The sequence below is a fragment of the Anastrepha obliqua genome, chromosome 3 (genome assembly GCF_027943255.1).
Source record: "Anastrepha obliqua isolate idAnaObli1 chromosome 3, idAnaObli1_1.0, whole genome shotgun sequence".
Taxonomy (NCBI): domain Eukaryota; kingdom Metazoa; phylum Arthropoda; class Insecta; order Diptera; family Tephritidae; genus Anastrepha; species Anastrepha obliqua.
The window spans coordinates 45119626-45407983 of record NC_072894.1 but is presented as its reverse complement, the minus strand read 5'-3'; the positions used below and the strand labels follow the sequence as shown (position 1 = coordinate 45407983).

At 35.9% G+C, this 288358-nt stretch overlaps 11 protein-coding genes, 1 non-coding gene and 2 pseudogenes across 18 annotated transcripts; 7 read left to right on the top strand and 7 right to left on the bottom strand.

Moving 5' to 3' along the window:
* Positions 1-1722: 1722 nt before the first annotated feature.
* On the bottom strand, positions 1723-6384 carry LOC129243002 (uncharacterized). The gene has a single exon (XM_054880006.1). The coding sequence runs from the start codon at positions 6382-6384 to the stop codon at positions 1723-1725; it is 4662 nt and encodes a 1553-aa protein (XP_054735981.1).
* Positions 6385-58533: 52149 nt separating this feature from the next.
* Positions 58534-58718, bottom strand: LOC129243210 (U2 spliceosomal RNA; annotated as a pseudogene).
* Positions 58719-59331: 613 nt separating this feature from the next.
* On the bottom strand, positions 59332-59517 carry LOC129243163 (U2 spliceosomal RNA; annotated as a pseudogene).
* A 241-nt stretch (positions 59518-59758) lies between these two features.
* Positions 59759-59951, bottom strand: LOC129243332 (U2 spliceosomal RNA). Its single transcript, XR_008582299.1, has one exon. It is a non-coding gene; the product is annotated as a U2 spliceosomal RNA (small nuclear RNA).
* A 4508-nt stretch (positions 59952-64459) lies between these two features.
* Positions 64460-69899, bottom strand: LOC129241796 (PH domain-containing protein DDB_G0287875-like). The gene is made up of 6 exons (XM_054878305.1): positions 69667-69899; positions 69458-69602; positions 69095-69157; positions 67070-67147; positions 65023-66269; positions 64460-64959 (listed from the first exon to the last, which is right to left on the bottom strand). The coding sequence occupies exons 1-6, from the start codon at positions 69859-69861 to the stop codon at positions 64720-64722; spliced, it is 1968 nt and encodes a 655-aa protein (XP_054734280.1). The 5' UTR covers positions 69862-69899; the 3' UTR covers positions 64460-64719.
* LOC129241797 (uncharacterized) lies at positions 67037-68993 on the top strand. The gene has a single exon (XM_054878306.1). The coding sequence runs from the start codon at positions 67188-67190 to the stop codon at positions 68871-68873; it is 1686 nt and encodes a 561-aa protein (XP_054734281.1). The 5' UTR covers positions 67037-67187; the 3' UTR covers positions 68874-68993.
* Positions 69900-72505: 2606 nt separating the features above from the next.
* LOC129241674 (UDP-sugar transporter UST74c-like) lies at positions 72506-74124 on the top strand. Its single transcript, XM_054878133.1, has one exon. The coding sequence runs from the start codon at positions 72614-72616 to the stop codon at positions 73676-73678; it is 1065 nt and encodes a 354-aa protein (XP_054734108.1). The 5' UTR covers positions 72506-72613; the 3' UTR covers positions 73679-74124.
* Positions 74125-84921: 10797 nt separating this feature from the next.
* Positions 84922-87793, top strand: LOC129241677 (ubiquinone biosynthesis protein COQ4 homolog, mitochondrial-like). The gene is made up of 4 exons (XM_054878138.1): positions 84922-85189; positions 85262-85466; positions 85554-85777; positions 87643-87793. Exons 1-4 carry the CDS (start codon positions 84945-84947, stop codon positions 87791-87793), a joined length of 825 nt encoding a protein of 274 aa, XP_054734113.1. The 5' UTR covers positions 84922-84944.
* Positions 87794-87912: 119 nt separating this feature from the next.
* On the top strand, positions 87913-89690 carry LOC129241676 (RAB6-interacting golgin-like). Of its 3 annotated transcripts, none has more exons than XM_054878135.1 (5): positions 87913-88039; positions 88106-88433; positions 88535-89105; positions 89167-89307; positions 89363-89690. In XM_054878135.1, the coding sequence occupies exons 2-5, from the start codon at positions 88334-88336 to the stop codon at positions 89592-89594; spliced, it is 1044 nt and encodes a 347-aa protein (XP_054734110.1). In that variant the 5' UTR covers positions 87913-88039; positions 88106-88333; the 3' UTR covers positions 89595-89690. The 3 variants fall into 3 exon arrangements, with proteins under 3 accessions (XP_054734110.1, XP_054734109.1, XP_054734111.1); XM_054878134.1 differs by having other exon boundaries at positions 88532-89105; XM_054878136.1 differs by having other exon boundaries at positions 87915-88039; positions 88106-88412.
* A 2485-nt stretch (positions 89691-92175) lies between these two features.
* LOC129242467 (DNA-directed RNA polymerase III subunit RPC7-like) lies at positions 92176-93207 on the top strand. The gene is made up of 4 exons (XM_054879117.1): positions 92176-92353; positions 92409-92543; positions 92596-92835; positions 92890-93207. Exons 1-4 carry the CDS (start codon positions 92207-92209, stop codon positions 93004-93006), a joined length of 639 nt encoding a protein of 212 aa, XP_054735092.1. The 5' UTR covers positions 92176-92206; the 3' UTR covers positions 93007-93207.
* Positions 93084-184558, bottom strand: LOC129242468 (uncharacterized). Of its 2 annotated transcripts, none has more exons than XM_054879119.1 (4): positions 184548-184558; positions 93670-93736; positions 93356-93525; positions 93084-93293 (listed from the first exon to the last, which is right to left on the bottom strand). In XM_054879119.1, exons 2-4 carry the CDS (start codon positions 93713-93715, stop codon positions 93237-93239), a joined length of 273 nt encoding a protein of 90 aa, XP_054735094.1. In that variant the 5' UTR covers positions 93716-93736; positions 184548-184558; the 3' UTR covers positions 93084-93236. The 2 variants fall into 2 exon arrangements, with proteins under 2 accessions (XP_054735094.1, XP_054735093.1); XM_054879118.1 differs by lacking the exon at positions 184548-184558 and adding an exon at positions 93810-93872.
* Positions 94163-97742, top strand: LOC129242466 (exocyst complex component 1-like). 2 transcript variants are annotated; one of them, XM_054879116.1, is made up of 8 exons: positions 94163-94235; positions 94314-95113; positions 95195-95422; positions 95489-95938; positions 96008-96374; positions 96437-96563; positions 96624-97134; positions 97199-97742. In XM_054879116.1, the coding sequence occupies exons 2-8, from the start codon at positions 94469-94471 to the stop codon at positions 97544-97546; spliced, it is 2676 nt and encodes an 891-aa protein (XP_054735091.1). In that variant the 5' UTR covers positions 94163-94235; positions 94314-94468; the 3' UTR covers positions 97547-97742. The 2 variants fall into 2 exon arrangements, with proteins under 2 accessions (XP_054735091.1, XP_054735089.1); XM_054879114.1 differs by having other exon boundaries at positions 94164-94235; positions 96431-96563.
* On the top strand, positions 105429-256036 carry LOC129242465 (sodium- and chloride-dependent GABA transporter 1-like). 3 transcript variants are annotated; one of them, XM_054879112.1, is made up of 7 exons: positions 159629-160011; positions 160128-160454; positions 189427-190367; positions 237792-238023; positions 249408-249553; positions 249767-249903; positions 253176-256036. In XM_054879112.1, exons 3-7 carry the CDS (start codon positions 189564-189566, stop codon positions 255070-255072), a joined length of 3216 nt encoding a protein of 1071 aa, XP_054735087.1. In that variant the 5' UTR covers positions 159629-160011; positions 160128-160454; positions 189427-189563; the 3' UTR covers positions 255073-256036. The 3 variants fall into 3 exon arrangements, with proteins under 3 accessions (XP_054735086.1, XP_054735087.1, XP_054735088.1); XM_054879111.1 differs by lacking the exons at positions 159629-160011; positions 160128-160454 and adding an exon at positions 105429-106103; XM_054879113.1 differs by lacking the exons at positions 159629-160011; positions 160128-160454; positions 189427-190367 and adding an exon at positions 230559-230899.
* LOC129241942 (uncharacterized) lies at positions 142955-179436 on the bottom strand. The gene is made up of 4 exons (XM_054878492.1): positions 179341-179436; positions 145198-145362; positions 144962-145129; positions 142955-143110 (listed from the first exon to the last, which is right to left on the bottom strand). The coding sequence occupies exons 1-4, from the start codon at positions 179434-179436 to the stop codon at positions 142955-142957; spliced, it is 585 nt and encodes a 194-aa protein (XP_054734467.1).
* Positions 256037-288358: the final 32322 nt, after the last annotated feature.

Below are 288358 nucleotides of genomic sequence, written 5' to 3'. Positions count from 1 at the left end.
CTTTCATTATTTTCAACTAGAGCTCTGACGTATGTTGCATAATCATTCTCAAAATACGGTTTGGATTCAAAGCAGCATTGTTTCATCAAAAATCGATATTTCACGAAAAATGTTGCATAATCACTCTCAAAACAAGGTTTGGTTGGAGAGCATGGATTCATCAAAAATCGATATTTTTCGTAAAATATCGATATTGAGCAAAAATCGATCTACATATTTCATGCTACAATCGACACTAATCAAAATTCGAAATTTTATATGAAATATTCGATATTAACCAGAAAAATCCTTACTTTGCATGACACAATCGACGTTAACCAAATGGCATAAATAGTATTATTCTAATATCGATACTTTGCATAAAATAATCGGTTTTTATTATTTAAACCGATACTTTTACCTAATGGGTACACAATTTATGTATTGAAGAGTTCTGATTTGAGTGATGGCAAACAAAAAACTGGGATGGTAAAAGTTCTAAATTTTTCATTTATTTTCTATTTGCATATTTTATTTAAAGATGTCGATAGATTTTTAGTTCTTTGCGGACAACTTTTATAAGTTGACAAATATATGATTTCTTCAGTTGCGCTTTTGGTAAAAATTGGTCTTGGGATTTAACACCTTATGACTTCTTTCTTTGGGGCCACGTGAAAGAGAAGGTCTACGCCAACAGCCCAGGGTCGATTCAAGACCTCAAAGATGGAATTCGTGAGGCTATCGAGGACAACTTTGCAATTCGGTTATGGAAAATTTCATGAAAAGGATATTGTCCTGTAAGCGTGGTCGTGGTGGCCATTTGCCAGATGTTATTTTTCACTATTAACGGCATACTTTCCTCTTTATAATGAAATAAACATCCGATCATTTATATTAAAAAATAGTATTTTTCTTTGAATATCAAAATAACACCTCTTATTGGAAAACGCTTTATTTTATTTGCCTCAAGCTTCTGCACAAAAAAACTTCGATATTAAGCCCAACATTAGTGAAAATAATGAGTTATTCAAAAATCAATGTTTTTCATAAAATATTCCATATTTGTTGTCAATATTTTGAGTTATCATCATCAAATCGATATTTTTCGAGCATATTTTTCACCGTGCGCACAACTAAAAGCAGTAGGTAACTTTTGAGGTGGTTTATATTTGGAAAGGATTTACTTAATGCTAACTGTTAGTTAACACAGAACTATAAATTTCTTCAACTATAGTTATTTTTTGTCAAAAACTAGTTATAATCCCTTTAAATATCCTATCCCTTGTCAAAATAAAGTCAATATTTTTAATTGGCGCTAACTTTGATGAAAAAGTCACAAATAAATATCCAGGCGCAGAATTTTTTCTTACGCTTTAAACATTAAGATATCAGCACAAATTGAAATGACGAGGGGCCGTTCCATTCGCTTCTAGCTCCAACTCAGACGAATCCATTCAAAGTGGTGGCAGTAACTGGCAAATTAACTTGCTTTGTTGTGGCTCTAAAACACTCACCTGTATAGATTCGCCATGCTCGAACTGCATGCCGACTATCCAACGTACAAAATCTACAAATGTTGTCTTTGCCCTACTACTCTTTGTCTATAAATTTATATTTACAAATATAATAATATATATATCTTGTAAAATTTGTTAACGTCAACTCTGCAACGATTTGGCAACACTCTGCTCAAGTCTTATACACGCAAAATTACATACGTCCAAGCCCTCAGCTTTACCAGCTTTAGGCTGGTGTCAAGTTAAAGGACACAGTTACAGGCCCTGAGATGCGTTTTGTAACGGGCAAATAAACTATAGCGGGCACAAACCTGTTACATTGCTCCTCCATGTCCTCGGCAACGTCATTCGCCACTGCATCCATCTGCTGCTGCTGCATTTCCAACACAAAAGCTTGCATTTGTGGTTCCCCGTCTACTGCTCCGGTAGCTGCTCCGGAGACATCTTTTGGCACCGCATACGAAGCTATTTTGCCACATTTCTCCGCCAATTCATTGAGCGTTTCTTGAGAGAGCACATTTGTAGCTGTGAAAATAGGTGACGTTGCGATTGTGCGTGTTTTATCCACTTTGGGATGCGCTGTAGTTTTGGTAGCTGTCATTTCTTTGTTGTTATCCTTTGCTTCAGATTGCTTAGCACTGCGTTGTGCCTGATTTTCTTTGGTCGACTTCGATTTGCTTGTGCCAACAGCTGTAGCGTTGCGTGTTGACAAATTAGTCGGTTCGACCCGACCGCTCTCAGTTGCCGCTTTGTTAGTTTGCATCAGTGGAAGCGTGTGAGACTTGTCGGTTGCTAATGCTACATTGGTGCTATCTAACTTCGGTTTGCTCTCATCGTGTCCGATTGCTTCATCTTTATTACTACTACCGCCCGTTACTTGGTCCTGTGCAACTGTGCTCAGATCACCAGTACCGCCGCTGAGCAGTGAATGTGAACGCTCGTGTATAAATAGAAAAGCATAGTATGGCGTGGTGAAGGGACACATAGAGCACTGGTACTCTTGCAGTCGTGGAGATTGAAGTGCTTGCTCGGCTACCGCACCGAACATGCCAGGCAACATAGTTTTGGGCATGCTACCAAGGAGGTGCTGTGCATTTAGATTTTGCAAAGCTTGAGCAAGATTTGTTGGATTTGATAACAGTCCGGCTGTGGGGTTGACATTACTCGCGTTAGTGCCGCTGCCGCTGCTAGAGCTTGAACTTGCAGAGCCATTTGGTATTTTGAGTGTAGGGCTAGTAGACTTACCTAACGGGTCGTACTGCTGTTCCAGTTCGCGTAGTTTCTCAATGCCCGTTGGCCCATGATCGCTTAGCAAATGAGCACGCAGCCATTTTGGGCTGCGGAAGCGACGTGTACATATTGTGCAGACTTCTGTATAATTAGCGTAATCCGATTTTGATTCAACGGAGTTACCACTGCCGAAGGGACTCAAGTTGAGTCCGCGATTTAAGTCATTTTCTGTGGATGCCAACTGTTGTTGTTGCTGTTGTTGCTGCTGCTGCTGCTGTTGAGTTTCGAAGCTCAGCCCATTTTGACGTGGTTGTGGTAGTGGTGCGCCTTCGTCGACGATGCCATGCGTGTTGTGTTTGTGCACACGCAGGAAATATTTGCTGCAAAGCTCTTTGTTGCAGATATTGCAAACAACGCCACCGATCTGTGCGCCATTCTCGATTTCGATGCCGTGCATGCGTTGCATGTGGGTCTTCATGAAATATTTATTGCACAGCTCCTTATTGCAGATTTCGCAGTAGCTGCTTGTCGGTGTGATGGTGTAGGGCGGGCGTGAACCTGTGGTTGCAGCATTCGTGTTTATTGGACGTTCAGGAGTGGCAAAACCTTCGCGTAGTGGGCTGCCCGGTAGTAGATGGACTTCAGCGATATGTTGTTTGAATTCTTGTATACTGACAAATTCTCGATCGCACTGATTGCAGCGCATCTCATTCAGTGGTGGCATGACACCGGGAGAGTCCGATGGGGAGAGTTTGAGAGCCTGTTGTTGTTGCTGTTGCGTCTGCAACTGTTGGTGCTGTTGAAAAAGGTGTTGTTGGAAGTTGAGCGGCAAAGTGGTACTTCCATCATACAGACCGGCATGCTCGGTCATTATGTGAGCTTGCAGGGCATATTGATTTTCCATTTCTCTGCCACAGATATGACAGCCCAATGTTCGTTTGCCATTTAGGTCATTGAGTTGCTGTATCATGGATTGAAGTTTCTGCAAATTTTGCAAACCAACTGCAGCCTCGGGACTAGCTGGCATATTGGCACCCGAATTGTAGGACTCCGCTAATATTTTCTGCGGCTCCGGCGTGGACGGCACGCTATGTGAACTTGTTTGTTGCTGCTCCTGCTGCTGTTGCTGCTGGTCAGCAGACTGGCGTCTGAGCAAACATTTATTCTCTTGATTTTCATCATCATTTGCTCGCAATTCTTCATCAACTTGCTCAAGCTTAATGCGTTTAGCCATGTGTTGTGGTGTGTCATCCATGCTAGCATTGGCTGTAGAAGTAGCTGCTGCAGCAAACATGCGTTGAGCCATAAGTGTTTTGTCATTAGCCATCATGAGGTTTAATGGCACACCAGACAGGCCCGGCAGACCCATGAAGGGCCATGGTGTCTTCTGCATCAATTGCAGTTGTTCGCTCTTGAGATCATCTGGGGGCACAAATATACCATGACGTTTCCATTTGTGTGTACGCAGGAAATACTTGTTGCAGTATTCCTTGCAACAGATTTCGCAGAAGGCTTCTGGATTAAGTACGCCAAGATGACGTAACTTATCGTGTGCGAAATTTGCATCACGCGCCTGTTGCTGCGATTGCGGTGATAGTTTTCGAGGTTGTGGGGTGAAAGCCACTTCTTCTTGCTCTAGTGTGAAATCCTGCCGAAAGCCATCAGGCATTCGGAATTGTTTAGTAGCAGCATCTTGTGATACTTCGTGCTTTGATTCATCCTGAGCAGCTGTAGCTGTGTCTAGTTTAAATGAATGTGGCTGTGGCTGAGACTGTGGCGGCGGTTGCGGTGGAGGTGTTGGGGTCGGCTGTTCGACGGGACTGTTGCGCGGTTGGTCATGCGCTTTGGCGCGATGACGGCGCATTGCGAAGATATTAGTAAACCGCTTTGAACAAACATCGCAATACACAGGGGGTGGCGCGGGTGGTGTGAGTTGTTGCGGTTGAGCACCGTTGCCTGCTTGCCCACTAATCTGCTTGTTATGAGCCTCTTCCATGGCCAATTGTTGTTTCTGTTGCAATTGATGTATATTTTGTTGTTGTTGCTGTTGTTGGTGTTGGTGTTGCTGCTGCTGCATTTGCAACTGCAACATTTGTGTCATGGCATTCATATTTCCACCAGCTACATTGGCATTGCTCTCACCACTCACTGAACCGGCAGGATCATAGATGCCATGCTTATTGGCCTTGTGCGTCTTCAAAAAGTATTTGTTGCAGAATTCCTTATTGCAGAGATCACAATAGGCTTCGGGATTGAAAATGCGCAGCGGTGGGCGATTTAAGCCGTCGACGGTGGGAAAGCTAGGCATGCCCAGTAGCGGAAGATAGCCGCTAGCCGAGAGCGCTGCTGCCGCAGCAGCTTCTGGCGGAAATGAGAATCCCATGCCTGGCATGGCATTCAGCCAGAGCTCTTTGCCATTCGCTAGAAGACTTGTTGGTGCGGCGTTCTCATTCTGATTGCTCTGCGTAGCAGTAACGGGCGGTGATGTAGAGCTCTCATCATCGACACGTTCGATTTTAACGTTCACGGCCGATAGCATGTCGTACGGTATGAGCTCTGCCTTTTGTTGCGCCTCATCTGTATGGACCTCCTCATTTTGATGCTCTTGCAACATATGCAAGCCAAGTTTAAATTCGGTTTCAAAATTTTCGCCACATGTTTTACAAAAGGTCTGATAGGGATTTCTCAACTCTTCTGCTAATTTTTGTAACTCCGAAGCCTTCTCTTCGCTTATTTGATCAGTTGCGACTGATTTTGTATCCAAATCGGTCTCTGTTTTTGTGATAAATTCGTGAGGCGCCAAATTGTTCGAATTTGCCCGTGTCACTCCTGTGTCTGATGATATGTTTCCAAGTTGCTGTTGCTTGTGCTGTAGCAATTCAAACGTTTCCTTCAACTGTTCCATAGATTTTGGTAGACACATTTTCGATAACTTCTCCTCATAATCTACTGGCAATGTTGTTGGTGGCACGTTATCCGCCACAATTTGTTCCTTATCTGCAATTATGGCTTCCGCAGTGGCGTTGGTTACTGCGCCTTCAGTGCTTTTGTTTAGCTGTAGTGTTGCCGCAGCTGCTGCGGCTGCTTGTGCACCCAAGCGGCTGGGATTATTCTGCTTGCGTCGCTTTTTCGCAGCATCGTTGATCGCCTCTAACAATTGCAGCTGCATAGCTGCTGCATTAGCTGCCGCAGCTACGGCTGCCATTGTGGCGCTTTTTGCTGGCAATGTCGTTGACATGTCGGCGTCATCTTCAACTACCCTTTCATCTTCTGTTGTACTATCAATGGCCTCCTCAACTGTAATTGCGTCACTTGTAGTGATTCCGCCGTTAGACGCATTTGGTGATGCGCTATTGCGGCGCTTTGGCGACTGCTGATCTCTTTGGCTTGCACTGCCTCTACTGGCTAGGACTTCGATAATTGTGCGTTTGTGCTTAGTTGTCACTGGGTTAGTATTTGTTGTGTTATCGTTACATGTAGTTGTGGTGTTACAGTTTGTGTTGTTATTGGTAGTGTTGTTATTGCTGTTGTTGTTGCTGTTGCTGTTACTGTTACTGCTGCTTCGGTTATTTAGCGAAGATGCATTGGAGACATCGGAAAGTGCAGTGTCCTCGCTGCTTAAGTCTGGCGGTGGGGTGGCATAAATAGACGCGGCCATTTTTGTTATTACTGTTTAAGAAAACATAAAAAGAGGAGAAGGAGATATATGGTAATTAGAAATGCTTGAGTATTATATCTTAAAGTTATTGCACAAAAAAGTAAGTGAAGCTAATACCTACACGAAGAGTTGCATTACAAATACAAAACAAATACAAATATTAAAATAATATAAATCCCGCTACATAACATAGCTGAGAGTAATTATATATCGAATTCATGGTGCACAAACGAAAAGTTTTATAAAAAATCATGCAATTCTGAGTATCTCCTTTCCCTTAACGCCTTTCAAGGTGACTTAATAGCTATAGCTGATGTAAACTCTCGACAGTACCAACACACTTTAGCCACAGTAGGAATTAGATATAGAGCTATTGTAAACAGTGCTGTAAAGACATAGTCATTCTTGGAAATCGCATCGGGTATAAACTGCCTAGAAGGGAAAATGATCATATATGTCAGGTCGTCCACATCCAACTGGCCAACAATATATGGCCCACAGTATGTTTATGAGGTAACTAGAAAGGTCTGACCTGTAAGGAATGAACACAAAACCAGGTTCCTGATGAATCTTGATCAGCTTTCAATAAGAAATATATGAGAAACGTAACTGGATTCCCACTAAGGAATTATGTCGCCTTTGCCAAAAAGAGGAGAAGGTGAGGGGTGTTTAACACCTCCTCAGCCACTGTTCCGCTCTGGCCAGAACGTGACTTCGCTATTCAAACTCTTACTTCTTTGGATGTCTGACAAATAAATATAAATAAATAAATAATTGGCGCATATACTTTTGTTAGGTTTGACCGAGTTCCTCCATCTATTTGTGGCGTATGGCTCGATGTTGTTAAACAAGCGGAGGAGCCCACAGTTTTTACGTCGACTCCGAACGGCAAATGGTTTTTTTACGAGAAGCTTTTTCATAGCCATTGATTACGAGGTGCGGCCGCTATTAAAAAAACATTTTCTTTTTTTGGAGTTTCGCGAACCTACGTTCTCAGACCCATTCAGCTACGGCGGCCGTTTGACAATTAGAATCCGTTTGTTCACCACTTTCAGTATTAGTGAAGGAGCTGGAGCACAAACAACTGGTATCACAATGGGCGTCCAGGCCAAAATAAGCACCTCTACACCCATATTAAGAGTGACAACCACCGTAACCTAACCTAGCCTATCCTATTTTTCTTTCTGGGCATAAATTCTTTACTTTTCATATGCAGCTATTCTCAATCAATATTTATGTGCGGTTCCACGCCTATTTTCAAACTCGTCTACTAATTTTTTCGAGATATTGGCATCTGAATTAGATATTAACTAGAACTGCTAGTTACTGATTCTTGTGCACAACAATTTGGCTACACTATTTAAGTTTAACTTGAAGAGAAGTTATTATTACACAAGAATTTGATACATGAACGTACATACATACATCCGTAGGAGGGGGTATATGGGAGCACAAAAACTCAAACTATTTATCTACACAAACTGAATCTACGTCCAATCGCCCAACCCTCCTGCGTGCAACTCAATTCTGTTACTAGCTTAACACATTACTTAGAATCGGCAAACGCACATGCACGTGCATACGCAAAAACCGTAACACGCACATGCACAAATATTTATTAATATAACACATACACATTCCGAAGTTGCCGTCTATGAAGAGCTTCTATTTTCATTTTTCCCTATATTATTTCATTTTTTTGTTTTCATTTTTCTGCAAATTCTATGAAAAATTTTCCATTATACATAATTCTCTCTGTATCCCCGGCAATATAGCTGAATACACTGCCGTGCGTTACGTGGGCCACTATCACGCATAAAATACACACATATCTGCATACATACATACTCGTACGTGCATGCACACAAACTTAGTGAACTGGCGCAGCTTTGGATAGCAGCAGCAGTAGCAACAGTAAAAATAAAAACAACAACAAAATTATACAAAGTCATCCGATTTAAGGAATACAAATTTTCCTTATTTTGTATTTTTCTATCTTAACTATTTTCATTCCGTGAGTTACCACGTCTTGTCCTGCTTTACAACGCTATGCCCATTGCTGGCGCGTAAGCCGTTCCAAACTCACAAACCAGCCGCCCTCACATTACCTATTGTACGTACACATAAACGTATACTCGAGCATACATAAAAACTCCCCCACTTACCCACAAACTGCCACATCTACTGTACATGTAAAACTTATAAAAATTTTCTTCAACATGACTTGGCAAAATAAATTTCATTCTTAAGAGAAAAGTGAAAAAGTAGTGAAAATGCAGGCAAGCAGTCGCATGGAGACTGGCAAAGCAGGCCGCAAAATGAATGTGATGTGGCAAAAAAGAGAAAAAAAATTCTCAACTACGCTGAAAACATAAATTAAGTTTCCATGGTTGAAATTGCTTGGCTACCAAGCTACATACAGACAATATGTAGTTGGCTCACTAACTGCCTGGCTGGCTGGCTGACTGACTGGCTGACTAGCTGCTTGGTTGCCTGCACGCTTGGCTGAGCCGACTTGACTTTCGTTTTTGGTAATCGACGCTTACTATTTTGTGGGAAGGATATGTGTGTATGTATGTATGAACGCATAGCACGAGATATGCGATGCTTTAGTATTGTTGCTGTTGCTACTGCAAATATGTCAAATTTAAGTTGGCCGTGGGCGTTAGGCGGCAATTGTAGCGCTTTGCCTGGTGCCACTACAAACGATGCGGGCCGTCGAAGCCATGTTGAAAGCGATATTTATGTATTATTGTGTATGTGGCTATGTGAGTGAATAGGTAACTGATTACGGCTTTACTTATTTCGCATCGCTACATTATCTGCTATCTCACTCTACCGTTGTTCGTCGTTTTTATTTTGTATAAACTTTTTTTTTTCTTACACTACATACCTTATAGGGCTCCACAGATGAGTTAAACGTAAAATGTGCAGAAAAAATAAAAACAAATCGTAGAATATTGAACGAAAAATGCCTTAATGAATATGGCAACAATGTAAACAAAATACTCGTACACTTCTCCAAGTAATTTGTTGGGTGGGTGCCAAAGTGGGTGGTCGAAGGAAATACCTAGCATGGCATGTAAGTGGCTGTTGGGCTGGTTAGAAAATTGACTGACAGACGAACATAAAGCAAAAAACTCTATGCTGCATGAGTAGTGAGTTTAGAAGTGAATGCCTAGCGCTGTAACGCCTAAATGTATGCTACTGTGAGAACTACGGTTGAAAATATATGTATGTATGTAAATCTAAGTTTTTTCTATGCTATATTTCAGATGCTTAAAAAAAATTATCGCAAATGCAATAATATTTAAAGCACCTTTCTGGTCTAGAATTTCGACAAAATCCATTTTTTTCATATTATGATAGTTTATATTTTCAAAAACATACTTGCAAATTTTTATATTGAAATTCGTCGTAGTTTAGACGTTACAGTCCTCTAAAACGGTACCGGTTTGGAGTGCGATGCCCAGGTATAAACGCGTTAACCCTGTTTTTATCGAAACTATTTTTTCCGAGTTGGCGTTGGTGATTTCTCAAAAAGTACTGAACCGATTGATTTGAATTTTTAATATGTTATTGAGTAGACGTGTGGCTCTCGGGGGTAGCAGAACTATAATTTTATAATCCATTTTTCAATTTTTTTTTAAAGCAAGCAAGTCGTTTTTTTTTTTTGTTATTCCAATAAACAGATAAAATATCTAGAACATTTTTTTTTTATAAATCTGCTACCCACCATAGCGACATTTCTCCTGATGAATAATCGACCGAATTTTTTTTTCAGACATACCTGAATCAGGGTAAGCTATTTTTTTGTTATTGTCATTGAAAAAAAAAATTGTTTTTTTTTTGTAAATAAAAAATTTATCTAATGAATAAAAACGATTTTCAATTGATACTGATTATTTTTCATTAATTTTCAACGCCTTCAATTCAATCACGTCTCTAGACCAGAAAGGTGCCTTAAACTTCCAATATGGTAACCAGCACACTCGCGTGGGTTTAAGACCCATTATGGACATAAGACACCAAATGTTATTTTTTTCCTAATAACGGCAATGGCAAAAGTTTGCCATTTATATTATATATCTACTATGTATAAAAAAAGGTTCTCATAAAAATCGTTTGTCATCCGAAGTCGATATAAAACTATAGGTCTCTCTATTTACAGGACAAAGTGAAAACGCTCACCTGAAATCGGAGGAGAAGTTTAACAAAAGCGCACCTACCAATTATATTTATATTTATAAGTATGCATATACAAGGTGGCGCAAAATTAATCACCCTATCGGAAAATTTATAATTTTGGCAAATGCCGTCCTATGTCAATTATGATTTATTTGGCACTTGGCAACTAGACAACTTCCGTATACAAAAATACATAATATATGGTGATTGATTCATATAATCTTTATAAAGCTATAATTGCTGAAATGCCGCTGAAACACCAGAACAACGGCCACAATACACAAAATAGAGTTGCGAGAAATATTGAGAACCAAAAGAACGCGAAAAACGAAATGAAATTAATCAATACTGTCATTGAAGCGACAATTTTTCATGGGAAATTCAAAATAGAAGATATATTGCTGCCCAGAATAGCTAAGATACCCTTTGAATTTAAGCGCCTACAGTTTCCCATTCCACTCGCATTCGTAATGGCCATCAACAAAGCGCAATGACCATCACTGCAAGTTTGTAGATTGAATCTAGAAAATCTCTGTTTTTCACACGGCCAACTGTATGTTGCGTGTTCACCAGTTGAGAATCCACCAGATTTGTTTGTTTATGCACCAGATAACCGAACGAAAAATACCATGTAACCACTCTAATAATGAATAATAATTTGTAATTTTGTAAAAGAATATATATATAATATATATATATATATATATATTACTGATTCGTTAAGTTGCTCTAGCAATACCAATTAGGGCATCAAACTTAACAATTAATTCGAACAAATAATTATTTTACATGACATAATTGACAGAAAACAAAATAAAAATTCTAATTTTTTTATACGAGGTGTGTTCAAAATCTATCTCGAATTTTGTGTTTTTTTTTATATTATTTAAATATTTATTCATTAATATCTGTTTTGTCCCCTTTAAAACTTTTACATTCGACCGAACTTGGCTCGCTTTTTTCGATCTTGGTTCGTGCGGCAGCTTCCATTGAGATGATTGAGCTTTGGTTTCCACGTCATAGCCATATACCCACCAGTTATGAGCCCCTGGAGCAAATTTGGGTCGTCGCGGACAGAGTCCAACATCTCATTAGCGATGTTCATGCGATGCTGCTTTTCGTCGACATTGAGCAGTTCTGGTACGAATTTTGTGGCGACACGTCTCATGCCACGTTCACATATCTAGGCTGCAAACTGACGATAGATAATTCGATCAATCTTACTATAGAAGAACGAATTCAAGCAACTAATAGAGCGTGCGCATCACTTACAACTTTTCAAATCAAAACTCCTTGAAAGACAATGCGGCTGACTTATAAAACTGACTGTATATATAAAAACTGACTGCGGTATATAAAACCGTAGTTCAACCGGTGATGTGCTATGGAACTGAAGTTGGCGCAATCAGAATTGCAAAGGACGAATGGCGCATATGATGGAATGATGAACTAGACGAACTTATTATAGATTAAAATGTAGTAAGTTACATTAAAGCGCAACGAATGCGATGGATAGGCTACGTTATGAGAATGAACAACTCAAAAGCCCAAAGCCAAATTCTGGAAACGAATGCATACACAAATAAAGCAAGAGGAAGACCAAGATCGGGGTGAAAGAAGACCTGGAACAGCTTAATCTAAAGAACTGCAAGGAAGTGGCAACGGACACAGCAGCATGGAGGTGTACTGTTCAGCAGGCCAAAGCACACAAGAAGCTGTAGCGTGAGCCCATGATGATGATGCTATCTCGACTCCAACGGTAAGTCAAAAAGTACCTCATACAGTACTGATCAAGAGCATGTCAAGCAAATTCTTGCTCGTAAACGCACTCTTTTGCCAACGAAATGTATTTCCTACATATTTAACTCTTCCTCCACACAAAATTTCAAGAGTTAGCAACCCAGTGCCTTGCTAAGGGAAACGCTTTGTTAAGAGCCAAGGAGAAATCTGTTTACTGAGCAAATATTTTATTATTGAATCATGCCCATGTTAGAGTATTATTTGAACCAAGGCGAATCTATTAAAGGTGATGTTGGTAAAACAGCTTAGTTGTTTTTTTTTCTTTCGCCGTGTCCATGTAATTGTCAGTTTAGAATGAAACAAGGCGAATTCATTACTTGTTTTCTAGTTTCTCAATACTTTGCGTTGACAATGAAACACACAGAACAGTGTTGTTGGTCTCACCTTTAATGAGTGCGCCTCAATTTGAAGTCAGTGGGTTCATTTAAGAATTTTTTTTTTCAATCGAATAATATCAAACAGCATTTTTATATTTTTCTTATGATTTTCTACGCATGATGAGAGGATTTCTTTACTTTAGAACAGTGTTGTTGATCTAGTGTCACCACCTTTAATGAGTGCGCCTCGATTTGAAGTCAGTGGGATCATTTGACAATTTTTTTTTCAATCGAATAATATCAAACAACATTTTTATATTTTTCTTATAATTTTCTACGCATGATGAGAGGATTTCGATGGTTTTTACCTGTGTAGTGAGACGAATTGTCTGGTGATGCATTGACTAACAAAACTTTTATTTATTAGTATTATTATAATTTTTTTTTGTTAGTGATTTTTTATACCAAATCTCTCATATGGATTGTATTTTTGAACATTTTTCCACACTTTTAAATAACATTTACACGCGTACACTTTTACAAGAAAATTATTATTTTTTTTATGGCATGAATAATGCGTAATGCTTAATTTTTTTTGTTTTTTTTTTTAATTTTTAGTGTTTTACATTCAAATCATTGAACTCTTCGAATTTTTCCAATAATGCACAGAGAATTTAAGTCGTCGAATACCAACTTGTTTTGAAAACCTTTGATATGTTCGTAATTTGAAACGCGTAAAAATTGTATCGGAAAATGCGCGCATGCGCAACGATGTTCTATCCTTTGGAACGTGCCGTTTCGTACTGTGCATTGCTCTGTGCGCGATGCAGCGGAAAAATGTTCAAAACAAAAAAAACAACAAAAAAGTGCACAATTTAGGTACTTTTTTCATCGAATCCACCGATTTCCCAATTTTCGATCGGCGATCGAACGACCGCATAAATATAATCATGGCATGGCAAACAACTACCCCCCTCGCTAACATTGCACTTTTATTGCGACACGATTTTCACAATAAAACTTCGCTGCCAAACACACACAAACGCGCATATGAGATAGTTTTTCCATCAAAAAACCACTTTGAAACACCCCAAAATATTGAAAATCACATAATTTCCCTCAAAAAGTGAATTGCTACGCAGGCAGTGCCATTGCAGCCAGGCGACAATGTGACAGTGTAGTAGTGCATAGTAATATATGCAGGCATGCAAGTACGTATGTATGTTGGAGTATGCGTGTACGTGAGGCGGTTGATTGGTCCGCCCTTTTTGCTTCGACAATTTTTACTATTCGATTTTCTATTCTCGCTTGCTTGTTGTTCTTGCTAATTTTTTCTCCCTGGCTGAAGGCGACATTCGATTTTATGCGTTGTGATATGTTTTTTCAATACACTATTTGTTGTTGCCGTTTAAATGACAACAAGTCGTTGAGCTATGTACATAATTCATATTTAAGGGTGCCTTTTTTCTTCTTGACTGGTCAGAGTGAGGCTTCAACAGCGTCCAACTAATTTCACTTTCAGCATCTTCTCTAATTTCGGCGCTTCTAATTCAACGTACATCATTACATTTGTACCCACGTACATACATACGTACATACGATTGCATATTTTGTTATGCACCGTATTAAATTGAAATCATCTTAGCATTTTGCGGCATATCTTGTATCAGATGCGTGCTTGTGAGCTAATCAAGAATGTCACATGCATGCCCATCAAAACTTAATAGAGAATCTGTGTGTGCCCCGGGCAACATTATAATGAACATCAGCGACAGTTGAACCTTTGGCACAAACAGTTGGATGTATAAGTAGATATTTATGTAGATATGCCCTCATGCATATTTATATGAAATCACTTGTGCCATTCCACATGCAAATCAATAATGCGAAACTGTGAACAATTGGATTGCCAAATCTACTTCAACAATTATCAGCTATTCGTGGGTAAATATGTTTGTAACAAAGTTACTAGTTAGAACTGTCCCTCATCCACTCGTCATTATTATTTTTTTTTTTTTTGTTACTACAATATTATTTTTGATTGTTGTCTTACAATATTGTACAACATTTAACGAAATATTCATATATATATGTATACATATACATTGGCACATACACATACATTCATATTTATTATTGCAACTAAGTCCAATTGACAGCTTCAGCAAGTCACAGTTAATCTATCAAACAACCCCTAGCAGCGCATCCGAACTGTCATAGTGGACTAATAAAGTTATTTACATACAAGCCTACCTACCAATCAATGAGGAACACTTTCTAAGCACTTAAATATGGCCACTTGCACTGAATCGAATGACAAGCAAAAAAGCATGAAAAAATAAATATTACAGAAATAATATTCGTTCCCATGGGTTTCGTAATCTTTTGACACTCAAGTGAAGCATCCAAACGTCAAACTGCTATTAAATCCAACATTAAATGCAAAATGTTACGCTTTTTGGCAAAAAAAAAAAATTTACCGACTTCATTGTCCGAAATAACTGAAATAATTTGCCTTTCCATCACTGCAGATTTTTAAATCCTTTTATAAGAATATTTAATAGATTCAGGGATAAAAGTGTGGTGAAGAAAACCAATAACGGATTACTTTGATTTTTCGTTCTAGAATTGCTATCAATTTAAGAGTAAAATATGTCAAGTTTTAGTCTTTAAAAATTTGTCTTTAGAAGGGTGAAAAATATAAAAAAATTAATATCTTTTGAGTTGACTGAAATTTCGATATGATATAAATATCAATAAAATACATTCGAGAAAGCATTTAAAAACTTAAAAAAATTAAGCCTCAACACGTTTTAATACCAACTTACAATCTTGGAGAATAGCGTTGAAAAGGCCAACATTGCAATGCTCAGGTGCAAGAAAGCGGTCGTAATTAAAGGAGGATTAACACCTCGTATTACACATTCACCTTAAACTTCTTAATTCGGCCTATTTTGCTATATGGAATACTTATGTGGTGGCCATCAACTCAAAAGGCAAGTTATATGAAGCTGCTGAGCAAGCTCCGAAGAACTGCGTTTTTATGCATCACCGGCACTTCAGGGACTGTCCCAAATAAAGCGCTCGAGAGGCCAATTTGCCTGCTCTAAATATGGTATCACGTTGCCGCCGCTTCAGCACTTAGACTTTATAGTATGGCTCTATGGAAGACCCGGCGATTCGGCCAAGAAATCGACTACTCTTTTCCTAAACTCACCTTCGATAGGCTCTTCAAGACTAACATCTTGCCAAGAAGAGAGTGACAAACTCAAAGAAGAGGGGAAATAAATGTTTACATGGATAGGTTGAAGCTAGAAAATAAAGTAGGCTATGGCGTTTTCAAAAAAAAAATAGGACTAGTCTCCACCTACCAGACGTCTACCAAGCAGAAGTCTTAGCCATAGAGGATGTAACTGCGTACCTTAATATGTATGCACGCCGAAACAAAAAATACAATACATATCTTCTCGGATAGCCAGGAGACCATCAAATCAATGGAGGCAGTTATTCTAAGATCAAAGGTTGCTCAAGAAGGTCTGGAAGCTCTAAATTATATTGGCACCGTCTTCAAGGTTAGTCTTATTAGGGTTCCGGGCCTTAGATATCGTAAACTGATTGAAAACAGAGGCATTCCTAAGGAGACTTGCAAATTGAGGATAAAAAATAGAATTCTCCGGGACGACAATAGGTAATGAAAAGAAGAAAATACTTGTGTTACAACCAGGCTAATTTAGCCGCAAATAGATAAGAAAAGATCTGGCGACCTGCTCAACCTGTCGAAGACCGCGGCTTGTGTTACCGGTCATTGGCTGTTAGGTAGACTAGGAGTATTTTCTCTTGAATACTGCCGAAGTCGTAGAGACGAGGAAGAGGAAAAAGAAGTAGAACATTTCCTTAACCTGAGTTCTTTATAAAATATGAGGCAGAGATTAAAGGCTTAGTCTCAGAAAATGGTACATCAGATGTACTGCACATGTAAATTCCTATCAGACAATGCAACCACATTGTTGAGATCTGAAGATTGTATGAATCAGAAAGGTTAGTACAAAAAAAAATTTTAAGTCTTCTGCATATAAAAGAAACTCAAAGAAATCGCAGTATTGCCGATATGGCATTAATAAAAATTACAAATAGAAAGGGCCGAAAATGCTGCCCTGAGACACCGGAAAAGGCAATAGAAGGATAAGAAACTAGGGTATTAACAATGACGATTGAAAAGGTGTAACTTTATCCATTTAAGAAAAGTATTTTTTTCCTTGTTCACTCCTCTCGGGAGCATAGGGCTTCGACAAGACTTGTCTTGCGTTGATTTCGTTTCTGCGCCATTACCGCGGCTGCCCGCTTCCTTTTGCGGGCGCCACTTAATGCAATGTGTAATTGTGTGCTTTTTTATTTGGTTTTGCTTGTTTTTAGCAGCCACAATGCAAATAATGCGCTGACTATTGCGCGGTAGTAAGGTTGGACAGGATAAGTTTTTGGGTTTGAGGAATAAGATTTTTTTTTAGAAACAGGGAAAGTAGGTAAATTTGGAAAAGTGCGAGGAACGTGCTTTACGTGGGAATCGAACCCATAACCTCTAGGATGGCAGGCTGGTGCTCTTACGCTAGACTAGCGAGGCCGCGGGAAGAAAAGAAAAATATAGTGAATTCGAAAACTTATTAGCTTAGATTAAGGTTAAGTGGCAGACTTTATCGAAAGCCTTAAAAAATCCGTATTGAAGTTGTTGAAAGCCGATGCACAAAAAGAGGAGAAATTAGCAAAATTAGTGACAGTTGAGCTACCAGCCGCAAAACCATGCTGATTAATTGATATATTACAGCGAAATGTAATTTTTGTTTTATATTATACTCAAAGAGTTTTGAAACCGTTGAAAGTTTGGAAATAGGCCTGTAGCTCGCGATGTCATTTTTATTCCCAGCTTTGAATACAATTGTGATAAAAGTATCTATAAATTGTCCACAAAACTATCGATTTATCAAAGATTCGCAAAAGTGGATAGGCAAGAATGGCACAATTTTTTCTTATTTAATAAAATAAGATGAAGATTTATCGCCATCCACTTGACATGAACTTTTGATGAGCTGATACAATCCCAAGCATCATCAACAGCTAACTGGAAGAACGAAGAATAGAGAAATCAGTATTCACTCTATTATATCTAGTTGATACTGGCGCGATTCAAAATTGGAACTGAAAAAGTCCGCGAGAAGCACTACAGCCTCTTTGGTAGAAAGAGCGTAGTTTCTATTGAAAAGCACATAAGAGGGAATACTAAAGCAGGACTATCTGGGTTTTACACAACGCCAGATTGCAATAATTAGAATTATTATTAACTACCCGGGAAAAAACACTTTTGTCGCTTAAGTCTAGTGGTTTTTTGTGTTTTAAGAAAGAGACGGTTATTAATTTTGGGAGCAGGTTCTCCGATAACCTGATCAACGAAATTGTGCAATGTGTTCAGCAAATTAAAAACACGTTGATGTAAAAATTTTCTCTAAAAAATCGGCTTTTAAGCTACAAATAAATAAAATAATTACGCTTATTTGTATAATATTAAAAATTATCTGCTATACACTCGTATTTTACTGAAGTTTTTGTATTATGTGGAGTATTGTCACAAAGGCGGTGCACTGGTTTATGTATCTAAAAAGTTTTGGCAATAAAGTTAATTGCGACTTTGCAATAAAATACTTCTCTCAAGGAAATTATTAAATACTTAATTATAATTAAGTTAATAGATTTAGAATCCAACTCAACGAATATTATAAACTCTTTTTACAATATGTAATTAAGTCCATATTTCTACGAAAGCAAAAACGCTAGCATCTAAAATAGTCATCAACTTTTTTCCACCTTTATCACGGCCTTTTTATTTTGATTCTTCAATTGGTAAGCAAAATTATGAAAACGGCATTACAAATTTCAATTTCTTTAGCGCTCACATGTCACAAGAACATGAAAGAAATTATTAAGGGGAGGGTAGGGTCACAAAATCGAAATTTTTTTTCTTCACTCATCTTATAGTAAATCATTTCAAGAATGTTGTGTCAAAATTTTAAGTGGATCGGAGCAGAACTCTCAAAGTTATAGCCAAGTTATAGTCATTTTTTCAAACGCGGTTTTCCCGAAACGACTTCTTAAAAGTCGTCAACTCCGAAACTATTCAACCGATTCTTTTCAAATTTGGCACACGTTTTCTAAATCAAAAATACCTCCCCCCTACACTGCTTTTTTTTATTTTTTGTTTTTTAAGGTTGTTTTTCACTTACAAATATGGCGAAATTTTTCGCCAAAAATGCTCGTTTTACGTTTTTTTGCCACCAAAACTACAAAAATGAAAAAAAAAATTATTAATGTAGGGGGGAGCATTACGTCATACTTTAACTGAAAAATTCGACTTTTTTAGTTTCAGATGATTCTACGACGAATGCCGATTGGCACCGCAGAGCACCTCTCGAAAAACATATCTCCAAAAAAACTCTGTCATGGGCTTATTTGTCAATATTTTATTATTAATATTTTTTAAAAACTTATTGAAAAGATGTACAATAACATGTAACTGATTTTATTAAAGTATCTTAAGCCATATTTCTGTAAAAAATTCACAAAAAAAGTGTTTTTTTTTTAGCGCTAAACCCTACCACCCCCTTAAAATGAAGCAACACTCTCAAACAGCATAATTAAGGAAGATACCAATCAATGCAAACTCTCGCTCACCAAAGCGTTAGCATATTCCACTTTCCAAACACACGAAGTAAAAACAAACGAATTCATTATAAACAAATACAGACAACGCAAATTCATATTGTATTTACGCCGGTATTCGTGTGTCGAAGGTGTTCATGTGCGTATGAGTAAAATTTCACTTTCACTTTCGTTTCTTTCCTGATTCTGCGCAGAAGCGTTAAAACAATCAGTGCAATTTGTACACCGATTCTATTTCGTTGAATGTGTTTGTCGCATTGCTAGGTTTTAGGCGCTGAGTGACGAGAGAGAAAGATTCGAAAGCCATACGCTAAGGTCGACTATGTGCACATGTACATGCATGTGTATAAGTAAATATGTGAGAGAACTTTATACAATCAGCAACTTAAATCGCCGGTCCGACATGTTGAAAACATATATTACTAATAAAATAGGAGGGCATCAGCCTCGAGGGGCCAACGAAGGATCGATGGGGAATTCTAGCCGAATGAGCGGCATTCGAATTCATTGGTTGGTCAGTGAATGGTCAAGGTTTTATATTGACTTTCACTTTCACTGCTATTCATATAGGCATTGGATATATGCGTAAGTATACACATTTGTATCGTGTTCGTATTTATCATTGTTGTTGTTGTTATTGATTTTATTCGCGTCCGGACAAAAATTCACTTTCACTTTTACAACATTTTCTAAACCGTTGCATCGTTTACACTCGTGCGCCTGGTATATGGTGGGTGGGATGTATGGCTACCCTGGCAAAAGCAACAGTAAAATAAGTTTTTGAGTCACATAAAAACAATTTTGCTAGTAGAACAGAAGGGTGTTTTGGTCAATTCAGTGTTGGCGCTCAACATTAAGTAAAACACGCATGAGGCAATGAACGACTTATGTAGAAAAAAAGTATTGGTCAGCTGTGCACTGCCTAGCCCTACAGGGAAAATCAAAAATGGTGCATCAAGTTTTTGGCTCCAGTATTGGTAACTCAGCCCTCAACTTATTCAAATTCTTCTGCCATTAAAAAAACTTTTACTGTAAGCAGTAATTTAGACTTCACCTTTCCCAAATCTATTTTTCTTTTTTCTTAAGGGGTACCAGTGGTCTAGAGTTCGAAAATTTAGAGTATTTTCCGGAATTTTCTTTTACAATAAAAAAATGAAAAACGATATTTGAATTGTTTAGGCTTTTTATATAACTTCTATAACGTTACATATAAGAATGAACAAAAAAAATAATTTTAATAAATTTAAAAATGGCGCTGAAGGCGACCTTCCCGAAAAATTGGACATGGACGATGTTGCCCTATTTGGCTCTTCTATTTATCTGAGACACAAAAATCACAAAAATTAATAATCAGTATGACTGTAGCTATGTCCAGTACTCGAATAAAAAAAAACAATTGACAAAATGGCGCGGTTTTGAATTCGAAACTCTAAAAATCAGGCTTTTCCAGTTTTTTAATTAAAAAATCTACGAAATACTTGAAATAATAATATGATTTTGTTGCGGGCGATAGCCATTGACGTTGTGAACAAAATATTAAAATTTCAGACGATTCGGTTGAATATTATTTTTTTTCGACATCACCAGGCCGGAAAAAGTCGTTTCGTGATAAATAAGTTTAAAGTTCCAGGGGCGCGCCGACCGCTCTCTACCCAGTAAATGGGCTGTAGAAGCTATAATAATGGGAATTTCCGCATTAAAATTTCACAGTATATTCTTAAGATACTATTCTTTCGAAAGATCGAAAAAACAGAAAAATCAATTTTTTGAAATTTCTTGACCACCGAGTCCCCTTAAGGCTTATTATGCCTTTTTAAAAATGGTTTTGTATATGTTTTGTTCTTTTTAGTTTTTAGCAAGAGTAAGTTCATGATTGTACCTCTAATTTACAAGGCTTGTAATCATAAACTCAATATAAAAATAAATAAAATTGGGTCCTAAAGTGGACCCCTTAAAACAGCTAAAAAAGCTGATCAGGAAAGGGAACGGAACACTCCGATAGTTTTTTAAATTTGATTTTTTGGCGCTTATCTCCAATGCGCAAGGCAACTGACAACTGCCAGCTATACCATTATTGGAAAATATGAATTTGCATAAGCATTTGTTAGCAATTTTAAGCCGGTTATATTAAATACATTAAATATTTTTTTAATTTAATTTGAGTTCTGAGCTATCCAAGGAGGCAATTGACTCTGCCCAGTGGTCGGCATATCAAAATCAGTAATTGCTCATTTGAAAATGAAAAAAAATTTCAAATTCGTTTTTATTCCAAAGCACCAAAACGAAACGATGATTTTTTCCCTACAGGGTATAGCAAAAAATTGTATGCCGCATATGTAGTACGTCCATTACTATATATGCAGACATACTTACATGTAACTATATAGATGGTCATAAAACAAACACTTGTGCAGATAATGGTGGCATTTGTTGACACCTTCTAACTAAGTTTGCAGTAGTGCGAAGCGTAGTATTGTTTTTTCGGTACTTTAGACAACAGTATCTACATTTTAAAAAATGGTTCCATATATACAGCCAACTCTGCTTTTACACGGTAGATACGTTCTCCGTGTAAAAAATACATGCGAAATATGGTAAAATTGGGGATAGAAATCGTACAAGATTGAACAACTCTAAATATTTTTTTAAAAAACCTTGCAAAAGAGGTAATAATGAAATCCATATTACATAAGTATTTATTTATAAAACAAAAGCAACTCATTTTTATTACAAAAAAATTAAAACTGGTGTACTTAGTCCTGTCATAAGTTCTGTTACGAGCTAAGTCCGTATTAGATATGAAATTATAATACTTTTTTTAATGAGGTTAGATTTAATCATGTAAATATTAAAAAACAAATTTTATTTTCATTCGATATGGTTACCATTTGCTTTTATTTACCATTTTGCTATTTTTTTGTGTACAGTATATATTATATAATATGACGTCGGTAATCGAACCAAAGATTGTTTGAGATTCTCCAAATTTCTCTGAGGTATTCGACAGGCCATGTTCTCCAATTCTGAGCACAAACTGTAATCCAATGAATTCGGATCTGGACTTCCACAAGGCCATTCTTCTGCGTCTATGAACCCAGAAATATTGTTTTTTAACTACTGCTGGGTGGTGTTTGCCTTATGGGCTGGAGCGGAATCTTTCTGAAAGGTCCAACGCTCCCCATTGAAGAGAGTACTGCTCAACTGGTCTTAAACTCTTTTTCTCATAAATGCACTTCCCACCAAACCTCGCTGAAACCTTGGTACAACATTTTTTGTGTCTTTATAAGTTTTAGCAAAGATTTTGTCGTATTGCTTATTAAAAACTTCTTCAACAGTGAAAATAATATTTTTATGGCCAATGCCCCTATGCCACCGAAGAGGCTGCTTACATCGGTCGAGTCTAATTTTCTTCAAGCGCGTTATCAAAAGACCAGTTGAGCGTCGGAAGACTTTCATGTGGAAATCATCTCTAATTAGTCTTAACATGGATCTAAGCGATACATTCATTTCCCTGAAAATTACTTCCTGCTTTCTAAGGGGGTTTCTGCGATTTTTTTCTCGAACGGCTTTTATGGTTGCACTGGTTCGAACCACGCTGTGACGACAACGTCTTTCTCTGTCTGTCACTTCAGCCGTTAGGAAAAACGATTGATCGTTCGACAAACAAACATTGTCGAAATATTAAGGTTTTTCGGCGATTCATAAATCTCTCTTGCACTTTTACTCCACTTTGTAATGCAATCACTGCAATGCGATTTTCCTTTGCACCCCACTCCATTGTCAAATGCGAAATTTGCCTCGCAACTGAATATAATTTATAAGTAGACAATGCCTTTGAACTAAAACAAATATATCTGAACTTTTTTCTGCGAATTTGACCGCACCGTATGCATTGTAAAATTTCTCACAGAATTTATGGCAAGACTGAATACAATGAAAATTCAACTCATAACTACGAAACGTATAAAAATTTAAATTGAAATTAGAAAAAAATAATCAATTTAGCAACACTTTATTCATCGCTCCTTTAAAACAAGCGTGCGCGATTATTACGGACTGGACCAAAAATGCTATCATCGGTAGATATGTCAGATACATATATCCAGCCCATCTTTGCGGTTTTATTCAATTTATTAAGTCTTTTATTAACCATTGTTTTTTTGGCTAAAACTTCGTAGCGTCGCACAACTTTCAGTCATAAAATTGGTAAGCAAATTTAAAAAGTAATATAACTTGAAAAAACAACCTTCACGAGTACGAAAGCTGAGATATCTGAGAATATGGAAATACGCGGAATAATTCCAAGGAGCCGAATTTCTTGTAAGATTATGGTTGTGCGAAAATTATGTAAGGAAATCGCTTTATTAGTTAACCGAGCTAGGCACGGAACTTTGATTGAATGGTTAAAATTTCAACAGCTTGGAGAAACCTCAATTTTTGAATATCAAGGGAATACTGAAAAATTATCGGGTGTTTTTCAAAGAACTTGAGAACTTGAAATGATAACACAAAAAAGAAATATTGTTAAAATGAATTTTTTTATAATAATCTTCTTCCAATAAATCTCGCCGTATCACGTCAAAGCTGCACACTACAGGCTGCACACTACAGTAATTCGAATACTCGTATTAAGCGTGTTGTATGGCAAGTCGAGCCGTCTTGTTAGAACGAAATGTCGTCGTCGTTTAACTGATTAATTAAAAGAAATATTAGCCAGCGTGGCTCGATTATGCTCGCTGTGCACCGTAAGAGCAGCTTCTTCCTCATTTCGAAATAAATAAATACCGATGATGCGGCTAGCGTGCAAAAGGCACATAAAATGGACGAAGTGTTCTATGAATTTCGCGAAGAAATTTATTTATTTCTTTTTTTTCAAAATAAGTTTCCACAATTTGAAAGCGTTGTTCTGGCGTTAAACGATTCATGATGAATAGAAATGTCCACACAGTTTGTCTATTTCAGCTGTCAAACCATAGTTATCGATATCGATAGTTCTCATGCATGCGTATAAATAGTGGTAATGCTAACCGGTAGCGAATAACAATATTTCAAACCTTTTCTTTTATTGCAATTACATTTTCTTTTAAAACTTGTCTTATTATTTCGAGCCAAGGATTGAACCATTCAACGTATTCACTTCTTCGTTATTTACCTTTCAGCAAGAGAGAGGTCGGAATGATTACTTATAGATTGCAACATTGTTCAACAAACGCCACGATAGAGTTTACGCTCTGTTATCACGCTAAACGCAAGGATGTTCCGAGTCGTCGCAATGAATATGATATGTATATGTATAAATTGAACATCTGCAAACAAACGTACATGTACCCTCAACCACCACAAGAACGCCCCCCACATTTGTCAAATGCCAAAAGACAGTCATTAAAAATTGTATTTAAAAGGTGAAATGTAAATAGTCAAAGCGCATTAAAGGGAAAGTGTCGAAAAGTGCAGCCCTATTTTCACACAGAAACAACACACGTTCATTCACGCGAGCATTCATACCCTGCAGGAAAAACCTGAACCATTTCGATACGCATGTCGTTCGTATTCTCATCTATATTTTGTTTTGGTTTGTGAAAACTAGCGATTTAATAGTCTACCTACTCTACGTGCACTGTGGCGTCACACAGTGCACCGAATCGTCACATGAAAACAATCACAAAAACCGAAGAAGTCGTAATTATTCTTGGCATGCTCAATTATACAAGGTGGCATAAAATTAATGACCTATCAGAAGATTTTTAATTTTTCAATTTAATCATATTTGGCACTTGTGAACCAGACAGCTGCGGTAAAATGAAAGATTAAAAGTTCAGTTGAAAAAAAAATTGCCATCAATCCAAATCACATTTTATATTTCGTTAAAAAATGTATTCAAAAACAAATTGGATAATTCATTTACACTACATTGTATTGCAAAATATGAATAAACCAGAATATTCAAACAACGCAATTTTTTTATAAAAAAAGTCGTAAAATAGTAATATTAGTAGTTAGTAGAAGCCACTAATTTTGTTTTTAATCAATTTTTTAATCCCCTAAAATGTTGCAAACTCATTTTCATTTAGTTTCATACTTTTATTCAAATATTTCAAATAACCTGTGCATAATTTATATTAATTAGAATTAAAAAAGAAATGGACAACACCCCACAATAAAAATTATTAAAAATGTTAGACAGAGTTATAAACGATCCGTGAGCCAAATTTTATCTAAAACCGTTCAGCCATTTCTGAGTGAAGAGAGGGTTCGCATAGTGTCGGTTTTTCATTTCCGAAAATGTCTACATAAAACCCTATGCACACATTCATGCCAAGCTGTTTATATTTAAAACCTAATTTTTTAATATTAGTTTGGGGAAAAGAAATCCAATATTGTTTTGTAAAATTTTTGCGCAAATGATTTAAAACTGTTTTTTGGTCGATCTTTAATTCCTGGGCGAAGCTACGACTACTCATACGCTGGTCAACTTCAATTATTTCTGAGATTTTATCGACATTCTCTTTAGCATTAAAAATACCTGAACGGAATCGAAGAAACCAAAATTGCACGTAATTGGCTGTTATCGACTCCATAAACACCATTCACAATTTCAGCATTTCCCCCTTTATCAAAGAAAAAATGTATCGAATTTTCTCTTTGTTGAGTTCATTGTTGACACCCTGTACTCGCAACAGAATGGAACAAACATCTTATACATATACAGTGTTTTCAGAACAATCTTACTAGATACCTAAGGACCTTATTACTTGGCTCATTTGTCCAAAACTTAACCGATTTCTTTACCGTTCCTAGACTACTAAGAAATGCAGTGCACTAGTTCCGAATTATAGGTCAAAATGACAACTGCCATTTCTTGGAACATCGCTGTCTAAAACTCAAAAAAGGAACGCGTAACTACTAGTTGTAGGTCTTATATTACTAGAATCGCAACAGTTCCGTAAGAATAGATTTCCCATAGGGTATGTACCAACACCGTATGGACATATGTATATAATTATTCTTAAACAAACCTACACTTGCGCGCCAACAAATCACCCCCAATTGATATAAAATTTTATAATTATATATATATATATAGATGAACTTTATGAATAGTCCGTCCATACATTCACACACATATCCATTCACATATAAGTACATAAATATGTATAGTATATTGTGTGATCAATGCTTTTAAAACGTTTGTGCATCGAGCGTAGTTTCTGGTGCCGACCGCCCCCCGACTTCTCATAACAAGTTGTTTGCTTTAACATTTTTTCGACAGTAGTTATGATTAATGCCCTCCTTGCGGCCAACGGCAGGGACAGGACATGTCACATTGTGGCATATGGCACGGTTTTGTGCGCGCCGTGTACCAGCATTGTAAGGCCTTTCCCTCAATTTGTTTTTTGACATATCTACATGTGACAGCTGAATTTCGCATTTAAGCATGTACCACATACACCGGTGCTACCAACCTACTGGCGCATTCGGGAAGTGAAAACTTTAAAGTCACCCCCGCAAATGTGATTAACACTGATTGAAGGCATACGCCTTTGTGTTCGCTTTTGCACGTGTGTAGTAGATGTATTCAGATGTATGTAGGTGTATGTACATATGTTTGTGTAGTGGCAATTTAGAGAAATAATTGAATTTTATATAAATTTTTCGCAAATTAAAATTTGTTGCGGTACTTTTGCACGCTTGTACTGAAGTGAGTTAGGAAGTAGATCATAAACATTTTTAAATAATTGAATTAATGATGTAATTGAAACAATTTTTTTTTTATGATATTGTGTATTTTTTCCATATAAAACACACTTTTAATATGGAGGAAAAATTAAACATCAGAAGCAAAAAAATAATTAAAAATCAAAGTGATTTTTAGGCAACTCAAGCTTTTACTTTATTGAAGTAAACTTAATGGAATATAAAACTGCATGACTTCCCTAAAGTTTTTAAACATTCTGATTAAAATGTTTGAAATTTCTACGAAAAATTTATGAATTCTTCTGAATTTCGTACAAATTATTTTTATTGATAATTAGTTACAATTAATTTAAACAATTAAATATCAAAATTTATAACCAAAAGGGGCGTGCGGTTGTATCTTTGAAAACCCGATGCATCATTTAGTCCTAAATATTAAAAAAAAAGGTATACAATTTTTTTTTACCTGAGTTAAATTTATAAACTCTAATTAATTTTATTTTTATATACTTTTTGATATTTTTTAATTAAATCTCGTTTCGCAGGAGGTGAAGAATAGATATAATTATTCACCCCTTTCCGTTGAAATGTTCCACACTTCGGAGAATGCACTTCAACTTTCTTTAGAACTAGTTCTTCGAAGAAGGGTTAACTGGAATAGCCAAAAGATCGGTCCGTTTTCAAGACATCTATTGATAGGAGACGAGCGCTCTCAATGCTACTAAATATCCACCGAGTAGGTAAACAGCCCGCCTATTCTAATCTTAACTAACTAAAGGGCCAAGTTTTGGTTAAGAAGGTATTTAAAATATTTATATCTGTGGAAATTTGGTAAAAAAAATATATCATATCCAATTAATAGCTTTTTCCTGACAAGCTGTATATTAGTGGAATATTTCTTATGTCGTTTAAGAAACCAGCTTCTTAAAAATCGATGTAAAATATTAAGTTTGTCTACGAAGAGTCCAAATAAATGTGTTCAAAGTAAAACCAAATCAGTTGTTTTGTCAAAAGCCCACAGGTATTGGGTACCAGGACATGAGGGACACGAAGGAAACGAGAAGGCAGACTTTTATGCCAAAAAAAGGGACGGGTTTAACAAAAATAATATAAAACAGCAAACCAAAAAATGGATCCAACCTAAAATCAGGGATCACTGGAACGACACAAGCGACCTTAATCACTCCAAAAAGTTTTCGAACTTCAATGCCAACAGAACAAAATCTGCTCTAACCCTAGATAAATAGGGCCTCAGATTACTCTGTGGAGCACTTAAAAGTGAAACTGTAATAAACACTTTAACAAAATATGGTTATCTAGTACAAGATTATGCAGGTTCTACTGTGATGAAGAGGTGTATATGGAACACTTAATCACCAACTGTGATCGTACATTACCGTACAACCATTACCATTACCATCTTTCAGAACATAAACCTTGTAATCTTCATTTGTAGGCTGTACATAGTTTTATTAATTTATATCTAATTCATGCATGACACTTGAGGTGCAAATAAGTACTAAATAAACATTGAATTAATTATTACACAAAAAAAATTTTTTTAATTTTAAATGTAGTGAACATAAAAATTCAAAAAATTAATAAAAAACTAAATTTAGATGGAATTATTGTACATTCAGCTTATTATTAGCGCCCTAGGCTGTCCCGTTAAGAACAAAACACATTAAAATTGAACCCTTTGCATTCGAACGGCCGCCAATACCATTTTTTGAAAATATGTACCTTCAATTGTGCACGTATTGAAATTTTTTTTCCGAGGTCTGAAGGTCTGAGCACTATACCATTTCTGGCAAAATCGTAGCAAAACTTTTGGTGCTCTGTTTAGTGAAAACACTGATAAGTAAAATTAATTGATAAGCAAAATCGAAACAACTTTGTTTGATATTCTGTTATTAATTACTTTTTTTGTGCATAGTACAACTTTTTGAAATACTTTTACAATCGATTGTAAGTGAATTGTGAACTTATCAATATATTTTGCTATATCCAATTTAATCCACTTACGGTCATAAAAATGGAATCAATGAACGAAATTTGTAGCAGTGATGATGATTTTGATATGGCCATGTTTAGATCGATTGATAACACTCTGATTGCACATAAAGAAGATAGTGATTAAGACAATAGCATTGAAAAGAAAAATGAAGTATTTGGTACAAGAAGAAAAAAAGTTAGAATAATCGAAAGCGAAAAATAAAATCTTCTGATTCGGACATTACAGAAGAGGAAAATAGTTTTGAATGAGAAGGTGTCACAGAATCTACAGAAATAACTTAGAGTACAATTTAGAAGTGATGAAATTTGCAGATTCCAAGTTTTTTTTTTTTATTTAAAAGCAGAGAACCAAGTTATCAATCAGTCATTTAAAATATGTGAAATTAGTCAATCAACAGGGCCGTGCAGCTGGTCGTGGTTCTACATCTGCAACTATAGCTAACAGTAGCCGATTAAATGCTAAACTATATGTGATGGTAAACAGGAAAAAAAATTGTAGAGTGTGCGCTGACAGAACGAAAAAGAAAAGCGGAAGGCGGAAACAGTGTGTTACTGTGACACATGTCTTTAAAAACCTAGGATACACCTTCGTATCACACTTAGGAAAATTATAAAGTTTAATATTCAGATATTATGTTCGCAGGATGTAAATAAAATGTAGAATGTGAATAAACTACTTTTGTTTAAAGTTTTTATATTTGATTAATTACATTTTTTTATTAAAACTATGGTTGAGTAGCTGAATAACCGTACTAAAACATGGTTCGGTGGCAAAGGATTAAAGAAAAAGGAAAGCGCAATCAATATTATCGGAAAAATATATATTATATATATAGGCACGTATACCCTTTCTGGGGGATTGGCTCCTCCTCCTATTTGTGGCGTGCGTCTTGATGTTGTTCCACAAATAAAGGGTCCTACAGTTTTAAGCCGATTCCGAACGGCAGTTTTTTTTATGAGGAGCTGTTTCATGGCAGAAATACACTCGGAGGTTTGACATTGCCTGCCGAGGGGCGACCGCTATTAGCAAAAACGTTTTCTTCATTTCGGTGTTTCGCCGAAATTCGAACCTGCGTTCTCTCTGAACTCCAAATGGTAGTCACGCGCCAACCCATTCGGGTACGTATGATATTATCGGAAACCAAATAAAAAATTTACGAAACTTACTAGAGGGTTTCCCAATCTGTTAATGATAATAAACTAGTTAATCGGCACCGTAATTCGTGGGACAGAATCGGCTTACAAAAGTTAAGGGAAAGCAGCAATCTATTATTAAAGTATACTTTAAGTCTTTAACTTTTGTGACCTTAATAAGACATAACTTTGCTATTAAATATAAAGTCCCCTGAAGTTTCTGTAACTCAGAAAAAGTTCATTGTGCCACTCTTTTTTATTAAGAGGTCACAATGAATAAAACATGGTTATATCACTTCACTCCGGAATCAAAACAACCATCATCTGAGTGAACAGCAACTAGTAAACCCCGTCCAAAGCGCCTGAAAGCACAACAATCGGCTGGTTATGGCCTCGGTATTTGCGTAATATTCATTGACTACCCTGAGAAGGGAAATACCCTCAACAATGAATATTTTATAATGTTATTGGAGCGTTTGAAGGTCGAAATTCGAGACTCAAGAGACTTGAGTCTATCACCATAATCCTAAATCAAAACAAGTGACTAAAGAGTGGTGTGAGCCTGGTTCTTCGGCTCCGAAACGACTTCGTGGCCATAAATCAGCCAAAAAGGTGTTAGCATCAGTTGTTTTGGTTGCAAAAGGAATCTTGTTTATGGATTACTTGCAAACTGGTAAGATTCTGAAAACTATTGTAACCTTTTAGACCAGCTGAAGGAAAAAATTCGTGGAAAAAGACTCAGTTTGCAAATGAAACAAATTCTCGTTGGAACAAGGGTATTGATGTTCAGGGAGACTATAATGAATAATAAAGTGTATTTCAAACGATAAAGTTGTGTATATTGAACAACCTAGTATACATATGTAGATAGGCATCATCAACAGAGTATATTTATATGTATTTGTGCGTATATTTTGGTAAGTAAGCATCATCTTTCTTTGCTTTGTCATTAAATTTATTAAATTTCCGCATATGCGCACTCATAACTATCACAACAACAAAAACAGCAGTCTTAACAAAGAATTCTTATGCGTATTTTTATTCGTTTCACTGTATCGAAAATATATTAAAATAATTATATACGCAGCCACGCGCAGCGTACGCAAAAACCATTCCCGGAATTTCACATACGCACACACACAAGCATATGTATAAGTACACTTGTGTGTATGTGCTTAGGTTACGAAGGATTTAACTGAAAGCTGAAGCAAGCAAATCAACCACAGGCACATTCAAATAATTTCTTAATTTTCTCAAGTTTTCTTTTGCTCCTCTTACGCCGCCGTGCAAATACATGCACATGCACACATACAAACATACATACATACTTACATGTTCATTTGTATAAACACTTCTTTTCTCATTTTTATGTGCATCTCTTTTGGTGAAAAATTAATTTCATTTCATATTTTTCGCACTCGTATCGTTCCTTGCCTCATTTCCCGTGCTTCTCATTAAATATTCGCCATCTCTGTCTAACACTAATTTGTTCTTTCCCTCATTCGTTTGTGGGGGCGCTGCTTTTAGCTTTCTAAACAAACCCGATAAGTCCGTTCAAAGGCGTTAACATGTGCGCCCCTGCCGTTGCGCGTGTATGCACGTATGTATGTATGTGCACCTATATTTCACCCCCAATATCAAATGTGGCGCAATCAAAAATTTCCATGGAAAAAGAAGGAAAATTAATAATGAAATATAAAATAGAAGAACAAAATATTTGGGAAAAATGCTACAATGTGTGTATGCGATTTCGAATACTTACACGATACATGTATGTATGTGGTATTTGTGTACGTGTAATTAATATTTTCATATGTAAGTATCTATATGAAGGTAGTTTTGTATGTACGAGCGCCCTGCATTAAAAATATGAAAGATGTATATATTTTAGCATTTTGCTAATAATTCTGAACTAGTCGATGAATTACTACTTACTAGGGCCCTTCCCGCATCACGCACTGACCGCTTGTAAGGCTACCTGTCGGCCGCCCAAACGTGCTCACACGTATACCCCACCCTATGCAGTATGGCGCTTGTGACACGTGCTGTTGCATATTGCAGCCTTTGGCGATGATCAGTACCATTACTATTCCAATTTTATCAAAATAAGAACAGCCATTGTAACACAAGTGAGCATATATATACACACCCACATACCATATTACTTGTGTATGTATGTACGTATGTATGCATACCCTTTATAAATTTAATATCGCTGTCATAGAAATACCGCTATTGCCCATCGTTTCAGTCATGCATCCTCCCACTAGCAACTAAAGGCATCAGTTGCCACCCTAAACTGAAAAGGCAAATAAATGAAAAAAATATCTGAAAAAATTTTCACACAAAAATATGAGCGCAAAATAAGCAAAAGTTGTTTGATATGAATGGGGAGCAAAGCGCAAAGAAAAGGAAAGCATCGAGTGTTAAAAGAAAAATTCCCAATTTTCCTGCGCCAATATAACGCCAAGCGAAAACTTTTTTCTTTTACTCTATTTCTATTGCCTCCTTCCACCACTCATCCGTGGAAGCACAAATTGTGCGCGCTTCTATGTTGCTTGGCTTCCTGTGCAATTTCTTTGTCATTTTCTTTTCCATTTTTGACACTCAAAGCGAAAGAAAAGTTAAAATGGGGGAAACTAGTAAAAGCAACAAAAAAATTTGTGAAGAAGTATTATTTTCTAGTTATTCCACGCTTGGTCTGCTGCTCAGACAGAGCCTGGCCGACAGTGCGACCAGCCGTTCAACCACCCACCCACCACCTCCACTAGTTTCCTCTCGTTGGCCTATCCTTTTATTATCCTTTCAGATGGAAGTTTTTCTTTTTTGCTAGCTTTCATTTATACTTCCCCCCGCTGTGCACACAAACGTTTACCGAATATTGTTGGTAGTTTATGATTAATAAGGCCGGCTGGTAGTTTCAGTAATATTCCTTCTGCTCTTTTTGGAGCAACTTCTTACAACTAACCGCTAGGTATTCTGATGAAAAATCATAGCTTAGAAATACGCTAGCAAAATAACCAAGTAGACATGTAGTTCAAGTCTACAATAACAAAACACTTCATATAGTAATACTGGATAGGTAGACTGATTTACTGCCGAATTGGACATTAATAAAGGTACAGAGAAAGCATATATAGACCTGGTATGGCTTAGCTAATTCCCATCAAAAGATATACAAGTTCGAGTGAAGTAACTACTGCGTTAGGCTCCAACATTGGCAAGAAGCATCTGCATAAAATTTCATATAAACGACAATATCAAGTTACGCATCGAGAATTGGAAGAGTTCTCCCACGACATCTTGCAAGAATTTATACTCCAGTCCATAATAATTATGATGTATCCAGCTCATGTTCCTGTGTATGTATCTAAAACCTTAATCTCATTACTGTTGAGCTGGTCTTGGGACAGTACAATTTCTAGATGCACTTTTTTCATGAAAGAGCTCAAATTCCAATCTACCTGTTTTTTAAGTTTTTGGAAATTTGCAGGTGTGCGTCTTAAAAATTATTAAATTATTTTGTACTACATAAGCTAAAAATACGACATAAATTTCATGGAACTAGAATGGGGCATCTCAAAAGACTTCACTGATTTTTTGGGCTAGCAAATTGACCATGACATTTCATTGATGCATGGCCTAGAGAATACGGACGCTGCACATATCATGGACCCAATTCTCGGTTCTCAGTTACTTTTATAGAATCTATTATTTTACTGACTACTTTAAAGGGTAGTTTTCATTGTTTTGCTTAAATTTTTTTCTTTAACTTCAAAGTATGCATTGGCCTAACCTAACTTTTCATTTTTCAAAAGCTCCAAATTTTAAAACTTTCATCACAGCTCTCAGGTTAGGTATATAAAAAAATAAATAATTTAGGCATACACTTCTGTTAGGTGTTTGGTCGAGCTCTTCCTTTTATTTATAGTGCGCCTTGTGATGTGTTCTACAAATGGAGGGACCTCCAGTTTAACGCCGTTTCCGAACGGAAATACACCAGGAGGTTATCCATTGTCTGTCGAGGAGTGATCGCAATTAGGAAAAACTTTTTCTATCAATTGGTGTATCGTGCCCTGGGTCTCGAATCTGTACACTTCCAAATGGTAGTCACGCACCAACTTTAAACTTACGTCACTAAAAAATTACGCTTAAAATTCCATTTCAATCTGCGTTTTCTCATACTCTGTCATAGTTTTTTTTTCTATCTATAGATAGATGCCTATCTGATGTTTTTTTATTATTTTTACGAGTATTTGATAACGTATTATACGAGTATCTGTTAACCGTTCCCTGTATTCGATTGATTTGGTAGCATACGACTTGTGCCTTTTTGCAAAATCTCATTTTCCGACGAAAGGAAGCATTTTATGAACGTAGAAGCAATCCAACCTGATCAATGCTCTTTAGACGTGATTTTAAGCTGTCCAAATCACTGCATGGCAGCGGATGAAATAAAAATCGGTGTATAAAAAACAACTTTTTGTTGTTCTTATATTTAAAAGTCCTATTTACTGCGTGATGCACTTTGTTTAATTGAAGTCAATTATTCAGGAGAGTATTAAAAAGTGAAGCTAAAAGCACGTCTTAAAGTGTTTGCATTCAATTTCCTACCAGGATAATTTGACATCCTTGCGGGTACTCAAATATGAATATTCACATAAGCAAACCACACTTTTGGGTAAATAAGTGTTTCTATATGCAAGTAATTGTAGGTATACATACGTACATCTGTGTGCACAATAAGAGCTGCACGAAATACTGTAAAGTTTTGTCTATTTATTTATTTTTTATTTAATTTTTTTATAAAAATATATTTCATACTACAGCGAAACCATATAACTCAAAGTTTCACACCTTGCATAAAATTTAAAAAAAGTCCGCAAATTTCTTTCAAAGTTTCAAAGCTTTTAATCAGAATCTTTAGATAAATACTGGGTATGCAATCCATTCAATTTTGGTTTAATAAAGTGCGAGTTAAAAATGTCTCAAAATTTTTGCCGATTTTTGATAATTTTGTTTGTTAGCGGCGTTATGCGAAATTTTTGTTATTTGGGGAAAAAGCACAGGCCACCTGCAAAGAAGTATCGAAAAATCAACGCGATTTTTGACTCACTTATTTAATATTATACCAAAATTCAATGAGCTATAACGATGGCGTATAGTGTACTACCATTTAGAAGTACGTAGGTTCGAATCTCCGTGCTGGAAACAGCAAAATGATATGAACAGTTTTTTTAATAGCGGTCGCCCCTCGGCAGGCAAGGGCAAACCTGTAAGTGTATTCTGTCATGAAAAAACTCCTCATAAAATATATCTGCCGTTCGGAGTCGACTTGAAATTTTAGATGCCTCCATTTGTGGAACAACCTAAGTAGGAGAAGGAGCTCGTTTAAACACCTTTTTTTATAAATAATCGGATTAAATAATTGATTTAATGATTTTTCTAAATAATCTAATCTTATCCCAATTTCTAATGATTAAAAACTTTTGAAATTTTGATAAAAATTTGTTTAATTTATTTTTTTTTTAGTTTGTATGATGCTTAAAAGTTTAAGTTATATGGTTTTTGTAGTAGTATGACCTGTAAAACTATAAAAAAAAGAAAAGTTGATAAAAAATTTTACTTAAATTTAAATATTTTAAGTTAATAAGATGCAGGGTATCGAGCAGTGTGAATAGCTCGAAATTTTCGAAAACTGCTAATCTATATATCGTCATTTCGATAGTTTTCCAACGAAATTTGCACTGCATATAAATAATTTGTGAAACTTGAAAAAAAGTGCTGACAAAAAATCAAAAGTATTGCTCGAATTACTCGAAAAAGTTCAATATACTCGAGCTCATGCTCGAAAATGTACGTGTAATAAGCACCGGACAGGTATTCGTGTACGTGATACTTTGCCCGGGCTGTTCGAATATAGCGCGAACAAAATCGGGAGTTCTATAAATAAATAAAAAAATTAAATTAAATTAAAAAAATTAAATTAAATTAATCACACTGCTATTATTGTGAGCACAGGTGTAGATATTATGTGCTTGAAGTAGCAGTACTATGGCGCGTGTATGTATACAAATATGAAAGTTATAAGCCTCGCCATAGTTGTATATCAAAATATTTAAAAGCAAATATAATATAAGAATACAAAAAGAACGAAAAGAAAAAATCCATACACTTGCGTACACACATACATACGCCCACTTATATGAAAATGAAAATGAAAAAGTGTCGAACTGTAGCAAAATTCTTTAACATTATTCGCCTCACAGGAGCACTTTGATGGAGCTGCCTACATATACATACATACATACACACTTATACACGTACATAGTAGGCAGCTGTAGCTGGAAAAGGGTGTTGGATACAACTTGTACAAAGGAAGCAAAAATGAGGGAATGAAAAAAAATTAATATTTATATCCATATGTGTGTATGTGTGTATGCTTGTATGTTTGAATGTATGCGTGTACTGCTCCAAAACTAGGTAGTTGTTGGATAGTTGAAAGTTTATTGTTACTGTGCGGTGAAGTGCACGCTGTGTAAATTGCGCTAAAATGTGAGAAACACATACATAAATACATACTTACATATACACACCACCTACATATTTACGTTTATATACATATGCTTAAATTTGTAGTGTTTGTGCATATGTACATATAAAGTTTAAGTGTATGCGAAAATTATAAATATGTACTCGTAAAAAAACACAATCCTAAACTGTTTGCAAAGGCGTTAAAAGCACACATGTATAGTAAATATCTATTCATGTACATACTATGTGATACATACATATTTCACATCACATCGCACAAATATAGTTTATTGATTTTTTTTATGAAAATGGCAATTCGATATCACTTTTGAGCCTTAATACGCGCGTCTATAAAATTTCATCCAGACGCGAACATGCTTACACATGTGGGTGTACTTAAGCACATGCCGCATACGCATATGTACATACATACATATACATTATTTTATTATACGCCATCGTTAGCTTTAATATTAAGCTCTATGTAGTCATAATATTTTGCCCTGCATTGGTATTAAAATTATTTAATCTACATATCATAGGCAGTCAGGCAGGCAGTAAAGCTGCCAGCCAGTCGAACAACCAGAAAGGCTGTTCGAAAAGCAGTTAGTTGATAACCTATGATTTCTAATCACACTTCGAACACTCAACTGTCAAACGTTAATACCTAGCTCCTCATGCATTACCAATACTGCGGCAGTTGTAACACCACCCTCTCATATGTACTCGTATGTGTGTATGTATGTACATGTTTATATATGACACATGTACTACCAGCTCTGTAGAGTAAATGATTACAGTGATGGGGGTAGAGGATTGAAATGGATTGAATCTCACGAATACTCGTACATACACATGCTCAACGATGTGCATCAATATGTGTGTATCAGTTTCAAAGTAAATTTTATCGCAAATTTTTTATTATTTTCGATAGGAGCGATTCAAATTAGATACGATAAATTGTGAATATACACATTTACGTATGCATGCAATTACAATTTTAATGGGAATAGCTTATTTATAGTACAGTCGCCACACATACTACTATAGATGAATTTTTTTGTTACTTGCGTCCAAACAAGGTTATTTTAATATTTCTACGTATCAATTATTGAAATGTTAGTGTGATTATTTTATCGTAAAATTGTGTTTTTCATTAAAAATATTTTGTATGATACACATGAATATTTTGCGTCTGCCTTTGAAACGTACCTATGAAAGACTTTATTAATAGATTTCTTTTTTATAGGGACCAATAACTCATAATTAGAGGAAAAATAAAATAAACTTACGTTATATTCAAATGATACAAAGTACAAAAGGAATCTATATTATCAATATATGTATGTATATATGTATGCATGTAAATAATTTCAAGTGTTCAAATTTCAAGTAATTTCAATAAAAATTATTTTTTTTGCTAAACGTTGAAGTCAACTTTTTACATTTTTCTTTATATTTTCGAAGTTTTGTTTTTGTTACTTCAAGTTTAAAACATAATTATAGTTTTTACGGACTACTTTGACACCGAAAAGTCAAGCGGAATAGAACTTGAAGTCTCTTAGAAGAACCCATAAATTGCTGCGTAGAGGTCTAATAGGTATATGAAATCAAATGCTTCTTAATAGGCATGAGCAATAAATTTCTGATTTAATATATTAGGTGCGCAACTAAGTTCTCTAAGTTCTTCTTAATGAAAATACAACTTTATTCTGAAAGGTTACAAGTGAATCACTAAAAGTATTGCCCATCGCTGGCTAATACTTTTTCCCATCTTTCTGGTAGATCTCGTATACCGTCGCGGTAAAACTATTCATCTTTTGAGGCTATCCACGGATTAAGCCATTTTTTGATGTCTTCATATGAATGGAACTGCTGGTCCGCTAGACCATGTGCCATCGATCGGAACAGGTGATAATCGGACGGGGCAATATCTGGAGAATATGGCGGGTGTGGTAGGATTTCCCATTTCAGTGTTTCCAGGCAGGTTTTAACGGGTTTGGCAACGTGAAGCCATGCGTTGTAATGCTGTAGAATCACTTTTTCATGCCTCTCCGCGTATTGCGGCCGCTTCTCGCGCACTGCTTGGCTCAATCACATCAATTGAAGTCGAGACCGATCCCCAGTGATGGTTTCGCTTGGTTTTAAGAGTTCATAATAAATAACACCAACTTTGTCCCACCAAATACATAGCATAACCTAGGCAGCGTGAATATTCGGCCGAGGCGACGACGTACGGCAGTCCTCAAGACTTTCTTTTCTTTGAATTGCTGTAATGCCATTGCCAATAGTCATTTTTCATCAAACGTGACGATGCGATGAAGAAAACCCTTCCTTTTTTGCCGCTGGAGCAGTTGCTCACAGGCGAAAAAACGACGTTCAACATCCCTTTATTTTAACTCATAAGGAACCCAAGTCCCCTGTTTCTTAATCATTCCCAAAGCATGCAATCGCTTGAAAATGGATCGACGGGTAGCTCCTAATACTGAAGCAAGCTCTTCTTGCGTTTGACACAGATCGTCATTGTGCAATACCTCCAATTCAGCGTCTTCAAAGGTTTTTGGCCTTCCTTCACGCGGGCGGTCGTCAATATTAAAATCACCGTCTTTGAAGCGACGGAACCAATCTCGGCACGTTGTTCCACTTAAAGCAGCATCTCCATAAACTTTTTGTAGCTCTAGATGCGCTTCAGCCGCCGTTTTTTTCGAATGAAAGAGGAAAATCAACACTTCCGGCAAATGACGATTATTCGGGACAAAATCAGACATTTTCACAAAACCAAAAATATATGATATCAAAACAAAATCACTAATGTGTCAAAACAGTTTGTTTACTATATGCCTAAGCTTGGTTTATGATGTTTAGGTTATGTTAGAATCGACTAGCACACGCTGTTGGCGGCATCTATTGACAAACAGCGGGAACTTAGTTGCGCACCTAATAAATATAGCAAAAGACAGCGAGAGTATAGATTTTCTACTCTATAGAGACTTTAATTTACGTAAAATAAAACGGGAATTACAGGACGGGATAGGATTGGAAAATTTTAACAACCTGAGAGCATATTTACTTGTCCACCAGATCTCAGTTCCTAACACTCAAACATACCACCCTAATGTCAGTAAATTAAAGCTCGCTAAAAAGAATTCAATTTTTCTGAATCGAACGCAATTTAATTTGTCGCTGTTTTACATTTTTCAAAATATTTTCGATCAATTAATCAATGTTTTTGTGTCGAGAAGACATTTTTTTGTTTGTCTTTTCGTTCGAAGTTCATTGGCTTCTAGTACCCTGTTCCAGTACTTATCCACCGGATCCCAGTTCCTACCATCCTAATGCCAGTCAATCAAAGCTCACTAAAGACATTAGCTTTTGCCAAGGAAGTATTTAAATTATTCCAGCAGAAGTACTTCATTTTTTTAGTGTAAGATTTTGTAGGTTTATATGGTATAATGATTGCAAGAATTTTATAAAAAATCAAAGGGATTTTTTAGCAACTTCAAACATACATTTTATTACACTATAATTTATTAAGCTATAAATCTGCATACCAAAACATTTAAAAACATGGAATTTTTATGAAAAGTTTGTAGATTTTTCCTAATTTTTGCATACAATTTAAAATTTTTCATTTATATAGTCTTTGCCATAGAATAGGGGATAAGATGTCCGTCGAAGTAATTTAAAATAAGTATATGATGGCACATTTTTCTTCACTTTCAGTTGAAAGAATTCAGGTTCAAAACTTTTATTATAAAATGCAAAAATAGATAAAACTTTAGTACGCACAAAATATTTTTATTTAAACTCAAGAGAGTACTTATGAAAATTCATTTAAAATCATTTGCCTATACTTGAGGCAGCAGGATAAATATTTATACAACTCTCTATAGTCACAGCCATTTAAGATGTTTATAATATAATATTAGATAAATCTAACGCCTTTTCAGCAAAATGCTCTTAACGAAATTTTTATAAATTTCGCAGATGTCTATGACGTATTGGGTGTTTTCAGAGACATCCAAGCTACTCGTACAAACTGTACAGGTAGTACAAAATACATTCTTAAAAGGTCTCGCATTTATATTAAGATGACTTCCTCTTGCACGAAAAATTTGGCTAATAGCGTAGGCAGAAAAATCATCACTGAAATATTAATTATTTCTCAGTGCTAAATTAGCATACAAATCGCGTGATTCTAATTTAACAGCAGAGTCCAGAAAAATCGAAAGTTTTTTATTCTTAAGATTGTCTAAAAATAAAGCTATGCACATTTTTTTTTTTTTTTTTCTAACTTTTTATTTGTTTATTGAATCTGCCTTTTCAAAGGCCTCACAATAAGTATTCAAATCTTAGAACTAAAAAGTAAAATTTTCTTTTATCTCATTTTCTACAATAAATATTTATCAAATGGCCCTCTACTCATCGGGGTGGTAGGTCATTTCTTCGAAGCCTGGTCGTATGTTGCGTACTCAGGAGTTGACGTGCGAATGGGTTCGGGTGATCTTGCAATTTCAATTGAGAGTTTTCACGAACTTTTTTGAATACTTCCTTCACCATCGGTACATCTAGGTCCCTATGGATGTTGTCGTTTCTTATATACCACGGCGCTCCAGTTATGGTTCTTAAAATTTTTGACTGTGCTCTCTGTATAAGATCGATACTGGAACTGCTGGCCGTTCCCCACATTTGGATTCCGTAAGTCCAAATTGGTTTCAAAATTGCCTTGTACAAGAGGACTTTACAGTCGAGGCTCAATCTTGATTGCTCATTAATTAGCCAGTGAAGGTTTGAAGCTTTGATTCTCATATTAAGCCGCTTTGCCTCGATGTGGCGTCTCCATGTTAAACGCCTATCTAGATGAACGCCAAGGTATGTGACGTGATCAGACTGTGGTATGCATACGTTGTTAAGGGTAACCGTGGGACAGTCTCCTCTTCTAAGCGAAAATGTGACATGTTTACTTTTTATTTCGTTCACTTTTATTCTCCATTTTTTCAGCCACTTTTCTAAAAGTCTGAGATATTTATTTAGCTCTCTAGATGCCAGAGACGGATCGCTTTGAGAACTAAGCACAGCGGTGTCATCAGCGAATGTAGATATAGTCAAACTATCGCACTCGGGCAGATCAGAAGTATAAATTAAATACAAAATTGGGCCTAGTACACTGCCTTGAGGGACACCAGCTTCAATTTCATATTCCTGAGTCACATAATCGTTGCATTTTACTCTGAATTGTCTGTTTGTTAAGTACGATTCCAGAACTTTGTGTGTAATAGGTGGCAAACAGCGTTTTATTTTATGTATGAGACCCTCATGCCAAACTTTGTCAAATGCCTGTGCCACATCTATAAAAATTGCTGAACAGTATTTTTTAAGTTCAAAACATTTTCTTATTTCCGCAGTTAACCGATTTACTTGCTCGATTGTCCCATGTTGTTCTCGAAAACCAAACTGATGTGGAGGGATTATATTACGTTCGTTTAGAAACGGCATCATTTTGTTTCTCAAAACTTTTTCAAATAATTTTGACAAACACGGCAACAAACTGATTGGTCGATAGGACGATGGCACATTTAAGTCTTTGCCCGGCTTAGGAATCATTATTATTAAAGACGTTTTCCAGCTCTTTGGAAAAATGCCTACCTCGATGATTGCATTAAATATTACAGACAGCACAATTATAGCGACTTGCGGTAGATTTTTTATCATTAATGGTGTTATTGCGTCATAACCTGGCGCCTTTTTCACCTTAAGATTCTTGTTAATAACTGCCTGAATGTCTTCAGGAGCTATGTTGATTGGTTCTGAGTTTAACGATGCGTTGTCACTACTTTCTTCTAGTGTTTGCTCATTTGCAGACGAATTTGGTTGGAAAACATTACTCAGATGATCGGCGAATATCGACGCTTTATCTTCAGAGCTACGAGCCCATGTACCGTCAGGTTTTCTTAGGGGGCTTTGTACTTCTACTGGCGTCTTAATGGTCTTAGCTGCTTTCCATATAGAAAAATTTGTGTGCTTTGTATTGGATAAGCTCTCAATATAGTTTTTGTTTTTACGTTCTTCGTCCAAGTGAAGTGCACTTCGCAGTTTTCTATTTGCAGCAGACAGCCTTTGCTTAGCACCAGGGGATCTGTTTTGTTGCCATTCTCTTCTTAACCTTCTTTTTTCCAGTAGTAGTCCTTCAATTTCAGAGTTGGAGACATTTGTGGCAAATTTTGGACTTAATTGGTATTTAGAGTGCTCTAAAGCTGATGTCATCACAAACGTGAAGTCATCAACAGATTTTTCAATTTCAGCTTCGCTATGAACTACAGGATTTGTGTTAATGTGGCTGCTAATAAATTTTTTGTACTTCAACCAGTTTGTTTTATATTTAGAGTCGATTGCAGAGCCAGGTATATTTGCGTAATAGATTAATATTACTGGGGAATGATCTGATGATAAATCATACGACGTTTCTGTAGTGACTGAGTTTCGATTTATATTTCTCGATATAGCAAAATCTATGAGGTCAGGAACTTTTTTAGGATCAGAGGGCCAATAGGTGGGATGTCCAGGAGATATGACATCCAATTCGTTTTTTCGATCAACTAAAGTCTTATATAACTGCCTACCTTTGGGATTCACTAATCGAGAGCCCCAATACGTGTGTTTTGCATTATAGTCTCCACAAGCTAGAAAACGTTTCCCCAATCTGCTAAAATATTCCTCAAACTGCTCTTTTGTAACAGCAAATCTTGGTGGACAATAAACTGAGCTAATTGTTAAATCACCATATCCGACCTCAAGGTGAATGGATATTGCCTGCAGATAGTCTTTTGCAAATGCATCTAAAACGTAGTGTCGTATTCTATTCTTTATTAGGATGCCTGTACCGCCATGTGCTTTACCATCGGGGTGATTTGTAGAATGGAACATATATCCAGGAATATTAAAATTATATCTATTTGTGAGATGAGTCTCAGATATCAACATTATGTCAATACAATTTTTTTGTAAAAAATGGCAAACTTCTATTTTATTTTGGTTTAAACCATTTGCGTTCCAAAAAGCCATTTTTAAGTAACTCATTTCTTTGCTAATAGTATTTGAAGCATTTGGTTCTGCGTTCTCACAAGCTCTTGAAGAGTATTTTGCATGGAAGACATAATGCTGGTAATATTCTGGTTAAAGGCGTTCATATTTTGGGTAAGTGTATACATAATACCCTCCAAACCTCCAAAATTTTGGGGAGCACTAGCTTGTTGGGTACCTGTTTTTACAATATTGGCATATGAGATGGCTCCTGACTGGAGTGGAATTTCTTGATTTTGTTGTTGGATTTTTCCTCCGATGCCAGAAACTGTAACGCTTGTAGGTCTGGTAGATGTTGCTACTTCTGTGTTTCTAAATTCAACAATTTCTCCTCTCGCTTGCTGCTTTCTCTCGTTTAACCTTTTCAACAAGTCTTTATAAACGGGGCACCCTCGATAGTTTGCCGTGTGATCACCACCGCAGTTTCCGCATTTTCTACTTAGGCCTTCTTTAGCTGCAGTGCATTCGTTAGAACCATGCTGATCACCACATGCAACACACACTACAGGTAGTGTACAGTAATTCTTTGTATGGCCAAATTCTTGGCAATTTCCGCACTGTACAGGCCCATTACGCTTGAGGGGCTCCTCCACGTGTATTCTTCGATTTAATAAATATCTCAAGGAATAAATGGGATGCGTTTCATTCCCTTTCAACTTCCTTGTGTCAGGCTCCAACTCAACCTTGAACATTGGTTGTGGAATTTTATTTTTGTTAAAAATGTTAACGACGCTCTTGGTTTTATACCCGAGCTCTTCCAGGGCCTCTTTGATTTCTTTGGTGTCCACAGTGTGCTCAATACCTTTAAAAACAACTGAAAGTCCCTTGCTACTTTTCAGTTGGTAAGTATAAAAATTTTTATTGCTTTCCTCCAAAAGTTTCGAAATTTTCCTATAGTCAACCTCGTTGTATATGACTATTTTAGTTTCATGGATATGACCTTTTCTTATCGGAACAATGTGGAAATTATTTTTCCCAACTGTATCAATAATTTTTTTCACCAAATTGTTAGAACTATGTTCACGAAGGAATATTGGCGGTGGTTTAAATGCTTTTTTATTTTCATTCACATCTACAACTTTATCATTGTTGCCTTCACTTAAAATAGCAAACCTGTTGCTATTATTATTGGTACTGCCTTCGACTACCTTTTGTTTTTTCATAGAATTCAGAAGTAAAAGCATTAAAAGACTCCTTATTTAACATTAACAAGATATCTTCCCACTTTTTTCTGCCCAGTGAGCGCCATACAGTCTTCTCAGTAAGGATGCGCGGAAGCCTGTGACGTGGCAGAATAAAACACCGCAAGATAAAGAACATACTATATGTGCTCGAAGTGTACGAGTATGTAGATATTGCGGAAGCAAATCTATTTCTCGTCGATAAAAAAAAAGAAAGGCTCTCAACTGAATCGCATTCATTTACACCGTACGTAAAACATGATCGACCTTGAGCACGCATCGTAGATTTTTAGTTGATTTGAAATGCAGATTCGAGGATTATTAATACATATATTTAGACTCGGCAAAAAGCACTAAATCGTCGGCGTGCATTAACGGTTTGATACGAAGATTAGCCAATTTAACTCCACCAGGAAGGAAATCGCTTAAGTCATTTAAGTACAAAGAGAACAAAGTTGAGCTTAGCAGAAAAACTTGTCTTAGCCCTTGAGTATATGTATTTTATTCTAAAAAATAAAAAAAATATGTATAACAATGTTAAAACGAGCAGAAGATATTTTACTCTAAGAAATTTTGCACCATTAAACAATTTTCAAAACTATTAAAGTTTTTTAAAGATTTTTTCAGTTTATTTCTTATTTCTTATACTCAATCCTACAAATAAACCAATTTTTAGAAAACCATAATTTACGAAAAGATCCAAAATACTTGGACATGGGATCGCTCGTAATGTAATAGTTATAAAGATTGCGCGTATGTATGTGTGTATGTTGCTTATACACAATCCATTTTGATGAATTATCAATATTTACGTGAATGTTTATAAGTTTTTCATAAGATTTTGATTGTACATACCACATCAGCTGTTGGTTTGAACAAAGTGAAAGTTTTTTTTCTGTTATGAGAAAAATATGCATTTTAATATTGGTAAAAAAATAAAAATTAAATGAAGCGATAATTAAAACTTAGTGAAGGTTTTTAAATTTATAAAACTCTTTACACACTCTTTATTATGTACATATGTGTGTGTGTATTACAGACACTTCAGATAAGCATTCGCTGATAAGGGGATTTCGCAATGCCCATCATATGCACTTACTTTTAGATAACCCAAAATACAAGGTTTGGCATGTATCAAAGGCCAGCGACTACTTCCCTACAAAACAAAGTTAATTGAAATCTCACATAGACAGAGTTTATTCTTGGTACTATAGAAATTGTTTATATTTGAATACAGATGAATGCTTTCAAGTATTTCTGTCGAGAAAAGTAATACTAGATAATATACCACTATTTTACAATTTAATTTATTACATATTTCGGTGCCTGAACTGAAAACTGTAGACCAAATTATAGACCTGAGCATCAATTCTCCTTCTGTGCAAACTTGTAGTGAAAAACAAGTATCCATTTGCGTTTTGACAGACATTTTTTATTTTGTATTTTCACAAACGATTATTCCAGATTGAAAATAATTTAAAATTTATAGGAAATTACCTTAACTTTACCTTTTTTGGTCAGAAATATTAATCTTACATATTAATTATACATAGATGCATACAGTAGCTCCCAGACAAAGTGATATAGTGTGCTCTTTTAAAATATTTACTACAATTTTGGTCTATACTTTTTTCGTTATTTGTTTGTAAAAGTAGAGTTCATTCTACAGCAAAAAGCATGTAAAGCCAAGTTTAAAACTCTGAGCAAGTTAAAAAATATATCAAATTTTCATCAAATTCTTCAATTTTTTTCTCAAAATTTTTGAAAAACTTTTCGGGTACATAGTTTTGTAGCCAGACATCTTTTATGTGAGTGTGAAAGCCTAGCTAGGAGAAGGCTGCGCACCCTCGATACAGCATTTCTAACCGATGTAGCGGATATAGCCCATCTAAAACTAACGAAGCTCTGCTCGTTTATTAAAGCAACCGGATGGTTTGAAAGGGAACACGTAGAGTAAGGATAAGCTCCAGTGGTATCACAATGGACCTGCCGAAGGTCTAAGTGTGTCTCACGACAACCACCCTACCTACCTACCTTTGTAGCCATCCAACTACACTCCCACTCACTCGCTTGCCAGGCACCTCTTTCTCCAATTTTGACATACAAATTGTCAGTGAAAAAAAGTTCATATTTCTCACACACTTCTCCGATCTTTATACCCTCAAAAAGTTGTATTTTGCATTTGGTAGGGCCTGTTTAGGTTTCGGAATTTGTTGCACTTATCTGGTGAGTGAGTGGCTTACATAAAATGTATACAAAAGCGTATACAAAAAATTTTTATAAAATTTACGTTACGGCCACTGAACTTTTTAGAGCCAATACTTTCATTTGATTTCCGATGTCATGTTTCGTATTTAACATCATTTCACAGTAGAAGGGCACTTTGTCGTGTCCCTTTGTACTAAATGTGTAGAAAGTAAATTTGATGTCTAGCAAATACTGGTATTTAAGATGATTACCTCTTAATATATGTAGGTGTTCGGAACTTGCTTCATTGTGATATTGGGCGAACCTTAAGTGAACTCAATAACTTCAAAAATCCTGGAATTTACCATAGCGGTATTGAATGACTTAGTCCTAAGGCATATACAAATTCATAGATCTTACTTCTAAGTGCATAGGTAGTATGACTATAATTCTATTCAATAATTAAGTAAATAATAACGAAAGCAAAAACAAACAAAAAACATAAAATTATTCGATTTCCATTTATATACAAATGACTGTCACTGTTCTTGCAGGGTAGCTATTTTAGCATTATTTTCTCCCCTGTATTCAAATTAGAATAGCCTTCATTTACATTCCAGTTGTTTTCCCCCACGGGAAAATTTTTAGAACTGGCAATAGACTATCAAGTTGTTCTAAAATTTCAAATGTAATTTCGAACAACCGAAACTGCAGCTGAATCAGAAGCTCAAACTATACTAAATCAAATCCTTTCGTTATTTTTAATAAAGGATGGTTAAATTTCAATGGCGGCGATCATTTGGCCGATATTTTGTTTTATGCGTAATTGAACTGTACCGATATTACCATAATAAAGAGAAATGATAATAATTTTCTAAAAAAATACCTATTTTATTCAAAATCAACCCCGGCCCTTAAAACTTACCCACCCTTTACTTGTCACATATTTTTGCTACTTAAACACAAGGGGTAATTGTCGACTAGTTAAAGTAGTTAAAATTGACTACTTGTAGAAATACGGTCCGGATCGAACCACGCTAACTTTATTAAAATTTCATTTGAGCTTTCTGTTAATTGTGGAATCAAAGAAATTCATAGACTATGCGAGTTAGATGGACGGAAATTTAGTCCTAATCTACAAAGAGTAGACGTGGCTAAATGAGGAGTTGATTAGTAAATCAGTGTTTCAATTCTGTTCTTCTTTTTCTCGATTGGCACGATTTTGACGGAGCTTAAGAGAGCCAGTCACTTCTATCTCGTGCTAACTGGTGCCAGTTAGACACACCAAGTGAAGCCAAGTCCATCTCATATTTTCAATATGATCTCGCCAGCGGAGGAGCTGAATCTTTATTCACTGCACTATGTCTACTTGTATGGCGTCATGAAGCGCATACATCCCTTTGTTCCATCGTCTGCGATACTCGCCATCGCCAACGAGCGAAAAATCGTGCGCAGAATCTTTCTCTCAAACACTCCAAGGGACGTCTCATCGAATGTTGTTATCGTCCAAGCTTCTGCGTCATACGTTGAGAGGGCATGGTGAGAGCCTTATAAAGTGTTAGTTTTGTTCGTCGAGAATTTACCACTCAATTGCGTACTTAATCCAAAGCAGCACTTGCTAGCAAGAGAGATTCTCCGCTAGATTTCAAGGCTGACATTATTATCGGTATTAATACTGGTTCCTAGATAAACGAAATCTCTTATAATTTCGAAATCATAGCTGTGGGTGCCGATACGCAAATGCACTGACTTTTTTTTAATGACAGGAGATATTTCGTCTTGTCCTCTTTCACCTCCAGACCCATTCGCTTTGCTTCTTTATCCAGCTTAGAAAAGGTAGAACTAACAGCGCAGTTGTTAAGGTCGATATTGATATCAATACCATGGCATACGCCAATAAATGTACGATCTCATAAAAAAATATGCCTGAGCGATTAAGTTCTGCGGCTCACACAATCTTTCCTACCATCAGCTTAAAGAAGTCACACGACAGCGAGTCACTCTGTCTGGAACCTCGTTTGGTATCACTCGCCGAGACGAGATATTTCCCAATTCTAACGGAGTTGTTGGTGTTGCTCTACGTCATCTTGCATGAAGTAGTAAACAAATTAGTATAATGGGTTATGTCAATAACGAACTCTGTGTAAGGACTGCTATAGCTTTTATCGAAATACTTATATGATACTTGCAGACAGCTATGTATGTTTATAGTTAATGAATACAAAAATACATAATTTAGAATTAAATATACTTTCATGCACTGGCGCATTCACATAAATATACTATAGCATGCAGATTACATGTGCGATAATGCTTACAAGCACACATATTTTTTTCATCATTTAAAATGATCATAATCGAAATTTTATTAGTAATTCCCCTTCGGTAGAAGTAGGAATCCCCATCAAACAGATACAAAATTTGTATGTACCGACTTTTTTTTTTGTAAACTTAACAACCTATTATGAGTACTTGGTGGGGATGCACAGTGAGCTCAATCATAAGGAAGATGGTCAGATAAAGAGTTAGGGAATTATAGAAATTTTAGTATGAATAGTAACATGAATAATTTCCAAAGCTTTAATTGGCAGATATGTCGGGGTCATCAAGCAGGAGAATTGGGACTATTGTGGAAGTAATTCGGACTATCGGCGAAGTATTGCCTTTATAAGTCTGCAGGAGAGGAACCTGGACGCAGTTATCTGTTGTGTCTTGGGACATAAACGCGTCTTTCTACCCAGATGTTATATTTTTGTTGTCCCAAGGTAGGACTAAGCCGCACCTGCCATTTGTGTGACGGCACCTTTGAGACGTTTCTAGCATTTTGATTTAAACCTACATTAAAAAAATGGCGGATAAAAATTTTTAATATATTCGATCTTCACAAAATATGAAACAAATATTTGAAAAAGATTGCCAAAGTCGCTAAATTAAATGCAGATTTTTAATATACAAAATGGTGATCTCAATACTATGTACTAACTGTAATTTGAAAAAAAAAAAAAGGTTGAGACTTATATAAAAAAATGACGTATTTTTAGGTATCTGGGACTTATTTCTAGTAAAATACCATAAATTGAATAATCTGACCAAATTCTCTAATTGATCGTTATTAAAACTAGCGGCTTGCAACATAATCGTCCTTATAGCGCTAATAACACAACGAATGTTGAGTTTGAATTCATTCATCGTAGCTGGTTTATCAACACAAAGCAGTAATTTGATACAAAGCAATCAAATCACATGACATACATAGGTGGCATATGGCAGTCCTTGCCTTCGGTCACCAACGACACCGTATTTCTGGAATAATTTAGCACCTAGAAGATTGGTATCAATGTCTAGAGCAAAAACCATCATTGGTTTTGAAAAAGTATACATCCAGTGATGCCTGCATCACACTAAACTCTGACATTTTTGTAATGTAATATAATAAAAAGTCAGCGATCTTGTAGTTGTAGGTCTCACTCTATATATGACAATTTTGCTTATTCACACACCCTTTGAACTAAAAATAAGCCCGATTTCTAAACATGAATTTATGGTACAAAATTCGGTTCAACTTCCAATTGATTTCCAACCCCATCATCAAGCGTACGACTCAAACGATAGTCCAATACCTGCAGTTTCTACACCGGTTGGATCTTATACCAGATCTTTTTTCAGGACTTTCGTCAAAGGCCGAGTTATTAAAAATGACTTAGAATCGCCAATGAAATCAATTCCTTCAGTATGTATTACATGAACTCTGTGTAGAAAATATGATACTTTTCATAAAAGTATTGCATACTTTGGGGCCGCCGCAGCCAAATGCGTTGGTGTGTGACTACCATTCGGAAGTTCGTAGGTTCGAATCTTTGTGCATGAAACATCAAGTGCTAGAAAAAGTGTTTCCTAACAGCGATTGCCACTTGGCAGGCAATGGCAAACCTCCGAGTGTATTTCTGCCCCCTCATAAAAACCATCTGCCATTCGGAGTCGGCTTAAAACTGTAGGTTCCTCCAATTGTGGAATTTTGAAAATTAAATTCCTCGATTTATACGATATTAGATTAGACGCGTTGCTCTTTTCAATCATTGATCGTAGGCGAAAGTGAACACGATACTGAGCAGCTGTTCAGTTTATTTACCTGCTGCCATTTATCATAGTAGCCGCTCAAGCCTTTTCCTTAACTTGTAAAACCGAGAAATTTACGGGATTCATATGCTTGAAGCCGATTCCTGCCCCCTGCACTTTCACTGCGCACTCGCCTATTTCCTTATTTCCCGAAACGCCATTAAATTCGAATGTAAGACTTTGCATCGTAATTTGTCAGAATATACTGGATTGAAATGTCAAAAACATGTGTTTACTTGTGCAGCTGGCTGAAGTCCCTATTTAAATTTGTACCTATTAAGCCATCGAAAATTACGCTTTACATTTTAAATCATTTTTAGAAAAAACTCTGACCTTTTCACTATTGCTATGAAACTGTGAAAATTATAGACTTAGGTACTTTCTTTCTTTCAGCTTCTGACAGATTTGTATTTACTGTGCAGTGTATGTGGACGTCAGCTTTAAAAATATGGGTTTCGAATTAGTAGAGAACACAATTTATAACCTTTTTAAATGATGAGAATTATATATGTACGACTATAGGCACTAAACACAACCAAGCAAATTTAAAAACTATTTAAGTAATAAAAATATGTACGATCTACTTTTTAGCAAACTTAGTAATTTGAAATTTTTGTTTAAGAAGTCCAATATTTGCATTTCTTTTAGAGAATTATGGTAAATTCTGTTTAAATTTTCGCAGAATTTTTTAATAGCCAATTTTCCAATTTTCTAATTAAAAGTCCAATTTTAGAATTTTACTTTAATCTGTAAGCATATTATTATTATTAGTGTTTTTTTTTTTTTTTTTTTGAAGCGTTTATATATTTGTATACATATAATGTATATGGTGAATTGGACTCACAATGTCTTTGGTTAAATGCTAAAGTTTTATTTGTATTTGTTGTAGAAAATTCATATTAAAAATATTAACTTCATTGTTGCTGCCGTATTTGTTGGTACTATCTGTTAATAGTGTTGCAGATAAGAATTCGTTTTTACTTTCTAGGAGCACCATCAATTATTTTTATTAAATTTAATATCCTTTTAATAAAACGACACGTGTGTTATATCCATTCGCATTTGGATGAGTTGGAAGCGGAGTTTTCATTTGGAAGCACTTGAAAAGTTCAACTCAATTGCAGATTCACTTCACATAGTACGATAGTGTTTTATGACTTTTCTTTCATATCAACGATTACATACATACATACTCGTCCGTGAGTATTTATACGCGAATTCGAGTATCCTTTGTTTGTCATGCACTTTGTGACCATTCGCCCAGCGAATTTCATTAATTTTATGTTTCTCTTATATTTTTCGATACGCACTTTGTCTAACTTTATCATGATTTGTTTTGTGATTCCAATTTCCTTAACACTTTATCATTTTCATTCCTGCTTTATTAAAGTTTTTGTTTCGTTTTTTTTTTTTTAGGTATTTAAAGTACCTTACTTAATTTTTTTTAATTTTCATTACAAGAGATATAACAAAGACACCAATAACATTTACATAGAACACAAAAATACATAGAGAGCAGACAAAAATATTAAAGTATAGAAGAAGAACAAGAGACTTTTTTGATGGCAGTTAATATCCAAACTTACAGAACTTTTACAGGGTGTATCACTTATTTATCATACCGACAAAAATTACACGCGGAAAGTGTAGCCTTACACGGCCACTTCTGTTCACGGACACGTTTTCTGTAAACTGATTCGAATTTTCCGCCTTTAAGCATGGCAAACCATAGAGAAAGCAGCCACGTCGTCGCAACAACACCAACTCGTTCAAAGGATGCATTAGAGAGCTAGCTTTTCCAAGCAACACCCGCACAATGTAAGTGTATGCTTTCGACACATGCTATGTAGTATTGGTGTATAGAATACATATAATGGGGCCTGTACATGTGTGTGCGTGTATGTTACCATCACTGTCGCTACCCCTATTAACATTTCCTTTTACAAGTGCCGTTTGCTGAATGAGCATGGAGCGAAGTGTTTGACTACCAACATTAAAAGAGCCATAAAGCGCTCCTCGCTCAGCACAACAATGTACACACATTGTTTATAGATATGTATATGTATATTCATTCACTTTCGCTCTCAACAAATGTTCGAAATAGCCGAAAGGCAAAGTAATAAGGACTTTGCGAGTATTTTTTGATGTGTGAATGTGTGTACGCTTGTTTATATTGTATTTTATATCATTTGTTTTGTGGTTGTCATTTGATAAAAGGATCGGTGCAAAGGATTTATATGAAGAAAGTGCGAATATGGATACATATACATACTATTATTACACTCACGCCGTGGACGAGGGGAAGAAAGTAAAGAGAAGAAAACAAGTAGGGAAGCGCTAAATTCTGTCCGGACCTTGTATCAAGGTAAGCGTACAATTTATTATAATACATAAAATTTAAGAATAAAAATTGGTCGTCATAGATATCCCGTTAACTTTTTTGATGTTTCCTTTTGCTCGTGTTTGCTCGTAATGCATATTATTACGTTGTAGCGCAGTTTTCTTTCAATCATACTTCTTTTCCTGATTGGCGCGATAAGCCGCATAGGTTTTGGCTAAGTTTAACAGAGTGCGTCAGTCGTTTCTTTTTGGTGCTAACTGGCGCTAGTTGGACAAACCAAGTGAAGCCAAGTCCTTCTCCATCTAATCTTTCGAACGCAGAAGAGGCCTTCCTCTATCTCTGCTATCACCAGCTGGTACCGCATCGAATATTTTCCGAGCCGGAGCGTTTGTATCCATTCGGATGACAAAAGCCAGCCAACGAAGCCGCTGGATTTTTATTCGATACGTTTTGTCCATGTCGCAGTAAAGCTCATACAGTTCATTGTTCCATCGCCTACGATACTCGCCATCACCAACATGCAAAGGTCCAAAAATCTTCTGCAGAACATTTCTCTCAAACGCAGAATCTTTCTCTCACCATCTGCGCCATACGTTAGGACTGGCATGATGAGAGCCTGATACTTATAGGTCTTAGTTTTGTTCATCGAGAGAGGACTTTACTACTCATTTGCCTACTTAGTCCAAAGTGGGACTTGTTGGTAAGAGAAATTCTCCGTTGGATTTCAAGGCTGGCATTATTATCGGGGTTAATACGGGTTCCTAGATAAACGAAATCTCTTTAAAAAAAGTACTAAGGCAGGTTTGCCTTTCGCAAATGCCCATAGAAGCAAAGATATAAAATTTTGTATAAGAATACTTTTTACGAACTAGAATGAATGGCTGATGCTCATGGGAGACTTTAGTTCATCGTGAAAAAACCAAGACTTCAATCGCCGGTACACAACAAAGAGTGTAAAGCACGGTGGGGGTAGCTGGAATGTTTGGACATCATTTTCTTGGAATGGAGTTGGACCTTTGGGAGAATAAATGGCTATACGTATAACTTTGCTTATCTTGATATTCTCAAAAATACGATTAATATTATTAATATTAATTAATACGATAATGACCCCGAGTCCTGAAACATTTGCTTTCTAAAGAAAAAAATGCACTTCTGATTGGGAAGCACAAAGCCCCGGCCTTAAGGTTAAAGTTGGGGAAAAAATTTAAAAATGCCAATGAAGTATGGCAAGGAGTACAGGAAGCGTGGAACTCTATTCCCCGAAATTGTACTTCGCATGTGTGAAGCAGTTTTGCCTAATAATAGATACCCAACGAAATACTAATCAGGTAAGAAATGAATAAAAAAAGTTAACCAATTTGAAATAATTAATTGTGTGCGTTTTTTTTCATCCAATTCAAAATGTGAAAATTCTGATTTTTAGAACTCCATATAATTGTACATAGCGCACTTTTATTTATTTAGTGTTTTTTTTCTGATAATACTGAAGTAAAAGAATAACTGTTGTACTAGGTCATCCAGTGAAATAAATCTATCTCGTTTTCTTTACGCTGTTATATATGTACAACCATTATGTGAACGGAATTGTAATACACTTTTGCACAGGTCCGTGCCGATATAATACTCGTATGTCGGTTGCAATTCTTCGAACCAACCTTTGAAATAGAAAGTAGTTGTTAAATGTTAACATGATTCTCATTCTCAAAACATTGTTGTCAAGATTAAAATTAAAAAATGCTGTACATCTTTGGCAAATTTCCGGCGCAGAGCTAGCTCATTTCTGGGAGCACTGTCTGGCTGGAAATATTCATTCCGAGAGCTATCTAATCTCTTTATGGACTTCTATGCCATTTTCTACAGTTCCCGTCACTATAAGTATCTTCATAATTATTTTTTCTAGCAGGATACAGCTTCCAGAGTTGGCCATCTTTTTGAATACTGCTTCGAATTCCGCACTAGTTTCGCAACATCCCATCCATTCTCTTCCGCACCTGTCCCTCAACATCTGTTTTTGCTATTAAAATGGGGGATCAGCTTGCAGTTCAAATTGTACACTTTCTTATGACAATAATTAAATTTTTTTTTAAGATATTAAATAAAGTTGCCCACATAATCGCGACTAAACTACAATTAGCGATTCACTTCCAAAACTCTTCACTAAAATTTTCACTTACCGGTGTGCATAAAAAAAAACTATACAATGATTTTTGCGAACTGGCGCGAGTTAATGGCATTTGTCATGACTAACATACTCCAATTAAAATCAAATTTATGCAAATGTAGTTTTTATGAACAATTTTTTAAGTCACTATATATCAGAAATTTTAAATTCTTTTTTATGGGATGATATTTTCAAATATTTGATTTCGACTTGACAACAGCTTAATTCGATAACAAAATTAGCCATCACACTAGATTGATCTACATCAAGAGCGTAAGCTGAAATTCTCTTCCACAGAGGAGAAAATCAACGATTGTAAAAACCGGTAGAAGAAACATATGAGCTTAGTTTGTGCTGTTTGTTCTGCTGTCCAAAGGAATTACCATACATTTATTTTATATGTCCAAGTTGTTTGCTGTTAAATTTTTCATTTTATCGTTCCTGACTATAAACTGCAAATTTCAAACCGGCATAAACATACAAGATCAGGTTCCACAAAACATAAATTTGTTGTCTTATGCTTTGGCTAAAATTTCTCCAGTACAAAGTGAACGTCGTTCTTGCATCGAACTGTCACCCTGATCTCTCAATTTTTGTGTTGTGGATAATTTGTTGTCATTAACGGACGCCAATAGGAATAGGAATAGGAATAACTATTACAAATTTTTGTGTTGTCGGACACGAATCTTGCAGAATCTTTCCAATCTTTCAACCTACTCCTGTGTCAAAAACTGAGACCTTACAAAATTATTATTATTTTTTTTTTAAAGAGCAAGAACTGTACTCCTCAATTTTCTACCATTGCCAATTGTCCAAGCATTTGTTGGCAAGAGAAATTCTCCGTTGAATTCTAAGCTCGATACTATTAACGGTAGTAATGCTGGTTTTCAAGTAAACCAAAGCTTTAATACTTCTAAATTATAATTATCAGGAGTTACTTGGGCACCGCGGCGCGAGTGCGCAAACTTTTTGTTGGATATCAGACGATTCTTCATCTCGCCCTCGTTTACCTCCAGACCCACTTTAGAAAAGTTATTTTCTGATTTCGTCGCTGATTATCCAATCTTAATCAACTTGAACGACGCGGTTTAAAATAGTGCTTCACAATTTAAAGACAGGTTTGGTAAGCAAGGGATCAAACAGTTGGTAAATTCAGTTTGACGGCAAGCCTCAACAAAACGAAGTGAGACACTTCACCGGAAACCAGAACACCGTAGTATGTAGTAGTCAGTACAAGTATAGGAAATTTCATAATCTATTGAAGCCAATAATTCTGGCGAAAGTCTGAGCGGAGAAGGTCGATAGAGTATTTAAAGCTCACAGCTATCAGCTTAACCAGTAAAAGGGATAGGGGATAGATAGGGATAGATTCCTGTGGAAATATCATACCGATTCCAATTTAAGTGGAATAGATATGTAATGTTAAAAATTAAGAACCTTAATAAAACTCCAATAAAATATTATAATATACAATATAATATTATACTTTCGATTAAAAACTTTTTTTGTTTTTGTTAATTTCCAATTTTAAATAATGTTTTAAAACTAACACTTTAAAAAATCAAACCCACTTGACTAACCATAAAACCGTTTTTTAAATTATTTCCTTTACTGTGCTTATGACCACATTTGTTGCACTGTGCGCCGTGCCAACTCATTTCAATTGCAATTATTTTAAGTCGGACACTTGATGATGTAGCACATCGACAGCGACAATAGTTATGAGCGCCGGTATTTGCTGAAACGCATACGCTCAGAGAACGAAAGTCAAATAAGCGATAGCAATACGCCTGCGCGCTCACTTTGCACTTCACATTCAACTGTCTATGCAACAATACCAATAGCATTTATGGGTGACACCCATACACATGTGCATACATACATACATATAATGTGATTAAATGATGTACACCCTGTATTCTTCACTGTTCGCATGCTCCTGCCGTTTTTTATCAGCGAAAAATTATGATAAAGACAACGCCATTTAACAAGGCCACATACAAATTGAGTTGTTGTTATTGTAGTTGGTGGTTGTCTACGTACGGTCTGTTGCAAGCTGAACAAATCGTGTCCGTATGTGTAGTACTGTTGACTGTTTCGTTGACCGGTAAATTATAAATGGGTTAGCAAACGTAATTGCTTATACATACTTACCTATGGCATTGCATATATACAGTGGCTGTCAACAATATTAAGTGGACAAACTAGCTTTATTAGCTCAATTCCCTATGTTTCGCTGTTTATTTTCAGATATAGAAAATTAGCGATTAATTTCAAAAATACTATAGTTGTGCTATAAAAGAAAAACAAAAAAAAATACCAGTCTAACGGTTAGACTTGATAGAAGTGAAACCTTCCGTAAAACAAACTGAGAGAGAATAAGACGAAAGCAGCATTAGGAGCGGGATAATTATAGGTTCATTATAATATTGCTATAAAGTTCATATTTTATTTTCTTCATTTTATCATTATTCATCCTCAATGTTTTCAATTTCAACAAATGATACGAGTGGCTTATGATAGATAAAATATGATACAAATGCTTTGGTTTCGATGTTGTCAAAAAAAATACCCAAACGGACCGAAGAAACAGACTTACAAATTTCTTCCATTTTCGTCTACTTGTATTCATATAAAAATTTATGTCTCTTCCCACCAAAGCTAAATGTATTAGTATATTTCTTCTTGTATTTATTCAAGGCTGAAATCCCGGCGGTACTGCAATACCGGGTCAACCCGTGGCAGAGGTGGAGAGCAAGCCCCTAAAACACTCCGCCCATTTCCAAAAATCAGTTTAACGTTTGTTGTCCTCCGATGGAGGATCTATCAGATGTTAAGCTGATAACCGCACTACCTAGTCAATAGATTTAAATAATAAACCTAATAAACCTTTTGAGAATTACACTCTCACAAAAATTAATGTACGAAATGTTTATACCGATTCACTTAAACTGACTTTCAGTATCTAAACCAGTGCTGTCCAAAATGAAAAATGTGAGTGTATAAGTGAGAACGAGAGAATGGGAGCAGCCCAGTGGGAAATTTAAACCAAAATAAATAAATATTGGATTGGAGTAGAAAATTTTTGTGGGAGGAATCGAAATGCCTTTTGATATTATATCTATAGCTTCCTTTGAACGACTTGTAACATAAAAGGCATTGCAAGTCGCCAAAGGCATTTTCTAGCATAAAAAAGTTCTCACAGGGCATTGTATTGCATACATTAAGCGTCGCGGACAAACGTGGTGTTTATTCGTTGCTGGTTTGCTAACGACTGAACGATGGAGAGTAAGAATACGTGTCATCAATTGATGTATGGGATGGACTGCACTGATCTAAACCAAAAAACTGTTTTCAATAAATAATCAGAAATGTCCTACAATGCAAATTTCAAAAAAAAAAAATTCCATTTTCGTCTACATATATTCATATAAAAATTTATGGCTCTTCCCACCAAAGCTAAATGTATTAGTATATTTTTTCTTGTATTTATTCAAAGCCGAAATCCCGGCGGTACTGCAATACCGGGTCAACCCGTGGCAGAGAAGGAGCAAGCCCCTAAAACTCTCCGCCCATTTCCAAAAATCAGTTTAACATTTGTTGTCCTCCGATGGAGGATCTATCAGATGTTAAGCTGATAGGAACAAATACCACACTACCTACTTCAATAGATTTTCTAATAAACCTTTTGAGAATTTACACGCTCACTAAAATTAATGTACGAAATATTTATACCGATTCACTTAAACTGACTTTCAGTATCTAAACCAAAAAACTGTTTTCAATAAATAATCAGAAATGTCCTACAATGCAAATTTCAAAAAACAAAAATTCCATTTTCGTCTACATGTATTCATATAAAAATTTATGGCTCTTCCCACCAAAGCTAAATGTATTAGTATATTTTTTCTTGTATTTATTCAAAGCCGAAATCCCGGCGGTACTGCAATACCGGGTCAACCCGTGGCAGAGAAGGAGCAAGCCCCTAAAACACTCCGCCCATTTCCAAAAATCAGTTTAACATTTGTTGTCCTCCGATGGAGGATCTATCAGATGTTAAGCTGATAAGAACAGATATCACACTACCTAGTCAATACATTTTAAATAATAAACCTAATAAAACTTTTGAGAATTACACGCTCACAAAAATTATTTATATCAACATATAATATAACGCTTCGTAACTAAATAACTTTTAGGCCAGCGACGACAGCATGGTGCGGTAGCCGAGCGGCTAGCAATGTGAACTTCCGATCCAAAATCCTTGGTTCGAATCACAAAAAAAAATAAAAGTTATTTTTATTTAGTTCGTCGCTACTTTTATATCAACATATAATATAACGCTTCGTAGCCAAGTTGGTCGCTTTTTTCGTTTCACTTTTCCTCAAATCACTCCCAACGATTCTAAAGAAGTTTTCACTTCAAAAATGTTATTCATAACTTGAAACAAGAGTTCGATAACATCCACCACTATAAAATCGCTGAAGTTTTTGCAAAACTGGGCATCAGCAGCAAACTGACCAATTTGGTTATGGCCACCCAGGCAAACACTACCGAAAAAGTAGTAATCCAGCAATCTATCTCGCTTCCCTTTGACATTTTCTGTGAAGTCCAACTAGGCGACTCTCTCTACAACCGTTTTCAACTTGTTACTGTATTATTATATTAGGGATGAGGTAAAATTTGGCAATCTCTGGCCGATATGCCGATGAGTTCACGATAAACGTACGAAATAAGAAAACTACCTGCCCGCACTTTTTTCAACATCGAGAAAGGTGCTGAAACTGTAGAACCCAAAATAAATGCAGATGAAACTAAATATCTGAAGATTTCGCGCAAGGTGGAGAGAAGACATGGTAATTGGCACTTAGCGATTCAAGGGCGTACAATCGTTTAAGTATCTGAGCGTCACGATAAAAAACGACAACATCTCACACGACACAATACGAAGCAGGATTGTGGCAGGAAACAAAGCATTTCGCTCATACCAAACTATTAAAATCTAAACTTCTAACGAGAGATAGCAAAGTACATATGTACGTATATACTAGTCAATAATATACGACTGCAAGATGGTATCTAACGAATACGCTACAATGAAGAATTGTTGGTGCTATGTAATGCCGAGGATATCGTAAAATACGTCAAGTCCCAATAACTATGATGGTTGGTTACGCGCTTTAGAGATGACCGCCTCCGGAAATCAATCGTGTCATACGTCGTAACGCCTAAATCACAAGACGTCTAAAACTACCAGGCAACCCTTGAGCAAATTTACTGGGTGTTAAAAATTGGAGATGCATGGAAACGAATCGTAAAACGCCTCTCCCTCTAGACCCAACCTGTCGAAACAGCAAGTTTCCAGGGCCTACTGTTAGATGAGCTCGACGAAGACGTTCGGTGCTTTACATTATACGGACAGGATTTAGTATTGCTGCTACAATCCGTAATCCTTTTAACGCTTTTTAATCTGGCATGACAGTCCTTAGCAAAATCGATTTAATTGCTGCTATTAAATAGGTTCTCATAAAAACATCTGTGGGTCGAAGGCATCATCAGACTCTAGGCCAGACTTCAGGTCTAGGTCCAATGGAATTTGAGCCGAGGATTTCAGACGGCATTCTCGGCGAGTACTGAGTTTGCACTAGTCATTTCTAATATGTGTTACCTTTGCATTTCAGGAATAACTTTATTTCTGTCATCAAAGCTACAAATCAGTCCCTAATTCATCGAGTAAAGCTTTCAATTGTCGATGGTTTAACGACCGTCCCGGAAAGAAATTCACAATACAATACCATAACATGGTTTCGTATGGATTTCATACAATTATCTGGATGCTCTTAACAGGTCCCAACAAGTCTTTGTATCGGTATATTCTTTTCAGCAATCCTATTTTTCACTATGTTGTATAGGTCTTGCCCTCGCGTAAGAATTTTCGAAGCCAATTGTTTAGCAGTGCTTCCTTAGCACAAAAATCACCAAAAACCATTCTGATGAACGGTAGAACAATCAATAACATCTATCGAATCCTCCATTTGTAGCAAAAACGTGCACAGTTTTTACAGGAATTCTATTAATAGTCTTCTAGGAAAGACAACTTTGCAAGGCCCGAAACTCTCGAACAGCGGTTTGTCCATAGTTAATATTCTGTCCATCTATAGGGCAAGGCATTCACAGATGAAATGGAAGATTGTTTCTTTTTTCTCCGATTGTTGTTGTTGTTGTAGTAGAAGCAGCATAAGCATTCCCCATACTTACATACGGGGAATGCTGCTGGAGTGACAGTCCTTGGCCTGATATAAATCCGGGTCGTTTCGGTAAAGTAGAACCGACTGTCGTGGAAACGCCTTTTTCTCCGGTCGTTTACAACTGTGACAGTGTGCGTTGCGAGGGATGCCCATTTTGGCTGCTTGTTCTCCGACAGACCAAAAGCCAGTTATGACTGCCCTTAGTCTCCAGGCGCTCCGTCGTTTCATGTTTATCAATGTTGAAGAGTGCTTAAGGTTGTAGGTTGGCCATAACTTTCTGCTAATTTTGCACGTCATCTGGTGTTTCCATCTACAATCCGCGATTCGGAGGTATTTTAGGGAAATGTATTCTTGACAACATCTTATGGTGTTAATACCGATTCTGCCAGATCGTTATTCATGGCAGATCCCCCTCTTGCCCGTTCATCTGCTTTTTCGTTACCTTCAATGCGCCGATGTCCCCGGACCAAGATTAAGGTAACTTTATGGTTTTCACTCAAGGTGGTAAAGTAGGAATAGCCTTCCCTACAGAGCAAAATTTTTTTCAGAATGGGCGAGTTGTACAGTCGCGATTCTGTTTGTTCTGTGTGCCTCAGACATGCTTATAACGCCTGTACCGCTCATCTGCAAAAGCTTGCTGTTGAATCTCTTGCTTGTCACTTTTACCTCAAGGACTGTAGCGACTGGTTCAATAAAAAACAGTCTGCTCTACGTTACCCGAATGACCGGGACTATATCCAGCCAAGGACTTACATATCGACAACAACAAAAACAAAGGGGCTAAACTTCATCAAACTATTTAAAATTTATTAATGATTTCTTGAACAGCCAAATATTATATAATAAATATTCATAAGAACTGTCGAAACATTTTTTGTTCACGCTATTTACATACAAGTACATATGTATGTATGCGTTTATTAGATTTTCAGCGACGTACATTTGTAACTGTTATGCGTAGAGCCAAATGGAATTTAAATGAATTCCGGAAGTTGTGGGGCAAAGTACGCAGTACGAAGTGTGTCTTTCAAACTTCACTTTGGCAATGTCGCAACATTTTGGTTCAAGTTTACGTGACATTGTTTTGCTAAGTATTTTTAAATTTCACTTAAATTTGCGCTTGGCACGAAATATTCAAATTTTTGTGCGTTTTACTTTTATAGTTTTTAATACGAAAGTAGTAATGGTTTTCCATATATCTACCTAAAGGCGAAAAATGATTAACAACAAAACGAATGCAAGAAATGTTGAGGTAGAGGCAATCACAAAATTGAAGAAAATTATTGCCATGGTATAATTTTTGTGTTGTTCTACCGTTATAGTCGAGGTGGGGGTGAAATACTTGCATAGATTTTGCCTGAACACGCAAAAAACAATTGAAAGCTTTTCATTTTTTGGGTTTTTATTAAATGAATCGATTTTGTATTATATAATTATGGATTACTGTATGTATGTATTTTCTAACAGATCTATATATGTATACACATATATATATATACTAGTGTATTTGTGGTGAAAATATTACTATTATGCCATAGATCATTAAATACATTCATTTTTATAATTACTAACAGTGGCGAGTAGGCGAATGGGTTGGTGCGTGATTACCATTGGGAAGTGCACAGGTTCGAAACCACGGGCACTAAACACCAATTCATAGGAACCGATTTTTTAATAGTGGTCGCTCCTCGGCAGACGCCTTCGTCCAAGGCGTACACCACAAACAAATAGGAGGAAGAGCTCGGTGAATATTTACAATGTTTTTCGAGTTTTCTTTGAGATTTTTTAATGGTGTTCATTCTTATACCAAAACTATATAAATCAAGCTTTCAAACTTTGTACAATATTTAGAAAAATTCAACAAATTTCCATCCAAATCTGAATTTTTAGAAAAATTACGAGTTTCCAGTTTTGTTTGTTATTTTATGTTATTGAATTTTGGGTATAATAGCGTGCAAGTTCCAGAAGGCTAGAGAATCGCTTAAATAAAACTATTAACTGTAATTATTTTTAACTTTTTTCTTAAAACGGTCTGCCCAATTTTCTTCTCCAAGAAATTCATTTATATATGGCATAAAGTGCAAAAAGGCGTAAGAAAAAAATATTATGAAAAATTTCAGCGATATTTTAGCCGCTTAAAACTTTCACTTATTTTACTAAAATTTCTTGAGCTGTTGCTGGGTAATAACAGATTGAAAAGTTCAAAATTTAGATAGAGATTTGAAAATTTTTCTAAATTTTTTCTTTTCATTTATATAGTTTCATTCAAGGCGCATTCATCAAAGCTAGTGGCACCAACAACAATGTTCTGTACGTTTGATTGTCAAAACAAAGTATTGGGAAACTAGAAAACAAATAATGAATTCGCCTTGTTTCATTCTGAGTTTACAACCACATGGACACGGCGAAAGAAAAAAAAGCAAATCAGCTGATTTACCAACACTACCTTTAATAGATTCGCCTTGGTTTCATTTATATAGTTTTGGCAAAATGAACAGTAATTACAAACCAAATAAATAAAAAAATTCTAGCTCGAGTAACATTGTAAATTTCAAAAAAAGTAGCATGCACTCAGCTGTGCTCGCCACTGTATATATTCTACTTCTACATTTTCTATTCTAGGCACCTACTACTGTTTTTTACGCTGCCGCATTGCCAGCAACTCTTTGTATTGCTCAATAGAGCCATCTTCGTGTTTGGAAGCGAAACTTGTACTCGATTTCTCCTTTACCTCAGACACTTTTTCGCGTTCCGAATCTTTTTTGGAGCGTTTGGACTTCTTGATATTATCACGTACACGTTTGCCTAGACGAGAGGTCGCCAAAACTTTACTCACTTTCGAACTCTTCAAATAGCGCGAATGCCATGACTATGAAAAAAAATTACAAAATAAAACCAAAAACTAAATTGTATGCTCATACTAAGTACTAACCTCTGAACTCTTTTTGTCACGTTCTTCTTCCTCACTAGAATCCAACGATATGACATCTGCATCTGGCTCCTCGCTGACATTATTTTTTTTCCTTTTGGGTGAAGTCGCAAATGACGATTTTGTGTTTGTATCTTCTTCCAGATGTTCAATCATTTCCTCCTCAAGATCACCACCTTCAAGTGATATGACATCATCATTTCTATCGTCCTCATCTTCGAGATTGAGTCCCATGTTTGCGGCCTCTGCTTTTGGCAATACGGTAGCCGATGATGCAGCTGCTGGATCAGTTGTAGCTATTAATGGATCTTCTTGAGGCATTTTTTCAACTTCCACGGCTCTATTGTTGTCTGGCTTATTAGTTTCCACAGTGCCATCCTCGGTACCAACAATTTCTTTCGGGCTCATGCCTGGCTTCGTATTATCAGTGGGTACAGTAGTGGTAGATGACACACCGATATTCATTTCATTATCGCCTTTTTCTTCGTCATTTTCAACTGGATTGTCGACTAATTCGCCTTCCTCTGGTTCAGTTATCTTACGTTGTCTTGAAGGTTTTTCGGTTTCAGGAGATTTCGGGGTACAGTCTTTCTTACCGGTATCTTCTTTCTTATTCATAGATTCAGATTGCATGGTTTTCTTTTTCCCCTTATGATCATGCTCTCCGTCGGAGCTATCACTGATTAGCAACGTTTCAGGTTCCGGTATTATTGGTATAACATCTGGTGTTGGCGAACGGGACTTCGTCTCTTTTTTCACCTCTTTTGTCGTGCTCACCAATGAGGCGGCATCCGTCTCATTGGTTTTAGATTTATTTTGAGTTTCGCTAATAACAGAATCTGATCCATTATTCTTAGAGCGATAATTTCTCTTCAACTTATTTGGTCTAGTTGTCTGGGGCTCATTTTCTTTAACCTTTGCTTTCGCATTGGAAGTTCTGGACGTGCCAGCAGCAGAGCTGGAAATCCCTTTACTTACTTTCGCAGTAACTTGCAGGCGTCCTTGCGAGGTGGAGGATGGTTGCGTCTTTTCTATCTCTTTACTTTTCTCGCTGGATTTGCGCCGGCGTTTGTGTTTATGCTCTTTAGACACTGCTCCGCTAGAGGAGTTTTGGTTGTTTTTTTTCTCAATATTCTCAGCATCCGAGTCTACTTCAATCTTTGTCACTGGCTCGAGTGCCAGTTGGGAGCGAATGGCACGCGCACGTGCTTGCAATTCTAGTAGCTCCAATACACTTATCTGTCCATTATCTGCAATGAATGTTGGAAATATGTTACAGATTTTGCGTAATAAATTATATTTAGTACTTAGAAACTAATGATAAAAAAACTTTTTTGATTAAATAATTAAAAAATAGGTTTTTTTTTTCTAATCAAACAGTGTCATCGTTGGGATTGACCGACACAATGTGGGGTTCACACAATAAATGTTCCGCAAGCAAAGGTACCCCGTATGTAATTTACCACCTCTTCGGCCTTCGCACAACACTCCTTTCGTCCCACCCTGTTGAAACTGCCTTTCCTGGGACTACCGTTAGATAAGAGTGTCTACGGGGATAGGCGATTTCACCTCACCACAAATAACAACAAGAGGGAGCTCGAGTATTTTAACCTGGAAAAGCGTTTTTCTCGAAGCACAATTTTTTGCATTTGCTACCATCATAACGTGAAAACTATGTAGCGAGCATTGTAAAAAATTGATCGGTAACGAGCCCCGCCTAAATTGTTATAACTGGATGAACTTTGTTAAAAATTACAATTTTATTGTAATACTTTTGAAAGATTCTAGTTTTAAATGTGTATAATATTTAAAGTACCGTTTCATTTTTTTCTAGATGGCGTGAGCAATAGCTATGGTGGTAGCCTATTTTATAATTTGTTCTTCCTCACTGTACTTCCTTTTGCTAAAAATATTTTTTATAGTGTACCATGAAAGATTTACATATTCATGCATTCACTTGAATTCGATTTCTATTCAGTTTTTTGTCATTATTTGTTTGTCATTATTGTTATAATTATTATATAATTTTCTCATAAATTTTGGTACTTACTTTCATCTTTTTCGGTTGAACTTTTTGTGGGTTTTTTGACACCAGTTTTACTATCAGATCCGCTGGCCTTTTTCTTTTCTAAAAATATAAATGAAAGTTTTAGTTTAATGCCATAATAATGGAATACAACAACGATAACGACAATCTGGACGCTGTTCCGTCAATGGAGGGCGAAGAAGATGACAATGAACGCGATTTCAAAGTGCTCTTGAGTGATAACCAAAGCCTGATGAAACGTTTGCAAGAGTTTAAGAAAGCATGCGATGAACATGAAAAACATGCACGTAAACGTTGCAAACGTCGCTACTACAATCTTGGCCTAATGGCGCGCATTGTTATGGAAACTACCGACGATGAGCTAAACAGTCTATTGAAAAATGGTGTGCGCACATTTCTTATCGATACAGTGACTAGCAGACGTAACGAATTCGAACAGATCCTTATACGTACAAAAACCATAGTTGATCAATTCCAAGAAAAGGAGCCAAAATTTCAACTTCCAATCGGAATAGCATTACAATTTCAGGGTGACTGCTGTCGAATAGGACGTTTACGTAACAATTGCTCGGTTTTGTTACATCGTAGTGATGTTATGTCATTAACACTGGACGAATCCTACCGCTATTGCAGTTATCGGGAGATTGCTTATGTAATAAATTTAAAGTATTACTTCAAAACATTAAAACTGGGCGATATAATATCAATCGGCAATGAAGTGAAGGGAAAAATTGTGAAAAAACTTAAGAACAACGTGGCAGTGATAATTGAAGATGCCGGCATAATTAATTCATACGAATATATCGAGATACCAAATCAGTGCTATACATTGTCAGACGAAACGTTTCCCGACATCTTTATGGACGATTTGCAACTGGCGATGCAGGCAAAAGCTGACTTCCTTGTATTGCCGCGCGTTCGTTGCAAGCCATTCCTTCGTGCTTTGCGTCAAAGTCTCAAGGATGATTTTGATTTTAAACTGATTGGCACAATAGATCTAGAATTCATTAGTTCAAAGATGCTCGACTTAATGGGGACCGTTAAGCTACTTGATTATGTTTGGATACAAGATATGTTTAGTGCTACTGCTTCATTACAAAACCAAATATTTACCAATTTAATACCTTTGGCGAAATGTTTAAAAAAGCCTATTATAGGCACAATACCGCTGGAGCGTTGTAGCGACTTTAAACGATTTGAAAACCATGATTTTCTTTGGCGTATAGATACAATATTTATACAAAAGAGTACTTGGTGTAACAAATACCCACTGATCGTAAAGAAATTGTTGCCGCTAAAGGATTTTCACAGGGCTGTAGTTGAGAATACAGCGGCTTTAAAGAGTATTTTATCTTCATATCAAAGCATAGTTAATTTCATCATACGTACGATCAGTTCAGTAGAATGTCAAGCGATAGTAATGCACAGTAAATGCGAAACTGCTGCTGTGGCACTGGGGCGTGTGGAAATTTACTGCCCCGTTTTTATGATGTTGCCCTTTGATGATATTGAGGAAAATGAATTTCAATGTAAACTGAAATTGGCCAAGGCACTGAACATGCGGCGTAATTTGCGAGGAATTATGTATTCAAAGGAAATGAATGAGGGTAATCTCAGCCCTATCGAATATGGCATCGAGTACGGACGTAGTACTGGCTTACTGGAAACTGGTGATTTTGTAATTACATTGGATGTTTGTAAGGAAGATGAAGATGGCATACACTTTGGTATTAATGAAGATGTTGTCATACTGCGCGCTTTCTATTTACAACCAGCTCCGATTGCTGAAAAATTCATGTACTCTTAAACGAGAAAACTCACAGTAGCAGTAATATATGTATGTAATTTTTAATATTTATTATGGAAATTGTTTATGAATTTCAGCCAAATTCGGTATTCAAATTTGTAAATTGCTATAAATTATAAAGCTAAGAATTTTAACTAAAAGTAAATACATAATATATATAAATATAGCGTTTCCAAAACTAGAAAAAACAATACTCAAGGAAGCATAATGTTTTAACTTACTTGCATTGGAGGATGCACCTTCTATTTCACTGTCTGAAGAGATCTCCTCAAGTGAGATGTGTTCTATAATATAGATTTAGTTATAAAGCGAAACAAAAATTGGAATAAGTAAAGTATGCGCACAGTTTCACTAAAAACAAAAACCAAAATGTGATTCGATAAAAGTATTTATGCTGATTGCAAAGGCTTTGTGAGAAATTAAAGTTTTTAAAAAGCGTAAGAGGTATCTTTGAATTACAATATCACCTCCACTTTAAGTTTTCGCAAAAAATGTTAGTTCCGTTGTATTCAGCATAATACCATTCCATCGAAAAGATGTGTATTCTTTATTTATACCCAAAAACTTAACTTTTTTCAACTCACCTTCTTGGTGCTCGACATCGGAATCGCCGGATGACTCTGTGTCTGTTGGACATTTTGTGGCATTTATTATGGACAGTAATCGTTTTGTAGATATACCCAGCAATTCGTTCAAACAGTGCTCTTCAATTTCATCCATACCTTTGCTCTGAATATATTTGAGATAAGTTTGGTAAATATGTACCTAAGTAAGCAAAAGCAAAAGCAAATACCTTGAGAAAATCCGGAGCCAAGTTTGTAATAGTTTTTGGTTTAAGTGAGCCAAAGACTTGTTTGACCAATTCAAGTCGATCATCTATGTAGTGCGACATTGGATGAAGAGAGCGATCTTCTTCGGTTTTTTCTTTTTTAATTTTGATCGGTTTGGGTATTTTGCCCGTCTTTACTTTTTTCTTCGTTTTATGCATTTTAAATAAAATATTTTGATTTATTACCAACAAATAAATACACTAAAATTCCCGCAATGAGTATTCTACAGATTTTAGTCAGCTGTTGACACATTAGAAAAAAAGATGAACATAAACCCTTAAACAGAATTACAGCGGATAGCGAGCCAAACATTTCATAGCATAAATTGCGGCGGGGCGAATTTCTTGTCATAAATTACTTTTTCGTCGGCAAAATAAAAACATATATTTTCGTTCCTTCTTCGATTGAAGACTCAAGTTTGTTTTCTGATCACTAGATGATTATTTGTTTGTTTATAAGCCACAGCAAAAAAAACCCGCAATAAGCTAGAAATAGTTTTTTTGCTTTAACAATGCGCTTCAACGAATTGCTCCACAAATACAACAAACGAAAAGATTTCTCCACAAATTTAATTTTATTGGAACCTCAACTGAAAACCGTCGCAATTGGGTGTAACCGACCAAATTTTCCAACGGAAGTGGATCGGCTGATCACCAGCCGTCAATCCGCTGTCCCCCTACAATTCTGTTTCGGATCCAAAAGGTAAGGTGGATAAATTCGCCTTCGTAAAATAAACAAGCAAGGCGAATTGAATACTGAAGGTAGCCAAGGCCAGTTGAGTACTTAAGGTGGCTACATTTAAGACCAGTGACTTTACTCTGACGTCAACTCTTTACGCAATCACAACAAGCGAATTGTGAAAATTCGGTGTATGACTAATGCAAACGAAGTGCCGCGTATTTAATTGTTAAAGCACAAATGAATATAAAGCCTCCAAAAGCCGTTTTTATGCGAAAAACGCCGTGGCTAGAAAGTATGTGTGTGTGCGTATAATTTCCTGGGTTTGGTTGTTCCCGTTGCTTTCGCCTATTATTCTTTTTCAGAAACAAGTAATTTTCCCCTTCCTAACTAACGAAAGAAAAGAAAGAAAGATATGTTTGTGAAAATTCCGCGAACGGCTTTGTAATGTTTTGATTTGTGACACAAATGAATATAAAACCTCTAAATACATTTTTTTCGCGTTTTTATGCGGATGGCATCGGTTCAAGAAAGTTTATGTGTATATGTATATAGTTTATTGTGTTTGGCAGTTTATATTGCTTTCACCTACTCCTCCTCTTCACAAACGTGTTGGTTTGGTTATTCATGGACCCTGACGACACAGCGAATTCGGAGGGTACAATCTTGCATTCTATCATACTACGCATATGACTGACTTGATGTATAAAACGAACCGTGGTGTCACGATGAAAGTTTTGCCACACATAAATAAGATAAACACAAGAAACAGATGTTCTTGTCGTGAAAGAAAATATTGTATTTCGTTGTGTATAAACAGGTTTTTGTTGATTGTGACTTTGAAGACAACCTGCTTAAGCCTAGATTTTGCTCTACTCTTGAAGCTATTATCAAAAAGATAAGGGTGCATTTAAATTCCATTTATTTTCTGCATTTAATTTGATATAATAAAAAATACCATCAATAAAAATTTGCGCGATACCAAATTGTTCTACTTTAATCAATTGTAATTTTTACTGGTGTAGCGGCAGGCTATTGACCTACTCTGTCAGAAATCAAATAATAGATTTACGAAACCAGCGCAAGACTGAATCTTGTCGAGGCCCTATGCTCGCGAGAGGAGTAAACAAGAAAAAAAATTTACTGGTGCCTTCGACTCATATACACATAATCTGTTTTGTTGTCAGTCAAATTTATTGCCGCAACGGACCCATTGTAACGGGCCTATAAGAGATAGAGCCCTCCGAATTCGCTGTGACGTCAGGCACCAAGAATATACAAAAAAAGGAAAGAAAATGAGTTATTTGTGAAGAGGAAGAGTAGTCGAAAGCAAAAAAACGATCAAGCAGAAGAAACTATATACCCACAAAACATATTTCCTTGCGACGGCGTCATCCGCATAAAAACGCAGAGAACCAGCATCCAAAGGAATTTTTACAATTCGATATTTCACAATTTAACATCCTTCACTAAGTTTTTATTAGTTTGTTTAGTTTAAATCTCACAAATCTCAATATTGCCAAGCCATTCACTAAATTTTCACATGCATAACATTTCTCCTGCTTTTGTTTGGTTTGTATTAGAAAGGATTCTGACGTCAGATTTGTCAAAATCGCGAAAAATTTATTTCCAGTCTTAGGTATTCAATTCGCCTTGACTAATATCTGAAGGCAAAACTGGTAAAGGAACAGACTAGTTTCTAAATAGATTTTAACATATCTGTTTCTGTACAACAGCTGATTTATTTGTGATGTGGTTTATTGACTATTCATATTTGTTTAAATTTTAGCTCAGCTTAAACTAATTAAACCTAATTGTAAGGTAAGTTTGGTTTAAATATTGAGTGTTTCCACAAGTAAAGTCCATTTATTAGTTAAAAGTATGTTGCTGATTTTGCTCATGGAATTTTGCTTATCTGTCGCGCATTAATTTTTCTGACAGCTCGTATCAGCATTTGCTGTCAGCTGTGAATTCAGTAAAATCGCCACTGTCAAAATTGTCATTAAGGTATTTTTTGGTGGTTCCATAGTTAAATTACATAGCAAAGTTATAACAATTGCAATATAAAACCATTTACTTTTTTTTACAAAATGTGGCATATTTAACTAACTAACTGGCTATGGTATCGCAGTAAAATAAGTTGAAGTTTGTGTAGAACAAAAGACTGTAATTCCAAAATAAGAATTGCTTGGATATAGTACATAGTGACTTTTGCATCAAACCCTCATTGCGATGGGGACACAAAGCAGTGAAGGCAAAAACACTACGCTTGAGCTATCGACCAACAGCAGCAATGATAGTACAGCAAGCGTTAATTCGAAGGAGCAGCGTCAGCAAGATGAGAGCACGTTGTTCGTCAAAAAAATCGGCAGTGCTCTGTTCTATGGAATGGCCTCGTTTATGATAACCGTTGTGAACAAGACTGTTCTTACGTCGTATCTGTTTCCTTCGTTTCTGTTCCTCAGCCTGGGTCAGTTGTCGGCCAGTATTGTAGTGCTTGGACTCGGTAAACGGCTGCGTTTGGTAACGTATCCACCATTAAAGCGAAATACATTTATGAAAATTTTTCCACTACCACTGATTTTCCTCGGAAACATGATGTTTGGGTTAGGTGGCACAAAAGAACTAAGTTTACCAATGTTTGCTGCATTGCGTCGCTTTTCAATATTAATGACGATGTTACTGGAATTGAAAATACTCGGTGTCCGACCTTCATTTGCAGTTCAAGTCAGTGTATACGCTATGATTGGTGGTGCATTACTAGCAGCTTCTGATGATCTTTCATTTAACATGAAAGGCTACACTTTCGTAATGATAACTAATGCGCTGACTGCCTCGAATGGGGTGTATGTAAAAAAGAAGCTCGATACTTCAGAAATCGGCAAATATGGACTGATGTTCTATAATTCACTTTTTATGTTCACACCAGCACTAATTGTTACTTATCTCACTGGCGACCTTGAAAAATCGCTCGCCTTCAACCAGTGGAAAAATCCCTATTTTGTTATACAATTTCTAATGAGTTGCTTCATGGGCTTCATATTATCATATAGCACAATACTTTGCACGCAATACAATTCTGCTCTTACAACAACAATTGTCGGCTGTTTAAAGAATATCTGTGTAACATATTTGGGTATGTTTATTGGCGGTGACTACATCTTCTCGTGGCTTAATTGTATCGGAATTAATATCAGTGTGTTTGCAAGTTTACTTTACACATACATAACATTTAGACGGAAGCAAGCACCTGATAAGGAACTGTTGATACCAACAAGCAGAGGAATAGCGGTGTAGTACATTAAAAATGTACTTGTAGATAATAATAGTAGCGTATTCTGCGATAATATTAATGATTGAATCTTAACGAAAAACGAAACGGGCAATACGACGCAAAATTTAGAAGAAGCTAGCGGATATTTAGAGTTAAATAAAATAGGTTATAATATTAAGACACGGCATTGAAAATATGCTTACATTGATAATTGTATGTACTTGTAAACATGTATGTAACTGTATATTGAATGTAGGTTTTAAAAAATTACCAAAGCCATAGTTATACAATTGTATGTGTAACATTGAATTTTATGTTCCCATTTCGGGTAGGGGAAGCAATTTATTTCTAAATAAGTAGTGGGTATTTAAAATAAGTGCATGCAACAAATGTGTCATAGTCACTAGCTCACCAACGAGCAACGTATGTAACTTTGCTATTGATATAAGAAACAAAAACGTAATAGTATTATAAAAAAAAATGATTTAGTTTTGTAAAACTTTGAAAATTTTTTTGTGATTTCATATATTTCTCAAAAAAAAAAAGAAAAAAAAATAAAGTATTTTGCAAATAATGAGATAACTGGCTTATGACTTTATTTCTAGGGCTGCACGGTAGTCTCGAAAGAACTTCATTTTGTTCGTACAGATAAGACACCCCGAAGCTGTCATCAAACTTCTGCATTTTTAGAAAATGTGACAGCGCAATTTCCTATTTAAGTTATTTAGTATTGGTTAAGGCGAAATTTAAAAAATTAAATCTTTGGTAATTTGTGGATACGTTTTGAGAAGAGTTTAGATTATTCTTATAATCATCATTAGAACTCAATAGAGTGCAAAAAGTTGCTTCACCCAACTCCCCAGCAGTTGTTTTAATAAGTCGGATCCATTTGCGCAATGTTTTTTATTTGTACCTCATTTTCGTAAGCACTTTTTAAACATTGACGAGTTTATTTAGCTGAACTATCGTTAATACATACATTGCTATGAATAATTATAAACTCAAAGCAATTTTTGTTTGTATTTTTATTATAGCAGCTATTAATAAATAATATAACGTTGTTTTAAAAACAAAAACTCAATGTATTTATTGATTTTTCAGTTTATTTAAAAAATATTTACTCTTTATGTTTACAATCTTGCGATTAATAACAAACTCAAAATAATTTGTATTATTACTGGTAGTTACTGGTATAGCGGCCTTATTTGTGATAGCGGCCAGTAATCGACGAGGAAAACTTTCAACAAGATTTTTAATAGCGTCAGCAAACATTTATTTTCACGCGAGTTCGAAACGTATAATGCCAATAAAATTGTCCGAAAGGAACTGTTATTAAGTTTTAAATTAGTGGCAGTATAAAAAAAAAACCAAAAAATCATGTGCCTAAGAAAGTTTATCGTTACTGAGTTCATAATTTTTCACAAGATACATCAGACAAAATTAATTTTTTGCTTAAGTAATAGAAAATTCCAGTTACTCAATAGCGCCTCATCAGCAAAATTATCATTTGTTGTTGTAGCAGAATAAGCTTTCAACATTCATGTGAGGGGAATACTGCAGGACTAAGTGGCCGGATCGAAATGTGAGTTGCTCCGGTAACAGGGAATGGCATTCTATTTTTTACAGTAGATTATAAAAATCTATACCTCTGCATGCCTTAAGAGTTAAAAATATCGATGAGTTTATAATTTTTCGCAGCACTGTATATTTGATCGTATACTGGTACATATTGAGGAAAACAAATAATAAAGAAATTAACTCTAATTAGCTAGCTCAGAAAATTTGTGTACTTAGTCCTGCCATAAGTTCTGTGACAAGTTAAGTCCATTATAGATATGAAATTATAATACTTTTTTGATGAAGTTAGTTTTATTTAATCATGAAAATATTAAATAAAAAACATTTTCATTCGAAATGGTCACCATTTGCTTTTACACAAGCCTTCTAACGATTAGGCCATTCAGCTATTGCAGCACACAGCACGATTTCCATGGATATTGAGTCGCTGCTCAAACCAAAGATTGTTTAAGACTCTCCAATTTTCTGTGAGGTCTTCGACATGCCATGTTCTTCAATTCCGACTGCAAACTGTAGTCCAATGGGTTCAGATATGTACTTCCAGACGGTCATTCTGTTGCAACTATGAACCCAGGGATATTGGTTTTTAGCTACTGCTGGGTGGTTTTTGCCTTATGGGCTAGAGCGGAATCTTGCTGAAAGATCCAACGCTTTCCATACAATAGAGAGAAAGCGGTACATTTTTGCCCCGGTCTTAACCACTTTTTCGCAGAAATGCAGAGAGGTAACGCTTTTACAGGACACTTCCCACCAAAGCATTACGGAGGCTGGATGGTGGCGACGCTAAACATCATTGGTCCATCATTTTTTGTGTCTTTCGAACACCGCATTAACCGCGTGCCACCGAAGAAGTTTCTTGCATTTGTCGAGTCTCATTTTCTTCAAGCGCGTTGTCAAAAGATGACCAGTTGAGCGGCGGAAAGTTTTCACGTGGATATCATCTCTAATTAGTCTTAATATGGATCTGGGCGATACATTAATTTCCCTGGAAATGATTTACGGCTTTTTAAGGTGATTTCTCGAAATATTAAGTTTTTTCAGCAATTCGTAAATCTCACTTGCATCTTTACCCCACTTATGCAATGCCATCAATGCAATGCGATTTTCCTTAGCTGCCCACTCCATTGTTAACAAGCGAAATTTGACATGAAACTGGGTATAATTTATGAGTAGACAATGCATGCGAATAAAAGCAACAATAACGGCACTTTTTCTGTGAATTTGTTCTCGGCTATGCATTGTAAAATTTGTCACAGAATTTATGGCAAGACTAAAATATTTAAATTTCCAAACGAACTTATCTAAAAACTTATGATAATGTAAATAAATACAAACATGTGAAAAAGTTAAGAAATTAATTAATATTAGATATTATTTTCAATTAATTTTCCTTGGAGATGTTCAGCCAACACTTACACACATATGTTTTTATTCTCAGTTTTATGACGGCATTAAATGAAATATTTGCTTACATCCGCATCTCCGTAAACATATAGACATACTTATATGTACATACACATGTGGCACATGATTATGCACCATTGAGTATGCTGATGTTTTGATGTTTTAGGCTAAAATACTCGAACGGGTACATACTTAACTTTCAACTTGACTCTCGGTCACTATATTGAGACGCCTACTTTTATACCCGCGTCCACTTGTGTACAAAGGTATTATAATTCTGTTCACTTAACGGTAATATATTCATAAATTACCATTATAAGAGAAGTGGCCGTGGTTATTGACCTATCTCGCCGATTTTCTATACAAAACTACCTTGGATAAAGAGCAATGTGTGCACCAAGCTGCATTGAACGCAGTTGGCATTACTAAATCGACTTCTCTCTTCATTTCGAGCACTTTGGTATAAATTAAAAGTAATTTTACCCAGGCCGAATTTAAATAAGATTGCAATATTCACCCCAAACAATTTAAATTTATCAAATACAAACGCTCGACTCATTATTGAGCACCAAAAGATGTCGCCGTAATAGCTAAAAACATTCCAGATACCGGCTTTTTAGCAAATTCATGATATTCATCGCATATCAACGTATAACAAATCCCATTGACGCCGAAGTGCAAATATACTTACATATGTACCATTCATATGTACAGGTGGTTCACAGCCAGAATGATGCAGTAAAATTTGCAAGCCAACTAATTTCGCGATATTTAGTATAGTACAAAAAATAACGCAAACTAAAAAGGCAAATCGCAGCAAAAATGACGCAGTCCTGAAAAGCATTAAAGCAATTAATTACACAGGCCAACAAAATCTCGCTTTTTTACAGCTTTTAAAACGGCTATGGGTGTTTCTTCAAGATTTTTTTATGCTGACAACGAATATGACCTTGAAAATGCTCCAGCACGTCAGGAGTTTTGGCAATTTGAGGTTAAAAAGTAAAAAAATGCAGATTTTGGCCATTTTTTTAATTTTTTTTTTGGGCAAGGTAAAGTTTTCTTTTAATTTTCCACAACGGCATCGCAAAGTACTAGTCTTCAGCTTTAAAATCCATTTTTAAAAATATTTTTACGATTAATATAAAAAAAGTTATTCTATTTTGAATTGGAGACTTTTAGATATGCAAATTCAACCTTTCTAACTATCTAACGCCCCTGTAAAGGCCGAATTCAAAATAGTATAACTTTTTTTATATTAATCGCAAAAATATTTTTAAAAATGGATTTTAAAGCTGAAGACTAGTACTTTGCGATGCCGTTGTGGAAAATTAAAAGAAAACTTTACCTTGCCCAAAAAAAAAAATTAAAAAATGGCCAAAATCTGCATTTTTTGACTTTTTAACCTCAAATTGCCAAAAATCCTGACGTGCTGGAGCATTTTCAAGGTCATATTCGTTTTCAGCATAAAAAAACCTTAAAACCTTAGTTAAAATTATCGAAAAAGTTTTTTGGTTGTTGGCCTGTGTTATTATTATTATTAATTTATAAAATCATAATTAAATTTATAAATTACTATGTTTACAGCACTAGCTACCAGGGCTATCGGCTATTAAAGCAATTAAAAAGCATATAACCATTACAATAATAAAAAAATTAAGCTTATTATTAATATTTTGTAAGGCGCTTTTGTCAATAACATCTTGAAGTCTCTTTAGAGCCGATTCCACGGACTTCTTGGAATAATCAGAAGAAATATTTTTTTATTCCTCTTTGTGGGACTTTTTGAGGTATGATTTTTTTCGAAATATATTTTTCGCGATTCTCTTTATCTAGGACCGACCACCGATTCTCAACAACATTCAAATCAGGCAATTGCGCTTGTGTTCGAAATATACGCGAGCAATTCCAAATGAACCAATTCTGTACAATCGCCGATTTATGCTTCGGGTCGTTATCTCAACAGAAGCGAACATTTTGCCGAATGTTTAACTTTGTGGCACTTTGTAACATATTTTTCTTTAAGATATCCAAATACTAAAGCCTAGCCATATTATTTTCAATAAAAGCTAACTTTTCGGTTCATTAAGATGACATGAATCGCCTTACCATTACGTGTTTGACTGTGCAGCGCGGATTTTGTTTTAGTAGCTCTGCATTTGTTTTCCTCTAAACAAAACTTGTTTCGTCTGATTGAGAAAGGTTAAACTTTTTTTTGACAGCAAAAGTTATGGAGTTCAAGAAATTCTCATCTTTAGTTGCATTTATGGTCGTTTGCAAACTTCTATCCGGTTTTTGACGTGCTGTGCGTTCTTGTAAATCAGCTTCTCTTACGGCTCTACGGACAGTTTTAGGATGCCACTTTTTCCCAAGTTATTTTTCAACTTCATTTGTAATTATTGCATCACTCTCATGTGAAATTTCATGTACCCTTCGCAAGATCCATCTAGAATTATTGCAATTGAAAATCTTGTTATGTGCAGTTTTAGCGTTTTTTTCCACTCTTTTTTCGCGTACATAACGAATTGAATTGCGTCGGGACTTAATTTAACTGTTTCAGTGATTTTTCGTTAACTTTTATGATCTTTATAGTAATTTAATGTATTGCCCAACCTAAGAAAGGATTTTAATGCTTGGGTGTTAAAATGAATATTACCTCACTTCTAAAATAGACAGTGCCCGAATTAAGCACGGGAGATATAGATTCTGGTACATAACTTTTCGTCCAATTTGAGCGAGGGTGAAACCATAAAGGTGTCCAACTGTACAGGCCTTACTGTATACCGAAAGGCTCAGAAGGAGGAGTGGACTCGATTTAACCATGTGCCCGTACGCAAAAATTATTATTTTTCATTGAATCTTGGTACACATATTACTATGTAATAATGGTGATTATAGGTGAAATCGGCCAATAACCAGGCGATCTCCTATATAACATTACTCACAAAAAAATAAATATTCACAAGTAAAATTTTGAGAAATGGAAGGTGCCACGCCCAATTTTAGGTAAATTGATAACCTCATTTAAATGCAATTTAAATATTATTGTTGTAAGCTATTTTTACTGTTATAGCTTTTATTGTCTATGCGTTTGTTTGATTCAAAAAATTAACAGCCAGCCACAAAATAAAATTTTACTAAAATGTGCGTTGGTACATACATACATAGATATGTAAAGCTCAGACCGAGCCGAATTTAGCCTTCCTTAATTATTTCTACCATAGAGTATGTGAGTATGTATTCAATGTAGTATACCATACCTATATGTATGTACAAGTATGATTCGGTATGTTTTTATAACTTGCGCAAATCGCGTTCATTGTACCCAAAAATAATCCCATAGCTCAAAGAAGCAAACAATAGTTATTTTTTTAAGAGAGAATATCATCAAGTGATGTAGGTACACATACACAAGCATGCACGTGCATACGCAGTGTAATCTAACCTTCAAATTTTCTGTATATTGATAAATATTTTTTACCATCAATATATTTTTTACACAAAGCATAAAATTATTCTACAAACTGTACATACAAAGACCGTAGTATTTATACATAAATAAGTAAATAAATAAATAGCGCGTACACTTTATGTTTGATGTTTGGCGTGCGTCTTGATGTTGTGGTATATGTAGGTATGTAACCTTTCCCAATAAATAATCTTTCAAAAAACACGCCTAGATGTTCTTTTAAAATAAAAAATGCAAAAATGTAGATTATTTCAGGTTTAATTATTTTCATTCAAAATACGACTCTTAACAATTCAGTGTGAAAAATTACGCCATTTATGTAAATGTCCGCCATGAGCACGTCTACAGGCTGTCAAGCGAGAATTAAAATTTTCAAGCGCTCGCTCACATAACGTACTGAATTCGGCAAAATCGGTTTATTCACTTAGACTTTACTTTTCCGAAAACCCCACAAAAAGTTAAATCGCTTGATTTGGTGACCAATTTAGGTCGGCCTTACGTGAAATTAATCGACCGGGAAACTTAGGTCGCAATAATGCAATGTATTTCCGTGTTGTGCAACGTGTGGCTCCATCCTGTTGAATATCATCTATGTCTATTCCTTCAAACTCAGACCACAAAAAATCTTCAATTCCACCAGCCCAAAAACCACATCAAATAGTAGATTTTTCTGACATTACTTAAGGGGTTTCTTCTCTTCAGATGCGGCAATTTTGTTTGCTGACATTGTGCATCATTAAAGGTGAATTCTGCGATATGTTGTCCGACAAATTTTAATAATTTTAGCGTGCTGTGCTATCATGCCAAATTGTACATCTGCTTACTTGCAAATGTCAAAGGCGACATAAAAAAAGTTAATATTTAGGAATTATTCACTTCTGACATCAAAGCGTCACTTATGAAAGATTCTTATATTCATGCAAACATTTCATAAACCACCTACGCTAAATATGATTATTTCATAAAAAAAACTTTAATACTTCTGTCCTTATTTGATAATAATTGATAGCTGAGAATATTTTTTTATTATTATTATTAATATTTCTCCTCATAAAAAGAATATCACCTGTGTGGAGTCGGCTTAAAACTGTAAATCCCAACATTTGTGGACGCATACCACAAATAGAAGTAGGAGCTCGGTCAACCACCCAATAGAGGGCTTAAGCGCCAATTATATGTACATACATATATACATAGAGGCATTTACATACGATACTTAATATTACATTATATTGTTTCTCTTACTCTTAATAATGTCTAACCATTTTTGTGTAAATGCAATATACATATCTAGTTGTTGTTGTAGCAGTATAATTGTCCCTGTCAGTGTTGTGTATATCACCGGTTGTCTTCGTCTCACTCATCTAACGGTAGGCCCAGGAAACTTGCTGTTTCGACAGTTTGTGTCCAGAGGGAGAGGGGTGTTAGATGAGTGGGTTTGATGGGCATGCACCTTGTGATTGTCATCTTTCCCGTGGACTTCAATCCCATATGAGCAACAAAAACTACTCCTCAAAAGAAGCTATAAAAAGGCATATCGAAGCGTATTTTGGCTCCAAGGACAAACAATTTTTTGAGCAGGGAATTAAAAATTTGCCTAAACATTAGGAAGGCATTGTAAATAATGAAGGAAAATATATTATTGATTAATAAATACTTTAAACATCTTTTTTATTAATTTTAAAACCACCTTTAAAAACGCACGAGCTTATGGACTGACCTGATAGAAGTTACTTTTGCGAAGAGTACACAGTTGACGAGTACACAGAAGGCTGATTAGAAATAAAAATATATAATATAATATAAAGCCATTCCTACATAATTCGGACGGTTTTTATGAAAGCATTTTTCTTAATAGAAATGCATTATTTGCCTAATGACGCTGCTATAAAGTTTTGAAAAAAAACACTTTCTGTTTTGATTTTTCATCGGCTCCACCATCGGATTGTTGACTAATTAAATATATAAAATAAAGAACTAGGGATATTTTCATTGTCGTATCCACATCTTATAGTTTTGTTGTGCATGCATATGTATGCATGTACGATACCTGCCCCAAAACACGATTCATTGGTATAAAGTATACATTCAAACGGTGGTTGGGCAAAGAAGATTGGGCAGCTAAGTCTAACCTACTGTATACTCCATGTATGGTTATCTATGTTTCTTTGTAATATACCCACACAGCAACATTTGTTATAAAAAATGTCTAATGAGTCTCTTGAATGGAGGAAGATGCTGAGTAATCAACACCTGAAATAAAATTTGCGTTATTTGGTTGATGCTTCTGTGCAAGTGAATAAGTATGTGCATATATGTACACATACATATATACATATGTAGATTCAAAGTTACAAGAGAATTTGTAATTGAGTGTTTTCAAAACTCCACAGTATTTTAATTTTTGGTAATGGCCAAAAAAATAATTACAATATTAACAAGTAAGGCCCGGACTGAACTTTATAACCCGCAGGGCCAGTGGATATTTTCACTGCTAGCTGAATACTAAATATCAAGGTCGGCAGTGGCATCCACTCAGAAGTGCTACAGGCGAACTTAAGTCTACGGCTACATGACTATTGCATCGTCTTTCAAGCTGAGTTAATAGTTATAAAGGAGAATGCGCTGTGGGTCATGAACTCGTCTCTTGTAGCACAACCGATCAATATATGCTCCGACAGTCAAGCAGCCATAAAATTTCTGCAACGCAATAACACTTCGTGCAAAATAGCAATGGATTGCCGAGCTATTCTTAATAAGCTGGCTAAGCACTGTACCACGAATATTGAATGGGTTTGTAGACATAGAGACATTCGTGGAAATTTCATCGCGGATGAGCTGGCTAGGAGGCGAATTGATCTGTAATCTGTATAAATGACGCAAGCCAACTGTAGCTACCCACGGAGCCCACTTGTGCGATAAGGTTGGCAGGTTTGGCCTAGAAGGAATGAACACAGGACTAAACCCTTCATCAATCTAGACTGGCTTTCTGTTTATGCAGTGGTTGGTATCATCACCGGGCATTGCTTAAGAGAATAGATTGAAAATGCTTGGGGTTTTCCGCTAATGACTGCTGTCGCAACTGCAAAAACAAGGAGGAGGTGGAGAGCTGGAAGTGGGAAACTACGTCTGCCACTGTCCCGGTCTCTTTGTCTAAATTCTAATAAGGGTCCGTTCCAGCCATAAAACGTACCATCGAAACAAAATTTGCGCGATACAAAAGTGTTGTCCTGTAAGCAGTTGTCATTTTCGCCATACTTCCTGTACACATTGTACACATAATCTATTTTGCTTTCAGTCAAATTCGTAGCGACAACGGACGGAACGGACCCATTGTGACGGGCCCATCACTTCTGATTCTGGTATACTTAGAATTTTACCGTTATTCGAAAGACGTTGCCAAATATTGGGGAATTAGAGGTGGAACTTGAGTCCACACTAGTGATATCACAATGGGCCTCCAAGCCTAAGTGGGCCCCCCTTTATACCCTTATGCAGTGTGGCAACCACCATACCCTAAACTAACCTAACCTTAGTAAAATTTAAACTTTTGCTGGCTGCTCCAAGTTTCATTCAAATATATTACAGGCTTTTTCAAGTCTACATAATTGCAGACTAGGAAGAAATGCAAAGGTCTTATACTAAAATGTTTGTTGGGCTAATATTTGAGTAAATATTTGTGTACGATAACACAAAATTTTTAATAGTTTTTACTAATCTTTGCAAGTAGGTATTCATTAGCGCCAAAAAATTACCTATAATTCAAAATTTATAAGAGCAAATCGGCAATTCGATGAAAGTACAGAAATTAAACAGACAAAAAGAAGATAAAGAATAAAGAGAGTGGAAAGCCAAGAATATGGAATAAATCGTGCATGCATACATCTGTACGTACATACATACGTTTGCACACAATGATTTGTTTGTCTGTACTGTCGTCACTCAATTGTCAAAACCGCGAAAAATAAAGTAGCGGTTTTCGACAGGCGAAACTTTTTGTATTCTGTTTTGTATTCTGTTCACCGTGATTCCAACGAGTATATATTTCAATTGTTTGTGTGAACTTTTTGTTTCAATATTATGAAAACAAAATACATTAATAAAGGTTGAGTTTGGGTTAAATTTCAAATTTGAGCTATTTTGCCCTTATTATCTCAAAAAATCTTCTCTATTAATTTTAGTAATTTCTAGATAAATTAATTTTTTTAATTATTTAAGCGTAATTTTCACTTTACTCGTAACCTCAGCGATGACAGATTAAAATACATATATATGTATATAGTTCTTAAAATATAAAATTATTAAAGAAAAAGTGTAAGTTTCAAAACCACTCTTTTTTTATGAACAACTGGAAATACATTTAAATAATAAGTTCTAAAATGGGATGATAAACTTTATTCTAGCTTCTAAACTTCTGAATAATTTTATGGCAGCTTGGCAAATAATTTCAAACAATAGAAAAAGATTTTTTTTTTTTTGATTAGCTTAAAAGCAATTTCAAAATTTGCACAGGTTTTTACGTAAGTAAACCATTATTGATAAATCTAGCAATCTTAAGGAAAATTACTTTCTGTCATGCACATTTGTTTTGGAAATGACATAAATATGTACATACACATATGCATATCTATGTATGTTTGTAGTAAGCTAAAGACAAATTAGCTTATGAAAATAATTACTTAGTTTATTTCAGTTCACTGCGAAATTAGTTCTTAATATTTTCCCAAAATTTGTTAGTAATTAAACAACTCATTACTTATACCAACAGCTGCATGGATCAATATGTATGTTCAATAACGTAAAACCTAATTTTAGCCTTTGCAGGGATACCGTATTTAAAAATGCTGCAGCGCGTCCGCACCTCAACGCAGCTCTTTAAAAGCCCCTATGTCTGTCGTTGTGCCGCAACGGGCACAATGCAAAGAAATGTCGCAGGCGCAAAACAATCCGAAAGTCCACCAATCGAAGGAACACAATTAGATGAGTCTACCAAAGAATTTCTTCAAAATCGCATAGAAATGTCACCATTTCAGAAGGTATTTCTCAGCGTAGGTTCATCTATTGCAGCGCTAGTAGATCCGCGAAGGTAAATTTTAAAAATTATGTACTTCTACAAATCTAACACATTGACATTGAGTTGTCCCTTTCTCTATCACAGGAATGATATGATCGCCGCACTGGGTGAAACTACTGGCGAAGCGGCATTGCAGAACATCTTGCAGTCAATGCAGGCCACTGCTGAAGGCAAGCGCATACTGCAGCAGAAGCCACGGATTAACACACGTACGGTTGATATCGAGCGCTTACGTTCGTTGCCAGATAATACATTTGGACGTGCCTATGCTAAGTTCTTAGATGACAATGTATGCAAAGTGAAGCATTAGAGCACAGAGTGCCTAATTCTATATTATAACTGTACATAATTAAATTACACAGTTTTACATTTACAGAAGGTAACACCTGATTCGCGTATGGAAGTACGTTTCGTGCATGATCCGATATTGGCGTATGTAATGACACGTTATCGCGAATGTCATGATCTAGTGCATACAGTGCTGGGAATGCCTACGAATATGCTGGGCGAAGTGGCTGTAAAATGGGTGGAAGCATTGAACAATGGGCTGCCTATGTGCTATGGTGGTGCAATATTTGGCGCCATGCGCCTGCGTCCCAAGTAAGTATAAGACGCGTATAAATAAGGGTTTTGACGCTTCGTTGGGCACCCGGGTCTGGCCAGTCTATTTATATAACCTTTTAAAAAGGTTCCTCGAACACGACGAAAAGAGGCCATATCCGGGTGCCCAACCGAAAGTTTTAAAAGAGGTGTCCACCGGAGGGTTAAACATCAAAAGTGGATCATAATAGAGCTTTTAACTGTCACTTCAGCAGCAAAATTGATAATATTTTAAGCTCTTACAATAGCAACAACTAGTTTAGAATCTATATATATAAAAATGAATTGCTGTTCGTTAGTCTCGCTAAAACTCGAGAACGGCTGAACGGATTTATCTTATCTTGGTCTTGAATTATTCGTGGAGGTCTAGGGAAGGTTTAAAAGGTGAGAAAAATTCGAATAAAGATATAGGTCAAAACGTGGACCCGGGTAACCTTCGGACGTGTATGTACAATATGAGTATCAAATGGAAGCTGTTGGTGAATGCTTTAGTTCAGAGTATTTTTCATGCCGCTCCGTGACTAGGGTCTCGAGGTAGAGACCAAAACGTGGACCCTAGAATGTGTTTGTACAATATGGATATCAAATTGGAGCTGTTGGTGAATGCTTTAGTACAGAGTATTTTTCATGCCGCTCCGTGACTGGGGTCTCGAGATATAGGTCAAAACGTGGACCCGGGTAACCTTTGGTTCTATATGTACAATATGGGTATCAAATGAAAGCTGTTGATAAGTGCTTTAATACGGGGTAATTTTCATACCTATTGATGACTAGGGTCTCGAAATATATGCCAAAACGTGGACCCGCCGTGTCTTTGCACCGAATTACAACCACGGGTACAGCGTTCTTTTGATCCAGCCATAATATCGCTTACTTTTTTAACGCTTGGGGCGGAACTGAACTGTCAAATTGACAGTGTGAGTTACAATGTGTCAATATTTCTTTCTCATTTGGATGCCATAGGGAAAAAACGTAAGTGCAATATGTAAAAATTGTTTGTGAATTTTTTTGGAGTGGATTTTGGAACAGTGAATAACTTCTTACGAAATTTGAGAATTAATGTGAAATCCGAATGAAATTATGTGTGAATGAAAAATAAAATATAATTGAAAAATATAAATGGATAATGGTTAAAAAAGCTCCAATGCTTAACAAAAAAACATATAAATTGAAACGAAAAATTGACGATTGTTTCTTAGTTATTCATATGCGTTGATTTGAAATTTAAAAACAATCTTCTTTTTTCCTGATTTTCAATTTATATTTTATACATATTTTATATTTACTCAAAAACAAATAGAAAAACAAAAAATATTGTTTATGCCAAAGCGCTTGAATAAAGATTAAAGAAATAAATAATATGAAAACCATATCTTTTCTGTTCTAAACCATATCTATTCTATTTTAGTGTGCCCAGCGAAGTGGGCCGGGCTTGCTAGTTATAAATAAAAAATTAAAACGGTTAGGGAATATGAAGGTAAAGAACAATTCTCAAGTTATACAACTCATCATTTGGAATATTTATGCCATTGCAAAAGCAATTTTAATTGCTTTTAAATATTTCTTAAATTATTTAAAAGTAAATTTAAAATACAATGTAAAAACAATTGCAAAACTTTATGAAAAAAATTAAAACCTTGTTTTGAAGAATTCACGGTATTAATTTTAAAATAATTAGTTTTAGTAAGAAATGAGAAATAATATCTTCCAAAAATGTATGCATCTCCAAATCCATCCAAACCGGGTTATGATGATCACATACTCATAGCTACTTACGTACGAGTATATACAAGTCAAGAGATGTCTTGCTAATTAATTTTTTTTTATAAATCTTATTTTTTTCGTTTTTTGTTTTTGCTTTGCAGACAACGAAAAGAATACGTGTCACGTTACTTGCCTTGGAGTTTAATGAACGGTAAGGAAATGAAACCCCTAATGCCTATATTTTGGGAAGAGCGCTGGGAGCAAGATATAGCGGAATTACGTAAAGAATTAAGAGTGACGATCTTAAAATGAAAAAAATATTGTGCCATGTGTTAAAAATTAAATATTTATAAAATAAAAATTAACACCAAACTATTTTAATTATTAAAACAAAAATAATTTAAATTACAATAGTTGAGTCCTATTCAGCGATTTTTTTGAAGAGCATGTGGTAACAGTTTTGTTCACGTCCTCACGGTATACGGGTCTACGCTACCGGAGTGACCCGGATCTGTATCCGGTCACCGGCCTCTGCAACAACATTCCAACTGCAAAGAAGTACATATGTACTTAACCAATTATTTATTATACAGGTAGTTGGTTCTAATTAGAAATTCGTTTCAGGGTTGAAAAAATTGAGTAGCGGCAACACTGTCGGAAGATCACCAATTGTTTGATGATGTGTTTGACATTTCTTCTTCACTGCTGTGTTGGTTATTAAATATTTATATTTGTTCTTGTAGGAATGAACATTTCTGTTACTTGCATTGTATTTATATTTCAATTAATTTTCTTATCAAATATAGTAAAAAGTGACTTGTTTTAATTATATTTTTAAATAAGTTATTGAATATGTCGAATAAATTCGATGGCTTCAGTCAAGATGAGATAAACAAAGTCTCCGGAGTCGTTAAGAACAGAACTGATCGAGGTCAACCAATAGCGGATGCGAGTAAGAATTGTTACATACATATGTATAAACGTAAAATTGTATTTAAGCACAGTTGGAAACAAAAAAAATACTGAAATTTATGTTTCTATGTACAAAAGTAGTAAAACCTGCATTTCGAGGTCATCATGGTGGTATAAGACGCATGCCAGAGAAGGGCTCAAGATCAATTGATTCTCAAAGAAAACAAATTCCAAGCTCTCAATCATCGACCAAATCAGCGCCTACGGTATTAAGTGAAAAATCCAGCAAAAGCAAAAATGGTGAAACAGAAAATCATATATTTGATCAAATCAACCTTGATGACAGCATGTCCAAATCGCTTGAGGATGCGCTTTTCTATCCACCACTACGAAAGCCGAACAAAGATTTAAATGAAAACAATACAAATGGCACACATTCTGCTAATGTGCACAATACCCAATTAGATGATTCCTCAATACTAAAGTTGCCAGACGTGGATAATAATGTAAATTCCACATCCACAAATGAAGCTAATGACTCTTCAATACTGCCAACACCTTCTTCAAAAGTGTCTACACCTACAGCAGAGACCTTAAATACTGATTCTCCATTTAAAGGGGTATCGTTGCGGGAATTTGAAACACAACGGAAGTTAATCGAGGAACAAAATAAACACAAGAAAGAGCTTCTATGTAAAGCTATCGAGTTACAGTAAGCTAAATTGTACAATAGTTCTGGAAAAAATCCTGAATTAATTTCTTTGAACTTACAGCTCGCAGAAAACAGCAGCAGAAGCACGAAAAATTGCCGAAATCAAGCAGGAACTTGCCAAATTGGACAATGATCTGGCGCTCGACGTTTCAATTCTTCGCAAACAAATTGACAATGCGTGTATTTATTTTTCGCAAGTCGAGTATGACTGAAAATAGTACGGATTTATTTTTATTTAATGTTTAAATGTTTTATAGGAAACAGTACATTAAAATAGAGGCTCAATTCTTGAAGGCAAAAATAGATTTGCATAATGCGGCAGAGAAGAAAGAATTACTTACCGAGCATTTGTGTACAGTGATTGCGCACAATGAGGATCGGAAAGCGCAAAAGCTTTCGGAACTAATGCAGAAAGTGGGTCTAACCGAAACGGGAGATTTGGAAGTAGGAGGGCCAAGCGTGTTGAATGGTGGACACCATTCAAACTAAAACGTTGTAAAACATATTTATATCTCAATTACTTATACTCGGGAACCTAATATAATATTGTAACAAAATAATTGATAAAGCTGTATAAAATACGTATGTATATGTAGTCATTTTATTAACCTTTTTTTTGGATTTTTCTCTTCATTTTCTTTCCTTTTCTGCTATGAAATAGGAAGTAATTTATTTATAGATATAAATTATGTATGTCTGTAAATTCAAATGTATGAACCAATAATTGGTGTCAGCTCTTTGGACGAGCTTTTCATTCAGTTTTTATGGGTGTTTCTCCATAAAAAGAGTGGCTTACATTTTTGTACTACTACAAAACCACCGAAGGTTTTTATGAGGAGCTGTTTATAAAAGACATTTTCTATCATTTGGTGTTGCATACCGGGCTCTACCGAACGTTAGTCACGCACAGACTTCGGCTACGGTGGCCGCATTTCTAATGCCGGCGCACACAAGGATACTCTAACCGATATATATATATACCTACATATATGCACATATATACCAAAATGCTCAAAATTAAGAAAAGAGCCCAATAATCAAGGCGTTTCTGATCGTTTATCCGTGCTCATGATAACTCCAGTAAAAATTAATCTATTTTAATGAAACAATCGCTCAAGTCGAAATTTTGAGGAAAACCATTTTTTATATATACCGTTAAATTATGCAGAAGCCATACGTTAAGCCTATATGTTATTGTTATTATTTATAGGAGATATATACAATATAACCCTAACTTAATTAGTACTCTGGCTACAAGCCCATATGTTTTTATCAATAATTAAAGAAAAAAACTTTAGTAAGGTAGGGATGAAAGTAGACCTTTGTGGGTATAATACAGGGGCATATATTGCACAAATCTTTCTTAAATCCACTTAGGCGGTTAGTGGCTGAGGCCATAAATAAAACTGGTTGTCCAAGGTATTGAAATGGAGGAAATCGGTCAAAAACCACACCCACGTAAAAAAGAGGAATATCTTTTTTATAAAAGAGGAATATTTTTGTTATAAAAGAATCACTCACATTTAGTGCAAATGATAAACCCGAACGAAATACATCGCAAGTAAAAATAAAAAATGAGCTTAGCTGCATGAATCTCGAAAATGACTTAATAAAATGCCTATTACACTGCAGCTTATTTATTTTTTTTTGTAGTAAAAAAATATTCTTATTAGAATAGTGAGCCGTAAGCCCTGGCAGCTAGTGCTCCTTTTTTTTATTGTAAAATAATAATTTATTGTTATTTTCCATATATTAAATAAATAAATAAATATTTCCGACAAACATATTTTTGAGATTTGTGTATTATAAATCTAAATTTCCACCACTGCGTCAAATACTACAAGCTATAACTCCCATTTTCTAAGAGCTGGTTTGGTTAAAAAAAATAACGTTTTACTAAAAGGTGCGCGGGTATATACAGTTCGGTCCGGATCGAATTCAATACTTCCTTACTTGTTTTAAAAGTGCGAATATTTACAATATAAATAAAATAAATCTTATAAATGGAATAAATCCTTTCATACATTTATTTAGGCAGGTTCTGTAATTTGCTTCCGGGTGAATTACAGTCAATGCACTGTGAATCCGATATTTGTTGTTCTGAGCTGCACTGTGCTTTATTTTTACCCTGGGTCTCGTCAGAAATCATCACGATTTGCACTATGCGTACAACTGGCAACGCTGCAGATCATCATGCAGCTGATATAAATGTTAACAATGTCCCTACATCTTGATTGCCTTTTAGACTGCGTTCATACTGGGCAATTTTGTTGCCTCAACACGCTATTTGTGGAAGAGCAGGCGTTGAGGAAAGGAGAGGGGACTGAGATGCTCGTGTTTGGTCAATGTTGGGTTTGACTGTAGTCCTAATTCTAAAACAATTGCAAGCATTGACAACACGAACAGAAAATTGGCAAAGTTGAATGTAGTGTTTCCTGCAATACGTAAATTGAAAGTGCTATTGAATTTAATATATGACACTGTATATGAGATACGAAACGATCATTTATTTTGGATGTAAGAATAATTTAACAAAGCAAAATAATAAAAGAACAACACAATAAAAGTGTTTTTTGTTAATAACTTTTGAAAGAAGAAAATAAATCGGTTTCTTAATTCAGATTTTTAGTACTGGGGTCAATATGCATCGATTGGTACCTCCCTTGATTTTTGTTGATGAATTTTTCCATGTGCCTCTAAAACTAGATAATTGCCTCAATTTCTTGGCAAAACCAAAACCAAATTAAACTAAAAAAAATAGAAGCAATAACACAATTTTTTGATGAAACCCGCAATTTTATGTTACAGAAACATAGCGATATCTCAAAATATAACGTAGTTCGTCTCCATCGATAACTTACTTCCATCGCCAAATCAAGCATGCAAAAAAATTACCTCAGCAATTTAAATCACCTTCATTTAAACAGTTCATTATAATCATTATACACATGACCAAAAAGCAATTTATCAGAAGTATACTTCTACAAATTGTCAAAGAACATAACACCCTTGGAACTGAACCTGGCGATATGCGGAGAACCGTGGCCCGACTGTCAAACTAAACAAAAAAATATAAATATATATAATTTTTAGAAATAAGCATGGCAGGTCGTGGACGGGGTAAAACTGGTTCGCTCACTCAAGAGCAACTCCAAACTTTAGGATGCATTGGAAAGGACATTCCACAAGTGCAAACCGCACCTCCCCCAACATTTCCACCGCTTATGACCAAACCAGTAAAACTTGAGGTAAATAATGGCATTATCAGTTTTTTATTAAACCTAATATCCATACAAATTGTAGACTACAGCAGCACAAAATTATCAAATACTGTGGAAGGAAGCGTATCTTAACCACATGCGCGATTCACCTTATTTCCTTACTCCAAAAATTGCAAATATAAACCGTAATTTGCAAAGCTACTCAGATGAATGGGCGGTAGGCATTGAAAAAATCCTTAAATACTTATATATGATCAAATTTCTTGCAGAGCGCCGTTGAAAGTGCTAAAAGGAAAACTAAAGCCGATTTTGTTTGGCAAATGATGCCCGCCGAACTACATTCTACGCAGAAGAAACGGCGTATTACAGGAAGTGATAAAATTGTTGCAAAAAAGTCGAAAAATGTCGACGACCGTTTGAAAGTGCTAGAGGAAAAAGAGCGAAATGAAGATAACAAAGACGTTGCAAAAGCCTCGACAGATTCAGAACAAGAGGACGAGGAGGAAGAGGTAGAAAGAGAAGAAAACTTTCAATTTAAGATTCTCATTTTCGCTTTCGTATAGGAAGCTCCTGCAGATGAGGAGATGGACGACGAGAATGATTATGGAAATAGTTACTTTGATAACGGTGAAGCTTATAATGAAGAAGATGACAATCTTGATGATGGACCTGTTTATTAAAAAAAAACATGATTACTTCGATTCTCCCTGCTTACTTGGTGTTGTCCGCCCACTAGCACACTTAATCTGCATAAATAAATTTTTTTACATCTCACAGATTTTTATTGTTTACGCATAAAATGTTACAACTTTTCTTTAACCGTAGACGATGTTTCGGTCGATTAGATCCAGACTTATAATGTACACCCATAATAGGGTACATACCTAAAATAAGGCTATATAATAACATTTTAGTCCAGCGACTGTGGTACCTTGCTGTTCAATTCAATAACTCCGGATGACTTTGCCTATGGTGAAGTATATTAAGAATTAGTTATAAATTTATAAGAGTTTGGGTAAATGATCTTACGAAGCCGATGGTGCCCGCTAAGAAAAGAACGCCAGTGATCAGCCAAGCATTGTATTTTGTGTTCTGGCGCGAGTGGTTTTCTTTCCAATCACCCTCTGGTACGGGTAAATCGTTTAAAGTGCTTTGTTGATGGTGACCACCATGGTAGGCTGCGCGAGACAGAGCGCCAACTGAAATAATTAAATAATGTAATGTCTTAATGCTGTTAAATTTCCACTATTCAATATGTTCACTATTAAAGCGCGAGTAATGAAGGTTATGTAATTTTTACTGAGGTTATTATGTACCCAATTTGTAATAAAACTAAACCTCACCATTTTTAACCAAAAGGCCTTGCTTCAAAATGTGCTGTACCAACATTTTTATATACTGCTATGCTCGCTAAATAAAAAAAATAATATGTAATTATGTACAATATTTATAACTATTCGCAATTTATTCAATTTTCACTCACATCACTTGCTAGCTCAATAAGAAAACTGCTGGAAAAATAATTCGGTGTATTTGATAGCTTAGCTTTCGAAGTAAAATTTTCGATATTAACCAAGGCGAATCCACGGAAGGCGAGGCGAATCTATGAAAGGTGATATCCACGGAACAGAAAGTTAATGTTTTGAGAAATTTCATCAGAGAACTTCACATTGCCATTGAATCGACCAAATTACTGAAAAGAAATACATGCAAATGTCACGATGTATAGAAAAAGAATGTGGCGCTGAAGTCACCTTTTATAAATTCGCTTCAATGTTGATGCATACGAACATACATTTTACACAATTCACAAATATTTTAGCCTATACCGCTTGTTTAATTATTGCTTACAATTTTATACCATAAATTTATTTCAAACTTCCAAAACAAAGAAGGGAATATACATATGGTATGTATTTAAATATTTTATATGTTCATATTATATGTCAAAAGTCATTACAACGATTGCAACACTTTCTTTTAGCAGCAATCAGCTGGTTTTGGCAGATGACACTATCTATAATCCGTTGAAAATTCGCAAAGAAGGCGTCAAGTAAAGAATTGTATATTTATGTTTTTGCGATGCGATTTAGTATTTTTAAATTTATTGCATAAATTTAATAGATCGTAATTTTGAGAGCAATGCTGACTACTTTAGCAAACATTAAGCACATCCTACAAAAGGAACTTTTCAATAATAGCGGAGAACGGGTGTTGTCTGTCGTGACTGTGACCAAGACTTTCAAAAAGAAAAGGGCTTGTTATTTGTGCATCGTTACAACGCCACCACCCGTGCCGGTGGTTACGGTATGTCTAGTAAAACAATCGGAACAACGAGAGGGCGAGTATAAAAAGAAACGTACTTGGCAACTGGAGGAAATAAAGTGGGTTGACGGGCGGAACGAGCAGTTTGAGACCCATGAATTTGATATACAAGTAGAAAAAACTTATAAATGGTACGCCTTAAATTTACACGAACGACAAAATTTTCTGGCGGTTTTGTACAAACAAATACATAAATATGTACGTGGCCAACAAGGCGAATTTCGTAACATTCCTAATGCTTGGCTCAATGATAAATCTCCAGAAAAGCTCGCCGCCGGGCGAAGTGCCGAGCAAAAGAATATTCAAGACACAGAAGATGAGGAAGAAGCACAAGAATTTACCGCACTTACAGATAAAGAAGCCACGGAATTGGGAAAATTGTTTTCTGAGTGCGACTTTGCCGTGAAGGATGCAGAGCAACTTATTGAAAAGTTGTCCAAAGAACTCCACGATTTAGATGGTGTATGTATTTAAACGATTAATTCAATTTATTTATACTAATTTTGGTTTATTTATGCTATTTATGTGTTAATTTGTTAATAGGCCAACATCCAAAGTGTATTAGCATCAGAAAAGCAAGTCATGACGTTGATGGAACACATTGATAAGGCAATCTCAGAGGCAGATAGCTTTGAAAGACGACTAGATTCATATGAGGAAATATTGGGGCATGTAAAAGAGACTATGGAGAAGATCGGTGGTAAAAACGCAATGATAGAAATTGCTAACAACAATAACATAAAATTGATGAAAGAACTGAATAAAGTTATTGTAAGTGAACCACTACATTTTTATAAATTATATTCGACAATTTTATTAAATTAATAATGTAAACAGTCTCAGCTCGATTTGCCTCAAGTACACCAGCAAGCGCTAGATGAACCGGATTTGAAAACCGTTTCCGGAAGAAAAGCTGCGATTGCTGCCGCACAAAGCTTACAGCAAGCGATGAATAGCGATATAGATCCCACTCTGCTTCGCCTGGAGGCTGTGCAAGATCAACGAAAACGTTTTGAAAAATGGAAAGCAAAATTCTCGGGCATTTTAAGCCGCTTTATGAATAATTTATTTATACACTTGGGAAATGAGATGGGTGACAATACGACAATGAGTACAGAACTTGTGTTACCGAATCACTTAACAGTACATCGCGAGCTAACTCCTTACACAGAGCTTATGCATTGGACAAAGGCAATGGATCGAAAGACGTATGATGGTCTAACGCGTGTTTATACGACGTCTCTTAGCAAGATATACGAGCGTGATATCAGGAATTTTTTTACTTTGGTATATTTTGGGAATAAAATACCTATTTAGTTCAATTTCAATTTTTAAAATTTACTAAATTTACTACAGGCTAAACTGCAAATATCAGAAAAGTTGCGAACATCAGGTGAGGATTTGGACACATCAACTTCTTCAAAAAAATCCGCTGTGTCAGCTGCGCCGTATGGCACCTTAGGTGTCAACCGGGACCAATGGGGACCTGGAGTGGAGAATGCAGATCGGGAACGCTTCGATTCAGTACTGGAAAAAGTACTGGCAGAACTGGAGCCAGTTGCGCTGCAGGAGCAAATGTTTTGTATAAATTTTTTCCAAATGGATGTTATTAGTCCAACATCGAAGAATACTCAAACAACTTTGGATGTATTAGAAAAAAGTACTGATTCTGCAAGTATTTTAGCTTCACCAACATCGGCAAGTGGAGGCGGCGATGCTAATGGTGCGTTTTATTAATTTATTGTTTTATTTCATATGACTATTCTTACTTGTTTCTAGGTGCAGGCTTCCCACAAAAAAAAATTGATCGTCAAATAAATGAAGAGGTTCGTAAACTGATGATTGCCTTATTCGGTTGTTTAGAGCCCGAGCTGGTTAGCTTCATACAAAGCTTCGAACGTATTGATAGTTTGTAAGTTTGTTGAATATTTTTATTCTATCTATTTGTTTTGAATATTTTGCAACATTCTAGCTATTCCCTTTACGTGCTCGTCCGCCTAACGCAACATGTTATGTCGGCGCAAGATACACATTCCTTCCTCAGTATGACCTTCGCTTCAGCACTGGTTCAAGTGAAAAGAAATTTCGATCGTTTTATGCAGCAGCAATTATTGTCAATCAAAGAAGCAAAAGTGCCTAAACGTTCTAAGTGCGGCATTCTGCCTTATGTAGAAAATTTCGAGTATTTCGCTCAAACTTCCGAGGGCATATTCCGCAAGTCAGATCGTCGTACTGATATGGAAAAGTGGTATTTGCAATTAGTGAATGCAATATTTGAGAGCATTAGTGTTCATGCACAGGAGCACCCAAAAACACCGTCACAAGTAGTACGCATGGAAAACTACCACCACATGTATTCGTTGCTGGCACAGTTAAAGGTACCCGGCCTGGATGCTTTGAAAAAGGAAGCGAAAATGCGATATAATGATGCTCTGAAATTATATGTCATACAATATTTTGGACGGCCACTGGAAAAGTTGAATGTAATGATTTCTTTTTAATTCTAACACAATAGCATTCAAAATACTTTCACACACTTTCTTTCAGCTCTTTTTCGAAGGTGTGCAGCAAAAAGTGGCACAAGGTGTTAAAGAAACAGAAATCAGTTATCAAATGGCTTTTTCAAAACAGGAATTGCGTAAAGTTATCAGTCAATATCCAGCGCGTGAGGTCAAAAAGGGGCTAGAAAATCTATACAAAAAAGTCGAAAAGCATCTTTGCGAAGAAGAAAATCTACTACAGGTTGTTTGGCATGCGATGCAAGAAGAATTCATTGCGCAGTACAATTTTTTGGAGGAGCGTATACAGAAATGTTATGCAGGTGCTATGATTACTTTAGAATTCAATATACAGGATATATTAAATTTCTTCTCAGACATAGCACGTTCGCATTGAATTTCTTTTAACAATTAGTTTTGTTGGAAAAAATTCGATACAAAATATTTTTATGAGTATCGTGTATTATTGTTACGAATGTTATGCTTAACTATGCTTTTCAATAATGGTATAAAGACATTAACGAAAATTTATTAATTTTAAGTGCAATGGAGCATGCAATGAATGATAAAAATATTTAAATTTAAAATCAAAAGCGTATTTCATTAAATTGTATGCGCGTAATCAGTCAGTGTTAAACAAAAAAAATTGATTAAAAACCTAGCACCTACACAAATCTTCGGACATATAGTATTGGAATATGGTTGTCGATGTTTTTGTTGTAATAGCATACAAATTCGTTCTCAACGTTTGTGGAATGCTGCTGAAGTGACAGTTCTTGGTCGGATTTAAACCCGATCGTTCAGGTAGCGAAGAACCGACTGTCGTGTGGACGTGTTTCATTGCTGTTGTTTCATTAGCATAAACCTTCCCCATAAATGCTTGGGTAATGCTGCTGAAACAACAGTCCTTGCTTACTCTTTCCCACAACGGTCGGGTCTACATTGCCGGAACGACCCGGATTTATATCCGGCCAAGGCCTCACCCCATTGGTCGTTGAATTTCCAGTTGGCAGACATTTAGGTAGGTAGGGTGGTTGTCGTAAGACGCACTTAGACCTTCGGCAGGTCCATTGTGATGCCACTGGAGCTTATCCTTACTCTACGTGTTCCCTTTCAAACCATCCGGTTGCTTTAATAAACGAGCAGAGCTTCGTTAGCTTTAGATGGGCTATATCCGCTACATCGGTTAAAAATGCTGTATCGAGGGTGCGCAGCCTTCTCCTAGCTAGGCTTTCACACTCACATAAAAGGTGTCTGACTGTTTCCTCTTCTTCTGTATTTAGACAGCTTCTACAGAAATCGAAGTAAGGTAGTCCTAACCTTCTAGCGTGGCTGCCTATTAAACAATGACCTGTTAAAACACCTATCATTTTTCTTATAGATTCCCTGTTGAATCTTAGCAAGATCTTCGATCGACCGCTGTTCCAGTTCGGCCATGTCTGTCTGCTTAGTTCGCAAGTTGTGAGGTTTTGCCAGATTGTATTTACCTTTTTGATGGTTTCCCTGTCTATAAGTAATTTACAGGTGGCTATAGGTATGGGTAGCAGTTCCTTATCCGGTTCGAGATCGAGCGTTGTACCGGCTCTTGCAAGTTCATCCGCCTTACAATTTCCTGGAATGTCTCTGTGGCCCGGTACCCAGATAAGGTGCACCTTGTAGCACTTAGATACGTCGTCTAGTAGTTTAAAACATTCTAGAACTGTTTTTGACGAGTGTGTTTTTGATTCCAGCGCTTTTATTGCTGCTTGGCTGTCCGAGTAAATGAAGACTTCATTTGTGGATAATACTCTCGTTTTTATCTCTTTAAGCCCCTCTTTTATGGCAGTGACTTCCGCCTGAAATACACTGCAATGATCAGGTAAGCGGAATGATTGGCATACTCCGAGTTTGTCGGAGTAGACCCCTCCCCCTACTTTGTTATCCAGTTTTGAGCCATCTGTGTAGATGTTTACTTTATTTATCTTAACAATGAGCCCGTTATCCCATTCCTCTTTGGAAGGAAATACTGTGACGAAGGATTTATACAAATTGATGTCCTTGGTTCTACAGAAATCCGTTGTGTTGGGAATGCAGGGGAATTGTTTTAAAATTGAGGAGTGCCCTCTTTGGTTCGTTCTGAGTAGGCCGATTTCTCTTAGTCTGAGAGTTGCTTTGGCAGCTGTTTGCTTACCGTACTGCTCTATTGGTAAAATGTTAAGCATGATATTTAGTGCATCTGTGGGTGTGGTTCTGAGGGCTCCGCAAATGCAAAGACTGGCCATTCTTTGTACGTGTGCCATGGTTCTTTTGATGTACAATTTATCTAAAGCTGGCCACCATACTAATATGCCGTATGTTAGGATAGGTCTGACAATTGCCGTGTAAAGCCAATATACGATAGATGGGGAGAGACCCCAACTTAGTCCTATCAGCTGTTTACAAGAGTATAGTGCTATTGTCGCCCTTTTTACTCTATCTTCGACATTTGCCTTCCATGTTAGCTTTCGGTCCAGTATTAGACCTAAGTAGCGGGCCTCATCACTAAATGACAGTGCCGTTCCTCCTAGAGTCGGAGGAGTTATATTCGGTATTTTGTGTTTCCTGGTAAATAGGATTAGTTCAGTTTTATTGGGGTTGACACTTAGCCCATTTGCTTTTGACCAGTTTTCAACCATATTTAGTAAATCTTGCATGATTTCTATGAGTGTATTGGGGAATTTCCCCCTTACTACCATTGCAACATCGTCCGCATATGCTACTACGTGTTGTCCTCTCTCCTCTAGGCTCTTTAGCAATGAGTTTAGTGCCAGCACCCATAGGAGAGGGGACAGCACGCCGCCTTGAGGTGTTCCTCTGCTAACTTTTTTCTTGATCTCTGTGGCCCCTAGGGTTGCGATCACAAATCTGCTCAAGAGCATGTTTTTGATGAACTCAACCAGAGCTCCAGAGATCCCGAAATCCGTCAGTGCCTTTATTATGGTATCCGGTAGGATGTTGTTGAAAGCGCCCTCGATATCTAGGAAGGCTACCAGTGTGAATTCTTTGTTATACATTGACTTCTCGATTTCTGTAACAAGTGAGTTAAGTGCTGTTTCGGTTGATTTCCCTTTACAGTACGCATGTTGTGAGATGCTGAGCTTATTAGGGCTGATGTTAGCCCTAATGTGTTCTTCTAGAATTCTTTCTAATGTCTTTAGCAGAAAGGAGGATAGGCTTATTGGCCTGAAATCCTTAGGTGTTGTGTGTGAACTTTTTCCCGCTTTAGGGATAAAGACCACTTTTACCTCTTTCCATGTTGATGGGACACTTTTCAGTTTCAGAGCGGCCTTAAATATGGCCGTCACCCACTCCATGATGTAGTTGAGTGAATGTTGTATTTGGGCCGGGAATAATCCATCTGGGCCCGGTGATTTAAATGGTTTGAACGTGTTCACTGCCCAGGTTATCCTAGTTTCAGTGATTATTTCTTCAATGTCAGAATTTGATCTTTCCGTACCATTGTCGATTACTACGTTAGATGATTCGTTGCAGGGAAAGTGCGTGTCCACTAGCAACTTCAACGTTTCGTCACTCGAAGTAGTCCAACTCCTGTCCGGTTTTTGGAGGTATCCGATGGGATTGTGTTTTTTTGAGAGGATTTTGCGCAGTCTGGAGGCCTCTGTGGTTCCTTCGATTTCTCCACAGAACTTTCTCCAACCAGACCTTTTCGCTTTCCTAACTTCTTTTTTGTAAATTTTTAGTTTACTGTAGTAGCAGTCCCAGTCTTTACTCTCCCGTGTCGCTTTCGCTCTGTTAAACTGTTTTCTGCTGTCGTTTCTTAATGTAGACAGGTCTTCTGACCACCAGGGCGGCTTTTTCTTCCCCTTATACCTACTTAAAGGGCAAGCCTTGTTTAGCGCAGTTCTACAGACCTCCGTAAGGGTTTGTACGTGTTCGTTCAATGATTCTCTGTCTTCAATAGTAATATTTTGGGAATTTGGAAGTCTTTCCTTAAGTTCCCGTTTATATATATGCCAGTTGGTCTTTTTCAAGTTCCTATTGGCGGGTGGAGCCCGTGGGTTGTTTCCCCCAAATTTAATTTCTATGTAGCGATGATCGGAGTAAGAGTGTTCATTCAGAACCCTCCACTGCGTCATCTTTCCGTAAAGGGTTTGACTTGCCAGCGTAATATCAAGAACTTCTTGTCTATTACGCGTAATAAATGTAGGTTCATTGCCTTTGTTACACACTAAAAGCTTACTACATATAATATAATTAAAGAGAGACTCACCTCGTTCGTTTGTATCCGAGCTCCCCCATATGGTATGGTGGGCATTGGCATCACCTCCTAGTACTAGTTTGCGGTTGTGAGCTTTACAGTCTTCCACAAGGCTTCTTATTAGCGGTGACGGCAGTGGACCTGTGTCGTCTCCGGCAAAATAGAACGAGGTTAGCCAGGTGTTGCTTCCGCTCACTTCCCAGCTAACCGTCGTAGTATCTGCGTTACTGAAATTATGAATCATAAAGATATTAAGATGTACTTTTGCCATTATGCATGCTCTTTTAGTACCTTCACAATTAGTCTTATATACTTTATAACCTGGTGTCCTCAAACCGCAGATTTCGCCATTCCGTACCCAGGGTTCCTGGATGAGGACTACATCCGGCTGATCTTCTGCCAGACGATCCAGGAGGGCATGGCAGGCTTCTTTACAATGGTGTAGGTTTATCTGAAGAAGATGCATTAGCTGTTAACGTTACGTCTGGGTCTTCTTTGCTTTCGCATAAAAGTTCCCTTTCGGAATACTTACGCTGTTGTGTGGGATACTTACCCTCCCGTACGAAGTACAACCTCCCTAAGCCCATTTCTGAGCCTGAAGAGGCGTATTCTTCTTCGGTGGGCTGGTCGTCCTCGCTCATGGGCTCGATTTCACTCATGGGCTCCAGCTCCCTCATGGGCTTTTCGCTTTCTTTCGTGGCGAGGAACTCAATAGCATCCGTGTCGGTTTTGTAAATGTGGAGTTTCACCTTCACAAAACCGTACCGCAGTTGCCCGTCGCATTTCGCTAACGGTTCAATTGAGTTCTCCGTGAGGAGCAGGAGAGCCTGCATGGTGGCGCGCTTCTGCTCTTTCGATTCGTCCGCGCTGCTTTGGTTGGTGATGGTTTTGACGTATCTCCACTCCTGCGTTGGGATATCTGGATTGCAGACCCGGATGAGCTTCATAATCTCTACCGGGTCTTCGACGGTTGAAGGTAACCAAACCCTTGCTCGAGGCCTGGACGGAATATCCTTCCTGTCCACGACCACTAGCTTGGCATTTGGGTACACTTCTCCAACTTTGGAGATGGCCTCTTTGTACAGCTGAACCGATCTCTCATCGTCGCACGCTATTATTTTTATCTGGCCTTGGTGCCAGCCTAAGTCTTCGCACGCAGGCGGGGAGCCGGGGTTCTCCAGAATGACCTTCAGTGCCACTTTCGTTAGCTCGGCCTCTACCCATTTCCATTGGGCCTTGGGGATCATACCTTCAGGATGGTTCTGGTCCAGGACCCCTATGATAAAGCGGTCTTTTGCAACCTCCGCAAATGATTTTCTGGGCGTCACGCCCATTGGTTTGTGCCTTTTTGCACTTGGCTTATTCTCCTCCAAGGACCGCTGTCGTTTTGGAGCCGACTGTGTTGGTTTGAAGTCAGGGTTGAAATCAGGAATGATCGCTTTCGCTCTATCAATCGCCTCTTTCAACTCCTGAGACAATTCGCCTTCTTTTGGGTGAGTTTCGTGCACCCTCCTTAGGAGCCTGGCTGCATTTCTGCGATCCTGGTAGCTCGCTTTCGCTGGGTCTACCACCCTCACAAGCGGCCATCCTTCGGTACCGGAGCTAGCAGTAGCTGTGCTTCCGGTCGGGACCGTTTTTGGGGGCTGAATCACAGTAGATTGCCGGGCTAGTGCACCCCTACTTGTGCTTGGACCTGTGTCCAGCTCTGGTTGTGTGGCAGCTGGCCTCGCTTTCGCTGAAGTTGTCGCTGTGTGCTTTGATCGACTTATTTGGCCGATGGATGGAGTTCTATGTGAGCTCGGTGCAACCGTTGCTCTTATTGTGGAACTGTTTGTTCCTGTCGGTCTTTTCGAAGGAGGACCGATCTCCTTTTTTTTAATTGTTTTTGAAACGTCTTGCATGTTTGGACCCACGAGTGTCGGAGAAAGGATGTCCGCCCGTGCATAGCTCCGAACTACACGGGTAAGGCTAGTTATTACGGAGGGCGCCAGGTATCCGTAAGCTCCGTTCGAGACTTGGTTATTTGTTAGAAGGGCCCCAAGCCTGACAGATTCTCGGCACGGGTCGCATCACACCTTAATCCAGCCCTTCACCCCCGACCACGTTAAGAGTACTTTGGGTAGAGCTGTACTATTGAGGAGTATCGAACCCAACCCATAGTATCCTTAACTTAGCTAAGTACCTCCTATAAATAGGAAAGCTGTGGTACTTATTACCAGCTGGAACCCTCGGGGAGGGTTCAGTGGAGGATTTTCGCCAGCCTTTACCAGCAGACATTTACATACCAGCGTTTTTTTACTGCATCTTTACTGAAGGCTCAAAAACCGACTTTGAAAATAATGTGCAATAAGGACAGCCTTAACTTTTGCATTGAGGTAATTTTTTGGCTATATAAGCTAAAGCATGCGCAACTGTTATCACGTGTGAAGGTTTAGTTAAGATCTGGTCTTACTGGTTAGACAGGATTGTAGAAAACTGATGAGATTGTTGACTGGTCATTTAACTCTATTTCCTGCCTGCTTTGAGGAGGATCCGACAATTGATCATATCCTGTCTGTCTGCTTAATCTTTTGGAAAAGATATGTTCACTGACAAGAATTTAAGCTCTTTTCGGCTAGATTTCAAATAGATTAAAAGGAACAAGAAGCCACTACAACAGACGGTACGTGGTCTGAGTGCTATTTCTTTGCTTTTGTTATTTGCGGAGTACTGATAAACAAAGATCTTTCGGCCATGCTCGAAAAATTATGTCATGAAAGATACCTAAGATACAGCTATAATTGATGTTGTTTAACGGTAGGCACAGCCTGCGAGATGTTTCGTCGGGGTGTAATCAGAGGTAGGGAGTAGGTAGGTAAGTAGGTAGGGTGGCTGTCGCAACTTTAGACACGCAACACTTAGACCTTTCGTAGGTTCATTGCGATACCACTGGAGCTTATCCTTACCCTATGGGTTACTTTTCAAACCATCCGGTAGCTTTAATAAACGAGCAGAGTTTCGTTAGTTTTAGATGCGCTATGTTCGCTACATCAATTAAAAATGCCGTGTCAAGAGTGCGGAACCTCCTTACAGCTAAGCTTTCACACTCACATAAAAGGTGCCTGACTGTTTCCTCTTCTTCTGTATTAAGACAGCTTCTACAGAAATCGAAGTACGGGAGTCCTAACCTTCTAGCGTGGCTGCTTATTAAACAATGACCAGTTAATACCCCTATCATTTTTCTTATAGCTTCTCTGTTAAATCTTAACAAGCTTTTTGATCGACCGCTGTTCCATTTCGGCCATGTCTGTCTGCTTAGTTCGCATGTTGTGAGGCTTTGCCAACTTGTATTTACCTTGTTAATGGTTTCCCTATCTATAAGTAGTTTACAAGTGGCTATAGGCATAGGTATCAGCGTCTTATCCAGTTGGAGATCAAGAATTGTGAGGCAAAGAGTTACATGAGTGGAGCTCTTCACATGCCGAGCATATGTTGTGTATGTCGGTGTCAACTGTGGATACGTAGAATTTTAGTTTGCTCTTCGTGAAGGTGGTAACTCTCGGTGAATGTAATTTAAAGTATGTCTATATTCTGTTTGGTCTATTCTAATTTCTGTTGGGGTTAAAAGGTGGTTCAGATTTTTGCAGTAAAACTCCTGTATAAACTGCTGTGCCTCAATATGTGGGAAAAATGTACTGGTGCACTTTCTTAGAACTAACCAAACTCACCAAAGTGGTAATAGGGCCAATAAATGAGAATAAGATTAGTTCGCCGTGAAAAGAAAAAAATCTTTTGTGAAATTAAGTTTGGGAACCACTGTCTACGATCGTGTTTTGGGGCTTGCAAACAAACTTTTCTCTCCCACCGTATGATCATATGCTCACAAATGATCATCGAACACAGTGGAGCAGCGGCAATGATAATAAAACTGTTCACACGATCGTTGTACTCAGACTCGGTTGTATGCGCGAGTAACCGGCGTCCATCCACTTAGCACACCGAAAGTCAGTTGACTTTTGCCCGACTCCATGGTTCCATGATTGTAGTTGTGCCAGTAGCTGTATGACTGAGCAGCTGGAAGTGAGCCCCACCGGCAAGTTCTGCTTCAGTGCGATTCAGAGTGTTTAAACGTTAAGTTGAAAACGGTTAAGTGAGCGCGCGCGAGTGTTTTTGTGCTTTTATTTACAAACAAATATTTTTGAATTCAAATGCGTTAAGGTTTATAAATTTCTGTTTGTTTTGTTTTGCCAACTACAGCTGCTATGCATTTACGTTGATGTTGGCATCAGTGCTGTATTATTTGCAGCGGCCTTTTTTGTGCATGAGGGCGTACCTCTATGTTTGATTTTCGTGAAATTGAGATGCGCTTACTCTTCGCTGTTCTGTGTGCCGCCCGTAACAGGGATAATTAACGTTTAAAAAGTAATAAAAGGGAAGGAAAACCAAAATGAAAAATAATAAACAAGTGAGGATAAATTACAAACAAAAAGTAATTAATAAATGAAGGAATAAGAAAACACATAAAAGAATAATTAAAAAAAATCCCCAACCGAAAAGGAATAAAATTGCATTTGCGTATTGAATTCACGAAGTTATCGGAAATGGGGTGCTATATTGCATTGTAGTTGTTGATGGCATCGCATACATTTTTGTGATTACATTGCTAAAAGTTCTTTGTTGGATCCTGCTTGAGGCTAAAAAAAGAATCACTGAAGGAGAAACGGCTAAAACATAAAAGGTAAAAGAAAGAAAAAAATATTGTTGTGAGTTGAAGCCTGTTTAGGATATATAAACACACATCCATATACACATACACAAATGCAATCTGTTTGAATGTGCGAACTTGCGACGTGCTGAAAAATAATATAAAGGTTATGTTGTGGCGTACTGCGACGAGATAACACCCTAAAACGTGTTCGACTTGTTTTACGACTCATTTTGGATCTCTTCAATGGAGCCTTGTTCGGATAGGTGCATATTTATATGCATGAGCGCAAGGGCGTAGCCAACCAATCACAAAGGAGGAGAAGCACATTTTTCTGAATATTCCAATTTATTTAAAGAGTTATATATTATATGTATGTATATACATTAAAAAAAAAAAAAAAATAAAAAAAAACTGAATTTCGCGATCTTTTCAAACAAGATTTCGCGATGTTTTGCAAACTAATTTAAAATAAACCCTATTAACTCCACCTCGTTTTAGCAACCAGCTTCCTATGGGCATCAGCATAAATGAACCTTGAAAGAAAAAATATATTTATTATAGTTGTTATCTTTGAAAATGACTTTATTTATCTTTTAGGTGAGATTCCGTCATGGTTGTTCTCAACCAACTCTTTACTCTTCTTAGAGTACAGAGAACATATTTTGCATTGCATTGCAAGCAAATTTCGACGCCTGCCTAATTTTTGAATGAAATTTCGTATTCTCTTAAGCCCAAACGGATCTGAACTTTCTTTTTTTTACAAACATTTCATCACAATTCCTATCATTCGCTATATCCTTCAAATTATAGACAAACAGAAAAAAGTCGGCATATTGTTGTTGTTGTTGTAGCAGCATAAACGTGAAATGCGAGATATAAATTCGGGTCGTTCGGGTTACGTAGAACCGACAGTCGTGGGAATGTGGCATCGCAAATTTTGGTTTTTAGATCATCAAATCTCATCTGTTGAATGAAATTCTGATGCAACACAGTCAAGTAAAAATGGCTCACTGGCACATACGGATACGATATCGAAAGGTACATTTGCTCGGATTTGTTTTTTTATTTTCCACATCTCCCGGGGTGGCAATTTCAAAAGAAGCTTGTTCTGCTAACTCAGAGGCTTCTTTACGTGTATTAATGAAAACTACATCAACGGTAGGGCTATTCATCTATACCAAACCCAAAATTTGCTTTATATGTTAGAGGCATTTAAAAATAGTTGTGTTTACGTACACTACAATTCCTAACAACTGTTACAAATTATCACATCCTGGTTTTTTTCTTCATAAAAACCTTGCAAGGAAGTGGAAATCGAGAGCACAAAGTGACATTTCATTTTGAGAAGTTGCAATTTTTATTCGGCTAATTTTTACTGCTAAACTTTACCAGAAAGAAAAATAGCTGTTCACAATTTTGTGCGCATACAATTAATAAATAAACAGTTGAATTTAGAAAAATCTCTAGTGAAAAGTTTACGTATGAAGGGAGTTTGTGTAGAGATTTTTTGTATTGTGCGCCATGTTAAATTGTTTTTGCATTTTTTTCGATTGCATTTCATTCGCTGTCGGCTCAATAGGGGTATTTTTAAGAGCTTGAGAACTTAAAATGATAATGCAAAACAGAAATATTGTTGGATTGATTTTTTTCTATTATAATCTAATAGATAATTTCGTGGCATTTGTTTTTTTTAATATGATATCCGGGTCATGCCCGTTGCAGCTCCGATTTACTTAGTCCATTCGATCAATCCAATTTTTGGTTATTTGGCTTAAATTTTTTTTTAGTTTTTTGTTTAATCCTTGATAATATATTGTATTAGAGATGTAGATTTATGGGAGGCTTGCACTTCGATCTTAACATCTTTTGTACCCTCTACTCATCATAGTACCTCATACAGACTCAATTCTCTTATCAAACTTAACATATAGATAGGTTGGACTGAGCGTAAGTGCCATTCTTCTGGCTGTAAATGGCCGAGATGTCTCAACCTTTACCACGCTATAGAGCTGCATTCAAGAAGAAGATGGATTGGAGTATCTTGGAATTGGCCACAGATACGACAGGAGTCAGTGGACCATATTCCGATTATGTGCAGATGACTACGCAGTCTGCGACAAATTGAGAACGACGACGAATTGAACTTCGGTAGCAGATTAAATTTTTTCAAAGTCGATTTCCACAATTTGGAAACGTTGTTCTGGCGTTAAACAATTCATGATGACTTGCCAAATCTGAACAGAAATTTCAACACAGTTTGCCATTATCAGCAGTTAAATCATAATTATCGATATCGATAGTTCTCAGACAGTTAAAAAAATTCCCGAATACTTGAAAATAATGCATAACGAGTAATGGCATAAAAAAAATTATCTTTTTTAAAAACGTTCTAAATATGATTTATATTATTTGCTTGTGATAGAGCATAAAGAAATATTAATGCATAGTTTAAAGCGTACGTCGAAGCCTTGCGGGGACACCTACGAATGACCGCTGGACGGCATTTTTGTCAATTCTATCTGTCTATCTACAGGGTCCGCCATATAACTTTACGGAATTAAAAATGCTATTAAAAAGGAACTACTCAATATTTTTCCAAACTGTTTTTTTATTTTGAAGTACAATCCTTCCGGTTAATGATGGAACACAACTTCATTCATATGGCTCTTGGCTTGGACTTTGTACGGCGTCATACCAAGGTCTTTACGCAAAATTCGTCTCAATGATGTCTCCGAAATGTCCAATTGTTGAGAACGACGGTGAACTGATGTTCCTGGTGATTCACGAACACTCTCGACCACAGCAGCAATATTTTCGGGTGTACGCACGGTTTTTGGTCGGTCACGCGTTGGTTTATCAATAAGCAACCCAGTTTCTCTTACTTTTTTCGCAAAGTTACGCACATACGCTTCATTCGGTGCTTTTCTTCTTCCCATTGCCGTACGTAATTTTCGTACACATTCTGCAACATTACCATGAATTTCAAAGTAATGTCGCAATATTTCCCAGCGTTCTTTGAGCGTATACACAACCGTTTTCGTTCAGCGGAAGAATACAACTAATTTTCTGTCAAATCAGATGACAGCTAAGGGTTACCATTCTTCAAATAATACTTAGTTCAAATCCGTAACAATAGATAGCGGGCCCTATATATATCCACTGAATATTTTTCTGAGTTTACACAATTTTCAGTTGTCTTCATACACCATCGAATTAAAATTTCCAAAAAAATCTTCTATTGGATGACATTGGGACAAGTTTGCGGAATTCTCGTCTTTTGGTACAAAATGAACTTTTCGATTATTTAAAAACTTTTGCATTTTAACAACGTGATGGGACGATGCTTTGTCGGGCCAGAAGACATAGTTACCATCAGACTGATACTTTTTAAGGAAGGAATAAAAATTTTCCCCAAACCTTCTTGCTGGTGTACTTCTTTGCTCTCTGCAAAACTACATGGCTTGAGCCAAAGCTTAGAAATTCATTTTTTGGACATTGCGATGTAGAACGTAACTTTTGGTTGAAATTGTGCTTGAATTTCAATTTAATATAATATTAAAGCCACATTTTGAAACGATATTTGTATGAAATCGATAATTTTCATGCACCTAAGATTAGCTGAGAGGAAAATAACTCTCTGCTTTTATTTTTATTTTAAATATTTGTTGGACGGTGTATTCTGGTGATCCACCTTTTTTAAGACACTTCATTTGACGTTTTTGGTTAACATTTTGCAGCAATAACTCTGACGGCAATTCACCATAAAGATAGTTTCTTTTAGAATTTTGGGGATTCAAAATTGACTTTAGAGCTATGCTCTACTGCCCTTTGTTTCGTAGAATCCGAATCTGCTAGGAACGTTTTCGAAAAAAAATTGACCCGCCCTAATGAATACATATGCATATCCGTCTGGCTTACTAATTTCTTAAGTGCCCTAACAAGCGAATACCCAAAGTTAATGGATTTATCAGCGTCCCTGCCAATGCCTAAATACATACATATCGACATATAGAGTGCACTATTAACTGTTTGCAGGAACCCTTTTTTGCCCTGCCTGCAAAAGAATAAGCACTTACTCTTGCAATCACTTTTGCAAGTTCAATGCATTGTGCAGGCTTTTGGCTTCCTCCTTACCGTCTCACCATAATGCTGAAAATTGATTCTTGGAATTGCTCTTACTGTTGATTTATTTTTATTTTGTTTTTACTTACTTGCTTTTGGACAACAAATTATTACGTTTTTTCCGTCATAAACATGAGTTGTTAAGCTTTCTTCACCGCTTTTGTTCAGGTGATGTTGCAAATGGTTGATGTACTCGTAAAATAATGAATGCCGTAATATGAATTTGTTGGAAAGAATTATTGGGTGAAACGCTTTTTCATCTAGGCGGCTAGATTAACAAACAAAATTGCTATATAAATACTAACATTCCCAGAAGCCAAAGCATTCGAAAAGATTACTGTGAGAGTTAGGTGTGGATTTTAGTCGGCCGACATTGGCCAATTTTTTGAAAATGCTGCAGGAAATGGCATCTCAGTTACATCTACATTATGGTTTTGAAAAATTAGGTTAATTTATTCAAATTGTAATCAAATTGAAACCTAATGCTTTTGTGGAATAAGCTAGGTGATTGTAGGTTGCAGAATTGAAAGAGGCGACATTTTCTTATCTTTGCATATCTTTTTCGTTTGGTGGAGAAGAACCAAAACAAACGAACTGATTTTAGCTCCTGCACGAGTTTTATTACAGGAATGAAATGATAATACCAGGTTCTCTATTTTAGACGTAAGAACGTGCAGCAGTGGTGGGTTGTATTGGAACAGCTTTCGACTAGAACTTATATGTAGGAGTATCTTGGTGTCTTTAAATTTATTATAGACGAAATATATTTTACAAAACAAGGTCATGAAAAATGCTCCAGTTTGTTGCATTAAGAAACGAAGAAACGCCCTTCTGGGGTGTTAAAGGCCATCAGTGCGTAACCAATGGATTACCCTTCATGGGTGTGTGCACTAATGCATTCGATTCCGGTCTATTTTTTAACTACAAGAATATCGAAATTTTACAACTACGATTCCTTGTTGTCGGGATTTAGTTACTTGTATATCATTCAAGTCAGACTACTTATAGTTGGAAAATGTGATCTGAACCACCGTGGAGACTATAGCATTGCTTGCATGCAATTGTAAAAATATGCAATGAGAATTATTTTTAAAAAGGTCAGACCATAACTAATTTAAAAATATTTTTTTGTCTATTTTTGTAGATCACTCGAATTTTTACCATTCCCAATTTGGCAATTTAGCATTTATGGAATTATTAAAATAAAGGTATACCTTTCAAGAAATATAATGTTTTTTTGATTAAAAATAATTCTGAGATATACGCAAGCACTAGACATTAAAAATTATTTTGGAAAATCCGTATTCTTATTTTCTTCACCTGCTTGGAATTCACTTATAATTAAATCCGTATTCATATCAATTAAATCTTGAGAAAACAGAAATCTGAGATTTTGTTGTAGCTGTGATGTTTGTACCACTTATCTTTATCATTTCAAAATATCACCTTGATCAAAAAGTTCCCGGAACAACCGTCCGGTGACGCTCTAAGTCAACTCATCTCAGTTCTTTTCGTTGTTTTTGTTACGTTGCCACATCTGTGATTAACATTCCTACCAAAATTGTATTGCCATTGTTTGATATTTGTAAAAGTTACGCCGTAAATCTACCTCAGCACGTGTTCTCAATTTTTACAGCTTTAAAAATGGATTTGAATTTGTAACAACGAGTTTGTATTAAATTTTGCGATAAAAATTTATTAAATGGTACAAAAACCTTAGAAATGTTGAGAAGCTGTATCGGTATTGAAACTATAACCAAAACACTCGTTTACGAGTGGCATGAACGCTTCAGAAAAGATCATGAGCCCATCGAGGACGGGGAACATCGTGACAGGCCGTCGGCATCGCAAACTGATGAAAGCATCAATAAAATGGAACAAAAGTTGTTCAAATTAATCATCAGAGAGTTGACAGAGGACTGGAACATTGCTTTTTGATTCGATTAGGGCTTTGCAATTACTGATTTGGGTTTGCACCGTGTTGCTGCAAAGTTGGTTTCTATGGACCTAAAAAAGGGACCGTGTTGACATCGCCAAATACATGATACAGCCATGGCTGAGTCCCACCCAACTTTCATCAAACGCATCATTACTGCAATTACTCGCAATCCAGACATCAGGCCACTCGCCTGGAAAGCTGAGAATGAACCAAGACTAAAAAAACTACGTCGTTTGCAGTCAAAAAAGAAAGGAATGCTCACGGTTTTTATGGATTAAAACGGTTTTGTACACCCCATTTTTTTCAGATGGTCAAGCACTTAATAAAGATTATTATTTGGGCGTTATGAGACGTTTACGTCGCCAAAAAGAATATACTTGGGGGAAAACAACTCGCGTATTTTGCACCATGATAACACATAGTCGCGCAGTGCCATCATTATCCGTGAATTTTTGACAGCGATCGGATTCGCTTGAAATGACGCCCTGCGATTTTTTTCTATTTGATCGAGTCAAAAAACCACTACGGGAGACGGGCTTTAACAGTCTAAAGGAAGTAATGGAAAAACTAAATAGGGTTAGACTGAAATTAGAGCTGCAGAACTGTTAGAGGAATAAACTTTTAAAGGGATAAAAAGATCAATTTAGAGATATCGGATTTGAAATTGAAATAAAATAACAAAAATTGATTGGGCAACCTTTATTATTTTTGTGTAGAACCCTTCATGACATTTGTTTTTAAAGATAGTCCCTTTCAAATATTGGCCACAACTGTGCCGCAATTCGGCGTAAACAGAAATTTTGAAGTACTCGCTGGAGGACTTCGGCCGGTATCTCGTGATTAACTTGAGTAATGTTGGCTTCCAATGCCTTAATCGAAGCTGATTTATCCACAAAGCATTTCGACTTTACATTCCCCCACAAATAAAGTGGAGAGGTGTGATATCACACGATCTTGGTGGCCACGGACACGATACATTGGTCCGAGACGAGAGATAAGTTGCTCCAGGCGAGACGAGAGATAAGTTCACAGGCTGTATGACAAGTAGCACCGTCTTATTTGGAACCAATGTGGAATGTTGTGGAGATTACGGACTTCAATTTCCGGCATCAAAAAATCGTTTATCATGGCGGTAGAGCGTTCGCCATTCATCGGTACATCGGCGCTAGCCTCGTCTTTGAAGAAATATGGGCTGATGATTCCTCCACCCCATAGGCCGCACCAAACAGTTGATTTCAATGGATATAATGGCTGTTCTTGAATGGCTTCGGGTTGCTCTTCAGCCCAAATACTGAAATTTTGCTTATTGACGTAACCACTAAGACAAAAATGGGTCTCATCGCTGAGTACTATAAGTTGGCCGGATCGCGTGATGAACTCTTTTCACAGAGCGTTGATTTTCGTTGCACGATTTGTTAACGTTCTTGCGGCGTTAGTCTTTCCATGATGAAATATCAATGAATACTGAAAAAAAAATTTATTTAGATTTACAGTAGTCACGTGTGATTTGTTACAAATACCCTATTGGAAAAAGTATCTCCAATTTGATCACTCTTTATTTTGAATTTTCTGAATATATTTTGGGAACTTTTTTATCAAGGTGGTAAATTAGAATCGAAGCTCAGGTTTCCAAAACCCGAAGTCTGGTAATACAATGCGAAGAAAATAACACGGGCTTCCCGGACTCGATATCATTATTAGATGCCCTAATATCATACATATTCCCCATAGAAAAAAGTGTGCTACTCTTGAGCTTACTTAAAAAGGATTTTAGCGTCATATAAGTTTCCGGATTTTTTTTAGCGCTAAAATTCTTTCGCTATCAACTTTCAAACCAGGATCGTTATTCAATTTTTTTTGGCAGTCCATCCTATTGTACTACACAACTACCTACATATATGCATGCACAAATATTTTCGTTTTGCAAATTCCCAACACTCAATAGGTTTTTTCACCAAATTCGAATTAGCGGACTCTTCCACATTCATTTATTTTCTTTGTGCATGTACATACATACATACATATGCAGCATACCTGTTTTGTATTTACATGCCTCTGTTTATTGCACTCGTACGAATATAAAGTGAATTAAAAAAAAATGTAACGAAAAAAAAAATTAACTGTGCCCGTCTCTTGCACAGCTCGCAGCTGACTGACTCATTTAACTGCCAGCGTTTTGTCTGCCTTCCTTTCTTTTAGGTCTTCCCTTGTTGTTCTGCTTGTTATCAACTGGCTTCCATTCTTTTGTTGTGCTATGTATCGCTTTCTGTTTTGCCTATATTTGTAAGCTCGAGGTTATACGAAAGCGGTTTAAACTTCAACTTAAACTTGGCTTCCTCTACATTTGCATGCATAAGTATGTATGTATGTACGTATGTGCTATTCAATTTGAGAACTAGAATGAGGAGCGTTGGGAGAAACAAACCAAGGAGCAAGCAAAACCAAACTACGACCGACTGTTAAAAAGGTCTAAGGTCTAGTATATCAGTTGGTTGGCAGTTTGTTGTACTTTACTAAGCTGTCGCTAAATTTCTTTGCCAATTGTTGTTGCAGCAGTTTCTGCTTGTGCCTTATGTTGTTGCTCTTTAAATACAGTTGGTTTGCTATAAAACCGTACTTATTCACGCATACATAAATAGGTGCTTAGTTAAGTGTTAGTACCATATACATAGAACTGTATGTGCGTGTGAATGTACATATGTATGTAGGTATTTTGTAGTAGGTACTAAGTAAGTAAATATGGTTTACTGTGCACTTTAGTTAGTGTGAAGTTAACACCTTTTCACTATAGATAACCAGCGAATGGTGCAAAGAACTATAAGCAGCCAACTACCGGAGTTCTAATTATACCAGTATGTACATATATACGTACATATTTGATACAAACTATGAATGCACATTAGGGTGCCTTACCAAAAAAAGTTGCGGTTTTTCCACCAGGACTCTTCTTATTCTTCTTAGCATGACAGTTCTTTATGAACCATTTCTTCATTCACAACCAGATGACACTCTGTATATTCACAGCCGTATCCTTCCAACGCCTCACTTTTAGCTTATGACACACATCTTCGATCCCTTTTTTTCTTAGGCATCCTCCTCTTCGGTCTCCAACCGGGCACAATTCAGGCGCTTTTCGTGTTGACCGCTCTCTGCGCTTTCTTACGAGTATAACTTGCTCGATCCATCTTATCTTCTGAGACTTAATCACGGATTCGTTTTTGACTAATAGCTCCAACTCATGATTGTATATAATTCGAAAGGAACCATCTTGTTGCCTTACAGGTCCAACATTTGTCGTGCATGGTACATTTCTTTCAAAATACATTACCTTAGGTGAGCACGGGGCGGATTAAGGCTTCATAAATCTTTAATTTTTGCTCATGTGATAGCAGTTTTGATTTAAGCAGAAGAGTGGTAGGATTTGTTAGCAGCTTAAACTCTGCCATTAATTGCTTCTGGTGCGCCTTTATTCGCTGATATTTTGATACCAAGGTAGGCTGTAGGCTTAAAATTCTCGTTGATTTGATGATAATGGTTTTTTTGCTGGCATTTCCTCCATTCAACGTGTACTCAACATTTCCTTTGGGTGTATATGGAAGAAAACACCCAACACTGTTAGCAAAAAGAGTTGTTAAACATCACTTGAGTCACGCGAAACTTGCATTTAACTATACAAATAGTCAATGAGTTATAAAACTGTATACCTGAAATTTTTCTAAAAATTCTCAGTAAAAAGAGTGGAATTTTTGATACGAATGTGACGAATTTTTGAAAATTTTGTACAAAGTGTGAAACTTTGCATTATATTGGTTTTTATTGTACTGTATTTTTATATAAAAATAGTTGAAAATAAAAAATAGTCAGAACTTGTCAATATGTGGCGTATACTTTCTTTTGAAGCAGACAGTACTTATAAATACGTTCAAGGAATTTTATAAAAGAATTTTTTATATAATTTCACCCACACGAATCTCAATAACATCGGCGCTTATTTTAAGTAGCGTCAGACTTATTTACAAAAAAAAAACAAAATTAAAAAGTGCAATTAGAATAGATTACACTGGGCCTAACGCTATTTTTACCGTCAAATTTTCTGCTACATATTTTCGACATATTCGAAAACTTCCAAAACCCGTAAAATTTAAATGGGAAAATATTTTTATTGAAGCCATTTTTCTTTGTTAGTATGCTTTTGGGATTTTTTTCTCACAATTTTTGTTTAATTTTTTTTATCACGCATATTGTTTTTCAGATTTTCAGATTTGATACGCTCCTTAGTTTTTAAAAGTCAAATTGTTGCTTTTGGTGCATTCGTTTATCGGGTTTCTCGTTTTCTTTTCCGTATGTTTAGATGCTGTGGTCTTGGAGAAGGTACCATGCGTGATAAAAGCATATTAGGATATAATCAAAGCACATTCATTAATGGGCGTGGCGCTAAAACAACAATAACGTTTTGTACCACCAAATATCACGACAAAAGTAGAAGATAATAAAGATAATAAAATACAAAGTAGAAAATAAAAAGGAGAGGACGAACAACGTTGCATAGCCGACAAGAAGTGGGAGCTAGAAACATACGATGATAGTGCGAATGGAACGGCTTTTAGTCATTTAATATTATGCTGACATCCGGAAGCATACAGCGCATAAAAAAAACATATCAGCTGGTTTACGAATACCACCTTTAATAGATTCGCCTTGGATAGAACCGTTCTTTCAATTCGTCGGCCATTTGTTTTTTAAGTTTGCCAGCATTGTAAAGTCTTTCGCAAGGGGTTATGCAAATGACGTGTATTATCAACTATCTAAATATAAATATAAAAATCAATTTCAAATTTAAAATGTTTACTTGAGATCGATTTTGAATATGTATTATACATACAAGCCCATCAAATAATCTGTAATTATAAGGAATGCACAAATATCGAAAGCATAAAATCCCTGAAGAAACTCATCGCTCGAAAAATAAATGGTTGTGTAAAGTTTGACAATTGATTTCGGATACTATTTCTTTATACTAAATATTATAGTTCATTTAGAAAAGCTTCTAAAATTTGCTTTTTCGGATTTAGAAAGATTGGGATTAGGATCCCCTTGTCCACCTGCGGTCTGCTTCTGAAAAGATGGACAACTCAGCGAGCGCGGGGCACATACACAAACTTGTAAGGTCGCGAAATCTCTCTGGCCACGTGTAGATCGGGGAAATCTTCTGAGGTTGACAAAATCCAGACTTAGAATTACCTCGAGTTCTTTTTGCGTCAGCTGTATGCACGATGATGTTGAATCAGCCTAGCACCTTCTCGTTAGCCACTCTGGTACTTTGGTACTCACTTCTTTGCTATACCTGCTTATATAGTAAGCCTTGATATTGAAAATCTGATGAACTTTATCAGCGGCATAAATCAAGATCCATATATACAGAATAATGTATTTTTGCCTTCGTGTTCGCTCTAAATTTGCGCAATAAACCTGATTTTGATATGAACCTTTGAACCGGTGTAAGCGTAGTCACTTTTTGACTAGTTCATATCTGCCAACCAGTTCTTCCCTGAATCATTGTTCAGTGCATGCATCCCTCAATATGTATAAGTACGTACATATATACATATGTACATAAGTACCTAAGTGCATAGCGTAATATAATATATTTTATACACGTACGTAATTTATTTGAAGGGCTTCCTTAGGGAGTTCAATGAAACTTTTATTAAGAAGAGTCTAAAAAGTGGTTACAAATTAGAAATATTCTTCATATACTTATTTCCACAGCCTGTTAGAAATAATACCTAAAAGTTATGCACAATTCATAATAAATTAATAATACAAAGTCTTTCAAGTTTCAGTTTCGTTTTGAATTCAAACTCATTATGAAATACACAAATATTTGACATGGGAATTAATTATCTTATTGACATACCTATGTATGTATAGTGTAACTTCTAACGGACACCTCTATTAGATGGACCTACTTGCCTTGGGTGGACATGTTTTCTTAACAGGCCTTAGGTATCGGAACAAATGACCTTCTCTTGAGCGGACACCTCTCTTGGGTGTCCAAAAGTTAATGGTCGGTGAGTGTCTGCCTAAGGCAGGTTTCACTGCAGTTGGTAATGGGCCTAAAATTCATGAATGATAAATGATATCTTCCAAATGTCCGCCGCGTGCATGTTTACAGTTGTTGATTATTGGTGAAATGTTCAATCACATTTAAGCATAATTGAATCTTGATATCGACCAATTAGCTCCGAATGTTATCCTTCAACAGTTTAATTGCTTCTGGTTTATTTACATAAACTCTGCCTTTGAAATTGTTGCATAGAATATAGTCTAACGCCATAAGAAAGAGTGTTTCAGGTCATTGACAGGAATTTCCTCCAGCATGTCGGTGCAAGCCTTTTGGATAGCCTCTACGGACGCAAAACGTTTTCCTTTCATGGCGAAATGCAATTTTCCGAATAGGTAGAAGTCAAAGAGAGCCATATCAGACGAATACGTTGAGTGATTGATGGATGGCGATTTATAGTCAAAAATCAGTCACAAGAGTGGATCGATGAGATGGTGTGCATTATCATGCAATAAGCGCCAGCTTCCTTCTTCGCGGCATTCAGGGCGAATTCAACGAATGCGGTGCACCAAATGCTACAAAACACCAAGATAGAAAATTGCATTGACGATTTAGCCCCTTTGTACGAATTCGCTAAGAATCGTAAAAACAAATGACCATCGATTTGATTTTTTGGGTGGTGGGACGTCTGGGGCCTTCTATTCGGCACTTTGACGCATAGTTTCAGGTTCATGTGGGAAAACCCACGTTGCATCACTAGTTACAACGTTGTAAGGGAAGTTCTCGTCTTTTCTCACCTCTTTAATGAATGTTGAATTTTGAGCCCTTTTTGGTCCTCAGTAAACTTGTGCGGAATGAATCGTGCACAGACCTTTCGTAAGCCCAAATGATCAGTTAAAATGCTATTCATCGATGTTTTGGAGATACTCAACTCCGATTTCATGAATTTCAACCATGATTTCGGTTCATTTTTGATAAATTCTCGAACAATTTCGATAGAGTTTTCGGATGTTTTGGTAAACGTTTTACTGATTTTAAAGCAAAATTTGATATTAGCTCTTTGTTCGAAACTCATTTTTGGACCGATAACGCAATAACTTAGGTTTAATTGAATCGAATGCCACCAAGCTTTCACTGGAAGTCAGCTATGGATGTGCCTTCCAACGTACTAACTCATTAAAAAGATGGAGCCATTGAAAATATTTTTATGACGCCAGTCTGGTTTATTGCGAACAGATTTATTTTTTCAAAGTAAATTTCCACAATTCGGAAGCGTCGTTTTGGCGTCATGATGACTTGCCAAACCTTACTGAACATAAATATAAACACACTTTGCCATTCTTAGCTGTCAAACCTGAGTTATATTATAGATATCGACAGTTCTCATGCAGCTAAAAAACACCCAACATTTTTACAGCTATACTCTTATGAAATTCTTCATATAAGGTGGCTTTCGAGAATCTCACTCACTGCTGTCCTGCGATGTAAGTACATAAATAGTCTTACATTCTGTTGAAAGAAATTATGCTCGTTTTTGACGGTGTCAAGTTGTGTGCCACCCATACAGACAAACTTCTTCTTCAAGTTCAAAGTTTGCTCATCTAATGGCTAGTCTAAAATTGCTTTCTGTGCGAATATATATTATAGAAACCTCTCTGTCATATCAGTTTAAAATCGTTGCAAAATCTTTTAAATAGAACTTATTTTTATGTTTAATAGAAAAAAGTACCTTTTTGTACATTTGTAAATATATACATACACAGTTATTTTTATAAACCAATCAAAAAACTATTAAACGAGGGAGAAGCAAATCTTCAACCATTTTCTTTTCATTGTTTTCAAAGATTAATTTTTTGTTAAATTATTGTGAAACTATAATTGTACTGTAACCACAAAAAGCTTGCGAAAAATCGACTACTTTTCATCAACATTTTAAATACTAGAATCAGATCATTTCAAATTTTGGTTCTGCACCAAGCTTATGGTGCAATCGGTTAATCAGTCATACAATTATATAAACAAAAATAATATAAATGAGTTCTATGGGGAGAGTGCAGCAAATTTAGATACTTTAAACATGCAAGCGGCCTCGGTAGTATAGCGTAAGTGCACTAGCCTGCCATCCCAGAGGTTGTGGGTTCGAATCCCACGTAAAGCACGGTCCTCGCACATTTCCAAACTTACCTACTTTCCAAGTTTCTATAAAAAAAACAATAAAAAAATTAATTTCTCAACCCCAATAACCGCCCAAAAAGTCAACGCATTAATTGCATTGTGGTTGCTAAAATACGAGCAAGAGGAAGCGGTCAATCGCGGTAATAGCGCAGGCACACCAAATTTAGTGAAGTCCTCAACCATCTGTGTGATCCTTCTGCCAGAAAAATGTGATACACAGATGGCGTTTCAAGCAGTAAGAAGGCGTTGTTCCTAAGCAACGACAGTTTGGTATTCCCATTAGTTACGACTAGTAGCGGCAGGCTAATCACCTACCCTGTCAGAAGCAAAATAGATTAACGAAACCAACGCAACATTACTCAGTCGAGTCCCTATGCCTCCGAGTGGATTGAACAAGAAAAAAAAAATTGGAAGATATTAATATATATGTAAATGTTTTTACACTTCTAAAATTGAAAAGGCTAAAAAATTGTATACCGGAAAAAGTTTATTTAGGAAATCTTGAAATTCTGGTGAAATTTTTTTTTGAATTTTGATTTTGTTTTTTAGAATATGAACAATATTTGTATGGTAAATTAGAAAAAAAGTTAACTGAATTTGTAAGAGTTTAATATATTGTCTAACTATATCCCAAACAAAATCTGATTAAAATTGTTTCAAATTTCGATGGATTTTTTGATTGTTTTTTAATACTTATACATGTTTTTTTTTATTTAAGACTTTAATTTATACTACTTTTCTTAGACTATGAAGTATTTTTCTATAACAAAGTAATTCTTTTTAATTAATTTGAATTTTTAAAAACCTGATTAAAATGTTGACTGAAATTTTTCCGATTTGAAGAAGTTTTTTTGATTTGTTAGGTTTGGATACTTTAATGAACACTACACTTTTTAGATTAAAAATCCTTCCCAAAATATATGATAAAAATTTATGAAAAGTTTAAGGCTTAAGACCTTAATTTATACTACTTTTTTTAAGTATATTTCCGAAGAATATTTCTATAACAAATTAATAAAACCTAAATTTTTTACATACGAAAAGGTTCTGAAAAATGATTAAAACGTGATTCAAATCTTTCCCCTTTTTGAAAATTAAAAAAAAAAAATGGGACTTACAATCATTTTGATTTTGTTGGAATATGAACATGGTTAATGGTTGTAAAGGGTTAAGGTATGACCCTTTAGCACTGCGACCATATTGATCTATTGTGCACCCTATGCTGTCTATTTACTGTCAAGTATGCTTATGAATTGTACCAGCTTCTTCTGAGGGAGTGATTGAAGGTCTTCATCTGTAAGCATGAACTTGTTTAAAAACCTTTTCCTTCTACGCGTCAACCCCGGACATTCGATAATGAGATGTTCTATGGACTCCTCATCTTCGCAGCAAAATCTGCAGGTGCTGGTGTTAGTTATGCCTAATTTATGTAAGTGTTTGTTTGCAGGTGAAGTGACCCGTGAGGGCGCCTGTGAGAGTGCGAATGCTCTTTTTGTTTAACGTGAGGGCCATGTTAGCTTTTTTAGCGTTGAAACTTAGGAACTTTTTGGAGTGTCTAAGACCCTCTACGTTGTTCCAATGCTGATTTAATAGAGTTTTGGCCCAGTATTTTACTTTTTGTTTCAGGTTGTTTTTGTTGAATCCGAACATAGGACTAGGTCCGATGAAGTTTTCATCTGCCCCTTTTTTGGCTTGAAAGTCTGCCTTTTCGTTGCCGTCATATCCCTCATATTCCGGTACCCAAATTAATGAAACATTGTTTTTGGATGCCAGGTTATTGAGTGCCTTGTGGCTTTCTTAGAGGGTTTTTGAGTTGTAGGTATAGCTATCTAAAGCTTTTAGAACTGATTGGCTGTCCGAGAGTGTTTTGATCTTTACTCTCTTGTGGTTTCTACGTTGCATGATGTTTGCTGCTTCCATTATTGAGTATAGTTCCGCTTGGAAGATAGTGGTGTCCCTGGTGAGAGTGTATGATTTGTGGATTCTGGGTCCCACTACTCCTGTTCCTACACCATAAGGTGTTTTTGATACATCAGTGTACCATTTTTGTGAATCATCATTCATCCATTTCGGATTTGTTTTCCACTCGATCCTCTCAGGAAAGGTAACTGTGTATCCTTTTGTGAAACAGAGGGTTGGGTCAATGTGGTCTGAAACTTGAGCCATGCTTATGGTGTTTTTGATTTTATTTAGGATATTTAGGTGACCGGTGAGGTTGCCCAATTTGGAATTTTCTTTCATGTGTAGCATGAGTGCTTGCGTAGCTGCTTCCTCTTGGATTGCTATATGAAGTGGTAGGAGATTAAGGAGTGCTTCCATGCCAGCTGTAGGGGTAGTTCTCATAGCCCCTGTGATGCATAGGCAAGCAAGCCTTTGTACTTTTCCCAGTTTGGTTATCGCTGTTTGTTGGATAGATTTGCTCCACCATACTAGTGCCCCATACAGTATGCTTGGTCTAACCATTTGGGTGTATATCCAGAGGGCCATACTAGGGCTGTTGCCCCAGGATCTCCCTAGTAATTGTATTATTTTTATGTGATTCCCAAGTGAGTTTTTTATCTAAGGTTAAACCTAGATATTTGACCTCTTCCTTTAGTTCTATCACTGTTTCATTTATTATATTAACATAATTTTTATAATAAATTAATTACAAAACAATTTTGATGAAATTTTCTCGATTTTTTTAGGTTTTGAGACTTGAATGTTACACTACTTTTCATAGATTAAAAACCCTTATCAGAATAGATGATAAAAATGTATGAAAGGTTTAAGGTTTGAGGCTTAAATTTATACTATTTTGTTAGTATATTTCTGAAGTATACATCTATAGTAAATTGATAAAAAATTAAACTAAATTTGCATGAGCTAAAAAATTATTATCCCGAAAAAGTTCTAAAAAAATTCTTAAAATGTGGATTCAAATCTCTCGACTTTTTGTGAGTTTTTTTTTATATTGGGATTTAAATTTATTCTAATTTTGTTGGAATATGTACAATGCTATAAAATAAATTAATAAAAAATAAATTTTGATGAAATATTTCAGATTTTTTTATGGTTTGATGCTTTAATTTACACTACTTTTCTTAGAATATAAAGTATATTTACATTACAAATTAATAAAAAAGAAAACTAAGTTTGAATGAACTAAAAAATTATATCCGAGTAAATACTCGAAAAAGTTCTAAATACCTAATTAAAATATTCGAAATTTCGATAAAAGTTTTCGATCTTTTTGTTTTCAGTTTGGCACTTTAATTTCCTCAGATTTAGTTAGAATAAGAGTAGAAAATTCCAAAAAAAAATGGTTGTACGATGTTTAGTGACACTCACAATACGTTCGCTTGTGAATATTCATTCATGGGATGTGCGATTGTATCGCTATTGCAATATGTTGCAAAATTACACACATACTCGTACACATATGTATGACCGACAATTGAAAACAGCAGCATCACTGCTATTAATAATCCAACACCAACAATCTTGAAAGCAAAGTTAAGTTTATTTTGAATAAATTACATTTTATTTTTATCTTCAAACGGTTTTTCGCATTTGCCTCTGCTTTTTGATTGTTAGGTAAAAAATTTATGTGGGATAATGAAGTCATAACTAAGATTACTCATATGAAAATCGCGCAAGCACTTTGGTTTGAAAGATCATAAAAAAACACAACTGCATAACAAGGCAAAGAAAAATACTGCATTAATGCAGAATGGTAACGAAATGTGAAAAAAGAAAATGCTAAACGTCACTTGAGAGCAGAAATAATGTGTAGTCAAAAGCCAACAAGCAAGCCATTCGAAGCGCATCAACACAATCTGAGCCTGCGATCTTCACGACTACGCTCCATCATGCAATGCCTACAAGATTGGTAGAATGGTTTTTGCTATTAGTGTACAAGTACATAAGTAATTATAATTCCAAAAAAGGTTAACCACATGAAAACAATAACAATTCTTTAAATCTCTATTCTTTAAGGAATTAAAACAAAAAAATAAAACCAAAGAAATGTAACAAATTTAAAGGAAATGTGTATTGAAATAGAATCTTATAATGACAGCAATTCGAGCGTGGCTAATAAAATCGAAACCACAAATGAAAGCAGCAACAACTTAGTTGAAAATACTTGGTAGATTAGCTCGAGAACTCGGGCAGCTTACGTGAACGTGAGCGTGCGCATGCGCAACAATTTCACATTTCCCATGGCAAATGAAATTCTGTCTATTCTCCAATTCCGCAGACTATTTAAAAGCAGGAATAACAAACACGTACATTTGTACACTTTTACTAAATGGGTAAAATCGTGCGTTATAAAGTTGGCAATGGAATTGGAGTAAGAGCCTTAAGTCGATTAGGTAGTGCGAGTGGTAAATGTGATGCTACGAAAAAAGGCAAAAACAACCAACAAATAAGAGAAAGGATAATGTGGAAAAGTTGTAACCAACCAAAAGCCATTGCACCGTAAAGACTTATGGTGGACGGCTGAGTAATAAAAATGTTGAAGGCAGTCCAGTGCCGTGTATGTAAGCCAGTTTGACGCATTTTGCTGTTGGTAGGAAGAGAAGCAGTCGAAACTAGTGACTATATAAAGCCTTTAACCACGAATAGTACAAAAGTGGGCATTGTTGCAAATTAAATGCGAATAGTTAAAGTAAATTTATTTAAACGTTTATACGAGTATATGCATATTCGAGTTTAAGTGCATTAGAGTGGTTCACGTAAATATTTTAAACAATTGCGCATTTATTTGAATGTCTACCCTGAGGTGGTTGGTGGGTTACAGTGCTTCGCAAGTGACTATATATATAAATATATATATATAATTGGCGCGTACACCCTTTTTGGGTGTTTGGCCAAGCTCCTCCTCCTATTTGTGGTGTGCGTCTTGATGTTGTTCCACAAATGGAGGGACCTACAGTTTCAAGCCGACTCCGAACGGCAGATATTTTTATGAGTAGCTTTTTCATGGCAGAAATACACTCGGAGGGTTGCCATGGCCTGCCGAGGGGTGACTACTCAGAGCTTTATTAACTCATTTTTGCACTTCTTATAGCTAATACACCATTTTGACTCTTTACTATATTTACTCAAGGCATCTATTTTAAAACATTACCAGCCTTTTTTGGTCTATCGAACAGACATTCACAGTTTCCTCCCTATGGTTTGTTTGTTTGTTAACAGTAATAGAAGCCCGCTAGTGTAAGGCGTATCACCGGTCGTCTTCGTCTAGCTCATCTAAAGATAGGCCCAGGAAACATGCTGTCTTGACGGGTTGGGTCCAGATGGAGAAGGGTGTTGACGAGTCGGTGTAGTGTCGAGTAGTGGGCATGTGACGAAGTGGTTAGTGTCGTGCGGGGTGCCTTCACATGCCGGACATATGTTTGGTATGTCGGGGTCGATTCTGGATAAGTAGGAGTTTAACCTGCTACAGTATCCAGAACGCAATTGTGCCAGTGTTACACGTGTCTCACGGGGAAGCTGAAGCTCTTCATCTGCAATAGGTGGTGGTTGGACTCCGATTACGGCATTCACAGGACGGGAGCTTAAGAAGGTGGTGACGGTCTCCCGATAAATGTCGTTTATTGACTTTCTAAACACTGTCTGGTCCAGTAAATTACGGTCAGTTTTGTCCAGGATTTCATAGGCGTAGTTTAAGAGGTGTCCCCTGACGTGTCTGGGAGGCGGCTCAGGCTCAAGCAGGTGTCTGCAGGGGTGAAACCTGCGGTAACATCCTAACAGAACTGCTTGCTGAGCAGCTTGTTATGCTCCATTACTGGGAGCATTTGTGCCTCGTTGTGAAGGTGTTGTACGGGGGACATCAGGAGGCGACCTGTCGCTGCCCGAATGGGAGAAGTTGAGAAGTTGAAAGTGAATCCACAATTTTCAGAATACGTGTCGATATCCTACATATAAACAACTCTTTTCGAAGTATAGCAGTGGCATATAGGCGAAATTTCTTATTTGACACCTGATGACTGCGCCTGCAGATTGCAAAGTTTGTAATATGATCGCTGTCACTTTCCACGTTTCCAGCCCATATAAGACTACTGATTTTACGTTAGCGTCGAATATCTTCAGCTTCGTACGTCTGGAAATGTGCGCCGCTCTCCATACCTTGTCAAGTATAGCAGTTTTTGAAATAATGCTTCCAAGGTGACAAAATTTATCCACGTCCTCCAATTGGTCTTCTAGCTGACCACACAAACCTCAGGAGATACCTCTGTTACTCGCTCAGACTTGTCGCATTACTAGGTCCAATACTAGGTTGAACAAAAACGGAGAAAGTACGCCGCCTCTTCTGACGCCAACCTTTCTCGGGCTTCTTTCGTAGTTTAGCCGCAATGAGCTACTTTCTGATTAATGACGAACTCACATTAATATTTAGCTCATCTCAAATCCTTTTTGAAACATAAAAGGGATTTTCACGTGGTAACCCCAATTATTTTCTCATCTGTGGCCTCAAAAGAGATTCTATTTCGCCCGAATAATGTTTAGCGAAAAGAACGTGAAGAAGCTAGACTTGCCAATCGCTAATATCAAATCAAAATTTTTCTCATTTCAATACTCATCATCCAAGTTTTATCTCACTATTTAAAATGTATTTTTAGAAAATCTTTCTTTTTCCTTTCTTGTTTTTTACATATTTAGCCAAAGTTTTCACCACAGCAACTGGTTCTTTGTTGCATTTAGAACACATATGAAAAGATGGTTACCAAGCGCCTTTAAAATAATAACATTCAACCAGTTCAGCGTCTTGTTAGACTTTATTGCTGATGTTAGAATTTTCATGCTATACAAATACATACTTTCTATATATGAATGTGTTCAAATAAATGTCTTGTAGGAAAATCACTAGTATTGAAATAATACCATATCGTCTAGGTAATTTAGGACCATATCTAGTTCGCGTTCCTTCTTAGAATAATATCAACAACCTAACTATAAATACATAGTAAAAAACTGATTTTTGTGGAGTGAGGGATAAAATATAACTTTATTGTGTGTTCCATATTTTTGCTGTACCTTCTTCTACATCTTTGAAAAGTTATGCCATCCATCATTCGTGCTTTCATTTTAGTCAGCGCGCCGTAAGAAATTTGACGTTGCATTCCAAGAGAAGGTGCATTGGAGTCTCCTAAAATTGGTTGCACAAACGGCAAGAGTCCGTAGACCGAATCCAGATCATATGCAGATGACTTCGCAGCCCGCAGTCGCCTGTGAGGATGCCCGGGAGCATTCTCAAATTATCCTTGGGCAGAGTTATACGTTTTTTTAACTTTTTTTGGTTGTACCCTCCCAGTAAGGATTTCGCCTGGCGTAGCTCAATAGTTTGGTGCCAGCAAACCTCCATTAGTCTTAGCCCTTCACTCCTGAGCTTCTTCTTGATGCTGTGTTGTCCCATGGTAAGGAAGGCCTCGGGCTTCTCTCGCCAATGCGTCCACTACTTCGTGCCCAGTTATACCCCTGTGTCCTGGGGCCCAAATTAGCCGGATGCAATTGTGCATTCCTAGTAGATTTAGGTTCTCGATACACTCAAGTACCAGTGAGAATTTGATCTCACAGGACGGTAGGACCATGAGTGCCGCCTGACTGCCACTCAGAATGGTAATTCAGTCATTTCGGACATTTCTGTGTAAATTTATCTCTGCACATAGACAAATGGTACACATTTCCGCTTGGACGATGCTTGGAAAACTACCCATCGGCACAGCACGCTTGGTTTTAGGGCCACATATTTCGGCGCCTATGCTTTCTGGTGTCTTAGAGGCAGCTGTGTACCAGTGTAGTGTTCACTCCTGGAATTTCCTTTCAAATGCAGGTCTACTCCAGTTTAGCTTATTGTTCAGTTCAATTCTGAACTTCTTTTCGAATTTGATCACCTTAGTGATAATATCTCTGGGTAGCTGGGTGAGTGGGAGCACCATAGATACCAAATATTTCTGCCAATTTTTCCTTTAACTGGATACCAAAAGAGGTATGCTAAGCCGTCTTTTGTAGAAAATGAAGAAACCCAGAGTTCTATTTCCAGCTGGCCTATTACTAAATATAAAGTTGTTTTTTTCTCGTCTCGTTTTCAAACTATTTTCATGGTCAGCCTAGAAGACGCAGCAGTTACCGGACAAGAGAAAGGAAAGGATTACTGGTGGATTGTGTGAGACGACGTAATTGCTATACTTTACAAGTCAGAACACTGCGTGTTAGTGGTTTGTCTTTTTATCTAAATTGAGCTAAAAACCATACAGATGGGTGAGTGATGGTGAGATTTATCCAACGGTATGTGCCCATAGCAGAGTTATGTTATCCTCGTGAAATTTAGTAATTTTAATTGAACAATTATATTTATTAGAGTAGATGTTATTGATAACGATATCATTGGCCTTAGCAACCACGCTATTAGCTATGCCTTCTAAGCTGTATAAAAAAGTAAAGCGATTGACTCTGGTGGCGAACACAGACAAGATGAAGTACTTCTTGTCTTCAAACAAACAGTCGGGTCACTCGCGTATCGGCACTCACTTCAGTGTGTGTGCCCTTATAATTTTGACGATGAGGCAACCTTTGGAGTGTTAGAGAGAAAGATTCTGCAAGGTTTTGCAGATTTGGACCTTTGTACTTTGGCGACAGCAAACATCGAGGCGGCGGAACAATGAATTATATAGGCTTAAGGCGACAATGTGTAGACATAGTCCAGCGAATAAGAATAAAGGCAAACGCTACTGCTCTGAAAGTATTCGGCAAGTTACCAGCTCACAGTAGCAGAGAAAGAGGAAAGTCTCCTTTGCTTGAAAGATCAGGTTTGGCTTCACTTGCTGTGTCTAACTGGCGCCGTCTAGCACGATAATGAAAAGATTGGTGCGCTTTGCTAAAGTCGGCCAAAATCGCTTAAACGATTATCGTGTCAATCAAGAACAAAAGAAAACTAATTTAGAACATATCTCTGTAAGTATCTTCTCTAACTAACCCCGTGTGGAGTTGCCTGATCTCCCATCGGGCGCGTCCCAGGTGGTGGATAGGGAGCCCTGGCATCACAAGAGTGGCCTTCCCTGTTGGGGTGGGTTCAACACTCGTGTGATGACTCAAAGGTGGCATAGAATCAGGGTGCCATCCGCGAACCAAACTGGCTAGGGAGGAGTCCCGAAAAAAAAACCAAAAAAAGGTAATGGAAAACAAAGGATCTATTACTCCAGGTGGAATCCACACAAGTGGCAATCCACCCGCTTCGGCGGCAGGGGCATGGATTCTGGAGGCCCCAACCATTACCCAAGTCTCTCAGCTCTACGAGCGAGAGCGCATCCTGGAGGAGACGGGGGTTGCTATCGCAATCTCCTCTCCTTCAGAGTCTGAAAAACGTTTCCCTGCTTCTGAGGGCCTGAGTTGTGAGGTCTCTTCGGTGGCTACACGACCTCCCAAAGAAGCTGGGAAATCGAAGAGCGCGGCAAGGAGGAAGAGAAGAAAGCGGCGGGCAGAGCTCATGCGGGAGAAATCCTCATGTGGCTCTGCCGGCCCTTCTGTGTCTGTGTCTTCCAAACGACCTCGGTCAGCGGAAGTGACACCCACGGAAGCTACCGAGTCTTCGGTGGGCACAGGCACTCCCAAGTTGTCTCGCTCTCGAGGCAAGCGGAGAAAGACGGCGGCTGAAAGCAGCACACCTCCCTGCCCTGCGGTTGCCGCCAATGACCGAGCCACGACCCCCCAAGGTACGAGCGCGGTCTTGGCGCCAGTCAATGTGGCGGGAAAAGGTTCTGCTGAGCCACGTCTCTATCGGCGCCTCGACAAAAAGTCCAGCACAGCTGTCTGCCCGGCGAAATCTTCGTCAGTGGAGGATCGGGAGCTGGACCTTCGCCCAAGCACATCCAAGGGTGCGGCCAAGCCATCCTATAGCGAGAAGGCTGCTGGCCCACGACCTGTGGCTGTGGTTGGAAAACTGGGGCCCGACCATCAGCTGACGGATGCAGAAATCAAATACTGCAAAAGCCAGCTGATGCGTCGGGTTATTGCCTCCGGTCCGGAAGCCAACGCGAAGGGCTATGAGACAAAGGACGGCACCATAAAGGTGACGTGCGCGTCTCTGGCCAACTTCGAGTGGATCAGGACCGCGGTCAATAACGTGCCCCCCATGGGGACCACTCGCTTCGCAGTCTACAGCGAGGAGAGTGTACCCCTCAGGAAGGCCATCTGCTGGATTCCGGATCCAGACCTGTCTACGGCGGATGTCCTATCCTGTCTACGTGCCCAGAATCCGGGCATCAACACGAGGCTTTGGCGAGTCGTCTCGTACACCAAGAGTAAAAACCGGGACGGGAAGGAAGGTGCTACTCTTGTGGTGCGAGTGGACGAGGCCAGTGTTGATGTCATGGGCTCACGGTACGGGAACCGTCTGAGTCTCTTCCTTGGGACGGCCAGCTTTCATGTCTTTCCCAAATGATTGACTCGGACGATTCCTGTAGCTATCGTCCCTTGACGGTGACGCAAATTAACTTGCAGCATTCCAAAGCCGCTACTGCACTACTAAGTAGAAGGCTTTCCCAGCTGCACACATTACCCCACATAACAGCAGTGCAAGAGCCCTGGGTCTTTAGGGGCCGTCTCTGTGGCTTAAGTGCGCTGAAAGGGGCCACGTTACTATATGACAGGAGTTCTAGCAGACCTAGGACCGGTCTTATAGTATCATCCCATCTCACTGTGACGGGTCTTGAGCAATTCTGTTGCCAAGACCTGGTAGCGGCTGAGGTGTGTTATAGAGGTAGACGCGGATGGTCGAAGTTTGTGATTGCATCTGCTTACTTTCCTTACGATGCTCTGGAAGGGCCACCACCCGGGAAGGCCACTAGTCTCGTGAGGTTCTGTGAGCGGCGCAGTCTGGGCCTCATCCTATGTTGCGATGCTAATGCCCAGCATACAATCTGGGGCAGCAGCAAGTGCAATGGACGGGGCTCTCGACTATTCGAATTTATCGCGTCCTCCTGCCTAGACATACAAAACAAGGGCTCACAGCCAACGTTTGTAACGTCTAGAAGACAGGAGGTGATTGATCTAACCCTATCAAACTCAAAACTTGGGTGGTCAATCAAGAACTGGAGAGTCCTTGCCGAAGATTCGTGCTCGGACCACAGGTACATTGAGTTTCAGTGTGGCGAGGAGGCACAAATGCCATTGCCCTCTAGAAACCCAAGAAAAACAGACTGGCAGAAGTTTAGGGAGGCGTTGCGGGACCTTGACGTTGCGCCACCAAGACTTCGAAAAGAACAGGCCATTGAGGCGGCTGTTGAGAAACTCAACGCTGCCCTAACCGACTGTTTTGAGTCAGCCTGTCCAACTCGACCTCTCCCGAGCCGGACTCCCGTTCCTTGGTGGAACCAAGAGCTCCAGATGTTGAGGCGTGAGTCGAGAAAACTCCTAAACCGGGCCCTCAAGACTAACCTTGCAGAGGACTGGGAGCGATACCGTGATGTTCAGAAGAACTACAAGAGGCTTATTCGGGAATCGAAAAAAGCCTCATATAGGGAATTCTGCAGCGGTATTGAATCTCTGAGTGACACGGCGAAGTTGGTTAGGATCCTGAAAAGGGACCCAACGGCAAAGCTGGGGTCACTTAGGAAATCTGATGGCTCCTTCACGGAGCGGAAAAGTGATACACTCAGCTTGCTGATGGAGTCTCACTTTCCTGGTAATCAGATAAGCATCAGCCGGCAACAGCCCTTATTGATAGAGGCAGTTGTCAGAGCTGCTACACCTTCTCGGCATGACTGGTTCGTTGCCAGATCTGTGGTGAATGTGGCCGCCATTCGATTTGCCATCAAATCTTTTGGCGACTACAAGTCGCCCGGACCAGATGGCATATTTCCTGCCATGCTGAAGGAGGGTGCAGAGTTCGTGACAGCAGCCCTGAAGAAAATCTTCTCGGCATGCCTGGCACTGGCTTACATACCACGCTCTTGGAGGATGGTGAGGGTCGCTTTCATCCCAAAGGTTGGAAAAGACGACTACACCAGCCCCAAAAGCTTTAGACCAATCAGCATGACCTCTTTCATGCTGAAAAGTCTCGAACGACTAGTGGAACTGCGCATACGTCAGAAGTCGCTGAAGGCTCGCCCTCTGTCTCTATTTCAGCATGCCTATCAGAGTGGAAAATCCTGCGAGTCGGCACTGCAAAACCTTGTTGCAAGGATAGAGCTGGCCATCGACAGGAGGGACTACGCTATGGGTATCTTTTTAGACATAGAGGGGGCGTTTGATAATGCCACTTTTGATAGTATGTGTAACTCTGCTAGTAGGCACGGCGTAGACCGGGTGCTAGTAAATTGGATTCGTTCGATGCTGGCCCAAAGAATCGTTTCGGTGCGAGCAGAGGAAGATCTGCTGGTGTCATCTGGGGTTAACAGAGGCTGCCCCCAAGGCGGTGTGCTGTCTCCGTTGCTCTGGTGCATGGTAATCGATCCTCTACTCACCACCTTAAACGATTCGGGAGTCTACGCACAAGCATATGCGGACGACGTTGCTTGTTTGGTAACAGGCTCTTCGCTTATGAACATCTGCAGGAAAGTGCAGAAAACTCTGGATCGGATTGACACTTGGTGCTGTGCGAACGGGCTGTCGGCAAATCCCGCCAAGACTGGTATTGTCCTCTTTACCAGAAGGAGGAAGCTTGACGGAATCGTTCTGCCAAAGCTAAAAGGAGTCACAATCCAGCTATCCAAGGAAATTAAATATCTAGGAGTAATCCTCGATAGTAAGCTCCTATGGAAATCACACGTTGAGACAAAGGCATCCAAAGCGCTGACAGCTTTCTGGCAGTGCAAAGGTGTCTTTGGGAAAACGTGGGGTCTCTCTCCTAGCAAGGTCCTATGGATCTACACAGCTATGATAAGACCCATTATCACCTATGCATCAGTGGTCTGGATGAGTAGACTATCCCTAGTGGAAGTCAGGAGGACCTTATCGAGACTACAACGCACTGTGGCCATCTGTTGCACCGGAGCTTTTCCGACTACTTCAGGCCCGGCACTAGATGCTCTGATTGGTTTACCACCACTTGATGCTTTCATCCGAGGAGAGGCCCTGAAGGCCATCTGCAGACTGAAACACAGTGGGAACTGGTACGGCCCTTGTCCGGCATTGGAACACAGAGAAGGTATGGACATCGATCCAACGATTCTCTCCATGCCCCTTGACTCAATGCCATCAAGAGTCGTACTTGAAAAGAGATACAGTGTAGTGCTACCAGAGGCTCAGTTGTGGGGAGACTCAGAAAATGAGCCCGGCAAACACTGTTTTCGCATTTTTACGGATGGCTCCAGGACCGAGCATGGCTCCGGCTCTGGGGTCTACGTGGAATCCAGCGGGACAAAACTGCACTTTGCTCTTGGAATGCATGCATCTGTGTTTCAAGCGGAGGTGTATGCAGTTCAAGAAGCGATGAACTTTGTTGTGGAAAAACGATGGAGAGGCAGATCTATATGTGTCTGCAGCGACAGCCAAGCTGCGCTTATGGCCTTAGACAGCCCTCAAACCACATCAGGGGTAGTGAAGTCCTGTAAATCCAGGCTGAACTATGTCGGCAGACATAACAGCCTGATGCTAACATGGGTCCCGGGACACGTGGGTATCGCGGGTAACGAGACCTCTGACTCCTTAGCTAAGATGGGCTCTGAGGCCAATTTCTTTGGCCCAGAGCCCGCTTTGCCACTCCCCTCTGCGGCCATCACGGCCACGGTTAGCAAATGGGTAACTACTACCCACAAGCGAGCTTGGCAGGCTGAGAGAGGCTGCAGATGGGCAAAACTGATGTTACCTGTCATGTCCGATCGACTGTCGCAAACCCTTCTGTCATTAGGCAGAGGGGAGTGCAGACGGCTGGTTGGACTAATGACGGGCCACTTTCTGTGGGCAAAGCACATGGAAAGGTTGGGCATCTCAGACAGTGTACTCTGCCCAGCTTGTGAAGAGGAGGATGAGACGGCGGATCACTTCCTGTGTGTCTGCCCCGCCTTCGCCCGAATCAGGTTTGAGGTCTTTGGCACTGATGTGTTAAGAAGCGACCATCTTGGCTCCTTGGCACCACAAGATCTACTCAGATTTCTTCGGAGATCGGGTAGATTTAAAGAAAATTAAAAGGGAATCCAAGTGTAGTACAATGGACTCAATTAATGTCTGAGTGCTGCACTTGCTAGTTGTCCCGACAAAAAAAAAAAAAAAAAAAAAAAAAAAAAAAAAAAAAAAAAAAAAAAAAAAAAAAAAAAAAAAAAAAAAAATCTTCTCTAACGGCAGTTAACTATCAAGGGTACTTACATTATGAGCGGGAAGGACAATTATATGCGCCGACTTGTCGGCTTTTGGCACTTAGACTCTGCAGGTTGTCAGTTCAGTTTTTCCTGTAGGGTACTTATTGCAGTATCTTATCCTGGTACGAGGCAAATATCTACATACAAACATATATATGCAATACAAATATACGTAAGCGCTCGATAAAGAATTGATTGCTATTTCACTGGCTAGGTGAATTTCGTTTAACAAGTTACTATGTGACTCGCAATGTCTGTACATATGAAATAACTTGTTTACGGTTCTAATTAGAGATGCGACAACGTTGCTCAAAATGTTTTGTTTTGTTTATATTTAAAAAAAAAAGGCAAACATTTGTTAGCTGTGAAAAAGTCGACTAATATGCAATATGTATGACAATATGCATGAAATATTATATGGTAACTGATCAAGAATGATAGAAAGAAGATTGCGCCCATCAGAGAGTAAGTGACGTCACGTTTGCTGAGTTGTGCAGTATTGCCAACCAGTTGCTCTTCGCAATAAACTTAGTGCTTTTTTATACCGAAAATGCGAAAATTTTAAAGTTTCGTGTTTGTTTCTTTTTTTTTATTTGAAACTACCGAAACTTTAAGTTAAAAAAAAAACTGTATTATTATACAAAACAAGGTTAAAAAAGGCAACTCTGAGAAGATTTTAGTGCTAATGAAAATTAGTTAGTTTTTATAAAATTTAATATTTTGAAAGTGTGATTCTAATTTTTTGCTCCTTTTAAGGTTATGCAAGAATATCAAATGTCCCTCTCTCAACTCTTCTTAAGATTGAAAACTTTTTACACATTTTAAAATGCGTTTGAATTTACTGAATGCGGATTAAAACCATAGAGGTGTAATCGTTTCTTCTGGCCATCAATCCGTAGTGGGACATAGGGCATCAAGAGGTGTATTCATTGTAAAAATAAGCAACAAAATACCAGAAAATACTAAAGAAACCATACTGACATTTTTACAAAAAGAGTACCTTATCTAGTTACATAACTTCAAATATATATTTTCTTTGAATGGGCATTTTAGTGCGTTTGTATATCCAAAGCTAGGCAAGGAGAGAGGTTTGACTGCCGAAAGAGGAGAGAGATTTGACTGCCGAAAGCAGAAGAACACCAACAACACCTGCAATCGCGGGCAATGCCACCAGATGTTAAAAAAAAATAAAGCTAAATAAAACTGGGTGAATTATTTAAATAATTATTAAAAAATGTATATTTTACAAAATTATCAGGATTGCATTTTAATTAGAACAGCTAGAAAAATTTCCTGAAGAAAGAACTAAAACTCCGAAACTAAATAACAAAAAAAAAATGTTAAATCAAGTTACGAAAATGGTAATCTGGCCATACTAGAGCTAAAATCACGTAACTAGTTGTCAAATTCGCTGAGAGCAAAGTAACGAGACCACGATAGGCGCCATCTCATTATTCTCTCCATCGTGGTAACTGAACATGCTATTAAAGTAATAATCATTTGCAGAATCGATGAAATTATGAAAGTTGAGCTTAATACTGCAATTTTAACAATTTCTACCTAGCCTTCAGGGATTTGCTTTTGAATCAGATGATACCTGAAGCACAAGACAGAAATTACAACCCTCTAGGAGCAAATAAATTGGACCCTAAATCTACTAGCTTTCAATACAATAGGATATTCGTGGAATATTGTGAAAAGATATTTATGTATATGAGAAAATACTATAGTACCAAAATATGTTATGTTTGGAGCTTTGCGAAGTGGTAAATGATAAAAGGTCAAAACTGATCCTTCAACTCAATTAATTGATTTCTCAATTGATTAAAAGTATCCCAAAAAGGTTGAAGACATTAGTAGAATGTTTACTGTAATAAATGATTTGCGAGGTGTGAATAAAATAATAAGAGTGACGCCTTAAGAGCAGAAAGAAGAAGTACGCATACGAAAAATTCCAGTTAACGCCAGCGGTTTAGCGTAAAACCTTCGCTTTCTAATGGGGCACCTCTAGCTTCTGAAAAAAAAAATTTAGTAAATCCATACACTTCGTTCACATTAGAGTTGGTTCGTTTTTGGGTCTCTGTAAGAAAAAGTTAAAATGTAACAACAGAGTAGTGAATCTTTATGAAAAATTTCATATGAAGCTTACGAAAGCCGCTCTTCAAATATACAAGTTATTGAAAAAGCGACAACGATCATTCCAGGCGCCGTCTCAAAAGAACCAATTCAATTCTGTAAAACTAGTTAACCTCAATAATACATAAATGATTCAGTAAAATAATAGTATGGCAAACCATTTTATATTAAATTAGTGCATCTAAGTGGACATAAAAAGCATAAGGACCATTCAGTCGACCCCGAAAATATCCTAAAAACTCCTCTCATGCCCTCCCAGTCCCACCAAACACATATCATGATCTTCTTTGGATGCCGCTCCGGCTTGACTCTTGGCTTTGGCGTAACTCCTAGAGCTACCCACTCCTTTCTTTGTTTCCGTTCGATGGCGGGCGAGATGCTGAGAAGCAATTTGAATGCGACTTACTTTGTTTTTTTCGTTGGTCTCGTAAGGCACCCAGGCTCCCAATTTTTCGGTACATCCCATTGAATGAAGGTGATTGAAAATTGTTTTATAATCGTAGTTAATTTTTGTTCACCAATTCACGACTGGTTGGTCACTGTTCTCCTTAAAATGTGATTTGAGACGTTCTTCATCGAATTTGTTTTTGAGCTTTGCAAACTATTTCCGTGCTGCAGGCTCGCCTATAACACCTTCTCCATATAAGTACGGTAGCTTTTTGATCTCGGTGAAAACCAAAGAAGAGCAGGTGTCGAAAATGTTGATTTTTTGGCTAATGCGTATTCTATTTCTAAGCCTCAAAACTGATAAAAAAATAAATAACTGGAAAATATAATTAACATAGTTTTGTGGAGCAGAAAGAGTTTTATAGAATTAATACTTACCCTTTGCCAAACAGCAAACAAATCATTGTAAAATAAAAGAAAATATAAAAACGCTATGAACTTATTCCTCAACCCAATATAATACAATGAATGGTGTAGTATGCAGTGAGAGTTCAAAAGCCGTCTCTGTCCAGGTTTAGGAGTCTATTTGTCCTCTCTTCTGGAGGGAAGTATAAACTGTTTAGCCCACCACTGTCCTAGATTGTCCATCCAGTGTCGTGTGAATTCGCCGGTGAGCTCACAAACGGGTTCTGGTCCATGGAATTTTGGAATAGCGCCTAAATTCGCTAGGTAGTCCGCTTATTCGTTGCCATCATAACCTTCATGCACTGTTATCAGTCAGACAAAGCGGTGTTCTTTGCTTCTAGGGTATTGAGGACACTGAAACATTCCTCAACGAGTTTGAATGCTATTATGCGAGACTGCTGTGCATATAAGACTGCATGGCTGTCAGACAAAATGCAGATGTGCTTCGAAGTTGTGCCTCTTCTAAGGTTCAATAAGTAAAGCATTTAAAGTCTTTAGTCGCCTGAAAACTAACACTTAATTATTTTTTATTATTTTTTTATTTTAAGTAATTAGAAATATACACAGTTGAAGTTTTTAATTTAATTTTTTCACACAGCCCTTGGCCGGATATAGCCGGATTGACCCGCTCACATAGATCCGAATATCTTGGAAATTCATGTAATCATTCACCATTATTCTGCTCGCCAAGTGAAAAATTTGTATGTGAAAGCAGCAATGTTTTAGCGAGTTTTGTTTTGAGCCTCTTAGTTCACAAGCGACATGTTTGGGCTATTGGTTCTATGTATAACTAGATATTTTGTTTATTACATTTTCTTACCCAATATATGTATATTGTATAACGCAGTGCTGCCAAGTCATATGGCACGTTGGCCTCTGGGAACTAAAAAGTCTTACAGATACGGCCTCATTTCTCAAATAAATAAAACTAAAATTATTATTATTTTTTAGTATTTATGTCACACCATTGATTTAATAAATATTTTTCTTAAATTTGTAATTATATATTGTTAGTTCGTTATAGGCGTCAATCAGCTAAAATCAAAGCTTCTTCAAATAAATTTCACTCGTTTAATTATTAGGTTTTTTAACTCTTAAATAATAAGTATTTTGAAATTTTGAGTGATAGAACATGGCTACCTCTTATATTAGGGTTTTCTGTATTAAAGTGTTCTTTAATGCCTTTATTTGCATGTCTACATTGTGACCAAGTTTTAGTATAATCAGCCAATGAATAAAATGAAGGAGGAACCAAAAAGTGAGCTGCACTGCGTTTCATAGTAGTTAGGCACTAATAGATTTACCTACGGGGCATGAATTTGTAGAAAATTTTGCATTTGATTTTGCATATTTAACTAATAATTAAAACACAATTTACTTAGTTTAATATATGCGAGTATAAATATGCAGGTATGTATACACGTCTACATATAAACAGGAACTGATTCTTCAAATTATAATATCAATGGTTTGAAGAGTTTACTATTTTGCTCATTATATTGATTGAGTGTTTCATACATGTACGAGTATGTATGTTTTATATGCATGCATTAATTTAAAGATGTTTAAAGTTTTTGTTTCCGCAAGCAATTATAGCATTAAAATTAGCTTCATTCGAATTGGCAGATGTGTAGCAATTAAGCAAAAATTGTGAGCACGGTCAAAAAAGGAACACGATTTCTAGCAGTGAACTGGAAATACAGCGTCTCTCAAAATAATACATTTTTTTAATTTAAATTAGAGAAAAATATTTTCTTATAATTCATACAACAATATTTTCCTTATATTTCTAAGCAGCATGAAATCATTCCTTACTTAACCTTTTCTCATCGTTTATGTAAACATAATTAGGTTAAGCCAGAAAGCCAATATCATACGTACCCGTCCGTTTGAAAATCTACCGAAGCGCCGCTACTGAATGCTTCACATGCTTGCTTTACGTATTTGAATATAACTCAAAAATTTATGGGAGCCCCACTATGAAATATTCAGAGCTTACTGAGCTTAGTCCCAGCTACTAATGGCAAAGATAAAAAAATCTCTTGTTTTCTAAAAATGACCAAAAAATATATCCCAAAACTTTTAACAAAAAAAAAATGTTTCCCATAAAATTGTAGTATAATAATTAAAGTATATTTTATCTTAAAAAATAAAAAATTAAATAAAAACGGAAGATAGCTCACTTGGAAAAACTCTACCAAAATTTTCAACAATGAATAAATCTCAAAGTTATAATTTTTTTTTTCAAAATTACAGTCAACTTTTTATTGTAGGTAGCACTAAAACGCCGCATTGTTTATTTTTCATTGCACTCAAGTCTTCTTCTTCTTCATGATTCGCGTGATAACCGTTTAAGCGATTTTCGCTGAGTTTAACAAAGCGCATTAGTAGTTCCTTTCTCGTACTAACCATCATCAGTTGGAAACACTAAATGAAGGCAGAGGAGTCATTCCTAGTCCTACTACCTACGAAATACTTTTGCCACTTGATATGGAATCGCTTGACATGAATTCGTTTATTGTAATCTCGAATTGGCAAAATTATCATAACTAAATATCTCAACTTCCGCGCCATCTAACTTATCCAAAAAATATAGAAAACTTCCCTGAGTACGTACACAATGGAAAATAGTTTGCATTGTAATGGAATGGATAAATCAAAATGAATTTTTAGACGTATTACTGATTTTAATTATGCCAATTTTAAAGTGATACTTTGAAAAAACTCTTTGAAAATTGAAAAAATTCATTAAAATTACTAATGTTTCAAGGTTATACTTCTCATAAATATTATCGAAACTTTCGATGAGCTAGAAACGTTGACTTTGCTTCTTTCACATGTTATTTACAGCATGTTAAAAAATGAGTCAGTAATTTATTAGGTGTGGGTTAAAGTTTCCGTGATTTCTTAGCTAAAGTTACGAATTATTTGAACAATTAAATAATACATGATATTATGTGCCATTGGAAGCTACACCTTTACTCCATATTTCAGGCAGAATACGGATTCCTCTGATGAAAAATTAGAGTTCATTGAGCCAATTTGCGATGCTCTCGTAAGTAGTGAACCGTTTTCCAATAAGGGCTGACTACACTGATCAGAACAGATGGTAATCCAAAGGTGCAATGTCTGGGGAATATGGAGGGCGGGGCAAGACTTCCCAATACAGTCCCTATAAATATTTCTGGACCGATTTAGCAACGTGTGGCCTGGCGTTGTCATGGAGCAAAATCAGTTTGTCATGTCTACCGTCCCATTCCAGCCGCTTTTCTTTGAGAGCTCGATGCAAATGCATTATCTGCAGTCGGTAACGATCGCCAGTGATGGTTTCAGATGGTTTGAGGAGTTTATAATAGATGACACCCTTCTGATGCCACCAGATTCACAACATAACTTTTGAAGCATGGAAGCATGGATCGATGGACATGGTTCAACTGGAAGCCTCCAACATGTTCGACGCTTAGGGTTTTCATAATAGATCCATTATTCATCGCCAGTGACGATGCGATGCAGAACACTCTTTTTTTTTGCCTTTCAAAAAGCATCTCACACGTCACCAAACGTCTTTCGATATCCCTTTCCTTCAACTGATGTGGAACCCAGTTACCTGCTTTCTGAACCATTCCCATTGCATGCAAACCATTGCCAACGGTTGACCTATCAACATCCAACTCATTAGACATATCATCAAGGGTTCGACATGCGCCTTTATCTAATAATTGCTGTAGTTAAGTATCTTTGAATTTTTTCGGTACCCCTTTGCGATCTTTATCACTCACGTCAAAATTGCTTGCCACTTTGGAAGCGTTGAAATAACTCTTTACAAGCTGATTTGATGGAACGTGATTCCCGTAAATATTGATCAATATATGACACGTTTTAGCTGCACTTTTCTTTAAAAGATAATAATGAAGCATGACTTCCTGCAAATGCTGGTTTTCGGGATGAACGTAGATATTTTTGACGTCAGATAAAAAAGGATCCTTACGCTTCAAATGAATGTTAACTACTACCTCACATAACCACCTTCGAATCACCAGTATATTACTAGAGCGAACACAAAAGTAGTATCAGCAGCGACACATCTTTTACGAGAGCGCAAACTTATTTCCATACCCAATAAGCCGTCAAAAAGATAAAAATCACTAGTCAATATTTTTGACTCTAAGTGACTGCGGTTTGAGCACCAGTGTATACATTTTAAACCATAAATATTCGTGATGCCATACAATGGAAAAGCGGAGTGAAAATAACCAAACAGGTGGAAAAAAGGAAGCAAGAGCTTTGGGTTCGAGGATCACGACCAACCATGGCTAATTAAATTTGTATTAGCCGCTCCAAGCTACTGATGAAATCATTCAAATGTATAATATAATATTCAAACCTGCTATATTTGCAGGTGTACCAAAAAAATGAGAACACAAATGCCTGAATTTTAGTCCGATGAGAGCAGGGTAGCTGGGAAGAAGGCGCTGAGATGACTCCACTTCACCCTCCAGATAGCTTCTGCCGAAAGAACTTGAAGTAATCCCAAGTCTCACCACAAGCTTACCCAACGGACAAAGCCCGGTAAATACACCCACCAAATTCGAGAGCTGCGGTCTTGTTAGCCTTGAATGGAACTCGCGTCAACTAAGCGAGTGTTCGAAGCAACTTTCATTTCACGGGAAAACCGTCTTCAGGGTCCTCTATCTAGCCAGCTCACCAGTCCAGCAGTTTCCCGCTAGATGTGGTAGTTGTTGACTAGTTCGTGTAGATAAGACAACTTAAAAATACTTGCATAGATTCTAAAAAAATATATCCAAAGACGCTCTTTCCATAAGCCAATAATTTCGTGGGCAGCAAGGTTAACTTGTAGCGATGACTTGAAACCAAAGACCTACCAAACTATGTTAGTTGTTGGCAAATTTCCAGGATGGCAATGCACGACCGCATTTTGTTTAGGTCGTTAGTTCTTTATAACCAAAAAAAAAAAACAAAATGAATAATAATTAAAATAACAATAAATAATTATTTTACATATAATAAATAGCTGAATATGGACTTTCAGTTAAAAACACTGAAATGGAAAGTTTTAGCCCAACCTTCTCCTGCCTGTGCAACATTTCCGTTCTTACGAAGAGGGCAAATAGGTGCCCCGCGCATCAAAAGACCAGAAATGAGTTTTTTCGAATAGAACCAATTTGCTCACAGAAAGATGTGGAAAATGCGCGACGGATAGTATTCAAACTCAATGAAATGAAAACTTTTATATTTGTATACTCAATATATTACTCATTGTTATTTTTCTTTCAAATACACTTTAAATTTTCTATAGAATTTGAAAAAATAGCTTAACAATGGCCACCTTTGTCTGGTAAAAAAACCAACTTGTATGAAAAACATATTCACCGTTTGGTAAAGGTAGAATTTCGGTTGCCACATGGTTAATGTAACTTATAGGCAATTTATCAACGATTTCATCTTGCTGCAATTAAATCGATTAGTATTATATTATAGCTAATTAAAAAAAGACGAGAGTACCAATTACTGATGAAACTTAATGTATAAACATCTTCATATGGTATGTACGACTCGGTGAAGCATTGTGTGATTCAGTTACATACATAGATTAGGTTAAACATAAAAGTTTGTTTACTTAGAATTATATACTTAGTGCCCTGAAATAAGGCGAATTAAAAAATCAAAGCAGGTGCTCTACTGCTTCTTAGTATTCTACTACCAGGTTGTTCAAGAAGTTTAGCGGTTCGATAAGAGAGGGCGTTGCTACTAGCCTAATTTTTTTTATTATGTTGGTACACGGTTCATATGAACGTATGTGTAGTTTCATTATAATCCGTCAATTCATTCTTTGATTACAAGCCATTTAGTACCAATGATTTGATTACAAGCCATTTAGTACCGACGTGTCACAGTATTTTCTACATTGGAAAAAACAAGTATCGTACAGTGATTAAATTTTTATTTTTGGACAGCTTAAAAGCAAAGGAAATTTATGATCATCATCAATTAGTACAATATAAAAATGGGTTGCTGAATTTAAATGTGGTCGTACAAGTTTTGAAGACGATCCACGTCAAGGACGTCCACAAACAGCAACAACATTAGGAATCGTAGAAAAAATAAAGGATATCGTATTGGAAAATCGTCTAGTGACTGAAAAAGATTTAGGCATCTCATTGGGAAGTGTAAGCAATATTTTGACTGAAGTATTGGATTTAAAAAAGCTGTGTGCACAATGGGTGCCGCATTCGCTAATAATGGAGCGAAAACACATTCGAATGCGCAACGTTTTGAACGTTTTCTAAAAGATAAAGTGGATTTTGTGCGTCGATTCATTACTATGGATAAGACTTGGGTCTTTCACCATGATCCTAAATCAAAACAGGAACCTGGCTATTCGGTTCCTGAACGGGTTCGTGTGGGATGCGAGAGAAATTTTGTTTGTGGATTACTTGCAAACTGGTAAAACAATAAATATTAATGTAACCTTTTAGACCAACTGAAGAAAAATTTCGTGAAAAAAGATCCAGTTTGCAAAAGAAAAAAATTATTTTTCATCAGGACAATGCACCGTGTCACATTTTGACAATGGCTAAAATTCATGAATCAAAGTTCGAATTGTTGGAGCATCCACCCTACAGACTTTCTTCTGACCAAAAAAATTCATTCATGGAAAGCGTTTTTTAATCAAATGATGAGGTCATAACAGCTGTGGAAGCGTACCTTGCAGCCCTTCCAGATTCTCACTTCCGTGACATTCTAATCTACAATACGTTTTTGTTGATCTAGTTATACCATCTTTAATGAATTAGCCTCGTTTAGACCACGAATGATATAATACTAGGTTGCGTCTTCCGAATTCGCTGTGGAAGAAACAAAAGGAAGCGGAACTACTTGTTCGTGAAGAGCAATGGAAAGAAATGGAAACATCCAAACTATATATGTACACAAACAAACTTCTTGCCACGGCGTCCTCCGCATAAAAACAAAAATAAAAAAAAACAGCATTTGGAGGCTTTATATTAATTTGGGCGTTCACAATTTAACACGCGGCCCTTTGTTTTCATTAGTTTGTTTAGTTTATCTCTCACAAATCACAATATTAGCAAGCCATTCACTGAATTTGGTTTTGTTCGTTTGTTTAGTATTGTTAAGAGACTTGACGTCAGACTTGTCAAAATTGCGAAAAGTAAACTAAGTGTTTTGGTAAGACGCCCCTTCAGCACTCAATTCGCCGTGATTTAGCCCATACCGAATGATAAGATGTTTACACATCAAAATATCAAAATTATTAGATATACAAGTATTGACTTACCGGCCCATATGGACAAGTTCTATTTATGGTAGAGTATTTCTCGAACCAGCTATGAAAGTATTTAATAACGGGATTATTACGCTTCTTGATATATTTACATGCGTCGACAGTGAAATTATATAAAAAAGGCTTATAACCGTTAGCTTTTCGTAGCAAAGCAAAAGTCATCTACAATATTGAAGAATTAGTTAATTTAATTTGAAAAGCAAAATATTTTGTAATATGAGTATACGCACCGAAATATTGTGAACAGGCTCATGTCTAGGAAATTTTGCACGCATTGAAAAGTATTTGTAAGTGCGATTAATCGCCTTTATTCTGCATGTTTCGAAGTAGATATACGACCTGTCGGTAACAATGCACTCGGTGTTGCTAAACTCCACTCTAGGCCTCACAGCAATCTACACAAGTATACGGCATGGGGAAAAATATATATATATCCTCGTGAGTAAAAATTTGCAGAGAAAATAATATTGAATTACTTGCAATAAAAAAGCTGCCAATGATTATTGCACAAAATATATGTCCCTTCATGTCCGCCGGTAATTGTTGATAGACGACAAACGTTGCAAATAAAATAATTTGAAATACTAAATGTAGTGACAATTTATTGTAAATGGATTATTTCGTAATAATGGGTTTTTATCGAAGCATCATTGTAGCGGTCGTAGTGTGCTGAAGTGTATTTAAATTTGATTATTGAGTAAAAGTTCGATGCCTGCCGCTGATATTCAAATTATATGGCACAACAAATATTCGCGGGTTTGAATGAAAAGATAAAATTTCAAGTTTTATTAGAAATTAAATACAGTAGATTCTGTTTTTATGCGGTAGATACGTTCCGCAAGAAACAGCATAAAAAAAGCTACTAGTTCTATAGTAAAACTATAGATACGTTTCAAAAGTGCTAAAACCGCATAAATCTGAAATAATGTAATAAAATCGCATAAAAAGGGCACTAGTCCCATATTATAACTATAGATACGTTCCATAGACCACATGAATCTGAAATAATTAAATAAAATCGCATAAACAAAATATTGTATTTTTGAAAATTATATCTTTATTTAAGAAACGTCAGAATCGAAAAATAAATTTACGTCAGAAATAGAATCAGACAATACCCACATGTCACTTGAGGAAATGTACACGTCTGATGTACATAGTTACGCAGGCGGTTCCATACATGTAGGGTTAGCATTTCTGATGTAATCTGTGATGAGTTTTTGCTTAGCTGGTTTAGAATCTTGTTTATATGTATAATTCCCGATAGGTCGACATGCATTTTGTAATTTAAAAAAAAAAACCGCTCTATTTCAAAACCGCATAAAAAAAAGCCGCATAAAAACAGAACCTACTGTACTGAACGAAACTGCAAAACTTACGAAACTTTCTTATATAAATTAAATTGATTATTAATAATAGTTGTAGCTACACCAATAACCAACTCCATTGAATAACTCAGAAGAAGAGAGTAAGGCCCGCATGACCTGCACTGACACTTAACTGAAGTACTTCGACATACAGAGACCTTTCTGAGAGATCCCAAACCGTAAATATTTAAACATTTTATAAACCTTTCAAAGGGTCATTGCAGATTACAAGTCATCTCCACAAGCTGAGTCGAGTAACTCATGCCGAACAAAATACTCACAGAACAAAATACTGTTTTGATTCTATCACTTTTACCCTACTCTTCTATGGTATATAGAACGTAGTTGGAATATTTCCTTAGAATAAGGGGAGTGAAGTTGTTGTTTTTGTTTTTTTTTTTTAATTTTTTTTTCTAGAATGTTTATGCATATACATACATTTAAATTTATAAGATTTGGTATAAAAGGAAATGCCCGCTCAAGGGAGTTGTCCGGCTATTAGAGGTTAGGAGAAGTTACAGTATGCAAATATACATAAAGTTTGGTTGCGGCCCAAATCCTTCTTCTTTTCGTGTTTAAACATCGACTACACTACTTACAGATATTTTATTTCATTTTAATTGGTTGCATTAGCATCAAAGCTTTCGGTTATCCAAAAGAGCACTTAGTTTCCATTTCATTTACAATTATATACCGTACATTTATTTTCCAATCAGTCATTATAATAATTTGTATTGAACTCGGTTAATTTCCTCAGTCATTAATTTGTAATATCAATCGGGAAATATATATAACCATTTCATCTATATTTAAAGTTTAAACGTTCGGAAAGAATATGACAGTGGAGGGAATCTTTCTAAAACGTATGCTACCACTTACTATTCGCATCTCTTTCGGGCTAATTAATTACCATAAGTTTATATGGATGTACGTACATTAGGAGAGCTGAATTTGTTCTGAACAAAGCATTTTAATGGTAATTGGCGACCACTGTAGCCGTATGGATTGGCACATGACTATCATTCGAAAGTGCGCGGGTTCGAATCTCCGTGCATGCAATTTTTTTCTCATAGCGGTCGCCACTCGTCAGGTAATGGCGACGAGTGTATTTCTGCCATGAAAAATATTCTTCTAAAAATCCATCTGCCGTTCGGAGTCGGATTAAAACTGTAGGTCCGTCTATTTGTGGAACAGAAATCACTTCACAAATAGGAGGAAAAGCTCGGTCAAGCAATTGTCGAAAAATAAATCGTCAGACCGCTCATGCCATTGACGTTAAGTTAATGTGAATATTTTTTTAATTTTTTATTTTTATTAATACTCGAATAAGTTATTATCAAATTTTGTATTTTTTTAAAGATTTTATTTGCAATAAATACCACTACTACTACTACATACTATATAAAAAGTGCTCGCATCGACTGGTTTTAAATTGGATTTCTAATTTAGTTATTATTAATTTAGAATGATGTTTTGTTAAATATTGTTGAAAACGAAAAACATTATAATAATATCAAATATTGACTTTAAGCCTATAGAAAACAACTCCAGACTTAATAAGCTTGGTGACGACGATTGGTGACGACGAATTATAGCCAGAATATTTAACCTACTGTTTATCTGAATCGAATCTCGATCTCGAATTATCGATCAGCTCTTTTATTTTTTCCCTTTTACATTTAAGTCAATCTCAATATATTATTTGATCAGCATGGGACTGTCAAGGAAGTTGCCAGTTGAGCATTAGTCCAGGAAGCCCTAATAGAGGTTTGGAACTGTCATCAATTAAGGATAAATAGAAGCTCAAAAACTCATTCTGCTGTCACTGTACCTCAACATCAGTTCTCCTATGGAAAGTTCTTGAAGTAGAATCCAACTAATTGCTATTTCTGTATTATTATTGAAGGAAGAATGCGGGAACCGAGGAAACCAGGAATGAAGTGCTTATTTATTTCACCTTTAATGGCCGTACAACTTTGTCGTTGGCGCCGCTTCGAAAGCTAACCATGAATACAGATATCTACTATATATAAAGGCATTCACATGGCTAAAGTTGAGCAACGCGAACGCTAAACCCAAGCGCCAAGTTGAGCAACTCTCATCATTGCGCGTGCGTCAACGCTGTGCATCAGATGACAACAAAATAAATTATTCCAAACATTTTGAAACCGAGTTAAATTTGAATAAGTTCAAATTTAATAAATGCATTTATTATTGTAAATAATAAAATTTACCAACCTTATTATGTATACTTCACTCATTTTTCAGCTAACAGCTTTCGCTGCCGAAACGTTCATTGCAGCATGCACCTGAGTTTCGTCAAAGCTAACCAAACGCCAACATGGACGGGCCTTTATACATATGTTGAAGGTTTGTTGGTGCATGCCGGTGTGGTATGGCTAAGCATCTATTGCGCCTTGTGGCTCGGTAACTTGTGGAGTCGCCCTTATTCGAATAGCTTGATGCGAAGCGTTGGTATGTGTGTACGCTTGTGTATGCTCGTAACCCCTTTGAGAGATGTCGCGATCTGCAAATAAAATGAGAGACAAAAACGCAACTTGCTGCATTTTTGCATTTACAGGAGTGAATTCAAGCGGAAGCTGCTTAAACACCGTATAATATCCTAAAATAATATAGTCCCGTTGGAAATGCAGAGATGCGAATACCTGAAAGATATATCCAGCAAAGCGTTGTTTTTCAAAATTCTGCTCTCAGCAAAATTTACTTCTACAATCACATTTACTCATGTACATATGGTATATGTACATACCTATATCGTTTGCTAGAGTTTCTATCCCCACAAAATATTAAAGTCATCCTTAGCAATTGTAACATCCGAGTGGTTACGGATAAGTTACGGTCCAAAATCTGGAAGGAAGTCCATCAAAATGTGATTGGTTGTGGCTTGCTGTGCTTTGGTGTTGTTCTTACAAGACTACATTCTGTGAAAAAAGTACCGGGAATTGTTCAATAAAACGCAAAATAATTGTTTAATCATCAAAATTTATGTAGTCGCCTTCAAAATAGGCTCCATTCGAAGCAATACGCATATGCCAACGATTAGTCCAGTCATCAAAGCACCTCCTTTTAAACACGTTTGAAGAGATCTTCTTCAGCTTCTTCAGCGAATTCTTCTTAATGGCCTCTATCGACTCCACGCAGCGTCCACGGAATGGCAATTTAAGTTTTGGGAAAAGGTAAAAAGTCACAGGGGGCTAAATCCGATGCAAACGGTGGTTGTTCGATGATATTTGTCGAGTTTTTGGTCAAAAAAGTGTTCACAATATGAGCCTTGTGAGACAGTGCGTTATCATGGTGCAAGATCCATGGGTTTCTTTCCACAAGTTGGGCCGTTTCCAACGCACATTCTCTCACAAATGTCGCATAACTTCCAAATAGTATTCTTCATTTACCATAGTACCATTGGGAATGAATCCCGAGTGCATAACACCATGTCAATAAGAGAAAACGAGAAGCATGACTTTTACCGATTGACGTGGTTTTCTGGGTTTCGGCTCATGTGGGTAGCGCCATTCAGCCGCCTGTAGACTGGTTTGCATGTCAAACTCATATACCCACGTCTCATCACCTCATCAAGAGTTCAACTATCTTGAAACTAGTCGAGCAGCCACGCGTCTCATGCCCAATTGATGGTGTAAAATGTTGCGAATTGATTCGTGAGAGACGCTTTTAATGGCATACGAAATCCCAGGTAGGTTCCTCCATTTATGGAAAAATATCAAGACGTATCCCATAAATAGAATGAGAAGCTCTGCCAAACATCCCATAAAGAGTGTAAACGCCAATTATAAATATAAATTTATACATCCAAATGTAAATATTAAATAGAAATTTACTGAATATACTCAAACTGTTTGTATATACAATAATTATTCCTTAAAATATGTCTTCTTTCACCGACATATCCTAAATCCTCCTAAAGAAAAGTCTAAACAGAGCTTCTAAATAGGATACTTTAGGATTCAAATTTGGTAAGAGTATGAAAATATTTGTCTGTAAATTTAATTATGTTAAAATTCAAGTGTTACCAATGCCTACACAAGACGTTCACAAGCGAACTAAGTAGGGAAGTGGTTCGCAATTGGCGAAATCGTATTAATTCTAAACTAAAATTTGTTTAAGTTTTTCCCGCCGGGGAATCATTGCTTTTATGATTTTTGTAATATATATAGGTATTTATGCTTATTAGGTAATAAACTGTATTTAATTTTTATTTGGAAAGCCTTTTTTGCAGTTCCTAAAACTAGAAAGTCCAAACAAATTCTAAATTTAGCACTGTTTAGGTCTGGTGCGCCTTTCTATGTTGCGGAGGTAACGGCGTAGAGTTCTCTACCTGCTTACTCGGAGAAGATTTATTTATTTAAAATCAGCAGTACTCGGTAAATCTCGTGCCATCTAAAATTTTCTTGATCACATCTTCCCATAAGCGATTATGAATCCTAATCAACCTAGCAACTTGAATTTATTGAGATTGACTGCACAGTGTAAGCATTTCGTTTGGTGATGAAATGAAACTCTACTCGCTGTCTCTGGGCTCTACTCACTTGAGGAAAAATTTGCATGTGACAGTAACAACAAGGTATCGAGCAAGATTCGCCGCTGGCGAGTATGATTGCATCTCATAAAACTGGTATAACTCATTATTTTACAAACGAATATAATTTTAGGCAGCTCTATTCCAGCGCCGCCAAGATATGTTCATTTATACCAGCTGCTTCATCTATTCGCCACTTGTTAATGCTTGGCGATTCGAAGAGGCCTTAAATTTCTTTGGTTTTGTTTACAAAACGTCATGGTAAACTATACTCATATTTTTTATTTTGTTTTCTGGCGTGCAAACAAACAAAGGCGATGGCTTGTCGACTCATGAACACTCAACAGTTATAAGCAGTTAAGCAACCAATTAGGGGGCTGAATCCTGTTTTAGCTGTGAACAAATCATTTTGTAATGCAACTCACAATTGATATGCCATCGATGTAGCTATACATACATACCATATAATGAATGCTCATTGTCCAAATACTTTTCTCATACGAGGAGTGAAGTGCATTTCCAAAACAAAAAGTTTCTATACAAACGTAAATAATATTTGTTTGGATTTTACGGCGCTTCTGAATTTGCATATCTCTGATGCTATTATTTTTTCATGACTTTTGATTATATTTATATTATTATACATATATTTTGTAACGCGACCTACGTCACATATTTGTTATTAACAGGATAGTTTTCAACTTAATAAATTCAATGACATCAGCAAGTCGTACAAGCCATAGCTACAACATTACAGCATTTGTCGATAAGACTTGCCGTAACCATAAACAGCTGATATTGAAATAGAATTAATGACAACATTTGCGTTTTGTCATAAAAACATGGATAATTCTCTACTAAGTCAATTAATTATTCGTCGTTCATTTCTAATATCCAAATTTTTATCGCAAATATCAAAAAAAAAATTTAAAGTATTTCATAGCTGTTCACGGTTACGGGGGAAAAACCATGTGCATCTGTAATCGTTTACAGTGATGCCCATATGCTTGATCAGCTGATTGCTATAGTTACGATTATGGCTAAGGTGCTGCACCACTAATGGCAGCTTATATTTCATCAGCTGTTGGTCTTGGAATACTGACAGTGTTTGGCGGGTAAACTTAAAAAAAAATTCTGATTGTTTTATTGCACAAATTCTCAATGGTCGATCAAGTCCATTTAATGCTCGTTTGTACACGTCTAAAAAAACGAAAAAAGCGGCAGACCGGTTGGGTAGTTCTTAAGAATGATACTACATACAAGCGGCAATTGATTTGGTTATTTATGTAGTTATGTATGTGGAAGATAGAAGACATGAGCCAAATCAGACCACAAAAACGATTTTTAGTAATAACGCGCAAAAGTATTTCCCTTCACGCTACCTATACATATTTTGAAGATGCACCAATAGTAGAAATGAAAATTCGATTTGGGGTGATAACTCGACTCTTGTAAATCTTTTCAGTCAGATCCTGTCCTAACAAGTATGAACTAAGAAATATGTATTTAAAAGAATGAGAGTTAATAGCTTTAATAAAAAAATCTGAAAAAATTGCTGTTAGAAAATAAATATCATTTCTAAACCAGCAATCATGCTACATATTCGTACATACATACATACATATGTAAGTGAATATATTGTAGAAGTAATTACAAGTTAGTACATGCCAATGAGAATACTGATTTTTTTCAGAAAGTAAGAACACGAATTGAATAATATTATTATAAATTATTCAATGTATAGAAGTAAAAACACAGTTACCTGGAAAATTGTAAAAAATTAAGTTCTTATACGGAAGTACGTACTTATGCCTATATTTATATATATGTATGTGCATGGAATTAGTACGCGTGCGTAACTAAAAACAGTGAATAATTAAAATATATTTTCTTCTTCCTGTGCAATTAGATGATTATGACGCAATGCCTGCTACGGGCTAAAGTCTGTACTTGCCATAAAAATAAATTTAAAAATTAACTTAAGTACACCTTACAAAACAAAAAAAAGCACTGTTAAACTTTGTTACTTGTTGATTCTACTTAATTTGATGACAAAAAATATGCGAATTTTGCAACATTTTGCAATCTCAACCAATCAAGGTGGAAACGATAAACAGACAATGCCTATAAAAAGTCAGTGTTATTCTCAGATTATTAGCTGACGCAATTTTCATTAAATTCAAATACAGGGTCCAGTACTCTAAGTAGAACTAATTAAAAAGGCCATAAATTTAGTTTGGAAAATTACTTTTATTCAGTTCAAAGTAAAAAATGTGTGAAAATAATACAAAATTAAGAATCAATTTACTTTTGCTTGATCTGACCATTTTTTGCCTTGACTATGGCCTTCAGACGGTTCAAAAACGAATCGCAAGCTGCCCGAATGGTATTTTGGCTCACTCGCGGACAATGGCTTATTTCAGCGCCTCGTCACTGGTGAATCTTTTAGTTCGGACCAAATTCTAAAAATCGACACATTCAAACTCTATTCAAGTTAATGAAGTCGTCAACTTTTTCCTCAACTAGACTGACACATGAATTTCCTTTATTACTAAAAACATGCATAGATAAATAAGTAATGCTATTCTTCACTAAATATACATGAACAGTAGCTCAAAGGGGAACTTGTATAGCGGAGTGGAAAAAAGTTATTCGCTTTCTTGTAATAGAAAAATGATATAAATAGGTTATTTTCGTGTAGTGTTAGGACGTGGAGAATAGATGAACGAACTGGTATACCATATCTTCGCAGCGCTGAACGAGAGCTGTCTAAAATTACATTTGTTTGTAAAATAGTGAGTTGTACCAGTTATTCGCTAGCGGCGATGTTGCTCAATAATTTGCTGCTTTCACATGCAAATTTTTCGTCAAGTAAGTCGAAAAGTGGCGAATAGAAGAGGCCTAATGCCGAACGAAAAATCACGAAAACATATGAGTGGTTTACAATTTATGGTTTACAATACACTTACACATTATTCAGTATAGTCTGTCTGAACATCAATTCACTTGTTCTAACGAGATTCCAATTTATGAATCTCATTTCTGAAGTGAGAATCTGGGATGGCTGCAAAATATGCTTTCAGAACTGTTATGACCTCATCATTTGATGAAAAACGCTTTCCACGCATGAATTTTTTTAGGTCTGGAAACAGATTGAAATCACTAGTGACCAAATCTGGTAAATACGGTGGATGCTCCAACAATTTGAACGTTAATTCAAGGATTTTAGGAAATATGTAATGTGACACGTCCATATTAAATGGCTTATGAACAAAGAATGAATTGATAGATTGAAATGAAACTTCATATACGTCTATGTGAAGAGTGTACCAATTTAACAAAAATATAAAAAAATATAAAAAAAATTTCCTAGTAGCAAAACTTATTGAACAATCTAGTATAACTAGGTGGCTCCCGTGGCTTCATAAACACAAGTTCTTGCCGTTGCCTTTAAATATTGATAATACCTCACTATTTCCTAAACATAACTAAACTCGGGTATAATAAGATCCCTCTGAGATTCGTAGCAGATTCAATCCGGCCAATATCGTTGAAACGGTGGCTACGCCAATTGAGATAAAGAAGAAGTCTTTAGTAGATATGCTGTACGCTAGAAGAAAAGTAATGCCGTTAAAAATTTGCTTTTATTAAAGCGTTCTGAACCTCCTTTTGTATGGCACCCACATGCAATGGTTTAATTGCTTACCATTATAAAAGCCAAGTAGTAACACCAAGTAAAAATATTCCCTAATTAAAATTTTCTTTAACATTTTATTTCGTTCTATTATTTAATTCGATTTTGTAAGTAATTGCTTATTGTTTAATAAAAAATATTATCAAGTCATAGCTTTATTAAACAGCTTTCGTTTGAATCCATATTCTAATACTTAATCTAGTTTTGTAATTAATTTATATTTTATCATTAAAAATTAACTGGTAACGCCGCAAATATGGTTCGATGTACGAGTTTCGCTTTGAGCTACTGTATGTCGCTAAAATATGATTAGAAGTATGAAAAGGGACATATATACATATGTACAAAAAAGATAATTTTCACAACAAAAGTATACGCAGCTGAAATTCCAACCTTGAACCTAAATACCTGTCTGGACAATTGCAAAATACAACCTGCACACAATCTGTTGGCTGTGAGTGTGCAGTTGTGAAAATCCGGACGACACGCCATCTCATTAACTACTTGAACATTTCTACGATCCCACGCTGTTCACTCGGCTTGCTCAAATTGGGTTTTTTCTTATTCCTTCAGCGTAAAATAAATATTTTCTACGCATTAACTTCCGCAATGAGTACATTTATTATGCCTTTTCCCTAACACGTACGAATACGAGTGTAAAGTGTGTTTGGGACCTGTATATTCACTTGTATGAGTTCTATGCACCTAAGAATGCTGATTGGTGTATAGACGTATGCGTGCATAGATATTTTGGGGTGTATTTTAGGTACTTTATGTCTAACTAATGATTAATTTCCCAAAACGCTGTTTTTCTTTTTGATTTTCTTCTGAGTTTCTTTTCGTAATCTTGAAGGAAAGACTAACGGCGTACAAATCTAACACAGTTTTCTTAGACACATAGAAACGTCAAAGGGTTTCCGCAATGGAATCGGTGATAGGAGTCATTGCCTGACATTACTCATCAACCATCAGATAACCAAAGGAGAAAAGGGAATGTGGGAAAGTCACTCAGAGTTAAGGCATTTCAACAACAGTTAAGGAAACGATAAAATTGGGCATACATATATATACATATGTGTATGTACATACATACCTACACATGTATTTTAAACATAGAATTCGTAAAATAATCCGCCCAATCATTAAATCCATCGTTGATTCGGTTTTCGAAATCTTTACGAAAATGTTATCACTGAACTATGTAGAATAGCTACAAAGTAAATTTCAAATCTGAGTAGGTAAACATTTTTTAAGAACATGAAATTAATTAATTAATTTCAAATCTGAGTAGGTAAACATTTTTTAAGAACATGGCTTACAGCGGAAATACGCTTTTTTCCCAAAAACGTTAAATTTAAGTTCAAATTTGGATTTCATTTATATGTCAGGTGGGCGTAAGCAATTCACATTTATTATAAATACATACAGTCTGTCAAATGGAAGCGTGGCCGAGATTTGTTAGTTTTGTGGGAAATTTAGAAAGCGTTGTTTTTACAAAATGATCTCCGCGTATGAAAGCGATTCCGATGTATACACCATAAAAGTCCAAAAATTTCATTGCATCTGCAGTAAAATATTAGAAGAATTCAAAGACGTTCATAAATAAGTGAGTGCAATGGTATACCAAAGTTGAAAGCGTTGAAGACTTCCACCGTCAAGGTCGAAAAAAGAAAACAAAACCACTTCAAATAAGGTCAGAATATCATTGATTTGTTCGTGATAAAGTCGAATTTATCGTTGCATGAAGGGAACGGCATCCTATCTATTTCTTAAAAAACATGACGAAGATACTTTTGAAAAGTCCGATCGCTCTAAACTAGGAATGTCTAAGCCCACCAGTTAAATATCTTCACTCATTTTCAAAGGTACAACCTAAGCTTAATTAGCTGTTTTAAACAGTATCACTATGTGCTTATGTTTCATTCACCTATCCCTAGAGTAAAATTCTCTTCTGGTGGATATGATCCTCTCTTTTTGTTTTTGTATTTTGTTTCGGAGTAAATGTATGCGTCTTACAATAATATGAAAGTGATAGCCAGTTTTATTATCACACAATGGATAGCTTTCGAAAAAAAATAAAAAAAAGAATGGATAGCTTTCGAAAGCATTAGAAAGGATGCACTTTGGCAGCCAGAGCCTCTATGAGCCATCTAGCTTGAAAGGATTCCAGCGCTTAAAAACATCTATTGTTTATAGTTGCCACGCATGTATGTATGTACTTATGTAGAGGAAATGTCTATTTCAGCGAATTTTTTTTATATGGGATACTTATGGACTAAACTCGACTAATAAAATTGTAGAGAGTTTTACCATATCTGGAAGATAATATTTTGTTAAATGCTACAATACGCGATTTCTTTCCCTCTTTTTTGAAATTTGTTAAGTGTTTTCCTAAAAAATCCAAAAACAAACAAAATTTTATCTTGATTTATTGGCTAAATATACGCAAAAAATAAAGATCCATTGTACAACAATAGTGGCAATAGTGACATTTCAAGAAAAAAAAAAACCATAACAAATGTAATTGCACTAATAAACAATACTCGTACAACAACTTCTTGGTCGAACGACCCACTACCGGCTGAATTTTAAGCCGGTAAATCCGTTAATCGACAATGAAATGGTCAACTATGGTAGCTCTTTCTTGACACATTACCCCTCATTGCACTCCAGAGACTCTTTTCATGCAGTAGCAGCATTAATTGAGGCAGAGAATATAAAACTACTTGGACATTCATTCATGCACACATATACGCATCTATTAAAATAATACATGCTGATAGCGAAATTTGTGGTCAGTGTTGTAAAATGCCAACAATAGCTGAGCTAGTGGCAAAGGAGTAAAAGAAATTGAAGTAATGAAGCACTCGTTTACTTACATATGTCCGCAGTGGTGTTCACACAAATGGCACACTTGCACTATTAACTATTTATATAGCCTCGTATTCATAATCCAACACAATAGCCGACTTTAGTTGACAAAAGCCCAAAATGAAAAAGCTGGTTATGTTTTTAGAATTTCTGTAAACAATTCAATACGTGGTAACAACTATTGTAGTTGGTAACGGCGTTGTTAATTAGTAAATACAGAAGTGGCAATATGATTGGGGGTAGTAGGGCTGCCACAATGGGTCAGTTGCGTCCGATGTTCTTGTCGTGAAAGCAAATATTAAATATGCATATGTTAATACATTTCGTTGTGTATGAACAGGCTTTCGTTTATTATGAAATGTACTATAAAATTAACGCTTATTGAAGCGAAAAAAACTAAAACATTTTAAACTTTTATGAGAAATGTTTAGCCAGTAATTTCTCTTTGGTGATTTGTGTTATACAGCAACCAGAGCTTAAGATTATATGCCGAATACTTCGGATTATTATCATGCTGAAACTAGAAATCATCACCAAGCTCCAACTGTTGAACGTTTTGCATTATGCTAGTCTTTAATATATTTAAATAAGAAAATTTATCCATTGTTGGATTTATAAAAGCAAGTTTGCCAAGTTATGCACTATTTGCTTTCATCCGAAAATACTTTCAGAACACGTTCCCGAAATTCTGGAGGCTGAAAAATCGATGCGTTTTTTGGTGCTGTTGATTTCGGATATGCACGGTTTTCTATGTGCTACACGATACGCATCTTTTTGAAGTATTTTACGTACAGTATTGTCGTGCACATGCTTGCCAAAGGAGTTTGAAATGTTTTTACATATTTCAGAAGCCGTAATTTGGGATTATTTTTGACTGACTTTCTAGGTCGACCAGAGCGTGGCTTTCACAAAATTGAACCAGTTGAATTGTATGCTGCGACATGTTGCACAGAAGAGTGACTTCTTCCCATGATTTGCCTTCATTCCCCAGTTTAAATATAATTTTTCTCTCGCCAACACTATTTTCCTTAGTTTTGAGGGCCATCGCTATTTTTTGTACACAACAACTTTAAAATAACTCAAAGTAATGCAGTCATAGCAAAATAAATTACAAACTAAAATAAAACCGTTATTGGGTGTGAATATGCCACTGTATACTGCGGGGAATCCTTGTTTTCATGTGTACGGAAACTCTTTCTGCTTCGTTGAAGTGAAGTTTTTTGTTTTTGTTTTGTAAATTTTAATTTTTAAGGATGTACTTAGATAAAAATGTATAGAAATTGTGAAAAAATTATTTACTAAACATTTAACATAAAAGTTTAAAATGGTTTAGTTTTTTTTACAATGAATTTCTTCATATGTTGCTTTCATTTCTTTGTGTACGGATATTTTTTCTGGCAAGTGTATATCTATGTTAACGGGGAATGTCTTTTTTAAATAAATAATTTTTATACAAAAGATGGTTTCTAACGTTAGAAATCATCAAAATTTGAACTTGATTTTAGGAGTAAAAAAGTGAGTAGTAAATTGCTAATAAAAAGGAAAATGTACATTAAATAATTAGATGACATACATATACTTCCAAATAAAATGATTTCAGAACAATAAATGCAACATCCTTGAAGTGATCTGTTTCCTCAGTTTGAATAGAACGTCGATCTGATAAAAATGCATTTGAAATTTTATGAGCACTTACGAACAGCTGCCAGCGAATGCAGAAAAATCGACAATTGAAATTTTTAAAAATTTCTTCCACGATAAGTAAATGGTCCTGTTTTTGAGATATTAAACCGCTGTTTAAACTGAAAAATCGACTCTATCGCATTTTTAAATTAATAATCAGGCGTATACATATTTTCCTTTCGAACAACCGGTATACTATTTCTGTGATCACCACTGTATGTACAGTATGCTAGTAGAAGTCGCCTACTTCGAATGAGTGATGTCTAATTGGGTGAACAACTGAAATGAGCAAATAAGCGGGTATTAAAGTGTATGTACTAGCCACCAACTGATACCAACTTATACAACAATAATCGTACAGCGTAAATGAGTGAGTGTCCAAGAGAGACAGTGAGAGAGTGGTGCAACGTGAAGGAGTGGAAAAACACAGCCACTCAACACGGCCAACAAGCAAACAAACAAAACACACAGCCACATATTTGCCTGTCGTTTGGGGGATATTTCATATTTCCGCTTCAACCACCACAGGTAGTCCAGCCAGTCGGTCCGTGAGTCAGTCAATCTAGATGGATGTTTGTGTGTGCGCGTCATCACGTTGGCCTACAGGTGAAGCACAGCTGAAACTGAAGTTACTCGGCCGTTAGATCGCAGGCTTGTTCCCTCATTTTGGTTCTTTGGGATTCCATTTCATGTCACTGTCAAATGACAAACAATAAGTAAAGTAAAGCAAAACAAATATAAAAGAAGGAATCAGAAAAATCAAACACAATGCACAATGCTCGTAAAATTGAAACCGATTCAGTACATAAATGAAAATGAAGTGACAGAACGAATGGAATAGCCGATGTGCTTAAACATATGACGCGGAGCAAAAGTGTGTAACGTGATATTTACGATATTTATTTGTTTTAAATACGTTTTTGGCTCGATTTCCAGGAAATAAATATACAGATTTATGGAGTATTCTTAAATTACATTTTCCGTTTACAGTGACATATGGTGAATCTGGGAATTCGCGAGAATTTGCAAGTAAATTTCTGAAAAAGTTAACAAAAAATTAAGTAAAAAATAAACAACAAATAAAAAAATAAAAAAAAACAAAAAAAAAAATATAAAAAAGTGGGTAATTGTGTTTAGCACATTGTTCCTAATTGCAGTTCTCTTTCTTCATATTCTTACCCGTTAAGCGCAAGAATACTAGAAGAAAGAATCAAAATAAAACAAAACAACGCAAAAAACCGCGAAAAATTGCAACGTGTACGCGGAGAATTTATTAGGTTATTGTGTCTTTTGTGCAATAAGCGGAATATGAAAAAAGTAAGTAATAAAAGTAAGCATAAACAAGCAGCAAAAAAAAAAAAATAAATAAATAAAAAAAAAAAATGAATACTGGAAGAGCAAGCTGTGCTGTAAACTTCTTTCTAGATAAAGTAAGTTAAATTGCAGCTGTTGCGCTATTAAAGTAGAAAGCTGATACAGCAGCCAAATAGAAAAGAAAACTTATGAAGAATTGTAGTAATTAATAATGAATTTTGATATGCGAGCCAGCTATTTAAAAATCATATGTACACCCATCCATGCATATGCACATACAACATTTACTTCACAGGTGTTTGGTTAAGCGTGTGGAAGTTGCAAAAGTGATGTTGGCCATTGATGAGTTAACGTTGCTGATAAAATTGCTTTGCTTATGCAAACCTGCAGGAAAATCGAATGACTCCGAAGTAAGCAGAAAGTCTGTTTTAAATTCAGGATCATTACACATGAAGTTTTCTTAGTTTAACAATTGCTCAAATATAATCTGCTATAAGCTGCCCTAGAAAGTGTCAATTGCCTTACCACTTTTTGACCCACTTTTTGTTCAGAAATGGTGTCAAGTCAAACCAGAGATAAAGTTTGAAGCATATACTATTGAGATCATTAATTTTGGATAATTGCATAGCTTATGGATTTAACGATCTTCATTTATTATCCCAAATTATTTCCTTTTTTTTCAAAGTTACCCTCTCTATAAATTACTTTTAAGACAATTTTTGTTTTCAAATTCTCGAGACAGAGGTTTACCCTACTTCCGAAACACCTTCAAAATTTTACGTTGGATAATTGAATCGCGGGAATCGCGGAGCAGACTTGTTAGCTGAATTCCTAATCAAAAATGAGTTTTTCAATAATTTTTTGCGAAAAACTGGGAGTATTTATTATCTTAAAATAAATTACATATTAATATTATATTTATGCTTAAATGAATAAACAAAAATTTAAAAAACAAAAAAACAAATTGACGGCGCTACAGTTGCTCAAACGTAGCTCTTTTAATTTGCTGGAATGTACAGCTTATTATAATCAACCAGACAAAAATTGTTCATTAAAATAAGTTATTCCGCTTTGTACAGGGTGGGCCATATAGTGTTTGCTTTTTGAACCATCTATTTTTTTGAGAATGGTAACACAAATGACATGTCAAATGTGTTCATAATTTACTTAAAGGTTTGACATTTACGAAATGGGACGCTATATGCTTGAACAAAATTGGGAAATATTGAAAACCTATTTCCAAAGTGGTGAGTCTTCTTCTTCTTTTCTGATTTTCACATCGGTGGCTACGTCAATAAGCAAAATTGTCGGATTTGGGGCTCAGAAAATTCACATGTTACTGTAGAGAAGCAAATGCATCCACAACGAGTCACTGTTTGGTGCGGTTTTTGGTCTGGTGGCATCATCGGGCCATTTTTTTTCGAAAATGAGCGAGGAGCCGCGGTTACAGTAAATAGCGAGCGTTAACGTGACATGCTCAACGAGTTGTTTCCAAAAATTGAAGAGGATGACATGAACGACATTTGGTTTCAACAGGACGGTGCAACTTGTCACACTGCCAAAGTTACACTTGAACTTTTGGCTACCGTTTTTGAAAACCGAATAATCAGCCGAAATTCCGATATCAATTGGCCGCCTCGGAGCTGTGATTTAAGCCCGTTGGACTTTTTTATGTGGGGAGCCGTTAAGGACAGATGCTATGCGAACCATCCAGAGACGATTGGTGCTTTAAAACACGAAATCGAAGTTGCCATTTATGAAATTGGAGCCCAAACAATCGAAAATGTGCTTAAAAATTGGGTTGATTAAATGGCCTACTGTAAAGCCAGTCGTGGCAGTCATTTGAACGATATTATTTTTCATTCATAAATGACAATGTTCAATCTTCAAAATAAAAAAAAGTTTGAAAAAATATTGATTAGTTTTTTTTTATATCAGATTACATGGCGCACCCTATCCTTACCTATTGTTAAAGAAAAAAAAAGAAAATTTGAAGTGAAAAAGAAAAAAATTGCACTGTTTTTTAGAAACAAATTGATCAAAACAATATTTCTAGTGACAATTAATATAAAATTTGAGGTACATGCAAAGGCCAATATGTTATATTAAAAAAATATCCCTGTAAAATTTTAAGTTGATTTCTTGAATACCTTTCGAGTTATATTCGACAGCGCGTAGAAAAACGAATTTTGAGAAAAACGCGATTAAAGTTTTCGTTCGACGCTCATCATTTCATTGATTTTATGGGACTTTTTAGCTTAAATCATTGAAAATATATTCTTTAGATTGTAAATGAATTTTTTAAAGCAAACAAAAAAATGGAAAATTTGAAAGTGCTTCAGAAGCTGTCCCCCTTAAAAGTTTTTTTGTCCATAAAATTACCATAAATATACTTTATATACTCACGTTTTTTAGTATTATGTCGATTGCCTTGCATCGAACTGTCAGCTGTTATTTGATGAATAATTTGGCGCTATCGAACACCTACTTGTAAAAATTAGGAATAATTATTAAAAATTTTTGTTTATACAAATCAGTATCTCGATCTTGTTATCTCGTATCTCGTCTGCTGAAGTCTGTTCTGTTTCAAGCAGTTCAAATATGTAAATGACTGTGAATATGTATAAGTATTTATATGATATGTCCAGTATCGTATAGTAGGGTGGAGGGTGATTTTAAGTAGTTGACTTAAGCTAAATTAAAACTTGGCTGGTGTTGTGCTATCGTCTGATTCTTTCGTTAGAGAAGCTTTCACTAGGTGACTCCTTTCGTAATGCTTTTATAAGGCTAACGAAAATGTTAATCTAACTGTATCAGCCGGCTATGAGGTTTAACACAATTTAATTCAGTTCAGGGGATGGAATTGCTTTTTTTTATTAATTTAAACTGTAGCATTAATGTGATAGTGGCTGCACATCAAACCGCTATATCTGGTCAGTGTCGAGTCCATCTTCAGCTCTCAGTTGCAATAAGATAAATGCGTTGGCTATTTTTATGAGGTTCGGATATAATTTGATTTACTCTTGCATATTTTTCCTGCAGGGAACGTACTTTAATAGATGTTTCTGCTGGTGTGTATGTGTGCGTAATCGACATCAGCAATTTTCGTTTTGCTGTGTTATTGAAGTCAGAAGAATGAAAAACAAAAAAATGATGGGAATGAATGTTGTACTATGCACAAATGTATGTATGTATGTACGTGCATGTGCCTGAGATTCAGTGTCAAGCGGTAAATGATTCGCGTTTGATAAACAAATCGAATGCTATTGCAATGACAATTATTTTCTCAAGCTCAACATAAATATTTTGTGTGTGATGCTGAGTTATTTGTGTAGTATGTAAATATGTCATTTTTTACTGCCGCATTTGTAGCGCTGATAAAATCTGCAAGTGCTTTCAAGAACCAAAATTACCGTTTTACAAGAGTTGTAAGACTTTTAAGAAAATTGTGTCTGATGAACTCAAAAATTTTGAGCGGTTTCGCATAAAAGGCGGAATGAAATCTCTCAAGTTGAAACATTTGCTGTAGTTCGCTGAATTTCCACGGATTTCATGCAAGATTTTTTTTCCCCTAATCATTTAAGGATTTCTCTGCAGTGAATGCTCATATGTCATACATGAGTATGTGTGTATGTTTGTACATATTGGGTACAAAGAATATGCTTCATAGTGATTGCTAAATGTCGCCTTCATGGTTCCCCAAATTTGTTTCGCTCAATTAAAGAAATTTATGTGACACAAACCAATAAATAGATTCGGCTACGCACACTCACTCATAGCTACGAATAACTTCATGCGTACACGCTTGCCTCCTACATTTTTGCCGGCATGACAGATAAGAATATTTAAGGTGCAGTTCTGAGAAAGGTGGACAGGAATTGGAAGTGTTTCTTATCGGCTATTGCATTTTCTAGGAATCTGGAAATAGAAATGTGTTGCAAAAGAATTAAAGAAATGTCTTATAATAGCTACACTTGGTGAAGAAATCTAGAGTTGCGCGGCAAGTTTTATTTGAATTTCGTTATATAGGTTTTGGGACAATTTATGTTCGGTATCTTAGAAGCTATTTTTGTGGGAGTGGTTAATAAGACAAAATATGATTTACAAATACACAAATTATTAGAGGAATTTAAATATCAGAATCTACTGCTGATTGCAGTTTGAACCTCGAGGTAAATAGCCTTCAACCTTTAATATTTTCGTGTCAAGGCAAATACGTACAGACGTATCCAATGGGTTGGTTTGTGGCTACATGAAAGAGCAAAATTATAGAAACAGTTTTCTCTAATAGCGGTCGCCCCTCGGCAATCAATGGCAAACTTCCGAGTGCATTTCTGCCATGAAAAAGCTCGTCATAAAAAATATCTGCCATTCGGAGCCGATTTGAAACTGTAAGTCCTTCCATTGCTGGAACAACATGAAGTCGAACACCGCAAATAAGAGGAGGAGTTCGGCCAAACACCCGAAATGGATGTAAGCCCCGTATACCTTTACCAATTTAGTCCTTATATTTTATATATTTCTTCAAATTAAATATATTTGATTTTAAACATACATACATATTTAAACAGTTCAGACAACAGCCACCAATAGTAACTAATAAATCAAATATTAACTACTAAGTAGCTAAAAGTGATTAGCAGTTGGGTCGAAATTTCTCAAAAACCTTCTGCTCAACAAATATCTTTCACTTGTTACTAAAGATATGTCAATTTTCAAAATCAGATTATTTTATGTCAACTTTGATATATCAGAGAAATTTTTATCCTGGTATGAACTCTCGTCGTAATGTGTACGACCCTCCCCTCCTACCCTGCTATTGTTGTTGTAGCAGTATACACATACCTCATACATAAACGGGGAATGCTGCTGAAGTGTTGAAGTGTGTGTATACACAGATGGGTGATCTGTGGATTTCTTTTAGCTTTCGGCTCTCCGATTAAAACAGTGGTTTCCAGGCTGAACTGATGCCAATAATTAAGGCCGCATTACTGGTACAATGTGATGCGACACCTGGAGATGATATCTACTTTTCCACTGACACCCAGGCGGCACTAAAATCTCATACAAAACAGTGGGTAACCTCTAAGGAATCCATGAAATTTCACACATCTCTTAATGCAATGGTTAAGTTATTCACCCAATTACAACCTGGGCTCCTGGCATTTCGAAGGCAACTGTAGGGCGGATGAACTAGCGAGACTCGGCACAAAACTCTCTAATAAGTACACAGACAATGACATAGATATACCTTAAAGATATGTAGGCTGCTTAGCTGCACGAATTTTGTAAGAATAGCGAACGAAGGATGGTTTAAGGCGCACGGCTCATTTGAAATGGTGTTTTTGGGTGTTTTTTAAAATCGTGTAAAATGGAAACGAAAAAAGATTTTTTATATTGGTTTTGAGTATTTTATTTTTTGATCCATTGTTCCAAAATACACATTTTTTTTGGTCATATCAAGTTCGTTCAAAAAGTTGTCAGCCTTCAAAAATTGGTCTTCCAAAAAAATTTATGTCGCTGGAGACACGGATTCCGGGACTCACAGGTATCTAAAATTAATCTTGTTCAGTATGAGCGTCGTTATCATGTGAGCTGCGATCTTAAAAAAAAATGAGAAAGTAGTTTAAAGACGTTAAAGATGAAAACCCGTTTTATGACCCCTTTTTTTGATTTTAAAGGTCCGAAAAATATACTAAAAATGTTTTTTCCGAATAACCGTAGCTTACACGATAACGACATGAATTCTACGTCATTTAAATTTTATTTTATCAAAATCGGTTAAGTTACATTGTCCATGTGAAGACTCTTTTCTGGAGGCTCATAACTTTTTGAACGAACCTCGTATGACCAAAAATAAAATTTTATTTTTTAACAATGAATCAAAAAATTAAATACTGAAAACAAAAATTAAAAGTAATTTTTCGTTTACGACCCAGACACGCTCAGAAGATGAGCGCTTAGACATTCTGTAGAAGCTATCTGGTTGAGGAATATATGATTTTGCACCTTCTGTGCCACTGTCCTGTTCTATCTCGACTTAGGTAGATAATTTCTGAATAAGCTGGAAGATCTCAAGGATCTTCTAAAACTTCCTTCTGTGAGTTTCTAAATTGTAAGTATCGGGTGTTGTATGGGTGTTGTATGTCGGTTACCATATTCAAAAAAAAAAAGAAGCAAAATGCCATGAAATTATCTAGCAGATTATGATAAAAAATGCACTCCAACAATATTTCTGTCTTATATTATCATTTTAAGTTTTTAAAAACACGCCCGATAGATGGGATGACTCACATATAAATGCAAATAAAAAATAAAAAAATAAACACATCTGTTAGGTGATTGGCCGAACTCCTTCTCCTATTTGTGGCGTTCGTCTTGATGTTGTTCCACAAATGGAGGGACCTACAGTTTTAAGCCGATTCCGAAGGGCAAATGGTTATTTATGAGGAGCTTCTTCTTGGCAGAAATACAATCACTTACTTTATGATAAATAATTTGTTACTAATTTATTTTGCAACCACAAGTTTTGGCAACACATAATCATAAACTATTGCGAAAAGGTGATCAAAAGTTAGAACAGACATTCATTTACTGCTTCAGTGGCTCGGTGTATTAAGAAAGCTTGTAAATTGTCAAATCGGTTGCAACAGCCATTGTTGTTGCTGCTGCTGCTACTGCCGCTGTTGTTGTTGATGCTGCTGTTGTTGTATGTGCAGTGTAGCAGGTTCATTTCAACCCAAGGCAAGTTCACTTTAATAAAGAAAAAACCAAAGTTGCAATTGCTACAGGTGCATTGAGTCTAGATAATTTGTGGCTAGTTTCATATTCTATATACACATATACATATTTAAATATGCACATACTCGTATATGTATGTATGTACGCATACTGTAGCGCAATTTTACGCTACAAAGGCCGTGGTAACACTCAAGTAATATTGAAACTTCGAAATTAACAATTCAAATTTGTTGTTAAATTGCATTTTGTACTGTTTTTACTGCTGTTGTCGCTGCTGCCATTGCTACTGTTGCTCTGGCTACTATTTTCTGCTTATTGATGCAATGAACGATCTTGACCCAGTAGCAGTAGCAGTCTAGTTGCAGCCCCACCAGTCTGGCGATAAGCAGCGGCTCTGTTATGACGGCAAAAAATGCGTGCACATTAAATTGTCGCAAATGCTCACATTAAAATTAGCTCAACTCTGATCCACGGCGGTCGGTCAAAATGTATGTATATGGATACTCATATACAAATGTGCTTATATGTATGTACATACATTCGTACATATGTATGTAATTTTTAAATACATTTCAGTTGTGAAAATTATGACATTTTCTGTCAGTTATTTGTTCAGTTGTAATCTTCAAGGTGACTTGAAAGCATTTAAAATTTTTCTTAACTTTTTTGCACATGCTCGTTCATAGATCTTAATTTTTTATGTGTTTAACTATTAAAGAACTGGTAAAATAAAATTTTAAAAGATGTCAATGTTAATGTGCACAATTTTATTGCTTTATCGCACTACGCCTAAGAAAGGTAAATATTTTCTGTGGAAATTCTGTGACATATAAATTAGAGTGGACGTCCAGAATTTTTAGGTTCGAAAATCTCAAATGTCTACAATTTTATATTGCTATGTAACTTCCTGAATCTTAAGACTTTATTTAAGTTTTCTGAACAGTGCTGTTTAATTTTTTTACTTTTATTTTTACCATCGCCTTAGCTAAAGACAACCAAGTACGGGAGTGACACGAAAGATGAAGAGTTCTCAAAAAAGTTGTTTCTGTTCCATATACCGATGCAATCAATGAAGAATATTATTATACAATATGTTAATCAAAAGGAGCGAGCAAAATGCATAAGTCGATAAATATAAACTATGGTTTTCCAATACAATTTCCTTGACTTTGTGGACATTTTCTTCCCCTGAAGACGTTGATGGGCGACCAGATCGGGGCAAATTTTCTACGACTTCTAGGCCTTCTGCAAAAGCCTTATACCACTCGTAGACTTGTGTTTTTAATCAAGCACACTCGCCATAGGCTTTCTGCAACATTTTCAACGATTCGGCACATGAAATCCGGTTGAAAACACAAAATTTGAGACAAATTTTTTGTTCGATATTTTGATCCATAGTGAAAATCGCGGAGTACACCTACGGTTGACTGATATAATTAAATGCCAAAAACAAGCTAATTGACAAATCACGCTGAAACTCTGCAACACTATAGAGGACAGTTGTACCGACATTCCAGCAAAAAAAAAAAAATTAACATATGTATAACGCGCGCTTTTTAAATGACCACTTCCCGATATTTTTTGACATAATGTACCTACCTATATGAACAATTTTCTATGAGCATACACAGGGCAGCTATCTATAATTTTGCAGGTTAAAAGTAAAAGATACGAGAATACTATATATTTCATTGATATCCCACGTGCGATATCACTGGAACTTTTTCCTTACACAATGGGATCTTTTTTAAACCTTCCTGCGGCTTTTATAAACGAGCCTAGTTTCGTTAGTGTAAGATGCACTATATCTGTTAATAATGCACTACCAAGCTTGTGAAATCTTCTTCTAGGTAGACCTTCACACTCACACAGGATGTGTCCAATAGTTTATTGCTAATCTGTAATATAGCAACTTTTACAATAATCATATTATGAAACTGCCTGCCGTCTAGCATGGTTGAGTACTTTGATTAAGAGGTTAAATAGTACTTCCTCCATAATTTTTTGTAATTAATAAAAATGCACAGTCACGTGTGCCACCAAGTCGGAGTCGGTCTTTGGTGAAGAATATTTGCCAACAATTGCAAATTGTATGTTAATTAAAACACACATTGTTTCACAGTAAATCGATGTAGAAAAGCTGAAATGGTGAACAAAACTATTTTGTGGTGTACATCTGTATATCTATGAAACTTCTTTATCAAATTCTTAAATGTAATACAAGAAATAATACATTATTACATAATACGTAGGCTGCTATTTAAATTTTGGGATATGACGACACTAATGTGAATTTGTCATATCTGGGATCGCCATCGTAAAGCTTGACCTTTTTAATGGTAATCGTACTCAATACTTTTTGTCATACAAGAGCTATTTACAAGTACTTGAAACATTAAAATGGGCAAACAATGGAATTAAATTGGCTCGTGAAGATTTTAGTGTGATGAAATTCTATGATTCTCGACGTGGAGCAGGAATGAAAGCTTATTCTGTTTTAGGAAGCTCTTGATTGCCTATACTATTTGTGGTGGATTTGTGAAGACTAATGATGGTTGCTAGTTGTAGTGTATAAAAATATATTTTATTTAAATAAATCGTACCTTGTTTGATTGCAGAGCTTAATATTTTTAAGCTGGTTACATTTCGAAAAATTTCACAAATTAATGTTTTTTTTCTTAAAATTTTGTACAAGTTTTGCTTGTATTTTTATGGGTGAACCGATGCACAGCTGTTAATTATTTCTGAACCTTACATAACCTTTTCAACACTTTCCAACTGACTTTAGTTTACTCGTGTGACACTTTCGCATGAAAATAGCTATTACAAAAAGAAAAGATAAATAAATACATAAACTTTGTGTGGACATATGCATGCACGCACAAGTTCATATGTATGTGTGCTGAAGCATGATTACATATGTACATTTGTATGTGTGCATGAGGAGCTGATGGGAATGTTGCGTTGTGCATTGCAGCGCATTAATTATCACAGCTTGACATGCGACAGTCGCGCCAACCCGCTTAACCAACTTTGCTAGCTAAAGAAATGCAGAAAAGCCGGTTAGCTGAGCAGATGAGTAGCTAGCTGAGTAATGCCCCAACTTTTTAAATGATTAACCTACGATCTGATGTAACAAGTTTGACTGATTAAATTTGTTTTTAATTACTATGCTTTAAGACAATTAGCTCTTTGACTTCTTTACCTCTTTTGCATTAAAATTGTAGGCTTTTAATGCGCAAATACAAAAGAAAAAAATTTATAACCGAAATCTGGAAAACTTTTACAACTACTCTCATGCTTTTGGAAGAAATGAAGTTAACGAAAATAGCTGTTTTCTTTATTTGTGGTTTGCTAACAGTATACGACCACCCTCTGGTATTTTTGCTTTGATTTTTCAGTATTATTGATAAATTCAAATATCACTTGTTTACAGTAAAAATGATATGTCAGGTTAGGTAAGCCTGGTTGGCAATAAGCCACGCATAGACCTTTTGGTCCCTAGCGATACCAGATGGAGACCGACCTCTATGAATACCTAAAGTAGACATCATGTAGGATCTCAGCGCTTTTGGCGAATCTAAGTAGGGCTGGGAGCTCCGCTTTTGAGACGTCTTCCAGATCCTCAAACAGTGGGGCTCCCAGGCATCTTAGTCGCGTTTTTGATAATGCCGGACAAACGCACAGAAGGTGTTCTAAAGTCTCCTCAACATGCTCTCTGCATTTTCTGCATTTGTCCGTGTTAGCAATCTCTATCTTGTACGCATGTGCAGCCAATAGATTGTGACCTGTTAACATACCTATGATAGTTCTGCATTCCTTTCGCGGGCGTAAGTACGAATTGAGTAAGTTTTTTGTCGTTAGTTCTACACATGACTTTTGCTGTTTTGCATGTGGTCAGGTTAGTCCACCTAGCTTCCACTTGCCTTTTCATGTGGTCGTCCATTTCATTGTATATTGTGTTTAGCGGTCTTGGTATGTCGTTCTCTTATTCAAATGGTAGTCTCACAGCACTTTTTGCTATCTCATCTACTATTTCGTTCCCCATAATGCCTCCCTGCTTCGTCGAACATTTTTGGACTTAATACAATATGAGCTTATTGCTCTAATAAAACATCTAGGCGCGCCTTTTGGAAGTTCCTTTATATGTATAGGCAAATGCTAAGATTTCTCACAATATGTGTACGAAAGCTTCCACCAGCGAGAGCGTCGGGTAGAAGATTCCAAATATTGCTCCAATATAAATTTTGAACCATGCAAACTGAAATTAAATTAACGTATACTAGAACATTTCTTTACAATGAAGTTCTGACTAAAGTTAATCTTATGTTAAGATCCGAAAATTTAATACCAATTTATTTTCCGGTAGCGCTCATTCGTTTCTATTCGTTTCGTTATTATTCGACTCAAACTCAAACATGCTAATATATTATATGTATGTGAATATATTAGGGTGGGTCAATTTGTATGGAACGATTTCTCTGAACATCGGATTCGGCTTCTACATAGAATTCTAAGAAAAAAAAAGTTCTTGAGAGTATAGCTCTAAAGTCAATTTCGAAGCCACCACATTTTAAAAGAAAGAGTTTTTAAGGTTTTTAAGGACAGAAATTTGGAAAAAACTCTTCCTCTTGCAAGCGAAAACTAACTAAAACCAAATAATTGTAGAGAGAGAAAATTTTAAATAAATGTTGAAATATTTTAAAATTCAATTTTTTGTTTGCTTTTTTACATGGGTTAGTTTAATTTGCATACAAAAAATTCACACAGCCATTTTTCCTATTACAATATTAAAAAATTACATACACATATTATTTACTTTAAAGCCCCATCATAGGGGGAATAAATAGAAAATAGATATAAAAAATAAATTCTACATACCAAAATTTCCTCAAGAACAAGTTTGTATTAAAAAAATAAAAACAAACATTCGTCATACTTTATTTAATATTAATCTTCACCTTAACCTTCACCTTAAAGATTTGTATGAAAGTGCCTTTCCGTCAATCCGTAAAAAACTACCTTAGTCTTGTTCACGAGAAAAGGGAAATTGATTGGACTTTGTCTTCCAGCAGTGAAAGATGTAATATTTAGTCTCTCTCAGAAAATTAAAAATATCTAGGAATAATGTTTGATAACACTGTGCGACAGTGATTTTATACTTTTATGGAGACCTAGTACAACTTGTAGGTATAGTAAAACTAAGAAAAATGGTATAGGAGAAATTTCCAATACACCCCCAAAATCTCGTTTTATGGCCATAAAACCGATTTTCAGTAGGTTGATGTGAAGAATCACTCCTAACTTCGTCAATTTCCATCCGATTTCGAATTTGTTTTTTTAGTTCGAAAGAACAAAAACAAGCCTTTTTGACAGTGTGTTGACAATTTTTCTGAAATGACAACTGACGAGACTGTAGACGGAAGTATTTGGAATTTTTTTATTTTTTCTCTATTTTTTCAACTTTGATATAATTTTTACGATATTATCCGATATTGAGGATTTTTTTTAGTACACTACTGTTATAGTAAATTTAATTTTGCGTCGAATGAGCTATATTTGACTATAATTGAATTAAAATTAAAAGAGTTGTGTGAGTTTTAAGATTTTATTTGTTTTTTTACTAATTTGGTATGTAGGTATAACTTACGCTAAATAGGAATAAGGACGTGTTTTGATGCGTTATTATAGACACGTAATATTTATTGGAGTATATATATACATAAGAGTATATTGTACTACATACAACAGAACTGGTTAAAACTTACGAAAATATCTGACATATTATAGCACATTTTTTTTAGTAGAAATATGGAAAAGCTCCCAAGTGTACCAAAGTTCACACTGTACATTGATTACCAAAAGAAGTTTGTTATTATAATTTAACCTTATTAAAACGTCAAAGTTTTATTGTTTGTTTCATTGAAATTCAAGAGATATAAATCAAAACGTTGCCATAAAAGTCGAATTTCTCAATATTCTCCGATGATGTGGCATCATCAGCCTTATCATAAACCAGATGATTGTTATTTTTATAAAACGGACGTAAACGGTCATCATTATAAAGCTCGAAAGCACATAAAGTATGCTGATGTTGGAACTGTTAAGAACCCCGTAGTCTTGGACGATATGATTGACTCAACTGCAGGAACTGAAGGAAGTTCAACTCATTGCTGATGATGATCAAACTGATAACAATAAACCTGATGATGAAGAGTACTTTCCGTCTGGTTCCAAGTCTTCAGAACGACACATTGTATCAAATTCAGATTTTCAGGATCTTTCTCGTGATTTACTTCTATCGGGAAGACAATCTGAAACGCTCGCTTCTCGATTTAAACAATGAAATTAAGTTGATGACGATGAATTCAGATGAATGATGATGATCGAATTTCTTACAGAGAAGTATTCAAAACTGATGAAGAGAATGACAAATGTACCGTACCATACTAAACTCCAAAGGGCCGTTTCCAATGCATTTTTAAGTTTGGAACCAGTTACATTGTGTACTGCACCGTACCCCACCGTACCATACCATACAATGCTGCACTGCACAATACTACAATAAATGTTATGTCTTTATAATGACACTTGTTATCATTTTCATGCTTCGATGCCTACATACCAAATTAGTAAAAAAAAAATAAAATGTTAAAACTCACACAACTCTTTTAATTTTAATTCAATTACAGTCAAACATAGCTCATTCGACGCAAAATTAAATTTACTATAACAGTAGTGTACTAAAAAAAATCCTCAATATCGGATAATATCGTAAAAATTATGTCAAAGTTGAAAAAATAGAGAAAAAATAAAAAAAATCCAAATACTTCCGTCTACAGTCTCGTCAGTTGTCATTTCAGAAAAATTGTCAACACACTGTCAAAAAGGCTTGTTTTTGTTCTTTCGAACTAAAAAAACAAATTCGAAATCGGATGGAAATTGACGAAGTTAGGAGTGATTCTTCACATCAACCTACTGAAAATCGGTTTTATGGCCATAAAACGAGATTTTGGGGGTGTATTGGAAATTTCTCCTATACCATTTTTTTTAGTTTTTCTAGAGCCACAAGTTGTGCTAGGTCTCCATAAAAGTATATTTAATTTTTTTTTTTTTTGTCACACAGTGTAATAGATTGACTAGGGAGGCACATGTTTTGCTGAAGGTATACCGCGTATTAAGGATTTTTCAACAATGCCGTAGAGTCTTTGGCAAAACCTGGGGTCTGAAACCTGCTCTGGTCTGGTGGATATACACAGCAATTGTCAGATCAATCATCACTTATGCCTCTGTGGTTTGGGAGCACGGACCTTAGTTTCATTTGGGAGGAAATTTGATGTAAAATTTCCATTGCGTCAGCAATGAAGTAATCCAGAGTGCATTGAAAGAAGTTTAATGGATACTTTCTTTACCGATGGGTCTAAGAATGAAATAGCTTCTGGAGCCGGTTAGTACTTAAAGCAGAGTAATAAGTATCATTAAGCTATCGAATAAATAGCAACTGTTTTCCAAACGGAAATTTTTGCCAATCCGAAATGGGTATGTAGAATGGATAATTGAGAGGAGATGGAGCGGGAAACAGATTGAGTTCTTTAGTGACAGTCAAGCTGCACTACAAGCTCTGGAGAACGCAAAGCAAACCTCAAGGATTGTTGAAGAACGTAAGAAGAAGCTCAATTCTGTTGCAAGACAGAATAAGCTTGTACTCATATAGGTTTCAGGACACTGCGGGGATCAAGGGAATGCAGTTGACGATGAATCGGCCAACTGTGGACCAGCGGTTCCCCCACAGAGACCAGAGTCAATAATCGAAATCAGTTCTGTAGGAATCAAGAAGTAGATCAGCGATTATGTATACAATTTACATAAAGAGCGATGGTCCGTTCTAGAATACTGCAGAACTGCAAAGTGTTTTGTGACATGCACGAACAAAAAAGTGTCGAGCTTTCTTCTAAAACTTAGACGAAAAGACATTTGCTCGATGATCGGTATTAGCACATGAGGCCAGCATATAACCACCATCGGGATGATTGAGGACCTGGACATGCAAGGCAGATAGCTTAGAAGAGACGGATAGCACTAAGAATTTTCTCTGTGAGTGTCCTGCCTTTGCTCGAACAAGGCTACGAATTCTGGGTTCTGATGTCTTAAGAATGAGTAATATTCGTTCTCTCAAACTGGGCCTCTATCGCTCTATTCTTTTCTATCTGTTTATTCTCTCCTTTTCTCCTTGGCTATACACCTTTTCACTTTCTGGAGCTTTAAATACAATGGTCTTTTTAGCCTGGGTGTTTTAGGAGTTACCAAATCTCTCTGTGCTTCTTGGCTCGACTTTTCAAATTTAAATTTCAACTTCATATTAATTAAAAATGGCTATTTTTAATTTGGGGGGCATAAAATTGAGTTTATAACTATTATGCTCTAGGGGATTTTCTTTCGTAGAATTATAATACATGCAAAATCCGAATCTGCTAGGAATGTTATAAAAAAAAAGGAATTAGACCGCTCTAATGCACATTTATATGAGAATAAAACATGAAATAATTTAATTTAATGTTGACGAATGTAAAATGAAATCCGCTACCAGCCTACATCATGTTGAAACATCAGTTGTGTAGCGGTAAATTTAAAGAATGGCAAACAAAATAAGGGAGTGAACTAAGGAAATGAAAAAAACTAATTTAATTCCGTGAAAATAGAGCCGACGAGCATATGAGAGCAAAATACATAAAATGTGACTGTGATCACATATCAATAGACACAATAGGCCACATGTACATTTATGTGTGTATGTATGCACGTACAATACGTACAAATGTACATTCAAGTATACAATACAGTCGGAGCGCTTTATAAAAGCTTTGTATTTAATGTTTTACTAACCCACTTTCAATATTCGCCAATTTACTATTTGTATATCTTATTTAGTTTTCAGTCTTCTATTTGTTATGCACAGTCAAACAATTATTTTTAATACCATGCAGTGTGCAAGGAAACACAACCCATTGAACGTACATTCATACATGCACACATCCATTCATATAAACAAATAAATTCATCCATGTAAATATATCTATTCATATGCACATTTATATGTGCATAAATAATTAACAAGAAATTGTGGCAATTGTTAATGTAGGAAATTGAACCGTGTATCATTTTATTATATGCGTAAAGGTCACTGGCTAATAAACTTAATAAACAGTAATTATCGCATTTCGATTGCGAATTACTAACCAAAAATTGGAAATAGTTTTTGAATCGTTTCGAAATCAATAATTCTACGAAACCTTCTAAAGCTATGTTTTTTGGATGAAGCGAGAAGAACGCGCATTTTAAGCTAAAATACTTATGAAAGTGTAGACAATTAAATGAAAGTAAAAGTATTGTTTGTTTGTTATTATGTATGCAAATTTGTTGCATGCAAATTTTTCATATTAAAACTCAAATACCTTTAAACTATTACAATCTCTTCTTTATACCAGAGAGTTCGCAATTGGCGCGAGCTACAAGCCAAAAAACTTAACTCTGAAATCCGGCGTGATATTTCTGATTGGATAAAATAGAGGGTACAGAAGAGCTTAAGAGGAATATTCGGCTATAGTATTGAAGAGTCTAAGGTTTGTGTGAGCCATGAAGTTAAATATTTCGACCACACATACATTTTTCAAGTTGTAAACCAGCCGGAGTCGAAGAGGTTTGTGCATGGTTACCAATCGGCAATGTCCGCGTTGGAAATCCGCTGTGGCACGAAACACCAAAGCAGTGGTCGGCAACCTTTTCAATGTGTTGAGCTACTTTCAAGATTTTGAAATAAACAGCGAGCTACTTGCACAAGCCAACATAAATTAAATAATACACAGTTATATTCGACATACAACACATGTATTTATTTTACTAATATACGTTCTATATATAATAAACTTATGACTTATAGTGCTTATACTTATGCATAACTACATCCATGTTCACACCTATCAATCGTAACAAAATTTTTTGCAGTCATAATGGCAAATCACAAGCGACTGAAAAAAACAACAAAACAGTAATAGTACATTATTATATAAAAAAAATATGGCAGATAAAAAGAGCATATTTAATGAGACGGTTGACATTCTGACTCATCGATAATTTTTTTAATATTTGCAGTATAATTTGCTACAGTCATTCGAATACAGTTATCCAAATGTATATCTGTAAGCCGATTGCGGTATTTATTTTTAATAAATTTCATATTGGAAAAAGAAGATTCACACAAATAAGTTGAACTGAATAACGCTTTCACTTTCAACGCAACACGACATAAAACTGAATACTTATCCTTACTTACTAAAGTCCATATACATTTTGTATTTGAACCTAAAGATTTTAAAGTCAAGTCACTTTGAAAAGCAATCAGTTCCATTTCTGTCACAGCTATGTCTTCGCCAAAGTTGTTCATAACACAAGTTGCAAACTATTGTATATCAATGTCCATGAAGGGTGAAACAACAAATTGCGTCACTAAAGCAATTTTGCTGAAATCCTTGAAACGATTTTTCAAGTTTTCCTTCAAGTTAGAAACTATTTCCATATGATATTTACTGTCATAGGGCTCTAATAGATATCTTTTCGGAAAGAATAGGAAAATGCTTAGTATCGCGGTTTTTTAGGATTTGTTCCCAAAATTCAAGTTTTGTAATAAATGCATTTATATCAGAAATCATTTCCGGTAATTCTTTATCCCTGCCTTGAAGCTGCAAGTTACTAATACTGGTATGATTTTCAGACTTTTGGAGCAGACAACGTGAGCAGCGCGAGCTAGCAGAATTGCCTTTGCGAGCTACCGGTAGCTCGCGATCGACGGGTTGGCGACCACTGCACTAAAGTATAGAAAAGTTGATTTCTCCGGTCGTCCCTTGGAAGGCAATGGCAAATCTACGAGTGTATTTCAGTCGTGAAAAAGCTTCTTGCAAAAAAAAAAAAAATAAATAGCTGCTGTTCGGAGGTAATACATATATACTTGTGGCTTCATCTACCCGAACAACTAACAAAGTATTTATGCACCATTTCGAAGGAATATTTAGGAGTTGGGAATCTCCACTTTCTTTTTCGAATTGCTATAGGTATACTTCGCTAATTTAAAGAATATCGAACGACTACTTTCAGTGAGGCAAATCGTGTGTTGGTGTATCTTAAGGTATCGAAGTATTCCTTTACTGAAATAATTTTTAGTATGGAAATTATTACTAACACGCAGGGGCTTGCTAATATTTCGCCCCTATCGCAACGATTCCAATTGCATGTAAAGTCTTGTGTCCTATTTTAACTAAATGGATTAAAAAATCCAAATATTATTTTAAAATAAAAAACTTTAATTAACTTTGTGGAACAACATCAAGACGCACACCACAAATAGGAGGAGGAGCTCGGCCAAACACCTAACAGAAGTGTACGCGCCAATTATTTATTTATTTTTTTTTTAATTAACTTTACTTAACATCAAACCGCCAACTGATCTTTATGAACTCAATTATTTTCTTCGCTACTACTTTAAGTTTGTAACAAATCAGCTCCAGCTCTCAAGCAGCGAAAATTTTGAGAGCCAAAATGTTAATGATCAATATCTTGGTACAAAAGCATGAACATATTTATAAGGTAGTCTTCAAAACTATTTTTGAAACGATCAGAACTAACACTACTTTGATCCATTGAAGACTTCTAATCATGCTATTCGTTATAACTCTATCTCTTCTCAATTAATGGACATTTTAGTATGGCACCGGTGGTTCGCGTACCAAATATTGAGAAGTTTTGATGTAGGAGATAAGAATTACAGTTGAAATTTTCAGCTTAAATCGATTACAGCCCGTAGAGATCAGTCTACCTAGCTAAAATGTAATCAAAATATATACATATATAGGTTGTGCCTTCGCTCGAAACTGTTGTAGACATTTGAACTATGTTAAATTTCATATAAAATACCACATATGATTTTTTCAATTAATAAAAGTAATTATAACTCACACGCCCTAATGCGTAATCTCTTATTCGCCCAAATATTTAGTTGGCGTTCATTGGATTTTCGGTATAGCTATGAACTATTACTCACCATTAAGATCCAGTCTTTGTCAGAGCATAGCTTCCTTAGCTACGTTCCTCCATTTACCTTCTTCCAATTGTTATTTGTTGGTGTGGCTATTGGTTGGCTATTGGCTAACAAGAAGATTGATGTTGTAACACATTTTGTTTTGATCTCATACATATTTACCGATCATCACCTTCAATGCACACCCTATTTCAATTCCCACAACGCTTCATGCGAAACTTTTAATGCTAGAAAGAGTGATAAAAGTCTTCATCTGTCTTCAGGTCATGTGTCGTGCTCTTTCTCCCTTTTTCAATGGCCACAAATCTTATTCTTTGCAGATTTCAAACAGCTGACGTTTCCTGGCGTCTGATGCATATATACCTCATCTATAGTAGTGTAAGTTTCATTTTTTAGTAGCCACACCTCGTATTTTTGTTTGCTTGTTGGTTTAACTCTACAGCTTTGAAATATTTTTCACTACATGCAGTGTGTTTGATAATTAGTTATATAGCACAGGAGGAGGAGCTCGGCCTAACACCCAAAAAGCGTGTAAGCACCAATTATATATATATATATACATATATAGCACAGAATTTATAGTTAGAATTATATAGAGTTTTAACAATTTGTTTTTTATGTAATTAAAAAAAGAAAACAAATTGTGAAAAATTAACAGAAACTGTAGTTTCAAACATAGTGAAAGTTAGAGAAAAACTCAACAAATTTTCATCAAAATTTCAAACTTTTTAATTCTAGAAAAATTAAGCAAATTAGAAAAAGAAACATAGAAAGTTACAAAAATTTCTATACAAATTTCGAGTATGCAGGGTATGCAGGCCTACTAAATTTTGGAATAATAAAGTGGTGGGTGTTTAGGTTAGGTTAGGCTACACATTCAGGTCAGGCTCACATCCCATTGTGATAACGCATTGGGAACTTCTCCTGATCTTCAAAACAAAAAAGCAATGGCAACATTTCAAAATCTTAGAAGATCCGTAATTTCCCCAGCACTCAGATCTTCCAATTCATTAATAAGTTGTCCACCTAGAATGGTGAATCTATATGTGGATATTGTAGGACGGCAACAGAAGGTGAGCAATCGTCTCCTGCTCTTCTTCGTTTAGACAAATTCTACAGAAGTTATATGTATGTCTTAATGTTAGACGTCCGCTTAAACGAGTTATAGAAATCAGTGTGCTAAAGCTAGGCTCTTTTTGTTTTAACAGGAATGCTGTATGTTTAGCACTGAGAATCTGCAACAATTGTTCTGTAGGTGGGTTCGTCACCGTCTTTTATTCGGCACTCTTAAAAATTTCTCAAATATGTATACTTTAGCTTACATGTTTGTAGGAATCCTTTTCTATATTCTCGTTAGGAAATGTCTCGCTGGTTCATCGGTTCTCTGATTCTTCCCGTTGTCACATTGGCCAGAAACCCAGGTTACATTTAGATTAAATGACTAGCCATCTCGTTAAGAGATGTGAAGCATTTCATTGCTACTTTGAAGAGTATCGACTGCTGTGTGAGGGATTTTCTAGCCGCCTGGCTGTAAGTGAAAATGTACATATATATCATTTCCCGGATTCGCATCACAATGTGCCATATTTGCTATCAGTTTAGCCTGAAAAACATTGCAATAGTCGGGGAGTCAGAAACTAAAGATACGGGTGTTTTCTTGTATATAAAACATTTTCGAGTATTCATTTATGAAAAAAATGTGCAAGGCCACCAAAACAAAAAACAAAAAAATAAACAAAAAAAAAAAAAAGACAAAATTCGACGCAAATTTATAGCCACTTCAAACTTGAACTTTATGGTTTCAAAAACCAGTGGCCTATAAAACTGCATATTCTAAAAATTCTGACTAAATAATTTGAAACTCGATGAAGATTTGTTGATTGTTTTTTTTTTTTAATTGCCCAAAGTTTGAAACTTCGATTCGTATTAGTTTGTGGAAAAAGAAATCCATTATTTTCTAGGTAGATGGCTGCATCTTGTAAAGTATCGATCAAACAATTTAAAGTTCATGCTCGATGTCAAGGCGACGACTTTCACACTTTTGCTCTTTTTTGTTTGTTCCATTCAGTTTCGAGTAAAAGGGTGCTAAAGATCGACCATAAAACAGTTTTAAAGCGTTTGCGTAAAAATCTTACACAAAAACAATGGATCTCCAAACGAATATAATTTTTGTAGGAGAGAGGATTTTTATGAAAAATTATTACTATCAAATAAGAAACAAAAAAATTGTGAAAACTTGTCAATAAGTCTCTGTGCTGTAGTTATTTAAACGCACTGTACTTTGAAGACGGTCACGAAATTTTTACTGCTGGGTTCATAAGTATGTAAATTGTCAGTAATTTTCTTTTGCCGGCTTTTCTCAGTTCTGAAATGTGCTTACATATGTATTTTGCGGTTTAGTTTTTGTTGTTTCAAATTAAGGTCCAACTTGACACTGGCCCTGACAGTCGCACAGGCAATTTCAGTTATGCATGGCTGCAGTCGGCGGGTATTGTGTGTTGTAGTAGAACTCTTACTAAAATGTGTTCGTTCAATTTGAGTGAACAGAACACAAGTCAGAACCAACAAAGTCCAACCATATACATGTACATATGTGTATGTATATATGAATTTACTTATACGTATATATATAAATTCGTGCTCACTATACCTAACAGGTAATACGAATTCTATGCTTTTTGCGGTTTGGCGAGTAAATAGTCGTGGACTTCCACACTAAAGGGAAGAGTAGAGAAAAACTGGATGTTTCTAACCTATTTATAACTTGTTACAAATGCATTCATGTTGGCATGTATGCATGTATACATATAGATAGAAGTAAAGAGTTTCGCAGTTGGCTTATCACATAGAAGCGCAGTTTTATGTTCCAGTTGTTGCTCCTCTTTTTTTATTGTTTGCTTTCAGTGGTTACTTACTAACGCTTAAGTAATTCATTTCATTCAAGACTGGGCGGCACTCAAGTGTACGAGTATTTTGTTATTTTAAAATTAAATTAAGTTCCACTTGGTTGATTGATGTAATGGATCCCGATAGATTTTCTCACTACTTTTATGATTTTGAGAACTGTGTTTGTAGATATGTAAATGCTAACTTGCTTATGTAAATATATATGTATGTGCGTATGCGTGAAGTACTGCTTCAACCTCATTACTTTGTTCAACTGTTTGTGCTTTTTACTTCGAGATTTTAGCTCATTAAAATAACGCGGGGAGTGACTGATGATTAAAAAATGAGTGGAAGGTGCATTCACCCCCTCACTTAAAAATTTCGTTTCTAAAAATATTTTGTATTTTTCTCAATTGCAGCACAATCTGATAAGAATTTTATTTTTTGATTCGCAGAACTCTTGAATTTCGGAGAACTAGAAGGTGTTTTATTTCCCATCTTTACGAAGTTAATTTTATTGCAGCTTTTTGGCATGGCTATGAACTGCGTGGTGTTTACACATACTTCTATAAAGTGAGCACTAGTGTGAGAAGAATTCTACTTGAAGTCTCGGCTGAATTTTCGTTTGAGGAGCAATTAGCCTAGAAGTTGAATGCAAATGATCAAGTGCTTCGTTGTCGCTTTGCATCAGTTAGAAAATGATGAACAGTTTAAAAAAATTTTTTTTTTTTTCAGAAAAATCGCATTCTTATCTCGATGGCTATGCGAATTGGAAAAATGGTCACACATATAGGGGCAAAATCCCCATGAGCGTGTCCATGATAGGTATGTTTTAAGTGCGACTCCATTATTGATCTATTTTTCGTCGAAAATGAAGGCGACAATAATGTTATGGCCAACGAATAGCACACTACAAAGACATGCTAACCATTTTTTTGGCAGTGGATGAAACAAAAAGTTTTTTCTATTGTAATAGCGGTCGCTTCTCGGCAGATAATGAAAAACTTTCGAGTGCATTTCTGCTATGAAAAAACTTTTCATAAAAAATCTATCTGCCGCTCGGAGTTGACTTAGTCGACTGTAGGTCCCTCGTTCCCACGACAGTCGGTTCCTCGTAACCGGAACAAACCAGATTATTACTGCTGTCACTTCAGCAGCATTTCTCGAGGAATGTTTATGCCGCTACAACAACAACAGTAACAACCGTGGGTCCCTCCGTTTGTGCACATCAAGACGCACGCCACAAATGGGAGGAGGTGCTCGGCCAAACACCTAACCGAAGTGTAAGCGCCAATTATTTATTGATGTTTTACATGGAAAAAGAGAAACTCTAATTTCAAACGATCTTTTGCACACAAGGTTCGTAAATCCTGGAACTATGTCTATAATTTACAAAACTTTCAGGCATTTCAACATAATGGCGCATAATCATAGTCGTACACAAGTCAGTTCCACAAGGTGGCGCAAAATTAATAGTGCAATTTTGTTTTTTAATAACTATTTTACTAAATAAAAATGATTTTGAGTAATGGAAATCTTTTTTTTTACTTTTACGCGTTTCATTGTTTATCTGCTTGTTTGCTGCAATTCTTTAGTGTCCAATACGATTGACGTATGACGCCATTTACAAAAATTATAAATTTTATAGGGCAATTAACTTTTGCGCCACCTTGCGTATAATAAATTTTTTATAATTATTAATGTTAGATCTAAACAAAATAGCATCACCAATTGGTTACGATCAAATTACTCAAATATTACCCATACAATAACGATCTACCCTAACGCACAAATAAGGCTCAATTAATATGGAAATCATTTCGTATCATGCCCATCTTGTTAAATATCTGTTTGTATCATATTTGTGCAGCAATAAACGTGTGTTTGCTTTTGATTGTTTCTGTGTTTATTTTCTCGGATGCCGTGACTGCAATCAGTCAATGCCAAATGCGCAAAAAAAATTTTATCATTGAGTCGTCAAATATTGACCGTTATTTTAGTTATACCTTTCATTTTGCTCTTGTTCTTGTTGTTTATGCGTGATAATTAATGGTAAACAATTGCAAATTGCCGATCGCATTTTTTATGAAAATTGTACACTAAGTATTGTTCAATTAATGTGCCGAGAGCCTTGGAAGTGATTATTTCACATTTTTTATCTAATTCTACTAAATATTTGTGTTCGTTCATATCTGCCTTTGAATGCATGATGCATCTTTTTCTAACAATGTGTCTGATGATAAGACTCACAATTTTTCATTAGCACTTAAATATACATTGCAGAGCCTGTTGTGTGTGGGTGGCGTCAATTAGTCAGAATAAACAAATTTACACTTTTCAACGTCTTGTAATTGCCGTTAAATATTTGCTTAAAACCAATAATCACTTGCATAGAGGAATGTTTGCATCTCTGAGTTGGAAAGAGCAGGTGGAGAAGGATTTGGCTTCACTTAGTGTGTCCAAATGTTGCCCCGGTTAGCACGAGAAAGAAAAGACCGGTGCGCTTTGTTTTCTTCGGCCAAATCGCATAAGCGGTTTTCGCGTCAATCAAGAAGCAGAAAAAGTAAAGATATACACAGTATGTTCAATAAATAACATAACTTTTCAGATGTTGAATAAAACACGTATCGTACTGTGTTTGAAAGCTATTTTTTATTCAAAATAGTCTCCATTTAACTCGATACAACGTTCAGAGCGATCAACCAATTTTTATGTCATCTAAGGGAATGTTCTTTAACACCTGTGTCACGGCTGCTTGAATGGCTGGAATATCATCATAAAACGCAACTTTCATGGCAGTTTTCAATTTAGGAAACAGAAAATAGTCGCATGGTGATAGATGAGGAGAATACGGAGGGTGGTCGATGACACAAATAGGTTTTTGCCTTAAAAATTCACGAACATTTTCGGTTTTGTGAGGTGGTGCATTATCAAGCAATAAAACCAGCTGTTTCCCCTCTGGATATTCAGGTCTTACACGAACAATTCTTGACCACAAACGATGTAAAACTTGTAAATAGTATTCTCCATTAATAGTTTGACCTTCTGCAACAAATTCCTTGTCTACAATACCCTTGGAATCGTAGAACGTGATCAACATTGTTTTTATTCTTGACTTCTGAAAACGCAACTTCGTTGCTTTTGGCTCCCCTTTCGTCTTCCATTCTGCAGATTAACGCTTAGTTTCAGGGTCATATTTGAAGAAGCATGTTTCGTCACCAGTTATGATCGAATCAAGAAAATCTGGATCGTTTTCAACAGCAATGATTTCGCGGACTTTTCCCCTCAATTCAGCACGATTTCTTGCTTCTGGACGACCAGGTCTTTCATCATCATTCAAATCTTCACGACCATTTTTACATCGTTTAAATCAATTATATACATTTGAACGAGCTAAACAATCATCACCATAAACTTTTTGCATCAATTCGTACGTCTCACTAAATGTTTTTCCAAGTTTAACACAGAATTTAATATTTGCTCATTGTATTTTTACGACACAAGCACGAAACATACTGACAAGAAAAGGCGCGTAACTTTTTAACGTGTCAAACGATTTACATGAAGTTGGCTGCGGTTGAAAGCTGACGCTTGTACCTTTTCAATATGAACAAAGTTTAATAGATAGCTCCATGATTTAAATAAAAAGTTCTGTTATTTATTGAACATACTGTGTATATGTAAATATTTTTTATTTCGTCTCTCGTTTCCTCCCCAAAATTTGCTGGCATTATCGGATGCCCCATCAAAGCCACTGGAGCGCTTTATTGAACTTGGCCAAAAATACCTAGCAATTTTCAGCAGAAAAGGAAACCTAATAAAAATCAATGAATTGCTGTTTCAAATTTCTATTTGAAAAATGAATTTATTTTTATTGATATGACGTTGAAAATTGGCACGCTAGATGGCAAAGTCGTTGATGACGGGGTAATTATAAAGTTAATAACAAATAATAACTTGCTAAAAATTTAAATGTTTGAATTTAATTAAATAAGCGGCATTATTGAGAGGCTTTATTTCATGGATAAGAAATTGATTTCACCTTAAAGCTTAAAAATAAAATACGTAAGTAACCTTTTTATATTATGAGTTTTGCTAGCAGATCTTAATAAAAACATACGCATACAGCGTGTTTTCTTACTGACTATAACGACTTTGAGGCTACATTATGTGGTTAATTTCATGAAGAAAAAGAACTAAAAGATGTTTAATACTTTTTTGAATTTACTAGCTCGTTTGAACGTTTAGTCACACCTTCATAGTGAGGCAAGAAAAAAACAAAAAAAAAAAAATAGCTGCCATTCTTGGGGCGTCCAGTTGGATCCCAACTGTGAGGGAGCTTTCGTCATGAAATTAGTCACATAATGTAACCTTAATGCCGTTATAATCGATAATAAAACAACCTGTGTAGAGCCTTTAGTAAATATCGCTTATTTATTGCAAGATTGTCATAATTCAAAAAAATAAAAGTGTTGAGAAAAATGGTTTCAAAGACCTTAAAGTCGAACTACAAATCTTCCCACCTTTCAATTTATTTCAAGTAAAATTAGAGATACCAGAATGAGGTACTATTAATAGATATCGCAATGAAATTTTTAGTACCTCGAGCACCTTAAAGTAAATAAAGTTTTTAATTATCGCACCATTACTCGTTATAATGATACTGGTAGCATCTTGAAACGTCATGAAGGTGGTCATCAAAAGACTGCTATGTCACGTGAAATGGTTCAATGAGTGAAGAAGCGAAATGAGCGAAATGCCCGACGAAGTGCCAATCAAATTGCGAAAGAACTGAAAATATCTGACCGTAGCATCCACCGCATACTGAAAAATGATCTCAAAGTCAGGCCTTATAAGATCCAAAAGGCGCAAGATCTCACACAAAACCAGCAGTAAGTCAGACTTAAGAGAGCGAAGGAGTTGCTTCGCTTGGCCGAAAGCGGTCAATTTCCGAAAATTTTTCTAATTGAGCAATTCGTAAACTCCCAAAGCGAAGGGTTTATTTAACTGATCGTTCATACGAGAATTTGAGTCATCGATTGGCCACCAGGAAGCAGCACAGATTATGGATTGGGTTGCTGTAACCGCAGATGGACACTCTCCAACCGTTTTCATCGAGCCTGGCGCCAAGGTAAATGCGAAATGTTATCGGGAAAGTATGCTGGAGGTTGCTTTGAGAGCAAGGTTCGAACTAAGAGATTCACCAGTGACGAGGCGCCATTTGCCGCGAGTGGGCCAAAATACCTGCAAGTCAGATTCGGGCAGCTTGCGATTCGTTTCGGGACCATCTCAAGGCCATAGTCAAAGCAAAAAATGGTCATATCGAACAAAATTAAATTGATTCTTCATTTTGTATTATTTTCAAAAATTTTTTACTTTGAATTGCATAAAACTAATTTTCCTAACAAAATGTATGCCCTTTTTAATTGGTTACACTTCGAGAGCGGCAGGCTAATCACCTAACCTATCGGAAATCAAAATAGATTAACGAAACCAAGATTGAGTTTGTCCATAGGGCCTGGTCTCCCGAGAAGAGTGAACAAGGACAAAAAAAAAACATTTCGAGAGCCGGACCCTGTATATAAAGTGCGTTGAAAAACTATAGCATCATCGAAATTTCAAACAATTTGAATAGCCCATTGAATTTTGGTTTAATAAACTGGAAGTTTGAAATGTCTCAAAAATCGTTTGATTTTTGATAAAATTTGTTTGGGTAGCAGTTATGTGCATTTCCTCCATATAACAAAAGCTCGAAATGTTTATTGTATTGGGCAAGGAAACACCCTTTGCAATTTTGATGGAAATTTGTTACATTTGTTTTTTTTAAATTTGTACAGGGTTTGAAACTTGAATTTGTATGGTTTAATTGGATAATATGTGGATATGTGGATGTTTTGCACGAAAAATAGAAAAGTAAAATGAGCACAAGAGCGTTTGAATGGGGCAGCCCATCTTTATATAAAAGTTTATATGGAGACTCAAACTCCCACGGTGGAAAGAATTTTAGAAAAACTTACGGAAAACAAGCAACAAGTCGAAAGCAAATTATCTGTTTTTTGTTTTTGATTTTAAGGCGATTAAATGCAACAAATGGAACAAATTCCATTATGATTTGTATTTAATTTGTTTTTATTAAAGCAAATCTTTTTTTTGTGTCTTATTATTATCTTTTTTTTTTTTTTGAAGATTAAAATTCCTGGTTGCGTGCCTTATAAGAATGGTAGCGGTTGGAGAAAGTATAAAATGTTTTGTTTTGTGTCTTTTGTAGTGCTGTCATTCATTACACATGTAATACATATGTATGTACATATTTACAAAGTGAAAACGCACCGCTTATCTTATTTGATAAACTATATTTATTTTACAATCATCATAAATGCTTCTGAAAGCTATTCAATTCAAGCACTCCACCAAATCACCTTCTTCCACTCAGCTTGTGAGGCGAATCTATTTTGACACTTTGTTAGCATTTTGTTCATGTATTTGTATGTTAATCATAGGCATGTATGTATGTATACAAAAGGTAAACATACATATGCATGTATGCAAGTTTATTCCACATTTGTATTCTTCTGTGTCGTCAGTGCCTTAACCAACCTCTGCTGGCATATTAAAAGATAAATAAAAGATAGTGAAGTGATAGTAAAAGTGACCGTGCCATTCCACTTGCTGTCACTGTTGTTGGCATTCGGAGTTCCAAGCACGGCGGAAACAGATAAGCAGCTTCAATGAATGAAGATTCAAGCGCTCTATGTAGAAAAAAAAGTTTTGAACAAAAACTTACGAATGTGTGATTCATTTAACAAATTTGTTATGGTTGTGGTTGTTGTTGTTAATGTTAACATAGAGGAAGTCGCAAGAGATTAATTATCAGCAACGTATCAGCGCGCTAAGTGGCAGCTACAAACGATTGGTAACTAATCAAACAAGCTTTTAGCGATTTGTGCAAAAATCATTGAAAACAGACGATGAGGGAAGAAAATAAACTGGTTTTTGTTTTGCCTGCGAGCGCTAATGCGGCCAAGCAAAGTGGTTTGTGTTGTTGTGAACTAATGTGAAGTTAGAGAAAATATATTATACATATATTGTACTTACATGCGTACATGTGTGCATATCTGAGACACAAGTGCTTCCTGCGAATTAAATGATTCACTATATTATTCTTGGTATCTACTTTTTAAGCAACATAATTTACACACACATCACCTAATTTTTCAAACTTCTCATGATAATCTCCATTTCAATTTTTACTAATTCCAGTTGTTTTGAACTCAAGTCAAAGGAATCTGTTCGGCAGTTATCTCTGTCTACCCATCAGCACGTTGGTCTAGTGCATCCACGGCATTTAGTGCGAGCAAGTGTTAAACATCAAAAGTTCTACTGCCTGCATTAGTGGCATGAAGACGGCGTCATATCGCAGCAGATCTAGTGATGAAGCTCTTGATGAACATTTAAAGCTACAGCGCCAACAGGCAATGCCAATGACGATGAATAACATGCACAGACATATCAGCAGCAACACAGTCGTACCACCAACACCACCTCCACCCGCACCCATGCGTTTGCGCACCGATTCGAATGCGACTAGCATTTATGTGATTGGCGCGGATGCGTCGACCGAGCACAATCGGCCTTCGGCCAGCAGCATAGCACAGTCGGATAGTAATCCGGCATCAATGGAACGTAGACAACACAATCGTCTATCCTGGGTAAATATGCATCGAAGTGGCGACGATGATGCGGCGCAACTCGAAAATGGTAGTGGTAGAGGCGCTGTGATTATCACGCCATCACCGCAAACAACGCGTAGTTACATATCGGCAGTATCAACCATCACAGCCACAACGGGCACAGGTGCTGGTGGTGGCGGCACAATAAGAAGTAGGGTTGGTGGATTTACTGGCGGGAGTGGACATATTGGTAATGGTAATGGTACAATTAGCGGGCGTACCACTGCAGCTTCGGGACGCATTAGCACTAGTGGTGCTACTACCATCAGCGGTAGCAACAATACACTAAACGATATAATTTCCGATTATCATAGTCATGAAGCGGCTAGCGGTAGTGAATTTCACTATTCCAATGCAATTGTGGCATCCACACCTCATATGAAAAATCTTTCGAGTAGTGGCAGTTTCAATATGGCTAATGGCAGCACGGTGAAGTTATTGCCGGTCACGGAAGATGATGGTAATCAACAGGTGAGTGAAGTTATTTTTGATTCAAAATTTGACAACACAAGCACACGGTAGTTTTAAGATGAAGTAAGAATAAGGTCAAAATAATGGTCAAGGTTATATAATTGGGTAAACGTTTGGGCCCAGTTAGGTTAGGGTAAGTTGTAGCTGTTGTTCACTATCACACTTAGCATCATAACTCATTGTGGTCCTGGATGTAAAACTCGCCACGAACTCTCTTATGATTGCTGATCTGATGGTGTGGAGGCAATCCCTGACGGAACGGATAGTGTTAGGATCTTCTCTATGATTAGGTCTTAGGTTTGTTGTGAGTTATTAGAAAGTGGAGATATAGATCTTGGCCATGGAAAGATTATTCTACTTCTGGACGAGACCCAGAGTCAGAAGAGGGCCGTTAAGATGTAGCCAGATATTGTACCACTCGCTGACTCATAAAATTCTGAGTTTATTTATTTATTTAGTGAATCTAGAAATACAAAGTTTCTCACAGATTATTACATATATAATATATACAAGTTTCATAACTATGTGATAATGAATTCTCAGAAAATTAGTTAGTGCGTGGTTATAATCATGAAGTCGACTATTCTTTCCCTAAACCCCCCTCGACATGCTCTTCAAGACAAGCATCCCGTCAAGAAGAAAGTATCAAACTCAAAGGACATGGAGAAGAGGGCAAATAAATTTTTACACGGATGGATCCAAGCTAGAAAATCAAGCAGGCTATGGAGTTTTTTCAAAAGAATTAGGACTAGAATCATTTGTCCACCTTCCGAACTACTGTAGCGTCTACCAAGCAGAAGTCTTAGTCATAAAGGAGGTAGCCGTGTACCTTAATATACACGCCGTAACAAACTCCAATAAATATCTTCTCGGATAACCACGTCGCCATCAAATCAATGGAGGCAGTTATACTAAGATCAAAGGTTGCTCAGAAATGCCTGGCAGCTCTAAATGATATTATCACCGTTTTCAAGATCAGTCTTATATGACTACCGGGACAAAAAGAAGGAAGGAAATTGCAAGGCCGATAAGCCAGAAAAGGTATATTACTAACCTCCTTTTGCTTGAAAACAGAGGCAATATTGGAATTCTTATGGCAACGTGCAAATAAAGGATAAAAAGAAATATTCTTCAGGAAGCTAATAGGCCATGGAGAGAAGAAAACACTTGTGTTACAACCAGGCTAATTTGGCCATAAATAGATTATAAAAGGTCAACCTCTCAAGAGAGAACATCTCGATGGTCGTGGCATGTGTCCCGATCATTGGGACCTACATGATCTAAGGGAGTTGGCTGTTCTAAATAGACTGCTACAAAAACCTAACTTAATCTGAGAACAAAGGCGAGTCAATTGTCACATGTATGATATCCAAAACAAAGTAGAGTGAAAGTATACATCTTCTGCTTTGTAAGGATTTTAAATTTAGTAATGCACACTTTACATTATATGAAGGAATCGGATCAGTGAAGTTTAAAGATTTGAGTGCAAAACGAATAAATTTCTTTTGAATGCGTTCAAGTGCTCTGGTGTGACATTGATGATACGACCTCCAAATTAAGACGTCATACATCAGCTTGGATCGTACGAGCGAAGTAAATAGTGACTTCAAAGTGTATAGATCCGTAAAATCGGAAGCAAAACGTAGAATGAAGGTAAGTGTAAAATACGATTTGACGATGAAAAAAAAATTCAAATGACTAAGAAACTGAAAAGTGGGGTTAAAGATCACTCCCAAATCAATAGCTTAATTAAGAGTATTTAAACGCGAGTTCTTTATGAAATATTTAAAGGGGAAAGGAGAGGATGTGATGAGATATCAAAGTAGTTGGCTGGCTTTGGTTATGTAACTTCCCTCTTAGTTCAGTTAAGTTAGTTTTCCGAGTAAGATTAAAGCATCACTTACGCCTCGCCACCACGGCAAGGAAACCAACATTAAAGAGGTGGGCCTACCTACCTTCAACTGGACTTAAAATAGTTTATTAATAATTAATTAATACTTAACTTAATTGACTTCAGCTCAACGTAATATTTGCCTAACTGACCACAGTTGAACTTAACTTAATTTAGCTTACTATACAACAACAAAAACAAAATACGTTTATAGTACAAATGCTCGCAACGGCATGGTGGGTGGTCGATAGCAGTTAAGTGCAATGTTAATCATGTCAGCCTACTCGCTTATGTAAGTTAATACGTAGTACTTATATGAGTGATGCGTTTAAAATTGCCATGCACGCGCGCTCCTCTGCGTGAGAATCGTCAAATGTTTTGAGCACGCGCAGTTGATAGCGGCTGACAAGCATACATACGCGTACGAACGAGTATAAAAAAGAGTATAGAAATAAATGATAAAAAATCTAAGAAAAATAGAAGAGTAACTGCTTTGTAAAAGTTGGCATTTAAGAAATATAAAAATAACTATTATCATCATGCAAATAGCTGAAATAGCGTGAATTGTTTTTGCTGAAAAACGATACTGGCATCACATCCATACATGCATATGCAGCGCGAGCGAGTGTGGCTTGAGATGTGCGCGCTTTTGCGGATGTGCTGCTAACCGACGGGAGTGATGTATGCGCCGCCAATAATTCTGAGGCGTTGTTGTTATGCGGTGATGGTTTCACTTACAATTTATATACTAAATCTCAAATTGTAAGGAAGTGTAGGATTTTATTTTACACCAATACATCCACAGGTGTGTACGTATGTATGTATATACAGTCTGTCTAATAGAAGCGTGACCGGCAAAATTCCAAAAAAAATTTAAATGCTGCTAAATAGGTGCATCCTCTTCGCGATACGCCTTGTTCAATTTGTTAGTTTTGTGGGAAATTTAGAAAGCGTAAGTTGATATTACAAAATGAGTTCCCTGTATGAAAAACGACTTGAACTAGTGTATCTATGTACACACCCTAAAGGTCCAAAAATTTTGCGTGCGTATACAGGAAAATATTTGCAAAAGTCGAAGAGCTTCATAAATAAATGTGTGTAATCCTATACAGAAGTTAAAAACGTTGACGTCTTCTCCGGGTGAGAATCTAAAAGAAAATACCTCTTCAAAGTAAGAACAGAACATCATTGATGTATTTGTGAGAAAGCTGAGTTTCTCGTTGCGTGAAGCTGAAGCAGTTTTAAGGAAAAGTGGTGTTAATATATCAAAATATACGATTCGAGGATATTTTCATGCAAAAGGCCTCAAACTATAGAGCACGTTGAAAAAATGTACACGCACAAATATCACAAATTGAAAAACGACTGGGCTAAGGCAAATTCAGAACGGAATTGGGCAGACGTAGTATTCATGGATGAATCTTTCACCATGGATGAATCTTTGCTCATAATCGACAACTTCAACGAACTGTTAAACTTCCCGTTAAGGTTCTTTTTCCGAAAAAGAGTTTGGTCATTTATTCGAATGCAGTTTTGATGTTTGCAGAATTATTACTCTCAGCTGCTTGCTATCTTATAATATACAAGAAGATAACGATCCCGAAGGTAACGAATCGAAGCCGAAGGTGCGTAGAGTGGAAACAACAAAATTGTATTGAAATGTTGGATTGGCTTTCAGGGTCGCCTGATGTCAACCCTATTGGGCAGAAATCATTGCTTGCTTCTTACTTTGGCCCTTGAAAGAGTTCGGTTCGGTTCGGTTCGGTTCGGCTTTAACAACTGATGCCAATTCAAAATTTAGTCAGAGGTTTTGATAGATGATCTTGCAAATGTAATTATGTTTGGGCAATGGTTAAGCAAAACTCAGACAAAAAAATATGTAAGGTCAAACGATTACGGAAAAACTATATGCAACTTGCGCAGAAATTAACACAAAGTATTACTGGAAGATGTGAAGCTATTATAACTAACGGTGGTGACTACACATTTTATGGAATATTTCCGTATAATTAATATTACGGTGCAGTTTGTCAGAATCGAAATGGTCAAATGGTTTCTAAGTTATGGCTGTCACGCTTTTATTAGACTGACTGTATATATACGATTTATCTTTATTGATATTACTTGCCGTTTGCATTTTTTGTTTGACGTTACTGATCTTTTGCTTATTTTTTATGGTTTGATATTTCATTTTTTTATACTTTTTATTTTTATGTGTTAATGTGACTTTGCTTTGACGTAGGAAACTGTGAAGCTGGTCATTTGCAATTTTTCGCTGTTGATTTTTTACTATTTGGCGTCATCATTAATAATAATGTAGTTATTAATGTCACATTTATTGCTAATAGCTTTGTGAGTAGCAAAACATGGTTTACTTATAAATATTAGTTATGTGAAATACCGAAAAGTGATTGTCATATTTTCGAAAAAATAAATTTAGGTTGCTATGTATTAGTCGTCAAGGTAATGCAGATATATTGCTATTATTTTCTTCGTTGCATAAAATGCCAACATTTTCTTTTTCGGTTTCATTGCAATGAGTTTAAATTCTAGCGAAATGTTATTATTTTTAGGTCAGTGCCCAGCGATTTATTATTAAAATTTTCCATAAATATCTAAAAATCGAAAATTTTGTATGAGAAGTTTTTATAATAATAGTCGTTTATACCCTTTGTTTGTTGTTTGCGGCAAGATGGCCGCCAATGAGAAGCTCTTACATTGCAGAAATACACTTCGAGGTTGTAGTTGCCCGGCTGGCATCAACTAAGCGCTCAAATCATTTCTTTCGACCCGCAGTTCGTCAGCACCTGCAGCCTTATTGTGTTTTAGTCCTAAGTATGCTGACATTAACCCTTCCATATACTTTTGGATATAAAGAGGCATGTATGGATATTTGCGACAACAAATCAAAGATTCGAGTCGAAGGTAGGTATATCAAACACATTGAAATCGTTTGTTGGTCCACCGCAAATTGATCAATTAGGGTTATAGTTTCTTGATCGGGAGACAAAAAAGTGATCTTATGGATCTTTTTGTGTTGGAGCTGCTGGAAACTGCTTTGCTGCGGGTTCTGCCGAGGTCAATAAAACTCAGTCTGTTAGCGAGCTGAATGTTTCGTTTTTGGTATCGCAGATCTCTTCTTAGTTCACCCTGCCATGATTTTACTAACCACGATTGCGATTTTTATATATCGTGTTGGAGCACCGTTCGAAGAAGTTGTTCTTTCTTTGTTTAGAGGAGTATAAGCAAATAAATCCCATGTTGTGGAATCTTATTTTTGTGCGGGCAGAAATTTTCTCATTTTTTTTAAATTTCTTTTTTCTAAAATTTCTGAAAGCCAATATTGAAATATTTATAACTCCAAAAACAGTTAGAGTATTAATGCTGAATTCAAGAGGAACCTAATTAAAAGAGGAATCAAATGTTTTCTCTCCACATTTTCTCTCTCCAATATTTCAAGCCGCGTTATTCGAATTTATCACGAAATATTTTTTATAATTAGTTTTTTGTTTTTATTGCATCTTTTCCTTTACTTTTATTATGAGTCCAGTAGTGTTAGAGTGCCTCTAATTAAAATTTCAAAAATTGTGTTAAGAATTTTGTTGAAAAGTCAAAAGTAAAGTTGGTTATACTCTGCAAGTTAAAGAATGGCCGAACTTCGGGTTTGGCCATAAAATTTCTGTTTGACTTAGGTTCGACTTCCTTAGAAAAAAACCAAAAACAAAACTTAGGCGTACATTTCTTTAAATTTTGTTAGTTAAACAAATTTTTAAAATTTTAGGTTTTGTATGAGTTTTTAAATAATACAATTTGAATTTGAAAAAATAATCTTCATCGAGTAAGGCTAGTCCGCCTTTTGTTCACGCTGCAGGTCAGTCCGACAAGTCGACCGAAAGGTGGTGGCGCTTGCACGGTGAAAACGCCGATAGTTGCTGTTTTTACAGTTGATGTATTTTAAAAGACTTAAAAGTCTTACGAATACAGCTTCATTTTAATAATAATAAATCTCAAAATAATAAATAATTATAAAAGTATTCAACTATGAGTATTAAATAACTAATAAATACACACAAGTTTGGTATTTTTACAAGTCTAAGTACTTAAAGGGTTTTCCAATAAGAGGTGTTATTTTGATATTCAAAGAAAAATGCTATTTTTTAATATAAATGATCGGATGTTTATTTCATTATAAAGAGGAAGGTATGCCGTTAATAGTGGAAAATAACATCAGGCAAATGACCACCACGACCACGCTTACAGGACAATATCCTTTTCATGAAATTGTTCATAACCGAATTGCAAAGTGGCTACCCTATGTCCTCGATAGTCTCACGAATTCCATCCTTGAGGTCTTGAATCGACCCTGGGCTGTTGGCGTAGACCTTCTCTTTCACGTGGCCTCACAGAAAATGGTGACAAGCTGTTAAATCACAAAATCTCGGTGGCCGATTGTGATCACCTCTTCGAGAGACGGTCCGAAAACTTTTCCCGTAAAAGATCAATGGTTTCGTTGCTTGTGTGGCGCGTAGCGTCTTAATCGTTATCCAGATCAATCATCCAATTCCGACCATAAAAAATCGTTAACCATCTCTCCATAGCTATAAATAACACCTGTTATTGGAAACCCCTTTATATGTTTCGAGTTGAATTTAATGTGATTGAAATGCTTCTTTTCTTTCGTTCTTTGGTGCAAGCTCAAAATTTAAGCGAAAGTTTTGAAGATGACCTTGCATTTGTAATTTAGGTTTTATAAATTTATTTGTTGGCTCCGGTTTTCGAGATAGGGGTTTTTGAAAAATTTTCTGGGGACCACTGAGAGATCATTTAGAAACAACCTTACATCACACCTTTTAAAATGAAGAAATGGAAATCTTAATGTGTCTCTATGCAATATACAATGCAAAAAATAATTTGCAATACATAATTTTATTGTTTTATTTCTTGATTGGCGCGCTAACCGTTTAAACGATTTTGGTAGAGTTTAACAAAGCGCGCCAGGAGTTTCTTTCTTCTTTCCAAAGCCAGGTCCTTCTCCACCTGATCTTTCCAATGCAGAGGAGGCCTTCTTTTCCCTCTGCTATCGCCAGCGGGTACCTCATTGAATACTTGCAGAACCGGAACGTTTATATCCATTCAGACTATACAGCTCATTGTTCCATCGCCTATGATGCTCGCTCTTGCCAACGTGCAAAGGTCCAAAAATCTTGCGCAGAATCTTTCTTTCAAACACTCCAAAGGACGCCTCTTAGTATATTGCGTTTAAGCTTCTGCGCCATACGTTAGTACGGGCATGTTGAGAGCCTTGTAGAGTGTTAGTCTTATTCGTCAGGCGAGGACTTTACTACTCATTGCCTCGTTTTAAATTTTTGGTTTATCAAATTTGCTTGAACTTAAAATTAAATGTTTATGTATATATTATCTAAGAAAATCATTAAATTTGAATCACTTTCTTTCTGAAAGAGCTCTCAGCTGGCCCAAGGGAACATTGCTAAACAGCTTTATTTGCGAAAAATTCTTCAGAGTGCAAAGCGGCCTATTGCTGTAATGGCCCTATGCTGCCCCGCTGTATTGGTGATGAGTAAATAATCCAATTTACTGAGAAATCAAAAGTTTCAAGTTATGCTTGCAATTCGCAACACCATTGGAATCAGCTTTTGCATTTTTTTATTTAATTTCTTATAGCGCCTCATTTGTCACAACTTGTATGCTTGTGCTGCATATACTTAGCTTGGTATTTCATTGCCCTGCAACAGTTAATTGAAATGTTATGGTTTTTAAGTGCCACTGTTAATTATTCAACTACATGTGCCATGACATGAAAAAATAACTATTACCCATATCTTTTATACATACAACAGCAAACAACAAACCCATAATAAGCCCATAAATGAAAACACTTGGCAAGCACGTCTGCATTTATGCCACTTGATGCACGTACGAGCAGATGTATGCACATGTTTGCGTATGTACGTATGTGTGTCCAACTTTTGCGCGCTTTATCAATTTATATTTAGCTTACAAATGCATGTGGGCTTCTTTCCCAGTTGTAAATCGCAAAAGGGCTTTTCGAACAAAAATCATATTGATTTTTGAGAATTTTTTTGCAATTTTTTTGCTGGCGGTGCATTTTTTCCATTTAACCATAGATACTTACACAATAGAGCAGGGATTCAAAATTATTGAGCAACATATGGCAAGATTTGTGATATCCCGACGTTTTCAACAATTACGCTTTCAGGAATCGACTGTTTGGCGGATTATGCACAAGGCTTTGCAATTGCATCCGTACAAAATTCAATTAATATAAGCATTGAAGCCAACAGATCATTATCAATGCAGAAATTTCGTGAATTGGTTCTTTGCTGAACTCAATCGAAAATATTCCAAAATAGATTTGAAGGCAGTTTAATAAGCAATTATTTGAATTTGTCTGTAGCTAATCTTATCACTAAGGAACTAATGTTTGGTTGACTGTAATAATAAAAAATATATCTTATATAATATATTACCTTCGCTAAATTTTGTACGCTAGCCCAAAAGATTGTAAGTTCATAAATAAATACTTCTTAGGGAATACTTTGTGCAATAATTCTCAGAGGGAGGAAGTCATAAGGTCTTCTTCTTCTTCTTAATTGGCGCGATAACCGCTTACGCGATTTTGGCCGAGCTTAACAAAGCGCGCCAGTCGTTTCTTTCTCGTGCTAACCGGCGCCAATTGGACACACCAAGAGAATCCAAGTCCTTCTCCACCTAATCTTTCCAACGTAGAGGAGGCCTTCCTCTTCCTCTGCTACCACCAGCTGGTACCGCACCGAATACTTTCAAAGCCGGAGCGTTTGTATCCATTCAGATGACATGACCCAGCCAACGTAGCCGCAGGATCTTTATTCGCTGCGCTATGTCTATGTCGTCGTAAAGCTCATACAGCTCATCGTTCCATCGTCTGCGATATTCGCCGTTGCCAACGTGCAAAGGTCCAAAAATCTTACGCAGAATCTTTCTCTCAAACACTCCAAGCGTCCCTTCATCGGATGTTGTCATCGTCCAAGCTTCTGCGCCATACATTAGCTAGGAGAAGATGAGAGCGCTGCAGAGTGTTAGTTTTGTTCGTCGAGAGAGGACTTTACTGCTCAGTTGCCTACTTAGTCCAAAGTAGCACTTGTTGGCAAGAGAGATTCTACGTTGGATTTCAAGGCTGACATTGTTATCGGCGCTAATACTGGTTCCTAAATAAACGAAGTCTTTTACAACCTCGGAATTATAACTGTGTACAGTGACGTGGGTGCCGATACGCGAGTGCGCCGACTGTTAAGGTCTTACCAAGTAGAAAATCTAATTGAAAAATCAATAAAAAAGAAGGCAGAGCGGAAGGCCTACGGTCTGCTAAAGCAAAGAAGAGACTAGAAGTAGTTCTAGAAGGGGTTCCAGGCCCTGTCATTGTCAACTGGGTTCTTGTTTGCATTACTTATGCATGTATGCAATGCAAATATGTGCATTGCTATGTGTGCGTGTGTGCTCGTCACTTGACAGCGTTGAATTAGTCGCAATCGGCATTAATTTACTCCAATTAAAAGTGCGATTTACATCATCGCTCCTCCAAATCGTGTATATGCAAAATTTCGTTCTCTCACTATTTAGTCGCTGCAACGATTTTTTTTTTGTAATTTTGATGCTTCAAATAATAACATAAATTTATTCATGTTATGTAGTTATGTGAATGGATTTGCATGGTAAGGAGCGGAAATATATTTTAAGTTATTCATATTTTTGACCATCTATTTATCATATAAAGATTTTTCAAAAAGGTCCTCAAAACTTTCTTCTTTTTCCCAGTATGTTGCATGTTGCGTATCATGAGAGCGATTGGGTTATCATGAGTGTGGAACACATGGTAGGCTAATAGTGAAACACTGATTAATTCTCAGTGACATAGAGAATATTTTTTGCTTATCAACCTGTTGGCTTTACAGATACTTCATGACTTTGTATAAAACTTTATGTTGTCCACAACTACTTGTGGAATATATTTTTTCTTTTACTATAACCCGTGGCATACATTTTAACGCCGAACATCCCTAAACAACATGAATTCAATCCAAACTTAATCATATCTAAACCTCTTACTGAGCTCCTTCTCTAATTTGTGGTATGCGTTTTGATGTTTTCAAACAAACGGAGGGACCTACAGTTTTACACGACCTCTGAACGGTAGATAGTTTTTTATACGGAACTTCTTCAATGGAAGAAATACACTCGAAGGTTTGCATCCTTTTTTTATCTTTTGGTTTTTCATAACCGCCTCAATTTTCTCTGCATTGTTGCTGAAGAAGTTTCCTCTCAAATTTTCTTTAGTTTTTGAAAATAGTCAGAAATCACTTGGTGTCCGTCGTAGCCGAACGGGGTGATGTGTGTCTACCACTCGGAATTCAGAGAGAACGTAGGCTTGAATCTCGATGAAACACCAAAATGAAGAGAAAGCTTTTTCTAATAGCGGTCGCTCCTCGGTAGGCACTGGCAAACCTCCGAGTGTATTTCTGCCATGAAAAAGCTTCACATAAAAAGTATTTGCCTTTCAAAGTCGGCTTAAAACTGTAGGTTCTTCCATTTGCGGAACAACATTAAGACGTACACCACCAATAGGAGGAGGATATATATCACTCGACGTCAGATTGGAAGAATCTAATAATAAAATTATGTGGCATTACCCCTTATTCATATTGTTTATTTATTTTGTTTAGAAGGCGTTTTGATCGAGTAGCTGGTTGTTTCGACATTTGCTGTATTCGACGCATGACTTAGTATTTATACCGGGGATCTTCATGGACAGCTCTATGGATAAGACCCTCAGAAGCACTAGGCTACCTTATTGATTTTGAAGGGCCTTCGTCAATGATCGCTTGCACTTGTTGAATAAAATCTGCAAATTGAACAGTGTCAGAATGTTCCTTCTTTTATTCGTTTTGCAACAGATTCTGCATTGCCACCGGATTATCGGCGAATCTTATTCAAGATTTAATGGACGCACTTAAGAAACCTAAAGATTTGTAAATCTGTGCGATTTGCTAATATAGGGACGATAACTGCACGCCTCTTCATTTTTTGAATTAAGTTGTAGTCCTCTATGTCTGATCTGAAAAAGAGCAAGAAGGAAAATAATCGTTCCGTTAGATATAAGAATGACTTCAAATACCATATGAACCCTGTATAAAATAGTATAATTTAAAATATTACACGGTTTTACTTAGCTAGTAATATTAGTCTTACGCTTCCTAAGTATTGATGGAATAGAACAATACTATAAATACATAAATATTTCAAAACTGGTATCCTTCTTAAGATTAAGTAAAAGCATTTATCATTACATTTTACCAAACGTAAAAGATTTTAAATATAATAAATGACATTTTTTTACCTTTCTCAATAATATAGAAAATGTTTTTATTATATTAGCAAATCGTCGACATATCCAATTGCATACTTAATATATAATAGAATATGTAGTCTTTTAAATAGTTTACAACATATATAAATAAAACTGACTTAAAATCAAGCCAAGTAAAATAAGCGTGAATAAATCGTCTTAAAATCGGTACAAATCAGGTCCTTTTCGGCTTAGTTCGATGTCAGTTAGGAAATTCCACTTGTAAACTAGAATGGTTTCTGTCTAGTTTCGAGTTTCACTGCAGGCACTACTTTTTTATTTAATTTTCTTTCAGTATCCAAGTAGTGAAGCAGTTGTTGATTTTCCCCATTCAAATGAATTTGTGCTTCTGCTTGCACTGCCTAAATGCACGCAACACTTTCGGTTACCCTGTCATTTGAGTTAACTAAATGAAGAAAATCGTTGCCTGCACTTAGGCGCTCATGAAAGACAATTTGTGCTTGTGTTGGGTGCTACGTTTTTAAATATGCAGTAGGTTCTGTTTTTATGCGGCTTTTTTTTATGCGGTTTTGAAATAGTGCGGTTTTTTTTTAAATTACAAAATGCATGTCGACCTATCGAGAATTGTATATATAAACAAGATTTTAAACCAGCTAAGCAAAAACTCATCACAGATTACATCAGAAATGCTAACCCTACAAGTATGGAACCACCTGCGTAACTATCTAGATCAGACGTGTACATTTCCTCAAATGACGAAAGTGATTTTACGCCAAATCCTAAACGAACGGGCAACATGTGGGTATTGTCTGATTCTATTTCTGACTTAAATTTATTTTTGGATTCTGACGTTTCTTAAATAAAGATATAATTTTCAAAAATACAATATTTTGTTTATGCGATTTTATTTAATTATTTCAGATTCATCTACCGCATAAAAACAGAACCTACTGTAGTCACTTTGGTTAATAAATCGGCATTTGCACATACATAAATAAATGCTACACAAATATTTCATGTTTTCCTTCTTTTTTTAAAATGTCATCAAACTAAAGATTTGGGAAAGTATGCATGAAATTTAAATTGGAAGTGTTTTAATTAGTGGAATTGTTTTAGCTTCTGGTGGAACGCTTTTGTGTATCTCAATCTCAATGTATCTAAATTCACCAGCTGCACTAGGTTCCGCTTCCGCAGTCAGGTTTTTGCGCTATTTTTTCTTTTCTCCTCCATTTAAAATTTTATAAATTAACAACAGCATTTTGTAGATTACTTTATCTAACATTGCGGTAACACTATTAAATACAAAGGAATTCAACGAAACATTAGAGATTAAATCGATTGGTTCAAATTGATTGTTTGTCAATGTTTATATTGACAGGAAGTCGATAAGTTTGTGGTTTTAAATGGTTTTGTAACAGCGAGTTCGTTGCTTAAGTCTTCCGTTTTTGCGAGTTCAATTATGACTGACGACTGACGATGAAAACTGAACAACTTAAATTTTACCTGTTGATAAAAATTATACCTCCTCTTCTTAACCGCATAAGTGACATTGTCCAAGCGTACAAGTCTTTGCTTATCCGTGTTCATCGGCGTTAACTAGCTTCCATATAAAATGAAGTTAAGGCTTTCTCCATCTTTAACACAAAGGAGGTTTTCCGCTTCCTTAGCGAATACTTACAAGTCTGTCGCTTTTTTTGGTTAAATTTCAATATTCCACACATCTTTAGCACTTTCATTTAAATCCGCTATTGTGAGTTGGTATCGGATGAGTCTTACTGGAAGGGTTACAACCAGATAATTACCTGGTCAAAGAATGATATCGATTTTTAAAGAAATTAAAAAGGGTATCGGTTTAGGTTATTGAGTTATTTTAATAGGTTATTGAGTAGATACATCAATAAGTTAAACAATTATATATTCGTCGTTGCTGTTTACAAACCTCTTCACACCTCTCGACCAATTGGTTGATGCCGTTCCACCAAAAATCGCCTGGTCTGGTGTCAAAGAAGTTGTTGAGCCATTTACCCTCTTTACTGTCGAGCGTAACGCCCTTCGTATGATTTGTCAGGGAGCGGAAAAGATGGTAATCGATAGGTGCAAGGTCCGGAGAATAGGCGGAAGTTTAAGCGCCTCCCATTCGAGCTCTTGGAGTTCGGCTTTGATGACTTGTGCAATATGGGCCTGCCTTTGTCGTGAAGAATTATGATTTAACCATGTCGACCACGTCTTTTCAGTCGAATAGCCTCATTAACGCGGTGTAGCTGGGAAATGTAGATCTTGCACTCCCAGTCCCACAAAACCCATTTCATGATCTTCTTTTTATGAAGATCCGGCTTGACTCTCGGCTTTGGCGCGTCTCTTGCAGTCACCCACTTCTTTCTTAGTGTCATATTGATATATAGGCACCATTTTTCATCTGCCGTGACGATTCGGTAGAAAAAGCGTTGTTTATGACCGCGTATTGCTCGATGGCGGGTGAGATGCTGAGAAGCAGTTGGAAGATCACTTTCTTTGTATTTTTCGTTGAGCTCGTGAGGTACCAAGACTTCCAATTTTTCGGTAAACCTCATTGAATGACCTTCATTGAGATTGAGAAGCGTTTTTTGCCTTTTACAATTAACACAGTAGAGCAGAAAGAGTTCTATCGGATGAATACCTATCCTTTGGCAAACAGCAAACGAACCGTTGTAGAATAAAATAAAATATAAAAACCCTACGAGCTTATTCCCCAACATACATACGTCCAAAAACGTTGATATGTGCAGAGAGCTATGTTTTGTTACAGTAGTTCTTTAGCTTTTCCTAAAAATGTCATCTTAAAGTATATATTACCAAGGTATGAAGAAAAATAAAAAAAACTAATTTTTAACTACAACAAAGGAAAAAAACGAATTTGTATGCAAGCAGACTACTACGTTTAATATTATTTGCTAATTACACTCTACAATATATAAGTCTATCTGTTAGATTTTTAAGTAATTAAGTAACTTTTCGAAAGTTATTGGTTTATAATAATATTCAGTAATTAGTCATTGGAAAGCGATGATGAAGGTTTAAAATTACCACCGCAGTGCTGCAAATCTATTTAAAATAGTAAATTACAGTACACAAATAAATAAAATTAAATATTTACTTACTAGTATCAATATCGAATTAATATAAGCAAAATAAAGCATGACTGAATCGGTATAGGAAATCAACAAACACAAAACTGCTGAGATCTATGCATTTGGAAATGTGCACAAATATAATACATTTGTACGCATTAGACTGGGTTGAACAAATTTTGAAAAAGCCTTTTTCACACACTTGGCATACCCTCCTGGCATATCCTTTTGGTTATTCTGGGATATTCTGCGATATCTTCATATCATAAAAAGTTTGCTTTACGCTTAAATTCAGAAATAAAAAAGTACTGAAGTTGTAACACTACAAATGTTTACCATCTCATATAGAAAAATTAACACTTTAAACGAGATTTATAATTTTTTTTTGTTTTGTAAAAATATGTTTCTATTTAAGTAAATCCTTATATAACAACCAAAAGTAAGTTGACCATTTTTTGTAGTATTTTTTAGGTGAAAAACGTTAAAGACATGAATCTAAAATAATATATTAGTAAAATAACCAAGTTATAATAAAAAAAAATATTTTGACAGTTTTTAGAAAGATAAAAAATAAAATTTATTTTATGGTGCCGAAATCTTCTGAGCATAAACTTTGAATACAGGAGTGAACATTTGCACCTTTTCGTTTTGTATGGCGACCGACCCGGCCTAGTATTTTTCCATACCTACATATTTAAATATTTTATAACTAGATTATGTAGATACCTATACATCTTAATATATGCCCATATAGCTTATGATTTAAAGTAACAATAACAAAAGTTCATTCAAAGTAAAAGTAATCTGCCTCATTGAATGTTGCTTTACTTTTGCTTTACCCTCTTTCGGTGATTTTCAAGGCAACACTTGAGTGCACAGCAACTATTTGTTTGCTATTTATAGTTAAGCAAGTAGCGCCGGTGCAATGAGTTGCAAAAGTAAATACATAAAAACAAAAACAATAAACTAAAGTTAAATATATGTATTTTTCTTTTCAACGGCTACTCTTTAAAATGCACATTTTTTTAATTCGCTAAACATTCAATAAATCCAATCAATTTAATCATCGCCCTCTTACTGAGCTGGCAATTATCATTCCAAAACAAACATTAGCGCGGTAAGTGGTAAATGTGCACACATATATACATACACATATAAGTTTACACATAAATATACAAGGCCTGTTCGATAAGTACGCTTGTTGGGATTAAAGAGTTTCTTAATTTTAGTCTACGTATGAAGTCGACATACGTTTTCCGAATTCCGCATTAGAGAATAATTTTTTCGCGGTAGCTATGTTGCCCTTAGTCGGAATAGGAAAAACCTCGCGGATCATATGTGGTTTATTTCTATTTGAGCGCACCAACAATACTGCTGGGTTGTGCTGCTGCTTAGTCAAATGGAGCGACATGTCAAGTGATCCAAGAATTTCGGACCCTATCGTAATTTTTTCTGAAAATTGGTTTCAAGAAATGATGATACAAAAATTTGGAAAAGAAAAAAAATATAATTTTGAGACTAATTCAGACAATTTTGGTTAGAGATTTTTAAACTGATTTACATTGGGCTTTTTTTTAAATGTTTTTGAGCGCCATCTTAGCAATTCTAACAAATTAAAAACAAATTTTAGGGTGAAATAACAACCAAACAAAACGTTTTTTTAAATAAATATTTTTTCCAAAAAAATTTTTTTTTAAATAAATCTCTTTTCCAAAAATTGTTTTTTTTAATAAATCTGTTCTTACAAACATTTTTTTTTTAATTTTTTAATAACTTTTTTCCAAAAAATAGAAATGTGTGTTTTCCTAAAATATGAGAATAAAATTTCAAATATAATATGAAATCAAAAACCTAAAATATTTCACTTCGTACCATGCCCATATTTTCATCATTCAATTAATCTCACACTTAATCATTAAGAAAAAATAAAATGTTTGTTCAAAAAAAAAATAAATTTTTTAACAAGAAAAAAATTTCGAAAATAGAATAATTGAATTTTTTCCCAAAATATTAGAATGAAATTTCACATATGAAAACTAAAGCCTATTTGTCAACATTTAATTAATCTCAAACATAATTCTTTCACACAAAAAAAAAAACTTTAATCAAAAAAAAACAAAAGTAAACGAGTTTTCAGAAAAAAATATGGTTGTCGAGTCGGTCTAACTGTACAACCTACAATCAAAGTGATCGCAAACTTATTGGCCATTTTAAGCGTTCTTGTACACATCCGACAAGACTCATTCGAATATACTTATTTTTCTTATTTTTGGTATTCCTATATATTATATTAAAGTATCAAGTTTTCGCTTATAAAGACATACTCCCACGAATTTTGTGTCCGCTTATTGCCCACAGTGAGCTATTGCGATACGCATTTAGCCACTTTCAGTATCGTCGGCGGCGGCTCAAGCGTAAAACAGTTTTAGACCAGATGGGCACCCAGTAGCAGCTGTATCTTATATATTTAAACATTCATAATGAATTTATCAATATTGAGGCATCTTAGTTTTTCCTTTTTTAATATATATGTTCAATAAAAATTGCTCGTTAATATCTTTATTTAGTTGTACTAGTTGTAATTTCTAAACGTTATTCTGTTTATACTTTAAGATGCGTTAGTACAAAAAAAAAAAAAAAAATCAGTATTTATATTGTAGATTTGTCGTTTGTAAGGAAAAATATTCATCGATGATTGCCTCATAGCTCCAGAGATTGAGGCTAGAAGTTTCATGCGGCAAAATTGAAATGCATTTTTTTATTGAACCGGGGTGTCCATGAAAGATGATGCGGATGCCCGTCTGGGGTTTTCAAGCCTCAAATATTCAAGCTTATTTTCCAGTGACTGCGCCACCTCATCCAACCATTGCTCTGAATGTAGGACAACAAATTTTCGCAGAGTTGCTGGTACTCGTAATGTGAGACGCTCATATACCCAAAGCCATAATTTCGACTGAAACTAAAACAAGGTCGATTCTTTGCAGACGTTGGACTGTTGCTAATTCCCCGAATCATAACTAAATTTATTTTTTCTGGATTATAGATAAATAATCTTTACGTGAATAATTTCCTCGCTAACTAAGTAGGCCTGTACCCAAGAGGCTGATTGCTCTTTCTTAAAACTATAAAATAATACGATTATGCATCTTAAATATTAAATAATTTTATATCTATGCAGTTTTTCTATTTTCATTTGATCAAGAACCAACTAACTACCAAAAAATGAGCCCCTAAATCGGCCTAGATTTTATTGCAATGTATGTAATGCCTCACACTGCAGCACTCAACGGTATTGCCGAGATGACTAAGCGACATATACACTTACTGAGCGACCCTCGTACGTTAGAAAAACGATATTCGTTAGGTAATTGTAAAATTAAAAATTGTTTTGATACCTACTTTGTGTTGTATAATGAATTTTTGCTATACGCTCTGATGAGAAATATGGAAGTATGCGAATATGTGATTGCTACTGTTTTGTATAAGAGAATCTGCATTTAATTAATTTATTGCGTAGTCCGTCTGCCTCCTTAGATTTATATTTATTTTTCCATGCATTTTTTTCTTTAATTAATCAATTCTCTCTTTGCTGAATTTGAAATCCAAGTTACATCTTAGACTTGTTGTTTTTTTTTGTTTGCAAGCTTAGAGATAGGAGGAGTAAGGTAGTGCCTACGACAAAATACAATGGGTAAGCGTTTATTAAACATGCGATTGCAGGTAGTTGACTTGCGCACAGCTCGAGCGATTTGTTTACTGCTGTGCCAAACTTTTCACAGCTAAAATGTAAAAAGTTATTGTGAATACAAAAGGCAAAAATTATGTATGTAAAAAATTATGTATGTAAATGTTTTTAGTGATCTGTTCCCTTGAGTGTTCAGTACTAACTTGTCCTGTTTTAAAGCTTAAATAATTTTTGATATTAAATACGTATAATCTCTAGAACAAGAGAGAGACGAGTTGTAATGCCCTCCCGATGATTTCTCTGCCTCACAATTCCCTTGTGCGTCACTATGCCCTGAATGCGGAAATATTCCGCCATCTCGTTAAGAGATGCGCGGCATTTGCGAGCAGTGATGGAACAAGTGACTACCCCATCAAGAGATTTAATCGCCGCTTGACCATCACAATAAATATAGGTTTTTCTAACCGTAGTCACATTTTTGTCTAACCGGGCAGTTATCTCATTAATGGCTAGAATTTCAGCTTGGAATGCACTACAGTGATTAGAAAGACCAGCTGAAACGCTTACTTTTGGCTTCTTTCAGTATAAGCCAAAGCCAACTATAAGATCAAGCCTTGAGCCATTAGTAAGCAGTTTTTCCAACCAGGTATATTGACAACCTGCATTCCTGTTTATCAACGAAATTTAGGGGAGGTAAGAAAAAAGAAAGTATTCAGTGCATAAGCGATTGTTGTTCTAAGAGCGGCGTTAATACATGTATACGGCATGTGTTGAACTCTCCGAAGCCTGTTTCTATGCGTAGTCTTATCGAAAGCCGTCCAAAGATAGGTTTGATAACAGCCCTATATAGCCAGTTAGTGTTCTTCGGGGAAAAACCTCTCCTGCGTCCTATGGCTTTTTTTCATGGAAATAGACTTACAGTAGTTTTCTTTACCCTGCCCTCTACTAAATTGGATTTAGTTTCTTGTCGAGAATTACATCTAAATATTTAGCAGTAGTAGTAATAGTATTTATTGCAAATAAAAGTAAAATATACAAAATATAACGACAATGGCATGAGTCATCCGTCGATTTATTTTTCGTGCAAAACAATTCCGGTATTTGGGTTTTTAAAACCAGTTAAAATCGTTTATTAAGTAATCTCTGTATTTAAAGGCATATTTAATAACACGCAAAAGTTTATCCCAATGGTTATTTTCCCCATTGAGAATCTCAATCAGTTGTGAATCATTTAAGATAAATTTTCCTATTAATATTGGGCACGCGCCAGGAAACGTGCTATGTTTTCAAGCTTGCGTAAATGACACATTGAGCAAGTTTTATTTTCTGTGTCAAATCTGTTACTATTTAAAATTACCATGCCACCTCTAGCCCTCATTATTCTCATGCTTGATTCTAAGTCATATTTTTTTAAAGAAACCAGATCTTTTGACGAATCTAATTCCTCATATATCCTACTAGTATTTAAGGCTTTTTGTATGTACACCATCATCCTTGCCTGGTTGTGGTTTGTTAAAAGCAAATTTGCATCTTCTAGCTTTCTGATTGTATGTTATCTGTTCGCCAAATGAAATCGTTTTTATTAAATAAGTTCTTTAAATCTCTAATGTGGCAGCCGATTTTCAGAGGACACAAACAAAATTCTGTGCGTATACTTAAGAAACAGATCTAAAGTAAGCAAATGATTTTCTTGCATGCCGGTTTCCAAAAAAAAGTATGTATGTAGGCATTTGTGATGGTAGCTTCTGAATTCGCTTTACAAAATACTTTCGCAGAATATCAACCTTTTCAAGCAGTATTTCTTACTATGAGTACTAGCCTTACGCCATTTAACAATGGCTTTACAAATTGTGGAATTTTATATTTCACCTGACTGAAAATAAAAGATAGTTTATTGGCTTTCGTCGTAAATATGTATGTAAGTATGTGAATACGTATTGCAATACATATTTTAAATTATCAATGGAGCATACAGCATACATATATAACATATGTATTATAAATTTACAATTAAAGCCCAAAACAATTAATTTTCGAAGTTGACAGTTAAAAGCTTAAATTCTATTTTAAATGTCATTCAAATGGCTCTGACAAATTCCGAGTATACGCTGTGGCATGTACGCATACATGTGTATATGGTAGCTTTGTTAGAATACTGAAAGTTATAAAAAAGGATTGACGTGAATAATCACTCATACAGGTATGTATGTTTGTACGTACAAACCCAGCTTAGAAATGCGGAATGACAGCCTACAGCGGCATATATTGCACTTTGCTATTATACAAGTATATAAGTAAGTATATTGTCTGATTGTATATGACCAAAATTGAGCGCGCAAACAATGAAATGTGACACTGCCACACATTGTCAACGCTCCCTTTAATAATGACTACTTTTTATTAAACCTACGCATACGAATATATATTGCTTTGTTATCATGCTTCCTTTTACAGTTTTTCTAAAACGTTTGTTACGCTTTATGATTTGCTTGAGACGTACGTACATATATGCATTAAATAAATTGTTGTAGGAAATTAGAGTGTGAAACTGTTGGACATCTAATATCGTGCGATGCCAACTGGTGCACACAGGCTGCTACATTCATATATTTACTCATATGATCATACATATGTATGTATGTACACTTGTATTGGTTGTACGCAATTTTCGCAAGGCGCTACTTTGTATCTTGCACCTTAACAATGTGAGCAATAATTTCATCATTTTCACTTTTTTGTCTGTCATGCGCTCTGACTGCCCAAAGGTAGTAATGATCTGCGAGGTCTAATTTCACATTCAATTGACAATTTCTTGTGCCACATTTTCCTCCTTTACAAACGAGCTCTGCAAGGTATATGGTAAGCAAACTTGTGCTAGATGTAGCGAATGTGTGTTCTGTAGGAGTAGTTGTGTATGTGTGCACCCTGCAGAAATTATTCATAGCACTTATTATCCTAAATTTAGTAATTAAGAAGTGTTCAGTTAGTTTCATTAGATTTTTTGGCTCAAAATGTGTACCAAGTCACAAAATTTGTTGATCACATTAGGATTTTTGAAAAGAAGTATAAAGTAAAGTTTGGTAATAAATTGCATTGGGCCTTGCGATGACCACCAAAGCTATCAAGTATGTTCGATCCTCAGGTACATCCATTCACTCCGCTAGACGAGCGCCACATCTTTGTTGGGAAAGAATCAACGCGTGGTTCCTCAACATCTTTGTACACTTACGCCCACATTGTGGTATAAGAGAAGAGCGACATGATCAAATTTTGGTCTATCAATGCCTAGAACACACTGATGAGTGTTGCTCCATCAATCATGCTTGGCGATTTGAATGCAATCATTTCAAAGCAAGGCTCTGAAACTTCAATTGATCGACTAGCCAGGCCATAAAATATAGTAGAGTATCTAACATAAGCTTTCAACACAAGAATATCTAATCAGCGAAGTGAATCCTAATACTGATCAAGAAATGGAAGCCAAGTCAATTACGTTCCGAATTGTTGCTCTGAGTTGGCAAAATAAATGCGACAAGTATTTGGTGCGAGGAAGAAACAACTGGTACACACTGTTAAACGCAATCAAACTTGAGTAAATGGTTACATTGCCAATCAAGAAGAGAAGTTCGTGTTGATTCATAGGAGATATTGAATTCTCAGACTGAAGGGATGAATTTCAAGCAGGTGTTCTTTTATCTTCTTCCTCTTCATCGTAATTTATTATAGGCGTCTTGCCTGTTTTTCTTCATGCTATGTAAATTATATTTCATTACACAAGTAAACATAAAATTCAAAATCACAAATCCTATGTCATAAAATAAAAATAAAATATAATAAAAGGAATTGTAGGTATGTGTCTTTAATTGACGTTATCCAGCTCTCCTTCTTCAACACTCCTTTCATCGTTTTAGAGATCTTCCCGGTGCACTTCTTCCATTCGATTTAGAATCTCTAGCAATCCTTTTTATTCGATCACTGGGTGTCCTTTTTATACAAGCTTGTCCTCTAGTGCTTACAAGTTCAAAAATGTCAGCAACTTTCGCTCCCTTCCTTATTGAGCCATTTTTTACACAAACTAGATGCGTTTCTCCTGTGATGGATCGTAAGTTCGTTTACTCATTTCCAGAACGGAGGTAACTCGAAAATGCTGTTAAAATTATAGCAATAATAATCATTTTCAAATGCAAACAATTTTTACAAAATACTTTCAGCTGCAGTCGGCGGTGTAAATATTCAAGCAATAAAGGAATTAATATCTAAGCCTTGTATGAATACATTTTTGTGGGCTGAGGAATTCGTACTTAGGATGAATAATTTCCACGTATGTAGACTAGAGTGGGATGAAAAAAAAATTTTTTTAGGATCGAATTCTAATAGTGCAGAAAAGACTAGAGTGGGATTAAAAAAATTTTTTTTTTAGGATCGAATTCTAATAGTGCGGAAAAGTTGCACTGTTAGACTAATAAAGTGTGTGCCAAATTTCAGCCCAATCGAACGATATCGTCTGTCGCCAGCAGAGTCCTCAAATACAAATCAAATACTGTATTGAAATTTCAGTTGATATTTTGAAAAATTTTATTTTTTCAGGATATTTTTATTTTTTCAGGATATTTTTATTTTTTCAGGATATTTTTATTTTCTCTATGCATACATTCCGGAGCACATTTCATACCAAAAATAAGGTATATCTAATGTAGACCGCCAAATCTATTCGCATTCTGGGATAAATTTCTTTTACGATTACGAAATTAATATTGGTTAACTTTACTTGCATGTAGTAAAATTTTGCGAGGAATAATTTCGTAGAAAATTTTAATCCACTAGTTTTTGCATAAAAGGGTCATTTAAACACTTTTTTGGAAGGTCGATATAAAATGGCCCGGCCTCCCAATATCGGATTGAAACGTATTAAATGTTCTAGAATTTTATTGCTGTTCTAGAAAATTATTCGCTGGAAAATTTGTCTGGAGCTATTATTAAGCGAAATCTTTATAGTATATGTACAGGGAACGTTAAAATACACAGAAAATAAAAATAAAAACAAAACACATTTCCACTTGAAATATGCAAAAAATTGAACTGCATTTATTTCACGCGTTCATGCTTTGTTGAGGGACCTACAGTTTTATAGTGCCTCCTAATTTTTATTAGAAACTTTTTCGGGACAATAATACATTTGGAGGTTTGGCTTGGCCTGTCGAGAAACGACCGCTACTACAAAAAAACCTTTTCTAGCATTTGGTGTTTCGCAGCCACAATGGTTTTCGAATTCAGGCTCCACCGAATAGTAATCACACATAAAAAAATTCGGCTGGGGCGGCCGTATATAATACATATTTTTTCTAAATCCTTTCATTAATTGAAAATAAAAAAATCTGAATTGTGAAACTTGCAGTTAGTCCTCTTACATACAAAGACATACAACTTTGTTCCCAAAAATTCTGAGATGTTAATTAACCCTAATCCCATGTCGATGGGTCGTTCGTGTCCGGCCAATTCGTTGCAAAATCACGAATTTTTTATGAAACTATTGCACGGTATATGTTTCATACCATTTGTTTATTAGTAAAGTAAAATAAATTTTGAAAAAATCTCTTTATGATTTTTTTCTAATTTTCTGTTGGCGTTAGAAATAAGCGCCGGACGCGAACGGACTATGGGATTAGGGTTAAAATTTAAAAGTCACTCTTGCCCTTTGGTATTTCCGAAACTTGACATAGCTTTTAAGTGGTAGGCATACGTTGTACGATTTGTTTTCCAGAGCACCAAATATAAAACTGATATAATTCTTCAATTTAAAAATGTATAGTATCCGAATTAATTTAGCACACACCGAAAAAAATGAGCACTGGTCCATTTTCAAGTAGATTTTGGTTAGTTTTCATTTAGCTTAATTTCCTGCACCACCTGCATAGAACCATATTTAGGTATAGAAATAACCAAATACGCATTGTCACTAAACTTAAAATGCTCTGGTGCGTGTCGAGTCGTGATTTCATTTCAGTCTCTTCATATGCATTTCATTTTGTCTATTGTAATATATACAGACTTATTGTATACTCTTCGTTGGATATCGTATTTTCTGGTATTTCTCGTTGCGTCAGTGTCATACGCAGCTATGGACTTTTGCATACGGAATTGGTTCGTATGTCTTTATATAAAAACGACCGTTACTTATTGGTTGAATAAACAGATAGTGAAAGGAATTACGTATCTGCAAACAGTTAACTCGAAATAAGATCTCTTAAATTGCAACATGGATACACACATACACATACATGCGAAATACATGCATATGTACTATTCAAATGTAAAATTATCTACTTAAATGCTTATTTTATTGTTCTTTTAGTTACGCCAATCCCAATATTATTGAGTAAATTTGCTTTTTTATTACGAACATCAACAGTACATAACTTCAAAAAACCTAAATAATAATAAATGTTAGCCTAGCTTTCATCGTTTATATCGTTATTTATATAGACTCGCATTTTTCTCATTCCCTTAAAACTATTTTGTTTGAGTTGATGTCGTAAATAAATATGCCGAAGCCACATGTATATAAATACCTTTTTTAATAAATACATAGAAATTTGGCAAAAAGAAGACATGAGAAAAGTTATTAAAATCTATAGTATAAAGTTATTAGCATTTTTTATTTATAGTGCGTGCCCACACATACATTAGCACTGGAATTTCTGATTATACAAGGTGCCACCTTATCGGAAGATTTATAATTTTTGCAAACAGCGTCGTACGCCAATCATATTTAACACTTCTGAACTTGACAGCTGCAGTATACAAACAGAAAAGCCATGGAGCGCATAAAGGTCAAATTAAAGATTTCCATCACTCAAATTTTTTTTAGTAAAAAAGTCATTCAAAACCAAAATTGGAAGATTAGTTTTGCGCCACCTTGCATTCAAAAATGTTCGCATTCAGATATTCAGTGGTAGGCCCTAAATCTGTATGAGTATTAATAATATTTTAATATTAAGTAAATGTTTTATATTTGAGTTCTAAAAATGTTAGATGTATTTGAATTTTTATAAAATATTTTGTGAAAACGGCACTTTGTTTCTGTACTTTGGTTCTTAGCCAAAAAGCACCAAATGTCATTGTTTCTGCAACGATTGAGGATTGTGTAATTTTGAGAGTGGTCTAAGTCACTAAGTATAAACAAATTGTTTATTAGTCACTTGACTTCACGTCACCTTGAGTTAGAGTTCACTAATTTTTTGAATAATTGTCGTAAATGAAACCGAGGATGGTGTTTGTTATTTCAACAGAATGCCAAATTCATGTATTATGGATTATGAAAATGGTTTAATATAAATAAATAAAATTCTAATTTCTGAGCCACTTAGATTATGTAATTTTTAAGTCATAGGACGCCGCATTACCTTTTTCATATTGATAGATTTGAACGAATTCAAAAGGATTTTCTTCGTTACGCTCTCAGATCACTTAGTTTGGTTGATTCGATTCTTTCTTATGATGCAAGATGTGCCTTCACAAATTTGAAGTACTCAGAAGGAGTACTCTTTCAGTCTGCTTTATCTTATCACCAGTGGTTTAATTGACTTTTCTCTTCTTGTGGAGCGCATTTATTTTCACATTACAACGGCTAATGATTTATTTTCTGGAGCGAGTTAGAACGGCTGATGCTTCTTATGCTCCGATATTTTAAGAATTTAATAAGATATCAAGCAGAAACTGTTAATTAGAAAGCGATCACCATTTTTGAGCAACTATCCGGTTCATTGTACCTTATTTGCCTTCTAAAGAGGTGTGAGTAATTTTATGACCACAAGCAAATACGAGATATAGAGCGTTGTGAGTGGGACACTATAGACAATTATTACCGCAAGCTTTCTTCACAAAATAAAAAATACCATAAGAAGCTTCTATCTAAAACTCTCAAGAAATATCATACGCATCCCTCGTGAATATAATTTTTACATTTACTTTTTTAACTTAATTTGAATTAATTTTTAATAAAAATTTATTTTTTTTTAATAGAAATTCCAAAGTTAGTAGTACATTCATTCATCCAAATTTCAAGTATTATACCCAAACTAAAAAAATCCCACGCGCTCTTTGTGAATAGAAATTTGGTATTTAATTTTTTAACTTAATTTGAATTATTTTTTAATAAAAATGTTGTTAATTTTTTATTGAAACTTAGAGTAGAAAGTTCAGGAAATTCCATCAAAAGATCAAACATTACACCCAGAATCTCTGAAAAATTTATGAGTATGCAGCCCATTTATTAGTTCACTTACAGTAAAGTACAATAAAGGGAAAGTTTGAAGTGCCTCGAAACTCGCGTTTAGTTTGAAATTTTTTGTTGTTGATGGTGCTGTTTCTATTGGCTAAATAAAAAAAAGGCACAAACTTTTATTATTTAGATAACCTTTTGAGAATGATAATAAAAAAAATTCAGTATTAACAAATTTACATTTGGGAAAGTAAAATAAAAGCTCATTAACTTTTGCCATATTTTTTAGATTTTTTCTACTTTGATTCTTTTCTTACATTGCTTTATGTCTGTTTTGTTTGTACGCAAATCGTTATTACACGGAGGCTATTGCCTATTTGGTATGAAATTCTTACGCTATACGTGGACTATTGCACCTGATTATCGAATATTAGCAGCATATATGTGCCTATCATATGTAAGTATGTATGTATATGACCACGCAAATATACATAATACAAACGTATACGTTGAGAATTGTTTTTCATTAGAGTAGATAATTACGTATTTATTATACCCAGCTCACAATAAGTGTACTGAGATAGGGCTACTTTGTTAATGAAATGGCTATTTTCTCCAGTTTATCGAAGCGGAGTATATCTGAAATTTTGAGAAAAAAAATATTTCATCGAAAATTTGTTTCTTTGGAGTTAATAAATACTGATTTTTTTGGAAAAAATTTTCAATTCTAGTTTTAGTTCTTTTAAGATGCATTATAAAGCTACTAAGCTCGTAGACTAATGACAAAAAGACTCAATGAAATCATAAAAAATGTAAGAGATATTAAGATGTAAGTATACATTAAAGACATTGTTAGAAACTAAACATTTACCATCAAAAGGTTTTGAATGACGAAAAACAAATTGTTCCCAAAAAAGTGGAAAGCAAATGTAATGTTTATCCAAAAAATTAAAAAAATGTGTTTTTAAGTTTATCCTAAAGAACTTAAAAAAAAATGTTTAAAAGACTAATATAAAATTTGTCCTCCTATATGGCTGTACTACATGGAAAGTAAACGCGGCAATCACGCGATGCCAGCAAACGTTTGGCAACCGCTGCCTGCGCCGTATTTTGCGCCTCGTACACATTTTTGGCCCTGTAAAAGATTCAACTCCGACCAGTTAAACGAAGCTAACCAGCTTGACGTGGGGACTGAATTGCGAAAAAAAGTGGCAGTGGATAGGAGATACGCTTAGAAAAAGAGATGACAATGCTGCTAGTCAGGCCCTGCAGGCCCCTTGCAACAAGCTGGGCGAGGTGTGGGTAGGCCACGTAGTACCTGGAGTTGCTCAACAGAAACTGAAATTAACTCTCTTGGTCTTATGTGGGACGAACTGGGATACATAGCACCAAACCGTATCCATTGGTGAAGAGCCCCTATGTTCGAATAGGAGTTACGAACAAAAAAAAAAAAAATTAACCATTTTGAACATTAAAATCGGTTCAGTTACTTCTTCTTCTTCCTGATTGGCGCGGTAATCACTTAAATGATTTTTGCAGAATTTGTCAAAGCGCGCAAGCCAAGCCGGCTCTGTTATCACCATCAAGTACCGCATCGCATCTTCCCTTTATAGGATGTTGTCATCGTCCCGGCTTCTGCATCATACTCTTTATTATACTTATTATACTCAAGCCTACGAAAAAATCATTTTTTAGAAGAATTGACGGCAATTCACAAAATACTTGAATTACATAACATAAACAGAATCATCCAGGGGTAAAAATATGACATTGAGTTAAACGTTTGTTGGGTCTAATTTGGTTTCGCGCGAGCGTAGACTTTTCCAATCCAATCGTCTTTAGTTTGCTTTATTTCAACGCATCATCTTCCACTGCCTTACTTATTACACCGCGCGATATTATGCATACAAGAGCAAATGAACTTTTACCAGTCGTTTATTGATTGCATGTCTAAAACTGTTTAAACAAAGACGCTACGGCTATTTACATACTAATGAATTTAATTACAAATTCGATGGCGTTATAGTGCGCAATTACTTGCACATATATGCATATACTTTTATGCATATGTATGAGTGCATGAATGCAACTTATACCTTATAGTCATTATATACCACATATAATATTACAAATTGCATTGTTAGATTATGGCCTTGCTACCGTTTTTCATATCTACCTAACTTCCTCCGGTTAACTATTTTATTTGTGCACTCAATGTAAACATACCATAATTCAAATTTACCGTTTCTGAACTTGAATTGGTGTGTGGCATGGCATCTTCAACTTTTTCACTACCTCAATTTCCAGTTACTGCGTTATTATTATTCTTAACTTGCTAATTTATAATTGTTTAAAATTCTAACTCCTTTGATATTATCTGTGAGGAAGATGGTGCATTTACACGTTAGTGTTTGGCTGGCGTGAATACTACATGCGACTTTGTTTACGGCGTCAGGCATTATAAATTCTCAGCAATAATTTATTTGTGCACTTTGGAGCGGGTCGATTTGTGAGACTAAAGTTCTGCGAATTTTACATAAATGAAACTTTAAATAATATTTAATTTAATCCGAAAAATTGAATTATCAGTAATCACAAGACTGTCATGTTAATGGATTTTGAAAAAGTTTTTGCGTTAGTAACTTTTTGCCTTACTCACGTCGATATAGTGTTTTACGTTCAAGTAGGTTCTCGCATAGGTAAGCGAACCTAACTTACCTCGATATGGCTTTTCTTTAGTTTTTAATCAATGATATGATTATATTTAATTGGTAATTATGAAATTCGACTTGCCCAAGCAAATATGATTGCTTGTAAGTTTGATGATACCTACTTTGATAAATGATTTTTACGGTCTGATTATGGGCAGATTCCAAAAGCGGCATATCTAGGTTAATAATAAAGACCTAGAGGGACCAATAGTGTTATACTGCCTCCGAAAGGCCGATGGTTTTTATGGGGAGCTGTCGCGATTACCTGCCAAGGGGCGACTCCTATTAGAAAACCCTTTCTCTACCTATCATTTGGTATTTCATGCCTACAACGAACCTAAAAGCAGGACAATATCACTATTAGATTCTTGTGCCTTCGATGAGCCATTTAGTGTTTCGGAGGAGTCTAATCAACCATCTAGTGTTTCGGAGGATGCACTTTATACCAACAACGCCACCTCATAAGGCCTCCTTGTGCTCATGCTTTCACTTAAATATATTAGCTAAGTAGGAACATGGTAGTAACAATAGAAAGAGGAATAGTTACTATGTAGGAACATGCTAATAGCAGTAGGAACAGCTGGAATGGGTATTTCTTCTACTGCTTAGCTCTTACATCTTCGGAGTAGCTCTTGGGTTCGATAACAGTGGACTTAGTAGGCAATTGAGTATGAAAGTTCTCCCTCAACGAACAAAACTAACACTCCATAAGGTTCTCATCATGTCCATCCTAACATACGGCGCAGAAGCTTGCACGATGACAGTATCCCAAGAAGCGTCCTTTGGAGTGTTTGGGAGAAAGATTCTGCGGCAGATTTGTAGACCTTTGAACGTTAGCAAAGCAAGCATCATAGGCGATGGAACAATGAGCTTGAACAGCGGCTACGTTGGCTGGGACATGCCCGAATGGAAGCAAATACTCCCGCTCTGAAAGTATTCGATGCGGTATTAGCTGGTGGTAGCAGAAGAAGAGGAAGGACTTGGCTTAACTTGGTGTTTCCAACTTAGGCCGGTTAGACAAGAAACGACTGGCGCACTTTGTCAAACTCGACGATTCGTCATCATTGTTCATTTATTGGTATTTATTCCTCGACTACGTGGAAAATTGAAGCCAAATGAAGCAAAATCATCGTTTGCGTGACACTTTTGCCGATAGGGCTCATTTAGATTTGACTGATCGAATGCACCACATTCCTTGTGGCTGCGACGGACTTCTGCGGGTGATCATAATCAAGAAATAAATGCTATGACATTGTCTACTAGATCATATTACAAAAAAAGCATTCCAACAATATTTTTGTTTTGTGTTACCATTTTAAGTTTTCAAGTACTTAAAAAACACCCGATATAAAAACTAGTTAAAACACTTTTTGTTAATTTGGTACATATTTATGTACATACATATGCAGTAGATTCACTGAACTGTGGCCACGTGTTGTGTTGTGTCTTTAATGTTGAAGAGCCGCGCTCGGGTGCGTCGAACATGAAGAATCATATGGTTGGCATGCAAACGTCGCATTACAAAATCTGTTGTACAGTGAACAAAATTGCCAATTGAATGCCAATAAAATCGGCGAGGAGCCTTGTAGCGCTAGGTCTGAGTTTCGTTAGGAGATTAATTGTTCTGTCAAGGTAATGTGCTGCCCAACTGATTTTGGTAATTCTGTACCTCAAATGCTTGTATTGGGATCCCCATATGAGATTATGAAGCGTACCTTCTGTGGTCATTGCCGTAGAGGTTTTGTTGATCAGGTAGTCAAATTGACTCAAAAATGCCTGAGCTAAAAATAAAAGTGCGATTATCTGTATAATTCGTTATGAAGGCGCATTGACCCACTAGGCAAACACTTTTGCCTGGAAAATAGCCACTAGCTGTTAAAAAGAACTAGTGTACTAGTTATAATACTGATTCTGTTATAGAAGGAGAACGCATGCACAAAATTCCTTTGTTCTACTTGAAATGTAGCATAGCACTCCATATGAGCCCGTTCACTCCGATACGGTGGCCCCCCCCCAATAGTTCGAAAAAAACTATTACGGGTTTTCTCATAAGGCAATGAACTGGCTCCCGCCGTATTGCTTAATATTCCGGGCGTGAAATCTGTATTAGAAGTTTAGAATTTAGTTCCAGTGAAACTGTGCAAGAAAAGCAGTATGGAGTTGACAGAAAAAGGCTTCCGGTATTGTTTCAAACTATGGTATAAATGCAGGGATAGAGGAAGGGTGTATGTACATGAGTGTGATAATAAATAATTGTGACTGAGATATTTTACAGCGTCAACATCATTGCTTATCAGCCTCCCATCGTATATTTATGAAGTAATTTTTAAAGAACAAAGTTTTTAAGTGTTCTTTGCTTGCACACTTTTCGCACATACTGTCTCCACTCTAACTGAATACACACAAAGAAAGCGCTGATTGTAGCAAAACTGCTAATTATCAAATATATGAAAAGTAAAGGGAAAAATAATAATCGTATGAATGAAAGAAAGCACACACACACACACACACATGCTTTTAGGTTTCATACACAAATGTATAAATATGTTGATATGTACGTGTATACCTATATAGATTTACTTGCTACGAAGCTTGTGTGTAAGAAAGCAAAGCCGGCGGCGCATTGATGAGTGGCAGCAACCGCTAGAAGAGCGGAAACAAAACAGAGCAAAGCGTGAAGCATGCAAAGTCTACTTGTGCGTGTGTGAGTGTTTGAGTATGTGTGCTTTGTGTATGGAATGAATGGCTTGCTGAAGGTAATGTAGAAGCAAACGATTAGCAGGCTGGCCGGCACGGCATGGCGCACCAGCTTCAGCTGAACTCGACAGTCAAGAAGTCGAATAGTCCGCAGTAGCGTTTGGAGCGACTGAATGAGCAAATGAGAAAAAGTCGCGATCGTTATTATATTTTTTTCTATACTATATGCAATAGTAGTTATTTATGAAGGCTTCGACTATCTTTGAGCCGCCACCGCTGTTAGCGAGTTGCGAGTTTTAGTGTCAATATTACCGAAAGGCCGTACGCCACCGTCTCTCTTACTTACCAATGTTTTTCAGACAATTAGGGAGAATGCGTGTGTGGTGATTTTTTGTGGATACAAACATACGTACATACGGTTATAGGCGCGTTGTAACATGTGAGGCTTATAGTACATACATATGTATGTATGTTAGCGGTACAAGAAGCATTAGTTTTTTGTTGTCTGCTGGGCTTTGGGCCTTCAACGCGCTTGCATGCGCCGTCAGTTTATTAGTACCCGGTGAGAGCGAGTGTCAGTGGTACAAGCGGCGCAGTAATCTTATTCAAGAAAAAATGTGTGCAAAACAAAACAACAAATAAAGAACACATGCATACACACATATACAAATGTAACTATGTATTACTATGTGAAAATTCTAATAAAAAAATTTTAAAATGAATTCTTAACCGCATAAAGAAAAAGTTCAAATAAATGCAAGATTTTCAAATAACTTGAAAATGCCAACAAAGCGGAAATAAAAAATCGTACAGTTTGTGGAAAAGTTCACAAAACCAAAACAAAAAAAAAAAAAACAAAATCAAGAATTGTGACTTTGATAAAGTTTTAGGCACGAAAACAGCAGCAGCAATTTTAGTTTAAAGCGAAAGCTTCAACAATAGACATTGCAACAATGACCGTGACAGCAAACACGACGGCGGCTATTGTTGAGCATTAGTTATTTGGCAATGGCCAGCTATCTAGATAACAACGAAACCGGCTGCGCGAAAAGCATCTTTCATCTTGCGACACCACATCAGACCTTTGACAACATTTTGCCGTTAGTGAAACTTTCAGGTGTTTCTCAGCCGAAGTGGTGTACAGATGCGCGTGCTCTGAGGGCATCAGTCAATAACACTAACACTAATACCATCAACAGCCAGAGTGATTTGCTTCGTTAACTGGCATCTAAAATATTCTAAAAAAATTGTTTCCATATAAAATTTTTTAGAAAATTCTTACTGCTGTGCTATTATTATTGCCTTCCTTCGTTTGTTGTTGTTTTAGTGTAATGTCGTGAGTTCAAATGTCGTGAGCAGTCTGACTTCTCGAATTCAATTAACGCTAGTCTAATTCAATTTAGTGTCAAGTGAGAAATATATGCATATGTGTGTGTATGTATGCATATAAATAAAATACGCACATGAAATTTGTAAAAGTTAAAAAAACAAAACAAAAAAAAATAGCCAATTTGTAAATGTTTGCATACATGCGCTGATACGTATGCATAGTGCGAATTTCCAAAACGCTCAATTTTTTTGATTTTTCATTTAATTTTTAATATTTTTTTTTTTTTTTATGTTGTCATTTATGGATTTTGTGCGGCTTTTAATTCGATCGCTGGCTCAATCGGATTATGCGCAAATTTGTTTTAATTTATTGCCTGATAAGTGGATGGTGTGTGCATTTTGGATTTAAAACTAAGTGTATTATATAGACGTATGCATGTATGTATCTATGTATATAATATATGTAAAATTAAAACTAAAAGCACCAAAACAAAGTGCCTTTTAGAGCCCGTGACTAACGTAAATACTTAAATGGCTTTTGCCGAATTCGTCTTGCCAATATGGAGCTATTGCGGTCACTTGCTAGATATGCGAATGTTTTTTGTAGGCAAAAGGCAAAACAAAAACAAAAAACAAGACTTAACTAAACTACGAAATTAAATTTAAGTGAACAATTCAATTAAAATGAAAATAAATGAAACAAAGAAATGATGTCGAGCGAAATAAAAAAGAATGCATCTAACTCTAATCGAAAGCAACAAAATGGAACAGTATAAAATATTATATTATGGGTAGAATAAAGTGAAGAATTGAACTCAATCAAATATTTGAAAAATAAAATAAGATTAAAAAAATATATAAACAAAAAGTGGTAAACTGAGCTCGGAAAATAAAAGCGAAATCTCTACTAGTGTACATTCCGCACTTTGGAAAAAATATAGAAAAATATCACGAAATTAATTTCTAATGCTTGAAAAAATTGTATTCCTCATATATATTTTTTAAACCACCTAAATAATTTAAAAAATGTGGTCTTTACTGATCCTTTTGAATGATAGCACTAGGCAACCAAAATTGAAAAAAATTAGCATCCTGAATTCAACTAAATTTCTTAAAAAACCAAATTTTGTTTTGAACGCTGAGAAATTTTATCTAGAAATAAATAAAAAGTTCACTGTTTTAAGGTGACACTTTATAAACATATCAAAACTTATGTGATAGACTAATATTATTAATTCTTAAGATGAATAGTAACCAAGCAACATCAATAGTAAAAGTCTTCGATTCATTCACACTTTGTTTTTAACAATGGGTTTGTAGAGTTTTTGCAAATTTTTTAATTTTACTTTCTAAAAGAAATTTATTATGGGATACAAATTTATGTTGTTTAGTGTAAAAAAATTCTAAGTTCTATTATCAGGGCAAAGCATTTTTCAATAGTGTGATTTGCTTTTAATTAATTGCAATGTTTTGCTATGATCTGACCATGTGATAACATTATTCCAGAATTACATTTATATCATGACCAAGTTAAGTATCGAGCGCAGTTTGGAAATTAACAAAAATGAATGTAATGAAATATTGAGACTTTAATAGTGTTAACTTAAATTTCTGTTCAGTATAAGTCTACTGCTTCTGAATTACCGATACAAAGTCTGGGTCGTAGTACCGAAAATACCGCAAGTGAATTCGAAGTGAGCCAATTCAGTGCATTACATAGGGATTGAGAACTTTTCGGGTAGGTTTCTTCCAATTTTGTTTACAAATCTTGACTTAATCCCTAGTAAAAGCACAGAACTTTGCAAAGATTTAAACATAATTCTGATTTGGGAAAAATCATTTTGAGCATTAAAGGCTTTGTTGAAAAGCAAAAAATTATGCATAGAATTAAAAAAATATATACATATTATATATACGGCACGGAGCGAATTTCATGCCAAAATTGTAACAGATCATGTTTTTTCATTGCAAAAAATGTAAGTTATGTGAGTACCATGTTGAAAGGGTAGTTTTGGCTTGAGTTGGATGCACTTAATAAAAGTGATATTTTTACCTACCGAACGGTGTAAATTACCTCACTGTTTATAACACAATTAATCTATTGTTAAGGAAGTTCGCCGAAATTCATCTGATCTCGAGAAATGACTCAATTGAATCGGCATCTCGTCCAAGTGATTTGACACTCTTGGATTTCTTTTTCTGGAATTATGTTAAGTAGTTGGTGTTAGAAGAGTTTATGAACAATATCGAATGAGAAATTGGCAATGCTCCCACCGGAACATGGGGAGAGTAGTAGATAAATGTCTCTACGGAGAGGGTCAATAAGTACCCGTGTTAGAGATGAAGGCATCATTTTTTCCAAATTTTTTTGTTATTTGTCAACATGGGGACTATGTTTTAGAAAGATACACTTCTCCTATAGCTTCGGCCATTTTTTAATCACTCTAAAAAATAGGTTTTGTTGAACTCTCACAAAAAATACGCTTCTGCCTCGGCGATGACTTCCTCGCTTGAACTAATTTTTTTCCCGCGAGCCATTTCTTCATATTGGCGATCAAAATAAATTCGTAGGGAGCCAGATAGGGTGAACACGGGGGGTGCGGCGACATTTCATAATGCAGTTCATGCAGTTTGGCGGCGACGATTCCGGAAGAATGTGCTGGTGCGTTGTCGTGGGGAAACATCACCAGGTTTTCGTCAAATGCGGCCGTGTCCTCTTAAAATTTTTGTGAAAGCGGTCCAATAACTCACTGCAGTATTCTTTAGTGACCGTTCTTCTTTTTTCTAAAAAAGCCATGAGGATGACGTCGTTCGCATCCCAAAAAATCATCGCCATGACTTGCTTGACCGATGGGACTGTCTTTGCTTTCTATGGAGCTGATTCACCGGGAGAAATCAATTGTTTTGATTGTTGCCTAGTTTCTGGTGTGTAATGATGAATCCGACCTATAAGAGAGGTGCAAAAACCAGCCGGTAGCTGTTATGAGAAAACTGCGAAAGTAAATCTGTCGTTAAGCCCTGGATTGGAATCTACAAGATGCTGGCAAGGTTGGCCGTCCAAAAATATCTTAGAGGAGAACTGTCCAGAAAGAATGTTGAAACGTCAGGAAAAAATTGGAACGAAATCAAGCTCTTTGCAAAAACTAGAATCATATGGAGGGGTTTTACTGAGGCCCTATGCTCCAGTGGATGAATCCAGGTTTCGTCAACGGTGACAACTCGATGCAAAAATTCCTTCGGATCTCGCTTAAATTCCACATACTGATTCGAACAATACTGCTCTTTTCCCATCATAGCGAAAATCATGAAACACATTTTACTCGAATAGCTGTCAAATCCAAACTAACCTATCAATCGGTCTGAAATTTGTTTCAGGAACGCCCCCTGTCATCAAATATGCGCATTTATTGAATCGCCCTCGTAAAGTATCGACCTTAACAAATGTGCTCGCAGTGCCCATTTAATATTTAGATTGGAATTAGTATTTAGTCTGACGTAATATTTCCAGGTGCAGAGTTGGGTTGGGCCACCAGGAAGCATCAACTAACATAAAACAGTAAATGTCCGCCTAAATACTCGCACTGTTCAATCAATTGAACAAAAACTCTAATGTATACTTACATATTGACAATAAAAGCCATAAACAAAGAGACTGATTAAAAAAAATGGAATGAATAAAATTAGAATACCAAATAAAGACTGAAATTGAGCAGCAAAGAATTGGACAAAATTTTAGTTGTTGACATTGAATTTTATTATAGACTTTGTTAACAACATATCTACATATATTCATATATAAATAAGCACACGTGTACAGACTACGCCGGGTCGGTTAGCAAAACTTTAATTAGCTATGCAAAACTTAATGGGCAAGAATTTACTGATTTTTTGTAGGCTTTAATTTTTTGGGGAACAATTCGATTCAAGAGGGTGAAATATGGCTCAGGAGAAAAATAGTACCTTAGCAGAGAAAAAATTAGTAATCATCGGGCACTTCATGACAATACATATATCACTTACGAACAAAAAAGAAATATTTATATGATTTGAGATACTCGCCAAAAGCCTTGAAGTATGGATTGACTTTTTCAAACTTTTGCCCGACCTGCTCTAATGTATACATACACCATTTGTATATATTTATATTATATATTGCATAATCTTATGAATTCATTTCGGCTCTACTGGCAACATATAAATATTTAAATATTGCAAATACATGCTAGTTGACAAATTAATTAATTTCCGGTTGTGCCTGGACCGTCTTCTGTATGAAAATTAAATGCGAATTTTCAGCGCTTCACTACTATTTGTCAGGCCTAAGGTTTTAAGCGCCAAATTTGGCAGTCGAATTGGAGTGGTCGCATAAAAGCGGTAGCGTTCATTCCACAAAAAAATCTAATTCTTTGCTTGAAATTGTAAATAGCTGTTCTACATGCACACATTGTTCGCATACAGACGAGTAGAAATGGGTTAGGTTAAGCCAAAGTGGCTACTGACAATTCAACTAGCGCGCGAAGAGTTTCAAAACCCCTACTACTCTTGCCAGCGGAGTTAACGAAAAACTCAGTTTCCAAATATGTTTGTCTTCTTCTAACATAAATAGTACAGCATAAAGATAAAGTGGATGCCGGGTGGATTTTGTCTTTGACATAAGGAATTTCTAGTCATCTTGCGTACTTCGTAACGCAATAAGTATTTGAGAGAAGTACCGCACATCTACATATGAATAGTTCTCTCCCATTGAGCGTGAGTAGTTCTTGCATTTTCCTCGTGCTCCGCTCTGGCCGTAAACTTTTTATCTGCTGGGAACAGATCTCAGATCTCATAACTCTTTCATGTTAGTAAAAGTGATTCAGAATAACCTTTTTCTTGCAAGCTCGCATTTCTTTTCATATCTTCTAAGTTTCTTTTAGTACTCTATTTTGTTTGCGAGATAAAATGAGAACTACTGTGTAATCCTCTTTCGTGATCTATGGTTGGTTAAAGGGGTGATTCATCCAGAATCCAACTAGCGCTTCCGCACCATTTTGTTGCACATGCTCGTTACCAACTTGTTTACCAGTAATTTACAGCAAGACTATCTAGTCTGAGCGATTTAAGAGCCTTTTTAGGTCTAAGCCAGACAGTTGTTCGAGACTCTCGAACAGCGGTTTGTTCAGGGTTAACATTCTGTCCTTCCAAAGGGCAGAGCATTCACAGATGAAATGGAAGATTGTTTTCTTTTTCTCCGGCTGTTTCCAACTGTGACAGTAGGTGTTGTGAGGGATGCTCATTTTGGTTGCTTGTTATCCGATAGACCAAAAGCCAATTATGAGTGCCATTAGTCTCCAGGCGTCCCTTCGTTTTCATTCATATTTAATAATGTCGACAATTGCTTGAGGTTGTAGGTGGACCATGTACTTTTATGACGGCTCAGTACTTTTATTTTTAGAATTATTCGTGATGGAGCCAAACGCCCTCAGAGCAGCAGTGCTTTTTGTAGCGCGAAAGTTGTTAATTTCTTCTTAAATATTGGGAAATCAAAACCACTACTTCGTGGATTATTGACCTCAATGCTACAGTGCGTAAGTATTTAATTACAATATACACCAGTTTTGCCGATTGTCTCCCTGTTAGGGTATAGGGCAACTGTCCCTGAGTGGTTTTAGTAACCTTTTTTTTATCAAAAATTATACACAAAATAGTTTTCGTTTCATTCTCTTAGACAAAGTCTTCTTTTTATTTTTACTAAAACGCAATCATGGAAAATATGTTTTCTAATAGCGGTGCCTCTCGGCACGCAATGGTAAACCTCCGAGTGTATTTCTGCCATGAAAGGACTCTCTTAAAAAAACATTTGCTACTCGGAGGTGTCATAAAATTGTAGGTCCCTTCAATTGTGGAAGATCATGAAAGCGCACACAACAAATAAGAGAAGGAGCTCGGCCAAGCACCCAACAAAGATTGTATTTATTCTATTTATCGGATCCATGTTAATCGGTCCATGGTTTTCGAGCACATTAATTCCAGAAAAAATTAAGGTATATTATCTGAATGAAATTCGCCAGGTCCATTCACACTCACCTCGAAAGTGGGTGAATGGTTTTTCAAGTATCAATTTTTTCTAACTTAAATATTTGAACAAACATTAAGAATAGCCTTGGATTTTACAATTTCCGGATTTCGCTATTTGTCAGTACCAATATTTCGGTATCAAACCCGAAACCATGATTTTCTAATGAATTATCACACTAGCCAGTGCGCAGCTCACATAAGCATTTGATTTTTCAACAAATGTTTAATTTTGAGTAATTGCGCGTGGTATATCAAACATTTTTAGTGTATTTTAAAATTTCATGGTGGTAATTAAATATAAACGTGAAACAAATAAGTTGTACACCAAATTTACTCAAGTTTTAATTTAAGCGGATATTGCTGTTCGCAATTACCATTTAAATGGAAAAGATCTGTTTGTTATTAAAGTGCACTGATGGATTTCTCCTTGACTTTGAGTTTATTCAATGTTTTTTACCACAGTAGCCATGTCTCAAACCACCTACTCGGAAATCAGATGCGAGTTAATTAGAGAATTAAAGAAACACAATGAACTATTAAAGAGCTTGACCAACTGCTGCAGAACTGCATAACTAAAGCAAAACAAAAAAAACAAAAAAAAAAACACTAAAACAAACAATAAAGCCACAAATTATATACGTAGGCATACATATGTGAGTACGTGTCAGTACTAGTTTATATGTAATATACGAGTATCAAACTATTATTGGTTGTAGGTGTTGATTCCATATGGCTTGTGTGCTGCTCTCGGCTGCTTACTAAATATTTGAGCCACGCATTGGCAAAGTGTTAATAAAAACTTAAAAAAATATTAAAAAAAAGCCAAAAAGCAGTTGTGGGGTGCATTTTTATTTTTATTTTTTCTGTTATCTATTTTGTTTTTTGTTGTTTTATTTTTATTTTATTTTATAGTCATTATTATGCAAACACACACGAAATGACGTAAAAAAGTGAAATGGGCACTAATGGTGATAAAATAAATAAGCAAGAAAATACATAAATAAGCATATATAATACTATTTTTTTCAACAAAAAAAAAAAAGCAATAACAAAAAAAAATTATTTGAACGGAAAGTTTTGACCTAACTAAATAATTAATTAATATTTGCAGCAGCGCTAACATGTGAAAATTTTAAAAATCCAATAACAAAAAATAAACCCAAGCATGATAACTATTTTACTTTCACCTGCATGGCGACCTTTAATTACCAAAAAAACAAAAATAAAAAATCCAAAAATTTTTGAAACGTGCTACTGAAAAAAGTTAAGGAAATTTTAATTTGTCGCGTTCATTTGGCTTGCCAGCGCCGAGTAATGCAAGAAAATGACAAATTCTTCTGCGCATACAAACGCTACAAAATCTGCCCAAAGATGGAGATACCAACAACAAAGTATCTAGCAGATTATTTATATGTCGTGCATGAGGATGTGCCATTCCGTTATTATCGCAAAGTAAGTATGGTGGTATATGAGTTACTTTTTTTGTTTTTTTGTTTAACTCCATTTATTACATACAATCTTCATCATTTAAAAATCATTCAGTGTTACTTCTAGCGGAGGTCCATGCCTTAGAGCTATGTGGCAGGGAATGCCTTCGCAGAGACAGGCGTGGTGTTAATATCAACATTCTCTTTGACTGTCAAGCAGCTCTAAATTCGCTAGATAGCTTCTCATTTCAATCAAGGTTGCTCTGGGAATATTTTAAAATTCTGGAAACTCTAGCATCAATAAACTTTGTTACCTTGTTGTGGGTTCCGGAACATGAATGAAATTGCGGACACTTTAGCGAAAAGGAGGGTAAAAACTCTCTTCGTAGGTTCTGAACCTTTCTGCGAGGTAAACAATAGTTTCAAAAGTGCCTTTTTACGTGAGCGGGAAAAACGAGGCTTAATCGAGTATTGGAGAGTCCAAACGGGCATGCGGCAATCGAAAAGACTCATTGATCCAGAACATATAAAGATAGAGGCATTTCTTAAACTCAGCAGAAAACATGTACAACTAAATTACCCCGGAAGCGGGGTTATAGATCTAAACCTCCTGGTAGAAATTAAGCTTTCAGCAGTTTTAGGAGTTATTAATAGCCTAATACTGTTTAAGTAGGCTCGTTGCTTACAAACCAAGACACATAGTATCTTAGACTGAAATCTCTGCAGGCTTTCCAAGTTTGATTTTGAAGCTGAACCCCATATTTGAACTCCGTTGGTCCATATCAGTTTGAGTATTGCTTGGTATATTAGCACTTTATTGTCTAATGATAACACCGATTTTTGCCCAAGTAACCAAATCAATGAGCATAGTTTAAGTCCTAGTTGCTTGCCCTGTTAGACGCCTCTCTCTCGCAGAATACCTAAGTATTTAGCATTATCTGGGAAATTTGCGTGTTGCGTAAAGTTACAGGGTAAAAGTTATTTGCTTAAAAAAAAAAAAATAAATAATTGGCGCGTACACTTCTGTTAGGTGTTTGGCCGAGCTCCTCCTCCTATTTGTGGTGTGCGTTTTGATGTTGTTCCACAAATGGAGGGACCTACAGTTTCAAGCCGACTCCGAACGGCAGATATTTTTATGAGGAGCTTTTTCATGGCAGAAATACACTCGGAGGTTTGCCATTGCCTGCCGAGGGGCGACCGGTATTAGAAAAATGTTTTTTATTAATTTTGCCTTCACCGAGATTCGAACCAACGACCTCTCTGTAAATTCCGAATGGTAATCACGCACCAAACCATTCGGCTACGGCGGCCGCCGTTTGCTTTCGTTTGCTTTTTTACGTCATTTTGCAGCCAAGCGCAAACATTACCGAGGTTGCCCTCAGCTGGGGCATGCTTATTTTTAACCATCATCTGCATATGAGACGGTGCATTTTTTCGTCGGTAAGGTAAGATCGGCTGTAAATATAGGCCCTACTACGTTTCCTTATGGTACACCTGCTTTTATTGGGTGGAGGTCGGTGGCTTCGTCGTTTACTGTGACAAGAAAATGCCTGTTTTGAAGATATGATTTTAAGATCATGTAGTAACTATGTGGCAGGCTCGCTTTAAGTTTATATAATAGGCCTTCATACCAGATCTTATCAAAAATCTGCGTGATATCTAGAAAAACTGCAACACAATATTCTTTCTTCTCTAGTGCTTCTTTAGCGAAAAGTTTTGACATTACAGCCAGTAGACTTATCGGCCCATAAGAAGATACCATATTCAAGGGCTTCCGTGGCTTGGGCATGAGAGTAATCTGCCCAACTTTCTATGGGAAAGTATTCTTTCTTAATTATCGGATTAAATATAAAAGAGATTAACGTGTAACCGCACGTGGGTTATTCTTTTTTGCTTGTTATTAGGTCATATCCTGGCGCTTTATTTGCTTTGAGGGCTTTACACACCGTGTACTTATATTTAATCTGTTTCCAGGTGTGTTGTGGTAACATTTTTATACAATTATTTTTACAAACTAGTAGCTTTGGCTTTTTCTTTAATTATTTAACTGTCAGATCCTTCTAAAACTTCTGGGTCGTATATAAGTTTCCTTGTAAAATTTTAAATTTTTTCGTATTGCGAATTCTATGGGAGCATTGATAGCTATATAATATAAATTTTATGCTTTTCAACACAAATAGTACATACACACATACATATGGATTTGTGGGAGTGCTTTCGATGGTGATGGTTCCATATGACAGCGAAATGCTATGGAATTACCACATTCGATTAATTTCACTTGAAGTCATTGACAGCAATTCGCTTGTATGTATTGTAATTATCACCACTAGCATTTTAGTGAATAACTACTTATACATATATATGTAGTTATATTATGGGAAGAAAATGTCAAATGAGCAGCTATTGTGTGGTGTTGCTTGCAATTGTATATCAAATCAAATCTTTTGTGTAGCCAATCGATGCGATTACAATGGTCTGACACAGCTCACACTAATTGTCTTTCATTGCTTCGAAATGTTTCTTGCTTTGCCCACACATAACCAAATAACTAGATTTAATGATTGTGGTGAATTCAAGAAATTCAGGACGCTGACAATGATTTTTTGAATGGCTGAAGATGCGCAAAATGTGTAAAAATAAATTTGAAAGCAATACAAATATATTTGCACGACTCGAAAAAAATAAATAAAATAAAATTAAGTAGAATAAATTAAAATAAATACTAAAATATAATATAAATAAAATCTACATGCACTACAATATAAAATAACTCAGCTTAACATAACATAAGAAAACATATTAACACATACTAAAATAAAGTAATACACAGCAACGTAATAAAGGGTTTTCTAATAACATGTGTTATCTAGCGACGATTTTTTATGGCCGGAATTGGATGGTATTGATCTGGATAACGTTTATTTTCAACAACGTGTTATCTCGCGATGAGGTGATCACAATTGGCCACCGAGGTCTTGTGATTAAACAGCTTGTCACCATTTTCTGTGGGGCCACGTGAAAGAGAAGATCTACGCCAACAGCCGAGGACGTAGGGCAGCCACTGTGCAATTCGGTTATGGAAAATTTTATGAAAAGGACATTGTCCTGTAAACGTGGTGGTGGTGGTAATTTGCCTGAAGTTATTTTCCACTATTAATGGCATATCTTCCTCTTTATAATGAAATAAACATCCGATCATTTATATTAAAAAATAGAATTTTTCTTTGAATATCAAAATAACACATCTTATTAAAAAACCCTTTATAACATAATAAATGAAAACATTTCGGATTTTTAAATTTTTATGTAACAAAACATAGTATTGCAAAACATGAAAAACAAAACATAAGCAAATAACTTAACTATCATAGCAACATAGTTTAACATAGCAAAACATAGCTTAGGAAAATACTACAAAATAACTTAAGGTACATAACTTTATATAAATATCATAGCATAACAAAGTACAGCGTACAGAAAAAAGAAAAACATATGGACAACAAACAAAATAAAAAAATGCAATAACATCTCACTAAACATATAGTAAATACAGTGCTAACCAAAAGTTAAGCATATTCTAGTGAGTAATTCCTACATAACTGTCATGACATCATATAAGATGAAACTTAAAAAAACTTGAAATAGCATAGTTTAACATAGCATAACATATCATTGTAAAATAACACAATACAACGTAATATAACATAACATAACTTTACGTAATAAAGCCCAGCATAACATGGCATAGCATATAAACAAATAAAAAATATGAATACCTATAACAAAATAAAATAAATGCAATAACATCTGAATAGCATTTCTCACTAAACATAATTACAGTGCTAAACTTAACTAAAACGTACCTTAGCGAGTAATTTTTCAATAAAATATACAAACGTGGATATGTAACATTTATTTATTAATTAATAATTATTACTCTATATTCATTTTTATTAAAACGGCTCTTTGCTTGTGCAAATGCTTGAAATAAGGAAGTTTATACAACAAAACTGCACACTAGTTCACTTTGACCAACTGTAAAACAAATATTATATATGTATATCGCCCATCACCGGAATAATAACAAAATATTGCAGTACTGCTTATATGGTCGTTCCGTTCGGAATTTTGCAGTTTGTCTATATTTTTGCTATCTGCATGTCCACTCTTTTCAGTTTATTGCGAATTTCGTAAGCTAATTCTAACTTAACTGCTAAACAAGTTTTGCTTAAATGGTGTTATAAGCACTTAAGTTGATGTGCGCAGTAATTCTCACATTTGTGTCGGTTTTGTGATTCGCTTAAGTGTTAATTAAATTTCCATTTTTTGTTGCTTTCAAATTCTTGCCAAGTCGCTTTGTGGAGAAACAGATAGGTGCTACTTACTTGTAAGTTGCTGAGAAAGTATTTTCACACCAGCGTGGCAGCGAAGCTACTTTTAATTATATTGTAACATCATCCTCTACAGCTTGTTTTGCTGTCTTGGATAACGCATTTAAACTCAAGTAAATTCCCTGTTATATTAAATTCAGCTGTAGTTGAAATTTTTGTGATGATTTCCTTTTCGCACTTTGTATTTTCTACAGCGTACCTACCTTTCATCTTGGTTATTTATAAACATTATTGTCTCCCTTCTCTTCTCTTCCGATTGGGGGTAATTTTAAAACTTTCAGCATCTTTGCGGCTTTTAACCGCAATACTTTCAATTTCTCTTTAAGCTAATGCGTATGTGTTTGTTTGTATGATTTAAAGATCGGATTTGCGTTTGGTGCTTTCTGCTGAAGCTACTCCAGTTGGTGTTACTTTGATTGTTGTTTTTATGGCTGCCACTGGTATGTCGTGATTAAATGCGAAGCATAGTGAGAAGAAATTGTCATCATAAATAAGTAGTAAAATATAGTTAAAATGGAAATGGACGGTTATTTAGTGTGCACCAGTTTTGATATGCGAAAACTTTTGACTCATAAGTGAGATGAACTAAATAGCTGTGAATTGCACAGAGGGGGCAGTGATTGGATGCGTAGCTTATCCAAATACTCTATAAGTATTGGAAACTTTTAAATCCCTGTAAGTTTGGTAGGAATTTTATCTATTTTAGGTACTCGTACATACGAGGGCAGTTAAGCCAGATACAAAAAAAATAATCTGACATCACTCAGAACATACAATGTGAGATTTCCAGTCCACACGATCGCGCACTAGAATTAAAGGAAGAGGCTCGGTCTTACGTCACTGCCTTCCTTTAAATTTGTGATTGCACAGCCTTCGTGCGGATAAGGTATTTGTATGTGCTTCGGCAAATTGATCTCCATGGATTGAGATCAAACGCAACTGAATCTGAAGCAACTTAACTAGAACTGGATGACAAGGTAAACAGTTATACGTAAGAGTATATCCTGCATTGCTATACAGATAGCTCGAAGATGCCAGAAGGCATAGGCATTTTAATATATGACCACAGAACTAAACATTTTGTGTCGATGTATAGTTTTCCAAGCCATCTTCCAAACCGATGTGTTTGCTGTCGTCTATGTGCAGAGATAAATTTAAACAGAAATTTGCGGAACAAGCGAATTGCCATTCTGAGAGACAGTCGGTGGCGCTCAAAGCACTGCCTGGCTGTGAGACTAAATCCTCATTGGTCTTTGAGCGTATGGTATTAAGAAATTAAATTTTTTAGGAACGCACAATCGCATCTGGCTCATTTGGGTCTCAAAACCCAGAGGTATAACAGTGAATGAAGTATCGGACGCATTTGCATTCCAGGCTGCGGCTTCGTTACCAATAGGACCCGAGATTTTCTTTGTTATAAGACAACACACCATAAAAAGGAAGCTAATGTTAAGAGAGTTTAGCTAGCACCAAATTATTGGGCTACGTCAGGGTAATTCCTTATTGAGAGGTATAATAAAAAGAGGTTTATGAAATTCATAATCCTCGCTTATAATAAACTGAGAATGCTCATGTGCATTCTCACATGCCATTGCAGATTGCGCAGCCATCTGCACAGGATGGGATATGGTCCACTTAGTCTTGTTGTTTTGGCTATCAATCTCCGGATACCCCAATACACTTTGTCCTTGAATGCAGCACTATAGCACGGAGAAGGTTGATCCAATTGCAGCCAGAAGAAATGCACATAAGCTCAGTCCAACCCAGCTCTATTCTGAGATTAATATGGGAACTGGATCTGGGTGAGGTAGTGTGATTATGATCTATTGCCCCCTTCTAGCCTTCACAGTACTTCATCTACACCCTTCAAGAAATCTAGAAATTTATTCGCTGACTACTTGGTTTAGCTCCTTAGTTAGGCTGCCTCCGGCTCCTCGACTAGGCATGATACTCAAGAAGTGTCGTTACTCATTCAAATATATTTCACTTGACTCCTTTGACTCCATTTGATCACGAATATACAAAATGTCATTTACATACAAGCAACCTTTTTCTTTTGCAAGAAATGAAAACAAATAAAAACAAAAATATTCCAAAAATTCGAAATCAACAATATACTTATAGTATATCAATAAAGATAACTTTTGTTGTAGTAATGAAAACCACGTATTTAAATAATTTTGTTGTTCTGGCTTAGCTACCCACGCTGCATATTATCAGTTAAGTTTATAAATTTGAGCGAAGCCTCCATGCACTGTAAACACTGGCACAAAACAAAAATGCACTCAAACCAAATAAGAAAAAAGATATAATAAAACTATAAAAAATTAAAATATTCTTGAAACATTTTAATATTCCCCACTTTAATACTGCATTCTGTATAGGTTAGCAATGAATTCTTCCCATTTATTCTTTTCGTTACTTAAATTTAATTGTTTACCTTAAAAAGTCACTTATACATACACATAAATAAAAGAATAAACACAAATCCATTAATTTATCATTCTTTTTATTTCTCTCTAGACCAAATGTTCGATATTTCGTGGGCTCGTGCTGTGCATCTGCTTGAATGTCACTTACGCCAATATAGTCCGTTTCCCCAGAGAATTGGATAAATATGGCTCTTCGTATTTAATTCCATACATAACACTATTATTTCTAGTCGGCTTGCCTATCATTCTATTAGAGATATCGGTGGGGCAGTTTCTGGGCCAAAGTGCAGCGCATACATGGACCGCCTCGCCTATATTTAAAGGTAAGAAAAGAAAAGTATCAAAAAAAATTTTGAATAATAAATTTAGTTTAAAAGAAGTTAAGTGAGATAATAAAAATAAAAAAACTGCGCAAATCATGGCGTGACAAAATTTAGTAGCTATAAATAATTAAAGAAATGAAAAGTGAAGTAATTTGAAGTAAAACTAAGAATTATTAGTGGAAAAAGCGTAAATATGAAGTTTTGAAATGCGTTAATATTTATGTACAAAATTAAAAGGTTAAATCTGAAAAGTTGTATCGAAAACTTAAGTGTTCAAGTGCAAGTGCAAGTGTTCAAGTGCAATATTTAATATCAGGTAAACTCCACATTGAGACTCGCTTAGCAAAGTAATTTTCAAAAAAATATCCACATCCGCCGTGAATTGGAAATAACAACGTGGGAGCAATGACTGCAGAAATTCGCTGACATCGCGTCGGCTGCACGTGGCTGCCGTTACTTGGCTGATTCGTGTGACGAATGGACTTATTTACTTCTTATTTGCTTATTTGCACAAATTTATCCAAACTTGCATTGTAAAAATATTGGATGAAATCGTTCTAAAGTAGCACTCACAAAGGCACGAAAAACAAGTAAAAGGGATTTTATTTAATTTGCATACAAATATTACATGCGAAAATACACATACAAATGTAACTATATACAATTTAGGCTGCATATTAGGGAACTACCAAAGCAACGAAAGGAAGTAAGGTCCGCTAAATTCAGTTCGGACCGAAATTTTTATAGTAATTATTCTTTTGAAAATTGATGAAATTGGCCAATAACTATTCCCAGTTCAGATGTAACATTTTAGCAAAATTTAATTTGGGCGCCGATATCTATACTATAAAGGTGAATGTATGTACGTTGTCCGCGCATCACTACGAAACGACAACACCAAATGACGTAAACATTTTTATACTTTCATATTTTCACCCAATGAAGGTTAGGTGTTTTTATGATGGAACTCCCTTCCCACAGCCCCCAGGCCGCGCCACCACTCTCTTTCGTCACTAATAATCGAATATTTGCTTAAATTTAATTAAAAAAATCTTAGTTTTTCCTATTTCCCACTATTTATAGCACACTCGAGACTTCATAATCCGCATAAGCTTTTCAACTATGACCCAAATGCAAAGTTCAAAAACGGTTTAATAAAAATAATTTTCCGTGATATTTTTCTGATTGGTTGTTTTGATTTTATTCAACGAGGCATGGCAACGGATGCCGGGTATTGTAATATTATGGTTATTAATAAAAAATTATATTCTATGAAATTATTGCTTGTAATTCTTTTATATATATTACATATCCTAAATCCCACAAAACTACTCCTACGCGAGCGGGGCCGCGGGTTAAAGCTAGTAATAAATATTAGGAAAAATTTTTCGTTTCCGATAAGTTTATTTAATTTCAATTTTTGTTTCTTTTTTTTATATGGCCAGCAAAACAAAACAAAAAAAAACATTGCCAAAACACAATGTCAGCAAAAAACAAAAACATTGCCAAAATCAACGCAAATTGAGCCACTGGAATCTTACACTTTTAATACCAAAATTCAATGGAAAATAAAACTGCAATTATAGTGCGGCCAATTATATATGTACTAGGTTCTTCAAAAAGTTTTGCGGTTCGATAAGAAAGGCAGAACTTTATGGTTTGAAATACATTTTATTATTCACTATAGTCTTCTTGAACAGCAATAGACTTGTTCCAATGAGATTTAATTATATATGTATTCCATCTCTGAAGTGAGAATCTGGATGGGCTGCAAAATGAGTTTCCACAGCTGTTATGACCACACCTTTTGATATAAAATGCTTTGCAGGCATGCATTTTTTTAAGTGGATCCTTTTTCATGAATTTTTTCCTTCAGCTGGTCTAAAAGGTTACATCAATATATAGAATTTATTGTTTTATTAGTTTCCAAGTAATCCACGAACGAGTTCCAAAAAACGGATGCCAACATCTTCTTGGCCGATTTCTGGCCAAGAACTCTTCGGAGCCGAAAAGCCAGGTTCACACCACTCTTTAGCCTCCAGTTTTGATTTAAGATCATGATGATAGACCCAACTGTCATTCATAGCGATGAATTGTGGCACAAAATCCACTTTATCCACTTATCCACTTTATCCTTCGAAAACACGCTCAAAATGTTGTTGAAAAAGGGGCATTCGAATGTGTTTTTGTTGCATTGTTAGCGAATGCGGTATACAGCATACATCCAATGGATGTTGAAGAAGTGGGGGAGAGAAAAGGGCTGGAGAATTTTTTCAAGTCATCCCCAAAGGCCACGCTAAGGAATCTCAAGCGCCTAGCCGCCAGAGACGGACATTTGCAGAGCGAGTGCTCAACAGTCTCTTTCTCTGCAAGATCCCCACACCTTCTGCAATAGGGAATTCTCCATAGGGAATTCTCCCACACCTTCTGCAATGCGGAATTCCAAGCTTTTCCGCATGAGTTCCAATCATCCAGTAACCAGTGAACACAAGAATGAGTTCGGAAATTGAATTGCGGGCGATTCCCATTACCTTAAGCGTCCTGTTTATATCGTATTAAGGCCATAGTGTTTTCGAAATAGCGCATGATGAGACAGACCTCCATTTGTATTGCGCCTTTTTTAGAAAGAAATTGTGTAGTTTCCCTTTAACAACGGTCAAGGGGACACCGATGTCTGATAAGGGGACAGCTGAAACCGGTTCTGTCGACCCTTTCCTGGCAAACCTATCTCCAATTTCATTTTCTTCTATATTCGTGTGATAGGAATCCAGATAAGGGAAATGTTTCCTGCACGTTCGAGACGTTTGAGTTTCTCCTAACAGAAGATCACCAGAAGAAAGCTGCAATACGGCGACGACAGAACCTTGATCGCAGCTTGACGTATTTTGCATGCTTGCAAGATCGTGAAGACCTCTGCTTGAAAAACTCGTTCGTTTCCAACAGTTTAAAGGAGACCGAAATGCTGGCTGATTTAGAAAAAAACTCCAGCTCCTCCTCCAGATTCCATCTTGGATACATCAGTAAAAACAGAGCTACCTATATCCGTGCCGACTCTCCCCTCTTCTTCTTTGTGTTGACAAAAAAGATCATATCTTTAGAACAAATCTGCTGTGAAACCATTCGTCAAATAAAGCTAAAGCCTTCCAAGCACTTTTATTTCCTTTGTAGACAACAGGCTTGCCAGTAAAATTTTTGGATGAACGAGGATTCACTGATTTCCCAATAACCATTTCTTTACTTTATGATTACCAGCTGCATTTGTATAAGCAAGGAACGCTATTCTCTCCTTACTAATCTTACGCCCCGAAGCCGGGTTTCTTTCGAGAGCACAGGAGATTTAAGATCTTCCAAAATAAGCCACACTCATAGTATAGCATATCTGCTCTAACTTAAATCCGTAATAGTTTTGTTAAATTTGTTCAAAAGGGGTTGATGGAGTTACTCTTATTTGATAATTTTCCTTCGCAAATTTTTAGCCTTTTTTTTAAGTTTGCAACAATTTTGGGCGGCCGCCGTGGCCGAATGGGTTGGTGCGTGACTACCATTCGGAATTCAGAAAGTGAGCGCCGGTTCGAATCTCGGTGAAAGGCAATGGCAAACCTCCGAGTGTATTTCTGCCATGAAAAAGCTCCTCATAAAAAGTATCTGCCGTTCGGAGTCGGCTTGAAACTGTAGGTCCCTCCATTTGTGGAACAACATCAAGACGCACATCACAAATAGGAGGAGGAGCTCGGCCAAACACCCAAAAAGGGTGTACGCGCCAATTATATATAATATAATATAAAAAAAATCTTTAAGCTAATCCTATTCAAGAAATGCCATTTGCAGAATGACTTCGTCGGTACTTCTCCGAGCTTTATTCCCAGAAATACAACGTAAAAAGAGCAGAAGAGAAAGACAAAGCAAAAAATGTTGCAAGCATCGAGGTAACGATTTTCTGATGTTGCAAGTACTGAGTACGTAAAACAATTGTATCGCAAGTATCCAGTATGTGCAAGAATCGAGTTTCTACTGTTTTAAATTAAAAAAGAAGCAAAGCAAAAGCAAACTTGTCAATATGTCCTGTTGTAAAGATATTTAACGCAATGCATATGTACGTATGTATGTGCCAATATCTATCTCGAGGGAAAGAAATATCTGGCAACATCTCTGCCGTTTGTGGTCTACCATTTATGAGGTAGCCTAAAACTAGGCAACAATATGCCCGCTATAACCGGTGTAGCGCTTGATAGGCTAATAAACAAACTTCCGGTGATACCACACACAAATACATTTACACATCCATTGGCTTAAAATGAGAAAAGTGAATTGTATAATATAAAATAAATACTGTAAATACTGACTTTTAATATTATAGTATTGTGTGTGGGAGCATGGCTCTTTATTGCATCTGCTTAGGGTAGCGATGGCTATTTTAGCCCTATGAGCTCCATGTGGGCGCAATTATTTTCTTTTTTCCAATAATTTATGTGGCTTCTTTATATAGAAACTTTACTTAAAATTAAAGTAGGTACTACTACAAAAAATATTATGTACGCGTTGTGACTATTTTTAAATAGGCAGATTTCATTGTTATTGTAATTTTATTATGGTAATAAACTTCGCGTGCAAAATATTAAAAAATATTTGTCTACACATTTAAAATGGCTCCAACTAACTAAATTATGTCCACACCTATTTCTTAAACGAATAAAGTTTTTTTTATTGCGTTACTAAAAGAAAAGGATATTTTCTCATTTTTGTAGGCACTTCTTTTTCTATAATTTTGTTTTTTGGTGACGAGTTTTGTGGCCACTAAAACAATCCCTTCTCTTCTTCTGGGACTCTTTCCAGGACAAATCTACGCATTATTTCGGGAATGGTCAGAATGACGTTCATGAAATTGACTAGTTCTATTGATCCATGTTTGGGTCCACCATGTTTGTAGCCAGCTTCATGCTATAAGCTTGTCTTCTTATGTCTATGTTTGCAATGCTTTGTTGAACTACGTCGAACTGCTATCTTTTTTACCGTATCCCAGTTTTCCTCGCGTTCAAGCTTCTTGCCCACATTGATCGATGGGATGGCGCCAATCTCTTTGAAGGAGGCATCTGCCGCAATTAAAGAAAGTGTCTTCGGCGTCATCGATCGTTGTTTCGCAGTATATGCACCTGGGGTTGCTTATATTACTCATACGGTGTAGGTATTTCTGAGTCATGAAATAGCCCACTTTTCCGAAGCTCCGCTGAATCCATTTGCTTATTGTAGGAATCTTCTTCAACATCCATCTGCCACTCGTTCCAGTGTCCCATCGGCTTTGGTACCGCTGTATGGTTTGGCATATCCGTTCCGCGGCATTATTGGTGGCGGGCCATGAGGTCAATAGGCATCATCACGAAAACGGCTGCGCCTGAGGCATTGAGGTAGGTTGGAGCAACTCTGAACGCTTGGGTTTTGCAGTTTAGCGCATGATCAGCCTTATTTTTCTCTAAATTTGACCACCCATGTTCGCCTTCAGTTTGCTTAGCAACCGCTGCTTTAGTAACCGCGTGCCGTATCTGGGCCCATAATGTAAGCCCGCCCCTAGTAAGACAAAATTTAACTCTGGATATCCGGCATTTAATAATAATTACTGGATTATTAAAAGAAATTTGCAACGCTGTGCTTTCGATTATTTTCAGTTATTTATAGATTAATTTTGTGAAGGGGAACTGAATATTTTTGTGTTTCTTCCAAATGATTAATATTACCAACATAAGTTCTCCAATTAAATAAACGTAGACAAACTTGACAGCTAATTTAATTAATCTTAAGTCTTGCTGTGAAAACGGGTAGATTAATTATCGCAAACTGATTCGGTTATCTCGCATACGTAAACAAACCCTAAAGCAATTCAGTTCGTAGCTTAGAAATCAGAAAATATTCACGTGCATCCATTCAAACACACACACACACACATATATATACATACATACATACATACATACATACAGATATACATACCTATGCGTATTTGTGACTTAGATGTTAGATATGAACTTCTGCAATGAAGCTCTACAGTGTTGGAGTTATATGTATTATTTTGGTGTTTGCTGGAAGGAAGTATATGTATACGTACATATGCCATTTGAAGGAATTCTGAGAAAATTCTTTTAGTGTGTATTCAATTAAATCTTCAAATCTTTAAATTTCTTAGTTGAAATGAAACCTTTAAAAAAATTTCAATTAAATTTAAAAGCCAAAAAAAAAAAAACATTCACTCTCAACCCTTAAACTATTGCGTATTCCTGCATAACACATACATACATCCACACATAGGCACCTCGGGTCGGTTGAACTCCCGCGTCAGTTGCATACGCCCCAGCAATTCGGCTCGGTAATAAGCATTCGTTTGGTTTGTACAGGGAACACATACCCGCGGTCGACACAATCAATGCAATGCGCATGCAACAGGTTCAGAGAACGAGAGAAGTTGCAAGCAGGATACAGCATGCAAGTACCAACATGCCCTCACATAACTTATGGCCCACCCATTGCCACCCAATTTTGGGTTCCATGCGAACGACTATGAACTTTAACAATCGCAAGTTTCATTGCTGTTGCAACAGTTTTGCAATTCACAGATGTATTTTCCGTATAAATTGGTATAAATAGAACATCCGTATGTTGAGCATTCAGGGCGGTCTGGTGTTCCGCAGTACACATCGGTTGGGCACAACCCGTTTCAAAATTGTGCCACCAAACTAACATACAAACTGAGTAACTAAAACAAATTGAATACTGAAAACTGGCAAATGATGATATGAATTTAATATACATACATACATACATACATATAAATGCAAACTTTCGTCAACTAAAATGGAAAATGATTTACAGTTCAAAATGACACACACAAGCAAAAATTGAATCTGACTCAAGGCAAAATCTCATATACATAAGGGCAAACGATAAAACGAACCAATGAAGAATAACTTGCGAAAACTAAAACTATATCAGATTTAATCAGATGCAAAAAAAGATTATCAATAAGAAGCCAACTATGCAAAAATCGAAAATCGACTTCAAAAATACCAGGAAAACGCATAACTCTAATAAAAAAAAATCAAAAAATCGCATCCGTGTGTCCCGTTTGAGTACAAACGAAAGTCCATACTCGCCGTCGTTCGGCAACAACCCACAATATCAGCCAGTTCTGGCGCAGATACATGTCGATGTTATGCCTTGGAGTTGTTGCAAGTTGTGGTGGAGCTCACTAAGAGGAGTTCGCCTAGAGACGAGAGTACAAATGTGCCAAAGCGGCGGCGAAATGGATCTGCAAAAATTAAAACCAATAGATGTTTGAGATTAAATTCCAGCAAAATGAAAACGAAAAAAACACCAACTAAAATGTCAAGATGAAAAAAAATCGACCTAACAAAAACACACAAAAGCTGCACAGAAAATGAAAGCAACTTAAAAAAACACTTGGCAAAACTGACGGAACACAAACTGTGGTGATCGCCCTTTTTTGAAAATGTTTGCAAGCCTTTTTAGTGTGTTTCTGAGCTGCTTTTTTTGCACTTACCGTTAGATTATTTTTAAAATTAAGTTATAATTTATTAGTGTACTTAAAGATTATCGATTGTAGTAAACTTTGTTGCCTAATTTTTCGTTACCAAAATGGAAGCTCGAAAATTTTGGTTTCATAGAAAGAAAGTTTTTTCATAGTAACTTTTTATAGAAATGTTAGTGACGTAGCCGAATGAGTTGGTACACGATATTGAAAGAACACTGTTTACTAATACCATTTTTATACGAAATTTTCGTATTTGTACGAATCTCAAAACAAAAAAATGTTTTTCAAAGCAAAACATAATTCCTAAAGGACTGTTATTTCGTCAATAACTACAAACAAGAAAATTTTGTAACTATTTTTTCTGACGGCTCTAAAGCAGCAAACACTTGTATCAGAGGTGATACGCTCCACACACGTTTGTATTTACTGCCGAGGCTTTTGCTATCCACAAAGCTTTAGAATATGTCATTCATTAAAAGGGCAAATTCGTTATATGTTCCGATTTTTTTTTCTGCTTAAACGCAGTTCAAAACATACGCAACAGCTCAACAATAATAGTCAAGATCCGTGAAATTTGCATTAAATATAGGAAGAAAATTGCTTTCCTCTGGGTATCTGGCCATGTCGGCATTTCTGGTAATGAACAAGCTGCTACTGCAGTGAAATACTTTGGATTAGCACCTACTTTTCAATATGAGACAAACGATTATAATGACCTGAAGAAAATATTACGCTCCCATCAAAAGAGATTTACAGAATGGAAAAATTACCAGCATTCATACTTCAACCTTAACCCGACTCCCGATAAACTTATCTACTCCAGCAATATCACTCGTCTATAATCAACCATTTTCACACGTCTAAGGATCGGACATACGCAAATAACTCACCAACATCTTCTCACTGGAAGTCCAAAACCAACATGCCCAATGCAGCAATATTATGTCCGTCGATCATACATATCTTCAACACTCAACATTTAGAGAGTATTAGGCAAAAACATTTAATTACTCACCAATATCAAAAATTGCTAAAAATACCTATGTAAATATTTTTAGAATTTTTAATTTCTTAGTATAATGTAATTTAAGATAATTATAATACTAAGAACTTACTTATATATTCGGAATCGATTAGGTTTAATATCTATATATTTTTCCTAATAAATAATAATAAAAGACTGCCTTATTAAGTATAATTTGTTCGTGTAAGAGCAATAAGTACATTTTAGAACTAGTCCAACTGTGCATTAAAATTGACATGTTATCTTTAGGTCGTGTCTACATGGATATCAGGTATTGTACAAGGTGGCGCAAAATGAATCATCCAATATTTTCGAATAACTTTTTTACTGAATAAAAAAATAATAATTTTCAGAAATGGAAATCTCTATTTGACCTTTCAATACTCCATTGCTTGTCTGTTCGTATACTGCAGCTGTCTACTTCACAAGTATCGGACTGACGTACGTCACCATTTGCCAAAATTACAAAAGTACAAATTTTCCGATAGGGTGACTAATTTCGCACCACCTTGTAAAAACAACTCGACAACGTAAAAAATAATGACTAATAACAGATTTGGTTATAACGAAAAAACTAACAGAAGCCGTTAATAATTTAAATAAAACTCGTCAGATGGGGACATATCTGATACATTTATAAATTGAATTTTCACTGTAGACTAATTTGAATTTTTTTTGTAATAAAAATTAATTGTTTTTGTTTTATCAATAAATACTTATGTAATATAGATTTCATGCTTACTTCTTTTGCATGGTTTTTTTTGTAAAAATATTTGGAGTGTTTTCATTTTACACGTTTTGTTAAAGTTGTGAAACATATGCCCAAATTTACCACTTGTCGCATGTATGTATGTTTTTACACGATTGTGTTTTGCACGAATTTCTCAGGAACGTACCTACTGTGAAAAAAGAGGGTTGGGACTACAGTCACATTTATTAAGATTCGAACAAACCCATAAGTTTGCACCAGTTACTATTTGCGAGCGTCAATTTTTCACTTTTCATATCTTTTTAGAAAAAAATTGGTTGTATATTAGATACTAATAATAGATACTAATAATGTAATTAAAAGAGTTAACTTAATAAATGTTATTACTAAATTTGGAGATATACGTGGAACGAAACTTGTGACATTTTAGGTTCACGTTGATTAAAGTGTGCATACAACTTCTTTTTAAAACTTACCAGTTTTTGATAAACTTTTTCAAACATATATTCTATTTTTTGTGTAAGTATTAAATTTACATAAAAGTCTTAGCTCTATTTACGGCGATTTAGAAACAATAGAGCAAACACACGAAAAAAAAACTACACTAAATTTAATATAGAAAGTGTTAGTGGAACACCCGGTCCATATACACGGGTACACTTGCATTCACAATAATAGCAGTGCGACGTTTTATAATGTTTTGCGTATTTATTTATTTTATTTATTTTAATTCAATTTTTTTTATGTTTTAGTTCATACTAAAACAAAATAATATACCTCAAAGTTTCACACTTTGTACGAAATTTCAAAAATGCAAAAAAGTCTCATTAAAATTTCAAACTTTTTTGATTCTTATTCTAGAATTTTTACTTCTAGAAAAATTTAGGTATGCAGTTCTGATCCCATTCAATTTTGTGCTCAAAAATTGCGTTTTTTTTAGACTATTCTTCGCATATAACGAATGCTAAATAAAAAAATTTCAAAAATCAACGCGATTTTTAAACGGGATCCCTACAAAATGCTGTATATCAAAATTCTTTTCGTACGAAATACTGTAAATTAACGTAACAAAATTCTGCAGTGACAAAATTCTGTATTTACAGAATTCTGTATTTACAAAAAATTCTGTATTGACAAAATTGTGTATTCACGAAATTCTGTACTGACGAAATTCTGTATTAACAAAATTCTGTATTGAAAAAATTTTGTGTTGACAAAAGTCAACGAAAAAAGGAGTTCTACGCAAAAATACGGTGGATTGCGTAGCCGGAGTCGGACTGATGAGGGTTATTTTTTTTAAGCGCGGCCGAAGGCCGCCCACGCGAAAAGAAGTTCTACGCAAAAATCCATGGATTCTATCGAAACTGAAGAAAAAAAGTCCGCAGTTTTTTTATAAAATTTCTTGAATTTCTTATCATTTAATATACTTACAGCATTTCGTCAATACAGAATTTTGTCAATACAAACTTTCGTCAATACAGAATTTCGTCAATACAGCATTTCGGTAATACAGAATATTTTTTACAGAATTTTGAAATACAGAATTTTGTATACAGCATTTTGTAAACAGAACATTGTATCATACAGCATTACGTACCCAACCCTTTTTAAACAACTTTAAACTTGTATTTTATTATGCCACAAGCTAATGAGCTATATTTGTGGAACCATATCAAGACGCACGCTACAAATAGGAGGAGGAGCTCGGCTATATACCTAACAGAAGTGCACGCACCAATTATTGGCATTTACTGCATTCTCGAAATTTTTCTAAAAAGTCTGATTAAATAGTTTAAATGTTTGAAGCCAATTTATTAAATTTTTTATATTTTGTACAAAGTTTGTAGTAGTTTGAACTATGTTTTTATAAAAATAAGATATAAAAAATTAAATAAAAAATAGTAGTCAACTAATTAGTGAAGACTTTACAATATGCCGTGCTGTTATTATTGTGAACCTAGCTGCACGCGTTTGCTTAATACGCATACAAATATATTACATTTATGTTTATAACACAAAACGATCTATGTTTATAAAACAATTTACATTTTAATACATGCTATCCTCACACGAATATTTTCTCACCTTCTAACTCTCTTTGTTCGTTTATACAGGCGCCTGCATCATCAGCCGTTTTGCGTCATGGCTATCGACGATTTGGGTATCACTGCAAGCCGTCTTGGCGGTGGCCTACATCGGCATGTTTATCTTCAATACGATGCCATTTCGGGAGTGTGTGGGCAATTTGAAGTTGGCACCGGTAAGTTGTTGTTGCTGTTACTGAAGACATATTGCCGACAAGTTGCTGTTACGAGCTTAATCTTAAAGACCGTGACTAATTATGCGAACAAATCGTTATTGGCAGCAGCAATGATTGATTCACTAATTCGCATATTTATTGGATTTTTATTACGGTTAAATGTACTCGTTTGTGATTAATGATTTTTATTGTATTTTCTTTGCAAACATTTAGAATGGCTACACAGTGACGGGCAACAGCGGTCAAGAATGTTTACAGCGCACATTTTTAACACCATTTTGGGAGAATCCAATGTATTTTGGCATGTTGGCTGTTGGACTGATCGGCATTTGGATTGTGGTGATGCTGTGGTTAGTATTGCAAATGAAACTCAAGTAATTAGTAATAATTAAATAATGATTAGCTAAAGAGTTATACTCTTTATGTACATATTTCCTTCCTATATGAGTTATGTATGTACGCCATACGTAAATACTAAAATTAAGGTTCATAGATATGAATTGGATTAAAAAGTCCATGAAAATTAGAATATTTAACTTTGCTTCCCAATCCCGGAAATTTTGTATTGCATATTGTGTGCTAAACCTTCATTTTTTATTCCATAAATTATTAATTTAACTGCATATATTTATAAAATTGGCACTTACAAGATTTATTCAAAGACCTCATTTCAGCCTCCGTTGAACGGCGCCAGGTGGTTCGTGATCTGCCTACAATGCGTCCTGGCTGTTGAAAGGGGATCCATCGCAGCGACTGTTTGGCGATGTTGTCGTTAATCTTCCTCAGAGTGTGGCCGATCTATTGCCATTTCTTTCTGCGGATTTCAGTCGCCTCATCGGATTGATGGAAGGCTAATCAGTGATTCGGTGTTAGAGTAGTTCGAGGCTTGAGTTGTGTGACTTTATTTGACACAATTTTCGAACAGAAGTGTTGAGAGAACTGAATTTTTCAAACTGAACGAGAGAGTTTGCATTGACTTGGTGTAGGATGATTCGTTTTCGGCGCTTGGTTTTACTTAATTCTCCGGTAACTTTTGGCAACAAATTGACAGGCAACAGAACTGAGTGTTTTAAGTTTATTTAGTGGTACAGTTGCTGCATGACTAGATTTTCTGGAAAAACAGGCAACAATTTGCTTTGCGATGCTTCTTCTGCGAACAATTTTTGCTGCATTATGCTCGCCTTGGCACACCCATACTGCCTATTGATGTTTTTTTCCAGCTTATAGGCATAGATCCACGATTCGTCATCTGTTACGATGTCCTAACCTAACCTAAGATATCTTAGATGGAACATTTCGTTCCAATAATTTATACGAGTACTTTTTGGGGCAAATTATGCGGTATGAACCTTTAAATTAAGAAGCAACGAGAACAAATCTGCTTAACGACCAAATGTTTAGGCAATATTGAATGTGTGCTAGCCCCACCAAGGCCCAAGAATGCCTCTATTTTGCGCTATGTCACATGACAATCTTGCGTTATTAATTGACGCACAGAATCCATTATTTCTGTCCTTTTAGTCGAAAGATGTCGTAAAAAATAAAAAAATTTGCATAATAACTACTCATTCTGCCTACTACTCATATAGCCTTTCGACGACATTTGGTTTGAAGTGCCGCATTGGCAGCTCATACAAGTATTGCGGCATGATTCTCAAGGCCTCGAAGCTAGCAGCAAAGTGTAGACCGACCGACTGATTCGTAGCTACGTCATGACTGAAAAATAGTGCCCATATCACTCAACTTAAATTACCATCTCCATCTTCTACTTCGTGCTTACGCTTACTACGATTATCAGTTTCGCCGCACATCGTGTCGCGTCAGTCATTGGTGTGCTGTTGAATTCATACATAGTACAACCTGTGGATTTATGAAATAAATCTTTGTAATTTATATGCCAAGATATATTAATTAATTTATTTATTTTTAACACCAAACTTTTCTCACCTTTGCGTATTTAATGATTTATTCATATGTACGTATGTAAGTGTGTTTGTGCGTAGTAGTAAAGATTATTTAGGCATATCGTTGATGTGAACATCCGCATTATTTTTTATATTAGTTTGGCATATTCCTAGCTAATATTTTTATGTAAATTTTTTGGATGGCAATCTTGTTGAATTTTAATTTCACTACTATATTATTTTTTTTATGTTTTTTCATTCAAATTTATTTAAGTGTATTTTTTTCATACCGATGATTCCATTGTTTGTCAATCTTTATTTTTTGTTTTTAATTGTACTTGTTTGGGTATTTGACTGATTTCTTTTTTTTTACCTGTCAAATAAAATCAAATGAAGCCATGGTTTTACTTCATATAATATTCATAAAAGAATTATTTGCATTTTTAATATCGTTTTAATTACAAACTTGTTTGATTTTCCCATTTGACATTAATTCATGTTCTAATCTGACATCATATGCCACAATTCGTTGGTAACTAAAAAAACTGTTAAGAAATGATGATATGCATGAACAGTCAGTGCCACTAATGCTCGTACCAGTGTTTTCTTGTAATACTTTCAATGTTTTCAGAAATTTCTTTTATTTATTTATTGTAAAACAATTCTAATTAAAAAAAGGGCAAGTCGATAGTCTAAGACTTTTTAAGCACAAAAACAATCGATAAACCTTCAAAATATTTATTGGGATTCCTTCAATTCAACCCGTTCAACTTGAATAATATATGAAGCAAGAGTATTCAAAGCAAAATTTTGAATTGTCAGCTATTAACGGTTTAAGGGTTATCAGGAACGCTTCCATTTAATGTCCGCTTAAATAGCGAAAATGAGCAAGACTGCTTGAAAATATTCATAATTCTGAGTTATCAACGGTAGCCACTTCAAACTTGCGCAAAATTATTCTAAAATCTAGTGAGCTACAAAACTGCACATTTCGAAAAACTCTAAAAATCGAAATATGTAAATATTTTGAAATTTGCTGATTTTTTATAGAATTAAATTTTTGAAATTTTCATGAAGTTAGTAGGCTTCCTGTAAGTTTTGGTTTAATTCGGTACTATTGATGCATACGGTTTTTTTATAGTGCGAACTATATAAATGGTGCTTACACCCTGTGGTATGCGTCTTGATGTTTTTCCACAAATGAAGGAAGCCACAGTTTTAAGCCGTCTCCGAAGTGCAGATATTTTTTATGAGGAGCTTTTTCCTGACAGATTGGAGGTTTGCTATTGCCTGCCCAGGGGCGACCGCTATTAGAAAAAATTTGTTTGACATTTTAGTGTTAAATGCACGGAGACTCGAACTTACGCACTTCCTTATGGTAGCCATGCACCAACCATTCGGCTGCGGCGGCCAGTATATATGTGCATATATATTTATTAGATACTTTTTTTTGGACATTGCGAAAACAACTTGTACGGTTTCCATAAACTCTTACTGTACATAAAGATTTTACTAAGACTAACTTTATTCTTTGAAATACCAAGAAAAGCTATTTATAGCTGCCGTACACTCTTACATTAAAAAAAAAAAAATTTGTTAAATTTTGTTTCTTTTTGTTTTTGCTTGCAAAACAAAAAAGCGAACAATAATTTTCTTTGCAAAAAACTAACAATTGTAAAAAATTTCAAATTTTTTCTTCTCTGTTTTTGTTCTTTTAGCACTCACAATGGTCGTTTCTTGCGTCGCAGCCTCTTCTTTTTCGGCATTCTCGGCTTTGCGCTGCTATGTTGCCTGACCGGCTGGGAAGTGCACAACTCCTTCCAGCGCTCCTACTTTCCCGAGTTATGGCCATTCGATTCGTCACTCCTACTGGACTCCAACATTTGGTTCAACGCATTGATGCAGGTACTCTTCGCCACGAATTGCGGTTTTGGCGCTCTACCAGCAGTCACAGGCAAATTCCTCTACAAAGGTGATGCCGTACGCACTTCGATCGTGTATCTTTGCTTCAATTTGCTTGTGAATGCTATTGCCGTCACACTCTTTATGGTACAATTCGACCTCTCGGCTAATAGTGGCGTAATGATTGAGGAACTCAAACCGCTAACCGCCGTGTACGATCGCGTCCTATACGACCGGCCCAGCAATGAGCTAATCGCGCGTATCATACCCATACTAATCTATTCGCTGATCGTGATTTCCGCCATTGTAGCAACTACAGTGTCCATCTACACGGTTACACGCTTGGTGCCCCGTCATCCGAATTACGTCATCAGCTTGGTGGCGCTTGTTATGACGATCATATCGCTGGCGGCGCCGAAATTCATTATAGCGCGCATTTTGGATATACGAGTCGTCGGCACAATCTTAATTACAGCGCTTGTCTTTGAGCTGATTGCGATCTGCTGGATTTATGGCGTCAAAAATATCTACACCGATTTGGAATTCTCAATTGGTCGGCCGATCTTCAAAGGTTGGATGTGCTTGTGGTGTATTTGTCCAGCCATACTTACCGCTGCGCTGGTGTGGTGGTGTTCCGATGACGATCAGTATGATTTGCTGGCAGAATATGTGCCGCGTTGGGCGCCTATTCTACTCGCATTAGCAGTGACTTTTATAATTGCTTGTGTGCAAATATTCCGGCAAGTTGAGTATAATTTCTTCGGTATGATATGCGAAGCATCGAAGCCGGCAAAAGAGTGGGGGCCAACTGATCCATTGGCGCGTCATGCCTGGAAGCAGTGGCGTTCAGTGTGCCAAGATACTGGCCGTCGTGATTTCACGCTCCGCAGACGTGGTACACGCGACTACACGCACTCGATCAAGAAGGGGCAATATTCCAACTCCGGTAAATATGCCAATGGACATGTCACGCAGCAGAATTGGAAGCAATCAACCACCGGTAATAGTTCGCCCAATTATAGTGGCTCCATGTTTGGAGATTCGGCAATCGAAGAGGATATAAGCGTAGATAAGTTTCCAGTGGTAGCGCAGCAATTTATGCCCTTCCAAAGTAGCGATGGCAAACCGTTGCGCTATTCAAACCGCTCACGCGCCCAACCACAACAGCGCACCAGCGCACAACAGCAGCAGCATCAACATAGGGAGCAGCAAAGACAACAAACACAACATCAACATCAGCATGAACATAACGAAGATGAAGAATTGCCTTTGCCTTCACCACCACCACCTCCCGCTCATGTGCATGCAACGCGTGCGCCCTCCATGCACATAGAGAAACATCGGGAGATTGTCTACATTAGAAGACTATCGGAAGATGGGCGCCACGCTACACGTATAGAGATAACACCGTCCAATGAGTCGATAACATATGGCAGCACGAACGCCATCACTGCCAATGGAGGTGCGCGTAATCCTATGAGCCGTGTCAGTGGCAGTGGTTCGCAAGGTGTCGCTCATATAAAGCGCTCTTCCAGTGCCAGCATGGCCAAACACAATCGACACTCAGTCGCAAGTGTAGGTGTCGGTGGTGGAGGAGCTGTGGCAGCGAGCTTAGGAGCCAAATTACCACCACCAAATTCGAACGGCAGCGCGGATCACATCTGCTGGCGGAAGTTCACCGTAAATCCGCAAGAATACTCCACGGAGCTGTGAGGAGCATGCGAAAAAAACAAAAATAATAAATAAGAAATGCATACATACATACATACACACATGCAACAATCTTATATATATATATATACAACAAAAGACTTTTCCGTACCCAAGACAAATTCGTTATAAAATAATTGTAATTATAAAATAATTTAGGTTGATAAGAGACGTTTAGTAGTTGTAGTTGTAGTAGTGAAAACCATAAGCACTTAGACAATTCCAAATTGAATTAGACTCGTCGCATAGTAATTTTTTAAATTAAAATAAAAGAAAATAAATATAAAATACCTGTAATACTAAATATATATAAGAACTACGAATAAATTGTAAATAATACCCAATTAAAATTTATGAAAAGATATTTTTGTAAGCTTTAAATGAGGAAGTGCGAAATAAAATGACTAACACGAATAATAATTACAATGAATATTACACGAAACGCTTTTGTTGATAGATCATTTGTGGAAATAACTGGCGCGAGCGCTTGAGAATAAAACTACATTTGTGTACAATAACACGAAGGAGAATTGATACGACAAAAAAAACAATATATATATATATGAATAAGTAAATTAATATAATAATTTTAACAGGGAATTCAAGATAACAAATTTATTAAATTGTTCTAATCAAAATATTAGCTTTAGTGCTCACAAAAGTATGCAAAGAAAAACTTCTAAATCTCTCATGTGTGAATTTCTTGTTTCATACAGAACATTGAACGTTTATCAGATGAATTAAAATTATGTATGTGAACCGAAATAAGTTTTACTAACAATTAAAAAAATACTTATGGACCTTTAAATTAAGCAGCAAATGTATATTGAATTTATATTTGTTGAGCCAGACCAATGACTGGATTTTTTGTCGGCTGATGTAGCTGAAGAATACAACGAAAAACAATATGATATATGGTATATAGCTACGAGGAAATTAAATAAAAGGAGAAATATTTTGAAACAAATATGCCAAAGTGTTTTTAATTTATTGCCATGATTTTATTTGAAAGGCTTGCTTACTTGTGACATTAGAGTTTCGACCTTCACTTACGAAAAGTTGCATTTAAGAAGGATGAAGAAATTCGAAAAAATAGATCCCTTTTGGTAAAAATGGTAGCAAAAAAGCACTTAAATGGAAACAAACTGCGAAAGTTTGAAAAAATAAATTCAAATCAATATTTGAATAACAATTTGTATGTACAATGTAAGTAATTTCATATGTGCAATCTTATTTCAATTTGTGAACAATAGATATTTTAGGAATAAGCGAGATCAAAATAGAAAAACGGCTATCTTCGCTGACGGTACATGCATTTTAGCAATCGGTGATGATGAGACTTATTCCACTCGTAAACACTAGGAGGACGTTAACAAAATCATTGTATGTCTGCTATCTCGGCAGCCTTTTCATAAAATATGGCGAATCAGCAGCAGTTATTCGCAATCGCATATCAAAAGAACGTTCTGCCTTTGGTATGCTACCTAAACTTTGGAGACCGGCGCACATATCCACACTTACGAAGTTGCAGATTTTTGACGCTAACTTAAAATCGGTGATACAATATGGTTGTGAGACGTGGAACCTGAATACGTGCGACTCGCAAATGTTGCAAACTTTTTATTTGGTTTCTATGCAAAATGATGCACATATTCGGGCCTTAAACCATAAGTAACTCCGACTTATGGGCTATTATTATGAGTTATTGATCTCAAATGGAAGTGGTTCAGCTATGCATCGCGTAAACCACTGGATGATCTCACAAAAGTTGCGTTGGATTGGAACCCCCAAGTGAGTCGCAGATTCGGGAGACCAGCCCACACCTGAGGCGATGGGGGGAAGTAGAAGCGCAGAAAGCAGGTTATTCGCAGAGATAAATAAAATTTCTTGCTTGAAATAAATCAAATTATAATCTGTTTGTTCAGGCCTTATGTTCCACCTAGGAACCACGGCGTATAAAATTTAATGACACTAAATTAATACATGTAGATTTCACCAATTAAAAAATCTATATCGTCCTTTATATGTACAAATCAAGCACGAAAACTCCCCACTGCAACACTGCGAAATACTTAGGAATGACACTTGATGCGAAATTCTGCTGGAAAGAGCACATTAAAATAAAACATGCTGAATTAAACCTTAAAATGCAAAGATTAAATTGGCTTATAGGAAGAAGTTCACCTCTTTCCATTCAAATTAAAGTTTTAGCTTATAGTCAAACATTTAAGCCTGTGTGGGCTTATGGCATACAGCCCTGGGGCTGTGAAAAACAAACACAAAGATTTAAAAAGGCGCACTAAACGCTCCATGCTATGTAAGAAACGTTGACTTACATCGTGACCTTGTTTTGTTACAATTTAAAACAGTCTCCAACAAGTCAGGAAGTACTAAGATGGGTTTTTAGGTAAATTCGACGTCCAATTTGTCTTAGGTGTGTTGAGACAATTGAACACAAAAAGACACCTTAATTTAAAAAAAAGGAAACTGTGAACGTTTGAAAGAATGAACCTTCCAGTGTTTATATTAACTCTATTTAATTTCCATTGTTTTCAACATAAATTGGCTATTTTAGCACTTTGTTCTTGGTTTATTCTTTTTACTCTGCAAAAGTTTGAGTTACGCTTTGCTGTGCATGCATGTCCGTAAAGCATTCTGTACCTGCTAGACTGTACGTAGGTAGTACTGAATGGGTCCGAGCTCTTCCATATACTCACACTTCTACACAATTTGATCTAATTCTCAATATTTTGCAGTAGTTGTGCCATTATTCAATTAAAAAATAAACTTCAACGATCATACGCCTGATTCCTTGCCTCATTTTACTATTGATCTAATAGCACAGTCAAGCATATTCATTCACAATATTTATTTCTTTTGTTATTTGTCTCTTTGTGTATGCAAACTCTACAATTATTTGCTCTTAAAATATGCATTTGTATCATATAATATCAAACCGAAACCGGAACTTAAAATATTTGAGTCAATAAATAGTAGTAGTAGTTTTCACTAAAATTAAAAACAAAATTCCTAAAGTGATTTTATAACAAATATTATAATTTGAAAGTGAATGTGAATAGGGAAAAAATAAATATTTCCACAAACTCTATAAATCCATCTGTTTGTATCTCATCGAAACGGAATGTTCATTCTTTCAAATGTTCAAAGAATGTATTTTATAAAAAGCAATAAAATTGAGGTTCTAGTTCGTGTTCAATTGAATCGTCCATTCGCATTTGCCGCAAATGGGATGTCGGATTTTCTTGAAAACCCATCTTATGTGAGGTGGTTTATTTTCATCTAAAACAAGTTAGGAAGGCTGAACTCGTTCCGTACTGAACTTTTTATAACCGGGCACATTTTAATAAAATTTAAATTCGACTGCCTGTTAATTTTTGGAATAAAACAAACCCATACACATTGAAAGTTATAGTTTCTAACATTAAACTGACGGACGGAAGTTTAGTTTAAAAAAAAAATAAATAATTGGCGGGAACACTTCTGTTAGGCGTTTGTCCGATCTACAGGTCCTATTTGTGGGGACGCACACCACATGTTGATGTTTTTCCACTCCGAACGGCAAATAAGGAGCTTTTTCGTGGCAGAGATACACGCGCTTGCGTTAACACCTCTCTGGTCCCATGCCCTTAGTGAGCGTAGCCTCTGCACGCACTGTATGATAAATTAGAGATTTACCTCAAATGATGACAGAACTTTGAGTAAAACTTGGCTGCCCCTTAATATGAAGTTACCTAATCTAAATTTCAAAAAAATTATCATTTAATACAAAAAAAAAAAAAACAGAACAAAAATCTATGAAATCTTTCCACTTAGTTTTTTTAAATTATATTGGGAATTTATTTACAAGAACTCTAGGAAACAGTGAATAAATATGAGAGAAAAAAGCTTAAATAGAAAAAACTTAAATAAAAATAAATTAAAAATCTGAGCGTATTATAAAATATGTTATTAAAATATGCGCTCAAAACAGACATAGAATTTAACTAGTTGCGATAAAAAGTTCGAATGCACTCTTGCTTTGAAAATATAATTACATGAATTTTGCAGACGTGAAGCGCCTAAGAATATTTGAGAGCAAAATATTGCGTTATGGCTCAATTTACCGGTTTGCCTGTCTTGTTGAGAGGATGCGGATAGCACTGAACATTTTTTTGTGAGTATCCTGCATTTGCTGGAACAAGACTGCGAATTTTGGGTTCTGCTGCCATAAGAATGGGAAAACTCTCACAAGACTAACTACTTCTATTTCTCTATACTACCCTTTCCTTTTCCTTCAGTTATTTCTCTTCCTCCTTGACTATCTACCCTTTCACTTTCCAGAGCTTCCTAACGGACTTTTTAATCTGAGTGGACCTATCAAATCTGCTTTTTGGCTTGACTTTACAAACTTAAAATAAATTCGGCCAATATGCGAAACAGATACAGATTGCATAATCACGTACAATAAGGATCTGCTAAGTGTCAACGCATCAGATGGGCAGGTCAAATTATCCACATGGATTATGGTGGGTTACAAAAACTTCTGCTGAACTACCTCAAATAATGACAGAGCTTTGAGTGAAACTTAGCTGCCACTTAATATCAAGTTACCTAACCTAAATTTAAACAAATTTCGTCAGGCGTCTCCAAGGCTGAATCCAACCCAACATTCAGCAAACGCATCATTACTCAGTACAGTAAAAAAAGAAAACGTTGCGCACGGTTTTTATTCCGTGGTATTGTACTTCCACCGAAGCCTGCCGCAGGATTATCTATTCTATACCAAATCGAATACAACAAGTCATTGACAATCATGGTGGGCACAGTGTTTATTGATTAAACTTCGATAATTTAAGCGGCATTTTTTAACAAAATCACTAAGTTCTTTTTATTTCGTATCTATTTAATTTTCGTACCTATTTTAACGACCACATGAATATTTCCTTTTTGTTCCCATTGCCACTAGTTTAAGTTTTAAGAGAGGTTTGAATTATTATTTTTATTTGTTAGTCGATGAAATAAAAACCAGATACAATTTAATATCAGTTGTTTTCGATTTAAAAAAATTGCATTTTCCGTGTGAACGTAAGGGGTACCTATTTCAATGACCATACCCTATGATCAAAACGTACCGGGAAGGTGATGTTGACTGCTTTCTTCGATTACCAAGTCGTAGTGCACCATGAGTACCTTCCATCGGGCCAGAAAGTCAATAAAGAATATTATTCATCCGTTTTTAAGCGCTTGAGAGATGCTGCACGTCGCAAACGGCCGGAAATGTGGGCAAACAATTCTTGGATTTTGCATGATGATAACGCACCAAACACCAAGTAAATACCATTGTGCAAACATCGTATTCACCTGATATGCCCCCGTGCGACTTCTTTTTGTTTCCCAAGTTGAAGTTACCACTTCGTGGAAGGAGATTTCAATCAATAGAGAAGATCAAAGAGAATGCGACCAAGGAGTTGAAGTCCATCCCTTCGTCGGCCTACCAAAGGTGCATGGAGGACAGGGTTAAACGTTGGCACATGTGCGTTGCTTCAGACGGGTCATATTTTGAAGAAGATAAAATAAATTTACCTAAAATTTAACTCTGTTTTGTTTTATTTAAACATTCTCGGTACTTTCTAATCATAGGGTATGTGCATATGCATTTGCACATACTATATGTATGAGGTCTGGTTTTTTATGAGAAGCTTTTTCATGGCAGAAATGCACTCCGAAGTTTGCCATTGTCTGCTAAGGAGCAACCGCTACTTGCTACGTATTTGGTGTTTCATTCCCATAGTGGGTTTAGAACACCGGCCCTATTAAATGGTTGATATGCACAAAACGGCTACGACGACCACCAAGATTTATATTATATAAAGCGTATACAAATTTAGCAAACTATTAAAAGGCAAATAAACACAGCAAGGAAGGCTTGGCTTAATAGCTCAGTTTATCTTGAACATTATATTTAATTGGACAGTGAACATTATGAACAGAGATGACCAAAATATGCATAAAAATTAGTTTTAAGCACTTTAAACAGCTCGAAAAATAAACACAATATGCTCTTAAATAAGCTGAATGAACAAAAAGTTTTACTTAAATTTTTCAAAATTTTTATTCAATATTATCAAAAGTGCAGTGTAAAATTACAATGTTTTTTAAATTATCATTAAAAAAATTCAATCTCTGGTAATTTAAAATTGTTGCAAAATTGGAATATCTTCTCTCCACACCCGGAGATGTAGTTCAAAATAAATTAAATTAACTTAATTCTGTTTGGGATTACTTCGATAGATTTTCACTCCTAGTTTCGGAGTCACCTAATAATAGATTTTAAAAATAAAAAGCTTTCATTATGTTTTTAAATTTTTATTTTTTATCTTCACTAATATAAACGAAGAAAATGTGTTAAAGAAAAGTTGCATAATAAATCAACCTACACAAAATTACTTATACATAATTCATCCGACTGATGAAAGAAGATGAAATATTTTGTAGTGGTAGAAATAGGGGTCATTATCTTCAAATGGCATTTGCCTACCTTTTGACAATTCAGCCGACAAGTTTTGGGGCAGAAAGATGTTTTTTATCAAGACTTATTGTTTGTAACTGGTTCTGCTCAAGATTATAAGACTCCTGTTTAAATTATTTGCCGTTCTTAAATTTTTAAACTTTTTATGTAGAATCCAAATCGGAATGGTGGACCAGCCTTAATATACAGTCAGCGTCAAAAGAAGGGTACGCCAAATATTGAGAAGTTTTGACTATTTGTTTAATTATTTAATTATTTAATTATTTATTTATTTCAATTATTTTTTTATAAAACAAACACACTACAACAAAAACCATATAACGGAAAGTTTTAAACTTTATAAAAAACTTATAAAAATTTGGAAAGTTTTCATCAAAATTTCAAACTTTGTATTCAGAATTTTTTGATAAAATTCGGTTAAAGATACAGTTTTATAGATCACTGAATTTTGACATAATAAGGTACAAGTTCCGAGTGGCTCAAAGATAGAGTGGATTTTTGGCAGTTTTTTTGCAGGTGGCCTTGTGCATTTTCTCCGTTTATTTGTTTATATAGTATGTGGAAAAATACACTCAACACCGTCAGAAGAAAACAAATTGAAATGAAATGAACTAAGTGAATAAACAATAAAAACTTGTCAAATCGTAGCGTACACTTTCTTTTGACATTATATTTGTATGTACGTGTATGTGTGCATGTATTTCTACTTTGACGAACTATAAGTTGTTGTAATTTTTTCTGAGCTAAAACCTCATGCTTAAAAGTATTTACTAAATTTTTGTTTTAAAAACTTTAAGTCTACAACTTTGTTAAGTTTTAAATTTCTATGCGATTTTTAAAGATTTTTGGTATTTTTGAATATATTGTTCAAAGCGTGGCTGATCTCGAGGTAAACTTGATATTGGTTTTTGGGTAGAAGCGCACAATAAACTAGTTTAATAAAATTAAAATTAAAGCTAATAAATATCTTCTTGAGATGTGCTGCGACTTTTGTATATTAACGCATTTGTGTTGGTGTTTAATGACACTAAAACAAAAAAATAAAAATGTCTTTACTGAACTGTTGGTGTTTAGCTGTTTGGTAAGTTGATCGGCTGATTGGTGGTTCGCTAAGTTTCGTAGACCAGCCAAATCAAATGTGTTTAAAAGATTTCTGAAATTTTGTTTTTTCTGTACAGTAATTTGTTGTTGCATATTTCACATATAATTTAATTTAATTTTTTGGGTTGGTTGCTTGAGACTTGCTCAACCTTGAATGTGGAAGAACATATGAAGAGTCACAGAGTCACAAAAAAAACTAAAAAAATTTATACCCATAAATAAAACAAATGAAATGCGTGGACGACCGAATAGTTGTCGCTGAGATGAGCAAACTAGTGTGAGATTTTCTTTTTCAATGCTGCACAAAAAGCGTAACGGCTTAAATTCTAAGTCATTATTTACAAAACATACACACATACGGCAGTGTTAGTTTACGCGATTTTTTTTTACAAATTCAAGTGTTAAAATTAGCATATACATACACATGCACACACTTTTTGGTTATGGATGAATTCAAAATTAAGGCTACGAGTACATGTGATTTTTCCGTTCATAGTAATATTGAACTTTTTTGCATAACCTTAGCTTCTTTTTTGAAAAAGCTCAGTTAACCTAACTCGTTTAACCTAAACTATAATTTGTAAACAAATTGATGATAACTCATAGGTCAAATTGATGATAACTCTCAAAATCTGTAAATATAATATCTATTCTCCTGTTATAATACATTCATACCAATGGTTCTTTGAATCGTGGAAACAACCATAGTGGCCTTCAAAGCACGTGATTCAATTTCTATCTCCTCAATCGTGTCAAAGCGGTGCTCTTGGATTAGCCTCTTGATTGTGGTGAATATCCAAAAGTCACAAGATGCTAAGCCAGATCAATACGGTGCTTGTGGAACTACGAGAGGGGCTCAAGAAGTAACCGTGTTAGAAATGACAACACCATTTTTTCCAAATTTTTATTTTTATTTTTTAACATAGTCCCCTTTTAGAAAGATACATTTCTCCCAACGCTCCGGTAAATTTTTTAGCCCTTCCAAAAAATAGGAATTGTCGAACTCTGCAAAATACGCCTCTGTCTCGGCGATGACGTTCTCGTTTGAAATAAATTTTTTCTCGCGAGCCATTTTTTCATGGTAGCGAACAAGAAAAATTCGCAGGGAGCCAGATCGGGTGAATACGGGGGGTGCGGCAGTAATTCATGCAGTTTGGCGGCGACGGCTCCGGATTAATGTGCTGGGGCATTATCGTGGTGAATCAAATTTTTGTCCGTGTGTCCTTCAAATTTTTGTGAAAGCGGTTCAATAACTCACTGTAGAGAGTTGTTCCTCTTTTTAAATCCAAAAAATTTCGCCATAACCTTTCCGGCCGTTTGGACTGTCTTCGCCTTCTTTCAAGCATATTTACCGGGAGAAATCTATTGTTTTGATTGTTGCTTAGTTCCAGGATGTGTAATGATGAATTCAGGTTTCATCAACGGTGGCAACTTGACGCAAAAAGTTAACAGCCGCATCCGCTTGTTGTTGCTTGGGAACAATCGCGGCACCCATCGGGCCGACAATTTTTTCATCGTCAACTTATCATGTAAAATATTAATTGCCAATCCGCTCGACACACCTATGGCCTCTGTTACTTCGCGCACTTTCGTTCATCGATCCACGTCTACCGGGCGTCCTGGTCGCTCCTAATCAAAAATGGATGTTCGCCCACATTTAAATTCGCTGAACTAATATCTAACTGTGGTTATAGATGGCAAAGAGTCCCATAGACATCATCCAACTTTGGTTTTATCTTCTCGCATTTTTTTTCATCCAAAAAGAAAAAAGCGAATTACCGAACGTCACTGCTCTTTTTCCATCTGAGTGAAAATCATGAAACACGTCTTACTCGAATAGCTGGCAAATCCAAACTAACCTATTAATCAGTATGAAATTTGTTTCACCGTCTTTGATAGTTTGCAGCAAACGAGGCTAACACCAACTTCCCTCAGAAACGCCCTGTGCCATCAAACACGGGCATGCTCTCGTATATTTGTTGAAATTTTAGCAAAACACTTTCGAAGAACCAGTGAAGTGAGAGCTGGTGCGTTGAATATTTTTGATACCAAACAAGACCATAGTCTAAAAGGAACTCCACTCTTCTTCCAAAGATTTTTCAAAATATTGTAGTTTAACATGATCCAAATGAAGTGCTAGCGGTATCATTCAGGTCTTTAATTGTCAATCGACATTTTTGAGCACTACAAGTTTCATTTACTTGACGTATTCTTCATGAATATTACTTACAAGCAGTCCAGGGTAAACTTCGACTTAATCACTTTCCCTACCTTTTGTGTATTGTAAGTACCACCTTTAAACTGTTTCTTCTGACATAATGTGCTCACCATGATCAATACTTTTGGTGTAGAAATTGCTTTTCGAGAGCACAATTTCATTTAGCTTCTTCGTTACATAAAATAAGGCATTGCAAAATTGGTAAACCCACTTTTTATTAATTTTCATCTTAGAACCGAGAGTGTATTGGAGTTGACTTAATTTTGACCAATTAGCCTAGCTTTACATTATTGAGGTGAAAATTCCTTGCCATTCACATCGCTTACCCTTTGAGTCATTCCCCCGTGCATGTGGTCACTTGGCTCATGTTAAGATCAATAAGCATCAGGTTCAAGACGACTTGCATTGTGTGTTTTGATATCATGACACAGCTGTTCTTTCAGTACCTTAAGCTCTTTGTAAGCTTCTGCACTTTGTATGTACTGCATCGGTTACCTAAGGTGAGGATAGTTCTAGCACTATTTCATAGCTGTTGCTATCTATGTTGCTGTGCTGACAGTATAATTCCACCTTACAGGTTTTAGTCGCAAAAGCAACTAAGTGTGTATATCTCTGTATTATCTGGGACTACAACTAGTTCGTGTCGCAGCACGGGCACACAAATTTCTTTCATTACTATTAACTCTACAAAGAAAGAAAATAACAGCCAAGCTCCAGATGTAATATCGTGTGGGAGATTATATATTTGATTGAGTGGCTGAACGGCAAGGAAGGTCCTTAGTTCGTTGACAATATGATGGAAATTAATTGGAATACGGGCGGATATGAATTGAAGTAAGAAAGACTAAATTTTTCTAATTAAAAATACACCGGAGGTTAGTTATACCAGATCTAATTAAATCGGGGTATAGTAACTGACCGATATTCCACCTAGATCAAAAATTTCTTTGATAAAAAGCCAGGTGAGGCTCTAAGTCAACAGATTTGAGTTTGGTTTTTTTGTTACATTGCCACATCTGCGGTTAATATTCCTACTAAAACTTTATCCCCATTGCTTGATATTTGTAAAAGTTACGCCGTCTAGAGTAAATCTCTCTCTGCACGTCTTTTCGGTTTTTACAGCTTTAAAAATGGATTTAAATGTTGATATCGTAAAGTGATGAACACATAGTGAAAGTAAAGTGAAAAGTTGGTCAATAACTGCAAATTATCCATTAGAGAGCTGGCAGAGGAGCTGAACTTTGCTTTTGGATCTGTTTCGGACATTGCCGTTAATGATTTAAGATCCCAAAAGACCTGAATTTCATGCAAAAAATGGTCTGTGTTGATATCGTCAAAGACATAATCTCCAATAATCACGAGACGTATGATTATGAGTACAACACGCAATTCAGACATCAAGCGAGTGAGTGGAGAGCTCCAGATGAACCATTACCAATACCGTTTTTAGCCAGAAAAGAAAGTGATGCTCATGGTTTATACGGATTACAACGGTATTGTACGCCAAAGATTTTTGCTAGAAGGTCAAACCAAGAGTATTATTTGGGCGTTATGAAAGGTTTACTTGAATCAGTTTGCCAAAAAAAGCGAAGATTTGTTAGAAAACAATTCGAGGATTTTGCCCATGATAACGTGCCGTCTCACAGTGGCATCAGCTTCCGTGAGTTTTTGACCAAGAACGATACGAATACCATCTAACAGCCGACGAATTCACCTGATATGCCCACCTGCGATTTACTTCTGTTTGATCGAGTCAGAAAACCACTACTGTGAATGCGTTTTAACAGCTGAAAGAAAGTAATGGAAAAATCGAAAACGTCTCTGATATACTAAAAACTGAGTTCCAGAAATTCGGGAGCTGGATCAGATACTAGCAATAATAAAACTTTTGAGGAATAAACTTGTATTTTGAATTTTCTGAATATATTCCGAGAAATTTTTTATCAAGGTGGAATGTCTAAGAGATCTCCTTAGTTATAATAGCCACTTCCATTTCTTCGCTTCCACTTGAAATCTCAGATTTTTATAGACATATCATAAATTTTTAGATTTATATTATTAATAAGAAAACGTTCGTATATATTTGCATCGTATTTCGTCGGCTTAAGATTTCTGCTTTCCTGTTTCAGATATGCGGAAATAGAATTTCTTTTTTTATTATTATTTCTCTGTAATTTTTGGGTTACTGCTGCTCTAGTAGTAGTATAGCAACGGAAAAAGGAAAAAACTGGATTAAAAAAAAACTTATTATATATAAATTAACGTTTTTTTCGAAAAGTAGTTCTCTGAATTGATTCAGTTGTATGTAATTTATTCAAAAACTTTGTTAAACAAAAATATTTTATGAAATTGCCCATTTATGAATTTTGCGCGTGTTTCGTTTGATTCTGGAAGTTGACAAACCAGCAAGCCTTGTTTAGTTTATTTTCCTTAAAATGCTAATTTTTGAAGAATGTGAATAGTTTAGTTGCTAATAAGGAAGAGGTCGATGTGGTTTCTGTTTATTCAGAAATGTTTGTTCAGGTATTTCAACATACCAAAAATGTTTATAATTGAATTGAAAAAATGCTTTTACTTATGCTTATGAAATGTGTTGATTTTCTGGTCATTCCGTAATTGATATGTATAATCAATATATGGATTTAAAGCTAATGTAAATTTAGTATATATACTTCTGCTCAAATATGAACGAGACTTTATCAATAAAACGGTCCGCGGATGACATATGGCAAAAATAAATATTTTGTTGGATGGTAGGACTGTTATAAGCTTACATGACAAATTTCAGCGTGATATGTCACATAGTTTGTTTTCTGTGCTACTGTAAACAAGTCAAGCTCGAGTGTGTTTTTCGAATTTAACGATGGAAATTCATTTTGAACAAAGAATTTGTTTGAAATTTTGTTATTCCAACAAAATTTCGGCTTCAGACGCCTTAAAAATGTTGCAGACAACCTATGGGGACTCTGCTCTATCGCGTGCACGTGTTTTCTAGTGGTACAAATCGTTCAAAGAGGGTCGTACATCAACCCAAAAAACCACGCCAAAGTCGCTCAAAAATTAAGGTTATGCTGACTGTTTTTTTCCATTACGAAGGTGTGGTGCACTCGGAGTTCCTTCCGCAAGGCCGATCGGTTAACGCTGAATATTATTTAGACGTTTTAAAGCGTTTGTGCGAGAACATTCGTCTTAAAAGGAAGGAATTGTGGGACAACAAGTCATGGTTCTTGCATCACGATAATGCACCAGTTCATACATCACGTCTTGTTCGCGATTATTTGAACAAAAATAATGTTAATATCGTTCCGTAAGCACCGTATTCGCCTGATATGGCTCCATGTGACTTTTTCCTGTTTCCCAAGCTCAGGTTGCCGCTCCGTGGAAAACATTTTGAGACAATTGAAGTCATAAAAGAGAATTCGAAGAAGGAACTGAAATCCATACCGAAATCGGCCTTCCAGAAATGCTATGATGATTGGAAAAAACGTTGGCATATGTGTATCGCCTCCAATGGTGATTACTTTGAAGGAGATAAAATAAAAATTGAACAATAATTAGCCGTTTGTGTTTTATTAAATCAGTCTCGTTCATATTTGAGCAGAAGGTATTCTTACATATATAATTTATGCTTTAATTCTTATTACTCCGGAAATGCAGTCTTGTCTTCAGATCACTAGCTTCTTCCCGTTATGCAGTTATACCTTCTATTTGTTTAATGAGTGATTTTGGCAGAATCACTCCATTTTGGCACACCAGTCATTTTCTTCTCGTAATAACAGGAGATATAAGTCTATGAATAAGTTCGTGCGGGTATTTTTCGAAATTTGAATTTCGGATCATTCCCATGGCTTTTAAACGTTTGGAAATGGTTGATTGATCAACTCCCAAAGTTTTTGCAACCTCTTCTTGCGTTTGAGCCGGATCTTGATCGAGCAATTCCTCCAATTCGGTATCCATGAACTTTGGCGGCGCGGCCAAAATCACCACTTTTAAAGCGTGCAAACCACTTCTGGCATGTTCGCTCAGCTAGAGCATGCTCACCATAAACTTCCACCAAGATACGATGACTTTCGGCTGCTTTTTTCTTCATATTAAAGAATTCCCCGCAAAAACACATTATTTGGCACGAAACTCGACATTTTCAAGTGTGGTAAAAATATTGTTGTTTACGCTTCAAATAAAAAACTTATACTGACGTTTGTGCCTTACGACAGTAGCTCTCCAATGAATGTTTTATTATATTATACTTTCTTTTCTGTTAACACAATCAGGGCACCCCATCGAATGCTTTCCGCTGAAGTGTCTGCAGCTAGTCGTACAATATGATTTAGCCAGCGCAGTCGCTGCATTGTTAATCGATACATTATACCTATAGCATGAAATTCCATAATTTTTGGGTGGAATCTATCTCTTGAACCCTACAAGGGCCGGCTCATCGGATGTATCCGATGTTATAGTGTGCACATGCGCGATGGAATAGGCCGTACAGGATCTGCTTACAAAATATACGTAGAGTTATCGATTATATAATTAACTTCAACATTTGAGGTAAATTTGAGTCTTTCTAGGGTTTTCGAACTTCAGCTTGAATCACTAAACCTGGTAATGTTTGGTTTGTAGTTGGTGTTTAATGGCGTTAAGGCCAATGGCAACAATATCTTCGCCATTCGCAAAGGCAAACAGAGTCATATTTAAAACAAATTTGATCCAAAAACAATTATTTGTTTTTTGTGACTTGGTTTTTATTGCAAAAATAGGAACTTGTGTCAAAGTTGAATTAAATATATATTCGTGGAGGGTTATTGCCCTATAAATTTAAGGGTGCATTTCCTGCCATCTAACTTCTAATGCGGAACTCAATTTTTAGTTCAGAAAGTGTTAAAATTGTGTTCGAAACCAAAATATATCTACTATTCTATACATATCTGATGTGAGAAGTGAGTTATTATTGTTATAGGTTCGACCATAATGATGCTTGGAAATGTATTCAAAGCTTCTCATAAGAAATCAACTACTGATCGTAGTCTCTATAAAACTGTAGGTATCTCCAAAATTCTCAAAAACTCAACATTCCCTAAAGTGATCATGAATTTTTTTAAAAAAGTCTGTGTATGCAATTTTATAGCCAATTCAAAGTCACTTAAAAATTTTATTCTTTTTTGACAATGTTTTTGCGTACGATGCTAAGCATTTTTTCCACATATTGGGTTATCTAATATATATATACAATAAATGATCGGCTGTTTATTTCATTATAAAGAGGAAGGTATGCCGTTAATAGTGGGCAATAACTTCAGACAAATGACCACCACGACCACGCTTACAGGACAATATCCTTTTCATGAAATTTTTCATAACCGAATTGCAAAGTGGCTGCTCTATGTCCTCGATAGCCTCACGAATTCCATCTTTGAGGTCTTGAATCCACCCTGGGCTGTTGGCGTAGACCTTCTCTTTCACGTGGCCCCAAAGAAAATGGTGACAAGGTGTTGAATCACAAGATCTCGGTGGCCAATTGTGATCACCTCTTCGAGAGATAACACGGTCCGGAAGCTTTTCTCGTAAAATATCAATGGTTTCGTCATCTTGTTGAAAAAAACGTTGTCCAGATCAATACCATCCTATTCCGGTCATAAAAAATCGTTAATCATCTCTAATCTAATCTAAATAACACCTTTTCTTGAAAAACCCTTTATGTTAAAGCACGTGGTGACAATCCTTATATGGAAAAAATGCTCGGCATCGTATGCAAAAAAAAAAAAACAGTTTTTTGATACCTATTTTATGTTTTATTTAACAAATTCCAAAATGGAGAATTATATGTAATCTCTTAATACTGTAATACGAAAAGTGAAAGCATGCAATTTTACTTATGTGTAAATAGAACTGAAACTTAAAAATAAAAATAGTTTTTACTATTTAGAGCTATCTTACCTTTTTTCTATAAAAAAAGTTATTCGTGCTAAAAATTGAAAGATACAAGTTGATATTAAAATAAAAAACAAATTCATAGTATTTAAGTATATATTAGGTATAACCAATATAATTACATATTTGGCTATACGGACGGGGCTAATGCGGATGAGAATGATATCGATGAGCTTGGGGCACAGTAAACTCAGGAGCTGTCCACTGAAGATATTACAGATTTGCAGTGTGACTTAGAGCAAGTAGATTAGACATTTAGCCGTGCAATTAGAGAAATGCTGAAATCATGAGCATGTATGGGATTATACTTAACTTAACACTGTGTAGCATTTTCAACAAATTTTGAAACGTTGTCAAATAAAGAAAAAACAACTCTAAATTATTTTTTGTTAAAAAGATCGGGGATATCATATAATTTTTAAATTTCTTCTATGCCAGATTATCTCACATCGCCCTATATTTAGTCTCTCAAAAGTGTTGCTACATACAGCTTTCGGTTTTTATTAAAATATTTCCTTTTTTTGTGTGGTACCGCATCGAAAACTTTCAGAGTCGGGGGGTTTGTATCCATTCGGACGACATAATCCAGCTAACGTAGCCTCTGGATCTTTATTCGTTGCGCTATGTCTATGTCGTTCCAAGGCTCATACACCGACAGCTCGCACGATCATTTCCAACATCAGCTTAAAGAAGTCACACGACAGCGGGTCACCCTTTCTTATGCCTCTACTACTACTTTCGATTGGAAAGCTTTACTTTATTTTACACCGATTTATGTATACGAAGGTTGCCTTCAATATTTTACGCCCAATATTGAAAATGTAGTAAAATAATAATAAAAATGGGGTTATTGATTTTCTAAAAATTGTTCTTGGAAGACAATGTATTTCTGTATCCGCTTGAACCAATTTTCAAAGTAATTTTGCCAGTTCTTTAAAAGCTTCTTCAGTTTCTTCAGGCATTGAAAAATGCTCGCCTCAAATCTTATTTTTGATCTTTGAGAACAAAAAGAAATCATTAGTTGCGATACACGACTGTAATGCATTCGATATTTTGAGTGCTCAGAAACTGTTTGGATGTACCCAATACATGAGAACCCGCATTTTCTTGGTGAAGGTTGACTATTTGGCTTTTGGCTTTCCTTAATTCTGTGAAAACTTCTGGCTGACAAATGGTTGCTTAGCACTCAGAATTTACAGTTTTAAGCAAGTCTAGTAATGACATATTGTACCATGACCAGATTTTCCGAAAAAATGGGAGATCATTTGCTTTGGGGTGTTTCTTTCGCGAACAGTTTTTGTTGGAGGACCCATACTTCGACTCATATGCCTTTATCAAAGATTCGTTACCTGTTACGATGTCGTATAGGAATAATGGTTTTACTTAACGGACAAGATTATCGAAGTGTTCGCTAACCGATGGTTTACTGTATATCTTATAGACAAGTATTAAATAAAATGCCGTTTTTTATTAAAAAAGGAACTTGTATATTAAAAAAGTGGTTCTGAGTGTCTTACATATGTATAATTATGACTGAAGCTTTTGGACGGTAGAATAACACTCGGAGGTTTGTCAAGGCCTGTTCCGACTGTTTTTTTGTCATGAAAAAAATGTTTAATAAAAACCATCTGCAGTTCAAGGCGGCACAAAACTGCGGTTCATCCCACTTGAATTAGTGTTGTGTTCTCTTTATCAGCCCCTTACATAGACTTGTCTTACAACATGTAAACCATTCTAAATTTTATTGATCCCTTTCGTTAGGAACAAATCTCGAAGATATTTCCCAATACCGAAAAAAATACTCTACTAGCTCTGCGGAATGCGTGACTCCAATCGGGTACACACTATGTCATATTAATTAGTTGTAGATACTCGTACATAAATTAAAGCAATTTACGAACTTCCTCGCACAGTTCACCTTGCCACCACGCAACAACTTAGACATTGATAATCCATATCTATTTTTTCGTGTATATAATTGAAGAACTCTGACCGAATAGCTTAGCATCAATATAATTAGCATTTATAAGCGATGTTTCAACAAACGCTTGTTTTGACTTTTCGTTTGAATAATTTACTAAGTAAATATAATATTTCTTATGGCTTCATTGTTGTATGTATGTGTGTATAAATGTAGGAATTTTTTAATTTGGCAACATTGGCCCTCAACTGGCCATTTTTGGAGTTCTTATCACACATTTGTACATACTATATATAACGTATTTTCTTTTATTATCATACACACTGAAACAAGAAAACTTTGTTTCAACTATGATAATTATAATTGATGACACTACGGCTGTCAACTGCGCTTCATCACCAACCACCTTCCAGCAAGTGACGACAAAGGTTAAAGCACTTATTAACTCGCTACTTACCGCGCTCATAAATGATACTTGCGCAGCAATTATACGATACGCTGCTGATTGGAATTTGAAAAACATCTATTGATATCCGTGGATGTTTATGTAGCTACCGATAACCATCGAATATATGGAAAATATTGTCATGGTTATTAGGGTTATTCATTTCATTCGAAAAGCCAATAATGCATTCACATGATTCATAATGAAAAATTAGCAATTAAGATATTTGACAAAAAATTATCTAAGTATTCATGTGTATTGGTTCAAGCATATTCGCAGTGACACAAAAGTTAAACAGGGTGATTCAAAGAAATGGCTAATGATATTGGCTAACAAGTAATTAATGATTTTTTGCCCAAAAATCAGACAACCTCATTTGTATGTAAAAGCCACAAGTGCCCTCCAATCTATATATTGGGTTGGGGAATAAATCCATAGCGTTTTTATATATTCTTTTATTTTACAACGAATTTTTTTCGTTGGCTTCTGCTCCACAAAACTATGTTAATTGTATTTTTGAGTTATTTAATTTTTTTATTTGTTTTAGAAATCAAATACCAAAGGCAACATCTTACCCGCGAGCTCATAAACAGCATCATAAAGAACGCCATGAACAACAAGGAGCTCTAAATTACCCAGCTACACTGCGTAAATGAAGCTATTCGACTGAAAAGACCTGATCGATATGGTCAAATCATACTTCTTCACGACAACGCCAGGCCACATGTTGCACAAGTCGTGAAAGTCGCATTCCAAAAGCTCGAATAGGAGGTCCTTCAGCATCCGCTGTATGCTCCGGACCTTACACCGATCGATTACCATCTTTTCCGCTGCCTGTCAAACCATATGTTGGGCGTTGGCGGCCCTTGAAAACTGTCTCAACAACTTCTTTGACACCAGACCAGGCGATTTTCGGCGGAGCGATATCAACAAATTGGTCGGGGGGTGGGAAGAAGTTGTAAACAACAACGATGAATATATAATTGATTAACTTATTGATATAATTATTGAAAAAAAATATATATATACAATTATCAATAAATGGTTGGAAACTCGATTAATGACAACGTAATTCAAAAATTAATTTTTTTTGTTCGCGAAGTTCATAGAGCTCTGGCGGCATCATCGCTCTCTATTTCTTTCGAAATGAGGAAAAGGCTGCTGGTGAATGGCAAGTGCTAACCGAATTTTTGTCTCCAAAAATTAATTAGTTAAACATCGACGACATTCGGTTCCAACAGGACGGTGCAACTTGCTATACTGAGCGCTTAACAAGCTATTTGTTGCTATATTCAAGTCAACATTGACCAGACTTATTGGAAAAAATATACTAAGAATAGAATGATCAAATGAATCATGTAACTCAAACCACACAGAATGCGGATATTATATTAAAAAAATAGATTCTATGAAATTTCTTCTAGATTATAATAAAAAGAAATGTGTACCAACAATATTTCTATTTTGTATTATCGGCCGCTATAGTCGAATGGGTTGGTGAATGATTATCATTCGGAAGTGCGTAGGTCCGGGCATTAAAGACCAAAATGAAAAAAAAAATTGTTCTAATAGCGGTCGCCCCTCGGCAGGCAATGGCGAACCTCTGAGAATCTTCATAAAAAAATCATTTGCCGTTCGGCGTCTTCTTAAAACTGTAGGCCCCTCCATACACGTCAATTATATATTTATTATCATTTTAAGCTCTTTAAAAAGCACCCGTTACATTATATACATATATGTACGTATATGTACCTGAAAAAATGTTTTGCCACGCTCGCTCATATACATAAACATCTGAATTTAATATTATTAACAGCTAAATAAATTCTTAAACAGTATTATTTCGTATTTTATATGAAGCTATGCTCATCTGTCTGTTTTATATGCAGATACATAGCTCCAGCTTCAGCGCGCTAATCATTCACACATACACACACATAAGCATTTAGCATAAGTATACATATACGTATTATATAAGTGTATGTCTGTGCATTTATCATTGGTGCCGCCTTGCCATGCTTCAGAAGTATTCCTCTTTAATAAAGCTTTTTATTGTGTTCATGAACTCAGTTGCTCATATTGTTGTTTTTACATGGATTTTTTCGGTGTTTTTCTTCTTTTATGAATGTAAAGTTTTTTCTCTCCACCACAATGGTAATTCACTTTCAATGCTGATGTTATGTAACATTAATTCTTGGAAACCCGTTTCACCGCCAGTGTTGATGGCCATCAAAAGACGAGTTCGCTGTGGCTTACATTTACACCGGCACACCATCAAGCACACACACCTACATACCTACAAGCCTACACATTTACACAGTTGGCACATTTGCGAAGATATCATCATCTTCCAGCAGGCTTGCTGACCGGCTATCAGTTTTCTTGTGTGCCACCAAAGGATTTTTCTGTTTTTTGTTTTTTTCTATTTTTCTCTGGTCCCTTGTCCACCCTAGCAGGCCTGTGTATACGAGTACACACGCAGGCATACCGCTGTTTGTCGGCCAGTTCCCAACGGCAGCTGCTGATAACTTGTTTTACATTCGCTTAGATTTACGTACATATATATTCGCACATGCATACCTTACTTAAGTTGTGTGTGTGGAGTTAAATAGCCGAAAATGGACCAAAAATATCAATGTCCTTGAAGACCGGTATATTTTTTAGCACATCCAATGTGCGTGATGTGGTAAGTGCCAGAGTATTTGACTTTTAAAAGGTGTTTATTCATATCTTATAGATCATTTCCGTATGGAAATGAAGTTAGCCATTACTTTTTAAACTGATTAAATGAAAATTTTAATTAAAATGGAATACGGAAGATAGCCACAAAATTGAATAAGCTATGACGTGTTTGTGTTAATTTGACACACAGTGCTTTCAGGAGAAGTTATTGCTTCATTAGACGCATGCACATAAGTACTGCTATATGTATGTATGTTTGTGCATACAAGAATTATGTGCAAATATATACATTATCTAAAAAAAGAGCAAGAAATTATCAAAAAAAAAACCGTATTTTGAAATGCGCTCAATAGTTTCAGACGATCAATGCAATTTGAGCTGACGTTTAATCCTTGCACACTACTGTAGCTCAACAGCTTTTATGCTTATAACTAATTGGACGATGGTGTGCATGGGAAACTTTTTTTAGAGGTGTGCGTGTTAAAGAAATATACCGTTATTCGGATCTGAGCGAATTTGACAGAATCAGCTGATGGGCTGACGTCACTTGGGTTGTGCTTACAAACAAACTGATATTGTGTTGGTAATATTATATTATATATGAAAAAATCAACTAATGACACTTCGTTGCTGTCTGAACAACGAATGATTGGACGAGTGTGTGAATACATATGAAATGATTCGGCTGTCGAATCCCCAAGTGAAGTGGCTGCTAAAGTTCTCTCTCACATTTTTTTTTTACTAGTTTTCACAGTTAACGCGCAAACTTGGTAAATCTATCATCTTTGTTAACCACCTACTACTACTATTACCATCATAGCACCATTCACCATACTAAGATACTTTATAATCTCTGCAATGAGAGAATAGGGTGAATACGCCCCAAGAATGATAGATTACTACGTTTGGTAAATAACTACGGTGAGAAATAAAATTATGCGGGGAACTTCTACTGCTACGTCTCGGGAGTATTCGCCAGCATGTTAATTTAACATGTATTCACATTCTCGTCCAATCAGTCATTGTTCAGATAGTAGCCAAGCAACGTGATCGAGACTGTGTTCATTTTTCTCCATATATCACTAACACAATCTTATCGCCAGCTGAAATCTGCACTATAATTTTACACATATTCACGCACTCCTCGAATCTGTCGCTGTTGCAGATGGCAACGAAGTGACATTTTGTTAATTTATTTAGTATATTTTTAGTTTTTTGGTAAAAAAATCGATTCATAACTTCTACTACGTCAGCTCATCCGCTGATTCTTTCAAATTCGTTCAAAGCCGGCTAACGGTCTGATATTGGCCGCACCATTAAAAATCTTTTCACCATGTAGATATGTATACGTCCCATGCCTTACTGAGCGAGCATTTTTCGTTAGGTGTTTTGAAGATTTGTGTAGAGTGCCCTAGAATAGCATGCCTGTGAACTCTTTAACACGTCGCGGCCACTAAAAATTTCAGGGAGCTGCAAAAATAGACAGGCAATTATTTCTGAAACTAGTTGTTACATCCAAAATCTGATTATACATATATTATAAGAGAATATCGTATTAAAACTGTTTTATGAAAGTACTTAATGAATCAATTGTTCATTAGTTTTAAATGTATATTAATTACAAAAACTTTAAGTTACATGAAATTAAATGAACAAAACTTGGCTTTAAAATTTGAATGCTGTAGCAGTCACGTCATTTTGCATCATTATAAAAATGAATGCTATAGTATTCACGTCCGCGAACGTCTTAAGCTTTGACGAAGCAAGAAATTCAATTTTTGGAATTTTACGAAAATCCGTGTGAGCATCTGCTTCAAATGTCTGTAACAATAAAACTATTTGAGAGATCAGTCAAAAAATTAAGAAGATTCCTTAAAAAAGTTTTGTTATGTCCAGCATTCAGTATTCTAAATAAATTTTGAGTTGTAAATTTTATCATTGTGTGACTAGAAACATGCACTGAGCATAAGAAGTTTGAGCATAAGTTTGAGCCCATTCGTAGACACTTTAATTAAATTTGATATGTAAAGATTATTTTCAGTCACTGCTATCACGGAAAAAATGTTTTCGTCTAGGGCTATTATCATAGTCTCAACACCTGCTAGGAGTTTAAAATGTTCTTCATAGTCCCACAAAACGGCTGGACTAAACTTCTTCCACCATTAGGCAAACAGATTACTGTTGGTCAAGGACATTATTCCTTTGAGCGATCGCCTCAACAGAACTGACGTTTCCTAGGGCGACTTTTTACCTGCTTGAACTTCAGGGACGTTGAAGGATGCTAATGAATCACAATCCAATCTACACTTTTTGCTGAGAGACGCAGTTTGCCGGAGTATAATATGGATAAACAAATTAAAATGTGTGCCAGTGTGAGTATTTAAATATAAGGTGGCGCAAAATTATGCATCCCATTTTGTTTTGAATAATATTTCTACTAAATAAAATAATGATTTTGGTCCTTACGAGCTCCATTGCTTGTCTGTTTGCATATCGCAGCTGTCTTATTGACGTATGACGTTATTTGCAAAAAGGACATTGATGGAATATTAAATACTGCAGTATCTCTTCGACGTTATGTAGAGTATACCGTTTTTTTAATAAAAAAAAACGTTAACGCTGAAAATTCCACTTTTCACAGAATGTACTATTTCAGAATGTACTGGAAATTCGGTTCTGATCCTGAGCCAAAACTCATTTATCAAGGCTGTATCATTGGATAAGTCAGAAGATTCTTCTTTAGCCTTTGTTGATAATTGACGGACAATATTTCTTTCAATTTAGTATGATTTATGAACTAAACTTTTGTTTTCTACATCAAAAGCCTGAAGGGAATTGACGAAACCAAAATTGCACATAATTAGCTGTTGCAGTATCGGCACCATAAGCACCATTTACAGCCTGGCATAGATTTTCGTCTTTATCAAAGAAAAACTGTGAAACTGTAATTAAAACCGAATTTTCTCTTTGTTGACTTCCTCTTGTTAAAACCCAGTAACTCGCAACTGAATAGAACAAACAAAAAACAGCAAACGATTTTTGTTATTGTGAAATGTCACCTTGACAACTACCATAAATTTTAAATTGCTTGATTGATAGTTTATGAGATTTCTATCGGGAGGTCTATGGGGATCTATGAGATCTACAGTGATCTACCGGGAAACTAATGGGTTTCGTTCGGAGACTCCTCCATTGCTTTTTGTCATACGAACCCACGCTCAACAGGAACAAATTAATCGAACCAGTATCGGCAGTACTGTCAACCTTAGACAAGTGAAGTGGCTATGCCGTAGATGACTACGTAGTGCCGAAACATTGCAAAATTTTGAAGCGCTTTGTGCTAAAAAAGCTGCTCTTGATTTTGCAAGACGGCGTAACGTCGTCTTATGTAACGTCGGCTCTTAACAATTATATGTTAAAAATTGCAGCATTGCGATATAAATCGAAAGCAATAATATAGTCATTGTTGATACTAATATTTAAATTAAATTTTCGCATAATTACAATAAATATTTCCAATTTTTTTTTCTCGGTTCACGGGGCGCCTAGGCCGCTGCCTTATAAATAATCCGACCCTGCAATGTATGCAATTCAAAATATTCTATATTGTGTTTATATCAAAACCACGGGCAATTGAAATTCTGAAACCTTGAACTCTAGCATGGTACTACCAAAAAATCCTGTTATGCGTTTATTTTGATTTCTATTATTAAACGAACTCGAAATTCTTTAATCATTGTGTCTGAATGAATGGCAGTGTAAATTAATAAATATTTAGGTATACCAACTTGATTTTTTAACAATTTTTTTTAAACAAAATTCATGTCATAGGTATAGATGTGACAGAAACCGTTTGGATATTTCGTTTAGCTCATAAATTGGCGGTGAAAAAAAAACATAAAAAATAAAAGTGGCCTGATTCAAAAGTAAAGTACAAAATATGCATATTAATTGTTTTGGAATTGTGAACATTTAGCTTAAGTACGAGTCAGTATATATTGCACATTTTTCTTTCTTTCTTTAGATTTGCATTAAAATGTGTTGTTTACGGTTGAACTGGGATCGCATCAAAATATCAAGCTAATTCACTTTGCTATTCGCATTTCGTAATTATATTCTCCTGCATTAAGTTAAGAGGGTGCCTTGCCTAATGCCCTGCAAATAGTATTGCCACTCAAAGTATGTTAAAGTTTTACCCAGCTGCAATGCATCTATACAAAAACCTGTTACGAGTACATAGAAGGAGCGAATGAAGTAATTTTTGTATATTTCTTGATCTACAATCACACAAATGTAGTTCAGAGAGTTTTTTGATTTTGGATAGTTGTCGTAGTTTGTCGTCAATATGTTTCTCTCTTGAATATGTCACCAGGCAACAGGTTTAAGAGTACATCCTCACGGACACTGCCATTGACGTACGACGGTGTTCTCCATGTTAGCTTCGCCGAAGCAATCCTGGCTACCACAAAATAACTTAGAGTAAGAACTGTATCGATACAGGCTAGTCGGTGTAAGAGGCGGAAGATGGAATCCGCAGGTGAAGTTTAAAAGTCTGGGCTCGATATACTGTTTTGGGCGATCTAAAAGCTTTTCCAAAGACTGTTTCAGGTCATTGACCGGAATGTCCTTCAGGATGTCGGTAAAAGTCTTTTGGATGGCCTCTACAGAAGCAAACGTTTTCCCTTCATGGCCAAATGCATCATGTTGATGTTGAAAACATCACGTTTCATCACCAGTTACAGGGTTGTAAAGGAAGTTTTCGTCTTTTCTCGCCTCTTTAATGAGGTCTTTCGAATGTTGAATTCTGAGCAAGACCTTTCGTAAACCCAAATGATCAGTAAAAATGCCATGTAAGCCACATTTTTTTCATCACTTCAAATGTTTCGTTAAATTTTTTACCGACTTTAAAACAAAATTTGATATTAGCTCTTTGTTCGAAGCTCGTTTTTGTACCGATGACACAAACTTACTGACACTTAGACCTACGATCTTAGATCTACGAGTATTATCTTTATCTACTTTACCAAAGTATTATCTTTATCTACTTTGTCAATATACTTTACTTAAGTTAGTGATAATGTCATCCTTCGAATAAGATACTACATATTACTACAAGGACCGTAACTGCTTCTGCTGGAGTTCCAATGGTTCATCTGATTAAAATTTGTTATAGATTTTGAAGTATTCAATAGTATTCTTAGTTCATTTTTTTCTTTTTGATTTCCATTATGTAAAAATTATTCTAAATTTCCTCAGTACTCACTTTTGGTAATTTGTTTTGAATAACTCTATTCATTCTTATTTGAGCTTCACAACACCTTTCGATAAATTTCTGATAAAAATTAGGAAATACGAAGACTTGAAGTGAAATTGCAGATGATAGAAGTCGCTCTTAAAATTGTATGAATTGAATTTTGTAATTCGATTAGAGAGAATGATGCACCGAAATAATGTGCTTTTTGTAGGAAATCCACAAACAACTCTTGGCCGATGAAATCGGGTGTAGGTCGTATATCTACTTAGGTGCTACCATATAAAACTTGAATTGAGCGTCCAAATACCTAAATACTTAATGGAATTAAAATACAACACCTGTCACCATCCAAATACATAAAGACTTAATCGTATTAAAATACACCCTGTCAGAGGCATCCTCAATTTCATTTAAAATATTTTCGCAGATGATTTCTTATAATTTTTAATGAAGTCACGTATTTTTTGTTGTTTTCTGGGGATACGTTGGTATGTTGGGGTACGAGATAATCAACAAACCTCGTCTGTTTTTTGAGCCATATGGTGTGTTGCGGCAAAAGATTTACCTAATTTAACACAGTCACAAGTCAATCGCAGATCTTTGTTTAGAACTATTTCACATTGTGGCAATGTTGAGCTGAAAAACTCTAAAATCACAAAGTTATTTTCGTTTATGATAACTTCGATTTTTATTTGTTTTTGTATAGACGGCGTATACCTAATGTACGTTCCACGATTTTTCACTTTCCAAAGATCTTACTCACATATCTTACATTTTAACTTCCTGTTAAAATTTATCTGCTATCGTTATTTTTATAAGTACGTCGCCAGGTTTGCCTGTCCAGGAGCAAACGCTACTAGAAAAAACCTCTTCTATCAATTTGTGTTTCATTCACGGAGGTTCTAATCTGCGCGCTTCCGATGCACCAACTCATTCGGCACATTTAGAAAAATGTGCAACACCAATTTGATAATCCCAAGATGCATGACTCTGAGTAGTTCCAATATAAAATTTTTAACTGGTATATTACTTTCCCGTTATTATCAAATATTTTTTGTGAAGTATCTACGAATTATTCGAAATACTTACGTAGGTACATATGTTTGAACTGTGTTACTTTCTAGCAGTAGCAGACGCAGAGGAGGGTCTCCTCTGGCACTTATTCCCGCAAGAAAAAAGAAGAGCAAGATGGTTGAGAAAACAAGAAGGCGAACTATTGTTCTGGCGGTCTTATAAGTATAAATATAGCGACGTTTTCTGCATATCCGAAATGATAATAAATTTTTATTGTGAAACGTGTAGAGTAACTCTGAGGTATATTGAATACCTAATTAGTTTTGATTACGAATCGTTTGCTAAATCGATGTTTATTATTCCAAAATCAATAATTTTACTGTTACTTCTTGTAGCATAAAAACCCAACTTATTATTCCCGCTACGTTTTGCTGCTTTATTAACTGAAAAGTTAATGAAATTGCAAAACCTGATTAAAAGTGGAATAATTTTTTGCCTGGGATGAATAGGTGCATAATTTGAGAGCAATTAAAATGTAATATTTGAATTTAAAAAGCAAAAATATAGCGCATACATACACATACACTGTTGGAAAATATAATAGAAACAGTGTACTTAAATTTTTCTAATGGACTGTATCACTTATATGCGAATTGTTGGTGAGATTAATTAACTAAATTTTAAGTATAGGTTACTTAGTATTGAATAAAATAAGCAAACTCGGCCACGGTAAGCATTGTACGTAGGAAAAAGTCAAATTAATGAAAATTTTAAGAAAACAATAGAAAACGATGGATCAGAAGAATTAATGTTCAAAGAAAAAAGTTTTTAATGCTGAAACTCAAGGAAGAAAATCTAAAATTTTAGGAAGAGAAATTAAAACATTATATTTTATAGTAAAATTAAATATTTTCTTGTCATCAAAAGAGCTTAAAACTAAACAAAATTTGCAAGTTACATGTTGGAGAGATTATTAAAAAGTTATTAGAAGTCGTAGCCAGTCGTATTAGTAGAAGAATAGCAAGAACATCTAGAAGTGTACCGTTGTTGAGTTTACAGAACACAACAAAACTGCTTTAGTTTGCAAGAAAAGACCTCCTCAGTTGAAATTGAAAAAAATGTGCTATAGACAAACTAAACAAAAATAAATATTTTAGGATTTGACGGAAAACAACAACCCAAAAGTGCGGGAGTTGATCCCCGATATACAAAAAAAAAAAAACAAAAAACAGGGTATAGGGATGCCTTTCGGGGGAAGGAGTAGGGCCAGAATTTTGGATGAAAAATGAAATATGTGCGGTGGACTATGCAAGAATATTGGATACGGTTATACTTTCCTATGCTTGAGAAGAAATTCTCTTAAGATGGGAGTTTATGCAGGATATCGATCCCAAGCATTCATCAAAACTAGCAAAGGAGGGTTTAAAAAAGAAAAGGCGAATCTTTTAGAATAGCCGCCGCAGTCCGCGTGACTTAAACCCAATGGAACCTCATAATTGGGCGTTTCAAAGCCACAAACGGGGAAGAAATGTATCTATGTAGAACCAAATTTAAAAGTCTTGGTACTCTATTTCTTTGCATAAATGTGAAGATTTAGTAAATTCAAAGCGTCAAAGATGTGAAAAAGGCATAAAAGAAGCAAGAGCTGCGGCGAGATACTTACTTAATTCCTTATTAAATTATTACTAATTCCTATTAAATTATTAGTACTAAATTAATACCTTACATTTTGTTTAACACTAATTTTTTATGGCAAAACTTTGGCTTCAATTATTTTTTCCAGGGAACGTCAAAAAGTTCATGAATATGTACATATGTTTCTATTATATTTGCCAACAGTGTACATAGAGTATATATTGGAAGTTAAATAGTTATAAACGAGAACATTCCGCGGTTGCAATAAAGTAATTAAGAATTTTGGAAAGTGAAAGTACTAAACTTTCACTTTTTTGAAGGTAACACCAGTTTGCAGCCAAAAAGCCCTAAGTCGCGGACCATCCAATTTATATTTAGTTTTAGAATTTAAATTTATTTAGAGAATTAGTTTGTAACTAGGAAGGCCAACTAAAGTTATCACAAAAATCAATTCCATGTTGGCTACTTATTAAACTTTACTTAAGACAGGCAGCTCCTCCAGCACTTTACAATTTTCCACTTTTTTAATTTTTTCCTTTAAAAATCAATTTACAATCTAAAGAATATCTTTCCATATTTTGAGCTTAATATTAAATGATGGCTACTCATTCGTACTCAAAGTAATGAGTGACCTGAATTTAGCAATAGGCTCAGATTGAAAGACTTTCGCAGACATGTACGATGGATATCGAATGAAGAGACAGGAGCGGCGTTCATTAAATTCAACAAAAAAGGCCAGAACTGTACTGAAAGAAAAACAAGAATACATATACTACATATAAATGATTTTTTCGAAGAAGAATGCTTTGTTTGTGGTACTGGTATCGCAGATTAAGCTTGGGTAACTATAAATTGCTTTTAGGTCTACTTTATATAAACGAAAACTTTAATCGCGTTCTTCTCGAAATACGTTTTTTTCCGCGCTGTAGAATATAACTCAAAAAGTAATCAAGATATTAACTTAAAATTATATGGGGATATTCTTCAACATATTTGCCTTTGCATGTGCCTCAAATTTTATATGAATTATCACAAAAAATTTTGTTTTAATCAATTTGTTTATAAAAAATTTAATTTGTTTCGTTTTTATTTCAAATTTTAATTTATTTTTTCGCCAAAAGTAAGTCAGTGTAAGCGGAATAACGAAAAAATTGTATCTGCTTGATTTTAATTGTTTACAAGAGGCTGTGAATTCCACGGTGTAAATTAAAGGAGCCACGTTTGAGTTGCTGTAACGCTGCCATTTTATTTTTTTTTTTTGATAATAAATACTCCTAGTTTTTCGGAAAAAGTATTGAAAAACTCGTTATCTGGAGAAGCTATCCCCTATAAGTGTGGCCAGTGCGGAAATTTGTTTTTATGCTCAAGCCAATAACTTTTATATCTATTGAAGAATATTTTTCATTTATATCTTAAATTTTTTCAGCATACGTTTGGTTGAACCAATAATTAAAAAAAATCGAAAATCGTTTCCTTATATCCCTTACAGTATGAACCAAAAATGTTCATGTCTTTAAATGTGCCGAAAATGGTTAATTTGAATAAGGAATAAAGCAGAAAAGAAAAGCACAAATGTTTGTTGCCTTTAATTCATTATATTACTTGCTTTGATCGGATTCTCCAGATATTAAACATTTTTACGACCTAACTTTTTTTCTTAAATCCGACACCGTTATTTAGCGAAATCCTGAAAACTAAACAGGAAAAAAATTATTAGAATTTTCGAACTTCGCTACTGGTTTTACAAAGAAATTAGATGGTCTGGTTCTTGGGTAAAAAATCATTAATTATTTGTAAACCTGTGTATTGTAAAGTGTTACTTTTTTATTTGGCGGTTGTTGTGTGAAAAGGAAACATTTACATGTTTGCTGACACCGAGCTAAAAATATTTTGACCTTTTCAAACGGAACTCGTGTTAATAAACTTCATAGAATTGATTTGCTTAAAGAAGTTGCTATGCTAACCAATTATTAATACATGTGCATATTGGCTTTGACGCATGCACATATGTACATATATGCCTTCTTACATGTATATGGAAGTATGTAGCAATCTTGGCTATACAGTGCTAGTTAACACATACAATGCTATTGCTGATTTACAGAAACCGGAATTCTTTGTTAGGCATACATTTGCATAATCATTTAATCTAATCGAAGCGGCTACAAAAGTCTATGTATGACGCAAGATGATACCATACTTTTGTCAATTTTGAGATTTCTAAAAAATAACACCAGAATTATTTAGCATAACACAAAAGCAAAGCCATTATAAAAAACTATGCTCGATGACAATAGCCTCACATACAGACTGATGCAAATACAAGTATGTTTTTGAGAAAGAAGTAATAGAAAAAACTCAAATTTGTTAGATATATTATTTCTTTATTTGGAAGAACAAATTATAAATGCCATACGATTTCATTCACGCGTGTGCCTCGGATGACACTATGATATCACATCTCAGTAGCTCAATTTTCCAAGAGCATGTTGAAGGTTTTCGGCTCTAACTCGCAAATGAAATGGGCAATATAGGAACCGGATTGTTTTAGAAATATCCATATAATATTGAATATCTGCAGATAATGCGATTACCGAAGTTTAAGCTCCAGAGTTCAACTTCTTCATACACTGTGGATCATATATTCAATTTCTTCTTTATTTAATTAAATGCATCAAGTTAAGCCCAGTCCTTCTCCGCATGGATTTTCTTAGACAGGTTAGATCTTTCTGTTCCTCCACGACATCAGGCCGGTACCGCATCGCATGGCTGTAGTGTTGTATCCATTCGTATGGCATGATTTGGTAAGTGGAATACTATGTTTATGTTAGCATCTGAGACAGTGCACTCTGCTTAGCATGTGGAGGGGAGGATGAGACGGCGGACCACTTTCTGTGCGTCTGTCCAGCCTTCGCTCGAATCAGGCTTTAGGTCTTTTGCACAGACAAAAAAAAAAAACTATATTTGTAACACTGTTAAGCTCATACAAGTCTTCGTACTATCGAAAAGTTCATCATTCAGCTCACCTTCTTATCGTCCATTCTTCTTCGCTATACAATAGAATGTATTCATAAAGTGAGAAATTCACATCTCAATTGGCAACTGTCCTTAGTACATTACTAAGGGCGCTAATGTGGGTTCCCAAATGAACCACGCCCTCAAAAATGCCAAAATATAATGACCACTAGAAGTGCGGGTGCTTAAATGCGAGTGCACTTCTTGATTGTTACTAGCTACCAGGAGACACTTCGTCTTGCCTTTATCCAATTTCAGAGCCAATCGCTTTTCTTGTTGTAGCTGATGATATCAATATCGTTGATATACATTTATTTACCTACTGCTCGAACAATCTTCTGGCACCCTGTCTGAAATGTCGCTTGTGATCAAGATGGTTAGCTGAGCATTTTCTCAACTCTGACTGAGCAGAAGGATTTGCTTAACATAAGTTTTTACCGTCTTATTAGCATTGTAGGGTTGCCAAATTCGCATATTACAGATAACTATAATACTTTTCGTACAGTTGAAAGTAGCTTTAAAGTCGACGTATATGGTTCGCGGCCTTTTCGTTTAGACCTCTCCATTTGTGGAAAAAAAGTATACAAAACAGATCAGTCTTTGCAATGCTTGAAAACTTATTTGCCACATTTAGAAGTCTAATTAATATCATAGATAATGGGCATTGCAAATTACAGGACTGCTCTTTCTGTTTACATTCACACTAGTGGTAGGCACTTAATTCAAATTAAAAAAATCCAAACTTTGTCTTGAAAAGTCAATGTAGTGGTCCTCCTCCACACCTACGACCACCATAAATCATATTAAAATACTTTTCCGCTTGAATAAGCATTAAAATTATTATTATTCTTTCAATAGGTTTCATTTGTAATTACATAAAGACTTTTCATTTTTTAATACACAGCGCAGCCAACAAAAATCTCACCATAATATTTGTTTCACGACAAGAAAATCTATGTTCTTTGTACGGCATAGCTTGCACGTCACGTTGGATTGCTGAAACAAATACAACGGACCTATTACGACAGGCCTTTAAAGTGGCTGCTACGTTACGTTTTTCTTATATGACCAATACAATCACTTTTATGCCGTCCTTTGTCAATCTCACTTACTACGTCAGGAAATCAGCTGGCCACATCTAAGCATTCTGCACATGGTGAAAGTTGTCAGTATCGAACTCACATACTCGTAAGCTTTAAAAGGATACCTGTAATATTACCACCCTGTACTTATATATAATTACGAGTACCCATTAAGACAATGGTTTATAAATTTTGGTGCCGCATCAACTAATTTGCATTCATCAATTTCGCTTGCCAGCAAAAGTTTTCGAAAGAGTCTCGATGAGAGTAATGGTAGATCAGCAGCTACATAGTTGTGGTCGTGGGTCAACATATGTCGATGCAGATTCTAAGCATTTGGCAAGTTTTAAATGGGCAAACATTTTATGCTGAGTAGCAAATAAAAAAATAAAACATCCGAAATATCTCACAGTAGTTAACAACAAAAACATATAATACATATGTAAATCTAACTAATGTACACCG

Bases quoted from the DNA above. Each gene is read 5' to 3' on its own strand.
- LOC129241797 (XM_054878306.1), top strand. From the start codon at position 67,188: ATGGAATACAACAACGATAACGACAATCTGGACGCTGTTCCGTCAATG.
- LOC129242468 (XM_054879119.1), bottom strand. From the start codon at position 93,715: ATGTTGGTACAGCACATTTTGAAGCAAGGCCTTTTGGTTAAAAATG. The intron at 93,526-93,669 runs GTGAGGTTTAGT...TAATTATTTCAG, and splicing joins AGGCCTTTTGGTTAAAAATG to TTGGCGCTCTGTCTCGCGCA. The intron at 93,294-93,355 runs GTAAGATCATTT...ACTTCACCATAG, and splicing joins TAGCGGGCACCATCGGCTTC to GCAAAGTCATCCGGAGTTAT.
- LOC129242467 (XM_054879117.1), top strand. From the start codon at position 92,207: ATGGCAGGTCGTGGACGGGGTAAAACTGGTTCGCTCACTCAAGAGCAA. The intron at 92,354-92,408 runs GTAAATAATGGC...TACAAATTGTAG, and splicing joins CCAAACCAGTAAAACTTGAG to ACTACAGCAGCACAAAATTA. The intron at 92,836-92,889 runs GTAGAAAGAGAA...GCTTTCGTATAG, and splicing joins AAGAGGACGAGGAGGAAGAG to GAAGCTCCTGCAGATGAGGA.
- LOC129242466 (XM_054879114.1), top strand. From the start codon at position 94,469: ATGCTGACTACTTTAGCAAACATTAAGCACATCCTACAAAAGGAACTT. The intron at 96,564-96,623 runs GTAAGTTTGTTG...GCAACATTCTAG, and splicing joins TTCGAACGTATTGATAGTTT to CTATTCCCTTTACGTGCTCG. The intron at 97,135-97,198 runs GTAATGATTTCT...ACTTTCTTTCAG, and splicing joins GGCCACTGGAAAAGTTGAAT to CTCTTTTTCGAAGGTGTGCA.
- LOC129243002 (XM_054880006.1), bottom strand. From the start codon at position 6,384: ATGGCCGCGTCTATTTATGCCACCCCACCGCCAGACTTAAGCAGCGAG.
- LOC129241796 (XM_054878305.1), bottom strand. From the start codon at position 69,861: ATGCATAAAACGAAGAAAAAAGTAAAGACGGGCAAAATACCCAAACCG. The intron at 69,158-69,457 runs GTGAGTTGAAAA...TCTATATTATAG, and splicing joins CGATGTCGAGCACCAAGAAG to AACACATCTCACTTGAGGAG. The intron at 67,148-69,094 runs GTAAGTTAAAAC...TTATATTTTTAG, and splicing joins AGGTGCATCCTCCAATGCAA to AAAAGAAAAAGGCCAGCGGA.
- LOC129241676 (XM_054878134.1), top strand. From the start codon at position 88,334: ATGTCGAATAAATTCGATGGCTTCAGTCAAGATGAGATAAACAAAGTC. The intron at 88,434-88,531 runs GTAAGAATTGTT...TATGTACAAAAG, and splicing joins TCAACCAATAGCGGATGCGA to TAGTAAAACCTGCATTTCGA. The intron at 89,106-89,166 runs GTAAGCTAAATT...TTGAACTTACAG, and splicing joins TGTAAAGCTATCGAGTTACA to CTCGCAGAAAACAGCAGCAG.
- LOC129241674 (XM_054878133.1), top strand. From the start codon at position 72,614: ATGGGGACACAAAGCAGTGAAGGCAAAAACACTACGCTTGAGCTATCG.
- LOC129241677 (XM_054878138.1), top strand. From the start codon at position 84,945: ATGCTGCAGCGCGTCCGCACCTCAACGCAGCTCTTTAAAAGCCCCTAT. The intron at 85,467-85,553 runs GTATGCAAAGTG...TTACATTTACAG, and splicing joins CTAAGTTCTTAGATGACAAT to AAGGTAACACCTGATTCGCG. The intron at 85,778-87,642 runs GTAAGTATAAGA...TTTGCTTTGCAG, and splicing joins GCCATGCGCCTGCGTCCCAA to ACAACGAAAAGAATACGTGT.
- LOC129242465 (XM_054879111.1), top strand. From the start codon at position 189,564: ATGAAGACGGCGTCATATCGCAGCAGATCTAGTGATGAAGCTCTTGAT. The intron at 190,368-237,791 runs GTGAGTGAAGTT...ATTTCTCTCTAG, and splicing joins AAGATGATGGTAATCAACAG to ACCAAATGTTCGATATTTCG. The intron at 249,904-253,175 runs GTTAGTATTGCA...TTGTTCTTTTAG, and splicing joins TGGATTGTGGTGATGCTGTG to CACTCACAATGGTCGTTTCT.
- LOC129241942 (XM_054878492.1), bottom strand. From the start codon at position 179,436: ATGTATGAGATCAAAACAAAATGTGTTACAACATCAATCTTCTTGTTA. The intron at 145,130-145,197 runs GTGCGTATACTC...TCAATATTGTAG, and splicing joins AGCCTGTTCACAATATTTCG to ATGACTTTTGCTTTGCTACG. The intron at 143,111-144,961 runs GTAAGTCAATAC...ATTTAATTGCAG, and splicing joins GAACTTGTCCATATGGGCCG to CAAGATGAAATCGTTGATAA.